The following is a 246,472-nucleotide window of genomic DNA, read 5'->3' as shown; positions in this document are numbered from 1 at the left end:
TGATTTGATTACATTATTGAATAATTTTTATTATTGTTATATTATTATTTGGTACAATTATTTATAGTTATTTATTATATTATAATTTATGATTTCATTTTTCAAACTTTATTATACCCGGGATGTCTGCTAGACTCTGGTTTGGACAGATTTAAGAGAGTTATTCCTAAGAATTACAGGACTACAATATAAAACGCCAAATTTTCATGCAAAATAATTGTACCGCTTTTAGCACCTAAAATCTGAAATAATCGTACCGCCAGGGAGGTTAATTATTTTTACATGAGCTCATCTAGATCTTTTACCTTGCCATATAAATTTAGATAGTATAGTCTGAAGTGATTTAAAGTAAGTAGATGGAAATGGGATTGGGAGGATTCTAAATAGATAGAGGATTTGGGGAAGATGAAGCATTTTAAAGACTGCAAAGCACCCCATCCAGGAGAATTCAAATGATGCCAGCCTGGTGAGGTCCTCTTGTAGTTTAGTGTGAAGTGGTAAATAGTTGTTGTGAAATAGTGATTTACAGTTGTTGAGTAGGTTAATTGTACACCTAGGTAGGTTATACTTTTATCTGCTCAGGTATAAGGGAATTGTTGTTGGCGACTGTCACTTGTGGCAGTGTTCACTCCCAGGTTTAAGATGTATGATTTATTTTTGCTTAATTTGTAATAAAAAATATTACTAAACCAGACCAGTGTCTTCTGAATCTCCGGTAAGGAGTTAACTGGGTCTGTGACCATGAGAATAACATTGTCAGCAAATAAGCTGCTTTTATGCTCTGTCTTGGTCTGCAATGGATATTCTCAGCTAGGGGTTCCATAAGGAGATTAAAGATTAGCGGAAAAAGAGTTCAGCCTTGTCCCGGTCCATTTGAGATTTGGAATGGTAAAGAGAGGGTGTCTGCTGTATATACTTGAGCCGATGGAACAGAGTACAAGGCCATGATGGCTTTGTAAATTTGTCCCTGTATCCTGAATTTGGCCAGTACTGACGAGATGTAGTCCCAGTTCACCCTATCAAATGCTTTTTCCACATCTAATGATAGGGTAGGAATATGAAAGGTGCGCCTGATTTCTTACATGGTGGATAGCATTAATCACTCTTCTGGTAGCGTCTGAGGCTTGGCGGCCTTTCGTAAATCCCGATTGGCCCTTGTAAATAACGGTTGGTAAAATGTTAACTAATCTATTGGCTATAAGTTTTGCATAGATTTCTAAATCTACGGTATGTTGAGCAAGGATATAGGTCAGAAATTTTTTGGTGAGGTGGATTCTTTTCCTGGCTTTGGGAGGGACACAATTAATGCATTAAGCATTTCAGTGGGGAGATTTGCAGAGGAGGTAGCTGAGCTGTAGGTCATACTGTACATAGCATAGGAGCTAGTGAAGCCATCTGGCCTTGGGGATTTGGATTTTGGAAGGTTTTTGATTGCTTGCAGTATTTCAGGGATAGTAAATGGGGCATTTAGAGATGTAAGTTGTTGTGGAGATATAGAGGTATAGAGATATAGAGTTAGTATGCTCCAGGAAGGCTAAAATTTCTTCCTGGGATGGTTGATAAGTGTTTTTATTGTCCTTAATATTGTAGCGGTCTTTATAGTATGCACTAAATACATTGGCAATAGAGTTGGGTTTAAGTCATTTTTCGTTAGTATGAGGGTGGTATAAGAATGGGATTTTAGCCTTGGTTCTATGGCCTTTGATACGTAAGGACACTACTTTACCCGCTTTGTTCCCTGTTGTGTATGTTGTCGCTTTAAACTTACTCTATGCCTTTTAGAATGTCACAAGGAGTAGAGATCAAAGTTCATAGTGTAGTGAGAAGATTTTGGATTGGAGGAGAGGGGAGGGATTGGATAGGTCTCAGCCTCAGAGGTCAGCTGTAAGTTCATCTAACTTCTGTGTCCTCAGTGAGGTAATGACCCTGTAATTTACAGGTGTCTGCAGAGCTTCAGTCTGCCTCCCCCACTGAGTAGCACAGCATGTCACTAATAATTAAAGAGTTGCCGCCCTAGTCAAGCCTGGAGGACTGATCGTTCTCCTTAATGTTGGGCGTCTCTCCCATGGGAGATACTTCAGATCCACTCCTCCTTGGTGGCAGTTCGTCCAGAACCCCCCCCCCCCCCTCTACAGCAGGGCAGGCAACTTCCACCCCCAGAGGAAGGGGACCATAACAGGCAAGCCTACCCACTGTATCCCAAATCATACACATGCAGCATTGCTTAGAGTACATGTGTGTTGAAGAAAGTCTGGGTAGGAGCAGGGGGGGGGGAGCATCATGTTCTGAATGTTAAGATCCATTTTGCAACTCCAGATTAGATAGATCATGAGGGGGAGATGCGGGATAGACAAAGTACGGGGGAGAACGAACGGCAGCAGCACACCTCAGGGGAAGATCGGGTAGGAGAGAATAGGGCAAGAGTATACATGGGTGGCTCTCCAACAAAAGTTTCCAGTTGCCGCTGTTCTCAGGGGGAAGAGGGTCACCAACTAGGACTCTGGAGAGTAATAGGGGGAACGGGCAAAGCAGCGACATGGAGGAGGTCAATGGGGGATGTCAAACTAGAACAAGGGTGTGCTGGGAAGGATCCATAGTACTCACGCCTTCTGGGATTCTTCTCTGGATGTTGTGCGGGACAGACGCCCAGATCGCGGTGGATGTTGCGGTTGCGGGTTGATCACTCTAAATGTGCTCTGCCAGCCCTGGGGTCATGGCAGGTATCCCAACCAGTTAGGGATAGGGATCAGATCGGCTTCAAGTAAACTGAAGAGGGCTGGAAGGGCCTCTGGTAATTGCAGCGAGAACAATTTCTGCGCTTTGATGAAAGTAACCGAGAGCAGGAACCCCCAGTGGTAAGTCGCATTACAGCTTCTTGCTAGTTCCAGGAGGGGTCTCAGCAGGGCTCAACGGTAGAGTGTGGGCTTGGAAATGTCAGGCAGTATTTTCACCGACACTCCGTCAAACTCAATTTCACCTGCCTCCCAGGCTCTGTGGGATATAGCCTCCTTGTGAGTGTAATGGTGCAGACGGCAAATTACATCCCGCGGTCTGGTCGGGTCGGCAGATCGTGGGGCTAGGGCTCTGTGAACACGGTCTATTTCGAGCCACTCTGGGAGTTGGGAGCCCCCCACTCTTTTAAAAATATCAGTAACTGTCGCCAGTAAATTCGGCGAACCTGTAGCTTCTGGCAGGCCCCGGAGCCTCAGATTGTTCCTCCTGCTCCGGTCCTCAATCTCCTCCATGCGTAGCGGTCCATTGCCGATCCCGCCTGTACTTTCTGCTGCTCCTCCAGGGTCTGCACCCTCTGTTCTAGAACTGCTAAGCCTGGAGTTCAATGCTTGTATGTCCTGTTTGACTGCAATAATTTATTTTTAATGGGCGGCCTCTACTCTTCCCACCAAGGCCTCAATGTCTGCCTTAGTTGGCAGGGACTGCAGAATTGCCTTCAGTTGTGCATCAACGCGGTAGGTAAGCAGGAGCAGTGGCGTACTCCCTGGGTCCGTATGAGGCGCTGCCGGAGAGTTAGGGTAGAGTACCCTGGTCCAGCTCTTGATTGAAGAACAAGTTATTCATTCATTGGACATTTTATATGTGGACATTGGCCATTTGACCAGCGTCCACTGCTGTTCTATATGTCATATGGTTTGTTTTGTTCACATTATACTTTATTTCTTTCATTGTGATCCTATCACACACTGTATCTTTTGTCTTTGGGGTCTCATTGTAGTGCTATACAATTTTTGTTTTACAATACTATAGACACCCCCCAGGTACGAAATTTAAAGGAATATTTCACTTTTATTGTTTCACTTTAAGCATGATTAAAATCACTGCTCCTGAAAAAACAGCAGTGTTTAAAACTTTTTTTTGCATTGATACATGCCCCAAAAATAGTAGTAATAGGGCTCAGTGTGGCATACTGATCTGTCTTTACCAATATGTCATGTATTACATGGCTATCTGCATTATATTTTTTATAAACATAATTATTGTCATTTACAATAATAGTTTTATTAGATTTTTGTAATTTTTCCTTTAGTCATTTATTTAACAGGACCTTTAAAGGGATACTAAACCCTTGCAATTTTTTTCATAATCTTTCTCCTTTACTTTAGTGTAGTAGGTATTCACCTCATCCTTCATTTGCGCTTGAAAATGCCTTTTTTTGGGGTCAGTTTTTCACACTTCCTGTACTTCTCCCCTATGGGTGCCCCGCCTGCATTGCCATTCTCAAGGGGGAACCGTGCATGCGCGCTCCCACCACTGGGACTACATCCCTGCGGGGAGACGCTGTCAGGCATAGGAGCCACGGCCGTGTATGATGCTATAGCTCTGCCTCCCATGCCCTTTGATTGGCATAAGAATATCAAGCTCTGGACCGCTGCCCTGTCTTTCCTCTGTGTTTTTTTTTTTTTTTTAATTAACATTTTTTTATTGGTTCAAGAAGAAAAAGTGGTTTTACAAAACAGCGCCAATTGGGCATACCCTGGCAGAGTGTACATAAACAGTAAAGAGTACAGATAAACAATTTTGCATAAGCTTGACCACTTACTACTAAAAGAGAACAGTCAACAGTCGACAGAGTCTGTGTAATGGTTGGGTAAAAGAGGTGCCTACCCCATAGGCTAGGTTCTTGGGTCAGCAATCCACTGTTTCCATAGCTCAATGAAGGAGGTTGTGAACTGGTTAGCTCTTGCAAAGGAGTATACCATTTGGAAGTGTTGGTTGAGTAGCTGGATTGCATCTTTTAAGAGAGGGGCCTGGGTTGACTTCCAGTTTCTTGCAATTGCCAGGCGGGCAGCAATTAAGATGTGAGTCACCAGTGTTTGCTCCTGTTTGGGCCAGGAGGGGATGGACAGGCCTAGGAGGAGATAACGGAAAAGTCAATGCGCATAAAGATTGAATTAGTCGTTCGACTTTCCCCCAGAATTTTTTGATGGCAGAGCAATCCCACCAGATATAGACTAGAGATCCAGTATCGTTGCATCCCCTCCAACATTTAGGGGAGGAGGACGAGTAAACCCTTGCAAGCCTTTCTGGGGTGAGGTACCACTTATGAAACAGTTTCTGGAGCGATTCCCAATGTGTGATACAATGAGATAGTCATAGGGGAAGTGAGAGAGCTTTCAGCCATAGGGATTCTGGGGATAGTTGATCCTCGTATAGTGACCAATAATGAATGGCTGAGGTTAGGAGATCTGGAGACGGTATAGTAATCAATTTGTAGACAAGGGAAATTCCTTTTACTTTAGAGTCCTTGTTGTTGTAAAACTTTAGTAGAGCTGTAGAGAGGGAGCTTATAGTCGACCACTGTAGTTTGGAAAGGAGGGACCTTATCGGAAGATAGAGAAAAAAGGTTTTGGGGGATATACCGAATTGTTGTTGAAGATGGGAGAAGGGGTAGACAAGCATTGCCAGGTTAGAGATTCTGGCCTCGGACCACTGCTGAAGGGGTAGGTAAGGTGCTAGGAGGGCTAGCTATGCTATAGGAAGTGCAGGTAAGATGTCAGCTGAGATGCATGCCTCCATTTGTGATAGTGCAGACCATACCCTGAGTGAACAGGTGATAGTGTCTAGAAAATGGTGCTTAGGTTTCGGGCTAAGCCATGTTGTGGCGAGGGCTAATTTAAGGTCTGCCTTGAGTGCTGTTTCTATTTGTTTCCATGTTGTTTGAGTCTGGTCCGACCACCATATTTTTAGCTGATCTAGGATTGTTGCGCGATAGTATGCTTAAATGTCTGTGGCCCCCAGTCCTCCGTGCTGGACAGGGGTGATGAGCATGGCCTTTTTAATCCTAGGATGATGCTGTTGCCATATAAAGTTATTGATCATTTCTTGAAGTTTCTTTATTTAGTTTTGTAGCAATGGTAGGGGAATTGTACGAAACAGGTATAAAATATGCGGTAGCAAATACATTTTGGACTAGGCGATCCTTCCAGCCCAAGAGGCAGGAACATGGCCCAATTCTCTTGTTAATCATGCCAGTCTGCCCACAAGGTCTTCTAAATTGGTTCTGAGCAAAATTTTTCTGGGGAACGTTAACTGGATTCCCAGATAAGGTAAGAAGGCATTCGGGGCCCAAGCAAAGGGAAAATTGGTGGAAATAAATTGTTTTGTTGGTCGATCCAAACCTAAGCTGAGCATGAGAGATTTACTATGATTTATTTTGTACAGGGATATCTTGCTGAATGAGTCTAAAATTACTTGGACTGCAGGGAGGGAGACCTTAGGGTTTGTTAGGGCAACAATAACGTCGTCGGCATAGAGACTGATTTTGTGATTGGTTTTTCCAACTGTTATGCCTGAAATTGATGGTTCAGCTCTGATGGCTTGTGCTAGTGGTTCCATCACCATGGCAAATATAAGGGGCGATAGAGGCCAGCCTTGTCTGGTGCCATTGGTGATTTTAAATGATGTGGATACAACCCCGGAGGTCCATACTCGTGCGGTTGGTTGAGCTTATAGACCGAGTATGGCCGAAAGGAAAGTACCTGATATTCCGAATTTACGAAGAACTGCCTCCATATAGGGCCAATAGACTATCGAACTCCTTCTCTGTGTCCAAGGAGAGGAAGAGAGAAGGCGTTCGATTGTGCTTCACCCATTGGATTAAGTCAATGAATCGCCTAGTGCCATCCGCGGCTTTTCTGCCTGGCACGAAGCCAACTTGGTCTTGGTGTATAATTAGTGGAATAATCGTGGCGAGGCATTGTGCAAGGAGTTTAGCATACAGCTTAGTATCTGTGATTAGGAGCGAGATTGGTCTGTAGTTGGCGGGGATGTCAGTGGATTTTCCAGGTTTAGGGATGGTGACTACTAATGCATCTAGGGACTCTTTAGGGACATTACCGGTACTCACGAATTGGTTATATGTATTGCAATGGTGAAGTACTAGGAGGTCGGGGAATCTTTTATAATATTCATTGGGTAGTCCATCCGGGCCCGGGGCTTTGTGAAGGGGGAGCTTTTTAATAAGCGAATGGAACTCCGTGGTTGAGAAGGGTGAGTTGTTCTTGAGAAATGGAGGGTAAAGATATGGAAAATAGAAACTGCTTGACATATGGTTGGGGGGAGGGGCAGGTCCTGTCTCGGTAAGATTATAAAGTTTGGCATAAAAACTACTGAATTCATTAGCTATATCTAGCAGGTTGGTTATACAGTACGTTTGCCTTGGGAGTTGGTAAGAAAGAAGATTTTTTTTGTTGGAGAACTGTTTCCTAAGTTGTTTAGCCATGAAGGCACCAGGTTTGTTGGCAGAAGTATAGGTTCGAAGTTTAAGCCGGTTAATATAATAGTCAAAATTATTTCTAAGATGCTCGCTAAGTTGGAGTCTAAGCATTTTTAATTCTGAGTATGGGGCTTTAGAGGGAGATGCTTTGTTGCTCGTTTCTAGAGTTTGTATTTGAGTTAGGAGGGTCTCTGTGGTGAGGGATTGAGCCTTTTTGGCTTGGGCACCCAATTTAATGAATAGACCTCGTAGGCAGGCTCTGTGGGCGTTCCAGATGGTGGCATGGTCAGTCACAGAACCTACATTATATCGAAAATAATTCTCAATCTCTGATTTTATTTGGGTCTTAAATTTGGGATTATTGAGAAGGGAGGTGTTCAGTCTCCAAATCGTGTGTCTGGGCATCTGGGAGAGAGAGGCCAGTTTGATCGTGACCAGTGCATGGTCAGACCAGGAAATTGTTCCAATCATGGCATCAGTAATAGATTGTATAAGGTATTTATCTGTGACAAAAAGATCTATCCGAGAATAAGAAAGGTGAGGGGGTGAGAAGGTGTAGTCTCTTTCCATACTATGAAGGCATCTCCATGAATCATATAGATCTTGCTTCTGAGTAGGGCAGATAGTGCAGAGGACCTACGATGTGTCGTGTTCGAGGTGTCTAGATCTGGGTCAACAACTTCATTAAAGTCTCCACAGATTATCAAGGGCGAGGATTTGTAAGGTTCTAGTTTGGCAAAAAGGGCTGTGTAAAATTTCTTACGGGCTATATTGGGGGGCATAGATATTGACTATAGTAAGAAGGCGGTTATCAATTGTGGTGGAAAGGATTAAGTATCTGCTGTCTTGATCAGTTTCAGTGTGATGTAATAAAAAATTTACTCTGTGGCTTACGGCAATCATCACTCCTCTTTTCTTGAGGGGGGCACTGGCAAAGAAAGTATGAGGATAATTTCTGTGACTACATAAGGGCTGTTTGAGACTCGAGAAGTGGGTCTCTTGTACGCAGAGAACATCCGCCTGTTGGGCTAGGGCCTCCTTCCAAAGAAAATTTCAAATTTCGCTTGAAAGGTGAGTTTAGTTCTTTTACATTTATGGAGGTTAGAGTAAGGGCCATCTTGTGAAAAGAGGGTGAGATAAGGTACAGAGATAGAAGGAGACTACTGCCTCTGTCTGAGATCAATAGGTGTCAAAAATAAATAAAAAATAGAAAAAAGAAAAAAATTTGTAGTAGTTGCACAGGCTAACAAATAGTGGTACAAGGCGTGCTATTCAAAATAAACAGGTATAACAGAAAAAACAACACAACTATGCAGATACAACAAGTGATGATTAATGCTTAAATAAGCTGTAGTAGCAGCAACAGTAATACAAAACCAGTGTGCTTAGCACACTTTAACCTGGGGGTAATAAAGGGTGGTAAATATAGGCCTTATCCAGGCTAGATTCAGGTAGCCGAAGGGACTGAGATGGGCATTGATCAAAGCTTTCCAGGAGTATTGGAGGTCGGCTTTGCTGAGCTAGGAGGAGCATGGGGGGAGTTATGGTGTCCTGCATCGCCAGGAGGTATAGGGAGAAGACCCCAGTTTTTCAGTTTTTTGTATCCGTCTTTTGGTGTAAGGATTGGTACCATTTGTTGCGGGTGCAAAACCAGCAACTTAGTTGGGAAGCCCCACTTGTAGATAATCCTCTTCTGTTGGAGGATAGAGGAGATGGGACTAAAAGCTCTGCACATTTCCATCATTGCTGGAGATAAATCAGTGAAGAGCTTTATGTTGGTATATGGAGCTGGGAGAGGTTTGATTGTTCTGGCAGCGGTCAGGATTTGTTTCTTAACAAGGAAGAACATCCCTAGGGACATCGTTTCGGAGGTGTGACGGCTTTGCAATTCTATGAGCTCTGTCTATGAGCGCTTCGCGGACCTCAATATGGGGGAGCAAAGAAGTGATAAGTTGTTGTAGGTAGGGGGTTAAGTCATTTGGCTTGATTGACTCGAATACCCCTAAATTTGATGTTGTTTCACCTGGAGCGATCTTCTAAATCCGCGAGCTTCATTTTAATGCTGTGGATTTCTGCTGAGTGCTGATCATGAGCGTCTAGGAGCTCATTGTGTGCCTTAGAATAGTCCTGCAAATTCTCCTCTAGCATGTCTGATCTTTCTTCCAGACAATCAATCCTGCCATGAATATGGGACATGGAATGCTGCAGCTTTCTGTGCAAGTCTTGTTGCAGTTTAAGAAGCATTGACTTTAACATTGCTTCAGTGACTGCATTGTCAGTGGCAGGGATAGCTGCTAGAGAAGGGCCCTGCTGAGTGTTCTGTGTGCCTGCCACTACTGAAGACCAGAGCTGCTTTTGAGCTTGGGGTTGCTTGTTAGGGGAATTAACAGGGGAGGTAGCCAACATCTTACCTCTGTCTGTTTGCTGTCCTGTAATGGCATCTTCTGGGGGAGGAAGAGTATCCATGCTGTTTCTCCTGGTCATCAATGGCGCATCAGCGGTGTGCTGTGGCGGCAGAGAAGAGGCTTCTGACGTGGAGGCTGGGCCAGGATGCCTCGTGCTGCTGAGGGCAGCGCCATCTAGAGGAGACTGCATGGCCACGGCTGGTGGATAAAGGTCAGTCAGACGGCGTGAGGCTGGGGGGTTGTATTGCCACCTTGTCATGCCCTGAAGTGTCCCTGAGTCTTCCCTGCTCTGTGGATGCAAAGAGCAGGTAAGAAGGTTGCGGCAAGTTGCTGGAATCCGGCTGTGGATCTGGAGCTCGGGATTCAGGCGTCCATCCCGGTCCGCTGCAGGCCATGCCCCCCTTTCCTCTGTGCTTTTTTGCATGACAATGGCTCTCAGTCTCCAGTTCGTTGGCTCCAGGCAGCTTACTTTAGGACAGTGAGTGACAGCGGCAACAGCACAACAAAGGAACCATGCGAAGATATGGTAAATGCAATATAAAATCTGGCATCTTTCATTATATTTTTTTTTTTATGTTTTTTTACATTTATTTGTGTTCAATTATATGTTTTTTAAACCATCCCCATCTAGAATTGTGTGTCCTCTTCTCCACCCCCACAGCATTGCCTCATTCATCCCATTTGTGGCTCATCCATCACATTTCTGCCTCGTCCATCCCATTTGTCGCTCGTCCATCCCATTTTTGGCTAATCTGGTTGGTGTAGAAGGGGATATGATTACATCTATGCACTACAGTTGTACTTATTTTTCTGGGGAACATGTGTATAATCTCAGTTTTTATAGTTGTGAATGGACTCACGGCATATGTGGACTTTGTGTAGAAGCAGAACAAAACTCTGGATAGCCGAACTCCGGGTTGAGTAAAAATTAGGTGCCTTTATTTCTTCAAATGCAAGTGCAAAACTCCATTGAACAACACATCACAGCAAAGAGGAACAAAAAGGATTTTTGAACAAGGTTCTGACGCGTTTCACGCTACAAACAGTGCTTACTCATGAGCTATGAGTAAGCGCTGGTTGTAGCGTGAAACGCGTCAGCAACCTTGTTCAAAAATCCTTTTTGTTCCCCTTTGCTGTGATGTGTTGTTCAATGGAGTTTTGCACTTGCATTTGCAGAAATAAAGGCACCTAATTTTTACTCAACCCGGAGTGCGGCTATCCAGAGTTTTGTTCTGCTTCTACACATTTGGCTTATGCAATCAGCCTGCACCTGGAACCCCTATCTACTTGGAGAGTTAGCAGCCTGTCAGTGGTTTGACCTGGAGCGGTGAAATTTCTGTTCGTTTTGTCGACTTTCTGGATCCTTCATATGTGGACTTTATTTGGTTTATAGTTGTTGGTTTATTTATGCCTGGGAATTAGCAGATGTATCACTTTTTCATATAACACATTTGGTTTATGGGCATAAGGTAAACAGATCATTTTATATATATATATAATTTCTGTTAATAGTGTTATACACTTCACTTTTAAAGGGGCAGCTACATCACTTAATTGGATTTATTGGATAAGTAAAGGTTTTTTTTTTTTTTTTTTATAAAATTTTATTGAAAAAGGCATAGAACAAATTGTACATAATACAAAGGCGAAAGTTTTCTCATTGAAATATAAAGATCGAGTGAAAACAATCATACAGCTTAGGGTTTGGTAGTAACTAAACAGTGTGTACATGGCTTAAGGGAAGACTAACCATTCTCCCCGGAGAAGGGAGAAGGGGAAGCTTCAACTGGATGGATCTGGAGGTCAGAAGGTAACCTGGTGTGTTGTATAAAAGCGAGCTACAGGATAAAATAAAGTATATACTGAATATGAAATAAAATAAATATGAAATAAAATAACCGTGGGGGGGGGGGGGGGGGAGCGGGAGGGGGGGGGGACTGGTCAGTAGCAGGTGCAGTTCATTGCATAATGGGGGGGGGAGAGGTGCTGCACAGATCCCGGCTGTCCATGGAGGTGAAGAGTCCCCGTGTGGGGGGAGAGAGAGAGAGTCAGGAGCACAGAGACCCGCTTGGTACAGTTTCAGGTTGCAGCGATTATCGCCGTTGGCGCGTGTCCCTTATGGATGAAGGAGTGGTCCTCAAGGTGGGCTCGTTCCTGTGGGGTGAGTTTAGATGCCATATAGAAGCCCCATCTGTTGTGAAAACGTAGTTTGGCTTTGGCGTTGAGAAAGCTAGTATTCAATTTGTCCCGGAAGAGGAGATGCATAAGTTCTCTGTCTACTTGTGGAACAGAGGGTTTGGTCGTGGTTGTCCAGTTGGCTAGGATGGTTTTCCTAGCGAGTAACAAGCAGAGCAAGGCCCACTCCTTGCCCAGAGGTGTGGGGGTAGCCGACCAGGGGAGTAGTTTGGGGTCCCAATACCCAAAGATAAGGAGTAGCGGGTCCTTGGGGAGTTTCAGGAGTGTTATCTTGAAAATAAAAGCCAAAATTCCATCCCAGAATGAGGAGATGACCAGGCATGACCAATAGCGGTGGGTAAGGGAGGGTCTTGGATGCTGGCAAAGAGGGCACAAAGAAGCAGCAGATTGACACGAAGGTGAGGAATGTAGAAAAGGTATGTGTGCTCGATGTACAATTTTTAGTTGGGTTTCCCTCCAAGTTTCATTTGGTACCAAATTATAGACTGTTTGGAGTCCGTGTAGGATCTTATCCACAATATCGGTACTTGGGAAATCTTTGGCCCAGTTAGAGACCGAGGAAGATTCCAGAGAGGGTGTAGTATTCAGTAGTAGAGGTTTGTAAATATCAGAGATGCCATAAGAGTCTTTGTGGAGAAGTACTTCGATGAAAGAGGATTGGAATCTGGCATGTTCCGCTCTGCAAGTTTTCTGCAAGAAGCTGAGGCATTGGCCATGGTGAAAGGCGGAGGAATCCGGTAAGGAGAACTTGACAGCTAGTCGGGGGAAGGGAAGTGCTCGACCAGAGTCCGGGTCACATAAGGAGAAGAAGGTGACGAGGCCCTGTTGACGCCATGTTTCATAGGGTTGGCGGTCCAACCCCGGGGTAAAGTGCGGGTTGCCTTGTATCGGGAGATGTCTAGAAATGAAGGGGGACAGCTTAAGGCTCTTCCGTGTTTCTCTCCAGGCAATAGCCGTGTCTCTCAGTAAAAGGTTGTGTTGCAATGACGGATCTAATTGTTTCCATTTGCAATGGAGAAGAGCAGCTAGGGAGTAAGGATGGGTCATTGCAGCTTCCAGTGGGTAGTTAGAGCAGCGGGATTTTTGGGATATCCAGTCTAGACCTACCCTCAAAAGACATGCTAGGTTATACATTCTAAGATTGGGAAGGCTAATACCCCCTTCGCTCCTGGGAAGGTGAAGTTTAGAGAAGGCTATGCGGGGTCTTTTGCCTCGCCACAGGAATTTAGAGATTGCTGAGTTTAAAAGTTTTGTATCCTTATGTCTAAGGAGTAAGGGTATCGTCTGAAGGGGATACAGGAGGCGTGCAAAGCTGACCATTTTTACCAGGTGACACCTTCCCAAGAGCGAAAGAGGCAGATCCATCCAGTTGTCTAATTCCTGTATAAGTTTAGCAAAAAGGGGGGGGTAGTTCAGGTGGTAGAGAGATGAGGGGAGCCTCCCTATCTTAATGCCCAAGTACGTGATATGGGTTCTGGCTACTTTGAAAATGGAGTGGTTTGCCCATGTCGGGGGTGGAAGGGATCCCAGGGGGAGTATTTCGCTCTTGGAGTAATTAATGCGCAGTCCCGAGCACTGTCTGAAACGGTCAAATAGGAGTTTAATCGTGGGCATGTCTGTTGAAGGGTTGGCGGAGAATATCAAGACATCGTCAGCAAAGAGGGAGGTTCTTAATTCGTGTGACCCGATTTCGATCCCGTGTAGCGGAGCTTTATATGTCAGGTATCTGGATAGTGGCTCCAAGGCCAGATTAAAGAGGAGTGGGGACAAGGGGCAACCTTGTCTGGTTCCCTTATGTAGTCGGAACTCATCCGAAAGGAGGCCAGCGGCCACCAGTCTAGCTGCAGTGGATGTGTACATGGAGCTGATCAGGTGTAGAAATGGCCCGGTGAAGCCCATATCTCCCAGTACCATGGACAGCCATTCAAAGTTGACATTGTCAAAAGCCTTTTCGGCATCTAGGGTGATAATGGCTAGATCGCTGGTAGGGTGACATCTGGCATGTTCTAGTGCCATCATCACCTTCCTGATATTAATAGTTGCCGTTCTGCCCTTGACAAAACCTGACTGGGCGGAGTGGATCAGGGAGGGGATGATGTCAGCCAGTCTATTAGCTATGATTTTGGAAAGAATTTTGACGTCAAGGTTTAGAAGCGAGATGGGTCTATATGACCCGGGCTCCTGTGGGTCCTTACCCTTTTTTTCTAACAACTTAATAATTGCTTGGTTACCGGACGGGAGATAGGGGCCACCAGACCATATATGTTGGTAGACATCGGCCAGGGTCGGGGTTAGAAGTGCATTTAAAGATTTATAAAACTCGCCTGATAGGCCATCCGGGCCTGGGGCTTTGGAGGAAGCTAGTTTACGAATCGTATCGGATATCTCCGAGGGGGAAATGGGGGCGTTTAACGAATCGAGTTGTGCGGGAGATACTCGGGTCAATTGTACTTCGTCGAGGAAGTCGCGAGCAGTGGGTCGGTCAATAGGGTCCGCCGCATAGAGGGAGGAATAAAAGCGGAGCATCGCCGCATTGATGCCCTTTGGAGTAGTCGCGACTGTGCCATCGGGGTCGCGTAGCGACGATATGACCGTGGGGCGGTAGGTTCCCTTGCATAGTCTGGCAAGAAGCTTGCCAGCCTTGTTGCCAAATTTGTGTAGAGTGGCGTCGAAGTGGGCATGTTTAGTGTTTTCCAAGGTTTCGGCCCAAGTGTCAAATGACTGCTTGGCTGTATGCCAGGCCTCGCGATTTTCGGGGGAGTTTACGGCATAGAGTGCTCGTTGGGCCTGATGTAGTCTGGAACTGGAGGCTTTGTATTGAGACTGGGCGTGTTTCTTGAATGAGGAGGCGTAAGAGATAATGCGTCCCCTAAGGAACGCCTTACCTGCGTCCCAAAACAAGTGTGGGTTGTCAGCATGTATTGCGTTCGTCTGTGAATATGATGCCCATTCTTTCGTCATGAAAGCTTGAAAATCTGCGTTGTGCTGCAAATAGGAGGGGAAACGCCAAATTTTGGGATTGGGGTGTATGTCGGGGGTCTCTAGAGTCACTGATATCGGAGCATGATCTGATATGGCTATATCATGGATTTCCGCTGTCGGAAGGAAGGGGATTAAATCATTAGAACTAAAAAAATAGTCAATCCTTGAAAAGACATTGTGGGGATAAGAGTAAAAGGAAAATTCTCGGTCGGTCGGGTGGTGTAGTCGCCAAATGTCATGCAGGTGAAGGGATTCCATAGTCATTGCCAGGCTCGTGGGAATAGTAGCAGTCGAACAGAGTATGGGGCGCAATGATGAGGATTTGTCATCTACCGGGTGGGCAACGGAATTGAAGTCGCCCCCCACCAGATGCGGGAGGTGGGGGAAGCGCAGGAGCCAACTAGTCAATGCGCTGAAAAAAGGTTTTGTGGGGCTATTGGGGGCATAGACGTTCGTAATAGCAAGTTCCTTGGTCCCTATGAGGGCCCTGATCGTGAGGAGTCTACCCTGTTGGTCTGTGTCCGTAGATAGGATCTTACAAGGAAGATTCTTATTAATAAGAATAAGAACCCCTGCTTTCCGGCCTACGGCCTCAGAACCTACCACCTCACCCACCCAGAGCTTCCTCATCCGAACAAAGTCGGATGAGGAGAGATGGGTTTCTTGTAGCAACGCTACGTCTGTTTTGAGTCTCTTGAGGTGTCGCAGTATCTTCATACGTTTGTTGGGGGAACGAAGCCCTTTAACGTTCCACGAGACTACTTGTAGCATGGTGGAGCGTTAAAAGCGGTAACCGTGCGGATTAGTAGTACCATGTAGTAGGGAGGACCCGGGGCATGTAGTAGCAGGAGCTTTGCTCCAGATAGGGCTAGGGCAGCCCCTGATAAGGTAGCAGCAAGGAAGAGTAATTTAAGGAAAAGTGCAGCTGTGGGAATAAGTAGAAGGAAGGGGCGGGGAAGGGAGCGGCAAATGTGCCAAGCATAATAACAAAAAAGTAAGAACAACTCACTGTGAACTTCACTTTTTTCCGCATGGGGGTCACTGTGTAGACCAGCTCCCAGAACCAGGCCTCCGAACTGACATAAAGATGGCTGCCCCAAAAAGAAGTAGCACGGCATGCCGTCAACCCAGGCAAGGATCAGAACGAAGTGAGATGGTCTGCACAGAAGAATCCACAGGGGGAACAAGTGAGAATAACCTGAGAGAAAATAAAAACACAAACATTGAGGAAAGCAGTTATAATAGGACAATAAAAGAACAACCAGATGCCGAAGGCATATGGGGCACGGTAAAAGACATAAGTTCAGTCAATGCAGCGTACGGGGCCAGTCACGGCCCTGGTCAAATATTACCTGAGGAGCGCATGTATAGCGCAGGTGGCCCAGGAGGGGATTGATTCATGTAGAAGCCACTTCTACCATGAGAAAACGGGTGGTAGGTGAAGCTTCGTCCCTAAAAGGGAGGGAAGACAAAAAGGTAACAAGGTCCTGGGGTTCATCAACGTGGGTTGAGAGCGTGAGGAGCTGGACCTGAGGCCCTGAAGCGCTTGGGGGAATCCTTCCGTGGGCTCCTCTGGTCAAGGGCTCTATTGACTGGGGCCGCTTTGGGAGCCGGGCTGAGTGGAGGGCCCGAGCGTAGCGATTTCAGAAAACGTGATGCATCGTCCGGGTCTTGAAAAGAGAGCTGTTCTCCGTTGGGTGCTTTGATCCGTAAGATTGCCGGAAATGCCAGAGTGAATTTCATCTGGCGTTGAAATAGTTCCGTACAGATATGTTGAAAGGCCTTCCGTTTTTTGGAAACATCCACTGAATAGTCAGCAAAGATCAGGATTTTGACCCCGTCGATCTGAAGTGATCTGGACTGACGATACTGCTGCAGAATGGAGGCTTTGTCTGAATAATTCAGGTATTTGGCAATGATCGGACGCGGGGACTTGCGATCAGAGTTGGGCGCCCCCACACGATGTGCTCGTTCCACGACGAAGGGTCCCCCCAGGCCCAGAGCCTTCCGGGATGCGGCTTGCACACAGGTCTGATAGGGCGGATTGGTGAAGTGACTCGGGGATACCTACAAAACGCAGGTTGCTCCTCCTGGACCTATTCTCGAGGTCATCGAGCTTTTCCAAGATATATTTGTTAGTTCTGTCCTGAGCCTCATTGAGTCTGGATGCATGTTCCCCGAGTTGGGCTTGAAATTTATGCATGCCTTGGGTGACAGCTTTCTCAACAGAGGCAGCTATCATGGGGGAGAGGAGAGCAGCAACAGCTTGTGCCAGAAGCTCTGTCTGTGGATCCTGCAGCGGTGGGGATGGCAAATGATGCAGCATGGTCGCAGGCGCCACAGGCCCAGGTACATGTGTGGAGGTTGGAGATTGTAGGGAAGAGGGTGCCTTGGAGGTTGTTTGGCCTTGTGCTGGGTCTCCTACCTCCATGGCTGGCGCTGGCTCCTCCGGGTAGGCCGCGCAGGCCGGAGCGGTGACCGGAGCGGTGTAGGCCGAAGCCGGGGCCTCGATTTGCGGCGTGGCCTGCCGCGCGGTGGCGGCCGCGTACGAACGCGGCCCGGTTTTTTCCACGAACCGGTCCATCCTGGAGCTGGTAGCGCGGGGAAGTTAGCTGGCCGGTGGATCGGGCGAAATCGCCGGATTTGGAGCAGATTTATAGGCCGGTCTGCGGGAACTGTGAGAGGGGACAGCTACTCCATGCGGCGCCGGAACCGGAAGTATGTAAGTAAAGGTTTTGTTAGCACCATTATTGTACCTACCAAATAAATGTAACTTGTCTTTAGAGAAATATGGAGGCTACCACTGCTAACCTCTCCTTCTGAAAATACTGGTAAACTTGACTATCATGCTGACCCAATTACTTTATATCACTGACTAGGAACAAATATCCAGCCAAGAATCTTTGAATTTTTCTAACTCAAAGTACTGAAGAAAGAGGGTGAGAATAACAGCCAGACAATTAACATTTTAAGTAACATATCTGTTCCAATAAAAGGAAATCCCATGTCATAATATGTAAAGTTCTCAAAACCTTTTTTTAATTACTTACTTACAAGGATATATGCACGCAGCATTTACTGCATCGACTTTCACCTTCTACTATCTACCCTTTTTTAAATGATTACCTAATTCTTCACTCTGCTTTCAAAATACCTTATGCCGCATACACGCGATCGAATTGTCCGGCGGAATTGGTCCGGCAAACAATCCGCCGGACTTTATAACAAACGTACTTGGCCACATGCGGACGCTCCGAAAGTCCGGCGATTTCTAACGCGATGACGTACGGCGCGTACGACGGGACTAGAAAAAGGAAGTTCAATAGCCATTAGCTTCCTTCTCGTACTTGCTTCAGAGCATGCATCATTCTTAGTCCGGCGGACTAGCACACTGACGAACGGATTGTCAGCTGAAAGCCAAGTCCGGCGGACAAATTTTGAGTCAAAACTACTTTCTAAGTCCGCCGGACTTTACGGTGAAAAAGTCCGCTGGAGCCCACACACGATTGAATTGTCCGGCGTACTGTGGTCTGGCGGACAGGACAATTTGATTGTGTGTACGCGGCATTACTGAACCTGCTCTAAATGTTTAGTAATTTACACCTTATTCTGCTGTTTCAACTCAACCTGTATTTCAGATACTTTCCACAAGATGTCGCCATTTCAACATACAGCTGAATAATGAAAACAAATCTTTCTTTTATAACAATGCACTCAATGTTGCGTGACTATATTTTATGCATGTTTAGGAATGAACACCTAATCTTTCAAATTGCAATGAGAAGATGTGCATATCAGTCTAGCCAAGTTAAATATCTGGCCTAGAATAAAGTAGATTCAAACAAGATAATTCAACAAAATGTAATCCTGATGTTTTTCTTTTTCTTCTTCTTCATATGATGTAATATATACAGTATGTTTATTTTTTACAAAGTCATTCAAATGGAGATCATAACATATTGATTCATCATTTTCCCTAAAACACAAGGTTTAAAGCCTTCCAAGCACGCCACCAGTGACACCAATATTCTCCCCATTGATGTAAGAAGCATCTTCAGAGCATAAAAATGAGGCAATCCCTGCACACTCTTCTGGTTCTCCAAACCTGAAAAACAAATTATGAAAACACATAAGACAGATAACTAGTTAAAAGTAATCTGTCATATAGCGGATGACATTTGGGATCAAATGTCACACGCTTGTAAATTTAGTTTTTGGCCTCAGAACAGTAAAGGTTCTGAGGGTTAATTGTGTAGGTAGGCCTTAACACCAGTCTGGCCGGGCTGTGTTTGAAAGTTCTGCCTGGTCATGTGGACAGTGAGGTGCACGTGACAGGCTAGAACCAAGTCTGGTTGGATGTTCAGGTATCGGCCTTCTGGGAGCCAATCAGTGGGAGTGCCGGGGCCCGCTGAGGAGTCTGGGAAGGGGTAGTTAAAGGAGTGTGGGTCACGTGTTCGGGGTTCCGTAGTGGTTCGAGAGACCCGTGTGGTCTAACCTGGTTCCAGGAGTGGGGTAGCCCTGTGAGGGGTCCTGGTCATGGGGTGTTCGACACCCCGCAACATGTTCCTGTCAGTGGCCCCTGATAGACCTGCTTGGTCTGGGGTAGGGATCCGTCCATTCCCGAGTCTCGGAACCTGCTGGTCCGGGATGCGGTAACTGAGGGAGGATTCAAAGTGTCCGGTGTGCTCTCGGCTTGGAGGGACACCGCAGCTCATGGAAGTGACCAGGGGAGGACTCTTTGGAGGAGGGCCGGCAAGTGGCATCCTGAGAAGTGCCTGGTTGAGTTGAGAAGGACATTGACGAAATTCAAATTTTTCCAGTACCATAAAGGAGACGGGAAACATTCCAGGTACGGAGGAAAAAGGTTCCTGTTTACCCTTGGTTGTTTGTTCAAGTGTGAGTCAATGTGCTGACTGCCATGATCTCTGGCTCGAGATCTGTTCAGCCTTGAAGTACCCAGCTGCGAGTGGCTGCTCTCTGCGTGGAAGTGGAGACTTTGCTGGATCTGCAGTTCAAGGTGCCTGAGTTCTTCACCCGTGCCCTCTGTTCCCTAAGAGACTGCGTTAATTGAAAGTTCTACTGCAAAATAAAACCTTTTTGAAAGGACTTCATCTGTGTTAGTGTACAAGTCGTTGGGTATCAACCCTGGGAACCCCTAGAAGTGGAAGAGCAGGCTGAGAGAAGGTAACCGGTAAGCTCAGTAAGTCAAGGCCGCCCTGAAATGGGTTATGGCCGCTACAGTCACAAAAATATACCAGTTTATAAAATTGAAATTTAGTATAATTTTTGGACTGTGAACAATTTGTAAGGTGTTGATCCCTCTCACGTTGCTGTCCTGGAGCTTTGGGGTTCATTTATTGTAATTACAATAAAAAGTGACACTATGGCTGCACTAATTTACAAAAAAAATTACCCTTAGTTTGAAGATGACAAAAGTGGAGGTACCTAAAGCCAACTTGCAGTGTAGAGGCAACTCCTAGTGGCCAGTGATGCTGACAGCGGGTGGAACCTAATGAGGAAGCTCAGGTCCTAGTTCTCTGTCAACTCCCCTCTCTCTTTGTGAATGGCAGCTGTCAGTGGTCTAAAGCAAATAGCAGACTATCTCTTGATATGGATGCAACTACTGTCTGCTGTCAACCACAAGGGGAGCAGAACTGATGGAAATCTACGGTCTCCAAATCCTAATCAGACTCTGTCCAGGGCCGGACTGGGAATAAAAACCAGCCCTGGAAAAAAAATTCATACCAGCCCCACAGCATTATTATACCAGCCCAACAGCATAACGTCATTATTTTCTTGTTCATGAAAGGGAAAACCATACATTTTAAATCACATTTGATGAAGAATGTGTGTATATATAAATATAAATATAAATAAATATATATATATATATATATATATATATATATATATATATATATATATATATATATATATATATATATATATATATATATATATATATATATATATATATATATATATATATATATATATATATATATATATATATATATATATATATCCACCTCAATACAGGACACTTAAACCCCCTTACTTCCCAGACAAATTTTCAGCTTTCAGTGTTCTCTCACTTTGAATTGCAATTACTCAGTCATGCTACACTGTAACCAAATGAATTTTTTATCATTTTGTTCACATAAATAGAGCTTTCTTTTGGTGGTATTTATTCACCACTTCATTTATTATTTTTTGTAATATAAGCGAAAAAAGAGTGAATATTTTGAAAAAAAAAACAAAATTTTCTATTTTCTCTTTTAAAAGAAACCAAAAAAATCTAATTTTGGTGAAAATTTAGGGCAAAATGTATTCTACTACATGTCTTTGGTAAAAAAAATCCTGATAAATGTATGATCATTGGTTTGTGTGAAAGTTATAGAGACTACAAGCCATGCTATGGATTATTGAAAATGTATCAATCCTAATGCACAGATGGCCTATCTCATTTCTTGAGGCCCTAAAATGTCTGGACAGTACAATAACCCCCCAAATGACCCCTTTTTGGAAAGAAGACAGTCTGCGGTATTTAGTAAGAGGCATAGTGAATTTTTTGAAGTTGCAATTTTTCCCCCACAATGCTTTGGAAAATTTTAAAATATATATATATTTTTTTCTTCACTAAATTATCATATTTACAAGTTATTTCTAACACATGGTGCAGGCATAATTGCAATTACACCCCAAAATACATTCTCCTATTCGTCCTGAGTATGGAGATACCCCTTGTGTGAGACTTTTCCACAGCCTGGCCACATACAGAGGCCCAACATCCATATAGCACCATCAGGCGTTCTAAAGGCATAAATTACACATTTCATTTCCTGAGTACCTATCACATTTTTGAAGGCCCTGGAGCACCAGGACAATGGAATTACCCACAAAGTGACCCCATTTTGGAAAGAAAACAACCCAATGTATATTCTATGAGGCATAATGAGTCTTTTGAACATATAATTTCTTTCCACAAGTTTTTGGAAAATGTGGAAAGAAAATGAAAATCTATTTTTTTCTCACAAAGTTGTCAATTTAGAAGATCTTTCTAACACATAACATGTACATAGCCAAAATGACACCCCAAAATACATTCTGCTACTCGTCCTGAGTATGGCGATACCCCATGTGTCAGACTTTTCCACAGCCTAGCAACATACAGAGGCCCAACATCCATGTAGCACCATCAGGTGTTCTAAAGGCATAAATTACACATTTCATTTCCTGAGTACCTATCACATTTTTGAAGGCCCTGGAGCACCAGGACAATGGAATTACCCACAAAGTGACCCCCGAGTCTCCAGACCCTAATCCGAGAAAATGAAAAACCTGGAGAAAAATGTTTTCTCCACTCGGAAAACTTTTTCTGGAGCCCCTCACATGTGAGACCCTTGTGCTGTACAGTGGCAGGACAAATGATCAGTTCAGGAGGCAGGCAAAAAGCATGGTCATTTAACAGGCTGAGGTCAATTCACATTGAAGGCAGAAACATGTTTGGCAGAGGCATAGTCATTTAACAGTCCGAGTCATACACAGAAATGGCAGAAAGTGGAAACTGGAAAGAAATCATCTTCACTTTACTAATAGTGTAGTGAAGTATGATAGCTTCGATAGCAAGTTCCAATGCAGAGGCCTGGCTGGGAGGGACAGTCTGGACAGTAGTATCGGGTGTCGCGGCAAATTTCTCTACTTGAACACACACAACATTTTTTTGGGGGTTTGCGACCTGTTTGGGTAGGAGGGAGGATTTCGGGAAAGTGCCTTTCATGGAGTCTGCATACTGCATCAGAGCGAATTAGTTGAGTGGGTTGGCCATGGGGATAGACAAGGGCTGTGATAACATCTTCTTGGAATCTTAGATAGGTCAGGGAACTTTGGGTGCTCTTAGAAAAAATAATATATGAATTGAACATGGCTAGTTGCATCAAATAAACGGCAACTTTCTTGTACCAAAACAGTGATCTCCTGATGGCCAAGTAGGGCTGCATCATCTGGTCATTCATATCCACCCCCCCCCCATGTATAAGTTATACTCATGGATACATTTTGGCTTCTGGATGGGGCGTTTTCTTCTCTGCAGTTCCACCAAGGTGTCATTGTGTATTGTGGAAAGGATGTAGACATCTCTTTTTTTATCTCTCCACTTCAGCGCTAGTACCTCGTCAGTCCGCATACTGGCCATTTCACCCTGTTTTAATTTCTTGGTGACCAATATCTGTGGGAAGCCTTTGCAGTTGGTCCGTGCTGTCCCACAGGATACAGTCTGCTTTAGGTACAGATGGCGGAAAAGTGGGAGACTTGTGTAGAAATTGTCTACATATAAGTGGTAACCTTTCCCAAGCAATGGTTGGATCAGCTGCCAGACAATTTTGCCACTTGTTCCCATGTTGGTAGGGCATCCAGGGGGGTTTAGCTGTCGGTCTTTTCCCTCATAAATTATAAAGTCATATGTGTAAACCGTGGCCCTGTCACACGCCTTATAAAATTTTACCCCACGTCTGGCTCTTTTACTGGGCATGTATTGTTGTATTCCAAGTCGTCCAGTGAAGTGTAATAGGGATTCATCCACACAAATATTTTTATCAGGGGTAAACATCTGCTTGAAACTGGCGGAAAAAAAATTGATTAGGGGCCGAATTTTTAATAATTTATCGTAACTGGGATGATTTCGAGGGAGGCATTGGGCATTGTTATTGAAATGTAAAAATCTCATGATCATCTCATAACGGTTTCTGGGCATAATTGATGAATAGACCGGCATGTGGTGGATAGGTTGGGTAGACCAGTAGGAATGGACTTCATTTTTTTTGTTAGCCCCATGTTGAGGGTTAGGCCAAGGAAAATTTTAAATTCTTCCGCGGTGAGGGGTTTCCAAAAAAAAGGACGGGCATAGGAAGAACTTGGATTGTTGGCCATATGTTGGCTAGCATATAGATTACATTGCTCCACAATGTCGGTTAGGAGATCATTGGTAAAAAATAAATGAAAATAATAAAGTGGGGTTACATTTTCCGTCTGTATCTGAGGGCCTGACTGGGATGTAAAAAGGGGAATTACAGGTTCTACTGACGTATCGGGCAGCCATGTTGGATACAGTAGAACATCTGGAAGGCTAGTATGGGCACTGCCTCGTTGATGGGATGCTCCATTGCTAGCCTTTGGCCTATCTTCTAGGAAGGTTGCAGAACTGCTGGTGGATACCTGCCTATCCCGGAGTGCTGCGCTGCTGGTGGATGCCTGCATATCATCCTGGAGTGCTGCGCTGCTGGTGGATGTCTGCGTCTGCTCATTTATCCCTTTTCTCCTTGTTAGGATTCGATCTTCCACAGTTTCCATCTCGGAGCCACTGCTTTCCACTGGCTCATAATCGCTATCCGAGTCTGACAGAGAGAGTTCCCCTCTACTCTCGTCCGACATACTCTGGAGTATCTGGAAAGCCTCCTCTGCGCTGTACGACCTTTTAGTCACGTTGACGGCCAGATGTCAGATGGCGGACAGCAGATATCAGATGGCGGACGTCAGATGGCGGGCGGGAGATGTCAGATGGCGGGCGTCAGATGTGCCTGATGGCGGGCGTCAGATGTGCCTGATGGCGGGCGTCAGATGTGCCTGATGGCGGGCGTCAAATGTGTCTGATGGCAGGTGTCAGATGTGCCTTATGATGGTGGGCAGATGTGCCATATGATGGCGGGCAGACACGCCTGATGGTGGAGGGCAGATGCGCCTGGTGATGGCGGTCAGATGCGCCTGGAGATGGCGGTCAGACGAGCCTGATGGTGGCGGGCAGATGCGCCTGGTTATGGCGGTCACATGCACCTGGTGATGGCGGTCAGATGCGCCTGGTGATGGCGGGCAGATGCGCCTGGTGATGGCGGTCAGATGATCCTGGTGATGGCGGTCAGATGCGCTTGGTGATGGCGGTCAGATGCGCCTGGTGATGTCGGCAGATGCGTCTGGTGATGGCAGTCAGAGGCGCCTGGTGATGGCGGCAGATGCGCCTGGTGATGGCGGTCAGATGCGCCTGGTGATGGCGGGCAAACGTGCCTTGTGATGGCGGGAAGACGTGCCTGGTGATGGCGGTCAGATGCGCCTGGTGATGGTGGGCAGATGCGCCTGGTGATGGTGGGCAGATGCACCTGGTGATGGCGGGCAGATGCGCCTGATGATGGCGGGTGGCTGATGTGTCTGCTGTTGGTGGAGAGATGTGCCCGCTGTTCTGTATGACAGGTGTTTTGGGGACACTGTGTTTTGGGGACACTGTGTGTTTTGGGGGACACTAACTGGGTGATCAGTGGGTAAACAGCGGACAAACAGCTATGAACTCACTGATCTTCCTGGCTGAAGCACAGATCTCTCTTCCTCTCCTCACTGACAGGCTCTGTGTGAGGAGAGGAAGAGATGAGAGCAGTTACAACAACTCTCTATTTACATTACATGACGACTGTGATTGGACACAGTCGTCATGTGATCAGGAGGGCCAATCACATGGCCCTCCTGTTGTATACTGCTCTGCAGTCTCCGGGGGTCACAGGCAGATCGAGAATGCGCCGCTGCGCGGGCACGCGGTGACGTGATCACCTGCTATCTGCCACCCATCCCCCTTTGTTTACCTTACGATGGCTGTGATTAGACACAGCCATCGTGCGGATCAGGAGGGCAAAATTACATTGCCCTCCTGCCGATCCGAGATGCGGCATGTGCGGGAGACACAGGAACGTCCGCTCAGAAGTAGAGAGCTCCCACCCGGCCGTTTATATGCAGTGGCCGGGTGGGAAGTGGTTAAAAAAAAAAAAAAAATATATATATATATATATATATATATATATTTTTTTTTTTTTTTATTATATGCAAATTCCAGTTAAAAGTGGGCAATCATTAAGGGGGACCCCAGGAACTCAGAACGTGGGGGGAGGTCCACCTTCTGCAGAAAGAAAACACTAAGGTAAGGCGGGAGGGTTACTAATATAAGGGGGAAACCCTTTATATCAGTGCCCCTTACATTATTGTATTCACTCCCCCTTACATCAGTGACACCCCCCCCAACTGGCCTGGCGGTGCTGTCACTGACCTCCTCTCAGGTGCACTGTGCAGGGCTCAGTCAGTGGGCTCCAACTCGGTGGCTCTGGTTTTATCCTATAGTCTCCTCTCCACAGTCCGCACAAGTCTGACTTCTCCCATGACCCCCATCCCGGCCGCGCTCCCACTCTTGACTCCTCTCCAGACTCCCTCAGAGACTGCAGACATGATAGAGGAGATGGTCAGAGACTGCAGACTTGATGCAAGAGCTCAATGCAGCCTCACCAGGGCCCATCAAATGCAGCCTGTCTCCATCAATGCAGCCTCTCTGTCCCCATCAATGCAGCCTTACTGTGCCCACCAAATGCAGCTTTACTCTGCCCATGAAATCAATCTCACCGTGCCCATCAAATGCAGCCTCACTGTGCCCATCAAATGCAGCTTTTCTGTGCGGTGAATGCAGTCTCACTGTGCCCATGAATGCAGCCTTGCTGTGCCCATCATTGCAGCCCCTCCTGTGCCTCATGTCCCTGTCTGTGGGAAGGTGTGCTGTTGATGCTCGGTAAGGTACCTTGCATGCCAGCAGGATATCCATGACGGTCAGCAGCAGGCAGGGTCTGTTCTCGTTTTGGATGGGGACGGTGCTCCTTCCAGAGGATCTGTTTGCTGTGAGATGGAGTGGTCCCTGGCCACCTGCACCGCCAGCCGTCCTCATTTTCCGGCCCCAGTCAGCCTGTCCTCTAGTCCTGGGGAAGTGGAGAGCACTGGGTAGGAGCTGGAGAGAAGGGGGAGCAGAGAGTACTGGCGGGGTTGGAGAACACATGGGTGGGGGCAAAGAGCAGGGGGAAGTAGAACTCACAGGGATGGGGAGTGGAGAGTGCTGGGGGGAACTTGAGAGCACAGGGGGGGCAAAAAGAACAGGGGTGGAGAGCACGGTAGGCTGAGAGCACTGGGAGGGCTAAGAGTGTGTGTGGCAAAGAGCACTGGGGGGGGCAGAAAAACAGGGGTGGAGAGCATGGGGGCTGGAGAGTACTGTGGGGGTACAAAGAGCAGGGAGGAGAGCTTGAGAGCACCAGTGGGGGCCAGAAAGAACAGGGGTGGAAAGCACAGGGGACTGGAGAGCACTATGGGGGTGGAGAGCACTGGCAGGGTTGGAGAGCACATGGGTGGGGGCAAAATGCAGGGGGGAGTGAAGAGTACAGGGATGGGGAGTGGAGAGTGCTGGAAGGGAGCCAAAAAGAATAGGCGTGGAGAGCACGGGGGGTAGAGAGCACTGGGGGGGCTGAAGAGGGATGGGTGGAGCTTGAGAGCACCAGGGAGCCAGAAAGAACAGGGGTGGGGAGAATGGGGGGGCTAGAGAGCACTGGGGTGGGGGCTGGAGAGTGATGGGGAGAGCTGGAGAGCACTGGGGGTGAGAAAGAACATGGGGGGAGAGCACTGGGGGGGGCAAAGAACAGGGGGGGAGAGCACTGGGGGGAGTGGAGAGCACCGGGGGGAAAGAACAGGGGGGAGCAGTGGGACGAGTGGAGGGCACTGGGGGGGGGGCGTGGGGACGGGGGGAGAGCACTGGGGGGAGTGGAGAGCAGGGGGGAAAGAATGGGGGGAGCACTGGGGGGAGAGCATGAACGGGGGGAGCACAGGTGGAGTGGAGAGCACTGGGGGGAAGAACAGGGGAGAGAGCACTGGGGGGAGTGGAGAGCAGGGGGGAAAGAATGGGGGGAGCACTGGGGGGAATAATGGGGGGAACACAAACAGGGGGGGCAGCACTGGAGAGAGTGGAGTGCACTGGGAGGGAGGAAAGAACGGGGGAAGCACAGACAGGGGGGAGCACTGGGGGAGTGGATGGTGGCTAGAGAAGGATGGGGAGAGTGGGGGGCAGAAAGAACAGGGGTGGAGAGAATTGTGGGGGGCAGGAGAGTGTGGTGGGAGAGGAGAGCACTGGGGGGGGGCAGGGAGCACAAGGTGAACTGGGGGGGGCAGTAAAATAAGTTTTATAGGAGGATCGGCAGGGGGGTTGCATATAGAGGAAATTAGCTTTCTATATTCCATCCGCTGAATGCTTTATTCTCTTCCTCTCACTTCTGCAAGCAATCAGGGTTGCATGGAGGAATAGAGAAGGCTCACTTCCTCTATATGTCGATCCTCCTATCCAGGCACTGTGGCACACAGGGCGGGCTGTACAGGCGGCATCTCATCCTATGGATCACAGCACTGGCTTGCTCTTTGTTCGGTGGCGATGCTGTAACACAGTCCTGCCCCCCCAGACCAACTCGTGTGATAGGTGGAATGTTGATTCTATTTACTATAACACAAGCGGGACTGTGTTACAGAGCGGCTGCCGAACACAGAGCCAGCCAGCGCTGTGATCCACAGGAGAGAGCGGAGGATGTAGTTTCACTCATTGCCCCTCATTGGAGCGATTTCTTGTCTATCTCCAGGAAGACGTTGGATTCTATCAGGGATTGGCGAACTCGCCTGTCGGCTTATCCTTGCACCGCCCCTCGCTGTTGTGTCTCCACGTCCATTCCTGGAAGCCGCCGGTGGAGCTCGGGACACCAGTGATCCATCGGTCCCTGCAGAGGGCTGTATCTGCATGCGCTGTTGACTCCACTCGTAAGGGAGTCCATCTGCTCTGGTAAGGACCCTCACTCACTGACTTTTTCTCCTGCAAGATCTGATTACAGTGAAAGACGATCGATATTGACATCTGCTTTTGAACTTGATTGGACATTTACCTGTTTTACTTTCACTGTATTATAACATGGACAATTCCTTGATTCATCTTTGATTGGGATATTTTAATATAATCCATTCACATATCATTTTGTCACATTTAATTATTCACTTTATAGCGCAGCAATATTTTTTTTATTACCCTTACACCACAGGCCCAACTTTAAAACACTTTATTCAAATCAATATGTAATGGTTTAACTTTCTAGATAAACTCTCCCACACACCCACTGCATATACAGAGCCCTAAATATGTGTGTGTGGGTCCGTATGGCACTAGTAGCTTCAGAACAGATACAACTTTGTGTCTTCAGCTAGCCACTTTCGTTGGTGCCCTTAAACTCCTGAATAGCAGGGCCAAACAACATAACTTGTCCAGATTATCAAGTGAAGGCAGGATCTTTCTCAGCAAGGTGAAAGGACAATGGTGTCTGTATACAATGTCCTTGGAAATGAATGCCCTTATCCTTTAGCCCTGTGGCACTACAAGTGTCTGCAAAAAGACTAACAGCAATGGTGTCTGCATACACTGTCCTTTTAACTTCTTCTGTGGTGCAGTGTCCCTGTTTCCTCCAAATGGTCAAAAGTCCTCCTACCCAACAAACAAACAAACTTCCTGGAGTAGCAAACTCTCCTGGCAACCTGACTGGTCACCTCACACTAAAATGCTTCACCATCAGTGCATATGCCTCTGTACTAATACATGCAGGATATAAGTCACATCCGGGTATGGGTCACAGCAGGGTACGAGGCACTGGGAACATCAGAGCACAGGGTATGGGGCACAGCAGGACAAGGGTATGGGGCACAGCAGGACAAGGGTACAGGGCACAGCAGGGCATGGACACAGGGTACGGGGCACAGCAGGGCACATCAGTTTACGGGCACAGCAGGGTGCAGGGTATTGGTCACATCAGGGTAGGGGTCACAGCAGGGCACATCGGGGTACAGGCAAAGGGTATGTGGAACAGCAGAGCACATCAGGATACTGGGTACATGGCACATCATGGCTCTGGGCACAGGGTATTGGGCACATCAGGGTACAGGGAACATCAGAGTACTGGGCACAGCATGGTAAAAACTTTCCTTCTCATTTTCTTTAAATGCAGAGTAGCGCAGGAAGCAGCTGCAATAAGTCCTTACTGTCCTCTCTCATGTCGATTTGCTCCCTGGTGGCCCCCCCCTCCTCTCCTCTCGTTCATCCCAGATGTACTGTCCTCTCCCATGTCACACTGCTCCCCGGAGGCCCCTCCCCTCCTCTCAATGCATGCTTGTGACATCACCTGGGATAGATGAGAGGAGGGGAGGGGCCTCCGTGAAGCAGCGTGACATGAGAGAGACACAGTACACATGAGATGGATGAGAGGAGGGGAGGGGGGGGCACCATGGAGCAAAGTGACATGAGAGAGGACAGTATGCTACTCTGCATGTCGGCTGATACTTGATCTACCCGTCAGCTGTCTGTGATTGACGGGTAGATCGCCGCAGAGCTGGTGAATTTGCGGCATAACAGACTGGGAAACCACCACTGTTAAACACTGCAAAAGGTAAATTAGGCGGCTGAGAGGCCCCTGTGAGGGCAAGGCCTTAGGCGACCGCCTAATTTGCCTAATTATAGAGCCGCCTCTAGCTCTCTGTAAAGAGTACCGTATATACTCGAGTATAAGCCGAGATTTTCAGCCTCTTTTTTGAGGCTGAAAGTGCCCCCCTCGGCTTATACTCGAGTCATCGCCGTCTGCCTGCCCAATCAGCGTGTCGAGCAGACAGACGGCGGCCATTCTACAATTCAAAAGCCACACCTCCCTGTCTGTGATAGGCGGAACACTCAATTTCCCAGCAGTCAGTGCTCCGCCTATCACGGACATCCGCTCATCCTCGTACTACGGACGAGGATGAGAGGATGTCTGTGATAGGCGGAACACAGACTGCTGGGAAATTGAGTGTTCCGCCTATCACAGATGGAGGCGCGGCTTTTGAACAGTGGAATGGCCGCCGAGGCGCCGACGCCGTCTGTCAGACGAGAAGAGCGGCGATCCTGGCATGGCAGAAGAACACAGGCTCGGGACGCAGGCTCGGGACGGAGGCGGGATGCAGGCTCGGGACACAGGTAGGCTGGACACACAAGGCTACACACACACAGGGATGGATAGACACACACACACAGGGATGGATGGACACACACACACAGGGATGGATGGACACACACACACAGGGATGGATGGACACACACACAGAGGGATGGATGGACACACACACACAGGGATGGATGGACACACACACACAGGGATGGATGGACACACACACACACACAGGGATGGATGGACACACACACACACAGGGATGGATGGACACACACACACAGGGATGGATGGACACACACACACAGGGATGGATGGACACACACACACAGGGATGGATGGACACACACACACAGGGATGGATGGACACACACAGGGATGGATGGACACACACACAGGGATGGATGGACACACACACAGGGATGGATGGACGGACACACAGGGATGGACGGACACACAGGGATGGACAGGCATGTCTCACCCTCGGCTTATACACGAGTCAATAAGTTTCCCAGTTTTTTGGGGGTAAATTGGGGGCCTCGGCTTATATTCGGGTCGGCCTATACTCGAGTATATACGGTACCTGTCCCTTTCCATGCTATCACATAGTATGTTGTTTATCCCTTGTGATGGCAATAAAGTTGATCAAAAATATATAAAGAGCAAGTGTAAAAAAAAAAACCCAATCCCCCTGTGCTGGTACTCCAAGGTGAACGCATACGTAGGTCTCGCACGCAAGTTAGATATTGCCGCAAATGTTATAGCGAGAGCAATCATTATAGCACCAGACCTACTGTGTAACTCTAAACTGGTAAAGTTTAAAGGCTTATAAAGCGTTAACCACTTCAGCCCCAGATTAGGCTGTTCAATGACCAGACCATTTTTTGTGATAGGGCACTGCAACGCTTTAACTGACAATTGCACATGCGGCGCTGTACCCAAACAAAATTGATATTCTTTTTTTCTCACAAATAGAGTTTTGTGGCATTTGATCATCTCTGCGGTTTTTATTTTTTGTGCTATAAACAAAAAAAGCCACAATTTTGAAAAAAAAAACCCACAATATTTTACTTTTTGCTATAATAAATATCCCCATTTAAAAAAAAAAAGCTATTTTTTTTTTCTCAGTTTAGGCCGATATGTATTCTTCTACAAATTTTTGGTAATAAAAATCGCAATAAGCATATACTGAGTGGTTTTCGCAAAAGTTATAGCGTCTACGAAATAGGGGATAGATTTATGGGATTTTTATTGTTGTTGTTTTTTTTAATAGCGGCGATCTGCAATTGTCGGGACTGCGACATTATTGCAGGCACATCGGACACTTTTGACGCGTTTTTGGAACTGACAATTATACAGTGATCAGTGCTATAAAAATGCACTGATTACTGTATAATATAGTGTCTTCAGTGCTCATATGCAGCCTTGTTTGCACATAATGTTAGGAGCGGAGCATTTGGTCCCTCCCCCCTTGGCGGTATAATTGGAGCCTGACATGACAGCCTTTCTCACTCACATCATGAGTTTACACATACCAGCTGCACTTCCACTAGGGGATGGTCTCACATTACACCCAGGTAATTTGTGTTGCTTTTTAGCTTAGTTGATATTTCAGCACATTTGTTTGCCTTTTCCATCAACCCCCACTCTATTCCACTCAATGTGCACTTGCACACCACTGGCCCAACATTTTTTTATACTCTACAATGTTTTATTTCATGCCCTTCTAGTCTCCCTGCATATACCAGCACTTACTTTGTGCTGGTCTAATACATTTATATATAAGCTCACCTGCATTTGCATATATGGATATTAAAGAGGAAGTAAACCCTGTTGGTTTACTTCCTCTTTGATTCCCTACAAAGGTAAAGCATAATGGACTAGTATGCATCGCATAGTAGTCCATTATGTGTCACTTACCTGACACAGGAGCCAGCGAAGTCACCGCTGTCCCCTGTAGTTCCGAGCGTCCATCTTTTTGATGGGTCTCGCTGCTCCGGCACTGTGATTAGCCGGAGCAATGATGACGTCACTCCCGCGCTTGCGCACGGGAGCCGACACTCGCGGCATATCGCCGCGATCTGCAGCTTACCCATTGCGCCTGCGCCATAGACAGCGGTGGCTGTCTTCAGGTAAATATCTCCTAAACCGTATAGGTTTAGGAGATATTTCTTGGACCTACAGCTAAGCCTTAATCTAGGTTTACCTGTAGGTCAAAGTGGTTTGTAAGGGTTTACAACCACTTTAAGGGGAATCCTGTGCCAAAAAATGTAGCGGCCCCTCTCAAAATCCATACCAGACACTTTAGGGTGACCCCGATCCCCTCTGACGCATGGGGACATCCCTATGGCTTTCCCGTAGTGTCAGAGGGGGCAGGGTCACTCAGCCGTTTTTGAAACGTTTTTTTTTTTGCATTGATACATGTCTCCTGGGGCAGGACCCCACCCCAAACACTTTTTAAGACAATACCATGCATATAAGCCTTTAAAATTAACACTTTTGATTTTTCATGTTCGTGTCCCATAGCCTTTAAACGCACATTTTTTGCCTGTTCGCATGTTCTGGTACAAACCGAGCGCGGGGGGGGGGTGTTCGGCCCATCCCTAGTATCTACCAAAGCCATATCGGTGCTTCGGTTGTTCTCCCACTGGGGGTTACCTTTTGTGCTACGCCTCTTCAGCTCCTGTGCTGGATGTTTGTCGCTGCAGCCGTCGGTGGAATCAGCAACTGATGACCTGGCAAGCCCATTGGTGAGTATGGGGTCCCACAGTGTGACCCCCGATGATTACTCACCTTCCTGCCTATTTGATGCAACATACTCCTTTGATTTACTACTTGTATTACAGCTATAGCAAGCATTTACCCCTGAAGAGCGAGCACGGTCTCGCAAAACGTCATCAGGTACTACTGATGCTTGCACATTGCTATGATATTGGTATACACTGTCTACCATGTATGTGGATTGTCCCATGTTCACATTGTATGCATATTTTATCAGCCTGCATTCATTGCTGTTGCGTTTCAGATGTGCAACAATTGTAATTGGTCATCGCAACCGCCGGTCACGAGCATCGTCACCCCTGCAGTGCAGTGCTATCCTGCTTAAAGGAGCCAACGTACAGCTACTACGGTTCGCGGGATTGTGCCGACCTGCCGCAGTATAATGACGGCGGTTAGTGGTTAAGCACCATTTTAAAGTGGAGGTCCACCCTAAAGTGGACCTTCCGCTCATCGGAACCCTCCCCCCCTCCGGCGCCACAATTGGCACCTTTCAGGGGGGAGGGGGGTGCAGGTACCTGTACAGTACAGGTATCTGCACCCACTTCCGGGATATCTCTCTGCGGAAAGGGGCGTACATTACGCCCCTTTCCGAAAGTCCCCCGCTGCCTGCTGGGAAACACACAGATCCCAGAGGCAGCGGGTCCATCCTTATTGCGCAGCGCGACTCGCGCATGCGCAGTAGGGAACCGGGAAATGAAGCCGAAAGGCTCCACTTCCTGATTCCCATACCCAAGATGGCGGCGGCAGCACCCGAGAGACGATCGAGAGATCGGCTTTGGGTGCCGACATCGCGGGCGCGCTGGACAGGTAAGTGTCACTATTTTAAAAGTCAGCAGCTGCAGTATTTGTAGCTGCTGGCTTTTAAAAAAAAAAAAAAAAAACGCGGAGTCCCGGCGGACTCCCGCTTTAAAGTGTGACATGCTAGGTATCTATTTACTCGGTGTAATGTGATCTTTTATATTTTACCAAACAATTGGGTATTTGTGTTTTTGTGCATTCAAATTCAAAAAAGTGTATTTTTTCCTAAAGAAAAATGTGTTTGAAAAGCTGCTACGCAAATGCAGTCTGCCACACAAATTGCTGCCATTACTAGTAAAAAAATAATAAAAATGGCATAAATCTATCCCCTATTTTGAAAAAGCTATAACTTTTGCGCAAACCAATCAATATACGCTTATTGCAATTTTCTTTTTTAACAAAAATATATAGAAGAATATATTGGCCTAAACTGATGGAGACTTTTTTTTTGGATATTTATTATAGCAAAAAGTAAAAAATAGTTTTTTTTTTCAAAATGTTCTTTTTTTTTTTTGTTTATAGCGCAAAAAATAAAAACCACAGACATGATCAAATATCACCAAAAGAAAGCTCTATTTGGGGAGAAAAAAAAGACGTCAATTTTGTTTGAGTACATCATTGCATGACCACGCAATTGTCAGTTAAAGCGACTCAGTGCTGTATCACAAAAAATGGCCTGGTCATTAATTAAGGGGGAAAATCTTCCAGTCTAAGTGGTTAACATAGTTATTTATATTGCCATGTAATTTTTAAATTAAACATAAGATGGCACTAAATTAGACAAGTGATTATAATAGTTCCTAAGGAATTTGCTTTATGGTGGCTGGAGGGTATTTGGTTGCCTGGAAGGTACCCCCTTGCTCCTCCAGTATCCAGAACACATATTTTCATTTTAACCACTTCAGCCTCGGAAGATTTTCCCCCTTAACCACTTCCCGACCAGCGCACGCCGATGTACGTCGGCAGAATGGCACGGGCAGGCATATTGGCGTTCAGGTAAGTCCAATCTTTAATGCCGCCCTGCCATTGCGGTGTACTCGCGTGCTGGTCGGGACCCCCGTGAGTCCAGTAGCGAGTCCCGTGGACTCGATCGCCGCGGGCATACCCGCGATCGTCTCACGGGGCGGCTGAACGGAGAGATGCCGTTGTAAACAGCATCTCCCTGTTCTGCCTAGCAACAAGTGACGCTGATCTCTGCTCCATGTGATTGGAGCAGAGATCAGTGTTCACTAAATGAAAGCCCAGCCCCCAACAGTTAGTAACACACCCCTAGGAACACATCACCCCTACACTGCCACCCACTGGTTAACCCCTTCACTGCCAGTGTCATTTACACAGGAATCACTGCATTTGTATAGCAGTGATTGCTGTATAAATGACAGTGATCCCAAAAATGTGTCAAAAATGTCCGATGTGTCCGCCATAATGTCGCAGTCACAATAAAAATCACTGATCGCCGCCATTACTAGTAAAAAAAAAAAAATATTAATAAAACTATCCCCTATTTTGTAAACGCTATAACTTTTGCGCAAACCAATCAATAATCGCTTGAGATTTTTTTTTTTTACCAAAAATATGAAGAAGAATATGTATCGGCCTAAACCGAGGGAAAAAAAAGTTTTTTTTTATATATTTTTGGGCGAAATTTATTATATTTATTATAACAAAAAAGTAAAAAATAATGCGTTTTTTCCAAAATTGTCGCTCTATTTTTGTTTATAGCGCAAAAAATAAAAAACGCAGGGGTTATCAAATACCACCAAAAGAAATCTCTATTTGTGGGAAAAAAGATTGTCAATTTTGTTTGGGAGCCAGGTCGCATTACTGAGCAATTGTCAGTTAAAGCGACGCAGTGCCGAATCGCAAAAAGTGGTCTGGTCTTTGGCCAGAAAATTGGTCCGGGCTGAAGTGGTTAATGACCAGGCCATTTTTTGCGATAAAACACTGCGTCGCTTTAACTGACAATTGCACAGTCCTGCGACGCTGTACCCAAACAAAATTGACGCATCGGGTCCCCTGTCATGCAGCGCACGTGCGCGCCTTCTATGGCTCTTAAAGGAACTGACATACCAGTATGGCGATTCGCGGGAACGAGCCGACCTGCCACCGTATAATGACAGCGGCTGTTCGGCAAGTGGTCAATATATGTTCTGTTTTCCTTGGTCCTGAATTTTTCAGCTTCTGGGTGTTGTTGTGCTTAGTTTGTTATTACTTATGTCTCTTCCATTTCCGGTTTGTGGAAAGCAGTCCAACATCTGTTTTATCTGGTATTTATATTTACATGCTGCCTTCCTTTCATGCCCGATGATGTTAGCTTGTGACAAAAAGAGATGGCGGGACTTGTTATGTATGGCGTCAGCATGCTGGATGCCGTGGCCATCTTGCTGGTTTGATACAAATGCTTTTTTCATCTGTTATACATGTCAGTTTTTTACTTAACAAAGTATGCATTTTTAAACAATTTATTACACTGTGGGTGGTTTTCTGCTTATGCGTTTATGAGAAATAGTCTGCTGCACCTGCATTAGTATTCCCCATTGATCTGTGAGGATGGTATGTGGAGCCCATGGTAATTTTGGTTTAAAGGCACAGCTTTCCTGCCCCCTGGCCATAATCCCTGGAAATTGAGATGTCAGTAAGTTTAATTGTCACGATCAGGGGTCAGGCTCAAAGGCCAGTTGCTATAGCAGTAGGGGGACTATGACGACCAGTGGGATAGCTACATAGGCAGTCATCCTAGTGGATGACGTGGGTTCATCTGAGGTTCGGAGTCTAAATACTAACTGGTGTACAGCAGAACTCCCGATGGTGGAAATGGATTTTGCTGCATGTTAGTATCAGGTCACAGTCCTCAGGATCGCCCCCAACAGGAGGTGAGCAAGCCGGGGTCCAGTAACAGATTAGCAGGAAAGGATCAAACAGAAGAGTAGTCAGTAAACAAGCCAGGGGTCAGTAATGAGTAGGTGCAGGTTGGGATCAGGCAGAAGCATAGTCAAGGAACAAGCCAAGGGTCGATTGCGAGTGGGAGTAAATATGGATGGCAACAGGGAAGACAAAAGCGAGATACTGGCTGAAGAGAGCTCAATAATCTGGCAAACAGAAAGTGGCTTAAATCGGGATGTTCTTAAGAGGAGCAAAAAGTTCAAGGTTCAAGGCTGGATCATCAAAATAATTTTTCAGGGAACTGTCCAGCATTTCAGGTGACTCAACAAGAAAAGACATTGCCTGACACAGCAGAGGTCTTTGGTTCAAATCCAGTCCCAAATTAATGGTGGAGTAAATGGAAGTCCTTGGGTTTAACCACTTGACCACTGGGCACTTAAACACCCTTAATAACCAGACCAATTTTCAGCTTTCGGTGCTCTCACATTTTGAATGACAATTACTCAGTCATGCAACACTGGACCTATATGAAATTTTTGTTCTTTTTTTCACACAAATGGAGCTTTCTTTTGGTGGTATTTAATCACCGCTGGGTTTTTTATTTTTTGTGCTATATAAGAAAAAAGACCAAAAATTCTGTAAAAAAATGAATTTTTCTTAGTTTCTGTTTTAGCAGATTACTAATTTTTCTTCATAAATTTTGGCCAAAATTTATACTACTACATATCTTTGGTAAAAATTAGTACAAATTGGTGGATATTATTTGGTCTTTGTGAAAGTTATAGAGTCCACAAGCTATGGTGCCAATATCTGAAAATTGATCACACCTGAAGTACTGACGGCCTATTTCAATTCTTGAGACCCTAACATGCCAGAAAAGTACAAATACCCCCCAAATGACCCCTTTTTGGAAAGAAGACATTCCAAGGTATTTAGTAAGAGGCATGATGAGTTTTTTGAAGTTGTAATTTTTTCCCACAATTCTTTGCAAAATCAAGATTTTTTTTACATTTTTTTTTTCACAAAATTGTCATATTATCAGTTTATTTCTCACACAGTATATGCATACCACAAATTACACCCCAAAACACATTCTGCTATTACTCCCGAGTACGGCGATACCACATGTGTGAGACTTTTACACAGTGTGGCCACATACAGAGGCCCAACATGCATGGAGCGCCATCAGGCATGCTGGAGCACCCAGGACAATTCTGACATTTCTCTCCTACATGTAAAAATCATCATTTATTTGCTAGAAAATTACAGCGAATCCCAAAACATTATATATATTTTTTTAGCAAACACCCTGGAGAATACAATGGTGGTCGTTGCAACTTTTTATCTCGCACGGTATTTGCGCAACTTTTTGAATGCTTTTTTTTGGAAAAAAAAAACGTTTTGTGCTTAAAAAAAAAAAAAAACACAGTAAAGTTAGCCCAATTTTTGCATAATGTAAAAGATGAAGTTACACCGAGTAAATCGATACCCAACATGTCACTCTTCAAAATTGCACAGGCTCGTGGAATGGCGCCAAACGTCGCTACTTAAAAATCCCCATAGGCGACGATTACATTTTTTTTTTACTGGTTATATGTTTTGCGTTACAGAGGAGGTCTAGGGCTAGAATTATTGCTCTCGCTCTAACGTTCGCAGCGATACCTCACATGTGTGGTTTGAACACTGTTTTCATATGTGGGCGGGACTTACGTATGCGTTCGCTTCTGCATGCGAGCACATGGGGACAGGGGCGCTTTAAAAAAAAAAAATGTTATTGTTCATTTTACTTTATTTATTTTAGTTTGACATTTTTTTCCCCAAAAATACATTTTTTGATCACTTTTATTGCTATTACAAGGAATGTAAACATCCCTTGTAATAGGAATATGGCATGACAGGTCCTCTTTACAGTGAGATATGGGGTCAATAAGACCCCGCATCTCACCTCTAAGTTGGGAAGCCTGAAAAAAAAAAAAAAAAGATTCTGGATTTGATCGTATTGGCGAGTCGGTAGAAGCACCGGAGGGCGGTGGGAGGGGGGGGGGGGTGTCTATGGCTGGGTATTGCAGGGTATCACCGACTATGGCTGAGTATGGCTGGGTATCTCAGAGTATGGCGTTGCAGAGTATTGCGTTGCAGAGCATTGCAGGATATTGGAGGGTGTTGCAGGGTGTTGCAGGGTGTTGCAGGGTGTTGCAGGGTAATGGCAGGGTATTGGCAGGGAATTGAGGGGTTAGTTTTCGGTGAGCAGCGATGTGGGCACTGCAGATGCAGCCCACATCGCTGCTGACACCGATCTCTTCCCCCTCCGCTGTTCCGATCTGTACAGAGAGGGGGAGGGAAGAACCGGTGTCATAACATGATGCCAGTTTGTTTACAAGTGATCACTCCGTCATTTGACGGAGCGATCACGTGGTAAACGGCCGCTATGAGCGGCCGTTTACCGTGATGCGCCAGGTCCTGTGGACCCGGCGGTCACGGATGCTCTCGAGTGCGTGCTCCAGGGGGCGCGCGAGAGCGGAATTCTGGGAGGACGTCATATGACGGCCTCCCAGAGTTAAGAAACCGCCCTGTAGCCGTCATTCGGCTATAGGGCGGTTATTAAGTGGTTAACAACTATAAGCCCTTGTACACGCGGTCGGAGATTCCGACTGAATGTTTCCGATCGGAGCGTTTTGACGGATATTCCGACTGTGTGTGGTCTGCATCGGACTGTTTCCGTCGGACCAACTTTTCCAACTTGCTGGTAAAATTTTCCGACAAAATGCTCCGATCAGACATACTCCGATCATGTGTAGCCTACTCCGACGGACAAGGTGCCACACATGCTCATAATCAAATTCCGACACGGAAGCGCTCGCTCAGGTAAAACTACTGCTCGTAATCGATATAGCACATTCGTCACGCTGCAATGTTAAAAATACTTTCATGAAGCGTATTCTCTTGTTCTTTACAATGCTGCAAGAATTAACTTCTTTTGATGCTCATAGTCACACGCACTTCTCCCGAACGTATCTCCTGCCTCTTTTTTACTAATTTCAGCAATACAATTTTTGAAATCGTCACATCTACACATTATTTTTTATTATTGTTTTTTGGGTGAATTTGTGTTTGGTTTTTTTCATAAACATCTCCTTTTTTGACAGTTTGCTCATCTTTCCATTTTTTGGGGTGTGTTTTATGTGTCAACTTACCACCAAAACAACATTATTATCTTTTTTATATTTTCTTTTTTAATCTACAGGAGGTTGTTTAGTGTTGGTGCCCCTTGTTATTCATGTCACTTTGTATTTTTGAAATGTACCTGCCTGCTCACAATTAAATTGTCCTTTTTGAAGTCAAACACATACGCAAGTATTTCTTCAAACAAAAAAAAACTTTATTTAGGTGTCAGTAACAGATAAAGAGGAAGGCAGTGATGGAGAAACTGGGGAGATTAGCGAAGCCTTTGGCCCCCAGGGCACACATCAACTATTTAAACGCAAAACTTGGTGGCTTGAGGAGTACATATCTGAGGGAGAGAAGTATGGTTCTGAAGTCCAAGAAACCCGGAACAGCAGCAGATGACATCTATGTTCCCAGGCTGTGGTACTACAAGAGGCTGCATCTTCTGTCAGACCAGACTGAACCCAGGTCATCACACTCTGGTCTTCCTTCCATGCTTCCTTCCAAGCTGTGGTGCTGGAGGTGTGGCAGAAGGAGGAGGAGGAGGAGGGGCATGGGCCAAATCACACAAGTGTGTTGTTTGTGTCATTTGGCCCAACAGACCCTTGTTGAGGGTGTGTATAATTATCTCCTCACACAAGAGCTGTTGCCCCTCCTCCATTTTCTCCAGTTTGCACGCAGCCAAGGCGGCAAAGGCTTCTTGATAGGTGGATTTGGATTGGAGGGCCGCTGAAGCCTCCCCGATTAGCCTCAGAGCCGACTCCTCCACATTCCCCCCCCCCTTTCTCGCCCTTTTGCGTGGAAGGCGGAGGGGAGGGACCTGGGATTTTGTCAGGCTCCTTTGCCCGCCCACCGCCTGGCTGCCGCTTACCCCCGCCTCCTCCTGGCTGCCACTTTCCATAGCCACCTCCTGGCTGCTGCATTCCACACCCTCCTCCTGGCTGATGTCTTCCTGTGTATAAAAAAGGGACATCGTTTTAGTTTTTGGTTCATCAAACACACACAATTTTCACATCAAGACTGTTGTAAATTGTTAAGCAATACAAAAGACTATCATTCTGAGCCCAGCATTTTTATTTCTTGTCCCAAAGGTTTTGGCCACTACTGTCTATTGATATGTGAAACACTTTCTAAAATCAGCAATTAGTGAGCAAAAATCAAGTTAACATCATTCATTTATACTCCCAAAATACAACAATACTATACCTGGCTCAAGCTGGGCTCCCCCAGTTCTTCCTTAGTGGAAGGCCCAGGCTGGGCGTCGGAAGACTCAGCGGGTGTGGAATGTAGCATAGGACGCGTGGAAGGAAGAGTAGAGAGTGATTCCCTGGCCTCAGCCTGGTCTGACAGAAACTGCATCCTGTTATAATACCACAGCCTGGGGACATAAACGTCATCTGCTGAAGCACCAGATTGCATGGACTGCAGCACCTTCTTCCTCTCCTTCAGATAAGTACTCCTCAGGCCACCGATTTTCACTTTTAAATAGTTGACGTCTGCCCTGGGGACCACCGGCTTCACAAACTTAACCAGTTTCTCCATTGCTGCCTGCCTCTTTTGTCTGTTACTATAATGAGGATGCGTCGCTTGCCACAGGCAGGGCAGCTCCCTGTATTTATCGATGAACAGAGGGAGGAAACTATGCTCATTGAAACCGTCCATAATCTCTGCAAGACACAACACAAGACAAACCCTAATGTCAGGCTAAACTCCACTAATGCAGGCCTCAATCTAGAAGCAGTATAGCCTAGTGATGTACCAAGTTCAAAATGTTACCTTCGTTTGCACGATCGTCGCGTCAGCTTCTCCCTCTGTTCACAGATCGTGTGACAACACACGCGTGTTGCGTTTTATATACAGTGCACATGCGTGAAACTCTGCTCGCCCCTGACATTCTTTCTAGACTATTCCCCGCCCCTACGCTTTCGGTGAAGTGGGGAGAGCACATGGCGGAGAGAACGCAGGTGCGCAATCAGAGTTCCACTAACGAGGAGGAGGGCGAGGAAAGCCCAGAGCCTGAAACGTCCCGATTCAGGAAGAGAAGATTTAAGGCCTCAAATATGTCTTTTGTAAAGATGTTGGAGTTGGTGGACATATTGAACAGGACCGACTATGATGGTAAGTATGGACCTTACCCAAACCCAAATATCAGAAAGGCCAAGATCATGACTAAAGTTGTGAAGAGTCTTCAAAAGAATTTTGGGGTACGCCGATCCATGGATCAACTGAGAAAACGCTGGTCAGACCTGAAACTGAGGGAGCACGATCAGTACAGAAGGATCAAGCGTGTTCTTGAAAAAAGTAAGTAGTTGTCGTGTGTTCATATGATTATTCTTGCTTGCATACTGCTTCATGTGCTTTGATTTCATGTTGTGCATTTTAAAATGGCCACTTTCAAGTTCATGGTTTCATTCGTTCGTAAGAAACATCGTTCTGCAGGTATTCCAGCTTAACAAAGTGTCCACAATAATGTTCTCACCTTTGACCTTGGCCAAAAAACACAATTGTACAATGTTTCATATTCATATTTCTGCCCTCTGTGTGCTAATTATTCCTTTTTTTACATTCTCATAGGGGAGAGAAGACTCGGCAAGTATGAGGACACCAGGGACCCCGCCCCTCCCAAAGAAGGCAAAATTCCAGAAGCAGAGGAGCAGGAGGAGGAGGAAGGAGAGATCGTTGAAGTTGGACAAATTGTCACCACAACAGGTGAGTGTCGGAGAACACAGCTTCCGGTAAGCTCATCAATGTATGTCGGTATATTTATAATACATGGTGTGTTTTTTTTGCTTTGTTTTGTAGGTGATGTGGAAGAAGAATCAAATTTTACCAGTGAAAGTGCCCAGATCCTGATTGGGGAGATAATGGGGTGCAATCAGGATTTAGAAAATATACAGCAAAACATCAATGATGTTAAAAATGAAATGAAGAACATTATTGATATTTTGGGGAGAGTGTGAAACAACACAAACTAGCTCGTGTTTTTTTTTTTTTGCTTTTAAACAACAACTTTTGTCTTTTCTAAAAATCTAAATTTGGAAGATGAACACAGTGTGTCAACATGTGCTATCTCCCATCATGGGGGATCAATGTACGTGTTTTGTGGAAAGTGGCTAAGATGAATGGGTTGCAGCCCCAAAACATGTACATTGATCCCCCATGATGGGAGATAGCACATGTTGACACACTGTGTGCATCTTCCAAATTTGGCTTTTCCAGGGGTGACACCCCATGTGATGAAGGCAATATCAGCCCAGTTTGTACATACTCATGTCTGATATTGTCTTCACTTTTCAAAGTTGAACTTTGTAAGTTCCTGTGTTCTGTATGTTACGCTTTGATACATACCTGTTTACACAAAAATACCAAGTTACCAAAAAATTACCTGAAATAATGTTTTTGATACCCCAATATGTTGGTTTGTTGTAAAACCCTTTTCTAAACGCACATGTGAATGTGCTTTGATTTAAAAAGTTAAATTATCAACAATGTGTGGCTTCCTTTTTCATTGCGCAAAAGCAGTATTTGGAGTAAAATTTTTGTTTTCGGTGACAATGGGTGTTATTTACTAAAGGCAACTCCACTTTGCACTCCAAGTGCAGTTTCAGGTGTACTTTTGCAGTGCACTTGTAGTGCATAGTGGATGTGCCTTTAGTAAATAACACCCACAGTGATGTGTTAATTTTCACAATCATGCCATTTTCCTGCCATGGTGCTGAAAATGAGCAAGATTTTGGTAAGTTATGCACTACATACATTAGTTAACAAAAACAAGGTGTGTGTGTGTGTGTAGCAGACCCACAACATAATAAGATTATCTAAAGAAGAGACTGTCCCCTCATCTCGCTCAGAACTTGGGTTTGCACTGTTGTTGAAAAAGGCACAACAAGAAAAAACATAAATTTACCTAGGAGACCCCTAAAACCAAGCCAAGCAGTAAATGAAGGAGTTTCAAAGAAAAATGTATTCCAAAAATGCCTCTCAGACATTGTCTGGCATATCAATGGCCCCCTACCCACAAAGTAGTCCATGTATTGGGTTCTGACCTCACGGGCGCTTTGAGGGGGGGGGGGCAAGCTAGGACGAGCAGCTTCAAGGCCCGTGAGGTTCTCATTTTCAAGCAAGTCTGCTTCTTGGACAACTGAGACCGCATAGTTTGCAGAATGTCTTTTTAGGAAATTGTGAAGAACACAGCAGGCCAGCGCAGTGATTTATTTTGTATTACGCCATGTGGATAGGCCTTGAAAAAAGACGGAACATGCTGGCCAGTATTCAAAAAGTGTTCTCCACCACTCTTCGGGCTCTGGACAGCCAGAAATTAAAAATCCTCTGGTCCGGGGTGAGGGTCCTCATCGGGAAAGCCTGCATCAGATGGTTTGCCAGGGCAAACGCCTCATCCGCGACGAAGACAAACGGGAGTCCTTCCTGATTCTCCTCTGGGGGTGGCAAGCCCAGACTGCCACTCTGGAGACGCCAGTAGAACTCAGTCCGGGAGAACACTACACCATCCGACATCCGGACATTTTGCCCCACGTTCACATACAAGAAGTCATAGGTCGCAGACACCACCGCCAACATCACAATACTTTTAAACCCCTTGTAGTTAAAATAGTACGACCCCGAGTTGGGTGGTAGGATGATGCGGACGCGTTTCCCATCAATTGCACCTCCACAATTGGGAAAGTCCCAATGACTGGCAAAGTGGGAGGCCACAGTCTGCCATTCCTGTGGCGTTGAAGGACACTGTGGAGAGAAACAAGACAAAAAATTTGTAATTTTGCTAATGAACATTGCAAGCAGATTAGACACCAACATTTTTCGCCAAGATCAGTATAACATTTTGGGAACTGAGTATTTAAAGCCTAAAGTATAAGGTCCCATTATGAGAGCCATCCCCCCCCATCTGATGGGCCCTTGCTAAAAATGAGGGGGGGGGGGATGTTTTGGACAGGTAACCCTCTCCACTTGATTGAGAGCTGAATGGCTAAATAATGTGTGATACTTTGGGCAGTCCCTCCTTACTTACACTATTGGCAGCCCACCGGACAGGTAAGAAGTGTCATAATACCAAAAAGAAAACAAAATGGAAGCACATTTTCACATTCTGCTATTACATATCAAGATAATAATAGGGGAAAAACAAAAAAAATTATAGCATTTGAAAGTATTGAGGCAGGCCCTTGCAATACCTGCTTTGGTGAATTCATCCATAAATGTGACCATCAAAAAGGTAGATATAGTGTGTATTGGGTTTGGTAAAGTCAGCAGATAGAGGATTGCTATCAGATGGCCTAGCAGTTGGGGGGTTCCTAATGAGTTTGTCACAACCAAAAAAAAAAGTCACTCTGCATGAATTGAAGCACACACATAACATTTGTAGACATTTTAGGGGGTGTTTAGGGGAAAGCAATACTATGGAGCTGACAAAAGACATTGGTAAGTGACTAGACTATAGTTTTATGGGCCAAGAAGAGCATGGCGGGGAAGTTAGTGAGGCAAATATGCATGAGGACAAAGGGGCAGAGCATATGAATTAGAGCACATTGCAATGATGGTAATTAGGGAATCAGGAAAGAAATGCAAAACATTAGCAATCATGAAATACATAGAATGTGATGTTAAAGGAGAAAACTTACCTTCATATAGTTCTTCAGCAGGACCTGAATCATGGCAGAACAGGTCTCTAGAATAATGATCCCCAGAGCCTGGGGGGAGATGCCTGTAGAGAACTTGAGGTCCTGAAGGCTTCTCCCTGTCGCCAAGTAGCGCAATGTGGCGATGAGCCTCTGCTCCGGAGTGATGGCTTGCCGCATGGAGGTATCCTGCCTGCTGATATAAGGGGTCAGCAAAGCCAGCAGATGGTGAAAAACGGGGTGCGTCATCTGGAGATAATTCCTGAAATCATCAGGATTATTCTCGCGGATCTCACGGAGCAAAGGCATGTGCGAGAATTGGTCAAGCTGGGGCAACCAATTCTTGGTCCACAAACGCCTCCCCTCTCTGTTCATGGACCAGGCTTGTGTCAAAGTAAGAACCCCAACACGAAGCCCCTGCACAGCACAAACTACGATGAGTACGTAGACGAAACATGGTTTGAAAACGGTCGGCTGGTCAGAACGGACAACAGCAAGCACTGATAAACAGCAATGCCTGAAAGAACGACCTGAATAGCAGAAGCAAGCAGACAATAAGCAATGCAAATCAAAGCATACTATACCAAGATATAGTCCACAATGAGAAACAAATACTTACTGACTACAATCACTGATTATCAGATACGCAAAGACAAGTAGAAACTGAAGAGTAGTAGCGAACTGAAGCACAAATCTGAAAAGCGTGAATCGTCTCTCACCAAACTTCTACTAACACGCAATGCACACGAGATCAGCAGAAGGAGCCCAAAGGGTGCCGGACGTGGTGCTGAACTTCCCTTTTCTAGGCCCGCCGTACGCGGCTTACGTCACCGTGTTCTTGGCAACCCGAAATTCCGACAACTTAGTCCGACCGTGTGTATGCAACATCACTTCCGGACCTCGTCCGGAATTAATCCGTTGGAATAACTCAGACGGATTTGGTTGTCGGAATCTCCAACCGCGTGTACAAGGGCTAAGACACTTTGTGGTCACTCTATAATTTGAGGATCTACATTGCTTGGTAAGTTGGTTGGTTTTATCACTGTGGTCTCTTTCACACTGAAGCTGATGTTGGGACTTCTTTTCTACTAGACATTGTTTTTTTTTTTTATTATATAAATATTATACATACCTGTAAACACCAAGAGGAATCAGTTTTGACTTCATTTCTGGAATCTGTTTTATCTGTAAATATTAAGCAGATGTTCATTAAAAGTAATCCTCTCACATGTTGCTTGTAACTATCATTAGACATCATTAAATAAACAACAAAAAGAAGTACAGCAACGCAAATAAATATTTACTGTATATAGTATTTCACTAAAGTGAGTACACCCCTCACATTTTTGTAAATATTTTATTATATCTTTTCATGTGACAACACCGAAGAAACTACACTCTGGTACAATGTAAAGTAGTGAGAGTACAGGTTGTATATTTACAAAAATTGTTTGGGGTGGGGAGGGGTTATGGGCAGTTGAGAGGCAATAAAATCACTTCTTAGCCACCCGTTTTTCACCCCCCCCACCACAAGTATAAACAAGACCCTTGTTGGTTTTGTTCACATGGGTGGGCCAAGGGTGCTAAAAGCAAGCAGCTAAGCCAAGTTTTTACCACCCACAACCACCGACTTGAACAAGGAGATGCATCTATTTTGTGCGCATATCTGCAGCACATTGGGTAACTGAGTTAAAACAAGCAGGGATGAGGCAACATATTGCCTCCTCACCACCTGTCAAACACCCTCTGAAAAATGATATTCCGCATATGACTTTTCTGAGCGGTAGCAATGATAGTCACACATTCGTATGGGCTCTTTCAGCTCAACTTCCTCCCTCATGGGCCCCCCCTAGATCCCTCTAGTTCTATGCATTCCTTAGAGCCCACCACCCCATCCCTACTTCATCCCACTGACCATCCTATTCAGTTTGCTGCAGTGTACCACAAAAACTGGTACTATTTCAGTGAGTAAAGCCCCATACACACTATCAGATTATCTGCTGAGTTTTTCCTTCAGATTTACCAAAACCATATAATATGAGGACAAACCTTAGGAGTTTCAATGTGTATGCAATCAGGCAGGCCCTTCTACTACATGGTTTTGGTAAATCTGAAGGAAAAACTCAGCAGATAATCTGATAGTGTGTATGGGGCTTAACACAAACATTACATACATTTTTCTATTAGCCCCGCCCCCTACTCCCAGGTATGGTGTGGGGGCAGTATGCCATCTGGGTGCTGAATGACCTTGTCCCAGCACTGTAAACACCTACCCGAGTTCTCTCACATCTTGTTCCAGCAACTCATCATTCTGCCAAAGCAAATGGATCATGCAAGGTCCCAAAATATTGGCCTGTGATACCTGTTACTTTATGTGAATAAGCTCTAACAAGGTGTGCTTGAAAAGGTCCCTTATATTAGAAAAATTGTATGGTGGCATCATCCACAAATTCACTACAGCACAGTAGGCTAGGTTTACACTTGTGCAGGTTGGGAATGTGTGCATAATTGCACACGTTTCCAAACTGCCTGCAAAGCATGCTGCTATTTAGCAGATGAATTGCACAATTTTTAATTGCACCCCCAAAATTTAGAAAATGTGTTGCATTTTCTTGTACGCAAAACCACATGGTGCCACAGCACTATGCAGTTCTGTGTGGATGCATTTTTAAAAAAAGGGCCTGGGACTTTTTCCCCACATTTCCCACAGGTACGTGCAAACACAGGCCACATAACCTGTTTGAGTGTGAACCAAGCAATAAGGAGTGTAATGGATACTATACAACTTGGTTCCAGAAACCAACTCTGCTATTGCTTGTCTGGCCATTTTGAATGAGCACTTTTCTTCCTCAAAGGTCCACATCAGCAGCCTCTCCCTAGTGCAGCATCCTCAGCTACTGCCTGTACTTAGTACAGCATACGGACTGTATATGCTGCTGCCAGGATATAAGATGCACAGGTAATCAGAAGAACTACTAAATAAGATCTTCCAGGACAGGAAAAACATCTCACTCTTCTGTTTCCCAGCAGGCTTCCTTTTGCATCTGGCCCCATGGTGACCACTTGGGCGATATGAGAGTAGTTACCCTATTAATGCTCTATGATTAAGCCCCAATAAGAGGTGAAATATGTTGGGTAGGATTCTGGGTGGAATGTCTGTGCTTGTGCTGAACAAAAATTATTTGTACCCTTTGGAAGAGGTGTGCAACTTCAGAGTTTTGCTGAATTGTGCGTGGAAGCAACAGACACCAGAGAAATGAGCACCTGTGAGCTGGGAATGGCTTAATCTTTTCTGAGTAACATCCTTTAAACAAACATTAAAGTGGTTGTATACCCGCATATCAAAAAAAAAAATGTATATAAAAAAATAAATAAAAACCCTGCAAGGCAAAGGCATAATGAGCTAGTATGCACCTCATACAAGCTCATTAAGAAACACCTACCTTAGATCGAAGACTCCATATTGCAGCCCGGTCCATGCCGAGGGAGCCGTCATCTTGCCTTTGGCGTTTCTTCTAGATTCGTGGCTCCGGCGCTGTGAGTGGCCGGAGCCGTGAGGACGTTGCTCCCGCACATGTGCGCGGGAGTCTTCTTCCTGGCAAGGTCCGGCAGCATTTGCCGGACCTTCAGCCGAGCATTCAGAGCGCATGTGCCGCTGAAGTCAGTGGCTGAATGCAAAGGGAATATCTCCTAAACCGTACAGGTTTAGGAGATATTAATTTTACCTACAGGTAAGCCTTATTACAGGCTTACCTGTAGGTAAAAATGACAAATTAGGGCACACAACCACTTTAATTGCTCTTTCCCTGTTAACCCAAATTAGTTTACCCAATGTATAAATTATAACATTATTGCTATGAAATATTTTGGACTTACCACTTTGCTGAAACTGGTATTGATTAAACCCAGTGCCAGGCTATTTACTCTGATGTTCATGAAACGCAAAGCTTGTGCCAACATATTGGTTAATCCAAGTAACGCTGTCTTAGTTATTGAATATGGACCTATATACTAGAAAATAAATATTACATATTATTTATCAATATCTATTGAGAGAGAGAGAGACTATTTTATTTTTTAAACTAATTACAGTGTTTGTCTTTCAGTCCTTAATACAAAAAAATTTTTTCCCAGGAAAGCCTAATTAACCCTGTGTGAAAGAGGGCTAAAAGTTTTATCAAATACTTACCGTAATTTTCCTTTCCTGATGGACTCCATGGCAGTCTATGTGTGGGTTAACCCCACCTCCTCTCCAATGCTATAGGATCCCATTCCCATAAAACTGTATTCCGTAACTAGCCAACTCTTGACCAATAGGTGGAAATTATGTCTGCCATGGTGTCCATCAGGAAAGGAAAATTACTGTAAATATTTGATAATACATTTTCTGTTTTCCTGACAGATTTCATGGCAGGCTATGCGTGGAAAATAACTAGCCAAACCACACAGGTGGGTATACTGATCAAAAATAAATTAAATTTGCCCCGTCAACCGACAGGATTCTTAAACCAAAGTTCACAGAAGATAGAGAAGTAGGTTCTATGCAATAATGTGACATAAAGGCCACCGAAATTTAGTTCATCATTTACTGCTGAGTTGACAAATCTTTTAACAACCTTTTGTATATCAAATGTAAATGTTATTATTTTGGGAGATTTAAATATTCATGTTGATACCCCTTCGTGCCATCCCGCAGCTGAATTTCTTCAGCTGCTGGATTGTTTTAATTTAAAACAACTCGTTGATGTCCCCACACATACTAGGGGGTAGTGATGGACGAACTTCCGACGGGACGTTTCGCGAACGCGAAACGCGAACGGGCACAAACGTTCGCGAAAACGACCGTTCGCCGCGGGCTCCATTGACTTCAATGGGAGGCGAATTTCGCAAACCTTTAGGTCGAATTTGCGGCCACGGGGTAATTATTAGGGGGTAGCACGCAGTCCCACCACCTGGACAATAGCATAATACATGTATGAGGTGAATTTGGGATCGATAACTACAAGCATTTTTTTTTTATTTGGGAAATTGTTCTGACAATTCAGGACTATGGAGCTAATGAAGGCAATGGAGGAGAGGGAAGGTCAGGGACCAGGGTAGGCAAACAAGAGGGTGCAGGAGATACAGAGCACTGACAGCAGCACCGTAATACAGAGCACTGACATCAGCACCGTGACATACAGCGCTGACAGCAGCTCCGTGACATACAGCGCTGACAGCAGCTCCGTGACATACAGCGCTGACAGCAGCTCCGTGACATACAGCGCTGACAGCAGCTCCGTGACATACAGCGCTGACAGCAGCTCCGTGACATACAGCGCTGACAGCAGCACCGTGACATACAGCGCTGACAGCAGCTCCGTGACATACAGCGCTGACAGCAGCTCCGTGACATACAGCGCTGACAGCAGCTCCGTGACATACAGCACTGACAGCAGCTCCGTGACATACAGCGCTGACAGCAGCTCCGTGACATACAGCGCTGACAGCAGCACCGTGACATACAGCGCTGACAGCAGCTCCGTGACATACAGCGCTGACAGCAGCTCCGTGACATACAGCGCTGACAGCAGCTCCGTGACATACAGCACTGACAGCAGCTCCGTGACATACAGCGCTGACAGCAGCTCCGTGACATACAGCGCTGACAGCAGCACCGTGACATACAGCGCTGACAGCAGCTCCGTGACATACAGCGCTGACAGCAGCTCCGTGACATACAGCGCTGACAGCAGCTCCGTGACATACAGCGCTGACAGCAGCTCCGTGACATACAGCGCTGACAGCAGCTCCGTGACATACAGCGCTGACAGCAGCTCCGTGACATACAGCGCTGACAGCAGCTCCGTGACATACAGCGCTGACAGCAGCTCCGTGACATACAGCGCTGACAGCAGCACCGTAAGCAGCCCCAGGAGGAAGTCAGCACAGCACAGGGATGGTGTGATCCCCTCATAATAAGAACCCCCAGGAGGAAGTCAGCACAGCACAGGGATGGTGGGAGCCCCTCATAATAAGAACCCCCAGGAGGAAGTCAGCACAGCACAGGGATGGTGGGAGCCCCTCATAATAAGAACACCCAGGAGGAAGTCAGCACAGCACAGGGATGGTGGGAACCCCTCATAATAAGCAGCCCCAGTAGAAATATGACACCGCTCAACCTCTTCAAAGAGGAGGGTAGGGGCATATAGTACGGTGTGCTTTTTTGGGTCAGGGAAGTGAGCCAAATGAATTAAGAAGGTCTGTGTGCTTGATTCCAAAAATTGTTTATAGACATATACATGGTCTACTGATCACATGTGTTGAATTCCTCCGAGATCCATGCCTCATTCATTTTTAGAAATGTGAGGTAGTTAACACTGTCGTGAGCTAGGCGAGTACGCTTATCGGTCACAATCCCCCCTGCTGCGCTGAACGTCCTTTCGGACAGGACACTGGATGAGGGGCAAGCCAACAGTTCGATTGCAAATTGGGCAAGCTCTGGCCAGAGGTCAAGCCTGCCCACCCAGTAGTCTAGGGGTTCATCACTCCTCAGAGCGTCCACATCGGCCGTTAACCCAATGTAGTCGGACACCTGACGGTCTAGGCGTTCCCTGATGCTGGATCCGGATGACACCTGTCGATGGGTCGGCTGAAAGAATGACCTCATATCCGAAGTCACCAACACATCTTCAAACCGGCCTCTTCTTGCAGGCGCTGTTGGATTGGTACCCGCAAATCCTTCTCTGGGAGTGGGAATTGCTCCTCTGCCAGCGCACGCAAAAGCAGAATGCAGCATTTCTCGAAGCAAGGCCTGGAAGTGCTGCATTCTGACAGCCCTCTGCGACGGCGGTAACATTTCCGCCATTTTGTGTTTGTACCGGGGATCTAAGTACGTTGCCACCCAGTACTGGTCCTTGACCCTCATGCTTTTTATACGGGGGTCCCTATTAAAACACTGGAGCATGAAGGCCCCCATTTGCACTCAAGCGGAAGGTATGTGGTGGTGGTGGTGTTGTTGGTGGTAGTGTCTTTGGGGGTGCACATAGCAGAGAGTGAAGAAGAGGGTGCAGATCGAGAGGATGAGGAGGGTGCAGAAGAATAAGGCTGAGTGAGCCACTCAACCAAGTCTGGTGCGTCCTTTAAAGTAATTGAACGCACCTTCTGCAACTTCCCACTTTGGCTCAAGGCTGTTGCTCCTGCCCTACCCCTACCACCCCTGCGGAAGGGCCTGCCTCTTCCTCTGCCTGTCATTTTTTAAATCACCCTGTGACAAAACTCTTAGTCCCTATACCGCTGAAGGACTGCTGCAGTATAGGGCAGCGGTCAGCAGTAGTGCACGTCAACCCTATGTATTGTGGACCGATAGCGGTCCTTACAGAACAGCAGACTGTACTGCACTCAGGCCTATGTACCGTAGCACCCTATACCAAGTTACCAGTCCTTATAAGAACTTTTGTGGACCAAGCAGGTTGTGTGTTAGTGATTAGCAGACTGTACGTCAGTCCCTATACCAATGAAGGACTGCTGCAGTATAGGGCAGCGGTCAGCAGTAGTGCACGTCAACCCTATGTATTGTGGACCGATAGCGGTCCTTACAGAACAGCAGACTGTACTGCACTCAGGCCTATGTACCGTAGCACCCTATACCAAGTTACCAGTCCTTATAAAAACTTTTGTGGACCAAGCAGGTTGTGTGTTAGTGATTAGCAGACTGTACGTCAGTCCCTATACCAATGAAGGACTGCTGCAGTATAGGGCAGCGGTCAGCAGTAGTGCACGTCAACCCTATGTATTGTGGACCGATAGCGGTCCTTACAGAACAGCAGACTGTACTGCACTCAGGCCTATGTACCGTAGCACCCTATACCAAGTTACCAGTCCTTATAAAAACTTTTGTGGACCAAGCAGGTTGTGTGTTAGTGATTAGCAGACTGTACGTCAGTCCCTATACCAATGAAGGACTGCTGCAGTATAGGGCAGCGGTCAGCAGTAGTGCACGGCAACCCTATGTATTGTGGACCGATAGCGGTCCTTACAGAACAGCAGACTGTAACGCACTCAGGCCTATGTACCGTAGCACCCTATACCAAGTTACCAGTCCTTATAAGAACTTTTGTGGACCAAGCAGGTTGTGTGTTAGTGATTAGCAGACTGTACGTCAGTCCCTATACCAATGAAGGACTGCTGCAGTATAGGGCAGCGGTCAGCAGTAGTGCACGTCAACCCTATGTATTGTGGACCGATAGCGGTCCTTACAGAACAGCAGACTGTACTGCACTCAGGCCTATGTACCGTAGCACCCTATACCAAGTTACCAGTCCTTATAAAAACTTTTGTGGACCAAGCAGGTTGTGTGTTAGTGATTAGCAGACTGTACGTCAGTCCCTATACCAATGAAGGACTGCTGCAGTATAGGGCAGCGGTCAGCAGTAGTGCACGTCAACCCTATGTATTGTGGACCGATAGCGGTCCTTACAGAACAGCAGACTGTACTGCACTCAGGCCTATGTACCGTAGCACCCTATACCAAGTTACCAGTCCTTATAAAAACTTTTGTGGACCAAGCAGGTTGTGTGTTAGTGATTAGCAGACTGTACGTCAGTCCCTATACCAATGAAGGACTGCTGCAGTATAGGGCAGCGGTCAGCAGTAGTGCACGGCAACCCTATGTATTGTGGACCGATAGCGGTCCTTACAGAACAGCAGACTGTAACGCACTCAGGCCTATGTACCGTAGCACCCTATACCAAGTTACCAGTCCTTATAAGAACTTTTGTGGACCAAGCAGGTTGTGTGTTAGTGTTTAGCAGACTGTGCGTCAGTCCCTATACCGCTGAAGGACTGCTGCAGTATAGGGCAGCGGTCAGCAGTAGTGCACGGCAACCCTATGTATTGTGGACCGATAGCGGTCCTTACAGAACAGCAGACTGTAACGCACTCAGGCCTATGTACCGTAGCACCCTATACCAAGTTACCAGTCCTTATAAGAACTTTTGTGGACCAAGCAGGTTGTGTGTTAGTGATTAGCAGACTGTACGTCAGTCCCTATACCAATGAAGGACTGCTGCAGTATAGGGCAGCGGTCAGCAGTAGTGCACGTCAACCCTATGTATTGTGGACCGATAGCGGTCCTTACAGAACAGCAGACTGTACTGCACTCAGGCCTATGTACCGTAGCACCCTATACCAAGTTACCAGTCCTTATAAAAACTTTTGTGGACCAAGCAGGTTGTGTGTTAGTGATTAGCAGACTGTACGTCAGTCCCTATACCAATGAAGGACTGCTGCAGTATAGGGCAGCGGTCAGCAGTAGTGCACGTCAACCCTATGTATTGTGGACCGATAGCGGTCCTTACAGAACAGCAGACTGTACTGCACTCAGGCCTATGTACCGTAGCACCCTATACCAAGTTACCAGTCCTTATAAAAACTTTTGTGGACCAAGCAGGTTGTGTGTTAGTGATTAGCAGACTGTACGTCAGTCCCTATACCAATGAAGGACTGCTGCAGTATAGGGCAGCGGTCAGCAGTAGTGCACGGCAACCCTATGTATTGTGGACCGATAGCGGTCCTTACAGAACAGCAGACTGTAACGCACTCAGGCCTATGTACCGTAGCACCCTATACCAAGTTACCAGTCCTTATAAGAACTTTTGTGGACCAAGCAGGTTGTGTGTTAGTGTTTAGCAGACTGTGCGTCAGTCCCTATACCGCTGAAGGACTGCTGCAGTATAGGGCAGCGGTCAGCAGTAGTGCACGGCAACCCTATGTATTGTGGACCGATAGCGGTCCTTACAGAACAGCAGACTGTAACGCACTCAGGCCTATGTACCGTAGCACCCTATACCAAGTTACCAGTCCTTATAAGAACTTTTGTGGACCAAGCAGGTTGTGTGTTAGTGATTAGCAGACTGTACGTCAGTCCCTATACCAATGAAGGACTGCTGCAGTATAGGGCAGCGGTCAGCAGTAGTGCACGGCAACCCTATGTATTGTGGACCGATAGCGGTCCTTACAGAACAGCAGACTGTAACGCACTCAGGCCTATGTACCGTAGCACCCTATACCAAGTTACCAGTCCTTATAAGAACTTTTGTGGACCAAGCAGGTTGTGTGTTAGTGTTTAGCAGACTGTGCGTCAGTCCCTATACCGCTGAAGGACTGCTGCAGTATAGGGCAGCGGTCAGCAGTAGTGCACGGCAACCCTATGTATTGTGGACCGATAGCGGTCCTTACAGAACAGCAGACTGTAACGCACTCAGGCCTATGTACCGTAGCACCCTATACCAAGTTACCAGTCCTTATAAGAACTTTTGTGGACCAAGCAGGTTGTGTGTTAGTGATTAGCAGACTGTACGTCAGTCCCTATACCAATGAAGGACTGCTGCAGTATAGGGCAGCGGTCAGCAGTAGTGCACGGCAACCCTATGTATTGTGGACCGATAGCGGTCCTTACAGAACAGCAGACTGTAACGCACTCAGGCCTATGTACCGTAGCACCCTATACCAAGTTACCAGTCCTTATAAGAACTTTTGTGGACCAAGCAGGTTGTGTGTTAGTGTTTAGCAGACTGTGCGTCAGTCCCTATACCGCTGAAGGACTGCTGCAGTATAGGGCAGCGGTCAGCAGTAGTGCACGGCAACCCTATGTATTGTGGACCGATAGCGGTCCTTACAGAACAGCAGACTGTAACGCACTCAGGCCTATGTACCGTAGCACCCTATACCAAGTTACCAGTCCTTATAAGAACTTTTGTGGACCAAGCAGGTTGTGTGTTAGTGATTAGCAGACTGTACGTCAGTCCCTATACCAATGAAGGACTGCTGCAGTATAGGGCAGCGGTCAGCAGTAGTGCACGGCAACCCTATGTATTGTGGACCGATAGCGGTCCTTACAGAACAGCAGACTGTAACGCACTCAGGCCTATGTACCGTAGCACCCTATACCAAGTTACCAGTCCTTATAAGAACTTTTGTGGACCAAGCAGGTTGTGTGTTAGTGATTAGCAGACTGTACGTCAGTCCCTATACCAATGAAGGACTGCTGCAGTATAGGGCAGCGGTCAGCAGTAGTGCACGGCAACCCTATGTATTGTGGACCGATAGCGGTCCTTACAGAACAGCAGACTGTAACGCACTCAGGCCTATGTACCGTAGCACCCTATACCAAGTTACCAGTCCTTATAAGAACTTTTGTGGACCAAGCAGGTTGTGTGTTAGTGATTAGCAGACTGTACGTCAGTCCCTATACCAATGAAGGACTGCTGCAGTATAGGGCAGCGGTCAGCAGTAGTGCACGGCAACCCTATGTATTGTGGACCGATAGCGGTCCTTACAGAACAGCAGACTGTAACGCACTCAGGCCTATGTACCGTAGCACCCTATACCAAGTTACCAGTCCTTATAAGAACTTTTGTGGACCAAGCAGGTTGTGTGTTAGTGATTAGCAGACTGTACGTCAGTCCCTATACCAATGAAGGACTGCTGCAGTATAGGGCAGCGGTCAGCAGTAGTGCACGGCAACCCTATGTATTGTGGACCGATAGCGGTCCTTACAGAACAGCAGACTGTAACGCACTCAGGCCTATGTACCGTAGCACCCTATACCAAGTTACCAGTCCTTATAAGAACTTTTGTGGACCAAGCAGGTTGTGTATTAGTGTTTAGCAGACTGTGCGTCAGTCCCTATACCGCTGAAGGACTGCTGCAGTATAGGGCAGCGGTCAGCAGTAGTGCACGGCAACCCTATGTATTGTGGACCGATAGCAGTCCTTACAGAACAGCAGACTGTACTGCACTCAGGCCTATGTACCGTAGCACCCTATACCAAGTTACCAGTCCTTATAAGAACTTTTGTGGACCAAGCAGGTTGTGTGTTAGTGTTTAGCAGACTGTGCGTCAGTCCCTATACCGCTGAAGGACTGCTGCAGTATAGGGCAGCGGTCAGCAGTAGTGCACGTCAACCCTATGTATTGTGGACCGATAGCGGTCCTTACAGAACAGCAGACTGTAACGCACTCAGGCCTATGTACCGTAGCACCCTATACCAAGTTACCAGTCCTTATAAGAACTTTTGTGGACCAAGCAGGTTGTGTATTAGTGTTTAGCAGACTGTGCGTCAGTCCCTATACCGCTGAAGGACTGCTGCAGTATAGGGCAGCGGTCAGCAGTAGTGCACGGCAACCCTATCTATTGTGGACCGATAGCGGTCCTTACAGAACAGCAGACTGTACCGCACCCAAGCCTATGTACCGTAGCACCCTAGACAGACCAAGTTACCAGTCCTTATAAGAACTTTTGTGGAACAAGTGAGTTGTGAATGATTAGCAGACTGCAGCAGAAGGGCAGCAGTCAAGTATAATATTCTTTCTATATTTGGAAGAAAGAATATTATACGTGTACAAGCCTATTACCGTACCACTGATACCAGTCCTGAAAAGAACCTTTGTGGAACTAATAGTAACAGCAAGTCTTTAAAATTATCCTCACTGCCTGACACACTGCTTCCTGCCTGTCCCTATACAAATTGGCAAAAAAGAGTAGGCTGGAACGATTAGCTGGAACAGCTCTTTTGTGGACCTGATAGTAACAGCTAATGATGATGATGATGATGATGATGAAGAAAGACTAATCTGGCTGAGCTGTCCCTAAAATAGCAGCATACAGCGCTCTGTCCCTTTATCTAAACTGACAAAAGAAACTCAGGCTGCTGACCTAACACCTATACCAGTCCTGAAAAGAACTTTTGTGTACCAAATAGCTAGCGTTTTCTCTGTCCCTACTCCACACAGGATCCTTTCCCTACAGTGACAGAAGAAAGAATGTAAAATGGCCACCGGATCGGGTGTATTTATAGGTTAGGGGGAATGTCCAAGTGTCCATGAGCTGTCATGTCTCAATTGGTTGTCCTGTAACACATGATAAACGTGTCACGAAAGGTTAAAGTTCTTGTATACATTAAACACGTAAGTCCGCCGGGGCGAACGACGGAAAAAGGCGTTCGAACCCGCGGACGGCGAAAGTCGGAAATTCGCCGCGAAACGACCGCCGGGCGAACCGTTCGGCCATCACTACTAGGGGGCATACCTTGGATTTGGTCATTACGAATTCTGCTCCTTTGACTAATTTGCAGGTGTATGACCTAGGTGTGTCAGACCATATGGCTATTTCGATGGATTTGACATCACCATCTAGCTGCTATAAGCCTAAGCGGGACATTTGTTTTAGAAACTTAAAAAATATAAATCCGGGAACTTTTTGTAACGGATTTTCAGCATCTATCTACACAATTTTGCTCTGTTGATGATGCAGTGGCTTATTATAATAGCCAGCTTAGCAGTCTGTTGGACTTTTATGCCCCACTTAAAGCTGTTACTTTTATTCACTCAGCCCCGTGGTATACAGATGAGCTTCGTAAGATGAAGGCAGTGGGACGGGTTCATGAACGGCGTTTTCGAGCCTCTGGCCTCACTGTCCATAAACAAATTTACTGGGAGCATCAACATCTATATGCACAGTCCCTTAAGTTCTACTCCTAAAGTTATACGAAATAGTTCAGGAAATTCTAAGCAGCTCTTTTCAACTATAAATCAACTGCTTAAGCCAAATTCGCCATCGACTACTGCTATTTCGGAAGAGCGTTGTAATGAATTTATGGATTTTTTTAGATCCAAGATTGATCATATCCGTTCTTCTCTGTCTGGTCCCTTGGCTCAAACTGTCCATTTAAACTGTTTTGTGCCCCGACAATTGGATCATTTACCAGAGATGTCATTGGAAGAGGTACAGGGTATTGTTAAGCGAATGAAGCCCACAACCTGTTCCTTGGATCCTTTTCCAACTCCACTGGTAAAAACTTATGTTTCAGTTTTAAGTCCATTGATTACTGCTGTTGTTAATTACTCTTTTCGAACTGGCCATGTTCCTTCTGTTTTAAAAAGTGCTGTTATTAGACCACTGCTTAAAAAATCCACTTTCTAATAATAGGCCTATTTCTAATCTTCCCTTCTTATCTAAGGTACTTGAGAAAGCAGTTGCAAGTCACCTTCAGGATCATCTCAAGCATAACAGCTTTTTTGAAAAATTTCAATCAGGCTTTCGTTTTGCTCCTAGTACGGAGACCGCTCTTGTTCGAGTTACAAATGATCTTCTTATGTCATCTGATGCTGCCTCTCCATCTTTACTTATTATGTTGGATTTGTCAGCTGCGTTCGATGCTGTCGATCATGGCATTATTTTAGATAGTCTTCGTTATAATGTTGGACTAAAAAATTTAGCCTTTAGTTGGTTCGAGTCATATCTTACAGATAGGATTGAACAAACTACATTGGGTCATTTTAAATCTAAACCGCATGTGGTTACCTGCAGAGTTCCCCAAGGGTCAGTGCTTGGCCCGATTTTATTTATTCTATATCTTACTCCCTTAGGTCATATTATAAATCGTTATATTTCCTTCCATTGTTATGCTGACGATACACAGCTTTATGTAAAAGCTGCAGCTGAAACTCCTTCAGTGCAGTCGCCCCTTTCAGTCCTTACCGCCTGTCTGGAGGAGATAAAAGGAGTGGATGGAACAACATTTCTTGCAACTAAATAGCTCCAAAACTGAGTTTATTATGATTGGAACGTCTCACCAGATTAAATCATCGCTGATAACAAGTATTGCCTTTTCAGGCTCTAAAATTCCAGTTTCGTTTGTTGTCACTAATCTTGGTGTAAAAATGCATTCCCAACTCACTTTTGAAGCTCATATAAATCAAGTATGCAAGACTTCTTTCTACCACCTTCGTAATCTCTAAACTTCGTTCTATCCTTTCTTTTTCTGATACTGAAAGGTTGATTCATGCCTTTGTCTCCTCTAGGCTGGATTATTGCAACGCACTTCTCATTGGGATTCCGAGAAAAAGCATGCAGAAGTTACAATATGTTCAAAACTCTGCAGCGAGGATCCTAATGAGAGTGCGGAAGCATGAGCATATCACTCCAATTTTAAAATCTCTTCATTGGCTCCCGGTCTCTACAAGGATTGAGTATAAGGTCTCTCTTCTTGTCCATCAATGCATACATGGACAAGCTCTACCTTATCTTAAGGAACTTCTTAGATTACAAAATTTACCTCGTTCCCTTCGCTCAACTAATTTGAATTGTTTAGAGATTCCAAAAACTAGGTTGAAAACCATGGGAGATACGGCTTTTTGTGCTGCTGCCCCACGTCTGCGGAATGGTTTGCCTGATAGTTTGAGGGTTTCTCAGTCTACTGAAAATTTTAAAAAGGGGTTGAAGATTTTTTCCTTTTAGCAAATGTTTTGTAAATTAAGCAGTTTGTTTGTTTTTATTGTAATTATGTAGCACTTTGAGGTCTTTTGATGGAAAGTGCATTATAAATAAAATGTATTATTATTATTATTATAAAAGGTATTAATGGAGGCCCATGAGGCCGCTTTGCAGATGACATCTTGAGCCACATGCCAGGCTGCTGCCCACAAAGCCACCATACCCCTGGTGGAATGTTCTGTCACCGCCCCTGGAGGAGCCAAGCACTTAGCCCTATAAGTCTGCCAGATGGATTGAATGATCCAGGCCACGATCATTCTGGTCGAAGCTTGTTTTCTTTTGTTATTCCCATAGTGCAGGATAAATAGATAGTCATAACGTCTAAAGGAGGAAGTAACTTGCAGGTATTCCTTCAGTATTTCCCCTACATCCAGAGGGTGAGCTTCAGTGGACCATGTGGCCCTGAATGTAGGTAGGACAATTTCTTGGTTCTCATGGAACACTGAAGTAACTTTCAGGTTTGAGCCGAGCATAGGGATGAGAACCACCCAGTCCGGGAATAAAGTCAGGAATGGTTCCTCGTGACCCAAGGAACCGATCTCAGAAACCCTTTTGGCTGAAGTGATGGCTACTAGGAAGGCAACTTTTGCAGAAAGGTCTTTAATAGAAATCAGAGAGGATCCTGCGGTACTGAGTCCAGTCAGTGAGTCGAAAACAAGGGGAAGATCCCATTTTGGGAATCTTGGCCCTCTTTGGGGCTAGAGTATTCCCACTGCACGGAAGAACTGCTGGATTAGAGGGTGAATGGCCCATGGTGTTTCAGAGAAGGCCGACAAGGCTGAGACTTGCTCCCTGAGAGATCTGATGGATAGAGATGGATCTAGGCCGGATTGAAGGAAGCCAAGGATATCTTGGATTCCTGGATCTCTGAATGAACTACCCGTAGAGGATGAGAATTCAACAAACTTGGCCCATATTCTGCCATAGACCTTATTTGTGCTTGCCTTTCTTGAGCTCATGAGGGAGGAATCACTCTTGATGCGCATCCGAGAGTTTACAGCCTCTCCCACTCAAGAACCAGACCATCAGTCTCAGTAATGCTGGGCAAGGGTGCAGGACTTCCCCACGAGAAAGGAAGATCCAGTCTGAGAGGAAGAGGAACTGGGTCTCGGAAGCTGAGCTGGGTCAGGAGGGAAACCATGGCCTATTCGGCCAGTAAGGTGCTATCACCTCCACCTCGACCGCTTCCACTTGGAGCCTCCAGGAAAAATCTGAGGATGATCAGGAATGGGGGAAAGGCATATGCTCTGTTGAAGCTCCACCGATCTCTCAGGGCAACTATTCCCGAAGGCCTGGCTGCAACTGCCCCAAGTGTAATACTTCCTGGTCTGGAAGTTGCAGGGGGATGCAAATAGATCTACTTCAGGATTGACTCCTAAGGACAGGATCCACTCGAACGTCTCCACATGAAGGGACCACTCGTTGTCTAACTGTGTGTGAGATAGGAAGTTCACTTGGACATTCTGGACTCCGTGGATGGAGACTGCTGAGATATTGGCCAGGTTTTTTATGAGCCAGGACATGGATGGGCTCAACTTCTTGGAGCAAGGTGGAGCTCCGGGTGCCCCCTTGCCTCTTCACATAGGAGACCGCTGTGGTGTTGTCCATTCTCAATAATACGGATTCCCCTTTCAGGAAATGAGTGAAGGTTTGAAGGGCACACCAGGCTGCCCGTAGTTCCGGGATGTTTGAGCCCGGGTTGTGAAGACGGGCATCTCACCTGCCTTGTGCAAGTTCTGACCTGAAAAGTGCTCTCCATCCAGCACTGTTGGAAACGGTCATGACCATGACCCATGAGATGGGGGCAATGGAGTGGCACGTGAGAAGATTTCTGCGCTGAAGCCACCAGAAGAGACTGTTCCTCATAACTGATGTTATGTAAATGGATTGATTGCTGTCCCCTGAGTTTCATTGCTGGAGAAACCCAGTCTGGAAAGGGTGTAACCTCCACAGAGACCATCAGGCATGAGGAGCTCAAAGCCTGTGATATCCTCTCTCGTATGACCGGGGTCTTCTCCACTGGGAGAGAGATGTTACTTTTCACAGTGTCGAACTGGGCCCCTAGGTATATCAGGTGCGGAACTGGTTCCAGATGGCTTTTCTCCAGGTTTAGGAACCAACCGAATTGAAGTGGTGGTGATAACCTGCTCCCTGTGGATCGGCAGCTGCTCCTTGTCTTGGGATAGTAGCAGGAGGTCGTCAAGATTGTTACAACTGTATCCCTTTTTGTTCTGAGGGCCACCACAGCCAGAAGAACTTTCGAAGACTCGGGGTAAGGTTGTCAGCCAGAAACGGAGGCAGGTGAACTGTACATGTTCTTGCGCGACCCTAAGCCAAAGTTATTTTTGTGGAACACTTCTGCTACAGGCACGTGGAAATAGGCATCTTAAGTCAATTGAGTTTAGCCAATTGCCTGACTGCATGGCTTGTTGGATGGTAGATAGAGTCTCCATTTTGAATTTGTATTTTATAAACTTCTTTAGGTAAGTTAGGTCTATCACGGGGCGCCATGAACCATTTTTCTTTTGCACTAAGAAGAGAGGGTACTCGGGGAGTATACACCCTGATGCTCTTCGCCTTTTTCGGGACAGGCACCACGGCTCCCTGTGCTATCAGTGAATCCATGTAGGACAGTAACACCTGCTTCATTTCTTTTGAACGTGGTAACAGGGTAGAAATAAATCTAAAACTAGACGTGCCTAAAGAGAAGCAGACGCGCCCCCGCCCGACCCACCTGGGTAGGCCCAATCTCAAAACCACTTAGCTGACTCACGTCCACTGGACGCCCAGCTTTTAGCGTCTGTTTGTACGGATATTTGGCCTCTACTCCAATTCCTTCTAAAATCCTGGCCAGGCCTATAAGAGCGTGCTTCTCTTGAATGCTCCTTACTGTGTCTTCTCTGCTGGGGCCTCTTCTGGCTGAGCAGATTCCCATCCTGGGGCAAGAAGCCCGACTTCCCACCCGTGGTCTGGGGTATGGCGCCATCTAGCCTGTTACCAAACAATGAGGGCCCTTTAAAGGGGATCCTACACCAGGCCTGTTTAGATGCTGGATCAGCAAGCCAAGGGCACAATCATAGGGCCCACTTAGCCGCGACCAAGGATAGCATAGTCTGTGCTAATAGGCGGATCAGTTGGATAAAAGCCTCCCCCAGGTATGCCGCTGTCAGCTTCAATTCATGGACTGTCCAGCCCATGGCCAGTTTTTCTGAAACACCCCTGAGCACGGAGTCCACATTTTCTGTCCAGGCTTCCATAGCCTTGGACATGGCCGTGAGGGCCAAAGTGGGTTTGCAAGCCATACTGGCTAGCCCATAAATTCTCTTGAGGTCTTTGTCTATTCTCCTCTCCAGTCCATCCTTGAAGGATACAGCATCTCTAGGGAAAGAGTGACACGTTTGGCCAGTCGCATCAGTTCTGCGTCTACGAGGGGAGCATTTCCAGATGTTTCCCTTCCTCTGCCGTGAAGGGGTATAATGTTGAGGTTTTGCTTCACAAGAAGTCTTCTTATCTACCTTGCCCCACTCCTCATTAATGATATCTTTCAATTCTGAAAGGAGCGGGAAATTGGAACATTCCTTCCCCAGGTGTTTAAAAAACTTCCTTTGCTTAGCCGGGGGAATGGAAGGATCTTCCCACTTAAGAGCCTCTTTGACCGCTTTAATTAGTGGAGAAACAAGAGTGAAGTCGAAGCTTCCGACAAATTTGTCTCCCTTCATCTTACTGTCTGAAGACCTGGGAGATGCGTCATAAGACTGGGATGGGCATGGATCCTCCTGGGCCTCATCAGCCAGGGAGCCAGATAGTGGTCGACTGGCTCGGTGTGCAGGTTGTATCCCACTCCTGCGATCAGAGTGGCTGTCATGGCAGTGGGTGCGGTGTCTGGAGGAGGAATGGGAACATCTCCTCTGCCAGTGGGTCCTGGATGGAGAGTCACATCTGGAGCTGGATGATGAGTGGTGATGTTGCGGCCTGGCAAGTCTCTGCCATCTTGGACCCCGATTTGGCGGTCTGACCTGGAAGGGCTGGAAGATGAAGGAAAAGAGGAAATGCGAAGTCTGGTGTTGATGCATTTTTTTCTAATCGTGAGCAATCTTGACCCTTCCCTGTCGTCTGCATGTACCTTGTGGGTAAGGGCTGGCTGCACTGAAGCGGTGACCTGTCCATGGCACCTTGGACAGGATGTCAATCCAAAAAAGAAGAAATCACACAGCCTTAGGGCAGCACTAGGATAAGCCAGGGAGAAAAGCAACAAAATAAACTTTTTTTTTTTTTTTTTTTACTTTATGACTTCCCCTTTAAGAAAGTGACTCTGTAATGAGGTCCTAGGCTGAGACTTACCTTATACTGTGTGATCCTGGGCTCGGAGAAGCTGCCGCTCACTGCCCACAGGGGTTCCCAAACTGACAGGGGATGACAGCTTTTTAAAATCTCCTCTCGAATGACATCACCCCCCCTCGCGCCTGCGCAGAGAGTGGCTAAACAGCACCTGTGTGGCCGCCGTGTGCCCCACCACGCTGCGTATGTGCGAACCAAACCTCGATGTCACCAAGGCCTCGTGCATGTACGCTTGGAAGTATGTGGCATCCTGGAACACAGGAGCATGCCGGGCACCATGAGAGGCCAAAAGGCTAGCCAGGGGAGAGAGACAAAACGGTGACATAAAAAAAACAAATAGCTGCCATGTAGGATAACGATGCCAGACCTTGCCAACCGGGTGCACTTGCTAGAAATCCATCCTGGGCGTATACATAGGAAGCCTCCCCTCCACCACAGGGTATCCTGTGCCTGAAAGACACTCATTCGCCATGGCTGGGCCCTGGGCTTGCACCGCATAATTGGTATGCCGGACTCAGGATTCATCTCGACTGGACACCTTACAAACAAACGTGAGTGCCCACAATGTAGGTCCATACAGGAGGACAAAAAAGGAACAGTCTCTGGCTGTGAACTAAAATTTATGGGAATGGGGTCCTATAGCATTGTAGAGGAGGTGGGGTTAATCCACACGTAGACTTCAGTCTGAATGAAACACTGTAATGCCACGTACACACGATCGGATATCCCACCAGAAAACATCCAATGTGAGATTATGATTGGAAAATGCAATTGTGAGTATGCTCCATCAGACTTTTGCTGAATTCCCACCAACAAAAGTTGAGAGCAGGTTCTCTATTTTTCGGCCGGAAAAAAGTTTCCTATCCGAAAATGCATTAGTCTGCATGAAATTCAGACGCGCAAATCAGGTATGCTCAGAATCGAGTACAAGACGGAAATGCTCGGTCTGGTAAATACACCATTCGTAATGGAGATCGCACATTCCTCATGCTGCAATTTTTTCAATAGTTTATTGCAGCGTATTTTCTTCTTTATAATGTTCGAAGAATGAAGTTGTTTTGCTGCTTATATTCACACAACGTTCTCACAAACTTCTTTCTTTATTATTTCTTGTGATCTCATGAATAATCTTTTTGTTTGTTTTTAAAGATCTCCATATAATGTTTAGAATTATTTTTTTATTGTATTTTTTTTTTTTTTTACCAAGAACTCCTTTTCTTTGATTATTTTTAAAATATTTTTTCTCCATTTATTTATTTTTTATTTTTTGCGTGTGTCAAGTTTTCACAACAACATTATTACCTTGTATTTTTTAACCCCAAGGAGGCTGGTTAGTGTCCCTTATTAATTAGACAATGTATTTTTGAAATGTACCTGCCTACTCACAAACAAACTGTCCTATTTGAAGAAAATTAAGAAAAACACATAATATTTTCATATAAAAAATCTCATAACAAAATAAAGAGGAAGGCAACGCTGGAGAAACTGCTGGAATTTGCAAAGCTTTTCTACCCCAGGGCACACATCAACTCTTTAGAAATAAAAATTGGTAGCTTGAGAAGTCCATATAATAGTGAGCACAATCTGGTCCAGGACTCCAAGAGATCAGGAACAGCAGCAGATTACATATTAAAACAAAAATATGTAGCGCTACCTGTTAAAAAATAAACTTAAAAAATCAATAAATCAGTGAATAAATCAATAAAAAATACATATGCAAATGTGCAAAATCAGCAAAATGTGCAAAAATATTGATAAAGTGACTAATAGTGCAAAATCACGTGAAACATGCGATAATAATCCACTCTCATAAAAATGTGCAAAAGTTTGCAAATAAATTTGCAATCACAGTGCAATTAACAAAGAAAGTCCATCCAATAAAGAATCAAGTGATCCAAAATAGCAAGTGCTGCTCAGTAAACAGGTATCCAATGGTGACAGTCCTTGATATTCATGCAGTGTACTAGAAGTGCAAACAGGCTCCACACTTGTGACACTCCACCTTCAGTGCTCCAATAGTGCACCCCCGTTTCCCCCAGCCTCTCACCTCAATCCAAGACCCCTAAGGGTCATAAACGCTTATAGGAAAAAAGCTGCTGGCCCTTTGAAAAAGTCACGTGTTTGTGACGCAATGCATCAGGGAGGAGCCAGTTGTCTTACTCGTCACTTCCGTCGCGGCCGAGACCGCAAGTTCCTTTGTTTACACGCGATACCGCTTATTTTAATGTAAGTGTGGATTTATTTTATTAAAGTTTATTTAAGTTACTACACATGAGAGTCCCCTTCTTTCCCCACGGTCTGTAATGCTACGTTTTGACTGTATGGACGGGCGGGATATATGAAGAAGAGCCAGCAGATTTTTTCCTATAAGCATTTATGACCCTTAGGGGTCTTGGATTGAGGTGAGAGGCTGGGGGAAACGGGGGTGCACTATTGGAGCACTGAAGGTGGAGTGTCACAAGTGTGGAGCCTGTTTGCACTTCTAGTACACTGCATAAATATCAAGGACTGTCACCATTGGATACCTGTTTACTGAGCAGCACTTGCTATTTTGGATCACTTGATTCTTTATTGGATGGACTTTCTTTATTGTTGTTTGCACTGTGATTGCAAATTTATTTGCGAACTTTTGCACATTTTTATGAGTGTGGATTATTATTGCATGTTTCATGTGATTTTGCACTATTAGTCACTTTATCAATATTTTTGCACATTTTGCTGATTCTGCACATTTATTTGCATATGTATTGTTTATTGATTTATTCACTGATTTATTGATTAGGTTAGTTTATTTAGTTTTTAACAGGTAGCGCTACATATTTTTGTTTTAATATTTGATAGATAGTGTGGAGATCATTATATATGTTGGCAGCTTCCCGTAAGTAAATTTTTATTAGTTAGACTTGTCAGGGATATTAATTTGTAGTTGTGCGCACTAGTACTCTTATTTAAAAGGCAGATTACATATATGTCCCCAGGCTGTGGTACTACAACAGCCTGTATTTTCTGTAAGACAAGACTGAACCCAGGCCATCACTTTTTTGTCTTCCCTGCAGCCTTCCCTCCACGCTTCCCTGTAGCCTTCCTTGGAGGCTGTGGCTCTGGAGGTGGACTTGTGGCAGGAGTAGGAAGAAGATGGGTGAGCACACATAAGTGCATGATATCACTCATTTGGCCACTCTGGATCTTCTAAATTTCTCAAACATGAGGCATTGTCCCTCCTCCATGTTCTTCAATTTTGCAGCTATATAGCAGCCATAAGCCTCTTCAGCATCAGGGGGATTTTCAGGGCCGTGTTAGCGATCTTAATGAGGCCCAGTGCTGCCTCTTCTACGTTACTCCCGTCTGTCCCTTTTTGTTGTAAGGCAGAGGGGAGGCACCTGGGATTGGATGAGGCTACAGGGCCCCGCCAACTCCTGGCTGACACTTACCCCCGCCTCCTCCTGTCAGCCTCGTCCTGGCTGAGGTCTTCCTGTGTATGAAAAAGGGACATAGTTTTAGTTTTTGCTTCATCAATCACACACAATTTTCAGCTCATGACTGTTGCAAATTGAATGTTAATAAATAGAAAATACTATCATTCTGACCCCAGCATTTTTCATTCTTGTCACACAAATTTTTAGCCCTACTATCTATGCATATATCAAACACTTTTTGTAAAATCCTTAATTTGTTAGCAATAATAACATGTAGTTAACAACAATAATTTTTGGACAATAAATATGTTAAAAAATATTATACCTGGCTCCAGCTGGGCTCCTCAACTTCTTCCAGGATGAAAGGCCCAGGTTGGTCCTCGGAAGCCTCAGCTGGGGTTGAGGGAAGGGTTGAGGGAAGGGTGGATGGAAGTGTAGAAAGTTATTCCCTGGCTTCAATCTGGTCTTCCAGAAACTGCATCCTGTTGTAGTACCACAGACTGGGTACATACACATCCTCTGCTGCTGCTCCTGATCTCATGGAACCCTGGACCTTATTAAGCTCCTTCCTATATGTGCTTATTAAGCTACCAATTTTCTTCTCCACACAACTCGATGTCTGTGTCAGGGACCTGCGTCTTCACAAATTGCAGCAGTTTCTCCAGCGTTGCCTTTCCTAGTTAGTTTATTGCGATATAAGGGGTTTTTAACCTCCCACAAATTTTGCATATCCCTGTATTTGTCGATTAACTGGCCCATGAATTCAGGGTCTTTGAATTGTTTAATATTTGCTGAAAGACAAAACACAAGACCAAAACACTAATATCAGGCTAAAATCTCCTAATCTTATCCCAATATAGGCCTCAATCTAGAATCAGTATAGGCCACTGATGTCCCAAGTTAAAATGTAACCTTCGTTAGAACGTTCGTCCTCCTTCCTCCGCACACAGAACGTACGCACGAGACATGCGTGTTAAATTTATATACGCTGTGCATGCGTGAAACTCCGCCCACGTCGCCACCCCTGACTTTCTTTCTAGAATATTTCCCGCCCCTTCTCTTTCGTTGCAGTGGGAGAGGAACATGGCGGAGACACAGCAGGTGCATAATAGCAGTAACAAGGAAAGCCCGGAGCCAGAAACGTCCCGATCCCGAAGGAGAAAATTTAAGGCCTCAAATATGTCCTTTGGTGAGATGGTGAAGATGGGACATTTTGAAGAGGGCCGACTATGATGGGAAGTATGGACCGTACCTAAACCCAAATGTGAGAAATGCTAAGATCATGACCAGTTGTGAAGAGTCTGCACCGGAATGTTGGGGTGTGACTATCCAAGGAGCAATTGAGGAAACGCTGATCAGACCGGACATTGAGGGAGCAGGATTAGTACAGAAGGATCCAGAGAGTTCTTCTAAAAAGTAAGTAGTTGTCGTGTGTCCCTATTATTGCTTGCATGCTGCTCCATGTGCTTTTCTTTACTGTTTGTAAGGGCTGGCTTAGCCCTTCCTCCTCTGAGCTGGCCGCTCAGCTGTCGGCTAATTGCCAGCTCTCTTCTCTCTCCCACGGTTACCAGCTGTTCCTGATGATGCTCATCTGGCCTGCCTATATATAAGTCTTCCAGCTCATTTCTCCTTTGCCTTCACGTTTGGTCACATCACTAGGAACCATCTCCTACTGTTGTTTCAAGACTCCTGGCTTCCAACCTGCTTGCAGTTGCTCTCCCTGGATCCCTGACTTCTGGACTGGCTGATTACCTGATCTGGTCTTATGAACTTTGGACTGGCTGACTACCCAATCTGGCTATTGGACTCTGGCTTGCTTGACTACGCTTTTTCCGATTTACCTTTTGATTTTTATTAATAAACCAGTGATTTTATTGTACTTCTGTCTCTGTCTGTTTCATGGTTCCTGACAGTACGTGAAGGCCATGAATTCAGAAGATGCAGTCAATCCACTTGTTGGTAATATTTTTTTCCAGATTGGATGAGCAAGATCACCGCATGGATCAGTTTGCCTTGGCGTTACAAATGCTCCTGAATCACACGGCTCACCTGGAATCCCCCACGGTGGCTGCTCCGGTACAACCTTAGTCACAGGCCATCCCTGCTGCTGCGCCAGTCTCTGTGCAGGCACCCGCCTCGAGTATTACCTCTATAAGAGGTATGTCTGGTTCTGCTCTGCTTCCCCAGTGATTTGGGGGCGATCCAGTTCAATGCAGAGGGCTTCTCAATCAGGTTGAGATATACTTCGAAATGCTGCCCCAGGCGTTTCCCACGGACAGAAGCAAAGTAGGTTTCGTGATATCTTTGCTTTCTGAGAGAGCCTTGGCCTGGGCTAACCCTCTATGGGAGATGCAAAAACCTGTTGTCTTGAGTTACCCTCAGTTTGTAGCCTCCTTTTAAAAGGGTTTTTGACGTTCCCACACGCTCCGCTTCTGCTGCCAAGTGCCTCATGTCCATCAGAGTATGAGAACTCTTGCCGACTACGCCATTGAATTCCGTACTCTGGCAGCAGAGGTTGCTTGGAACAATGAGGCCCTTGTGGCTGCTTTTTCTCATGGTCTCTCGGATTCCATCAAGGATGAGATAGCAGCCCGAGATGTACCCACTGAGCTGGAGAGCTTGATCTCGTTTGCCACCATCATTGACTCCAGACTCAGAGAAAGACTTTCTCTTAAGGAGCGCTTGCGGAAGCCTCCTGTATGTTTGCCTCCGAGCTTTGTAGTCCCACCCATGCCTCCCTCACCTCCCATGCCTCCTGGTACCAAGTTGGTCAGTGAAGATCAACCCATGCACCTGGGCTTCACACGTCTCTCTGCGGATGAGAGAGCCTTTAGGAGGAGGGAGAGATTGTGCTTTTATTGTGGCCAGGCAGGTCACTTTTTGAAGTCTTGTCCTACCCGTCCAGGGAACGCCGAACCTTGAGGTCCTGTCATGGACAGACCTTAGGTGGTGTTGTTTCATCCCCAGTTATCCAGAAGGATAAGCCCCTGGTTTTGGTCACCCTTTCTTGGGCTGAGTCGTCCATCGAGATGCAGGCTCTAATCGACTCTGGGGCTGCAGGCCTGTTCATTGATGCTGCATTTGTTTCGCAGCACTCGATTCCGCTGCAGCTGCGTGACACTCCACTTGTCATTGAGGCTCTTGGCGGGAGACCTTTACAGCCTGCCCATGTGACTCATGAGACGGTTCCGTTGTCCATGGCCGTAGGGGCTCTTCACCATGAGATAATCCAATTCCAAGTTATTTCCTCACCCAGATTTCCGCTGGTTATTGGTTATCCTTGGTTACAGAGGCACAACCCCTCTTTTGATTGGCTCCATGCGAAGGTTCTCTCCTGGTCACCACAATGCATGGAGACATGCTTCCTGAAGTTATCCAAGGTCCTGTGCACTGCTTCACTACCCTCCCTGCCGGAGAAGTACGGTGATTTTGGCGATGTCTTTGATAAAGGTCAAGCCGGTAGTTTGCCTCCACACCGCCCTTATGATTGCACAATTGACCTTCAACCTGGCGCCATACCTCCTCGTGGCCGAGTTTACCCTTTGTCGGTCTTGGAGGATAAGGCCATGGAGGAGTATTTTGCTGACACACTTTCTCGAGGTTTCATCCGCAAATCCTCGTCTCCTGCTGGTGCTGGTTTCTTCTTTGTGAAAAAGAAGAGCGGTGAACTGAGACCTTGTATAGATTATAGGGGTCTCAATCGTGTCACGATTAAGAATGCCTTCTCGATTCCATTGATTACTGAGTTATTTGAACACCTCAAGGGAGCAACTGTTTTCACGAAGCTTGACCTGAGAGGGGCATACAATCTCGTGCGCATTAAGGAGGGCGACCAGTGGAAGACTGCACTTAATACCAGAAAAAGCCATTATGAATACCTGGTAATGCCTTTTGGCCTTTGTAACGCCCCGGCAGTTTTCCAGGAATTTATTAACAATGTCCTCTGAGATTTGTTGCAGTTGTGTGTGGTGGTTTTTCTCAATGATATCCTCATATTTTCCAAGTCCCTGGAGAGCCACCACACAGATGTCTGTTGTGTACTTCAGAAACTAAGAGAGAACAATCTCTATTGTAAACTGGAGAAGTGTTAGTTCCATCGTGAACAGGTTACATTCCTGGTCTATGTCATTTCCACTGCTGGTTTTTCAGTGGACTCAGAGAAACTTTCGGCAGTCCTACAGTGACCTCGACCCGTGGGTTTACGTCCTCTGCAGCATTTCCTGGGCTTTGCCAATTACTATCGGAAGTTTATTCATAACTTCTCGTCTCTGGTCAAGCCGCTGACTGATATGACCAGAAAGGACGGTAACCCACAGAGTTGGTCTCTGGAGTCCATTAAGGCCTTTGAGACTGTCAAGGCTGCCTTTGTTTCTGCTCATGTGTTGGCACATCCTGATCCTACATTGCCTTTTATCCTAGAAGTTGATGCTTCTGAGACTGGAGTTGGCGCCCTTCTGTCTCAATGTCCTAACTCGGAGCGCTATGCATCCGTGTGGCTACTTTGCCAAGAAATTGTCACCTGCTGAGTGCAATTATGAGATTGGTAACAGAGAGCTGTTGGCGATCATTTTAGCCCTGAAAGAATGGAAACATCTCCTTGAAGGTACCACTGTGCCCGTTCTTATTGTTACATTCTTGTCTGAGGCCAAGCGACTCTCTCCCAGAAGGGCACGATGGGCTCTTTTCTTGTCGAGCTTTTAATTACATCGTCTCATTCTTACCCGGTACTAAGAATGTAAGGGCTGATGCCTTGTCACGACAATTTTCCTCCACTTCCAAGTCGGAGTCGGTTCCGGTTTCTATGATTCCTCCTGATCATATCTTGGCTATGGTTCGCACCAGTCTTACTTCTCCTTTGGGTGACAAAATTCTTGCTGCTCAGGTCCATGCTCCTCCTGATAAACCTTGTGACCGCTGCTTTGTCCCAGAGAGTCTCCTTACTGCAGTGCTCCAGACTTATCATTCTCCCAAGGCAGCTGGCCCTCCTGGAAAGAATCAACTAATTTGGGCCATCTCCCAACAATTCTGGTGACCTAGTCTATGGGCTGATGTTACTGCTTTCTAGCTGCCTGTCCCATGTGTGCTCAGCGTAATGCCGCATACACACGTAGCGCACTATCCGACGGACTTAGTCGGGCTACTTGCCCACACACGGCACTTTTTCAGCGGACTAATACGGCGTACTAAGTCCGCCGTACTATCCGCCCTACTTTTGAAATGAACAGACTCGCCCACACACACGGAGGAAAGTCCGCTCATTTCGAGCGCGTCTCCAGGTAGGCGGGGACCGCGAAGGAGACTTCGCTGGCTCCGCCACCTGGTATGGACTTAAAGGGGAACCCCAACGCCAAAAAAAATCGGCGTGGGGTCCCCCCAGGTCCACATCAGACCCTTGTCCGAGCACGCTACCCGGTCGGCCAGGAAAGGGGGGGACGAGCAAGCGCCCCCCCCCCCACCCCTGAGCTGTACCAGGCCACGTGCCCTCAACATGGGGGGTGCCTTGGGGAAGGGGGGGGCTGCGTGAACCCCCCCACCCCAAAGCACCTTGTCCCCATGTTGATGAGGACAAGGGCCTCTTCCCGAAAACCCTTGCCGTTGGTTGTCGGGGTCTGCGGGCGGGGGGCTTATTGGAATCCGGGAGCCCCCTTTAATAAGGGGGGCCCCCGGATACCGTCCCCCCACCCTATGTGAATGAGTATGAGGTACAATGTACCCCTACCCATTCACCTGTAAAATAAAGTACAAAAAAAAACACAACACACAAGATAAAATAGTTTATTGCACAGCTCCGGGGGTCTTCCGTCTTCGGGGGGTCTTCTCGCCAGACTCCTCCGCTAACTTCTTCTAGCTCTTTTGCTAGCTGAGGAGCCCGACTTTCTTCCTCGCCGCCGCCCTTCTCCCGACTTCGGGGGTCTTGTCCCCCTCTTCGGTTCTTCTGCCGGGCCACCGCGCCTTCTTATAGCTCTTTTACAGGCGGTGGCCCGGTCTTCTGTCGCCACTGTCATCGTCGCCGCCGCCTTCTGTTCTTCTCTTCTTCTCTTCAGATGTTGCCTCGTCGGATCCTCCGCTCACAATGGCTCTGACCGGGCGCGCGGCGACTTATATAGGGACATCACCGGATGATGTCCCCGCCTATTATGATGTCACAGTCCCAGCATCCTCTGGGACTGTGACACCATAATGGGCGGGGACATCATCCGGTGATGTCCCTATATAAGTCGCCGCGTCGCGTTAGAGCCATTGTGAGCGGAGGATCCGACGAGGCAACATCTGAAGAGAAGAACAGAAGGTGACAACGACAGCGGCGACACAAGACCCCCGAAGAGGGGGACAAGACCCCCGAAGTCGGAAGAAGAGGCCGCTGCGAGGAAGAAAGTCGGGCTCCTCCGCTATCTTCTTCTAGCTCTTTTGCTAGCGGAGGAGCCCGGCGATAAGACCCCCCCGAAGACGGAAGACCCCCAGAGCTGTGCAATAAACTATTTTATCTTGTGTGTTGTCTTTTTTTTGTACTTTATTTTACAGGTGAATGGGTAGGGGTACATTGCACCCCATACTCATTCACATAGGGTGGGGGGCCGGTATCCATGGGGCCCCCTTATTAAAGGGGGCTCCCGGATTCCGATAAGCCCCCCGCCCGCAGACCCCGACAACCAACGGCCAGGGTTGTCGGGAAGAGGCCCTTGTCCTCATCAACATGGGGACAAGGTGCTTTGGGGTGGGGGGGGCGCGCGGCCCCCCCCCTCCCCAAGGCACCCTCCATGTTGAGGGCACACAGCCTGGCACGGCTCGGGAAGGGGGCGCACGCTCGTCCCCCCCTTTCCCGGCCGGGTAGCGTGCTCGGACAAGGGTCTGATGTGGACCTGGGGGGACCCCCACGCCGATTTTTTTGGGCGTTGGGGTTCCCCTTTAAGTCCATACAAGGTGGCGGGGCCAGCGATGTCTCCTTCGCGGGCCCCGCCTACCTGGAGACCCGCTCAAAATTAGCAGACTTTTCTCCGGGAAAAGTCCGCTCATTTCAAAAGTACAGCGGACTGGCACACACACGGCTAGATTGTCCGCCGAAATGCGAGTCTGGCGGGAAGATTGGAGTGCAAAACTACTTTCTAAGTACGCCGTACTTTCGGGTCAAAAAAGTATGCCGGAGGCTGCACACGGGGGGGATTATCCGGCGGACTTCAGTTTGCCAGACTTTTCCACCCGATTGTTTTTCCACACCTTCCACACTTTTCCACACCTTCCAGTGGTCCTCCTACAACCCATACCCAATGGAGAGAGGCCCTGGACTCACCTGTCTATGTATTTCATTGTGGAATTGCCCAACTCCCAAGGCAACACTGTTATTCTTATGGTGGTTGACCGGTTCTCTAAGATGTGTCATTGTATTCCACTTAAGTTGCCCACCTCTAAAGGAACTGGCTTCCATTTTTGCTCGGGAGATCTTTCGCTTACATGGGCTACCCAAGGTGATTGTCTCGGATAGGGGCAGTCAGTTTATCTCCCGGTTCTGGCGAGCCTTTTGTGTACAGTTGGGAATCCAGCTTGCGTTCTCTTCTGCGTATCACCCGCAGTCTAATGGGGCTGCAGAATGAGCCAATCAGTCCTTGGAGCAATTCAACACATAACAACTGGTCTGACCTATTACCTTGGGCAGAGTTTGCTCACAACAGTGCCTTGAATTCTGCCTCCCGATCATCTCCATTTATGGCGAATTATGGTTTCCAACCTTCCATGTTGCCTGACTTGTTTGGTCCGCAGGGTATTCCTGCATTAGAGGAGCATCTCCGTGGTCTTCGTTCCACTTGGGTACAAGTCCAGGAGGCTTTGCGTCATGCTAATGATAGGTACAGACTCCATGCTGACCGCAGACGCCTGCCAGCGCCTTCCTACCAGGTTGGGGACAGGGTCTGGCTGTCATCTCGCAACCCCCGGCTTCGTGTTCCCTCACTGAAGTTTGCACCTCGGTTTATTGGGCCTTTCCGTATCCTTCACAGGATTAACCCAGTAGCTTACGCGTTGGAACTTCCTCCTAGTATGCACATCTCAAATGTGTTTCATGTCTCCTTATTGAAACCGTTGGTCTGTAACCGATTTACCACCTCGGTGTCACGTCCTCACCCTATTCAGGTTGAGAACCATGAGGAGTATGAGGTACAATCCATTGTTGACTCCCATAGGTTTCCGTGGGTGCATAGGAAGGGGTACTGTCCTGAGGAACGCTCCTGGGTTTCATCCTCTGACGTACATGCCCCTGTCCTCCTCCGAGTTCCATAGATGGTTTCCCCTCAAGCCCGGTGGCCCTCCGAGGGAGAGGGGTCATTGAGGGGGGGGTACTGTCAGGGCTGGCTTAGCCCTTCCTCCTCTGGGCTGGCCGCTCAGCTGTCGGCTAATTGCCAGCTCTCTTCTCTCTCCCACAGTTACCAGCTGTTCCCAGTGATGCTCATCTGACCTGCCTATATATGTCTTCCAGCTCATTTCTCCTTTGCCTTCACGTTTGGTCACATCACTAGGAACCATCTCCTGCTGTTTCAAGACTCCTGGCTTTCAACCTGCTTGCAGTTGCTCTCCCTGGATCCCTGACTTCTGGACTGGCTGATTACCCTATCTGGTCTTATGAACTTTGGACTGGCTGACTACCCGATCTGGCTATTGAACTCTGGCTTGCTTGACTACACTTTTTCCTATTTACCTTTTTATTTTTATTAATAAACAAGTGTGATTTGATTGTACTTCTGTCTCTGTCGGTTTCATGGTTCCTGACACTGTTGTACAGTTTTAACCACTTCAGTTCCGGACCAATAAACACCTTAAGGACCAGAGGTCTTTTTGCAATTTCGCACTGCGCTGCTTTAACTGGTAATTGCGCGGTCATGCAATATTGCACCCAAACGAAATTTGCGTCCTTTTCTTCCCACAAATAGAGCTTTCTTTTGATGGTATTTGATTGCCTCTGCGATTTTTTTTTTTTGCGATATAAATGAAAAAAGAGCGAAAATTTTGAAAAAAAAAGATATTTTCTTCTTTTTGTTATAAGAAAAATCGAATAAACTAAATTTTAGTCATACATTGAGGGCAAAATTTATTCAGCCACATGTCTTTAGTAAAAAAAATGTCAATAAGCGTATATTTTTTGGTTTGCGCAAAAGTTATAGCGTCTACAAACTAGAGTACATTTTCTGAAATTTACACAGCTTTTAATTTATGACTGCCGATCTCATTTCTTGAGGTGCTAAAATGGCAGGGCAGTACAAATCCCCCCCAAATGACCCCATTTTGGAAAGTAGACACCCCAAGGAAATTGCTGATGGGTATGTTGAGCCCATTGAATATTTATTTTTTTTGTCCTAAGGGATTGAATAATGACAAAAAAATAAATAAAAATTTTTTTTTACAAAAAGTTGTCACTAAATGATATATTGCTCACACATGCCATGGTTATATGTGAAATGACACCCCAAAATACATTCTGCTGCTTCTCCCGAGTACGGGGATACCACATGTGTGGGACTTTTTGGGAGTCTAGTCGCGCACGGCACCCCGAAAACCAATCACCACCTTCAGGATTTCTAAGGGTGCAAATTTTTGATTTAACTCCTCACTACCTATCACAGTTTCGAAGGCCATAAAATGCCAAAATAGCACAAAACCCCCCCAAATGACCCCATTTTGGAAAGTAGACACCCCAAGCTATTTACTGAGAGGCATGTTGAGTCCATGGAATATTTTATATTTTGCCAAAAGTTGCGGGAATATTACAAACTTTTTTTTTTTGCACAAAGTTGTCACTAAATGATATATTGCTCACACATGCTATGGGCAGAAGTCAAATTACACCCCAAAATAAATTCTGCTGCTTCTCCCGAGTACGGGGATACCACATGTGGGGGACTTTTTGGGAGCCTAGTTAACTAGCTACCTAGCGACACTAGCGACACTGATGCAGCGTTCAGAAAAATTATCGCTTAGTGACACTGGCAAAAGGGGGTGAAAGGGTTAACTAGCGGAAATCAGGGGGTTAAAACCATTATTGGGTAGTATATCGGGGTACCTAGCGCTATAAAAACCTGGCGGTGAACCTAAAAAAATAACTAGCTACCTAGCGACTGTAGCGACACTAATGCAGCGATCAGAAAAACGATCGCTTAGTGACACTGGCAAAAGGGGGTGAAAGGGTTAACTAGCGGCAATCAGGGGGTTAAAAACATTATTGGGTAGTATATCGGGGTACCTAGCGATATAAAAACCTGGCGGTGAACCTAAAAAAATAACTAGCTACCTAGCGACACATGCAGCGATCAGAAAAATGATCGCTTAGTGACACTGGCAAAAGGGGGTGAAAGGGTTAACTAGCGGCAATCAGGGGGTTAAAAACATTATTGGGTAGTATATCGGGGTACCTAGCGCTATAAAAACCTGGCGGTGAACCTAAAAAAATAACTAGCTACCTAGCGACTGTAGCGACACTAATGCAGCGATCAGAAAAACGATCGCTTAGTGACACTGGCAAAAGGGGGTGAAAGGGTTAACTAGCGGCAATCAGGGGGTTAAAAACATTATTGGGTAGTATATCGGGGTACCTAGCGATATAAAAACCTGGCGGTGAACCTAAAAAAATAACTAGCTACCTAGCGACACTAGCGACACATGCAGCGATCAGAAAAATGATCGCTTAGTGACACTGGCAAAAGGGGGTGAAAGGGTTAACTCTAGGGGCAATCAGGGGGTTAAATCTTTATTGGGGGGTGATAGGGGGCTACCCTGGACCTAACACTAACTGTCCTGACAGTTTTTACTGTCACAACTGACACTGAATGCATTGATCAGTAAAGAAATGATCAATGCAATCAGTGACACTGTGACTGGGGGGGGAGGGGGGGCGGGGGGGGGGATCGGGGGGCGATCGGGGGGGGGATCGGGGGGGGTTTGTGTGCCTGTGTGTACCTACATGTCAGTGTAGTGTTCGTGCAGACTTACTTTTACTCTTCTCCTCGTAGTCCGGTCAAAAAGACCGCCCCGAGGAGAATGACATCACTTCCTCCTTCCTGTGTAAACAATACACAGGGGAGGAAGCTTCTCATTGGCCAGGAGCGATCCAGAGGGGGTGGCCGAAAACGAACGGCCATCCCCTCATCACGGAGCGCTCCTGGACCGAATCGGACCGCCGTATCCAGCGGGAGGGGGTCCGATGGGACCCCCCACCCGCTGGAAGGCAATCACGTAGATGTACGTGATTCTGCCTGCCTGTGCCATTGTGCTGACGTACAATGGCAATACGGCGGTCCTGAAGTGGTTAAATGGCTACTTTCATGTACGTGGGCACAGTAATAGGTCGTAGGAAACATTGTTCATTTGACTAAATACAATGTTTTTGGCAGATACAGGGTTAACTACATTTGATCATGCTAATTTGTATTAAAATAAGTTTAGGACATTGTTGTCTAGATGTGTTTGAAACTAGAATGAATTGCAAACTTGATTCAGTGTAATGTAAGGAGAGGACACTCAGCAGCTGTTTACACATCTGGACGCAGGAGCACTAGTGTGGTTCACCAGAACACCCTTTTTAGGGTGTCCCACACAGGTGCTCCAGTGGATTCTTGGGGGTGTCTCCATGTGTGAAACTTTTCCAAAAAAGGTAAGTATTCCAGCTTTGGTAAAGGAAAAAATCATGGCTTCATCTTGGAACTCTGCCAAAACAGACAATTGTACCCAACTTCCAAGCAATGTTTCATATTCATATTTCTGGCCTCAAATATCTGTGTGATAAGTATACCTTTTGTTTCATTCCCATAGGGCAGAAAGGAGTCAGGACTTTGGAGGACACCAGGGATCCCTCACCTCTGAAGAAGGGCAGCAGAGGTCACAACTTGAGGATGTGGAGGAAGGAGAGGTGGAAGAAGTGGTTGAATTTGTCAGCACAACAGGCCAGTGTCTGACACCACAGATTCAGGTAATAGATGGATGCCTGCATTTTTAGAATACATGGTGTGTTTTTTTTATTTTAGGTGATGTGCATATTGTGGATTAACAATCTCCTCATTTCACCACTGAAAGCGCACAACTATTAATCCAGGACATAATGGTGTGTTGTTGGGATTTAGACATCATATAAGAAAAAAAACAAGGAGATTGAACAAAGAATGAAGAACATAATTGATGTATTAGGGAGAATCTAAATCCAAAAAATATTTTTCTTTTTCTTTTTTAAGAAAATTTTAACTTTTTATACAGTTTAAAAGCCAGATTTAGAAGATGCACACAATGTGTAAACATGTGCTATCTGCCATCAGGGGATATCATTGTATGTGTTTTGTGGGTGCAACCCCTTCCTCCCAACTCTAGTAGGTGAGAGGAAATGGTTGCACTTCCAAAACACGTCCATTGATCCCCCATGATGGGAGATAGCATGAAATGGATATTTTGATGATAGGCAACTCCTATCCTCATATTGATTAGTGGTTCCAAATTAATAACTACTGCAGTAGGGAACAGACACAAAAGATACGCTCAGCATCTTTCCAAATAACCGTTCTCCTTTATTATGACGCATGTGAAGGTTTTTATACACATGATTACGTAGGTATCACATTAATATTACAATTGTACGTTTATGGTAACAAGGGGCGTTACATAGGCAGGCTAATTCTAATCAAGACTTGAAAGAATGCAAAACATGTACTGAAAACATTGTTAGTGCCGTGTGCACAGTGAGGGCATCGTGCAATACATATAAAATAGAATACAATTATATACAGAACCTACAAATTTCCATTACAGTCTCCTCTCTTTTGATCAATATTTTGATCACTAACCATACCTGCTATCACCTTTAACCTGAAGCCTCCACAGGCTTAGGTGGAGGTAGTCCTGGCCAAAGAGGCAAAAACTCCATTGTGGAGAAAATAATAGCTGAGCAGCTTTTTTCATTACAAAATGACTTTTCACTGTGAAAAACAAATGATTGATAAGACATATTTACAGAGTACTGGCTGTACACTCCTGTGGCCAGAATGGCCTTCTAGCGTAATTGCTGGTATGCTGACTTATCAGCACATGTAAACACAGACAATTCTACATAAAATGGAAGAGGTACAAAAGACAAATATGACTTCAACATGGCTAAACTACTTTTCAAATATATGTATCCCTTACAATTAAAATAATTGAATCAAAAAGTACCCTAGACTGTGATCGCAAGAGGGAAACAAATCAAACACAGAGATTTCTTTAATTTATTCATTTTTGCAGTGTCTGGTGTGGATCCAGGTGACTTTTCCTTCAAACTTTGCAAAACTGTACATGAAATAGATGCTGTATTGAGTCTCCAAACATTTCCTTATATATAAATGTCTCTTAACAATCCACAAGTCAACTGGCTTTAGTTTTAGATCCTTCCAAACTTTTAGGATCTGGAATTGGGGAGAAAACACATAAATGAGTTTGTCAAAAACCTTAAAATATCAGCAACATTCTCTGTGAGATCCGAATGGAGGACTTCAGCTGCTGAGACAAAATATAAGCAAGTGAGCAACACACTCCCAAACCAATTCCCATAGGGAGAGAGTCCAACATCCCCCTACGGGCTTGATAAAATATAATAAAACATTCAGGCAAAAGTTTTCTAGTTTCTTACTCTACTTTGTCCGCTACATTGTAGACAGTAGGGGGTGTAAAAATAAAACCTCAAAACTTCTAGTAAGGACTCTCCTATAAAAATGATTTCCTCTGTTACTCTCTGTAGATTCTGCACTCTGTACTTAAAAACTACTTCTGATAACACTTTTTTACTATGGCCTTTGCAGTAGCATTTGCCACTGGACATCAATAAAACATGTCCATACAAACAAAATACATACTCGTAAGATTCCTGACTTGGGCATCTGGATATATCTTTTTGTTATCTATGGAAGGGATGTTCAGCTTTTGGTAACACCTTTGGTAACAGGTAAAACAAGAAGTGGTATGTTATAAAAACAACTGTGGAGAACCCTGGCTCTATCCCACGCTCATTTACTAAGGCAGCCATAACTACTTGTGACTGATGACACGGTCCATGTGTCAAGCTGGAGGGAAAAGAGTGTCTGCAAACATAAATGATCACCTTTTCCAAAGTCTTGTTTCATAAGAAGTTGCCCTCTGTGGACCACTTGTGCTTCTCGTTCTGGGGTCCTTAAAGTTGAATTATTAATCCCAGCTATACTGGGCCAGAACTAGGGTGGAATCTGTGAGTTGCACAGACCCAGCAAGTGTCCAGGGCTGTAAATGCAGCATCCTTAGAGTCGCCTGGTCTGCTTCCATGTGTGAGTTTTACTGTTAGTATGGCTACCTCAGCAAGAACCTGGAAGGCTGAAAACAGCCGATCAAATTAACTTAGCATGCTTGATTGGTTTACCTGCCGAAGTAAAAACAAACTTCTGGCCCTTCAAATGGAACCAAAAGCTCTCTATATCTCGACTATCTATATAAATATATACTCTTTTTATAGCTCACGGGCTTTTCTAAAACATGGAGCTCTGCTTCTTGAGCTGGGGAAAAAGGATCCAATGACTCTGAATACAGAGAATCCTTCTGGGTGATAAACTTCATCCTCGGTATAAAACCAGGAATAACACTACAAAAAAGTAAATACTCAGGTCTTCTGGGAGTGTGTCCTGCACTGGGCTCACAGCAGCTGATTCCCACGTCATCAATTTAACACATGTGCTTTTTCTTTGTCTCCAGCCTCCTCCAATAGAGGCAATAAGGTGGCTGGATTCAAATGTACGCATTTTTCATTGTTAGATTTGTACATAAACACACAAAACAAATTCATATTTTGAACCTTTCATTAGACAAACATTTAGTTAGCTATATATTTGCTGTACAGAATATCGGACCATTAAAAATGAAATATTCAACCAAAATAATATCTGTAACTTTGTCTAATAGCAACTTTGCATAAAGCTACAGCTCTGATACATCGGAATGAGCCCTTGATTACTGGTTCCAGCTTGCATAAATATAACAATGGCTTGTTTTCTATCATGCTGTTTGTGTAAGAAATCCAGTTTCATGTTTCAAAAAGACAACTTTTTCCTGGCAATATTATAATAAATGATAAGAATACCCTGCAGTGCTGCAGAGATGTCCATAAATCCAAAATATTCTTCTACTTATACCCACTGCACTTACAAGGAAAAGGGGCACATCATTTCACAATCCACACATTCTGCTTTGGATTTCAAAAATAAAAATACATAAAAACAAAAGGACCAACAATATGTATGACGGACCAGAAAGCACTTGGCCATCAAAAACTATAAACCAACTGGCTGCAGGCAGCAGCTATCCTAACAGGGTGTGTGGACTTGATGTGATGGGTCTGTTATATTTAAATTTTATTATTACTCTCACATCATGGACCGCACATTAAGTTATTATCAGACTTTAAGATTTCATTTCTGTAGAAAAACTTCCTTATGTATCCCATCCATCTTGGCTTTGTTAAACATTATTGCAGCTGTATTCAAATTAACATCCTCATCTTAATCTTTTTTTTCTTTCCACTCAATAAATGTAAAATTACAAAATTGTTATCTTAATCTAAACTAATTCCATTTTTACCAATTTCCCCATTAACCTGGATTTCATTTCCAACCAAAGGTTGTCTAAACCAGTTTCAATATATCTATATTTATTAATAAAATTGTTAAACTCATATTAGAAATTAATACTTATATGATAATTTCAATATCACACACTAATATATATGCACAGATAAATGTCCTTAAAGGGGGACATATTACTTCATTTAACTCAATTTCTCTCTTTTTTTTATGCACTGTTTCCACTATCACAGGATATTAAATTAGTGTAAGACATGGTTAAATGTAACCTTGATTTTACCATGTTTGGAAAACAGATTCAAAAATAATTGTGATCACATTGTTTATCATTAGATTCGTTAACCCGGCACATTTTGTTATAAATGTTTTGTCTAAAAAACTGAAATTGGCATGGTGTCCTCCCAGCTTATCACCAACTCTCATCCCAGCTACATTCTTTGAGGAGAGCACAAAGGAGGGGGTCACATCTGCGTACATGACACAAGCGAGCGAACTAAAGGTTCCAGCATTCACAAACATACTCAAATATATCTCTAAAATCGCTTACATTATTCCCATTTGTACACAACACATGCCTATCATTCTCTCACTTTATTTTAACGCTTTTTTAATACTTCCTTGCTTAAACTTCTGCTTTCTTTATTTTGTTCTGATATCCTTTGCAGCCAATGTATTGTAATACCATACTTCACATACTGTACCTTCTATGATCAGATGGGCAGCTATAGTGTTCATCCCATCTTCCTTCTCTGACAACATATAAAGGATTCTGTTTTAACTCTCATTACTGTTTCTTGACTTTACTAGTTTTAGTGCCTGACCCCAAATTCATCCCACAACTTAACATCAAAAAGTCCCTTTCTGTCTCGTGTTAATGTCACTCTTGATCCATCCTGCTCACATAAATAGCTATTTCTCTAGCTGTATACTCTGCATGATTCTTTGTCCCTGTAGACTTTGGTGGTAACCCAGTTACCCTTTGTGGATCCCTGTCCACTTTAACCATTAATCTAGGGGCTCAGTATAGGCGGAACCACATCTTCGGTTCATATAAAGCGCTCCTCTTGCGCTGGGCATTTTTTTTTTTTAAACATTCAGTTTTTATTGAAGTTTTGATGATACAGAAAAAAAAAGAGGACATGAGATAATACAAATTATAGGGGGAAGAAAAGAAAAAAACAAAACAAAAACATTAGCACACACTACTGTATCGATTAAGAGTCATCATGCAGTAGAATACAATACAATCTCAAAATGAACATAGAGATGTATAGAAATAGACAGAGAACGGAATGTCAACAAAACTTAAGACTTCTGATATCGAGCACTCCATATACTCCACATATTATCAAATTGCTTGCATTTTAAAGTGTTGATAGCTAACGCTCGTTCTAGGGTGTAGTGATGATGAACTGTGTTGGTCAGATCCGTAATGTTTATGGTTGTGGCTGATTTCCAATGTAATAAAACCAAGGATCTTGCTGCCAGGAGAATATTAGAAACAACTACCCTCATGTTGTAGGGGAATTGGTCAATACCAATATGTAGGATCGCTAAAGCAGGGTTGGGGAGAGTAATTATACCCGTAATGGAAGTTATGAGTTGGAATATTTGATTCCAAAAACTTATCAGGTTGGGGCATTCCCAGAACATGTGTAGTAAGTGGCCTGATTGCCCGCAGTTCCTCCAGCAAAGTGAGGAAGTGTGCGGAAAAATTTTCGACAATCTACAAGGCGTGTATTGCCATCTATTGACGATTCTGATAGACATTGCCCAATAACTAATGGAATGAGAGGCTTTTTGGATCTCACGAAATGCTGTGGTCCATTGATCCTCTGGAAAAGTGAGTCCCAAATCAGCTTCCCAAGCATTGATCTGTTTTGTCTTCGTGAAGGATTTTTTATCCTGTAGAAGAGCATAAAAGATCGAAATGCCTTTGTTTCTTGAAGATTCGCATGAAAGATAGTGCCAAACAGAAGGTGGTAGTTTAATTGTAGGAAGAGGATTTTTCTTCAGGAATTGGGAGATTTGTATACACGTGAAGAAATGATGGCGAGGGAGATCAAACTTTGCCATTATTTGATCACTATCAAGGGCCCTGTGGTCAATAAAGAAATTTTGGACATTGTGTATACCGTAACTCGGAAACTGTTTCAAAGACAGCATCGGGATACGAGCTGCTAGAAGACTCAGGGGAAATTGATAATCGATAGTTTGGAGGGTGCGGTGATCTTGATTAAGGAGGAATCTCCATGCTTGTATGGAGGTTTGTATTATGGGGGAGAGTTGGCGTAAGTCCCAAGGCTTCCAAATGTCGCCCATAAGGAAAGCTACGAGATCGGGAACTGGAGCCATGGCTCGCTCTAATTCAAATTGCGCTGGGCATTTTTGAGGGTCTCTTACCCGTCATTCCCTTACTTAATTTAATGCCCATAATGACTGGCCAGTCTTCTCTACATGTGCCTATACCCTCTTGCCTCTAAACTACTTTATCTAGCAGATGTACTACATTCTACTCTGTGAACAGCACTATTCTTCTCTTTCTCTATAACACTCTGATGGACAGTAGACAGTGACAACATAACATATAACCACTAATCAATACAGTTCGATTAAGGGGAGTAAAATAGGTACCCTTTGTCCCGAAAATGCCTTACCGATCAAGGAAGTCTGATAACTCAAATGTAAGCAAAAGGCTTACCTCAGCCGGCTGATTATCAGAAATTCCCGGATCGTCTCAAGCTCCTCGTTTCAGATACTCAGGGTCACCTGATAACCCCTCCTGGCTGGCTGGCCACCTGAAATGGATATTTTGATGATAGGCAACTCCTATCCTCATATTGATTAGTGGTTCCAAATTAATAACTACTGCAGTAGGGAACAGACACAAAAGATACGCTCAGCATCTTTCCAAATAACCGTTCTCCTTTATTATGACGCATGTGAAGGTTTTTATACACATGATTACGTAGGTATCACATTAATATTACAATTGTACGTTTATGGTACCAAGGGGCGTTACAGAGGCAGGCTAATTCTAATCAAGACTTGAAAGAATGCAAAACATGTACTGAAAACATTGTTAGTGCCGTGTGCACAGTGAGGGCATCGTGCAATACATATAAAATAGAATACAATTATATACAGAACCTACAAATTTCCATTACAAGCACATGTTGACATTTGGCATGGGATTAGGAGGGAAATCCCCAGTTTGACTCCCAATTTGTTTGCATCTTCTAAATGTGGCTTTTACAGGTGTAACATCACCCCATCTGATGAAGGAAAGATCAAGAAATTTTTGACACTATAATGTCTGATTATTGCCTTCATTTTTGACAAGGTTGAACTTTGTAAGTTTCAGAGTTGTGTATGTTATGTTTGAAAACATCAAAACAATATTCTCCTGCGCTAGGGTCCTTTTGCTATGTGCAAACAGTATAGTCCACTCTTTGGTGATAAAGTCTCAGATCTTGCAGCCCTCCTCCTCCTTAGACTGACCGTCTAGGCCAGCCTTTCTCAACCTTTTCAACACAGAGGAACCCTTGAAATGGTTCTCCAGTCTCCAGGAACCCCTGTTAAAAATTAGAAGTCTACAACTCGTGATACATTAGTGTGATGGTCAGTGAGAGGAATGGTCCTTACACTTGTGGTCAGTGGGAAGAATTACCTCCTTACAGATGGCTAAAAAGATCAATGGTGTCAGTGGGAACTTATCTGAGAGGCAGAAATTGCCCAATTCTGAAGGAACCCCTAGCAACCTCTGGAGGAACCCTGGTTGAGAATCACTGGTCTAGGCTCTGATGAAAGGGTTGCGCCCCAGAAACGAGCCAGCCGTTCAAGTCGTTTAGGGTACCATCCAATCTCTTCGACATGTCCTGTCTGTAGTTGCCATGAGATGCTGTTTGACTCACGAGATAAGCCTGCTGTTTGTGAGTAGTACCATTGTTTTTATACGACTTTAATAAAACTTTTAAGTGGTAATGCACTAGGTTGGTGCGCCCCCCCTTTTTTTTTTCATGTTTGCAAACATGCCTGTTAATGTACTTTTTAAAAAAAATTTCAAGGTAAAACTTTTAAAACCCAAGATGTGTTTTTTTATTTTATTTTTTTACCCCAAAATGTTTTAGAACATACATGTACACGGAGTAAAAGGCTTTCTATTCAACAATGTGTGGCTTCTTTCATTGCTCAATACCGCTTTTTGTATTAAGTTGGTATTTACAGTTAGGGATGGCCGAACTGTTCGCCCGGCGGTCGTTTTGCAGCGAATTTTGCGTGTTCGCGATTCGCCTGATCGGCGGACTATTGCCGCTGTTCGCCCAGCGGACATATGTGTTTACAGTGTGAAAGAACTTTGACCCATGATGACACATCCATCATAGGGTACAGGACAGCCAATTGAGACATTTCAGCACATGGACAATTGGACATTCCCCCTACCTTATAAATAGACCTGATCTGATGGCCATGTTACGTTCTGTCCTATGTCATTATAGGGAGAGGTTGCTGTGTGGAGCAGGGAGAGACTGTAGTGACACAAATCGGTAGCTATTAGGTCCACAAAAGTCCTTTTAAGGACTGGTATGGTATAGGTGTAGTACAGTATATAGGGTTCAGTGCACTGTTGTGCTGGTGATTGCAGCAGCCTGTCTTTTGTCAGTGCAGGGAGGGACAGGACGCTGTGTGCAGCAGGGACAGTCAGTTTAATCACTAGCTATTACTATTAGGTCCACAAAGGTCCTTGTAAGGACTGGTATAGGTGTACAGTATATAGGGTTGTACACATATAATATACTTTTTTCCAAATATAGAAAGAATATTATACTTGACTGCTGCCCTATTCTGCAGCAGTCCTTTATCAGTGTAGGGACTGAGGTACAGGTCTGCAAATCACTAGCTACTAGGTCCACAAAAGGTCCTTGTAAGGACTGGTATAGGTGTACAGTATATAGGGTTGTGGTGCACTGCTGCTGTCTGCTGCCCTATTCTGAAGCAGTCCTTTATCAGTGTAGGGACTGAGGTACAGTCTGCAAATCACTAGCTACTAGGTCCACAAAGGTCCTTGTAAGAACTGGTATAGATGTACAGTATATAGGGTTGTGGTGCACTGCTGCCCTATTCTGCAGCAGTCCCTTATCAGTGTAGGGACTGAGGTACAGTCTGCAAATCACTAGCTACTAGGTCCACAAAAGGTCCTTGTAAGGACTGGTATAGGTGTACAATATATACACCCTCTTCATAGCCTACCCTGACCTTTCCTCTCCTCCATTGCCTCCATGCGCTCCCGAGTCCTGAATTGTCAAAATTTCACATATAAAAATAGAATGCTTGTAGTTGTCGATTCCAAATTCACTTCATACATGTGTTATGTCACTGGCCATGTGGTGGGACTATGTGTGCACAGCTAGTAATTATTTTATGGCTGAAAATATGACCTGTAGGTTTTTAAAGTTCGCCTGCCATTGAAGTCAATGGGGCTCGCCGCAAACTTTCGGCCGTGTTTGCGGTTCGCGTTTGCGAACCATCCCGTCGGAAGTTCGTCCATCTCTATTTACAGTTACAATGGGTGTTATTTAAATAATGGAAAAAACACTTGGCACTACAAGTGCACTAGGAGACAGCTAAAGGAAACAAGCTGTAAATCAAAATCAAGATTTTATCATATAATTTTTTTATTTTTATTTTTTGAAAATATTCAAAAATGTGCTGGCATAGCCATGCCCCCCCCACCCATAAAATAATCCACATATTTTTGACGCACTTCATGGGCGCTTTGTTGGGGCAAGCCAGGACGGCCAGCTTCCAGGGCCGTCAGAGTAGTTTCAGTAATAAGTCTGGCTTTAGTCCCAACTGAGGCTACATAACTTGGAGCATTTTGCTTTAAAAAGTTGTGCAGTATGCAGCATGATAAAATGATGTGGTTAAGTTTGTACTCCGCCATATTTATTGGCGTTAGAAATAGGCGGAACCTGCAGGCCATTATCCCAAAGGTATTCTCCACGACTCCTCGGGGTGAGGGTCCTCTGGGGGGAATGGCCTCATCATGTGATCAGCCAGACCAAATGTTTCATCAGCTATAAAAACAAATGACATTCCTTCTATGTTCTCTTCTGCAGGTGGCAATCCCAAGCCACCACTCTGGAGACGTTGGTAGAACTCAGTCTGGGCAAAGAGTCCATCATCCGACAACCGACCATTCTTACCCACGTCCACATAGGAAAACTCATAAGTCACTGACACCACCACCATTAACACGATACTATGAAACCCCTTATAGTTAAAATAGTATGACCCCGAATGGGGTCGTGGGACGATGTTCTCCATCGATTGCCCCTCCACAGTTAAGAAAGTCCCACCGCTCAGCAAAATGGGAGGCCACAGTCTTCCATTTCTGTGGCCTTGAAGGAAACTGTGGCGTCAAAAAAGAAACAAAAAAAAGTTGTACTTTTGCACATAACATTGCAAGTAGATTAGACACAAACATTATTGGCCAACATCAGTATAACATCTATTTTAACCCCTTCCCGCCGAGCATACGCAGATGTGCGTACTCGGCTTCCGGGGGGTATACCAGGATGATGCCTGCACCTGCAGGCATCATCCCAGTACCGTTTTTTTCAGCAGGCGATTGGCTATCCAGCCATAACAACCGATGCGGCTAAAAGCCGCTCTGCTGTTATGGCGGAGGAGCGGGAGGGGACGTCCCCCCTCCCGCCGCCTCCCGCCGCTGTTACCGGTGCTCCCGCTCGATCGGGAGCACCGATTCAATGTCCGCTGCCTCCGGCTGCTGGGGAAGAACTGGAACGAAGCCGTAATCGGCTTCGTTCCAGTCTCTTCATAGTAAACACGGAAGCGAAGTCATGACGTCACTTCCCGTTTACTCGGCTGCCAAAGGTGCCGGTTTTAAAAATATATACGGTATTCAGAATCGCCGTTTTTGGCAATCTGAATACATTGAAGTGTAAAGGAGGGGTGGGGGGTCTTTTAGACCCCCGATCCCTCCATAAAGAGTACCTGTCACCACCTATTACTGTCACAAGGGATGTTTACATTCCTTGTGACAGCAATAAAAGTGATCACATTTTTTTTTTTTTTTAACAATTTAGTCATTTTAAAATTAATAAAATAAAAAATATTTTTTTTTTAAAGCGCCCGCCATCCCCGCGAGCTCGCGAAGCAAAGAAAACGCATACGGAAGTCGCACCCGCATATGTAAACGGTGTTCAAATCACACATGTGAGGTATCGCCGCGATCGTCAGAGCGAGAGCAATAATTCTAGCACTAGACCTCCTCTGTATCGCTAATCTGGTAACCGTTAAAAAGATTTAAAGTGTCACCTATTGAGATTTTTAGGTACCGTACTTTGTCGTCAATCCACGAGTGCGTGCAATTATAAAGTGCGACATGTTTGGTATCTATTTACTTGGCATAACATTATCTTTCACATTATGCAAAACAATTGGGCTAATTTTACTGTTTTGTTTTTTTTAATTCATGAAAGTGTCCCTTTTCCCAAAAAGTTGCGTTTAAAACACCGCTGCGCAAATACCGTGAGACATAAAATGTTGCAACAATCTCCGTTTTATTCTCTAGAGTCTCTGCTAAAAAAATATATATAATGTGTGGGGGTTCCAAGTAATTTTCTAGCAAAAAATATGGATTTTAACTTGTAAACACCAAATGCCAAAAATAGGCTTAGTCATGAAAGGGTTAAGGAGTATTTAAAGACAAAAGTATAAGGACTACCTATCAGATTCCTCATCCCCTCTGACTGCCCATTGTAAAAAAATTTAGGGAGGGGGTTTCTAAATCATTTTGGGAGCCAAGAAAAAAAAAAACCTCTGGCACCCTTCATGAATTTAAGGACAATAACATTTGGGCACATTTTAGGGGGTGTTTAGGGTAAAGCACTACAATGGAGCTGACAAAATACATTAAGTGACTAGGCTCTAGGTGTGTATGTGTGAATGGGCCAATGATAGCATGCTGGGGAGGTCAGTGAAGGCAAATATGCATGTAGGCCAAAAAAGGAGCATTAAAAGATTACAGCATGCATGAGGACAGACGGTACATTCACAGCATAATACAATCGTGATAATTAGGGAATGATGAAAGAAATACAGTACATTAGCAAATATTAAATACAGTACATAGAATGTGATGTTAAGAAAACTTACCCTAATATAGTCCTTCTGCAGTACCTGAATGATGGCAGAACAGGTCTCTGGAATAATGATCCCCAGAGCCTGGGGGGAGGTGCCTGTAGAGAACTTGAGGTCCTGTAGACTTATCCCTGTCGCCAAGTACCGCAACGTGGTGACTAGCATCTGCTTAGGAGTGATGGCTTGCTGCATGCAGGTGTCCTGCTTCGTAATATAAGGGGTGAGCAAAGCCAACAGACGGGGAAAAAAGTGGTCCGTCACCTGGACAAAATTCCTGAAATCATCGGGGTTATTCTCCTGGATCTCACGCAGCAAAGGCATGTGAGAGAATTGGTCATGCTGGAGCAACCAATTCTTGGTCCATGAACTCCTCCTCACCCTGTTCATGGACTGGGCTTGGGTCAAAGCAAGAAGCCCAACGCCAAGCCCCCGCACAGCACGAACTCTACTACGAGTATGTAACCACAACATGGCTTCAAAACGGTCAACTGGTCAGAATGAACTAACAGAACGCACTGAAGAACAGCAAGGCCTGTGAAAAGCGAACTGAACGGAAACGAGCACACAACGCACTGAAAAACAGATACAAACCCACAAGCACAAACTGAATAGCATTAAAACGTTCTGAAAAGCACGAGTCTGAAAAGCGTCAATCGTCTCTCACCAAACTTCTACTAACATGAGATAAACACAAGATTAGCAGAAGTAGCCTAAAGGGTGGCGCACTGGGTATTGAACTTCCTCTTTATAGTCACGTCGTATGTGTTGTACGTCACCTCGCTCTTGGCGGTTGGAATTTGGTGTGACCGTGTGTATGCAAGACAAGCTTGAGCGGAATCCTGTCGGAAGAACCATCATAGCTTTTTCCGACCAAAATTCCGATCGTGTGGACGCGGCATAGCTCTTTTATTTTGTTATTGCTTGTCAGTAGTGATGAGTGAACCAAAGTTTGATTTGCTGCAAGTTTGAGGAACAATTGATGATCCACATACCCTGAACATAGCCCCACTGCAATCTATGAAAGCTGAATCTTGTTGATTTTTTGACCTTTTTAAAGTACATTTTGCACCTTAAAAAAAATAAAAATACAAGGAGTGTGGCACTGCAATGGGGAACACGTACCAATGGAAATCTACATCGAGGAGACAGCAAATAATTTTCCACTAGAGGTCTAAGCAGATGACAGGGTAGAGAGTTGTTCAATGTCCATGTTCAAGCTGATGTCAAGGCAGGGGGCAGGCAAGATTGCAAGACAAATGATCAAAGCACGTGGCAAGCAAGAAAGTAGTCTGTGTCCAAGCAAAAGGTCAAAGCAGGGGTCAAGTTGGGCAGCAGTCAATGGAGAAGTAAGGGTAATGTAGGTCAACAACAGTTAGGCAAACCCACAGGTAAGTATAAGCCTATTATCACATTGGTCCGATTTGGCATGCACTCTGACATGTCAAATCGCATGCCAAATCAGCGGCTATTGCCGGCAATATCACCATCTGAATCGGTATGACGCTGACTTTGTGGCGCCCCACCAATTCCCAAAAGTAGTTCCTGTACTACTTTTAGTGACTTCTGGTGCAATTTCAATAGACATCTGTGCAGGAGCCCGCACAAATGTCTGTCAAATCACCCCTGAAGTTGGACTGCATTGCCAGGTTGAAATTGTGTGAGTTCAGCTGAATTTGCACGATTTCTAACCTGCAGCAATGGGCTTATAGCTCCCTGTGACAAGAAGCCTGAGAGAAGAAACGGCACCAGCCAGTTCAGAAGCTGCTGCTTAAATACCCTTTCTAGTTATAGGATGTACCCAGTGTTATTTCAGGGAAATCTGAAAGTTCTGCAGGGATTCTGCGATTATTAATCAAAGTCCTGGCAGTGATTATCCAGGTCCTGTTGGAAGCCCTGGCAGGGGCTCTGGGAATCCTGGAAGGAGTTCTGAAAGTCTTACCAAGAATTCTGCAATTCCTGGGAAGGATTCTGAGAGTAGTAGTTTTAGAAGTCATGGGATCCTGAGAATATAGTAACATATAGCCAATTTGGTAGGGGTCCACAGGTTTGATAAAATTCCCCTGTGGAGTTGATTTAAAAATAAAAATAAAAAACCTAAAAGTATGCATTCTTAGAGAACTGCAAGTCTCGGGCAATTACCTGTTTAACTAAAGGTTGGACTTTACTTTGAACTTTGGTCATTGGACTAATGACAGTAAGTTGCATGCAAGTACAATGACTAGTTTCGTTTTTTAAGTTAAAAAATACCTTCTATTTCTCCTTAACCACTTAAGCACCCGACCATTTGGCTAGTAAAAGACCAGAACGTTTTTTGCGATGTGGTACTGCGTCGCTTTAACTGACTATTGCGCAGTTGTGCAATGTGGCTCCCAAACAAAATTGACATCTTTTTTTCCCCACAAATTGATTTCTTTTGGTGGTATTTGATCACCTCTGCGTTTTTTTGTATTTTTTTTTTGCGCTATAAACAAAAATATAGTGACAATTTAAAAAAAAAAAGGCATTATTTTTTTACTATAATAAATATCCCCAAAAAATCTATTTTTTTCCTCAGTTTAGGCCGATACGTATTCTTCTACATATTTTTGGTAAAAAAAATAGCAATTAGCATTTATTGATTGATTTGTACAAAAGTTATAGCATCTACAAAATAGGGGATAGTTTTATGGCATTTTTATTATTATTTTTTTACTACTAATGGCAGCGATCAGTAATTTTTATCATGACTGCAACATTATGGTGGACACATCGGACAATTTTGACACATTTTTGGGACAACTGGCATTAATACAGCGATCAATGCTATACAATTGCATTGGTTACTGTAAAACTGTCACTGGCAGTGAAGTTGTTAACCGTTAGGGTGCTGGGAAAGGGTTAAGTGTGTTCTAGGGAGTATTTCTAACTGTCTGGGGGATGGGCTAGCAGTAACACGACACTGATCGCTGCTCCCGATGAGAGGGAGCAGATGATCAGTGTCCTGTCACTAGGCAGAATGGGGAGATGCTGTGTTTACACTGGCATTTCCCCATTCTTCAGCTCTGTGACACGATTGCGGGCACCCAGCGGACATCGAGTCTGTGGGTCCCGCAGGCATGGTCACGGAGCTCGCGGCAGGTGCACGTGCACGTCAGGAAATTCGAAGTGCCGTACAGGTACCTTACTTTGCCCAGCCATGCCATTCTGCCGACATATATAAATAGGAGGTGGTTGGCAAGCGGTTAATGAGACATCAAGGCTTTTTTAGACCCCAGATGTCCCACCTTCCTTTCCTCCAATTAAGCTAATGAAGCACAGAGTGAGGTTAATGTACAAAATGTTGATACAGTCGGCTTGTCATATTTACACACATGCACACTATAGCAGCCAACCGTGTTTGTGTACACCCCCCTTTCTGCCAATTTTATACCATACACTGGTGGCAGAAAAAGGGTAAATGTGTGTCAAGTGTATGTTAAAGTGTGTGTCTAGCAAAAAATGTTAACCCAAGTATTGATTTTAGAGTGGATGAATTTGTTTTTACTGCTATTTGGGGCTCCATTAGAGATGTTTACCTTAAGAAAGGAAGTAAAAGAAAAATTTGCAACAGGAAAATTTGTGTCCATGAGACACACAGATGCTGCTTTGCACCACCCCCCTGCTCCTTCCTCACTGGCTGTGATTGGCAGCAGCAGGAGCCATTGGCTCTAGCTGCTGTGTCTCAGCCAATCAGGAGGGAGAGGCCTAGGAGAGCTTCTCCTTTTGTGCACATCGCTGGATTGGGATCGAGCTCAGGTGAGTGTAAAGGAGGGTCGAGGGGGGAAGCTGCACACTGAAGGTTTTTTTACCTTTATGCATAGTCAACCACTTTAAAGGAAAACAAATGCAACTCTTAAGCAAATTTGTCAACTTCATCTAAAAAAAAATTGTTTTAGAAAAGGAATGCAACATTTTTGTTATATAATTTAAATAGTGGAACTTTATTTAGAAAATGAAGTTGTCCTGCTAGATCACTTCAGGCTGGCTGTTTTTGCAGGTATAGCTATGTAAAACATAAAAATACATTCTTATACTGTTTAAAATTCGGAACTACATGGTCTAATGCTCAGTTCACAAATATGGAAATCGGATACATTTTGAACTGCATCTAATTCACATAACATGTGAACCAGACCGGCTTTCAATGGAGTCAGTTCACATATATGCGGGCTGGTTGCAGTGTGAATTAAAAAAGGGTCCTGTGGGTTTTTTCAGTTTGGTTCAGGTGCGATTTAAGTGTCAAATTCAAACCTGAATCACACCTGAACTGCTGGAAAGGGCTAAAATTTATAAACCTATTACAGGACATTTTTTTTTCAAAGTTTTGATTGATTTTGAACAGTAAAATAAACAGTAAGTACAATCATTGCAAAGTTATGGAAACATTTCTTTATGGCCACAGTGTTATGGAACGAATCAATCAACCTAGCGTTGGCACTGTCATTTCAAAGTTCCCAGCCCTTGCTTGTGCATTTGAACTGGATCATTGGGAGAAGGCCTCCGGCACCCCAAATGGGAGCAATCTGTGCCTGGAGGCTTCCCCCTTAATCCTACAAAATACTATTGACCTCGTGGGTGGCAAAAAAACTATTAACTAAGTGCCATGTTGCTCTTCAGGGGAAACTAAGTAACAAAATATCATGTCTGGTGCAGACCAGGCTAAAAGGCCATAATCAGTCATAAAAGTACTTACGAAGGGAAGAGAAAGGGAGAAGAGAGTGAAAAGGCAGAGAGAGAGTCCGGGAAGAAGAGTGAGATCTGGTCTTACTGGGGGCGATCCAGGAGGATATCTAACTTCGGGACTGTGTCCATTAATATGCTGACAAGTTTCTCCTGCGACATAATCCAGGAGATCTTACATTTGACTGCCAAGAAGGGTACTGAGGGTTGTTTCCATGCTTTAGCGATGGACATCTTGGCTCCTAGTAACATGAAGTGTATTAATTTACAGCTTGCTTTAGGAATGCCAGGTAGACTGGCGTTCAGGAGAGCTACAGAAGGGGACCTCGAGAGTTGGTGAGAAGTTACTTTTTCGGATCAGGGTGAACACTCTGCTTCAGAATGTCCCGATTCTTGGGCACTCCCACCAAATATGGACCATGGATCCCATAAGCTGGCATCCACGGAAACATAGTGGACTCGCAGTGGGGAAAAAAGAGGCTAACTTTGAGGGGGTGAGGTACCATCTAGTAAGGACCTTGATGTTGGATTCCATTAGGGAGATGTTTCTCACCCCCTTGAAAGCTCTGGAAAACGAGGACTGCCACTTCTCAAGGTCCCAGTCAATCTGAAGATCATTTTCCCATGCGAGCATGTATGAAGATTTGGGAGGACGGGAGAGCGAGTGATTGGTAAATAATGGAGATTCCGCCCCTCTGATCCCTAGCCTGACCACACCACAGCTCATATGGTGTAAATTTTGGTGGCATAGGTTTCCCCCTCCAGAGTCCGTGGAGGAAATGCTGTATCTGTTGAAACCTAAAGTGTTAAGAGGTCGGCATCTCTAGGTGTTGTACACAAAATTTCTGGGAGACTGGGCCTGAGGGGGTGAAAAAATGCCTGATGCGATACAGCCCCTTATCCAGCCACCATTGGAATTACTTGATGTCTTGGCCTGGGGGAAAATTTGGGTTGCGAAATATGTGAGCCAGGGGTCTGCATTCTGAAGAGAGGGATGTGAGAGATCTAATCTTGTCCCACAGAGACAGGGACAGTTAAAGGATAGGTGATAATATCGGGGGGCGGTCCTTGGAGGAGAACCACAGGAGGTAGTCCAAGGTGTGCGTTGGGACAGCCTGTCTCTCTATGTTGACCCAATCTGTTTTTTAAAACTTGGTGTATATCGTGGAAAGTTGTGCTATTCTTGCTGCTTGGAAGTACCAATGGAGGCAGGGGAGTCCCAGCCCACCCCGAGACCTAGAGTTTCAATAGTGTTTTTTTGTTAAAGTCTGTAACCCGATCCCCCACAGATGAATTTGGTTACCTTGCTTTGAAGAGATTTTAGGTGATCCTTTCTAATTTTATGAGGAGGGATCGAAATAAATATAGAAGTCTAGGAAGAAGGTTCATTTTAATTAAATGAATCCTCCCCAACCAGGACAAACCCTCTCTGTCCCAGTTTATCAGGTCAGACGCAAGTTTCCGGTACATGGGAGGAAAATTGGAGGGGTACAAGTGCTCAATTTTGGCTGTAAGAGTAATTCCCAGGTACTTAATAGAGGAAGCGCTCCATTCAAACTTAATAGAGCCTTGTAGCGCAGCGACTACTTCTGGTTTGAGGGAGATATTAAGTGCCTGCGATTTTGTATAATTCACTTTAAGAGCCGATATGATGGAAAACTCGTTCAGGAGTTTGCAGAGGTTAGGGTCATGGTCGGTGAGGTCAAAAACAAGTGAATGTCATTTGAAAACAAACCGCATTTGTGAGTTTGTGGGCCACAGGTTACTCCTAGGATATTCGGGTTTGAGCGTATTGCTATTGCCAGGGACTCGATAGCGATGGCAAAAATAAGCGGGGATAAGGGACACCCCTGTCTGGTACCCCGTGCTATCGTGGGTGGCTGTGAGTGGAGCCCCTGTAGACGTATTACCGCCTTGGGGGAGGAATAGAGGGCGTGGATCACCCCCATGAAGTGCTGGCCAAATCCCCATCGCTCCATGAGGGCAAAGATGTAGGGCCAGGTCCCAGAGTCAAACGCTTTGTGTAAATCCAAAGAGAGCAACATGCCTTACTGTTTGGGGCCGTGGTCCCAGCCAGACTGTAGGAGGGAGATAATGTCAATAGCCCTTCTAACCTGATCAGGGCCCTGTCTCCCTGGAATGAACCTAACCTGGTCCTTGTGGATGTACTGACTGATGAATGAAGCCAAACGGTTGGCCAGGGTCTTTGTTAGGATCTTGAGATTATTGTTTATGAGGGAGATGGGTCTATAATTCCCCATCTCCTCTAAAAAAAATTCTGGTTTGGGAATAACAGTTATAAAGGCTGTATTAAGTTGGGGGTCTAAGGGGAGGCCCTGGGTTTTGGTGTTGAAAAATCTTGCCATATAAGGAGCCAGAGTATCCGCAAATGTCTTATAGTAGGGTACTGAAAGACCATCAGGGCCTAGTGCCGTTCCCTTCTTAAGATCCTTAATAACCTCCAGAACCTCCTCCGACAAGATGGGGCTCTCTAGGACATTTTTGTTATCTCCTGATAGGGAAGGAAGGGGAAGGTCCTTTAGGAATTCCTGAATAGCTTGGTTCCCGTCTGCTGGTGGCGAACTAGAGCTGGGAGTAGAAGTCCCGGAAAGCCTCCAGGATTTTGTTTGAGTTGGCTGTCGGGGGCTGTTCCGCTATCCTAATCCGGGGGGCGGCTTGAGTGTGGTACCTAGGGGATAGTTTAGAGGCCAACATGACTCCCATGTTATCTCTCTGAGTGTAAAATTTTGCTCAACTCCAGTGGATTTGTTTTTCCGCTCTTGCTGTGAGAGCGAGATTGAGTTCTAAAAATGCACAGCGTCTAGCTGTTCCATGGAGGTTTTAGTGGGGGAGAGCTTGTGTAAGTTTTTAGGGTCTGAAAGGCCCTCTCTATTCTTTCTATGTATTTGTCTCTCCCTTTTGGCCCGGGACGCCAAGCTAATTATTTTGCCCCTAACAATTGTTTTGTAGGCTGCCCACAAGAGTTCTGGGGAGATGTAATTTACCCAATAAAAAATGTTTTATTTACGTGAAGTCATATAACAAGCAGAAGAAATCACATTATGCTGTGTCAGTAACAAATATTGCATAACAATTATAATTATAATTATAAATGTCTTCCGGTAACTTTGATGTAATCACGGACTCAGGATCCGAAGCCAACTGTAACATCCCTCGTAAAAAAAGAGTACCAGAAAGACCTATGTAACAGCACCTACTTAAGCATTACAATATCCTGAGAACAAATAGCGCAACTTATCTGTAGGATACATGTTTAATAAGGGGGGGGGGGGGGTATAGGGGAACACAAAGGAGGGTAGAAAGAAAGGTAGGAAAAAGGAGAGAAAAAATAGAGAAGAAATGGAAATAAATAAGAAGCAAGACTGTGGTTCAAGGCAACCTTCACAGAGGAGTTCACACCAGCGCCTTCCGAAATGGGCAGACAAAAGCCCAACTAGGCGATCCACTAAAATCGAGGAACCCTTCAACCTGTGGACAAGCTTCAAATGAGTCTGAATATTTGAACTGAACCCATGGGGACCAAGTATTGTGAAATTTTTCAGAAGATTCATTAGCTATAGCCAGCGTCTCCTCCATTGCAAATACTCGGTTAACTTCCCTCAGCCATTCTCCAACTGATGGGGTTGAGGTCGACTTCCAATACCTAGGAATCAGGGACTTAGCGGCAATAAGGAGGTGCTTTGTTAAGGATCTTTTGTATCTACCAAGGGGCCAATCAGAGATATGTAGCAGGCAACAAGCCGGTGTCAGAGGTAGGGTCGTGTTCGTAATGCGTAAAATCAGATCACACATTTTTCCCCAAAATACAGAAATCCGGGGGCAATTCCACCATATGTGCAACATGTCTCCTTTGGCCTCACCACACCTTCAACAGAGGTCCGTGGAAGCAGGGTACCATCTCTTTACTTTCTCTGAAGTGGCATACCATTGTGACAATAGCTTATAAGAGTTTTCCTGTAGCCTAGTGCTAATAGAGCACTTATGTGCCAAAATACACGCGTTTTGCCACTGCAGGTCCGTAAAGCGAGTCTGGAGCGACGCTTCCCATTGTTCCCTGAAACGTACCGAGTCCGTATGCCCGTGCCGCTGGAGACATGTGCACATAAGCGACGTCGTACTCTCCACCGGCTTGCCCTCCAAGCAAATAGCTTCAAAAGGGGTAGGGTCTCTCAACATCTCCTTCCGTCTCAAGGGTGCAAGTATGTAGTGACGAGCCTGTCTATAATTCCAAAAGGGGAGTCCCCGGGGTTCGAGGTCACTCAGCAAGTCAGCCTGAGAAAGAATCTGTCCGGACCGTGTCATATGTAGAGCCAGAAGGGGTAACATACCCCTCCAGGCGAATGTGCTTGTGTCCATTCCCGGAGGGAAATCCGGGTTGTTCAACAAGGGGGTCAAGGGTCCCGGTGAAGTAGCAATCTGATAATCTGTAGTGGTTTTGTGAAAGACTTGTAAAGTTGCCTTGATAAGAGGGTGCTGCAGCAATTCTGGGGGGCATTTAGCCCAGGGTATCCACGGGGAGAATTTTAAAGGGGTGTGGGAAACTGTCTCTTCTAAAGCTACCCAGTCTTTATTTTCAGAGTGACAATGCCAATCTATAACTCTGGCCAAATGTGCGGCGTAATAGTAAAGCTTGAAATTCGGGAAGCCTATGCCTCCCACTGCTTTCGGCCTCATCAACAGGCGAAGACCAATGCGTGGCTTCTTGCCGGCCCATACAAATTTCCAGAGTACAGATTGTAATTGTTTAAAGAAACTGACCGGTATCGTGACTGGTAAAGTGCGAAAAAGATAAAGCAGTCTAGGGAGCACCACCATCTTTATTATGGCCGCCCTCCCAAACCAAGAGAAGGACTTAAGGGACCACTTAGCTAAATCGGATTGAATCCGCTGCAGCATGGGTGTAAAATTTTTGGAAAAGACATTGCCAAGCTGAGGGGGCAGCAAGATTCCCAAATATTTGAGCGTACTTACTACCCATTTAAAGGAGTTGTTTGTCTGTACCTGGGCTAAAATCTCGGGCGGGAGCGAAATATTCATGGCTTCTGACTTGGTATAATTAATTTTTAAATTAGAAATATAGCCATAGATAGAGAATGCCTTTAATAGGTTGGGGATGGACGCGTGGGGCCGTGTCAGAAAAAACAATAGATCATCAGCGTATGCTGCCGTTTTATAGATTTTAGAGCCGACTTGGAAGCCAGTGATATCGGGAGTTTGATTAACAACGCGTATGAAGGGTTCCAATGAAAGTATGAATAGAAGGGGCGACAGGGGACATCCCTGCCTAGTCCCATTTTTAATAGGCACCGGTTCTGATAGGGTTCCATTGATTTTTAACTGTGCCGTGGGGTTCCTGTACAAGGAGGAGATCCAGGACATCATGCGAGATTTCAAACCTATGTGGGCGCAGGTTGCCAACAAATAGTCCCACGCGACCCTGTCGAAGGCCTTCTCCGCATCGGTAGACAGGAGAAGGCCCTCGAGTCCCAATCTGTGGCAGTGGTATGTCAAGTTCAGGGCCTTGGTCACATTATCTCTGGGATTCCCTCCCCGGCACGAACCCAACCTGTTCCGGACCAATTATGTGGGGTAGAAAGGGGCGTAAGCGGTTCGCTATTATCTTGGCTAAAATTTTCAAATCTAAGTTGAGAAGGGAAATGGGCCTGTAACTAGCACAATCCGACGGGTCCTTGCCTGGTTTAGGGAGCACTGTAATATGTGCCCCCAAGAACGTGGTGGGAATTTGGTGAGGGTCCATAAGAAAGTTAAGTGTTTTTAAAAGTGGGGCTTCCAAAATGTTCACAAATGTCTTATAGTAAAGAGCCAGCAGCCCATCAGGTCCTGGGCTCTTTCCGGGCTTAAGATTCTTGATGGTATTCAGTAGCTCCTCTGAGGAAATCGGTCTCTCTAGAGACTCTGCATCCTCAGGGGAGAGTGTGGGGAGACCACTCTGCCGCAAATAGTTCTGAATAATTTGATTCCTGTCTCCCCCCAACTCCCCAGGTTTGTGTTGGTGGGGAATGTCATAGAGTTTTGAATAAAAATGGTGGAAACTCTCCGCTATCCTATCCGTTCTATTTGTTAATTGGCCGTCTACGGTTTTAATTGCCATGATATTGTTAGCTAAGGAGGCCTCCTTTAACGCCCTAGCCAGGAATTTCCCTCCCTTGTCTCCGTGTTCGTAATAAATTTTGTGCTTAAGGAAGAGTGCGCGTTTACTGCTAGCTTCCAAATTATCTCGGAGCTCGCCGCGTGTCGCCATAAGAGAATCCAGGGATTGTTTATGTTGGGCTTCCAAACCCGCAATTTTGGCTGATAGGGTCTTAATCCGTTTTTCTGCTTCCCTCTTGCGGATAGCCCCTGCTCTGATGAACTCCCCCCTCATCACGCACTTGTGTGCCTCCCAAATTGTTAGGGGGGAGAGACCATCAGAGCTATTCTCAGAAAAATAATAGCGTAAAACATCAGTTAGTTTTGGCAATAATTCAATATCTAATAACAAGGAAGAATTCAAGCGCCACATGCATGGCCTCGGCCGGCGATCCGCACGCTCGATAAAGAGGGAAGTTGGTGCATGGTCAGAGAGTGTTTGGATACCTATGTGCGTCGCACGTAACACCGGCAGATCTTTTTGCGTGATAAATATATAGTCGATGCGCGCATATTTATTATGGGGGGCTGAATAGCAAGTAAAGTCTTTACCGGACGGATTTAAGGTGCGCCACGAATCCACCAGTGTCATAGAGTGCAGAAGATTCTTGATACGTTTCAAAGTGCTATAAGTCACACTGGATTTGCCTGTAGACGTATCTTGAGAGGGGCTAAGTGGTATGTTAAAGTCCCCTCCAAGCAAGACCCATCCCTCTGCAAAACTTTTGAGTTCTTCAATAAGGTGTCTGCAAAAAGTTATGTGGGCCCTATTTGGGAAATAGACATTAGCTAAAGTTAACGGGATCGTTCCCCAGGTCCCCTTTAAGAACAGGTACCTACCGTCAGGATCTACTAGCTGCTGAGTGACCTCGAAACCTGCCCCTTTATGCAGCAAAATCGTGACTCCCTTCGTCTTAGCTATAGGGTTTGTGGCATGATATGCCTTGGGAAAATTTTTATGTCTTAGAATAGGAATTTTAGTGGATTGGAAATGTGTTTCCTGTAAAAATACGAACATAGGTTTTACCTTATTAAGTTCTCTAAGCAAGGAAGAGCGCTTCTCCGGAGTATTCAGTCCGCGGACGTTGTGAGATATCAAAGTGGGACCGTGGCCCAGCCCTGAATACGCCATTGCGCGGACAAACCTCCCTCTCCTCACAATCTTGCAACCTGTAAGAAAAAGAGACAGAAAAGGGGGGAAAGGCAGAAAAAGAAAAGATCAGGGAAGGGATGAGGGGGAAGGGAAAAAATGCGGGGGGAGGGGAATCTAGCCCGTGGGTTCGGGCCGTATAACGGGGGATAGAAATCAAGAATCTGCCTGCAGTAAGCAAAACTGCAAGCTTTTTAGTAGGATGTGAGCAGTATCCATGTCGCAATAGCGGCACGGCACTACTCACCTGTGGGGTAGGTGGGAGGAACTCCGAGCAGAGGATGCTAGGATACTTCTGAACTATGAGCAATCTGCTATGTGCACAAAAATATCAAAACTAAGTTCCATATAGGAGAGCTATAATCAGAAGGCCCCGCAGTCCAACAAATCTAAAAAGAAAGCACGTGTAATAGTTCCTTGGCAGTATAAGGACAGAACCATACAAAATACAAATGTTGCATAAAACAATTAACAGTTCGACACAGGATAAGGGCTAAAATATAGTCCAGGGGTGTAAAAAAGCTTCAGTCCAAGTCTCAACAGGCAATCAGCCTCTCGGCCCATAAATGTAAGGCCACCTCCATCCTGAGAAAAAAAACAGAATGAAATAAACAAAAACAAAAACCTACACAAAACCCCCAGGTAACAGTCCAGCCATCCTGAGATCTGCGAGCGAGGAGAGAGGGAGGAAATCAACTAGGCGGTAACATAGCATTGGAGAGAGTCTTGATCTCAATGAGGGAATAAAGCAACGAAGACACAAACTGAAACGTGATGCCTACAGTATGGGGAAGCATGATCTGACCTTCCGAGTCGAGCAGGTTTCTCAGGTGCAATCACGGTGTCTAGGAGGGTGAACTGAAAGGGACGAGCGGCTCGAGCCTAGGTTTCCAGATTTTCCCATTTTGCTCCTCTTAGGTGGAGGTTTAGCAGGGGTACGGTCTATCGGAGGAATCTTGAACTCCGCATACCAGTCTGGTAGCTCTGTGTATGGAATGTTTATGGAATGTTTAGGGCATTGCAAAAGTCTGACAGCTCATCCGGCATCCGCAGAACAAATTGTCTCCCATCCAGAATAGCTTGCAAGGCAAAGGGGAAGCGCCACTTGTAAACAATCCCCTTGCTCCTGAGTGCATCCAGGAGCGGGCGCAACGCCCGCCTGTTGCGTAAGGTGATAGGGGACAAGTCCTGGAATAGGGAGATCTCACTATCATTAAAGAACACATGGTCATTTTTCCATGCTTGGTTCAGAAGGGGAGATGTCATTTACATCATTTAGGGCAAAAATAGGATTTTTATAGCAGCTTACCTGTAAAATCCTTTTCTTTTGAGGTACATCACGGGACACAGAGACTCAGTAATTACTGGTGGGTTATAGGGTATCACTAGGTGATTGGACACTGGCACACCCTAGACAGGAAGTTCAATCCCCCATATAACCCCTCCTCTTAGTGGAGGTACCTCAGTTTTGTAGAAAAGCAATATAAGTGTATTATAAGAGGGGAGGGACCTCTGTGTCCCGTGATCTACTTCAAAAGAAAAGTATTTTACAGGTAAGCTGTTATAAAAATCCTATTTTCTTTCTCGTACATCACGGGACACAGAGACTCAATAATTACTGGTGGGATGTCCCAGAGCAATGCTGAGGGGAGGGGAACCACACAACATAGGGTGTACTCAGACCTGAGGACCCTGTACCACTGCCTGCAGCACACTACGCCCAAAGGCGGAGTACTCATGCCTTCTCACATCCACCTGATAAAATTTGGTGAATGTATGGATTGATGACCAGGTTGTGGCCTTGCAGATTTGAGCCATGGAGGCCTGGTGATGCACCACCCACAAAGCACTAATAGCCCCAGTGTAGTGTGTGCCTTGATCTGAAAAGGCGGCATCTTTTGCTTCAAACCATAAGCTTGAACAATTACTTGTTGAATCTATTTAGCAATGGTAGATTTTGATGCTGCCCGTCCTCTCTTAGGACCCTCTGGCAACACAAACAAAACATCAGTTTTGTGAACCTGAGCCTTCGCTTCCAGATAGGCTTTGACTGCTCTCACTACATCCAAAGAATGTAGTGACTTCTCTTCCGTAGAACAGGGATTTAGAAAAAAAGAAGGCAGAACAATATCTTGGTTTAGATGAAAACCTGAGACCACCTTCGGTAGAAAACTAGGATGAGGGCGTAACACCACTCTATCCTTGTGCATTATCAGATACGGTTCTTTACAAGAGAGAGCCGCTAATTCTGATACTCTTCTGGCAGAAGAAATGGCCACCAGAAAAATTAATTTCCTTGTCAACAGAACTAAGGGAATCTGATGTATCGGTTCAAAAGGCTGCTTCTGCAAAGCTGACAGAACCAAATTCAAATCCCAGGGGTTCAGAGGCACCCTAACTGGAGGATTAAGGCGTGTTACCCCTTGTATAAAGCTTCGGACCAAAGAATGTGAAGCAAGTGGACTAATTATGCCTCATAGATTATACATTGGGTTGTTTTATTTCCAAAAATGTTGGGGAGTTTCCATTGTTCTACTTCTCCAGGGCCTTCAAAAGTGCAAGAGGTAGTCAAGAAATGATATGTATAATTTATTCTCCAAGAATGCCTAATGGCGCTCCCTGCATATTAGGCCTCTGTATGTGGCCACGCTATGTAAAAGTCTCATACGTGATATCACCATACTCAGGAGGAGTAGTAGAACGTGTTTTGGGGTGTAATTGTCAGAAACCATGATTCAGACAGAGATATATACGGGCGGCACAGTGGTGTAGTAGTTAGCACTCTCACCTAGCAGTAAGAAAGGTCGCTGGTTCAAATCCCAACCACGACACTACCTGCCTAGAGTTTGCATGTTCTCCCTGTGCCTATGTGGATTTCCTCCAGGTACTCTGGTTTTCTCCCACAAACCAAAGACATGCGGGTAGGTTAATTGGCTTCTGTCCAAAATTGGCCCTAGTATATGAATGGGGACCTTGGATTGTGGGCTGCTTGAAGGTAGGGACCAATGTGAGTGTGCAATGTACAGGGACAATTGTAGACACTCACTCAGGTTGAACTGGATGGACTGGTGTCTTTATTCAACCTTACAAGCTATGAAACTAAGGCCGCGTACACACGGGCGGACTGTCCGCCCAACTAGGTTCGTCAAACAGTTTGACAAACAGTCCGTTCAAAATTAGCATGAACGGACTTGACCACACACGACGAACGAACAGTCCGCTGAAAACTTGCGCGATGACGTGAACGGCACGTACGACGGGACGAGAGATTCGAAGTCCTATACACTGCAATGCAACCTTCGGCGTGTAAATCCTTTCTGAGCATGCGCGGAACTTAGTTTGACGAACAAGCCTACACATGAGCGGACTGTCCGCTCAAACCAAGTTTCAGCGGACAGTCTTACAGAAATTCCGAAAAACTTTGTTCGTCAGACTGTCCGCTGAAACTGTCCGCTGAAGCCCACACACGAGCGGACTGTCCGCTGAAACACTGTTCAGCGGACAAAGTTGGACGAACAGTCCGCCCGTGTGTACGCGGCCTTAGAAGTACAATAAAATCACACTTGTTTATTAAATAAAAAAATAAAAAGGTAAATAGAAAAAGCATAGTCAAAGCATAGCCAGAGTCCAGTAACCGGATAAAGTAGTCAGCCAGGCCAGAGATCAATAACCAGATCAGGTAATCAGCCAGGCTAGAAGTCTGGGATCCAAGTAGAGCAACAGCAAGCAGGATAAGGAGCCAGAAGGGATGTCAGCAAGACAGTCTTTAAACAGAACCACAGGAGATGGTTTCTTTTGATGTGACCAAGGTGAAGGCAGAGGTGAAGTGAGCTGGACAGCTTTAAGTAGGCAGGTCAGAAGAGCATGATCAGGAACAGCTGGTAACTGTGGAGAGAGATGAGAGCTGGCAATTAGCCGACAGCTGAGCAGCCAGCCCTGACAGTTCCCCATCCTCAATGACCCCTCTCCCTCAGAGGGCCACCGGGCTTGAGGGGAAACTGTCTATGGAACTTGTGGAGGAGGACAGGGGCATGTACGCCAGGAGTGTTCCTCCGGACCGTACCCCTTCCAATGCACCAGGTACTGTATGCGGCCACGGAACCTACTGGAGTCAACAATGGATTGTACCTCATGCTCCTCATGGTTCTCAACCTAAATAGAGTGAGGGCATGGCACCGAGGTGGTAAATCTGTTACAGACCAATGGTTTCAATAAGGAGACATGAAACACATTTGAGATGCGCATACTAGGAGGAAGGTCCAACGTGTAAGCCACTGGGTTAATCCTGCAAAGGATACGGAAAGGCCCAATAAAACAAGGTGCAAACTTCAGTGAGGTAACACGAAGCCGGAGGTTGCGAGATGACAGCCAGACCCTGTCCCCAACCTGGTAGGAAGGCACAGGCAGGCGTCAGCGGTCAGCATGGAGTCTGACGCAAAGCCTCCTGGACTTGTACCCAAGTGGAATGAAGACCACCGAGATGCTCCTCTAACGCAGGAATACTCTGCGGAATAAATGAGTCAGGCAACATGGAAGGTTGGAAACCATAATTCGCCATAAATGGAGACAATCGGGAGGCAGAATTCAAGGCACTGTTGTGAGCAAACTCTGCCCATGGTAATAGGTCTGACCAGTTGTTATGATGGTCAGAAATATAGCAATGTAGGAATTGCTCCAAGGACTGATTGGCTCGCTCTGCGGCCCCATTAGACTGTGGGTAATACACACAAGAGGATGCAAGCTGGATTCCCAACTGTACACAAAAGGCTCATCAGAACCAGGAGACAAACTGACTGCCCCTGTCTGAGACAATCACCTTAGGTAGCCCATGTAAGTGAAAGATCTCCCGAGCAAAAATGTAAGCCAGTTCCTTAGAGGTAGGCAACTTCTTAAGTGGAATACAATGACACATCTTTGAGAACCGGTCAACCACCATAAGGATAACAGTGTTGTCTTGGGAGTTGGGCAATTCCACAATGAAATCCATAGACAGGTGAGTCCAGGGCCTCTCTCCATTGGGTATGGGTTGTAGGAGGCCCACTGGAAGGTGTCGTGGAGTCTTACTCTGAGCACAAATGGGACAGGCAGCTATTGAAAGCAGTAACATCAGCCCGTAGACTAGGCCACCAGAATTGTTGGGAGATGGCCCAAATGTGTTGATTCTTCCCAGGATGGCCAGCTGCCTTGGGAGAATGATAAGTCTGGAGCACTGCAGTATGGAGACTCTCTGGGACAAAGCAGCAGTCATAAGGTTTATCAGGATGAGCATGGACCTGAGCAGCAAGAATTTTGTCCCCCAAAGGAGAAGTAAGACTGGTGCGAACCGTAGCTAAAGATACGATCAGGAGGATTCATAGGAACCGGAACCGACTCAGACTTGGAAGTGGAGGAAAATTGTCGTGACAAGGCATCAACCCTTACATTCTTAGTACTGGACAAGAATGAGACAATTTAATTAAAGCTCTACAAGAAAAGAGCCCATCGCGCCCTTCTGGGAGAGAGTCGCTTAGCCTTAGACAAGAATGTAAAATTCTTATGGTCAGTAAGAATAAGAACGGGCACAGTAGTACCTTCAAGGAGATGTCTCCATTCTTTCAGGGCCAACAGCTCTCTGTCACCAATCTCATAATTGCACTCAGCAGGTGACAATTTCTTGGAAAAGTAGCCACACGGATGCATAGTGCTCACAGAGTTAGGACGTTGAGACAGAAGGGTGCCAACTCCAGTCTCAGAAGCATCAACTTCTAGGATAAAAGGCAACGTAGGATCAGGATGTGCCAACACAGGAGCAGAAACAAAGGCAGCCTTGAGAGTCTCAAAGGCCTTAATGGACTTCGGAGACCAACTCTGTGGGTTACCATCCTTTCTGGTAATATCAGTCAGAGGCTTGACCAGAGACAAGAAGTTACGAATAAACTTCCGATACTAATTGGCAAAGCCCAGGAAACGCTGCAAAGGACGTAAACCCACGGGTCGAGGGCACTGTAGGACTGCCGAAAGTTTCTCTGGGTCCATTGAAATAGCAGCAGTGGAAATGACATAGCCCATGAATGTAACCTGTTCACAATGGAACTCGCACTTCTCCAGTTTACAATAGAGATTGTTCTATCTTAGTTTCTGAAGCACACGACAGACATCTGTGTGGTGACTCTCCGGGGACTTCGAAAATATGAGGATATCATCGAGATAAACCACCACACATAACTGCAACAAATCTTGGAGGACATTGTTAATAAATTCCTGGAAAACTGCCAGGGCGTTACAAAGGCCAAAAGGCATTACCAGGTATTCATAATGGCCTGTTCTGGTACTAAACACAGTTTTCCATTTGTCGCCCTCCTTAATGCACACGAGATTGTATGCCCCTCTCAAGTCAAGCTTTGTGAAAACCGTTGCTTCCTTGAGGCGGTCAAATAACTCTGTAATCAATGGAATCGGGTAGGCATTCTTACTTTCAAATAGTTTATTGATAACAAGCTTAAAGAACAAACAGTCACTGTTACAAGCATATGTTCCAGAGAAAAAATAACACATTACATCAAAGTATCAAGCATAGATACAGAGTCAGGCTACATTCAGGTATACGAAATGTACTCCATGCTAAAGCGCGGATTAGAACTTGGGCCTACAACTCACATCACCAATAGTATCACAAGGACAGAGTCCAATTAACGTTAGAAAAAGTAGGAGGGCGGAGCTCTGCCCAGATTACTGTGACAACAGTGAGCATACACATATTATGTAAGTTGAGCATCATTATCAAAAGAGGATATCGGGAAATGGAGAAAGGTAAGACAGAGCAAGAGATGAGAGAGAAAAGAAGGGGAAGAACCAGAACTAGGGATACAACACAGAAGAAGAAAAGGAACTAAGGAAAGAGGGGGGTTGGGAGGGAAGGTGGCACTGACCAGGTGGCTCAAGGATGTCACAAAGGGGTGTGGGCCTCCCCGGCTCCTTATGAGCCAAGCTTAGGGTTTCAAAAGTTGACTATCAAATCCAGGGGGAAGAAAATGGTCTAGCCAAGGGCGCCAGACCCTAAGATGTTGCGGGATCCTGTCCACTATTGTGGCCTCTATTTTGCTGTGTATCATAGCCTGGGTGACCCTATTCCTAACTTCCGCAATATGCAGAAATGGGGACTTCCATGCCTTTGCAATTGTCTGTTTGCCAGCTGTAGTGAGTTGCAGAAAGAGACGCAGTTGTGATTTAGTAAAGTCTCGGGGTGGAAGATTAAGTAGGGCCAAAGACGGGTCGGGAGGGAGGGTCACATCAAATAAAGTTGAAACCATATGGAATATTGTCGCCCAGAAGCGTTGCACCACAGGACATGTCCACCAAATATGCAAGTGGGTGCCACCTGTGTCGCAACCACGAAAGCAATTGGGGGAGTACGATGGTAGATATTTAGCTATCCTGGTAGGAACCAGGTACCATCTCATGAGGACTTTATAACTGGCCTCTAGCGCAACAACATTCTGTGAGGAAATCTTAGTAGTTGCCCATATCATTGACCAATCGCTATCATCCAGGTCCAAGGATAGGTCCTTGGACCAAGCAGAAACATACGAGGGAGGCAGGGGTGAGGGGGACGTGAGATACGCGTAGAGACTGGAGATTATGCCCGGGGCATGGGGATCTGAGTCACATATACTCTCAAAGAGAGACAATTTGTTCATCACCCTTTGGGAGCCCAAGAGGGTTTGGATAAAGTGGGAAATTTGGAGGTACCTAAAGCACTCCCGGGAGGGGAGGTGTGAATGGGCTTGTATAGATGGAAAGGGTTTCAGGACACCATTCGAGAGGAAGTCCTTCACGCGTTCCAGTCCGGCACGAGACCAGGCCAGGAAAGAGGCAGGCTGAGAAAATGCGGGAGGGAATAGCGGGTGGCCAAGAAGAGATAGTAGGGGTAGGTGTGGGGAAGTCAGTTTAAAAGGTCTGCGTAATTTGTCCCAGATTTTCATAGAATGTAGGGTTATAGGATTAGAAATAGGACCCCGGGCTGTGGGGGGGAGCCATAAAAGATTAGTGATATGTATGGGGTGTAGATCTATTGCCTCCAGAGCTACCCAGAGAGGGATCTCCGTTTTCGCGTGGTAAAGGGTCAACTGAGCAAGTTGAGCTGCGTGAAAGTAACGGAGAAAATTGGGAACACCAAGACCCCCATTGAGCTTACTGCGGAGCAAGGTTGAACGTGAGACTCGGGGGGCCCGGGTGCCCCAAATATATTTGTATACCCGACTCTGGATCGCCCTGTGGAAATATGGCGGAATCGCGACCGGGAGGACTCTATACAGGTACAACAGCTTCGGCAACAATGACATCTTCACAGCCGCGATCCGCCCCAGCCATGAAACGTGTAAAGGTAGCCACGTGTCAAGCATGGAGGACAGGTGTTTAAACATTGGGAGATAATTAGAACGAAATAAATGGGCGGGGTCACTAGTTAGTTTGATACCCAAGTAGGAAATGGAGGAGGAGGACCATTGAAAGGGGAAATTACTTTTTATAAGGTCGAGGACCGCTGGAGGGAGTGACACGTTGAGGGCTTTGGATTTCTCTTGATTTACCTCTAATCCAGATATTCTTGCAAATTTAGACAGGAGTTGTAGAAGGTTGGGCAGGGAGACATGGGGAGATGTAACAAATAACAGGGCGTCATCTGCGAAAAGGCATATTTTGTGAGATGTAGAAGCGACCTCTATACCATGAATATTGGGATCAGATCTAATCAAGGCAGCAAGGGGTTCAATTACTAAGGCAAATATTAACGGGGATAAGGGACAACCCTGCCTTGTCCCTCTACTAATTGGGAAACACTCCGAACTGAAGCCCGAGTACTTAACATATGCCTGTGGATGAGTATACAGGGCACTTACCCATTGCAAGAAGTTGGGGCCAAAACCCCAACGTCCCAAAATGTAGTGAAGATAGGGCCATGAGACCGTATCAAAAGCTTTCCTAATATCAAGGGATAAAAGATGCATGGGAATCTTACGAGACATAGCTATGTGTTGTAGAAGGACCACCCGACGGATGTTGTCGGCAGCCTGGCGGCGAGGAATGAATCCTACTTGATCCTTATGTATCAGGCCTCCAATGATCGGGTTGAGTCTTAGGGCAAGGATTTTGGCTAGTAGTTTCACGTCTACGTTTAAAAGGGATATGGGCCTATAGTTGGACCAGAGGGTGTGGTCAGTATTGGGCTTAGGGATCATGGCAATAATGGCAGTCAGCGAGTCTCGGCCAAGGGATTGTTGCTTGAGCAGGGCGTTGAAGGATTTAGAAAGAAGTGGGGCAAGAGTGGATGCGAATTTCTTGTAATATACAGCAGGAAGACCATCCGGGCCAGGGCGTTTATGAGGTTTAAGTGATTTAATAGTGCCAAGGACCTCCTCAACCGAGATAGGTTTATCTATAGACTCCCGACTAGCATCAGGCAACGAAGGTATAGGTAAATCTTGGAAGAGCATCTCCGCCTCAGAAGAGGGAAGAGACCCCCTCGATTCATACAGGTTAGCAAGACGCTTACGGAACTCAGAGAGTACCTTAACAGGGTTGCTAGTATGAGTGCCATTAGCCAGCCGGAGTCTAACAGGTTTATGTATACGGTCTGGTCGCCGAAGACTCAGCGCTAGTAAAGTGTCCGGCTTGTTGGCCTTAGTATAGATCTTGTGGCCGGACCGGCGGAGAGCTTTCTCCGCAGATTCAGCCAAGAGCAGATCCAGTTCCAACCTGGTCACCTCAAGCTGTTTCTTATTATCTTTAGAAGGGGTCGCTTGAAATTGTAGAAACTGGCGTTGGAAGTCAGCCTCCAACCGTTGTAATTTGAGTCTTTTGTCTCGCTTCAGATGAGTGGCAACCGAGATACATGTACCTCTGATCACCGGTTTGTGCGCTTCCCAGAGGAGGGTCGGCGAAATGTCTGGACTAGCATTAAATTGAAGATAGTCATTAAGGGCAGTTTGAATATCGAGACAATAAGACCGGTTAGTAAGGAGGGCCTCATTCATACACCAGGATTTGTTGTCAGGGCGGGGTATTAATGACGAGATCGTAGTTACAACAGCGCAGTGATCTGACCACGAGATGGGTTGTATGGAGGATTTCAGCAAAATTGGGGAGGATGCGATTGGTACAAGGATATGGTCTATTCTAGAAAACGAATTATGCGGGGGGGAATAGTAAGTATAATTTTTCTTCAATGGGTTACACTCTCTCCAGGAATCTAAAAGGGAGTGTTGTTGCAACAATCTGCGAAGTTGTGAGGCAGGGGAATAATGATCTGGGGAGTAGGGAGACTTATCCAGATGTGGATGAAGTACCAAGTTTGAATCGCCGCACATAAATAACGTGCCTTTGGTGTGTGTCTTAACTACCCGCAAGAGGTGGGTGAAAAAGGGGATCGGGTTGACGTTTGGGGCATAATAGGAGACAAACGTAGTTTCCACTTCCTGTAAAAGGCCCACCAATATAATATAGCGGCCTGAGGGGTCCTTGATCTCCGTTTGTAATGTGAAGGGCAGGGAGTGGCGGAAAGCAAGTAAAACACCTCTGTGTTTAGTATCTGCAGAGGCGGTATACACTAACGGATAACGGGAGCTAAAATATTTGGGGGTGTTGCGGACAGTGAAATGAGTTTCCTGGAGGGCAACAATGTCGGCCCCCAAGGAAACAAAGGTGCGGAAGGCCTTTGTTCTCTTATGAGGGGAGTTAAGTCCCTTAACATTAAGGGAAATTATATTTAAAGGGGGCATCTATGCGAGCGGGGAAGGGTAAATATATATAAAAAAAGTGGGTGAAGAGAGGAGGGTGAGCCACCTGGCCAGAAAGGGAGAGAAAAAGGAAAGAAAGAAGCAAGAAGGAAGCACAAAGGAGAAAAAGGACAGCAGGGGGAGAAGAAAAGAGGGGAAGTAGTGTACAAAACGTAGGGCATCACAATGATTTAAAAAAAACCGAACAAAGTATCTGTAGTGCCCAACCAAATAGTGCGCTAGCTCTTCAGCCAGAGAAGACCGACCGAAGAGGGAGAGCACTGGAGGTGGGGGAGCAGTGACAACTCCCCACTGCAAGCGGATCTAACAATGAAAACCATATAATTAAAGTTAGGACAACATCTTGAGCAAAAGTAACATAAATTAAACAGGAGATAAACGGCAGTGACCATAGCCTTCTAAATATAAGGGATTTGCAACTATCGCAGGTCGGAGGGGGGGATAAAGAAAGGATCAGAGGGAAGGGAGGCAAGGGGAATGGGCGGGTGTGGGGAAAGCAAGGGAAGGGTGAGGGGAGGAGAGGAAAGGGAGGGGGGGGGGGATGAGGGAAATAGGAGGAGAGAAAAAAAAAAAAAATGGGGAAACGGGGGAGGGTAAAAGGAGGGGAATAAGGGAGAGAAATAGCCAGCCCACGAGTAGCCTAAATGGAAGCAGGCTGAAAAACATACATCACTCTTGATTAAGTGGAGTGCTGGAGGAGGTGCGAAAGGAGATATCAAATGAAAAAGGGAGGGGCAGGGCGCCGGGACGAGAGGAGGGGAGACGAGCAAGTCACATCCCCAACTCCCGCCCAGCCCCCCCCCTCGCCTCCCCCAGCAGACCAACCAAAAAAGAAACAAACATAAATAAAAACAGGAGAGAGAAAAAAAAGCACAAAAAAAAAATATTCGTGGAAATGGTATGCATACAGATGAAGTCAATAAAGTATATAGCAATATATATATGTAAAATAGGAATAACTGAACCAGAGCTCTATCCCCATTGGGGGACGTAGAGACCTCGTGTGACACCTAAGTAAGGGCGTCGCAAGCACACCCAGCTATTGTCACCCAGATAGCAGCACATTGACAATTAAGAACAAAAGGAAAAAAACAAAAATGGAAAATAAAAATGAAAATGTGGAGAACGAAAAAATGAGAAAAAAGGGCAAAAATGGAGAAACAAAACAAGAAAGTATACAAAACACGAGGTGACAAACAGAAAAAAATTAACAATAAAGGAAGTGCTGCAACAGCAGGGCTACAATGGAGGTCCAGAGGTCGGGACCACAAGGAGGTACTCTGAGAGTACTGAGGGAAAAAAAGGGAGCACCCTCAGGTATATCAGCGAGGCGTGCGGGACTTTGGGCTGAGAAAGGCATCTTCCGAACGACGTGAAGGTGTCCCCTTACGGATAGATGTTGGGTCCAGCGGGTTGCGCTTCGGTGTAGCCGAATATGGATGAGCCGTGGATCGAGCCGGGGTGCGGGGTAGCGCAGTCTCCGAGACTTGAACCGGCAAGGTCAGACGAAGGGATTCCAGCAAATGTTGTAAGGATTCCGGAGTTGAGCACGAATGCTGCTGGCCCTGGTGTGTAAATTGCAAGGCGAAGGGGAACCTCCAAGTGTACTTGAGCTGGTGCTGCATTAAAACTTGAAGTTGAGGCTTCATGGCACGGCGTTTAGCTATAGTCAGCGGAGCCAGGTCGGAGAAAAGCTGATATTTATGTGTTTGGAAGAGCAGTTCTTCTTTCTTACGGGCATCATTCAGTAACTGCTCTTTCGTGCGAAAGAAATGTAGTTTTACAATAATGTCCCGAGGGGGACCGTCCGTTTGGCGGCGTGTGAGGGCACGATGAATCCTGTCGAACTCCAGCCGTTCGATTGGAATGGAAGGTGAGAGTTCCTGGAACAGTGCGGTCGTAAAAGATTGCACATCTTCCACAGATTCTGGGATGCCGCGTAAGCGCAGTTTGGACCTGCGGGAGCGATTTTCGGCATCCTCCAAACGGGAGAGTAAGGTGGCATTCTCCTCTTTCAACACAGAAAAGTTTTGAGAGTGTTCTTGAAGAGTGAGCTCCATGTCATCAACTCTTGTCTCCAGGTCAGCCGTACGCTGACCTATTTCACGGATTTCCCGTGATAGCCTGTCCGTTATTTGTTCCGATGTAGCCTTGAGAGCCTTTTGGAGCATAGTCTCCATGTGTTTCAAAAAGGCAGTTTGAGACATACCTGAGGAGGGTAGAGGTGGGGAACCACCAAGGTTAGAGTCCGATTCATCCTCATCGCCGCTGTCCGCTTGGTCGGAGGCCGCAGGAGAGGCAGCGTGGTGTTTAGCTAAGGCCTTAGCCGCCATTTTGGAGGAAGCCCGGGCCAGGGCTTCTTTAATGGGTTTCGGCTTATTCTTGCCCTTCGGTCCCGTGAGTACCATCCCGAGAGACGCCAGTGTTGTCTCAAAGGTGATCCGGGTGATATCGTGGCGAAATGCGGGTTCAGACGGTTGATATTGATCCGATCTTGCAGCGAGGAGCGCGGAGCTCTAAGGGAGAGCGTCTGCCATGTCGAGCTTCGCGCATGCGCCCCTCGGGTAGGCATTCTTAATCGTGACACGACTGAGTCCCCTATAATCTATACAAGGTCTCAGTTCACCGCTCTTTTTCTTCACAAAGAAAAAACCAGCACCAGCAGGAGACTAGGATTTGCGGATGAAACCTCGAGAAAGTGCGTCAGAAACAAACATACTCCTCCATGGCCTTATCCTCCAAGACCGACAAAGGGTAAACCCGGCCACGAAGAGGTATGGCACCAGGTTGGTCAATTGCGCAATCAAGACCGGTGTGGAGGCAAAATACTGGCTTGACCTTTATCAAAGACCTCTCTAAAATCGTGGTACTCCTCCAGCAGGGAGGGGAGTGAAGAGGTGCACAGGACCTTGGATACCTTCAGGAAGCATGTCACACTGCATTGTGGTGACCAGAAGAGAACCTCAGCATGGAGCCAATCAAAAGAGGGGTTTTGCCTCTGTAACCAAGGATAACCAATAACCAGCAGAAACCTGGGTGAGGAAATAACTTGGAATTGGATTATGTCATGGTGAAGAGCCCCTACGGCCATGGACAACAGAACAGTCTCATGAGTCACATGGGCAGGCTGTAAAGGTCTCCCGTCAAGAGCCTCAATGGCAAGTGGAGTATCATGCAGCTGCAACAGAATCGAGTGCTGCGAAACAAATGCAGCATCAATGAACAGACCTGTAGCCCCAGAGTCGATTAGAGCCTGTATCTCGATGGACGACTCAGCCCAAGAAAGGGTGACCGAAACCAGGGGCTTATCCTTCTGGATAACTGGGGATGAAACAACGCCACCTAAGGTCTGTCCATGACAGGACCTCAAGGTTCGGGCATTCCCTGGACGGGTAGGACAAGACTTCAAAAAGTGACCTGCCTGGCCACAATAAAGGCACAATCTCTCCTTCCTCCTAAAGGCTCTCTCATCCGCAGACAGACACGTGAAGCCCAGGTGCATGGATTCATCTTCACTGACCGACCCGGTACCAGGAGGCATGGGAGGTGAGGGAGGCATGGGTGGGACTACAAAGCTCGGAGGCAAAAGTACAGGAGGCTTCCGCAAGCGCTCCTTAAGAGAAAGTCTTTCTTTGAGTCTGGAGTCAATGAGGATGGCAAACGAGATCAAGCTCTCCAGCTCAGTGGTTATATCTCGGGCTGCTATTTCATCCTTGATGGAATCAGAGAAACCATGAGAAAAAGCAGCCACGAGGGCCTCATTGTTCCAAGCAACCTCTGCTGCCAGAGTATGGAATTCAATGGTGTAGTCGGCAACAGTTCTTGTACTCTGTTTGATGGACATGAGGCACTTGGCAGCAGAAGCGGAGCGTGCGGGAATATCAAAGGAGGCCACAAACTGAGGGTAACTCAGAACAACAGGTTTTTGTGTCCCCCATAGAGTGTTTGCCCAGGCCAAAGCTCACTTAGAAAGCAAAGATATCATGAAACCTACTTTGCTTCTGTCCGTGGGAAACGCCTGGGGCAGCATCTCGAAGTACATCTCAACCTGATTGAGAAAACCTCTGCATTGAACTGGATCACCCCAAATCGCTGGGGAAGCGGAGCGGAACCAGACATACCTCTTATAGAGTTAATACTCGAGGCAGGTGCCTGCACAGACTGGCACAGATGCAGGGACGGCCTGCGACTCAGGTTGTACCGGAGCAGCCACCGTAAGGGATTCCAGGTGAACCGTGCAACTCAGAAGTGTTTGTAACGCCATGGCAAACTGATCCATGCGGTGATCTTGCTCATCCAATCTGGAAAAAATATTACCAACAAGTGGATTGACTGTATCTTCTGAATTCATGGTCTTCGCCTACTGTCAGAAACCATGAATCAGACCGAGACAGAAGTACAATAAAATCAAACTTGTTTATTAAATAAAAAGGTAAATAGAAAAAGCGTAGTCAAAGCATAGCCAGAGTCCAGTAACCGGATAGAGTAGTCAGCCAGGCCAGAGTTCAATAACCAGATTGGTTAATCTGCCAGGCCAGAAGTCAGGGATCCAAGTAGAGCATTAGCAAGCAGGATAAGGAGCCAGAAGGGATGTCAGCAAGCCAGTCTTTAAACGGAACCGCAGGAGATGGTTTCTTGTGATGTGACCAAGTCGAAGGCAGAGGTGAAGTGAGCTGGACAGCTTTAAGTAGGCAGGTCAGACGCGCATGATTAGGAACAGCTGGTAACTGTGGAGAGAGATGAGAGCTGGCAATTAGCTGACAGCTGAGCAGCCAGCCCAGAGAAGGAAGGGCTAAGCCAGCCCTGACAGTAATCTAATATAACAATTTTGTGAAAAAAAAAAAAAAAAATCTTGATTTTTTCAAAGAATTGTGGGAAAAAATGACAACTTCAAAAAACTTACCATACCTCTAACTAAATACCTTGGAATGTCTACTTTCCAAAAAGGGGCAATTTGGGCGGTATTTGTACATTCCTGGATTGTTATGCCATGTACACACAGTCGGTCTTTCCGACAGAGTTCCACTGAAACGGACTTGACTACACACGATCACACCAAAGTCCGTACGTTTAGAATATGGTGACGTAAAACACGTATGACGGGACTAGAAAAAGTAAGTTCAATAGCCAGTAGCCAAGAGCTGCCCTTGCATCGTTTTTGGTCTGTCGGGAATAGCATACAGACGAACGGTTTTCCCGATAGGAATTGATTGTTGGAAAGATTTAAAACATGTTATAGGTCCATCAGAATTTATTTTATTTTTTTAAAGTCACATAAAGCCCACACACGATCGGAATAACCGATTAAATGATTCTGTCTGACCTTTTCTGCTGAAAAGTCTGGTCGTGTGTACACGGCATTAGGGTCTCAAGAAATGAGATAGGCTGTCAGTACTTCAGGTGTGATCAATTTTCAGAGATTGGCGCCATAGATTGTGGATTCTACAAAGACCAAATAATATACACTGATTTGAGTTATTTTTACCAAAGCTATGTAGCAGTATAAATTTTTGGCCAAAATATATGAAGAAAAATTACTAGTTTTCAAAATTTTATAACAGAAACAAAGAAAAATGATTTTTTTTTACAGAATTTTCTGACTTTTTTTCTTTTATAGCGCAAAAAAAAAAAAACATAATTAAATGCCACCAAACGAAAGCTCTATTTGTGTGAAAAAAAGGACATAAATTTCATATAGGTACAGTGTTGCATGACTGTGTAATTGTCATTCAAAATGTGAGAGCACCGAAAGCTGAAAATTGGAGGTTTAAGTGCCCAGTGGGTAAGTGGTTAATAGGGTCCGCCGTTCAGGTCAGAACTTTTTCTCTGTTTGGGAGTTCTGGTGCAAACCAAACTAGGGGGTGTTTGGCATATTTCTAATTATTAATGTGGATTGTACATTCCTTGCTAAAGAACATTATTCTTTATCAAGTTAATATGGTTAAAGTTCTGCGTTAAAGTTGATCATTCAGTCCTATACAAGAAATAAATCCTTTTTTTGTTTAGGTTTTCCTTGAACGTGCATTTTCTTGCATATGTTTTGGTATACAAAGTTATAAATCATACCCTTCTAAGTACCCTTCTAAGTGAAATGCACTACATTTTTAGCATATTGGTTAATTAACTTACTGGATGAGGCATGTAGCCAGAGAATGAAGAGCAGATTATTATTGATCCACGCCTAATTTAAATAAAACAGAGTATTATATGCAACGCCATATATATACGAATGTATGATACCTAAGAAATTTATACTATAAATGTAACTATATTTTTGTTACTGGTTAAAAATATTTACAATTGGTTAAAAAAATGACTCATATCACAAAAGAATTAAAAATGGACCAAGCAATCATGCACGGAAAAAAATATAACAAGCTAATTTCTTTTAAAACAGATTATTTGGAAAAATATAGTTAATGTTATAAAGGGAGAGGATATTACTGGAAACTTATAATGATCATATGATAATCAGTTGTATTTAATAGTTACTATGTATACATTTTAGTAATAAACTAAATATATGAACCACTGGTTTTCATGTGGAATTATTAAATAAAATAATGAAGTTGTTTTACCCTTGTTTCTGGATGTGAGGTACCACAAGTTTTATCAAAAGGAAAGTTGATATTACATTGACATGGAAAACCTAGCAAATGATACAGAGAAATTATCAGTACATTTTGGTTTAACAAATTATGTTTAAATTCAGAAATCTTTACCAATACTAATTATTTCTATAGCCCCAATATTAAAGTAGAAATCCAGGATTGGATGGTCTAGAACCAAGCTTAAAGGGTACGTAAATCCAACATTTCATATTCCTGACATTTGTCTTTTGTACCATGAAAAGGTATTATGGACGCTTGAAGAGAATGGCTGCCTGAACTCTCAGCTCCCGCTAATGGAGGACACAGCACCCTCGATAAACGGAGATGGGTAAGGGAGACAGGAACAACTCAGCAACCAGGTCCCACTCACCACGGGACAACGAGACCCAGCTAAGCCACAACATACCCGCGATCTTTAGATCACAACAGCGGGACACACAGCCCCCTCACAGGCCTCCTCCCACACCATGTGCTCGGCTAGCTACAGGCCCGATCGTGACTGTGACAAATATAATACAGGCTACAGGCTCCAACAGCCAGCCAGGCAAAACCTCTGTGCTTAGGGGACATGCAATCCATAGCACAGGACATTAAAAGCACACTGTCAGACGCTATAGCTGACCTCCGCTTTGACATCCAGTTAATAGCTACATGGCTGGAGGGAGTATAAGCTGCCACAAACAGGCAAGAAGCCACCATTACACAAATTCAACAGGTTTCTGACACGCACTCTCTCCAATTGAGAGAAATGCACAGACACCTGGAAGACCTGGACAATAGGGGACGCAGGCATACCATTAGCCCTTGTACACACGGTCGGACATTCTGACAACAAAATCCATCGGATTTTGTCTGATGGATTTTGTCCAAAACTTGTGTTGAATACACACAGTCGGGACAAAGTTGTCGGAAAATCCGATCGTTCGTAACGTGAATTTGATCTGAGCATGCGTGGCACTTTGTCCGATCGAAATTCTCTACAAACGATTGGACAAAGTCCGATCGGATCATGTTGTCGGAAAAATTTATAGCCCAGCTCTAAGACTGTCGGTCGGATATCCGACAACGCGGTCCGATCGGACATTTTCCGTCAAAATGTCCGACCGTGTGTACAAGGGCTAAGAAGGCCAAATTGGATGTGATAAGTGGTGTAAAAATTAAAATATGTAATAACTAATCTGAATTTTACCATTTTAGCCCCAGTCCTTTTTCTTGTCAGTCACCTTTTTCCACACTTCCTCAGTAGTTTCAAAAAGTGGACCAACGAAAGGATTCACAGCAGCATTACAGATAAGGATGTCAATTTTCCCATAAGTCACAAGTGCCTTAAATAAAGAGGGATATTATGTTGTAAAACATTTATGTTCACTAAAAATGAGAAAAAAAACTTAAAATTTGTAGAAGGTTCATACAAAAAAACAAAAAAAGCAAAACACGCACCTCTACTAAACCCCAACATAGGACTTATTTTTATTTATTTTTTGTTTTAGTTTTTTTAAAATACAAGTTTTCAAGATTTTGTTAAAAGAATGCTTGGGTAGCTGGGAACTTCCACGGGGGTCTTGTACCAATGCAATAATAAAAAAAAAAAAAAAAAAAAAAAAAAAAAACACTTTTATTTTTCATTAATGTTCAATGGAGAGAACATTAAAAAAGGAGAAGCTTTCGGTTTGGATTGAAGATCAGTTTGACCAGAATGCAGCCTATTTGCACTTTAGCAAACAGGCAAATTTACCAAATTTGGCCAATTCACCTGCCTGTTTGAAGCTCCTGTTGATGCAGCTGGAAGTCTGTCATTTAGCAGCAGTATTTTCCGTCAGAATGTCCGACTGTGTGTACAAGGGCTAAGATTGAGAGGGCTCACTGAAGCTGTGGAACCCGGCAACCTTCACCAATGTGTCTAGTCTGTTTTCAATAACCTGCTTGACAGACCCTATGACTTCCCTATAGACATGGAATGTATACACAGAGCTTTACACCCCAGGGGAAGAGATTCTGATCCACCACGCGACGTCATCTGCTGCTTAGTAAACTTTCCGTTGAAAGAAGATATTCTCAAATGTACCAGAGAAAGACGTCAGGTTCTCCACGAGGGAACAGAAATCAAACTCTTCCAAAATTTGTCCCCATCACATTACAACACAGAAGGGATCTTCGTCCCCTCCTGGATCTACTTCGCGCACGCAATATCTCCTACAGGTGGAAATTTCCATGCTGTCTCTCAGCATCAGCAATGGGATGCTCTGCTATGCTATGAGTCCCAGAAAACCTACCATAGTTCTGTGTGGTCATGGATATTCCACAACCACCGTTGCCTGACTGGTACAGTGATCAACGCATCCTGACACCACGGTACTCAGACCACCGAGAAGATCCTATGGAATGGAATGCACAAAGACCCAGACAACAAAGATCTCCTCCAGCAATCTTTCTGCATCAGGCACATCACCAACCACCAGGTGGGAACCCCTTGGCCCCACCAGCTCACAGGAGACCTCGTCAGCATTCTTAAGCTGCCTTCCACACTCCAGACCAGCATCCTATAGAAGTCCTTTTCCTACTGTTCCTACCAAGGTTATGCGAGTTCTTTACGCATTATACACAGTTCTCAAACTCTCTGTTTTTATAAGATACTGTTAACCTACCATGTCTGACTAACCTGTTCTGCCAGGTGGACGCCCACCTCCCTCAATCTTTGGCGGAGATTCCAAGTGGAGCCCATAAATTTCCCCCCTCCCCATTTCATGCCTTAGCATTACCTACAGCGACCCATCTGGAAACATACAAACCTCTCACCACCTATTTCTCCGGAATGGATACCAGAAAGACACACGCCATATATTTATTCTACCCTATGTCTGCTAGCCCTTCCACAGCTCCCCCACAGCTCCCTCTACACTCCCAACTTACAACTGGGATGTACCCACAGAGCACAAGGAGCTACTCAAAGGTAGCAAGGAGGCAAAAGCAGCTCTATGAACAGCTTAACTGAATTTAATATCACACCATCCTGTCGGAAACTATCCTAACCCTCACCCATGTCACGAACCATCTGGTTCAGATGCCACATGGATACTCTTTCTCCCCTCATATTAAATACCAGGGCAATAGCTCAAACCCATCCAGGGCCTTATGAACTAGGGTCTAAAACCCACCCATACCTAAACACACCGTTGGCATGATCCAGATGGGTCCCCACTCATTTGCCATACTTCTTTTTTGTTTAAAAAAAAAAAAAAAACATCTTGAATATGATGAAAACATGTTACCATTAACTGTTTGCCCAAACGAGATGCAAGGGAGAATTTTCAGTCCAGCACCTGAATGAGCAAAAGAACCCAACAAATAGTGCTCAATACCCTTGACCCATAAATTACACTCACATACAACCATATAAGAATCTGATAGGGGGGGGGGGGGCGCATGCGCGGCGCGGAACGAGGCAGCAGCTAAGTCTCGGAGCTCCCGGGGCAGAGGAGAATAAACAACACTCCCCAGGACGATTCAGACCGTCTACCGGCCTATAAATAACATCAATCTCCTGCGGGACCACTTGTGCATGCCGACATCTAAGAAAGGCAAGCGGAAAACCGCTCAACGCTCTCTTACGGCCTACCTTCTGCGGACCACGGACAGACAAGACATGTCCCAAGATGGCGCCCAATCCCCCAAGGCCGATGCAGCCTCGCGGCCGGCGGGCTCGCTCAAAGGTATGGGCGACACTCACCTCACTAAAGCTGACCTGGAGGACAGCCTGTCTTCCATGTATGACAAGCTGGCGAAGAAATTCCAAGCGGAGCTGCACAAATCCACGAGCATGCTATCGCAAGAAATGGCGGCCCTTGGTAATAGGACTGACCTCCTGGAAGTTAAGCACGACGAACTACAGCTTGCCTATTCGGACTTACGAAGGGATCATGAGCTGCTCGGAGACACGGTCGTTCAACTTCAAAACCACTTGGAGGACCTCGACAACCGCAACAGGAGGAATAATGTTCGTGTGCGCGGTATCCCCGAGTCGGTGACGGACCTCCCAGCCACGATCGTCCGCCTGTTTCAATTACTGCTTCCGAACCAACCTAACGAAGCCTTTACATGCGATCGTTTACATCGCGCTCTGAGACCTAAACCTCCTCCCGAGAAGCCGCCCAGAGATATCGTATTGTGTCTCAAGGACTACCTTATAAAGGAGGAAATCCTTCGTGCCTCACGAAACACGCCTCGTATCCAACTAGACGGGGCTTCTGTCCAGATCTACCCGGATATTTCACCGGCAACGCTAGAGAAACGAAGGAAAATGAAGGAGATTACCTCCTCCTTGCAGACGGCCCACATACGGTACCGTTGGGGTTTCCCATTTAAACTGATCGTGCCTCATAACGGTTCCACTTACATCGCCTCTACGGTATCCGAGGGCAAAGACATTTTGGTGAAGCTGGGTCTCCTGGAACGACAACGTTCACCCCGTCACCCACCGACCCCACGACCATACCCCCATCTGGGCTACGCCGTCGCCTCAAAGAGACAGAAGGTCTCGCAGACTTCAGCCATTACCAGACGTTTGATGTCTTGTTCTCCTGACCGTAACCTCTTAAGAAGTCCTCCCTTCGTCTGTTCTTGAACCTTCCCCATTTCCTAACGCCCAGCACGTACTCGGCTACTCTATCTGCTGTTTTCTCCATGTCTCGGGAGGCCGAGGGAGGTTACTCTGTTTTTGCGTTATTTCTCCTGAGTCTCTTCCTCTCTGACATTCGGAGCTGCGCTCCCCCCCTTCCATACCTGCACACCATTCCCCACGTATCCTCAGTCCCAGAGACCTGGGTACCAGGTTGTTTGAATAAGCTCATCACCGATTAGTCTCTCAGATGGCTAACGATCTTCACCCACTGTGGGACATGTGTGGAGCAGGTGGCAGTTGGGCCGCAAGGCCTGGTATTTACACAATTTTCTTGATCTGGCTGGATTTTCCACCCAGACCCCATAGAGTGTTAAGTTTCCTTTTCACGTTTTTGTTTATTTGTTTTGCTGACTTCGTGACGGAATGTGTTTTCTGTGAATGTAACCCTGGGGCTAATGGATCTCCGATTCATATCGGACCTCCTGAAGGCCTTATATGTACTGGATTTGGCCTGATGTTGGCCGCCGCGAGCTCCTTTGGTTCTGGTCCCAGTTATAGTGATCTCAGCCCTTCCTGCGGATCATACGTACATCTGCGGTTAAACACTGGCTGGTATGGGTCTCCATGTTATCTCACATAATGTGAGGGGCTTTAACTCCCCCCACAAACGGAGGAAGGCCTTTCGATACTATAAGCGGATTGGGGCGGATATCATTTTGCTACAGGAGACGCACTTCTCCTCGGGGGCCTGCCCCACATTTTTTGATAAGTCATATAAATTACATTACACTACTACGTTTGGGTCCAGGACCAGAGGAGTGGCAATCTATATTCGTAATACTGTTCCATTTGAACCCTCACATGTGTTTAAAGACCTGGATAGCAGATTCTTAATTGTTCAGGGTAAATTACAGGGCAAGGAGGTTACGATTGCTAATCTGTATGCCCCGAATACTGCACAGAGTGCCTTCTATCACCTTTTCTTGTGTACTCTTGACAGATACATCTCCCCTCACCTGATAGTGGGAGGAGATTTTAATTTAGTGGCTAATCCCGTAGAGGATAGGAGCAGAACATCACATAGCGCTAGGGTATTCCCTAAATTCCTCTCTAAATCATTTGATAGTTTGCAGCTCATCGACACCTGGAGGGCCCTTAACATTGGAGTTCGGGAATATACACACTACTCTCATCCTCATGATAGTTACGCTAGATTAGATTATATCTTTGCTTCTCCGGTTCTATTGGCCAATTCCACACACACCACTATACACCCGTGCCCATGGTCTGACCATCAGGTTGTGGCCTTCCATACCTCTCACGTAGGCCTTCCCCCCTCTCTCGCCTCCTGGCGATTGAATGATTCCCTACTCTCTGACCCCACTACCTATACTCAGATTGAGGGCCACCTGACAGACTACTTCACTATTAATGACACCCCTGACATCTCACCCCAGGTTCTTTGGACCGCTCATAAAGCGGTTCTTCGTGGCCGCTTAATTGAAATAGCAGTCACTAGGAAGAAACAAAGTAATGCTAGGATCCAGGTCCTCACACGGGATCTACGTGTCCTCTACCAGTCCCATGCACAGACACATTCCCCAGATACCCTCCTCTTGATTAATGAAAAACGGACCGAACTAGACACTATCCTCTCGGAACGCACAGAGAAATCACTTCGGTGGTCAAAAGCTAGATTTTTGCTACACAGTAACACAGCTTCTAGGATGTTCTCCCGCAAATTACACCAATCCCTACAACCTACTCATGTTTACAAATTGAAAAATGACAAGGGTAATCTGGTTTCACACCCTAACGAAGTACTGAAAATTTTCTCCTCCTTTTACCGAGACCTATTATCCCCTCCCTCACAACCCCTGCCGAACACTGTAGGTCAGTGGTTGGACTCTATCCCTCTTCCATCCCTTTCCGATTCACAGCGGACCGCACTTAACGCCCCCTGCACTGACCAAGAGGTGTTGGACACTATTAAGACACTCAAATCCTCTACAGCCCCCGGCCCGGATGGCTACACCTCTTCATATTACAAGAAATTTTCACAGATCCTGGCCCCTAAATTGTCCAGACTTATTAACCAGACGCTACAAGGACAGACTTTCCCCGACGAGATGTTGCGTGCTAATATGACCCTGATCCCCAAACCCCATAAGGACCACTCCCTGCCCCAGAACTTTAGGCCCATCTCGGTGTTAAATAACGATATTAAAATCCTAGGAAAGATATTGGCAAACAGATTGGCCCCTATTGTTGGTACCCCGGTGGGCCCGGAGCAGACTGGTTTTATCCCCAATAGGCAGATTACTGATAACATCCGGTTGGCAACGAATATCATTCAAGATGCGAACCTTTTCTCACGTAGAGTCCTGATTTTGGGGTTGGATATCCAAAAAGCATTCGACAGTGTCCTCTGGCCCTATTTGGATCGGGTTTTGGCTAGGTTCGGGTTCGGGGGCGAATTTCTAAATGGTTTTAAGGCACTGTATCATAGACCCCAAACTAGGATCAAACTCCCCGGTAGTTCCTCAGAATTTTTTCCTATAGGTCGGGGCACCCGCCAGGGCTGCCCCCTATCCCCGCTAATATTTGCCTTGGCCCTGGAGCCCCTTGCCAGGGCCATTATTACTAATCCAAACATAGGGGGGTACTTGAAAGAGGAAGGGGAGTACAAGCTTAGCCTTTACGCGGACGATGTCCTTTTGTTTTTACCCAATCCTTTGATAGCTCTTCCTAATCTTCTCGAGCTCTTGGGCACTTTCCACAAGCTTTCGGGCCTGGGGGTAAATCTAGCTAAGTGTACTGCCCTTCCTATCAACTTTACCCCCGCAGACATGTCTAATATTCGCTCCTTTTTTGGACTCTCTCTTTCTAAAAGCACTATATTATACCTGGGGGTCCATCTAGCTCCTTCCTTACCAGAAATCTATAGTGCCAACTATCCGCCGGCCTTTACAATGGTTCGGAGGTGGCTGCGTTTGTGGTCGACCTACCGCATCCCCTTGATAGGGAGGGTTGTAGCTATTAAAATGTCAATTTTGCCGAAACTACTGTATTATTTCAGGGCTCTCCCTATTTATGTGTCGCGCCAAGCCCTCACCGCTTTACAACGAGATATTAACACTTTTCTCTGGCAGGGTAAGAGGCCCAGGCTAGGGAGACATCTAATACATCGACCACTTCTACAGGGCGGCTTAGGACTCCCAGATGTATGGCTATATTACTTAGCGGCCAGGTTGGCCCAGACGGCTCAATGGCATGCCCCTACGGTTGGTATACCGTGGTTGCAATTTGAAACTCAGTCATTGCGGCCTTATTTCCTCCCGGGCGTCCTGTGGCAGGAGAGTCTACGTCCAAGGGACTTAGCCCCTCTTAATAATATAGTGAGTAGCTCCTTCTACCTCTGGTCACTGTATAGTACTAAATTTAAACTGCGGCCTAATAGACCCACTATGGCATCATTTTTGGGCGATAGGAGATTCCCTCTGGCGTTTGGGTCTCCTGCTGCCTTTAGATGGTGGATCCGAAAGTCCTTGGTCACTCTGCGGGCCCTATCTGTTAGACGAGGTGTCTTCACCTCCTTCTCACAACTCCAATCACAGAATGAGGTACCTAGGGCGGAATTTTACAAATATCTTCAGATTCGCCACTTTTTTCAAACACATTATAGCTCCTTACACACCACCTCTAACACTCAATTTGAATCTTTATGCTATGGACACTCCAGAGACAGGGGTATTATCTCTACAGTGTACAAACATCTTCTGGAATCCCAGATGCCAGAGAAGACTAGGGCGATGGGCCTCTGGGAAACTGATCTAGACACAGAGTTCTCGCCTGATGAGTGGCGTAAGATGCTCGTGAATATGCATAGGTGTGCCAGATCAATGGCGATGAAGGACACGGTGGTGAAGCTTCACACTCGTTGGTACCTCACCCCGGATAGGATCCACAGGTTTTACCCCACGTTTCCTGATCACTGTTTTAGGGGTTGCCCGGAAACGGGCTCTCTGGTCCATATTTTCTGGAGCTGTCCCCGGCTCCAGGAGGTGTGGGATCGAGTACGCACCATGGTATCCTCGATTGTTGGATCCGTGATCAACTTATCACCTGAACACTGTTTATTGTTCGCTCCTATAACAGGGGTTTCCCGTCCCACCCAAAGGTTGATCAACACACTGTTCTGCGCTGTTCACTGGACGATTGCGCTACATTGGCGCTCGCAGTTCACCCCCTGGTCACAGGTCCTTAGTAGGATGGACGCTATCCGTCTAATGGAACGGGTACACCACACCATTATGGACACCATGCATGTTCATACCGCTAAATGGTCCGATTGGCCGGTGGGGTCCGGTCCCACGGGGGGGCCTTCCCCCCAACACCCCCAGTAGGTGATGCAGCAGAGTCCAGACGGTTTTGCTGAATCCTTCTATTTTTGCGATTGATGGTTTATTCTCCCATCTCTTTGACCCAGGCCTAGGGCTAGCACCAGCTTGGAGTCAGAACTATGTTATATTCGCTGTTTGTTCGTGAAGTCAGCTGTAATAATTATTACACGGTTAAATTTTTATTTGTGTTTAGTTTATTTTCTCTTGTTTTACTAGCCTTCTATTATATACATACTTGAACTTGATAAGCATCATCTGGTGCATACGGTCTAGGCTTTGTACGTTAATCACTTCTGTAAATGTTCTCTTTTGTGCCTGGTCCGCTGCTGTGCCAGCAATATTTGTATGTTGTGTATTTCTTTTATGCTTTCCCTTGATGCAGTCATGTACTTGTGTCTGTTGATCTACTTATTTTTCTTTTACCCCCAATAAAAACGTTTGTATACAAAAAAAAGAATCTGATAGGGGGGGGGTTACTCTAATTTCTATCAATACATTTGATTCACCAATCAATGCCCAGGGTTATAGAATACTATCTCTCTAGAACTGCAGGCCCGGACATAACTCCTTTGCATCCTGTTTATCCATTTAACCTTCCCATATTATCTCAAGTCATATTGTTTGGTGCTATCTTACCTTGTCTTATCATATTTATCTCAACCCTTCTAACACATGCAGCCACATCAAACTTCCTTTCAATATATATCCTACAACACCCCACCAGCAACTAGACTCAAGATTCCTTTGATAGATAACCATACACTCTCCCAAGCAAATTACACATCCATATGCTCAAATACATAACCACCTCACTCACTCGCATTATGGAACCACTCAACACTTATCTTGCCTATAGATCACACCTCACTGTTCTTTACAAAGGGTCTCCACCTCTTAACACTACCCACCCTCACAGGCTCAGAACAGTACTTTGAAGACATGATGACCATACATCTGTTGAAAGTTTTCTCTCGAGTTTTCCTTATTGAAGTTGCATATTGGTTGCTCTAAAACTGCCCTAAACTGCATGCCTGTATCGTGTGTACTGAATAAGAACAATTCTATCTCCCCCGCCTTTCCCATGGTGACTTGCCCTCTCCCTCTTGATACAAAATATCAGTCCTCCACAGCGGGGCCACTATAGTCTCAACCGGTCCTCCTCTCTCCCCAACCAGCAGAGTCCCAGAATCTCTGCTGACAACAACCGGACTCCATTTGTCCCTACAAGTAAGGTAGCTGATCTACCCTCACCTCTGGCTTCACCCCCACAATACTACCTGACATACTCTTACCTCCATCACTACACAATCCGCTTCCCCCTCACCCTCCCCCCTCTGCCCATGCTCCTCTCTTCCTTTTTTTTTTCTCTCAGCCTTCATCTTCACACAAGGCTAGTGACCTACCAACTACCCCTCCCCTATCTGCTAGATAGAAACACCCCAATGTACAAGCCTCATAACTAGGGATGAGCCGGGGCGTGGCCTGGACATGGCCATGTGAGGTTGATCTTTTTCTGAGCTCCCGGCCTCGCCGCCCTATACCGACATATACACGCTTGGAGAACGGAATGCTTACCACTAAAAAGCATAGGACGAGAGCCGCAACACGGAGGACCCCCGCCGCAAGAAACTCCGGCGAAAATACAGCGCTTTTTCAGGCAGACCCAGGGCCCTTCAATGGGAGCCGAGGCAACGATGACCGCAACCCACCTTCCAGAACAGAATGAGGTGGATAAGGACATCAGGACTCTCCTGCAGGCTCTCCCCACCAGGACTGACATCGAGGCTCTGATTCTCCGCCTTGAAGAGACTCACCGGCGGGACATTCAAGAAGTGAGAGGTGAGGTCTCTAGTTTGGCAGAGCGGGTGATGACAGGGGAGGCTTCGGTCTCTTCCCTGGAGGGCAGGGTGATGGCTCTGGAGCAGGCAAGGGACCATCATAGGGACACTGCCATCGCTCTCCAGCTTCCCCTGGAGGAAATTGAAGACCGGAGCCGCCGTAATACCGTGCTGCTCCGTGGGATGCCAGAAAGCATATAAACGGGGGACTTGGGGATGGTAGTGGCAGACCCAGACCTGGCCGTGGAGTTGGATAGAGTCCACAGGACACTGGGCCAGAGGTCGGTGGACCCCAGTAGACCCCGCTGTCAGGAAGGGCATGCCAGCACCCAAGATGGCTGCCAAAGAAGACGACCTGTTACCTCTTCATGTCAGGAAGGGCATGCCAGCACCCAAGATGGCTGCAGAAGAAGATGACCTGCTACCTCTGCCCCTGTCAGCATGCCATTGGAGCGCACGCACCATGTGACAGCTTTTGCCACCCAAACAGGCTATTTAAACTCGGCCAGTTTCCAGGCTCAGTGCTGTCTGCTCTACAGCATTCGCTGTGTAACCTGCAATTACTTACCTGCCTTCTGTTCCTGTTGTGTCCCGGCTTGCTTTCCGACGTTCCTGTTTCCTGCCTGCATCCGACCCCGGCTTGTCCCTCACTCCGCACCTGCCTGCTCCTTCTGCCACTCTGCTGCCAGCCTGTTGATGACCCAGCCTGTAATCTGATTCCGCTTCTGCTTCAGCCCCTGTTCCTGACGTGCCCGTTGTGTATGACCCAGCCTGCCTGTACTTGCCTTCTCTTCAGCCTTGAGGGTGCCACCATCCCTTCTGCTGCATCTGCACTCCTGCCTGTGGGGACCGGTTGTCTACTTGTTCCAGCTACCTGCCTACCACTGCTCTGGGATTCCTACAGACACCTCTACAGCCCAGCCGAGTGCTCTGAGCCAGCTCCGGGTTCAGCGATCCCGCCAGGCACTCATGCGACTCGGTGCTTCCTGTCAGCTCTATCAGGGGCCCCAAGTCAGAGTTGTAAGAGAGGCCGTCCTCTGCATATCAGGCTCCATCACCAGGTACGTGACACCCGCGATGTGCTGTGCAGGTTCCACCACTACACCCAGAAAGAAAATATCCTCCGCCAGGCGTGGGAACACGGAGATGTGGATGTGAGGGGTGCGCAGGTTAAACTCCTGCCAGATCTGTCCAGGGCGACCCTTAAACACAGGGCTTTGCTTCTCCCCCTTCTGGATCTTGCAAAGCAGAGAGGCTTCACCTATTGTTGGGGTTTCGCCCTCTCAGCGACATTCAGGAAGGAGGCCAATGCTTTTACCCTGCAGACACATATGGATCTTCCAGCCCTGTTCCGGTTTTTGGAAGCTGACCCAATCCCAGTTCCGGACTGGCTGAAGATTCTCCAGCATCCATCTGGCAGACCGGGCTCTTTTCTGGTCTGTGGCCCGCTACCTCCCCGCCAGCTGAGAGCAGGACGGAGACGTTGATCGGCCTCAAGAGACGCATAGAGTGAAGGCCCTTTATATCCGCCATCCTCGTCTCCCATTGTCAAGTGGCAGGTTGTCACCTTCCCTAGGGTATGTTCTGGAGGGCTGTAAGCACCCTTCCCTTTTTGGCATCTGGGAGACCTGGTGGGGATTTGCCTTGTTTCTCCCTTTTATTTTATTATATTTTTGATATATTTTGATTTTTTGTGCCCAGGGATAACACGGTGCCCCGCCCTCGCCCCCCTCCAGTTTTCTGGGCCTGCACTTGCTGACCCGCAGAGCCCTGGTCCTGATGTTTTCATGGACCGATGGAGATGCTAGGTTTTGACCGCTCGGATTCGAAGCCCAGTTTACACCCAGTGGTGTACCGACCTATTGTATCTGATCTGGAGGGCACCGGAGGTCCTCTGGCACGACATCCACTGGCCCTGTTGAGGGGGGGAGGGGGGGCTTGTAGTATTTCCATCTCCCTTACAGAAGTCTTGGGGCAAAGCCTCTGCATTTGCTGGGCCTGGGGTGGGGGAGGGGGATGGCTACCCACACTTTGTCTCCCTAGCGGTGAGCAGATCCGTTTGCGAATCTACGTAGCCGATGGGCTTGGGAAGACTCATTGCTGGTGAAGAAACTTTGGCCCTGGGGACCAACATTCTGTGGATATTTTGGGGTGACGGGGGGGGGGGGGAGGGAGGGCTTATTACTGCACAACATGTATGTGAATGCTGGTTGCCCTCTTTCTCAATCAGGTTGGGTGTGTTATCTGTGTTTAGTAGCGGGGCCCCATAGCGGGGAAATGAATGCCTGCATTAGCCTTTTTTTTATATACAGAAAAGAGGCCCCAGTTACAGGTTGTCATGTATTTCTTTCTTTTTTTTTTTTCCTTTTGTTGTTTTGCTCAATTTTAAGTTTACCGTTGCACAGTATGTTATATTGGCATGTCAGGGGCGGGCGGGGAGGTCCGGGGTTCGCCTCTCGGTCCTGTCTGTCCACTGTCCCACATAGGATCGCTCTCTATATCCAGTAACTTACTGGTGAGTGCATAAGCAGATTTCTGCTGTTATAGTACTGTTTCTAGCCACACGACCTCGTGTTGGCACTTTATTCTCTGTTTTTCCTACGCGGGCCTTGGGCCGCGTTCTTTACCTCTACTCTCCCCTTCCTTTTTCTGATCTATCTTTCCTTCTCCTATCCCTCTCCCGCTTCCACTACCCGGATCCCTTCTTCCTTTTTTGCGGAGGTACTCCCTCTTTCCGTCCCTTGGTCCCCACTCCCTCCTCCCTGAGACGCGATGGCAGCTTTGATTATAGTAACCTCTCTAAACGCTAGAGGGCTAAACATCCCTGAAAAGTGACGTATGTTGCTACAGGATCTGAGGAAATCACATACCGACGTGGCCTTCATTCAGGAAACACATTTTAAAAATGACAAGCTTCCCCTCCTCCGGACCAGACTTTTCCCTCAGACATATCATTCCACTAACACGTCATCTAAGTCCAAAGGGGTTTCTATCCTGATCTCTAATAAACTGCCTTGGCATTGCCAAGATGTTTTAGCTGACCCTGACGGTCGTTACATTTTTCTTAAAGGCCAAATTGGAGAAGCTCATTTCCCATTTGCAACAATATACGCCCCCAACGACCACCAAGACAGATTTATCAGGGCCACACTAGACAAACTGATGGAATATAAGACGGGCCAATTAATCCTGGGAGGAGATTTTAACGTCCCCCTGATGCCCGCCTCTGACACCTCCACGGGTTCCTCTTCGATCCCTGTGGCACACAGAAAATGTATAGTGAAATGCCTTTTAAGGGCCCAGTTAGTGGACATTTGGCGCTTACAACACGGGGGAGAAAGGGACTACACCTTTTATTCCCCATCACACAAATTGTACTCGAGGATAGATCTCTTCTTGATGCCACATGACAAACTACATTTAGTGAGCTCCTCCTCCATTGGGTTAAATACGTGGTCCGACCATGCACCCATCTCCCTTACTTACACCCTGGCTGCCAGCCCCTCACCTAGATCTGTGTTCTGGCGCCTTAACGAAAGCCTCCTCCAACTAACTGAGGTGCTGACAGGGGTCTCTAGAGATCTTAACCTCTTCTTTCGGGAAAATGACTTACAGGAGAGCGACCCAGGGATTCTTTGGGAGGCCCATAAATGTGTCATACGAGGAACGCTTATTAAATTGGGGGCACGCCTTAAAAAGACACGCAACGAACAACTCTCTACTTTACTCTAAAAATTGGACTCCTTAGAAGCAAAGCACAAACACACCCCTTCGCAACCATTAGATCTGGAGTTACAGATGATTCGTACTCAGATTACAGACATGTTACATTATAGAGCGAAGGCGGCGTTACAATTCTGCCGCAAAATGACTTATGAATCTGGGGAGAAGTGCGGGAGGGGTTTGGCCAATTCAGTCAAAGACCTAAAATCTAAATCATACATTCCCCAGATTATAGACCCGAAAGGGCAGAAAGCTTATACCCCTGCACAAATAGCAAGAAGCTTTGGTGATTTTTACACTAACCTTTACAACTTACCATCCTCTGGTACTAAACCGGAAAAGACATAGATAACTACATCGCTAATTCTCGTCTTCCCGCACTTCACCAGGATTCTCTGGAAGTCTTGGACTTGCTGGTTTCTCTAGAAGAGGCACAGAGAGCTATAGGATCCCTGAAACTAGGTAAAGCCCCAGGCCCGGATGGCTTTACAGCCCGGTATTATAAGACCTTCACCCATATCCTTGGACCGCGACTGGTGACTTTCTTTAATGCCCAGGGTACGGATGGGAGTTTCCCTGGAGATACCCTTAGAGCACACATCTTCTTGATCCACAAGGAAGAGAAAGACCCGGGCCTCTGTGGGAGCTACAGGCCCATTTCCCTCCTTAATTTGGACTTGAAGTTGTTTTCTAAAATCTTAGCGACCAGGCTGGCACAACACCTTCAGTCCCTTGTGCATCTAGATCAAGTCGGTTTCATTCCCGCCAGGGAGGTTAGGGACAACACGGCGAAAGTACTTAATCTCCTACATGTGGCGAAATCCACACATACCCCCTGTGTCTTAGTGAGCACAGATGCCGAAAAAGGCTTTTGACCGTGTGAGCTGGGACTTCATGTTCTCAGTTCTCCGGCATATTGGCCTGGGTGTTTGAATGATGAAGTGGATAGGTAATATCTATTCGAGCCCTTCGGCCCAAGTAAAAGCAAATGGTGTTCTATCAGCCCCTTTTACAATTGGGAATGGAACCAGACAGGGATGTCCCCTGTCCCCCTTACTGTTTGCCCTATCGTTAGAACCCTCTCTCTCTACCATTAGGCTAAACCCGGATATATCTGGTCTTCAGGTGGGTGCCCTACACTGCAAAATTTTGGCTTACGCAGATGACATGTTGTTCTCCCGGACTAACCCTAGAATCTCCCTTCCAAATCTTCTCTGGGAATTTTCATCCTTTGGGACTTTATCCAATTTAAAAATAAATCTCTCCAAATCGGAGGCTATGGCGATCGTGATCCCCCCCAAAATGTTATGGGAGTTGCAGGCTAATCATGGCCTCAAATGGACCAATACTGCGTTAAAATATTTGGGAACGCTCATCCCTACAGAGACTTCACATATATTTAAACTGAAATTTCCCCCCTTGCTGACTAGGACATGAAGTTTACTAGATAAATGGCACACAGGCCTGCATTCCTGGTTTGGGAGGTGCAATCTGATTAAAACGAGCATTTACCTTATCCAGGCCTTGCCGATACATATCCCGGTCTCATATTTTAAGCAAGCACAGGCCCTTATTACCAGTTTTGTTTGGGCCCGCAAAAACCCCAGACTTAAACGCTCACAAATTACGCTTCCCAAACAGCACGGCGGGCTAGCGCTTCCCGATCTTCTGAGGTACTATCTCGGCTCCCATCTTGGCTGAATCCTGGACTGGAATCGCAACAAACTTTCCAAACTTTGGGTGCAAATCGAGCAATCCCAAACGTGCATACCCTTGAAAAGTGCCTTGTGGTGCTTTGGAAACTTGCCAGCAACACTGAAATCTCATCCGTTCATAGGGACCACTCTGAAACACAGCTACCTAGCGGCGGGCCGGGCTTCCCTAATGACCCCTACTTCCCCTCTGTTTCCCATACTCGGTCACCCGAAGTTTGAACCAGGGTTGATTCCGTCAGAATACATCCCTCTCAGAGACTCAAATAGAGAGCATGCGGCGGGGTCTGTGACCGGGAGAGGTGACCCTCCATAATACATCTGACGGACGCAACAGGGACCTTTTGGTTACACTTCTGGAGAGCGATGCAGTTGCACCACTTTCTGCATTCTATTCCCAACCCCCAGGACTATTCGCAACCACAGACGATGTTTGAAGATCTTTGTACGGGCACGGACCAATTGACACATACCCTCTCCCAAACATACTCCCTCCTGACTACTCCTCTAGTTCAGCAACAATTGCCCTGCCTTTCCAAGTAGGAGGGGGATTTGGGGTGCAAGTTCTCCCCCACACAGTGTCAGCGTATTATCACTTTAGCACTTAAAACCTCCATATGTACTAAAATACAGGAATTGAATTTCAAACTCCTCACCTGCTGGTACCTGGCACCTTCCAGACTTCACAGGTGCTTCCCCTCCTCCTCCGACCGATGCTGGCATTGTGGAGAGGAAGAAGGAACATTGATTCACATTTTTTGGTCATGCCCTGGGCTATCGGACTTCTGGAGTGAAGTACGTCGTATCACACAGATGTTCACAGAAATGCCTATTCCAGAGGAGGCTGCATTCTTTCTCCTACACCATTCCCAAATCCCTATTAAGACTTATAAAAAGTATTTTCTGAGACACCTATTAAATGCAGCAAAATCCTGCATCCCTGGGCACGGGAAGCAGGGTTCTCCCCCTTCCATCGCACACTGGATTAGAAAAGTTGAGGAGATAAAGCGGATGGAGGATCTGGTCCTCACGTCTCAAAATAAGCAAGAAGTCTTTAAAAAAACTTGGGATAGATGGAACGCCTTTGTCTACTCCAGTGAAGGCTGCAGTCTTCTATTACCTTAGACTCCTTGCTAATGGGTCCATCGGCTGCTGTTGTGTCTCACCCCCCCCCTCCCCCCGTCCCCCCGTCCCTCACCCCCCCTCTTTCTCTCCCTCCCCCTTTTCTCTACTCTTTCTCTACCTTACATTTCTGTTTCTTCTCTTCTTTTTTTTTTTTTTTTGGGGTTAACAAACGCTTTAATGAAGTGACTATAAGGACACAAAAAAAATGTAAGCCAGGACAATTACCTTGATAGTACTATGCTTTGACAGCTGAAGTTGAATGGCTGAAATCACACATTTGCTTTGTGAGTGCGCATCAGCAAGGGAAAGTGGAAGGGATTATTAAACCTAGTTTAACTACAAAAGGAAATGTAATGGGCTTCACAATGACTTATTAAAGCATTATTTCAAAACCAATGACAGTCTAACTACATCCCTTTCTGGACATTCTCTGGAAGAAGCAATATGGTCTCGGACACACAGATAGACACTTACATAGATACCTGTATCAGTGCCAGGGTTCATTCTAGCAAAGCACTGCCAGTCAAGTGTGCGCAAAGCACCAGTCCAATAATCAAAGAGCAGCTAGGTAGGAAAAAATTATCAGCACAAATACACATATAGAAAATGTAACGTCAACCATAAAATACAGAGGAGAGATGGTAGACTATGTTAAGGTAATGCATATTGATAAAAGCACGTTAATGTTAAATCTTCCTTATATCTTAAAATTGCACTTGCCAAAAAGGTATGTGTGTCTTTTCAGACGGAGTGGATGTAAATGTAAAAAATAAAAGATGGCCAGTTCTCAGTCACAATGCAAGTAAACAGACACTTGATCAACAGTTACAACTTGAGGCTCAATGGAAAAACAAAAACACCCTGAACAGCACATGCCTTAGGCCTCCATGAAACCATGCATCTTTCCTGGTGCCCAATGTAACCAAATTTTGTATGAATTCCACTTGTAAAATGCCCGCTGCATTCTAGTCCAACAAAACAAACATCTAGCATCCACAGGGAAAAGAGGTCTTTGACACGGAATTCAGCTCCACTGTGCTCTCTGGAGGCTGACTCAAAACTAATGGCTTGTGACTTTTGAGCTTGTGTGCCTGAGTCATAGAAATGGCTTCCACATGGTCATCGGTATTCTTGGCAGAGGTCTCAAACATTGGCATGCTGTGAGCATCGGCAAACTTCTGAGCCAGATCAGTGGGCACTTGAATGGAGTCCTTTAGGTCACATTTATTTCCAACCAGAATGCGCGGCACGTCGTTTGTGAGCAAATGTTGCTTACACTCCTCTATCCAGGCTGGTAGGCTCTGGAAACTGGCCATGTTTGTGATATCATATACAAAAACCACAGCATGCACATTTCTGTAATAGTGTTGCACCATACTCTTACGAAAACGCTCCTGTCCTGCTGTGTCCCATAGCTGAATCTTAATCTTCTCTCCATCAATCTCTACGCTCCTCTCTCGAAAGTCTACACCTATTGTGGCCTCAGTCTGTTCAGGGAAGTAGCTGGTACAGAAACGATAAGTCAGGCATGTCTTTCCCACATTGGAATCACCAATCACAATGATCTTTTTTTTTTTTTTTTTATATTTTTTATTGAAAGGCTTGCATGGTGTACAGAGAAGGTAGACGGATGGTAACAATGGCAAACATACATGTGTCAATTTACAGTTCACATCATACAAATAGAAATGTACACTGTGACCCCCTGGGCACCAGAAGGTGACAAGCCCCTTTTTGTGAAATAACAACAGTAGCATTTTCAAAATATACAGAGAAAAAAACAGGTAAATAACGGTGAATTTTAACACCGTATTTGAAAACGACAGAAAAAGAAATATCCAATTACGCAATATTCCTAAGGTTAGTCCATGGGGACCATTGGAAACAAAAACTTGAAAATTTTCCTTCCATACTGGCCAATAGCTGCTCATGCTTATACGTTTCATCAATTTTTCTGAGTAGTTCCCCCTTGCCAGGGGGGCAGGGGTTTTTCCAATATTTTGCTATCAGTAGTCTGGCTGTAGCTAGGATCTGGGTCCCTATCATTCGCAAGGAAGGTGGGAACTGATCAATATTTAAGTTTAGCAACGCCAACTCTGGAGAACCCACACTCAGTATTCCAGTTACTTTAGAGACCAAGGAAAACACCCCTCTCCAGAAGCCTCTGAGGAGGGGGCATTCCCAAAGCATGTGGCACAAAGTACCGACTCTCCCACACCCTCTCCAGCAAGCATTTGAACCTCCCTGGGTACATTTTGCCGTGATGTAAGGGGTATAGTACCACCGAAGTAGGATTTTTTGTGAGACTTCCCAATGCGTAACTGATCTAATGCATCCACTGTTACTTTTAATTGCAATCCTCCACTGTTCGTCCGAGAACTTCGTAGAGAGCTCACTTTCCCATTTATGAAATGGGGGGGATTTCACAAAGCAGCTCTTGTTTTGAAGTAAGTTGTAAAATAGAGAAATACCCCCTTTAACTTTGGATACATCAGACCAGAACGCCCACGCTTGTCGCGGGATTGAAACAACCGAACCCTTGTGTTGAGACAAGAACGAGACTAATCGTCTATATGTGAAATATTCCGACCTAGGTAGTTTAAATTTATGCATAAGTGACTCGAAAGAAAGGGGTCTATCCCCGACCAACAAATCTGAAATCAATTTAATACCCAACTTCCCCCAAGCCCCTAGATCCAGATCCGGGACGTGTGTGCATACGGACGAGAGGGGGCTAGGGATGTCAATCGAGGGGTGGAGTGATGCCCCTTCCCTGACAAAGCCCTTCCACGTGTCCACAACCAGTTGTACTATAGGGAAAGCTGAATTAAAGGTCTTGGTGGTTATGATAGATGCCAACAGTGTGGAGTATGGTGTGCCGGGTAGAAGCCAAGAGCTCTCAATCGAGGCCCACTGCTTCTCCACCTGGGGGCATATCCAAAATTTCGTTTGGTCTAGTAGACTCGCTACATAGTAGTCTTTTAAAACAGGTAGACCCATGCCGCCCACATCTTTCTTCCTAAGAAGATAAGAATATGGGCATCTGGATTTTTTTGTCCCCCCCAAACGAATTTGTGTAGCTGTGATTGGGCTGAAGTAAAAAATGACCTGGGGATGGCGATTGGCAAGGCTCTAAAGTAGTACAACAACTTTGGAAGAATCAGCATTTTATATGCCGCCAATCTACCCATCCACGATAAATAGAACCTCTTCAGCCTTGTAAGTTCCTGTTGTATAGAAGATATGAGGGGCGGAAAATTCACCTTGAAAGTGTTGGCACTAGGCGAAGTTAGATATATTCCCAAGTATTGAATGGGTTCAGCAGACCAGGGGTAAGGGAATCGCTTCGCCAGAAGCGATTAAGTTTTCTCAGGGACATTGACAGCTAAAATACTGGATTTTGAGGAGTTCACCTTGTAGTATGATATCTTATTAACTTGTGCAAGGGTGTCATGTACTGCTTGTAGGGAGGAAGAAGGGTGTTTTAGGGTCAAAATAACGTCGTCAGCGAATAGCGTGATAGAGTGTGTGAGTTTGGATGTCTGAATACCGGCTATTTGAGGATGTGTGCGTATCGTTTCAGCCAGAGGTTCCATCAAAAGGGCAAAGATCAGGGGCGACAGTGGGCACCCCTGACGAGTGCCATTTGTAATGTGGAAGGAGTCAGAGAACATACCTTCAGAATAAACCATGGCTGAGGGCTTAGAATATAAAGCAGAGATGGCTGAATTAATAGTACCGAGAATACCAAATTTATTGAGAACCTGACCCAGATACCCCCAGTAGACCCTATCAAAGGCCTTCTCTGCATCTAGAGTCAGAAGCAGAGAAGGGACACCTGATATTTCGGCTGCATGAATTAAATTTAGGATCCTCCTGGTTGCATCCGGCGCCTGGCGCCCCGGGATAAAGCGGGATAAAGCCCACCTGATCGTTTTTAACCAACGTGGAAAGAATACTTGATACCCGATTTGCCAAGATTTTTGCAAAGACCTTCAGGTCCACATTTAGTAAGGATATAGGCCTGAAGTGTCACTATTGTGGCGGATAACATTTCCGACGGGAACGAGGAGTCTACCGTGGCTTTCCTAAAGGTGTCAAGAAGGTATCCACCCAAAATTGGGTAGAATGCCTTATAATATTCCGCCGAGAAGCCGTCAGGGCCTGGGGATTTATTTAAAGGCAAGGCCAAAATCGTTTTTGATAGCTCGCTCAAAGAAATCGGTTCGTTTAAGAACTCCAGTTGTGACTGGCTTATCCTAGGGAGAGAAATTTTCTCCAAAAAACCCTGCATCACGGTAGGGGAGGGCTGAGGGATGGACGCGTCGTCCTTCAGGTTGTAGAGAGCGTTATAGTAATCACAAAATGCGTTCGCAATATCTTTAGGGTTGGATAGTTTAGAACCAGTTGTGGGGTGATAAATAAAAGGGATTTTCTGCCGAACCGACCTCTCTTTTATCTGCTTGGCTAGAAGTTTCCCCGCCCGGTTACCCTGTTGATAAGATCTAGCTTTCCAATTTGCTAGTAACCTAGTTTGACGTGAAATTAACAAGAGGCGTAGCTCGTGTCTCAAAGTGTCTAACTGATTGCCTATAGAGGGGTCAGGGGAGCGTTTGTTGGCTGAGTCCAAGTGCTCTATTTGGGAGATGAGGGATTGCACCTTCAGGTTGGACTGATTTCTGGCTGAGCTGCTCATTTTAATGAGGATGCCTCTCACAAAAGCCTTGTGAGAGTTCCAAAGAATAAAAGGATCTGTCACCGATGGGGCATTGATCTAAAAAAAAACACGCAGTTCAGTTGCGATCTCTGCCTTAAATTTCGGGTGAGAAAATAAAAATGTGTAATTTTTCCACCTATTTGCCCTTGTTTCTGTACGCCACCCCTCCACCTCAATAGATATCGGAGCGTGGTCTGACCACGTGATATTATGGATAGAGGAAGAGCTGATTTTTTGGAGTAAAAATTTATCAAGCAGAAAAACATCAATTCTAGAATAAGATTTATGTACAGAAGAGTAATAGGAGTAATCACGTTCTGTGGAGTGCTGGCACCTCCATACATCAAACAAACTCTCTGAGGCCATGAAGCGCGCAAGGGAGACCCTGCCTCCCGTCCTGGAAGGGTTGGTAGAAACATCAAGAGAGTGGTTGGGGACAGCATTAAAGTCCCCGCACAGAATCAGATATCCCTTGTGCACTGCATTCACCTTTTTCCACATTCTACGTAAAAAAGAAAGCTGCCCGGTATTAGGCAGGTATACGTTAATAAAGGTGTATGTAACGTTGTTAACTTCCCCTACCAAAATGATAAATCTACCAGCTTGGTCAGTTTCAACATGAATGCATTTAAATGAGATTGAATTACTTATCAAAATAGCTACTCCTCTATGTTTCTTTTGAGCATTAGAATAGTAAGCTGTAGGATAGTGGGAGCTTTGTAGTTGCGGATGCTTGGAACTGCGTAAATGCGTTTCCTGTAAACACAGGACATCATTCCGCAGATTCCTTGCCTCTTTCCATGGTAGCCCCCGCTTCTGCGGGCTATTCAGCCCCCTGACATTGAATGAAGTAATCTTGAAACCCATTCTGCTGACCTCCGGTGTCAGAGTCAGCACAACAGGTCAGATAGGCAATAACCAATAGCAAAATCAACAAACTGCACAATATTAGTATTGGCCTGAGTCGGTGAGCTAACACCCGTCAAGGAAAAAAAACAGTCAAACAAACAGATAAAAGACCAAAAAAAAAAAGGGAAGGACAATCCGTCAAGGTAAGAGGTCCCCAGGATTAGTACTGCATACAGGTATATGAGTGGTTCTTCGGCCTACTATAGAGGCGTTGCTGTGGAGTGTTCCGCGCTTCGTGCACCCGAAAGTGCGCAATCGAGAACAGTCAAAAATGAAAGAAAAATAACAATAACAAGGAAAAAACAAAAATAAAAACAGGCGATTCAAAGAATCTGTAGGGATAATACCCTTAATCAACAGAGGGCATATAGAGAGCTAGAAAGGCCACCGAGTTCCGGAGCTCTAAACTGAATTGCTTTAATGAGTACCTGGGTCATCACTTTGTGCCGGGTCTGGACCAGGTGGGAGAACCTGGACGTGGGGATGAGCCCGCAGAATGGGTATCTTCTTCCCTTGGAAAAATACGCCAGTCACTCAGTAGACGGATGCCCTCTGTCACTGACTTGATTGTGAAAGTTTTCCCTTCATAGGAAACCACCAGTTTAGCCGGGTATGCCCACTTGTAGGGAATACGATGATTCCTTAAGGGTTTTGTAATAGTCGCCATATTTCTGCGCCTTTGCATTGTAAAGAAAGATAGGTCAGGGAAGAAGGAGAGACCCTGGGCTGATTCTGGTAAATTTTCTGGGTTCCTGACTTGCAAAAGAAATTTGTCTTTGGTTTGAAAAAAGTGAATTCTGGCAATGGTATCTCTGGGCAAGTGATCCGGAATATGCTTGGGCTTGGGTAGCCTGTGGATCCTATCAATAGCTAGATCAGACATAGAGGCATCAGGTAAAGCGTCTTGCAAAATTTTTTGGAAGTGAGCTTGCAACTCCGCTGGTTTAACTGCTTCTGGGATCCCGCGGATCTTTATATTATTTCTCCTTGATCGGTCTTCAAGGTCAGCCAGTTTTTCCTTCATCAAAGCAAGCTCATCATCTCTCTCATTATGGGCATCGATGACTTCATTAATAGTCCCTGCAAATTCGCCCATTTTATGCTCTATATGTGAGACCCTGTCTCCCACCGCTTTGACCTCTGCTTTAAAGCTGCTTGCAAGAGACAAAATGTCAGCATGTATGGTACTGCGAAGAGATACCAGCATATCCTTCAATGTGGTGTCAATCACAGGTTGGTTGCTAGTGGGGAATTCCAAGATGGAGTCTTGTAATTCCCTAGTATCGTTTAGGGACACATCACCAAAGTCCTCCTCCCTCCTCTCCTGCAAGTGGGGTTGCTTTGCCTTCACTGGGCTGGAGGTAGAGGACGCCGCTGGCGAGGTGAGCCTATCCCCCGGGGAAGATCCCGACCGGGGCTGCCTGTGCTCAGTGTCAGGGGAGTGCTCCTCTGCCTGTGTGCCACGTTCCCTGACATGCTGCTTACCGGCGCCATCTTGGGCCTGTGCATTGCGGGGCTGGCGGTAGAAGTCCGTCATCTTGCTCAGTCTCTTGGCTTCCTTTCTGCGGCGGGACATGATCACCTCATTTGCCCGGACCTGGAGAGGTAAGTTGCGCTGAAAAACGAGGCCCAGGTATGCGGTAATAAGCTCCGGAATGTTGCGGTGGACGGAGCTCTCTAACTATGCGGCCATACTCCTCGGCTGCCGGCCACGCCCCCCAATCACAATGATCTTAAAGATCCTGGCCCACGTGGATCCATAAGAGCAGGTACTGCTCATACTTGCTTCCAAAGAGGACTCCAATCCTCTATCTCCACCAGTGGCCGAAGACATGTTAGCCAACACACCAACCCAAGCAGCGACCGGCCGCGTCCAGGAGCCACGAACTAGCAGGCCAGCACACCCTGGAGCCGGTTGTGAATACGGGTCGTGATGGGAGAAGCCGCCATGTAAACACTACTCAGGCTTCTTCCTATCTCGGCCCACAGCTATTACTGCCCCTGCTGGTAAGCTGCCACTTTCCGTTTCTTCTCTTCTTTAATGCTCTTTAGGAAAGTTGGAAATTAGGATCTCTACCCTCTCCATCTCTGAAGTGTCCCAGAAGATGTGGGGACGGGTCTGGACGCTATGCAAATTAGTGATGTTGCCCTTTGTTTATGTCTGGATACACTGTGATCGGCGAGATATACCCCTTTTTGTTGTAACTGTATTTCACCTAAGCTGTGGCATTATGTATACTCGATCTGTATTGTGGGGACCCTTTTTTCCCTTTGTTTGGAGTTGAATAAAGTTTTTATCTGAAAAAAAAAAAAAAAACACAGGGATGAGCCGAAAACCCCTGGTTCGGTTCGCACCAGACCCTTCGAACTTTAACCCCATTAAAGTCTATGGGACTTGAACGTTAAAAATCAAAAGTGCTAAATTTTAAAGGCTAATATGCAAGTTATTGTCCTAAAAAGGGTTTGGGGACCCGACCCCTGCCCCAGGGGACATGGATCAATGCAAAATATTTTTTTTTAAATTGCAGTTTTTTTCTGGAGCACTGATTTTAACCACTTCAGCCTCGGACCAATAAACACCTTAAGGACCAGAGGTCTTTTTACAATTTTGCACTGCGCTGCTTTAACTGGTAATTGCGCAGTCATGCAATATTGCACCCAAACGAAATTTGCGTCCTTTTCTTCCCACAAATAGAGCTTTCTTTTGATGGTATTTGATTGCCTCTGCGATTTTAATTTTTTGCAATATAAATGGAAAAAGAGCGAAAATTTTGAAAAAAAAAGATATTTTCTTCTTTTTGTTATAAGAAAAATCAAATAAACTAAATTTAAGTCATACATTGAGGGCAAAATTTATTCAGGCACATGTCTTTAGTAAAAAAAATGTCAATAAGCGTATATTTTTTGGTTTGCGCAAAAGTTATAGCGTCTACAAACTAGAGTACATTTTCTGGAATTTACACAGCTTTTAATTTATGACTGCCTATCTCATTTCTTGAGGTGCTAAAATGGCAGGGCAGTACAAACCCCCCCCAAATGACCCCATTTTGGAAAGTAGACACCCCAAGGAAACTGCTGATGGGTATGTTGAGCCCATTGAATATTTTTTTTTTTGTCCTAAGGGATTGAATAATGACAAAAAAAAATAAAAAAATTTACAAAAAGTTGTCACTAAATGATATATTGCTCACACATGCCATAGTTATATGTGGAATTGAACCCCAAAATATATTCCGCTACTTCTCCCGAGTACGGGGATACCACATGTGTGGGACTTTTTGGGAGTCTAGTCGCGTACGGCACCCCGAAAACCAATCACCACCTTCAGGATTTCTAAGGGTGCAAATTTTTGATTTCACCCCCTCACTACCTATCACAGTTTTGAAGGCCATAAAATGCCAAAATAGCACAAAACCCCCCAAAATGACCCCATTTTGGAAAGTAGACACCCCAAGCTAGTTACTGAGAGGCATGTTGAGTCCATGGAATATTTTATATTTTGCCACAAGTTGCGGGAATATTACAAACTTTTTTTTTTTTTGCACAAAGTTGTCACTAAATGATATATTGCTCACACATGCTATGGGCATATGTGAAATGACACCCCAAAATACATTTTGCTGCTTCTCCTGAGTACAGGGATACCACATGTGTGGGACTTTTTGGGAGCCTAGCCGCGTACAGGACCCCGAAATCCAAGCACCGCCTTCAGGATTTCTAAGGGCATAATTTTTTTATTTTACTCCTCACTACCTATCACTACCTATCACAGTTTTGACGGCCATAAAATGCCAAGATGGCACAAAACCCCCCCAAATGACCCCATTTTGGAAAGTAGACACCCCAAGCTATTTGCCGAGGGCCATCTTGAGACTATTGAATATTTTTTTTTTTTGTCCTAAGGGATTGAATAATGACAAAAAAAAATAAAATTTACAAAAAGTTGTCACTAAATGATATATTGCTCACACATGCCATGTTTATATGTGGAATTGCACCCCAAAATATATTCAGCTACTTCTCCCGAGTATAGGGATACCACATGTGTGGGACTTTTTGGGAGTCTAGTCGCGTACGGCACCCCGAAAACCAATCACTACCTTCAGGATTTCTAAGGGTGCAAATTTTTGATTTCACCCCTCACTACCTATCACAGTTTCGAAGGCCATAAAATGCCAAAATAGCACAAAACCCCCCCAAATTACCCCATTTTGGAAAGTAAACACCCCAAGCTATTTACTGAGAGTCATGTTGTCTGAACGAAAAAAAAAGAGATTGATCGGTGGGTATGCCCACCATTAGATACCTCCCTTCATCCACCCACTTCTAATGATGGACATACATGCACCATTTATATATGCCGAAGCATGGGGGCATCCTCCCGCAAAAAAGTTATGCCGCGTACATACGTTAAAACTTTTCCACGGGCAAGCCCTCCGTCGGAATTTTGACCGTATGTACGCGGCATTAGGAGCAAAATCGCTCCTCCACCCCTTATGCCCCCATGCTTCGGCATATATGCTCTTTTTTAACTGTGGTGGTGAAATCACCGCCTACAGCACTGGAGTCACGGCTTTATGTATCGTGGGAGCAAACGCTGTTGCTGTCAAGATAAATAAATCCGCGCTGCAGCTGAATGGCGTACCTGCTAAGCAAATTATGGTTAACGTTAAAACAAAGCAACATCCCAGTATAACAGTAAAACCTTACCATACCATACCTGCAAAGCAATTGCCAAAAAAAAACAGTAAAAAATAAAACATTTTTTAACACAACCTGTGCCTAAAATATATATATGCCGAAGCATGGGGGCATCCTCCCGCAAAAAAGTTATGCCGCGTACATACGTTCAAACTTTTCCACGGGCAAGCCCTCCGTCGGAATTTTGACCGTATGTACGCGGCATTAGGAGCAAAATCGCTCCTCCACCCCTTATGCCCCCATGCTTCGGCATATATGCTCTTTTTTAACTGTGGTGGTGAAATCACCTCCTACAGCACTGGAGTCACAGCTTTATGTATCGTGGGAGCAAACGCTGTTGCTGTCAAGATAAATAAATCCACGCTGCAGCTGAATGGCATACCTGAAAACATGAAAAATGGTTAACAATAACACAGTAAACAGTAAAGTATAAAAAAATTAGAGAGAAGAGAGAGAGATAGAGAGAGAACAATAAAACGACAACTATTTTTGGTTTTTATATTTTATATTTTTTTTGGTTTTTTTATTTTACTTTTTTTTTTTTTATACACTTTTTTTTTATCTGTAAACTGTAAGGCCGCGTACACACGCGGGGACTGTTCGCTCAACTTTGTCCGCTGAACAGTGTTTCAGCGGACAGTCTGACGAACAAAGTTTTTCGGAAATTCCGAAAAACTGTCCGCTGAAACTTGGTTTGAGCGGACAGTCCGCCCGTGTGTAGGCTTGTTCGTCAAACTAAGTCTCGCGCATGCTCAGAAAGAATTTACACGCCGAAGGTTGCATTGCAGTGTATAGGACGTCGTTTTCTAGTCCCGTCGTACGTGCCGTTCACGTCATCGCGCACGGTTTCAGCGGACTGTTCGTTCGTCGTGTGTGGGCAAGTCCGTCCATGCTAATTTTGAGCGGACTGTTCGCTGAAACTGTTTGACGAACAAAGTTGAGCGAACAGTCCCCGCGTGTGTACGCGGCCTAACGGTTCGGGTCTCTCAAAATGCGATGGCATCTTGGGAGACTCTGTGTTAGTGTGCCTAGCCTGTGAAATGCTGTACCCTACGCTAATACTTCACTAGTGTGTGGTAGCGTTCAAAACACTCACCCTGACAAAGACCAGGATTGCCAGGACAGCATGGACAATAAGAACGGGTGTCACGCCTAAATCCGCGCTTGCTACAGACATGACATCTTTTTTGGGGGGTTCGTTGGGTAGGGGTACTCGGGAGGACATAAGAATAATGCCTCTCATGCAGCCGGCTTACTGCATTTGGTTGGGAATGGTGAGGTGCAGAACCCTCTGGATACAGAAGCTCTGTGACAACCTCTCTTTGGAAGAAAAGAAAGGTTAATGTCCCGCCTGAAGTTTTGTATAGCACAAAAGCATTCAGCAAAGCCAATTGAAATAAGTAAGCAGACACTTTTTTGTACCAGCGTCTGGCCTTACGGGAAGCTAGATACGGCGCCAACATCTGGTCATTGAGGTCCACCCCTCCCATATTTTTGTTATATTCGTGGACACAGAGGGGTTTCTCCACAATACCAGTCGCCGTAGAAATTTGGACCGTCGTGTCTGCATGAAGGGAGGTAAGAACGAAAACATTCTTATTATCCCTCCACTTCATAGCGAGCAAATTATTACACCGATAGCAGGCTCTCTCCCCCAGCCTAAGACGGGAATCTACAAGCTGCTGGGGAAAGCCCCGGCGATTAGGTCGCACGGTGCCACATGCTCCAATCTGATGATCAAATAAATGACTAAACAGTGGCACACTGATGTAATAGTTGTCCACGTACAAGTGGTACCCCTTTCCGAATAAGGGTGACACCAATTTCCACACTATCTTGCCAGCGCTTCCTATGTAATCAGGGCAGTTCTCCGGCTCTACGTAACTATCTTTACCCTCATAAACCATAAAGCTCCATGCATAGCCTGTGGCCCTGTCACAGCACTTATAGAGCTTGACCCCGTATCTGGTACGCTTGTTGGGAATGTACTGTTTGAATGACAAGCGACCAGTAAACTTAACCAGGGACTCATCAACGCAGACAACTTTTTGGGGAGTAAACAAGTCTGCAAAACATTGGTTGAAGTGGTTTATGAGGGGCCGAATTTTGTAGAGCCGATCGTATTCAGGGTCTCCACGTGGACGACAAAGTTCATTGTCACTGAAGTGCAAGAACCGCAAGATCTGCTCGTATCGTTTCCTGGACATGGAGTTAGAGAACACGGGCATGTGGTCAGCCGGATGCGTGGACCAATAAGCCCGCATCCGCATGAATTTATGTGTGCCCATGTTGAGGGAAAGGCCCAGAAACGTCTTAAATTCGGAAACCGGAACTGGTTTCCAATCTCTGGCAAGAGACGGCAACTGGGGATTAGCGGCGATGTGTTGACCAGCATATAAATTGGTTTGGTCCACAATAGATCTATAGAGATCTTCCGTGAAATACAGAGAATAAAAATCGAGTGGCGTAAAATCATCTGTATCCACCTGAATACCGGGTTGGGCAGTGAATGGGGGAAGTACTGGTGCTGCAGAAGTGGTGGGCACCCAATCAGGATTGGCGAATTCTGCAGGAAGGGCACTATGGGAACGACGGGCCTGTCTTCGTCTTCTTGGTGGCAGCGGGACACTACTTGTGCTTGCCACCTCGCCAGCTTGAACTGCACTTATGGGACTCGCCACGTCACCACGTGATACTGCAGTGCTGGGTGTACGTCCAGGGTGTACTAGGCCGCTGGTGCTTGCCAGTTCACCAAAAGGATGAGCGGCGCTAGTACTGGCTCTATACTCCATACGAGGGACTTGCGGTTCCTGCACCTCAACAACATCAGAAAATCGGGGTCGGGTATGCCTGACGTTAGCAGGGACTTCTTCTTCGTCGTCTGGGGTGAAATGTGTGCCTATGTGTACCTATGTGTCAGTGGACTGTTGGTGCACTTACTTGAATGTCTTCACTCCTCGCTGTCCAGTTCAAAAAGACCGCCACGAGGAGTGTGACATCACTTCCTCCTCCTGTGTTTACATTTTCACAGGGGAGGAAGTTCCTCACTGGCCAGGAGCGATCGAGAGGGGATGGCCAGAAACCAACGGCCATCCCCTCATCGCGGATCGCTCCGGCACCGAAAGGGACCGCCGTATCTAGCGGGAGGGGGTCCAATCGGACCCCCCACCCGCTGGAAGGCAGGCACGTACACCTACGTGATTGTGCCTGCCTGTGCCATTCTGATGACGTATAATGGCAATACGGTGGTCCTTAAGTGGTTAATGACGCTTAAAGTGAAAAAATAATAAAAAAGAGTGAAATATTCCTTTAAATATCGTGCCTGGGGGGTGTCTATAGTATGCTTGTGAAGTGGCACGTGTTTCCCCTGTTTAGAACAGTCCCTGCACAAAATTACATTTAACGTAAAAAAAAAAGTCATTTAAAACTGCTTATGGTGGGGGCGTGGCCAGCGCATGAGCTGAATGGAAGCTCTGTGAGAGAGCTCTGTGACACGAACGGGCATATTAGCGACAATTCACAGCGAATATCGGTAAAAAAGATACGAACAGACAACGGAAGAGTTCCTGAATCCGAAGGTGATGTCAAAAAAGCGGAAAGACGAACGGAAAATGAAAAAACTAACGACATTCTCCTCTCAGTCAGCGGGAGGGAGAAAAAAAGATGGCACAGATCCTCTCACAGCTGCTGTACCAGCAACAGCCTCCTCAGGGAGAGCGCAATACACTGACAGGCCTGATGCTGCTCTAGAGGAATCACCTCAGAAAACCTATCTGGAATCTCCTCATGAGGAAGATTACCTCAGTCCTACATGTCGCAGCCCGGCTAAAACTCGTATCAAACTGGATTTCACAGGCCAGGAGGTAAGCTATAAAATACCTCATATTAGTCAAGATAACACAGTCATAACTCCTATAGCTTCACCTATAGCCGCATTCCCCACTAATAACCAGCCTATTCTGGACACCCAATTAAAAGAAATGCTATTAACTTTACATACTTCGCTTCATACGGATATTTTACAACTCACAAATCAATTCTCCAAAGCAGTGAACTCCTTAGGTGAAAGAGTACACACTATTGAGAACTCTATGGGAGACATGACCAATACTATTAATGATTTAATAGATGCTCATGAAGAAAATAAAGCTGAAAAAGAGTGGCTTAAATTTAAAATCGCAGATTTAGAAGACCGCTCAAGGAAGAACAATCTCAAAATCAGGGGTATCCCTGAAAATATACAGCAGTCTGATCTTAAAAAATATGCCACTGACTTATTCTCCAACTTGCTGCCAGCTATACCAGCCTTAGAGCTCACAATTGATCGTATCCATCGGATTCCGAAACCGTCATTTCTCCCTCCACAGATACCACGTGATGTACTACTTAGAGTACACTTCTACCATGTTAAAGAACAAATCCTATATAAAGTGCGACATCTAGGACAACTTCCACAACCATATAATACAATCCAGATTTATGCTGACTTGTCTAAACATACTCTAGATATGAGAAGACAACTTTCCACGATTACAAAAGCTCTGCGTAATCATAAAATTGAATACCGTTGGAAACAACCATCTAAACTACTGATACAGAAGAACGACACCTACCATACAATCACTTCTGTGGAACAAGGCATTAAGTTACTTCACGCATGGGGTATTATCCCCGAACCAACTCCACCTATCGGAGCTAAGAAGAATCTGGAGAAACTTACGCCACAATGGCATTAGCTTTCATTGACTAGATCCGGTCAAAATACAATCCTATCTATAGGAAACCGATCTATCAGCTTGCCCGCCGTGCCGTGCGATACTAAATCTTTGGAACAGCTGACCTTTGAACTAATTCCCCATTCTAATGTTGCAGTATACATTGAAATGTTTACCACTGCAAGTTAAGTTTAATGTTTGGTTATATTTGTTTGTGCTTTTACTTTTATTTTTTTCTTCACAGTATCCTATACACAACTCATAGCATTCAAAGGGACAGGTATGTTGTGAACCTACAAAATTTGAATCAAAACTTTTCAGTCACTAAATTTTTGGACATTCATAGTCATTTCAGACTACAGATTGTTCACATGGAAGTAGAATTTAAAGCTATTATCAGGGTAGTATGTACTTACTTTTTCCATCTTATTAATATCCTTTTATGAGTATAAAGTTAATATCTTTAAATACTAATGGTCTTAACCATCCAGCAAAAAGAGCGTCGATGTGGCAAATGGATAACACCCAGCGATGTCAAATATTGTGTATACAAGAAACCCATTTCAAAACAGGCGCTACTCCCACTTGCACCCATAAGAACTTTCCTCACATATTTACAGCATCAGGCCAACAGAAAAAAAGAGGAGTACTTATTGCCATACATCATTCAGTTAATTTTCAATTGCATGAATCTATTGTAGATACCAATGGACGATACCTCATATTAATATGTACCATTGATAATACACTTACTACATTGGTAAATGTGTATGCGCCTAATAAAAGGCAATCCCATTTTCTGAATGGCCTGATGAGAAAAATAGGTAAATGCCGAAAAGGTGCCTTAATAATTTGTGGAGACTTCAACACAATACATGAACAAGAACTAGACACTTCTAATCCCAAAACCAGAACCAACTGTGCACTTAAAACTTTTTTGAATAAAAGCGATCTCTATGATGTATGGAGATGCCATCATCCTGGAGATCGTGAATACACATATCATTCCCTGGTACATAATACCTATACTCGTATCGATTATATTTTTACGGATAAGTGGTTATTGCAGCGGGTGGGGGAGTCTGACATTGCACCCATCACTTGGACTGATCATGCCCCAATTAGTATGACTATTCTACCTAAACACTCTCAAACGACCCATTTTCTATGGAGAACAAATGCATATCTTATCAAAATGCCTACCTATGCTACAGCTATACAAAACCAGATAACTGAATTCTTTAAATATAATGTGGGATCGGTGTCAGACTCCACCACCCTATGGGGTGCTCATAAAGCATTTAGTAGGGGAATCCTAATGCAACTGAATGCTCAATTCAGGAAAAATAAAACGAAACTCATTGAGAAACTTACTGCTGACATTAAAACATTAGATTCCCAAAACCAATCTCACCCATCACAACAACTGAAAACTAAACTACAAATATTACGACAGGAACTCAGAACGACTTTATTGGATACATTTGAAAAACATACTAGAAAACTTAAAGCTAAATATTACCATACTAGCAACAAAGCAGGAAAAAACATGGCACTTCGGATCAAAGGCAGATATTCCAAATCAAAGATTCCATATCTATACCACCCTATTACTAGAGAAAAATTGCAAGACCCCCAAGACATAGCGAATGCATTTAGCTGTTATTATAGCTCCCTTTACAATCTTAAAGATGATTCTCAAACTCCCACACCTACCCCAAAGATAATAAGTGATTTCTTAGATACTATTAGTCTCCCATCATTAACTACTGATCAAATCTCTGATCTTAACGTCCCATTTTCAGTGGAAGAAATTGCTAGAACTATAGACTCCCTGCCCAACAATAAATCTCCGGGCCCAGATGGAAAGATAGGAGAATACTATAAATTACTTTGAGATATACTGGCTCCCCACTTATGCTCACTTTTTAACGAAGCGGCATCCAAATCAGAATTTCCGGCTGAGATGCTTCAGGCCTTGATCATAACACTGCCGAAACCAGGCAAAGATCCCAATGCTCCCCAAAATTTCAGACCGATTTCATTATTGAACATTGACATCAAAATATACGCCAAAGCAATAGCGAATCGACTGATGAACTACATACCAGACCTCATTCACAAAGATCAATCTGGCTTTACTAAAGGTCGACAATCTTCAGATGCAACAAGACGTCTGATTGATATTATACACTTCACTGAGAGACATCAAACGCCTTCTCTGCTCCTTTCTTTGGATGCAGAGAAGGCGTTTGATAGGGTCCATTGGGGCTATTTACAGTCAGTGCTTTTAAAATTTGGCTTTCGTGGAAATATTTTATCGGCAATTTTTGCACTGTATAAGGGCCCCTCAGCGAGAGTATACACAAATGATATGATGTCTAGGCCCTTTGGCATCTCGAATGGAACACGACAAGGTTGCCCCTTATCTCCTTTAATATTTAATTTAGCCATCGAACCTCTAGCAGAACGTATACGATCTGACACAAAACTATCTGGTATAAAAATTGGGCAAATGGATAATAAAATAAGTCTGTTCGCAGATGACATAGTGCTTATAGTGTCTGATCCTATTTCATCTCTCCCGAATCTCCAAAATATACTAACGACATTTGGAGCAGCATCATATTATAAAATCAATGAAACTAAGTCCAATATTTTAGACCTAGGATTAGATAACACAACCAGGCAGTTATTGTCTAATAAATACCCCTACCACTGGAAAGACGGGGGGATTTCTTACTTAGGAATCACTCTCACTAACAAAACAAAACAGTTATTTAAAACAAACTTTTTACCATTTAAGAAACATTTTGAAACAGATCTGACAACACTTAGTAAATTCGAATTTACATGGCCTGGTCGCCTGGCAGCTTTCAAAATGATGACCTTACCAAAATTATTATATCAACTCAGGTCCCTTCCAATATGTATCCCTAAATACTACTTTAAATCCTTACAAAGCAGTTTGGGAAAATATCTATGGAATGGCAAAAAATCCCGTTGCGCATACCATATACTAATTAAACATAGAAATATAGGTGGTGCGACCGTACCTGATCTACAGGATTATTATGACGCAACTCTTTTGACCCAATTGCAAGAATGGTTCTTGCCTACTCCTAAAACTTTATGGGGACAAATTGGGAAAGACATCACACGACAGCCTAATATGCAATTCTGGTTACTTAGTAGGAAAATTAAGTCCACAATTACAGCTCAATACCCACCAACGGTGAAAGCGACGCTACACTCTTGGCAGAGAATCATCACATACAAATGGGATAAAACTCCAATCACGGAGTTAAACCCTCCTCTAACAATTATACCAACATTAATTCCTGGCGTACAAATACATGACTGGAATTTGGGTGGGGATATCAAACTTGGTTCCTTCTTCCAACAGGGCTCATTAAAGTCTTTTTCTCAGTTAAGTAATGAATTACAGCTTCCGAATTCTGAGCGATCTACATATATTCAAATAGAAAAATGTCTGCTACACAATCCACAACTCAGAGCTTTAAATACCGGTTAAAATATGGTCTTTCCTCAATAACCATGCCACCTCACAGAAAGGAGTAGCTACAATATACCCAATTCTAGGGGGAAAAAACATACCCAGCAAACTACCTTCCTTCCTTAAATGGGAACAAGATTTGGGGCAAGACTTTTCAATTAAACAATGGATGGCTTCTCTACGAAGCATATATAGGGCCACTGCATGTGTTACACTATGGGAACTGGCACAAAAAATTGTTCAAAGACAATACCTGACTCCACATATCCTAGCAAAATTCAAGGGGAACTCGTCACCTAATTGCTGGAGAAATTGTACCCAATTGGGGACCCTATTTCATATTATGTGGGACTGCCCAAGCTTACATAACTACTGGCAGGCAATCTCCCATTTACTCACTTCCGTAACAGGTATTGTCCTTCAACTTTCACCAGAACTAGCCATTCTGAATATGAATTTACATACGATTCCCAAACAATATCGTAAAGTAGTAACACATATACTTTTAGCTGTGAGACTATCCATAACTAGAAAATGGAAAACTGACTCTCTTCCTACTATGACAGAAGTTATAGAATTAACCCAACTCCACCACTCCTATGAATTGTTATTTCCTAATGACAAATCCCTATATATTAAGGAACAACAACTATGGGAACCTTGGAGTACATGGTACAAAAATTATACTTCCACAATTTAGATAATGCTGATTCTTTAATCATATAGAAGAAAGAACTCCTGTGCGTTTTAATATTTTTTTTTTTGGATGGCTTTAAAAATAATTTCATAGCAAAGTGACAAATATATCACATATTTGTTTATCTGAATTGAGCTGCGGAGTAAGAATAGATCTTTATTTTCCTTCATAAAAGATAACTACTGTGTTTGAATTTCCTTTAGGATGTTGGCCTAGGTACTCCAAGACACAGATAGATCCCTGTGAGGGGTGTCTTGGGGTCCAGAAGTGGCCATTATCCATATCGCTATTTATAAATCTTACAATAATTATATTACAGACTTTATTATACAAATTTTAAGAGACTTACTCTTGTTCGAGTCCCTTTATGACTATGAATATTTGATACTTAGGAATACTACTTTATTCTTTATTGTGGATTATTTGTTTCTATGCTATATTATGCTGAGAAAACCCTGTCACTACATTATACTGTGTTATGTTACTTTTATTACTATATATTATTTTTTTTTTGTTTTGTAACCCTTGTTGTAACTAACTCTGCTAAAAATCTCAATAAAAACATTTGAAAAGAAAACTGCTTATGGTTTTTTTTAACAAAAAGGGTTGGTCTTTATTAGTAAAAAAGCAAGCAAGTACAAGCAGTATATGACACAATATACAATACAGATGCAAGGTACACCACATAACAGAGCGAAAAATCACAGAACCAGTCAGTATATCAACACCAAAGTCATACCCCCAGATAAGGGACAATAGAAAGAAGATAGAACAAGATCGGCTATTCTGTAGAACCCACCCACGGTTGCCACACCCTTGTAAATTTTTGCGGGCAGCCCCTGCTAGAATAAGTCAATTTATACATAGGTAGTACAGCATCTACAGCCTTTTCCCAGGCCCTCTTAGTAAGCGGAAGAGGCGAGGTCCACTTGAGAAGAATTTGCTTCTTGGCATAGAACAGTAATAACGAAATCAAGGTTTTGGTGGGTCTGGGCCGCTGTATATCATCGTGTATGGCCAGGAGTGCCAGCTCAGCCGTCAGTGGGACACTCAGCTGGAGCCGTTCGTTAATACAGTCCATCACCGCAGACCAATACTGCGATATACGTGGACACGTCCAAAACATATGCAAGAAGGAGCCCTCACAGGAGCGGCATCTAGGGCAGAGCGGAGACCTGTCCGGGAACACTCTGTGTAGCCTCTGAGGCGTAAAGTGTATTCTATGTAATATCTTCGTTTGTATCAACCGATCCTTAGAAGATATTAACAGCCTAATACTCTCCTCCAGGCAGTCCTCCCAGTCCTCCCTATCCAGAGTTGGAATGTCCCCTTGCCACTTGTCCCATAGAGTTTCCAACCTAGATGACGAGCTATTGATCAGAACTGCGTATAATTCCGAGAGGGGCTTCGTAAGTGAGTCTTGAGCCAGGAGGTCCTCCAGTGCATCAAGTTCAAGGATAGGCGGTTCCGGAAACTGCGCCCGAAAGGCATGCCGCAACTGCCAATACCGAAAAAGCATACTGCCAGGTACAGCATGCCTCTCCACCAGCTCCCGGAAATGGACCAGAGCCCCATTGGAAATTACATCCCCCAAAGTCCTAATACCGTAACGAATCCACAGCTGCGGGTCCGAGATGGTTCTGAAGTGGGGAAGCAGCGGGTTACCCCACAAGGGACAGCGGGGGGACCACCTACCCGAGCCAGGGAATCGCTTCACCACGGCCCTCCAGATCCGCACCACTGACCCAGTGGGACCCGCACGTGCAGGGCGATGTGTCGCTCCTGAATGTAGCACCCCCCCCAGCTCCACCAGGGGACTCACCAGGACCGCCTCTAAACGAGCCGCAGCGTTCCCCCTGTTCCCCCCCAGCCACCATCGCACCGTGACTAGCGCGGCCGCCGAATAGTACAACAGCAGATTGGGCATCGCCAGCCCCCCTCTACTGACCGGCATCTGCAACGTAGCCTTGGCCAATCTAGGGGGGGAACCCTGCCACAGAAACCCTCCCAAGTAACCATCCAATTCCCTAAAGAGAGAGCGGGGCAGGCCCATCGGACAATTACGAAAGAAATAGAGAAATTTGGGTAGATAAACCATTTTAAAAATGCTAATTCGTCCCAATAAGTTCAGAGGGAGAGAGGTCCACCTGGCACAATGATCCCTCAGCTGCTGCACCAGGGGGCGGACATTCAGACGGTGGTACGATTGGAGGTCCCTCGACACCCTGATGCCCAGGTAAGTAAATTCCTCAACCCAGCGCAGCGACAGCCGAGGCTCGAGACCCGTCGCCCTGACATCTAATGGGAATAGTACCGATTTGGACCAATTGATCCGTATACCCGAAAACCGACCAAATTCGTCAAACGTCTCAAGGGCAGCCTGCAAAGAAGCCTCAGCGTCTTGCAGGTACAATAGCGCATCGTCTGCGTACAGAGAAATCTTCTCCTCCAGAGAGCCCACCTTAAATCCAACTATGCGGTCAGACTGCCTGACCAGAGCCGCCAGCGGCTCCAGAGCCAAGGCAAAAAGGCTGGGAGACAACGGGCAACCCTGCCGGGTGCCCCTCCGGAGGAGAAAGGAATCCGTGAGAGAGTCATTCACCCGAATTCTCGCCCTCGGGGCTCTGTACAGCAATTGCAGCCACTGGAGAAACCTAGGACCCAGCCCAAACTTACGCAGTATCTGCCAGAGGAACTTCCACTCCACAGAGTCAAAAGCCTTCTCTGCGTCCAGAGAGGCTATGACCCTGTTCCCCCGGTTCGTGTGCTGGGCAGACAAGTTTAAGAAAAGCCGTCGGATGTTGACATCGGTGCCCTTACCCGGCATAAACCCGGTTTGATCCATATGTATCAACTGTTCAATGACCCCACTTAAGCGGAGGGCCAACACTTTGGCCAGCAGTTTAGCATCCGCGTTAATCAAAGAGATAGGGCGATACGACGCACACTCTTCCGGGTCCTTACCAGGCTTAGGCACCAACACCACCACCGCTTCAGCTAGGGAATCCGGGAGCGCATCCGCCTCCAGACACTTATGGACTAGAGAAGTGAATCTAGGGGCTAGGAACTCCTGGTATACAGAATATAGTTCTACGGGTATGCCATCAGGCCCGGGGGCCTTCCCCGAGCGCATGGCCCCCAGAGCTACCTGCACCTCATCTAGGGTGATATCTCTGTCAAGTGCAGCAAGCTGTTCCGGTTCCAAGACCGGGAGAGAGATCCGCTCCAGATATTGATCAAGCTGCAAATCGTCATAGTTCACCCTAGAGGAGTAGAGAGTCTGGTAGAACTCAAGAAATCTCTCCGCAATAGCCGAAGGCGAAGTCAGGAGTCCACCAGACCGATCCTTTATCCGAGCAATATGGGTAACACCCCGTTGGCCCTTGGCCAACCATGCAAGTAGTCTCCCGTTCTTGTCCCCGAACTCAAACACCCTCTGGGCGCTCTCAACCATAGATTTTTTCGTGAGATCCACTCTGAGCAGTGAAAGGTGTCGTAAGGCGTCCTGCCAGGCCACGTATTGAGCCTCAGCCGGACGGCGCACAAATTCCACCTCCCGCAGTCTAGCCTGCTCCTCCATCTCCCCCAAAGCTCTCCCAGCCAGCCTCCTTCTTGCAGATATACGGGACATATACTCCCCCCGTAGCCAAGCTTTAAAAGTGTCCCAGACCACCAAACAGTTACCCAAGTCACCATTAGCTAGCCAAAAAGCACACATAGCCTCGGGCATATCCTGTTGGATCTCCGGGTCCATGACCCAGAACCTGGATAATCGCCATGTCCGCACACCCCCACCCCCAGAGAGCCGCAGTACCACCGACACCGGAGCATGGTCTGAAATACCCCGCGAGAGGATCTCAGCCGAGGTCACTCTGCGGAGCAAGCCAGAGGAAGCAAACGCCAAATCTATGCGGGATAAAGTCCGATGCGTGGTAGATAGGCACGTAAATTCCCTGTCAGGAGGATGAAAATGTCGCCAAAGGTCCGAGAGGCCAAAGACCGCAGCCCAACGGGCGAGATCATCCCGCCCCGAGGCTGAGGCCTGCAGCCTGTCCAGATCCTCATTCATCACCAAATTGAAATCCCCAGCAATTAATACATTGTCAACATTGTATAGAACAATTGTTTGCATTAGGTCATGAAGCAGTTGTACATCCGCCGGTGGAGGCAAATAGATACCAACTATTACCACAGGAATCTCCGATAGGAGAGCATGGAGGAGGACATACCTGCCACCCGGATCAGTTTTAACATCCAACAATTGAAACGGCAAGGACCGATGAATTAGTATACTGACTCCTCGCGCGTAATTGGAATATGTGGCATGGTAGTGCTGCCCAATCCACGCCCTCCGAACGCCCAACACACGAGAACCCACCAAGTGGGTCTCCTGCAAAAGGCATATCTGCGGGCGCAACCTACGGAGGTAGTTAAGGACCAGCGATCTCTTAACCGCCGAGTTGAGCCCCCGCACATTCCACGACACGACTACACACTGAGCCATAACACCAGTAGCATAACAATGTGCAGAGGGTCCCCCCGGCCATCATCCCACGAGCGCCGGCTCATTGCGCCAACACCCGTGGGGATCGCAGATCGGTCCCCCCCGCCCATCCCCCAAGTATCAAATAACCAATCATGGCATACCCCAGTCACCCACAAAGACCAACCCTTAGAAAAACAGAAACAGAACCAAAACAAAAAAAGAAAAAAACCCTCCTTCACCGAACACCCACCCCAAAACAAACATAGCCACAATGGGCCTCCCCACCCCCCTCCCCGTGCACCTTCCCAAACACTAAGGAGCACATAAGTCCCATAAAACCCCAACTTGAGCAAGCAGTAACCTAGGTTAGGGGCACAGACCAAGGACGGGACACCTTGACCTAGTGACTCGTCCACCGTATGTAGACAAGACATGAAGTCATAGAAAAACAAAAAGAGAAAAAAGGAAAAAAGGAACAAAAAAGGGTTTTTAACAACTGAGCAACAACTAAGGAAAAAACCCTTAGAACCAAGTTCTGTCCGGAGTTCCTGAAGTAGAACAGCCGCCATGCGGCTATGGCAGCTTCTGACACAAAAGCAGTTAGTGTGTAATGCATAGCCCGAAGGCCCCGTGTGCAACATCCTCCACCCGTCCGAGTATGCATCATCTCGGCAGCTAGCACCAGCTACTGTTACAGGGGACAGGTGGCCTCCACGCAGGCAGTCTCACAATGCCCGAAAGAGCAGCCAGACAGGGTATCCGGATCCCCAACTCAGGCAAAGTCAAATGCAGCTGGTATAGTCAGAAAAGTCACAGGGGCATAGAAGCACTGCAGGCAAACTAAAAGGAAAACAGCGTCGTTTTTGGCACAGTCTATAGAACGGGTCGGGTAGCCAACACATCATCTGGGAAGCTCCAGCCACCCATTACGGGAGAGTTTCCAGCCAGGCTGCGGTATCCCTAGGGTTGGTAAAAAAACGGACCGTCTCCCCATCCACCACACGGAGCTTAGCCGGGAACAGAACGCTGTACTTCAGCCCCTTCCTACGTAAGGCCGCCTTAACTCCATCAAATGAACGACGCTGCCGTTGGGTCTCCATTGTATAATCCGGGAACATCATAAGGCGGTTGTTTTCATAGGGAAGGTCCTTCGCCACTCTAGCAGCCCTGAGCAGTTCATCTCTATCTCGAAAGTTCAGCAGACGGAGTATGAAGGTTCTGGGGGGGGCTCCCTCCGGGCCAGGTCTGAGCGGCACACGGTGGGCCCTCTCCACTGCAAAATACGGGGAGAGGGAAGCCTCCGGCAGCAGAGAGCGGAGCAGACCCTCAGCGAACCGAGCCGAAGAGCGGCCCTCCACCCCCTCCGGTAAGCCCACGATGCAAAGGTTATTTCTTCTGCTGCGGTTCTCAGCATCCTCGGCCCGATACTCCAGGGCCTTCACCTTTAGTTGCAGCGTGTGGATGGAGGCCGAGTGCTCAGCCACTACGTCCTCAGTTTCGCCGACCCGCCGTTCTGCCTCCGACACCCTCGAGCGGATCTTGTCCAGATCTTGACGGATCAGCCCAATGTCTAGCTGTACCCCCTCAATCTTCGAGGCCAGGGTGGACTGGCAGTCCGAGACCGCTGTTCGACAGGAGGTAATCGCCGACAGTATCTCCGACAATCCCGGGGCTTCTGATGGCTGTACCTCCTCGTGCTCCGTCTGCGACGCCATATTGCAGAAGAGCGATGATAGGCCCTGGGCAGAGGAGGCCGCAGCAGTTTCAGGCCAGACGGACGGGAAGAATTTATTCTTCTTGCCCCTCTTCTGGGATCCTGGGGTCCTGGAAGGCATCCAAAGAGCTTCGGGCCCGCTAACAAGGAATGTGTGTCAGATGCGGATTAAATATCGGATTACACCTCAGGAGAGCTCCGATAGCACGTCCGTTCACTCCGCCATCTTGGCCACACTGCTTATGGTTTTAATGTAATATCTGGTTCCAGCAATATGGATGAAAATCAGTGAGAAAAATGGCATGGATAGCCCCCCTGCCCATTACTAGGCCATTTGGGTCTTGTACGTGTATTAAGGGGAACTCCGTACTCAAATTAAAAAAAGGAAATGCGTGTGGCCCCCAGGCCCTATATACTCAGAACAGCAGTATACAGGCGGTGCAAACAAGACAGGGACTGTGTAGGTTTGTTGTGTTAAGTTGAATCTGTTTGTAATTTTCAACTGGTACATTTTTAAAGTGTAGCTCCAGTCATAAAAAACTATTTTTAAGCTTTTTGGAAAACATAGGGAAGGGTTATCACCCCTGTATAATTTGTTTTGTCGTCCATCTTTTTTCATCTCACTTGCTGTTGTCTCCTTGCGTTTGCAAGTAGGAGACGTTTGTAAGTTGGATGTTTGAAAGTAGGGTCCTGCCCTATATGCTCTGCAGAAATTTGGCCCTAAGGTGTTGGTGTTGCCACAAGTTAACACTGTAAACCCTCAAAGTGACTCTTGGTGGGCGCTGGAGTGCCCTGCTGTGAACTATTATATCAAGAATTGTAATTACATTCCATTGTTGAACAGTGGTAGAAAAATTGGGCCTTTGGTGGTGGTGCTGGTGCCACAACACTAAGTCCTGACAGTTACTCTTGCTGGCCATGCTGGGAAATGTTATATCAAGAATTGTAATTACATGCACCTGTTAAGCAGGAGCTGAAAAATTGGACATTAGGCACTGGTGCCACAACACTGCAACACCTCACAGAAACTCTAGTTGGAGAGCAAGAATGAGCCCTGCTGCAAAGTATTGCATCAAAAATTGTAATTACACGCCCCTATTAAATAGGGGCACAAAAATTGGGCCTTAGGCACTGGTGCTGCCACGACACTGCAACCTCTCCCAGATGCTCTAGTAGGAGTACAGGAAGGAGCCCTGCTGCAAAACATTGCATCAAAAACTGTTTATTACATGCCCCTGTTAAACAGGGGCTAAAAAATTGGGCCTTAGGCACTGGTGGCGGCGTCCAGAACCAAAAATGTTCTTCCAAGCCATCAGCAGGATCATTGAGGAGGAAGAGGATAGTCAGTTAACATAACAGGATAGTCACTCAGCATCAGCATAGGCAGTCTTGAAGGGATGTGACATAAAAAATAATAATAATGATTCGGGTTCATCAGCTTCAGGTGCTTGGTAGCTGATGGTGATCCAAGATTGATTCATCTTTATGAAGGACAGTTGATCAACCGAGTCGGTGGACAGGCACACCCTGTGATCGGGTATAAAGCATCCAGCAGCACTGAATGTGCGTTCAGAAAGAACGCTGGATGCAGGACAGGCCAGTAGCTCAATTGCATACTGTGCAAGCTCTGGCCAGTGATCCATCCTCAAGACCCAGTAAGCCAGAGGATTTTCGGTGGGAAAGGTGTCCAAGTCTGACCTTGCCCCTAGGTATTCCTGAACCATGTAAATCAGACACTGGCGATGGTTGCTGGAACCGATCATACCTTGGGGCTGCGGACTAAAAAATTGTCTGAATGAATCGGTCAGATGGCCACCTTCTCCACCGCTCCTTCTGTGACTGACCGAAGCCTCAGCAACACGTTGTCCAGGACCAGGAGTTTGTAACCTCCCAGTCTCTGGGAACGCGTTGCACAGACCTTTCTGCAAGGCCTCCCGGAGATGTCTCATCCTCTGCTCCCTCTGCAACAGCAAGGTAAGGTCCGCAACCTTACCCTTGTACCGTGGATCAAGGAGAGTTGCCAGCCAGTAATGATCCCTTTCCTTGATCAGAAGAATACGAGCATACTTCCGAAGTCCTCCTCTTCCTGCCTCTGTTCTGCCTCAAGTGTCCTGTCCATTATCCCACGCAGCGTATGCTCCAAAAGGTGGACAAGAGGTACAGTGTCACTGATGCATGCACTGTCACCATCCTCGTGGCCTCCTAAAATGGTGACAGGACAGTGCATGCATCCCTGATCATGCCCCACTGGCGTGAAAAAAAAACTAGCTCCCCTGACCCCGTCCTGGTTCCATAATCGCACAGGTACTCATTGATGGCCCTCTGCTGTGTGTGCAGCCTCTGCTGCATGGCCAATGTTGAGTTCCACCTGATGGGCATGTCACATATAAGGCGGTTCTTGGGCAGGTTCAGCTCCTTTTGGAGCTCAGCCAGCCGAACACTGGCATTATATGATCGGCGGGAATGCACACAGACTTTCATGACCTGCCTCAGGACATCTTGTAAGCCTGGGTACCTGCCCAAGAACCGATGCACAACCAGGTTAAGGACGTGAGTCACACAGGGCACATGGGTCAGTTGTCCATGTTGCAGGGCGGAGAGGAGTTTGATGCCATTGTCGCAAACCACCATTCCTGGCTTAAGCTGGCGTGGAGTCAACCACCTCTCAGCCTGCTCCTGCAGAGCTGACAAAATATCTGCCCCAGTGTGGCTCCTGTCCTCCAAACACACCATCGCAAGCACGGCATGGCATCTTTTTGCATGCGTACTTGCGTAGCCCCTTGAATGCCTACGGAGCACCGCTGGTTCCGAGGACAGAGCACTGGAAGAGGCCAAGGTGGAAGAAGAAGAGGAGGGGGTGGAGGAGAGAGGTGTGTCACAACCAGTAGTAGCATTTTGGAGGCGTGGTGGTGGAACAACCTCCAACACTACTGCACCTTGTCCTGCATCCTTCCCAGCAGCCAGAAGAGTGACCCAATGCGCTGTGAAAGATAGGCAACGTCCCTGTCCATGCATGCTGGACCATGAGTCAGCGCCGCGGTAATATGCACCTTATCGCTGACTGCCCTGTCCAGCGAGGCATGGACATTGCCTTCCACATGCCGGTAGAGAGCCGGAATCGCCTTCCGTGAGAAAAAGTGGCATTTGTGAACCTGCCACTGAGGGACCGCACATTGCACAAACTCACAGAAGGGGGCCAAGTCTACCAACTGAAAAGGCAGCAGTTGAAGTGCTAGCAATTTAGCCAAGCTAGCGTTCAACCACTGGGCATGTGGATGTGTCAGGAACCATAAAACAGACAGAGACAGAAGTACAATTAAATCGCACTTGTTTATTAATAAAAATAAAAAAACTGTAAATAGGAAAAAGCATAGTCAAGCAAGCCAGAGTCCAGTAGCCAGATCGGGTTATCAGCCAGTCCAGATGTCAGGGATTCAAGGTAAGCAACTGCAAGCAGGATGGAAGCCAGGTGGGATGTCAGCAAGCCAGTCTTGAAACAACAGCAGGAGATGGTTCCTAGTGATGTGACCAAACGTGAAGGCAATGGAGAAATGATCTGGAGACTTTAAATAGGCTGGCCAGACGAGCATCATCGGAAACAGCTGGTAACAGTGGAGAGAGAAGAGAGCTGGCAATTAACCGACAGCTGAGCGGCCAGCCCAGAGGAGGAAGGGCTAAGCCAGCCCTGACTGTACCCCCCTCAATGACCCCTCTCCCTCGGAGGGTCCTCGGGCTTGAGGGGAAACCATCTATGGAACTCACGAAGGAGGACAGGGGCATGTACAGCCGAGGATGAAACCCAGGAGCGTTCCTCCGAACCGTACCCCTTCCAATGCACCAGGTACTGTATGCGCCCACGGAACCTATGGGAGTCAACAATGGATCGTACATCATGCTCCTCATGGTTCTCAACCTGAATAGGGTGAGGACGTGGCACCGAGGTGGTAAATCAGTTACAAATCAACGGTTTCAATAAGAATACATGAAACACATTTGAGATGCGCATACTAGGAGGAAGTTCCAACGCGTAAGCTACTGGGTTAATCCTGCGAAGGATACGGAACGGCCCAATAAACCGAGGTGCAAACTTCAGTGAGGGAACACGAAGCCGTAGGTTGCGAGATGACAGCCAAACCCTGTCCCCAACCTGGTAGGCGTCTGCGGTCAGCATGGAGTCTGTACCTATCATTAGCATGACGCAAAGCCTCCTGAACCTGTACCCAAGTGGAACGAAGACCCCGGAGATGCTCCTGTAACGCAGGAATACTCTGTGGAACAAACGAGTCAGGCAACATGGAAGGTTGGAAACCATAATTCGACATAAATGGAAACAATCGGGAGGCAGAATTGAAGGCACTGTTGTGAGCAAACTCTGCCCAAGGTAATAGGTCAGACCAGTTGTTATGATGGTCAGAAATATAGCAACATAGGAATTGCTCCAAGGACTGATTGGCTCGTTCTGCTGCCCCATTAGACTGCGGGTGATACGCAGAAGAGAACGCAAGCTGGATTCCCAACTGTGCACAAAAGGCTCGCCAGAACCGGGAGACAAACTGACTGCCCCTATCCGAGACAATCACCTTAGGTAGCCCATGTAAGCGAAAGATCTCTCGAGCAAAAATGGAAACCAGTTCCTTAGATGTGGGCAACTTCTTAAGTGGAATACAATGACACATCTTTGAGAACCGGTCAACCACCATAAGGATAACAGTGTTGCCTTGGGAGTTGGGCGATTCCACAATGAAATCCATAGACAGGTGAGTCCAGGGCCTCTCTCCATTGGGTATGGGTTGCAGGAGGCCCACTGGAAGGTGTCGTGGAGTCTTACTCTGAGCAGAAATGGGACAGGCAGCTACGAAAGCAGTAACATCAGCCCGTAGACTAGGCCACCAGAATTGTTGGGAGATGGCCCAAATGTGTTGATTCTTCCCAGGATGGCCAGCTGCCTTGGGAGAATGATAAGTCTGGAGCACTGCAGTATGGAGACTCTCTGGGACAAAGCAGTGGTCATAAGGTTTATCAGGAGGAGCAAGAATTTTGTCACCCAAAGGAGAAGTAAGACTGGTGCGAACTGTAACTAAAGATACGATCAGGAATCATAGGAACCGGAACCGACTCAGACTTGGAAGTGGAGGAAAATTGTCGTGACAAGGCATCAACCCTTACATTCTTAGTACTGGACAAGAATGAGACAATGTAATTAAAGCTCGACAAGTAAAAGAGCCCATCGCGCCCTTCTGGGAGAGAGTTGCTTAGCCTTAGACAAGAATGTAAAATTCTTATGGTCAGTAAGAATAATAACGGGCACAGTGGTACCTTCAAGGAGATGTCTCCATTCTTTCAGGGCTAAAATGATCGCCAACAGCTCTCTGTCACCAATCTCATAATTGCACTCAGCAGGTGACAATTTCTTGGAAAAGTAGCCACATGGATGCATAGCGCTCTCAGAGTTAGGACGTTGAGACAGAAGGGTGCCAACTCCAGTCTCAGAAGCATCAACTTCTAGGAGAAAAGGCAACGTAGGATCGGGATGTGCCAACACAGGAGCAGAAACAAAGGCAGCCTTGAGAGTCTCAAAGGCCTTAATGGACTTCAGAGACCAACTCTGTGGGATACCGTCCTTTCTGGTCATATCAGTCAGAGGCTTGACCAGAGACGAGAAGTTACGAATAAACTTCCGATAGTAATTGGCAAAGCCCAGGAAACGCTGCAAAGGACGTAAACCCACGGGTCGAGGCCACTGTAGGACTGCCGAAAGTTTCTCTGGGTCCATTGAAATAGCAGCAGTGGAAATGACATAACCCAGGAATGTAACCTGTTCATGATGGAACTCGCACTTCTCCAGTTTACAATAGAGATTGTTCTCTCTTAGTTTCTGAAGTACACGACAGACATCTGTGTGGTGGCTCTCCAGGGACTTGGAAAATATGAGGATATCATCGAGATACACCACCACATACAACTGCAACAAATCTCATGGGACATCGTTAAAAAATTCCTGGAAAACTGCCAGGGCGTTACAAAGGCCAAAAGGCATTACCAGGTATTCATAATTGCCTGTTCTGGTATTAAACGCAGTCTTCCACTCGTCACCTTCCTTAATGCGCATGAGATTGTATGCCCCTCTCAGGTCAAGCTTAGTGAAAACCGTTGCTCCCTTGAGGCGGTCAAATAACTCTAATCAATGGAATTGGGTAGGCATTCTTAATCGTGACACGATTTAGACCCCTATAATCTATACAAGGTCTCAGTTCACCGCTCTTCTTTTTCACAAAGAAGAAACCAGCACCAGCAGGAGACAAGGATTTATGGATGAAACCTCAAGAAAGTGTGTCAGCAACATACTCCCCCCTGGCCTTATCCTCCAAGACCGACAAAGGGTAAACCCGGCCATGAGGAGTTATGGCACCAGGTTGAAGGTCAATTGCGCAATCATAAGGGTGGTGTGGAGGCAAACTACTGGCTTGACCTTTATCAAAGACATCGCCAAAATCGCGGTACTCCTCCGGCAGGAGAGAACCTCAGCACGAAGCCAATCAAAAGAGGGGTTGTGCCTCTGTAACCAAGGATAACCAATAACCAGCAGAAATCTGGGTGAGGAAATAACTTGGAATTGGATTATCTCATGGTGAGGAGCCCCTACGACCATGGACAATGGAACCGTCTCATGAGTCACGTGGGCAGGCTGTAAAGATCTCCCGTCAAGAGCCTCAATGGCAAGTGGAGTGTCACGCAGCTGCGGCGGAATCGAGTGCTGCAAAACAAAAGCAGCATCAATGAACAGGCCTGCAGCCCCAGAGTCGATTAGAGCCTGTATCTCGCTGGACCACTCAGCCCAAGAAAGGGTGACTGAAACCAGGGGCTTATCCTTCTGGATAACCGGGGATGAAACAACGCCACCTAAGGTCTGTCCATGACAGGACCTCAAGGTTCGGGTGTTCGCTGGACGGGTAGGACAATACTTTATTGTGGCCAGGCAGGTCACTTTTTAAAAGGCACAATCTCTCCCTCCTCCTCTCATCCGCTCTCTCATCCGCAGAGAGACGCATGAAACCCAGGTGCATGGGTTCATCTTCACTGACCAACTCGGTTCCAGGAGGCATGGGAGGTGAGGGAGGCATGGGTGGGACTACAAAGCTCGGAGACAAATGTACAGGAGGCTTCCACAAGCGCTCCCTAAGAGAAAGTCTTTCTCTGAGTCTAGAGTCAATGAGGATGGCAAACGAGATCAAGCTCTCCAGCTCAGTGGGTATATCTCGGGCTGCTATCTCATCCTTAATGGAATCCAAGAGACCATGAGAAAAAGCAGCCATGAGGGCCTCATTGTTCCAAGCAACCTCTGCTGCCAGAGTACGGAATTCAATGGCGTAGTCAGCAACAGTTCTCGTACTCTGATGGACATGAGGCACTTGGCAGCAGAAGCGGAGCGTGCGGGGATGTCAAAAACCCTTTTAAAGGAGGCCACAAACTGAGGGTAACTCAAGACAACAGGTTTTTGCGTCTCCCATAGAGGGTTAGCCCAGGCCAAGGCTCTCTCAGAAAGCAAAGATATCACGAAACCTACTTTGCTTCTGTCCGTAGGAAACGCCTGGGGCAGCATCTCGAAGTATATCTCAACCTGATTGGGAAACCTTCTGCATTGAACTGGATCGCCCCCAAATCGCTGTGGAAGAGGAGCAGCACCAGACATACCTCTTATAGAGGCAATACTCGAGGCGGGTGCCTGCACGGAGACTGGCGCAGCAGCAGGGGCGGCCTGCGACTCAGGTTGTACCAGAGCAGCCACCGTGGGGGATTCCAAGTGAGCCGTGCGATTAAGGAGCGTTTGTAATGCCATGGCAAACTGATCCATGCGTGATCTTGCTCATCCAATCTGGAAAAAATATTACCAACAAGTGGATTGACTGTATCTTTTGAATTCATGGCCTTCACGTACTGTCAGGAACCATGAAACAGACAGAGACAGAAGAACAATCAAATCACACTTGTTTATTAATAAAAATTAGTAAATAGGAAAAAGCGTAGTCAAGCAAGCCAGAGTCCAGTAGCCAGATTGGGTAGTCAGCCAGTCCAAAGTTCATAAACCAGATCGGGTAATCAGCCAGTCCAGACGTCAGGGATCCAAGGTGAGCAACTGCAAGCAGGATGGAAGCCAGGTGGGATGTCAGCAAGCCAGTCTTGAAACAACAGCAGGAGATGGTTCCTAGTGATGTGACCAAACGTGAAGGCAATAGTGAAATGAGCTGGAGACTTTAAATAGGCTGGCCAGACGAGCATCATCGGAAACAGCTGGTAACAGTGGAGAGAGAAGAGAGCTGGCAATTAGCCGACAGCTGAGCGGCCAGCCCAGAGGAGGAAGGTCTAGGCCAGCCCTGACAGGATGGCTGGGAGTGAACTTCTTTTGACGGTCCAGCAGCTGGGGCAGGGAAACTTGCCTGGTACAATCGGACATCGGTGTACAGCTAGCAGAGTGCCCACAAGTACTTGGATGTGACACACCTAATTCTACACCTTCCTTCCTCTCAGTGCAGGTTTCAGAGAGGACTGAAGATCTAGTGGGGTTGGAGATCCCAGCTGATGAGGAGCAAGGAGAGGTCCGCTTTGTTCTTTGGTGTGGGTATTTAAGGTACGCTTGCCAACAAGCTGCATGGTAGGTCAACATATGTCTGGTCAAGCATGTGGTGCCCAAGCGGCTGATGTTTTGGCCATGCAAGATACGCTTGAGACATATGTTGCAAATAGCAGCAGTGCGATGTGATGCACTCATCTCAAAAAAAGCCCACACCAATGAACTTTTGGAAAAACGCGAAGAGGCAGCGCACTGCACAGGCAGAGCTCTACGGTGTGATTCAGTGGGTATGCTGCCCTTAAGCTGGCCCCTGGAGGGCATCCTGCCTCGTTGGAGATGTGCCTCCTCCTCCTCTCTCCTAACAGGCACCCACGTGGAGTCAGTGACCTCATCACCCCCTCCCAGTTCATCACTGGACAAAACCTGGCAGTATGCTACAGCTGGTAGAACATGACTGCCAGATTGCCTTCCTTCTTGGGCATCCCCTCTCTCTGGGCTCATGCTACTGCCTTCCTCTAGCTGGGTATCATCATCAAAGCCTTCAAAACACTGGGCATCCTCCTGGAGCATGTACCCAACCCTGTGGTCAAACAGTTCGGTGGACTCCTCAGGAGGACATGGTGGGTCTAGGGAAGGAGTGACTGATGCCATTGAGACGAGGGAAGAGGCCGCGTTGGCAGCTGCTTTGCCAGTACCCTGAGCCTGGGTGAGAGGATGAGGAGGGCTTGGTCATCCACTCTACCAAGTCTTGGCACAGTGCATTGTGGGCCCCGAGCGGCCCACGAATATGGTGCGAACTGCCCACAAAGTTCTGGCTTCACCGAATGGGCAAACAGTCATTGTTCGAGTCGAACATGCTTCGACTCGAACACCGATCTCATCCCTACTCATAAGACCTCGAAAAAAAAAAAACCTTATGCCGCGTACACACGACCGAACTTTGACAGACTAGGTCCGACAGTCTTCCGGACAGACTTTCGGCGAAGTTTCGGCGCACTTTCCGAATGAACGGACTTGGACACACACAATCACACCAAAATCCAATGGATTCGAACGTGATGGCGTATGACCGGACTAGAATAAGGAAGTTCATAGCCAGTAGCCAATAGCTGCCCTAGCGTCAGTTTTTGTCTGTTGGACTAGCATGCACATAAATGAATTTCTCGGTCCATATTCTATTTCTAAAGTCCACTGGATTTTTGGCAAGCAAAGGTCTGATGGAGCCCATGCACGAGCGAATTGTCAGACAGACTTGTTCCGCCTGACCTTTGCCGTCAAAAAGTCTGGTCGTGTGTACGTGGCATAACGCTAAAACTTCTCTCCTTAAACACCAAGGGCCTAAACGTTCCTGAAAAACACTTGCAGGTACTTGCTTCAATGAAAAGCCATAAAGCAGACATTGTCTATCTACAGGAAATGCATTTTAAAACAAATTGCCAGCCTAAATTAGACAATGCACATGACTGCTTTCCCCACTTCAAACCCCACCTCAAAGTCAAAAGGAGTATCAATCCTAATAGCAAAACATTGCCCCATAGAAATAACCGACTCGATAGCGGACACTGATGGTCATTATTTAATTCTAAAAGGCCTTCTATGGAACAGACCAATCACCCTTCAGACCAATCACGTGCTTCCCCCTTCTCTGAATTCGGGAAGTATCTCCTCTCAACAAATCCCCTCAAATGATTAACCAATGTGGTGATTTTTAGATGGATTGAGTAACTATCTCCTTTTGAAGTATACCACTAGAATTCATTGTGTACAGCCTAGAACATTTCTGTTATACAATTAATGAGTAATTATTTTGGTTTTCATTGATATTGTTATACCATACATTGTGCAATCCTGTGAGCTCGTTGTTTTTTTATGCCTCTTGTTCAACACTTCCCCGCATGCATTTCAGATCATTGGATCCCTTTGAGCCCTCTACTGCCGCATGTTGCCCTGGGTCGGGGATCCTGTTTCCCTACGAGTCTTCCTGGCAGGGTGGAGAGCTTTGTCATCTGCACTCCCATTTCGTCCCACTAGGTGGCTGAGTCTAGGTCTTGGCCACAGGTGGGAGTGATCACCCTGCCGGCGGCATCCCTGTTCCCCTCCAGGCGTCACATAGTTTACGGCGGAGGTGATGACAGCAATCAGGGCTTTGGCGGTCACTGTCTCCCTCTGTTCGCCGGCGGTGGGGGGCAGAACCTGCGGCACCTGTTATCCATTTTCTCAATATCCTTGTAATTAAGGATATTACTTCATTTTTGTGATGAGGGTTGATCAAAATATGATCCCCTCACTAGGGATGGCCGAACTGTTCGCCCGGCGGTCGTTTCGTGGGGAATTTTCCGTGTTTGCGATTCGCCCGATTGGCAGACTATTGCCGCTGTTCGCCCGGTGGACATATGTGTTTACAGTGTGAAAGAACTTTGACCCATGATGACACATCCATCATGCGGTACAGGACAGCCAATTGATACATTTCAGCACATGGACAATTGGACATTCCCCCTACCTTATAAATAGACCTGATCTGGCGGCCATTTTACATTCTGTCTTATGTCATTATAGGAAGAGGTTTCTGTGTAGAGCAGTGGAGAGACTGTAGTGACACAAATCGCTAGCTATTAGGTCCACAAAAGTCCCTTTAAGGACTGGTATGGTATAGGTGTACTACAGTATATAGGGTTCAGTGCACTGCTGTGCTGGTGATTGCAGCAGCCTGTCTTTTGTCAGTGCAGGGAGGGACAGGAGGCTATGTGCAGCAGGGACAGTAAGTTTAATCACTAGCAAGTACTATTAGGTCCACAAAGGTCCTTTTAAGGACTGGTATAGATGTACAGTATATAGGGCTGTACAGGTATAATATACTTTCTTCCAAATATAGAAATAATATTATACTTGACTGCTGCCCTATTCTGCAGCAGTCCTTTATAAGTGTAGGGACTGAGGTACAGTCTGCAAATCACTAGCTACTAGGTCCACAAAGGTCCTTGTAAGGACTGGTATAGGTGTACAATATATAGGGTGCTGGTGCACTGCTGCCCTATTCTGCAGCAGTCCTTTATCAGTGTAGGAACTGAGGTACAGTCTGCAAATCACTAGCTACTAGGTCCACAAAGGTCCTTGTAAGGACTGGTATAGGTGTACAATATATAAGGTTGTGGTGCACTGCTGCTGACTGCTGCCCTATTCTGCAGCAGTCTTTATCAGTGTAGGGACTGAGGGATAGTCCGCAAATCACTAGCTACGAGGTCCACAAAGGTCCTTGTAAGGACTGGTATAGGTGTACTATTTGGTGTGCAGTATATAGGTGTGTAATTCATGTATAAAATACTTGTACATATAGAAAGCATAGTATAGTGCATTTCAACTTTGCAGTATTGTGACTGCTGAGTGGTTCTGCAGCGATACTACAAAGAGTGACAAACGCAATTAAAAAAAATTATTATAACTGGTGTGATATACCAGTGGCCCCCCAAAAGCAACAGATTGAAGCGAGGTGTTATATACCTTCTTCCACATACATACTGCACTTCTCTAGAGACTTTTGTCACAGGGTCATTTAAAAAATGACAGGCAGAGAAAGAGGCAGGCCCTTCTGCAGGGGTGGTAGGGGTAGGGCAGGAGCAACAGACTTGAGCCAAAGTGGCAAATTGCAGAAGGTGCATGCGATTACGTCAAAGGACGCACCAGACTTGGTTGAGTGGCTCACTCAGCCTTTCTCTTCTGCACCCTCCTCATCCTCTCGATCTGCACCCTCTGCTATGTGCACCCCCAAAGACACTACCACCAATACCACCATATACCTTCCGCTTGAGTCACAGGAATTATTTTCTGATCCATATCAAGACATTTCCGATGCGCAGCCACTCTTGGCATTGGATCAGGAAGAGGAGGTAGCAACAACTGCCACTCAGCAGTCTGACGACAGTACCCAGATCAGCCCAAGGAGGAGGTTTGTCACCGCTGTTGCTGCCTACTCCGAGATCTCTACTTATAGCAGTGGGGAAGGTGACGTCGATGATGACATGTCTAGTGATGCCACGTGGGTGCCCACAAGAGAGGAAGAGGAGGGGAGTTCAGAGGGAGATATGGACCAGCAGATAGGGAGGAGAAGCAGGAATAACTTAAATTGCACAGGAAGGACAAAGCAGAATGCGAATGTATCAGGAGCGAGGCATCAACCATGTACGGTCACATCTGGCGCTCCCAGGACGCCGGCACATGGCTCCGCAGTGTGGGATTTTTTTAACGTGTCCGCTGCTGACAATAGTGTTGCCATCTGCAATCTTTGCAGTCAACGCATAAGTCGAGGTAAGCCCAACACTCACCTAGGGACGACCGCCTTAAGAAGGCACATGAGCTGCCATCACCGAGCCCAGTGGGAGCAACGGAACACACAAAGCCACACTCCAAGCTCTCACCGTCCAGCCTCGTCTTCTACTTCTCCTTCTCCTCTCTCCTCACAATTGTCCTCCACTCCACCTTCCATCATGCCAAGCTCACGTTTTTTTCTGCAAAAAGGCCGGCTTCCGTGGGCCAAATGTTCGAGCGTAAAAAAATGATGACGCCGGATAACCCTCTTGCCCAATGGTTGACGGCTGGCTTGTCAGAACTGATAGCCCGCCAGCTACTGCCATATAAACTGATGGACTCGGAGGCCTTTCAAAAATTTGTGGCCATTGGAACACCACAATGGAAGGTCCCAGGAAGGAAGTATTTTTCACAGAAGGGCATCCCAGAGCTATATGGCCATGTTCAGCGGCAAGTGAATGTATCTCTGGCACACAGTGTCGGTGCCAAGATACATCTGACCACAGACACGTGGTCTAGCAAACGCGGGCAGGGAAGGTATATCACTTTTAATGCCCACTGGGTTAACCTTCTGATGGCCGTCAAGCATGTAACCCATGGCACCTGTGTAGATTTGGTTTTACCGCCACGGATTGCATGCAGGCCTGGCTCTTCTTCTCCTCCTACTTCATCCTCCTCCCTCCCCTCCTCGGCTGACTCTTTTTCCGTTGCTAGTGTCTCTTCCGCTGCACCGCCCAAGCTCCCCAGAACCTATTTGACATACCAGGTGTGACGTTGCCATGCAGTGCTGTGTCTGTTGTGCCTGGAAGCCAAGAGCCACACTGGCCCGGCACTCCTTTCAGCTTTGCGTTCACAGGCAGATCAGTGGCTAACACCGCTCAATTTGACAGTTGGTAAAGTGGTGTGTGACAATGGTGCCAATCTGCTTAGCGCATTGAAACAGTGCAAAATGCCGCACATGCCGTGCATGGCACACGTCTTAAACTTGGTCGTGCAGCGATTCGTTGTCAAATACCCTGGGGTCCAGGACATCCTGCGGCAGGCAAGGAAAATCTCGGCCCATTTCAGAAGATCTTACATGGCTCGCCTTGCTGACATTCAGCGGCGACACAATCTGTTGGTCAGACGTCTTATTTGCGATTGCCCGATGTGATGGAACTCAACCAACTATATGCTTGATAGGCTGCTCCAGCAGAAACGTGCAGTTAACGTCTACCTGTATGAACTCTGTGGCAGAACAGGTTCTGGGGAGCTGGGGTTTTTTTCACCACGCCAGTGGCTGCTCATGCGCGACGCATGCAGACTTCTGCGGCCATTTGAGGAGATCACCAAACTGGCCAGTCGCAGCCATGGCGCCATCAGTGACATGGTACCTTATGCCTTCTTTATGGAGCATGCATTGCGTCGTGTCATTGATTAAGCCGTGGAGGAGCAGGAGCGGGAAGATGAGGAAGTCGCAATGCTGGATGAATTCCCAGGGGGGGCTACTCTATTTGAGACAAGTCAACAACAGGAGTCTGAAGAGGAGTCAGAGGAGGATGGTGCAGGGGCGGATGAGGAGGAGCAAGAAGAGCATGCTTTAAACCTCTCTGGGATCCCTGTTGTTGTGCGTGGATGGGGAGAGGAGAACGAGGAGGACAACATTATCCTGGATGATGAGCAGGAGCCTGGCCACCACACCGCTTCCAGTTTAGTGCAAATGGGGGCCTTCATGCTCCAGTGTTTTAACAGGGACCCCTGTATAAAAAGCATAAGGGTCAAGGACCAGTACTGGGTGGCAACGTACTTAGACCCCTGGTACTAGGGATGAGCTTCGTGTTCGAGCCGAACATACGTTCGACTCGAACATCGGCTGTTTGCCCGTTTGGCGAATACCGAACGTTATGGGCCGTTCGCGCCAAATTCGTGTGGCGCTCATGGCCCACAATGCACTGCGCCATCGCAGTGCATTGCTGGCTCATGATTGGCCAAGCATGCACTGTGACCCCCGCATGCTTGGCCAATCACAGCGCCGGCAGCGAGGAGAGCCATGATTGGCCACAGGCAGGATGCCTGTGGCCAATCATAGCTCAAGCTGTGTAGTACACACCCCACACTATATAAGGCCGCCAGCGTGGAGTAGGAGTTAGTGGGTGTTCTCTGTGTACCTTCAACACAGTATACACCGTTCGTTATCAGCCGATTTAGCGTTCTTGCTCTTCTGTAATTGAGCTTTTAGCAATCTGAAGGAGTTTGTGGGTGTTGTCTGTGTGCCCTGACCGCACTATACACCATTATATCCACCTATATAGCTAGCTATATTGCTCTTCTGTAATAGAGCTTGCAGTCAGCTGTAAGAGATTGTGGGTGTTGTCTGTGTGCCCTGGCCGCAGTATACACCATTATCTACCTATATAGCTCTTCTCTAATTGAGCCATCTGCCATCTGCAGGAGTTAGTTGGTGTTGTGTGCCTCCAGCACAGCACAGAATACACCAGTATCTACCCTTTAATTCCTGTTCTATAATAAAGGCATCTGCAGGAGTTAGTGGGTGTTGTGTGCCTCCAGCAAAATATACACTACCCAATTGCTGGTTTTCCCATCTCCCTTCAGGCCATTACCATGTCTGGAAGGCCAACAAGGAGAGGCAGACAGGCGCGAGCCGATAAAATAGGGCAAGCAGGCTCTGTGTCTAGAGACAACAGTGCTGGTCGTGCACGCGGTGCATCGTCATCATCAGCACGTGGCCATGGGACACGCTTGTCCTTTTCGGCAGCTGGACATGTTGAGCTGCATCATCCCGAAGACTTGGTAGAGTGGATGACCAAGCCCTCTTCATCCTCCTCATCCTCTCTCACCCAGGCTCAGGGTACTAGCAAAGAAGCTGCCAACGCATCGTCTTCCCTCGCCTCAATGTCATCATCAGTGAGTCCTTCCCTAGACCCACCACGGCCTCCTGAGAAGTCCCCTGAACTCTTTGAGCACAGTGTTCAGTACATGCTCCAGGAGGATGCCCAGTGTTTTGTAGGCTCTGATGATGATACTCAGCTAGAGGAAGGCAGTAGTGTGAGTGCAGAGAGAGGGGATGCTGAAGAAGGACAGCAATCTGGCAGTCATGTTCCACAAGCTGCAGCATACTGCCAGGTTTGCTCCAGCGATGAAGAGGGAGGGGATGATGAGGGCACTGACTCCACGTGGGTGCCTGGTAGGAGAGAAGAGGAGGAGGAGGAGGAGGAGGAGGCGGCACATGTCCAATGAGGCAGGATGCCCTCCGGGGGCCAGCTTAGGGGCAGCACACCGACTGAATCACACCGCAGAGCTCCGCCTGTGCAGGGCGCTGCCTCTGCACGTTATTCTAAAAGTTCTTTGGTGTGGGCCTTTTTTGAGACGAGTGCATCAGATCACACTGCTGCTATTTGCAACATATGTCTCAAGTGTATCTCGCGTGGCCAAAACATCAGCCGCTTGGGCACCACATGCTTGACCAGACATATGTTGACCTGCCATGCAGCTCATTGGCAAGCGTACCTCAAAGACCCACACCAAAGAATAAAGCGGACCTCTCCTTGCTCCTCATCAGCTGGTATCTCCAACCCCACTAGACCTTCAGTCCTCTCTGAAACCTGCTCTGAGAGGAATGAAGGTGTAGAATTAGGTGTGTCACAGCCAAGTACTGCTGGACACTCTACTAGCAGTACATCCACGTCCGATTATAGCAGGCAAATTTCCCTGCCCCAGCTGCTGGACCGTCGAAAGAAGTTCACTCCCAGCCATCCACATGCCCAGCGGTTGAATGCTAGCTTGGCTAAATTGCTAGCACTACAACTGCTGCCTTTTCAGTTGGTAGACTCGGCCCCCTTCCGTAAGTTTGTACAATGTGCGGTTCCTCAGTGGCAGGTCCCCAAACGCCACTTATTCTCATGGAAGGCGATTCCGGCTCTCTACCAGCATGTGAAAGGCAATGTCCTTGCCTCGCTGGACAGGGCGGTCAGCGGTGAGGTGCATATTACCACTGACTCATGGTCCAGCAGGCATGGACAGGGACGTTACCTGTCTTTCACGGCCCATTGGGTCACTCTTCTAGCAGCTGGAAAGGATGCAGGACAAGGTGCAGTAGTGTTGGAGGTTGTTCTGCCACCATGCCTCCAAAATGCTACTACTGGTTGTGACACACCTCTCTCCTCCACCCCCTCCTCTTCTTCTTCCTCCGTGGCCTCTTCCAGTGCTCTGTCCTCAGAACCAGCAGTGCTCCGTAGGCGTTCAAGAGGCTACAAAATTATGCAGGCAAAACAATGCCATGTCGTGCTTGCGCTGGTTTGTTTGGAGGACAGGAGCCACACTGGGGCAGATATTATGTCAGCTCTGCAGGGGCAGGCTGAGAGGTGGTTGACGCCACGCCAGCTTAAGCCAGGAATGGTGGTTTGCGACAATGGCACCAACCCCCTCTCCGCCCTCCGACAGGGACACCAGGTGGAACTCAACGTTGGCCATGCTGCAGCGGCTGCACACGCAGCAGAGGGCCATCAATAAGTACCTGTGCGACTACGGCACCAGGACAGGTTCAGGGGAGCTTGGTGTTTTCTCACCATGCCAGTGGGGCACGATCAGGGATGCATGCACTGTCCTGTCACCATTTGAGGAGGCCACAAGGATGGTGAGCAGTGACAGTGAATGCATTAGTGACAGTGCATGCATCAGTGACAGTGCACCTCTTGTCCACCTGATGGAGCATACGCTGCATGGAATAATGGACAGGGCACTTGAGGCAGAACAGAGGCAGGAAGAGGAAGACTTCCTTGCCTCTCAAGGCCCCCTTTATCCAGACAGTGTTCCTGCTGTCCCACCCATCACACAGGAAGAGGACGAGAAGGAGGAGGATGATTGTGTCAGCATGGAAGTGGAGGCTGGCACTTAGCATCAGCAGCAGTCTTATAGAGATGATTTAGAGTCCCAAAAAACCCGTGGACTTGTACGTGGCTGGGAGGAGGTAGCTGCGGATCATGTTGTCCTTCGTGACCCAGAGGACTCCGGACCGATTGCCTCAGCTAACCTATGCTGCATGGCCTCCCTGATCCTGCAAAGCCTGCGGAAGGATCCCCGTTTTCTTCGGATCAAGGAGAGGGACCATTACTGGCTGGCCACTCTCCTTGATCCACGGTACAAGGGTAAGGTTGCCGACCTTATCTTGCCATCGCAGAGGGAGCAGAGGATGAGACATCTCCGGGAGGCCTTGCAAAAAGGTCTGTGCAATGCGTTCCCAGAGACTGGGAGGTTACAAACTCCTGGTCCTGGTCAACGTGTTGCTGAGGCATCCGTCAGAAGGAGCGGTGGAAAAGGTGGCCGTCTGACCGATGCTTTCAGACAATTTTTTAGTCCGCAACCCCAAGGTATGATCGGTTCCAGCAACCATCGCCAGCGTCTGATTTACATGGTGCAGAAATACCTAGGGGCAAGGTCAGACTTGGACGCCTTTCCCACCGAAAATGCTCTGGCTTACTGGGTCTTGAGGATGGATCACTGGCCAGAGCTTGCACAGTATGCAAATGAGCTACTGGCCTGTCCTGCATCCAGCTTTCTTTCGGAACGCACCTTCAGTGCTGCTGGTGGCTTTGTTACCGATCACAGGGTGCGCCTGTCCACCGACTCGGTTGATCGACTGATCTTCATAAAGATGAATCAGTCTTGGATCACCCACAGCTACTAAGCACCTGAAGCTGATGTAACCGAATAATTTTTTTTTTTAAATATCACATCCCTTCAAGACTGCCTATGCTGATGCTGAGTGACTGTCCTGTTATGTTGACTGTCTATCCTCTTCCTCCTCCGCTGATATGTTGGAAGAACATTTTTGGTTCTGGGTGATGCCACCAGACCAATTTTTCAGCCCCTGTTTAACAGGGGCATTTAATTACAATTTTTGATGCAATGCTTTGCAGCAGGGCTCATTCCTGCACTACAACTAGAGTATATGGGAGAGGTTGCAGTGTCGTGGCACCAGCACCAGTGCCTAAGGCCCAATTTTTCAGCCCCTGTTTAACAGGGGCATGTAATTCTTGATATATAATTTCACAGCAGGGCCCGTTCCTGTGCCCAACGAGAGTAACTGTGAGGACTTAGTGTTATGGCACCAGCACCAGCACCAGCACCACAACCACCAAAGGCCCAATTTTTCTACCACTGCTCATCAATGGCATGTAATTACAATTCTTGATATAATCGTTCACAGCAGGGCGCTCCAGCCATTTCTGCAGAGCATATAGGGCAGGCCCCTACTTTCAAACATCCAACTTACAAACGTCGGCTACTTGCAAACGGAAGAAGACAACAGGAAGTGAGATGAAAAAAGACGGACGGCAAAACAAATTATACAGGGGTGATAACCCTTCCCTATGTTTTCCAAAAAGCTTAAAAATAGATTTTTTGACTGGAGCTACACTTTAAAAATATACCAGTTCAAAATTACAAACAGATTCTACTTAACACAGCAAACCTACACAGTCCCTGTCTTGTTTGCACCGCCTGTATACTGCTGTTCTGAGTATATAGGGCCTGGGGGCCCCACGTCTTTCCTTTTTTAATATAGATACGGGGTTCCCCTTAATATCCGTACAAGACCCAAAGGGGCTGGTAATGGGCAGGGGGGGCTACCCATGCCATTTTTCTCAATGATTTTCATCCATATTGCCGGAACCAGATATTACATTAAAACCGCAAGCAGTTTTAAATTACTTTTTTTCCGTTAAATGTCATTTTGTGCAGGGACTGTTCTAAACACGGGAAACACGTGACACTTCACAGGCATACTATAGACACCCCCAGGCACAATATTTAAAGGAATATTTAACTTTTTTTTTCACTTTAATTGTCATTAAAATCAGTGCTCCCGCAAAAACGGCTGTTTTTAAAAACATTTTAGGCATTGATCCATGTCCCCTGGGGCAGGAGCCAGGTCCCCAAACCCTTTTTAGGACAATATCTTGCATATTAGCCATTACAATTAGCACTTTTTATTTCGAACGTTCGAGTCCCATAGACTTCAATGGGGTTCAGTTCGTACGAATTTGCGGTCCGTTTCGAAAGTTCTGAATGCGAACCGAACCCGGGGGGGTGTTCGGCTCATCCCTAGTGTAGAGTAATACCACCACCACCGCAATAGAGAAGGGGAGAGGAGGCTTACCAAATGACGTGGACTCAGGAAGGCTTACGCCTCTCGAGTCGTTTAGGCCAGTAGGTTCGTACATCTAGTATGTAGTCTCCCGCAAATCTTCAGATCATGAGGTCATCCATGACAATCCTCCTGTAGTACTCATCCCACGAATATAGGGGGCTCAGGTATCATAGACCATGAAAGTAAAAGACTAACATAGCGTGATACCGTTTTAACATCCAATTTATTAAAAAAATCTTAATAAAATTAAACTCACATTTAGTTCAATCGTAATGGCATAATCAGAAAGTAGCGATGTCTGCAAGATAGTAACCTACTGAAAAGGCGAAAACAAGGGATAGCAGAAAAATGTAATGTGTATGAATGAACTGTAATGCCACGTACACACGATCAGACTGTCCACCGGACTTAGCCCGGCGGACAAACCGTTGGAAAGTCCGCTGGACTTTCCAAACAAGCGGACCTGCCCACACACAACTGGACTTTTCCGGCGGACTAGGTCCGCCGGACTATGGGAGTCCGCCGGACTTTTGAAATGAACGGACTTGCCCACACACGGAGGCGAAATTGATACGTCGCTGGCCCCATCACCTGGTATGGACTTAAAGGGGAAGCCTTACGCCGAAAAAAACGGTGTGGGGGTCCCCCTGAAGTCCATATATGACCCTTATCCGAACATGCAGCCCATCCGGTCAGGAAAGGGGGTGGGGACGAGCGAACGCCCCCCCTCCTGAGCCATACCAGGCCGCGTGCCCTCAACATGGGGGGAGCTTTGGGGAAGGGGGGCCGCGCGGACGTTTGTTGTCGGGGTCTGCGGGTGGGGGGCTTATCGGAATCCAGGAGCCCCCTTTAATAAGGGGGCCCCCAGATACCGCCCCCCCCACCCTATGTGAATGAGTATGGGGTACAATGTACCCCTACCCATTCACCTGGTAAAAAAAATAAAAAATAAAAAAAACACACTACACAAGGGTTTAAAATAATTTATTGCACAGCTCCGGGGGGTCTTCTTACTGGACTCCTCCGCTATCTTCTGCTAGCTCTTTTACTAGCAGAGGAGCCCGGATTTCTTCTTTGTCACCCGGGGGTCTTCTCCCCCTCTTCGATTCTTCTTGCTGGGCCTCCGCTTTCTTCCTTTAGCTCTTTTACTAGCGATGGCCCGGTCTTCTATCGCCACCTCCTTCTCTTCTTCCTTGAGATGTTGACTCAACGCCCTCTCTGGCCGCAGAGGAAAGAGGCCATCGCTAGTAAAAAAGAGCTAAAAAGGAAGAAAGTGGAGGCCCGGCAAGAAGAACCGAAGAGGGGGACAAGACCCCCGGAGTCGGAAGAAGAAGAAAGCTGGGCTCCTCCGCTAGTGAAAGAGCTAGCAGAAGATAGCGGAGGAGTCCGGCGAGAAGATCCCCCAAGACAGAAGAAGACCCCCGGAGCTGTGCAATACATTTTAAACCCTTGTGTGGTGTTTTTTTTTTTACATTTTTTTACCAGGTAAATAGGTAGGGGTACAATGTACCCCATACTCATTCACATAGGTTAGGGGGCCGGTATCTGGGGGCCCCCTTATTAAAGGGGGCTCCTGGATTTTGATAAGCCCCCCGCCTGCAGACCCCAACAACCAACGGCCAGGGTTGTCGGGAAGAGGCCCTTGTCCTCATCAACATGGGGACAAGGTGCTTTGGGGTGGGGGGGCTGCGCGGCCCCCCTTCCCCAAAGCACCCCCCCCATTTTGAGGGCACACAGCCTGTACGGCTCAGGAGGGGGGTGCTTGCTTGTCCCCACCCCCTTTCCTGACCGGCCGGACTGCGTGCTCGGATAAGAGTCTTATATGGGGACCCCCAACGGCATTTTTTTGGGCATAGGGCTTCCCCTTTAAGTCCATACCAGGTGACGGAGCCAGCGATGTGTCAATCTCGCCATCGTAGGCGGCGATATCGACTTCCTTCTCTATTCCCGGTTACCTGGAGCCACGTTCAAAATGAACGAACAGACTTTCCTCCATGTGCGGGAAAGTCCGTTCATTTCAAAAGTACGACGGACTAGCACACACGGCCAGATTGTCTGCCGGACTTGCAGTCCGCCAGACAATTTGAGTCAAAACTACTTTCTAAGTCCACCAGACTTTTGGGGGGAAAAAAAGTCCGCCAGAGCCCACACACGGGTGGATAGTCTGATCGTGTGTACGCTGCATAACTCTTACTGGTTGTACCTGTGCTCAAGAGTGTGAGAAAATAAATCGGATACGAATCGTTGAGCCGCTGACGTGACTAGATTCAAATCAAACTGTGATGGGTATGAAATGGATCTGAAATAAATTGTTGTAGAGTATGAAATTAATCCGATACGAAATGGTTGTAAATTATATGAAATTAATCCAATACGAATCAGTTGTATGAAATTAATCTGATACAAACCGGTTGTAGAGTTTATGAAATTAATCAGATATAAAGAAGACTGTGGAGAGTATGAAATGGATCCAATACGAATCGTTATGCCATGGACGCGACTAGATTCAGCTGTAACGTGTATGAAATGAAACCCAAATGTGAAACAAACCATTTGTAAATTGTATGCAATGAATCCTGATACGAATTGGTTGTAAAGTGTATGAAATGAAACCAACATGAATCGGATTGTGCGACTATAAGGGGAAGTAGCAGTGAGGTGAAGGTTTTAATGAATGAATTGAGACCATGACTGAACTTCGAAGGAAGACGGGGTGTGTTTTCTTTTTCGTGTCATAGAGTCGTCAGAGGTCGAACATTCGTGCAGCCGTGTTTAAAGAAAATAGAGAATGCACAAAGGACTCGATATGAAGTGACTGCTGGAGCTGGGGGGAATGAAAGGCAACATGCGAACGATACCTGTAAGGCTGAAATGATGGGTGCGAATCGATACGTTGTTGGTTTGAGTGGATTCGACTCAAAGTGACAGGTGCGTAAAATGAAATGAGTGAAATGTTTGCCATGATATAGGCATGAATCAACAAACAATGAGTCGTACTGTGAAGCACAGAATGAAATGAGGCCAAGACAACTGGAGTGCACCGGGAGGAATTGGTGCATCTCGGATGCTACTGGATTCAAATCGGAGAGCGGTACATAACAGTAAGATGGGGCGGGAGGAAGAGGGGAAGGAAGGGAGATAAGATAATAGGTAAGGGTCATAAATATGGAAGAAGATATAAGATGCACATATCATATACAAATCACATATATAGTTTATGGTTTGGAAGAAGTGTGATTGGGGAATTTAAACAGGAATCATAGGGACACAAGGGAGGTGATTAGAATAAGTGGGTGGGGCAAGCATATATTTTGATATAAATAAGACAAATTAATTTAAAAATAGATGTAAAACATCACCCCCTATGCTATGGTAGCATTTTGAGATGGAGGAAGGATGGGGAGGGCAATGGATTGAAGGGGGAGGAGTGGGAACAGAGGCCAATGGGGGCTGTACCCATTCTCGGGACTCCCCATTGTTTAGGTTAAGTGGGAAGGAGGTAGTGATGAGGAGTGGAGGGAGAAGTATATAGAGGGGAGGGGGTGGGGGATAGGGGAAGCATATGGTGTGATAGGGTACCACTATATTATATTAAATATCCTGTGCTGTGGGATGGGGGGTGAGGAAGAAGAGGATAAGAGAGGGAAAGATCTATTTGGTGGGCTTGTTTATGCTATGTGATGCCTCTTAACAGGGGTGAGGAGTAATACCACCCCCACCCCCCCACGGAATGGCAGGAGAACAAAAATGATAAAATGACAGTGGAGCCAATATGTGTTTTAATGATGTGATGTAAAATTTATTTTTGAGGCTGCACTCTAGAGTAGACATAGATAAATGTGATAGTAGAAGTCTGTAGGGGGGATGGAAAACATTCAGTTGGAGAGTGGACAGATTGTTTATAGAAGGGATATTTAAACTGGATGGGGGGGGGGGGGGGGAGTGGAGAGGGATATAGGAAAATTAAGCTGCATCAGAGGATACAAATATGTAAGGAAATAGCTGGGGTGCTATGCCACTCTGGCCATAGCTAGTCACTCCCTACACTCGACACCTACGGGGAACTAAGTACCCTTAGGGTAGGTGCTAGTTTTAGTTGTTCCCCCCTTTTTTTTTCTTTTCTTTCTTGCTGTGCCCTGGTCCGGAGAGGATGGAGGGATTACAGGTAACATCATTAAATGTTAGAGGACTTAATATTCCCGAAAAATGTAAAAATGTTACTGAATGACCTAAAACACCTTAATACAGATGTGGGAATGATCCAGGAAACACACCTGAAGGTGGGAGTATTACCCTATCTTCAGAATAGACATTTACCAAATGTATACCATGCCTCTAATTGGGAGGCTAAAACTAAAAAAGTGTTGCTATTCGAATTTCCAACTGAATTGCTTGGTCTCTGATGGATAAATGTCTGGACTGAGGGGGAAGATCTCTCTTCCTCAAAGGTTTTATAGGTAGTGTAAAGGTCACCTTAGCTACTGTTTATGCCCCAAATGTGCATCAAGATAGCTTTCTGGATAAAGTTATATCAAAACGAATGGAATTAAGTGAATTGATCTTAGGGGGGGGACTTTAATGTTCCCCTAGATCCTAAACTAGACACTTCCACTGGAACCTCTTCAGTGCCTAGTGGAACTAGGAAGCGTGTTCTTCAGAAGTTTCACAAATTTCAATTGATAGACGTTTGGCAGGCCCTGCACGCAGAGGAAAGGGATTATACATATTTCTCCAACCCCCATCAATTATATTCCCAAATTTAATTTTTTTTTTTAACACCACAACAGATACTTCCTATGGTACAGGATATATCAATAGGAAATATAACCTGGTCAGAAGATGCGCCAGTTACGATTAGGATTTCTTTGCTGGGTGCAAGCCAAAACGACAGAATGGAGATGGCGCTTAAAAGAAGATGTTTATTACAGTATACCGAAATCTGAGGGGATCTGACTAAAGAAATGAACTGGTATTTCCAGACTAATGAGAATGAGGGGAGTGACCCGGGAATAGCATGGAGAGCCCATAAAGCTTTAATTCGAGGAATCTTAATAAAACATGGCTCCCGATTAAAGAAGGCCCGAGAAGAACAAACAAAAAAGCTATTGGAAAAGATACAGGTCAGGGGGCGTGGCTTGGAGCCTGAGGAAGGTGGATGCGTAAACCAGAGCTCCCATTCCACGAGGTCCAGCTATCAGCCACAAGACTGTCCCTTTAGCTATCAATATGGGGAGCACACCGCAAGGCATACCAGGGGTCCATTCCCAATCACCCAGGAGCCAAGACGCCTACCCCGGCCCGCATATCCCGGAGATATTCCGGGCTAGGCCCAGAGGTACCACGCAGGACCCGCAGGCCGCGGCGCACAAGGCTCCCTCACCAAGCAGGCCAGCGCATAGATCCAGGAGCCACAGCCCGCAAGCACAATCCCCTGATCCACACAAATCTCAGGCTCTGAGCATAGCGGACCTTCGGGCGGTCGCAGCAGACATCAAAAGCGCTCCGTCAGTGGCCATCTCTGAGCTCCGTGCGGACTTCCACACTATGGTCATGCAAGTAGAGGAGGTGGGGGAGACTCAGGCCCGCCATGACGCTTTACTCTGTCAAGTCCAGCAGATATCGGAAAAAAATTCTCTAGAGAATTCCATACCCTCGGAGATAGAGTTAGCAACAGTGAACAGTCTATGGGGGACATGACCACTACCATTAATGAGCTGGTAGATGCTCATGACGACAACTTAGAAGACAGGACGTGGATAAAGGCCAAAATGGCCGACTTAGAAGACCGCTCATGGAGGAACAACTTCAAAATCTGAGGTATCCCCGAAAATATCCAAACGCCAGACCTTAAAAAATACACCACCAACCTCTTCTCTACTCTACTACCGGATCTACCGGCCATTGAGCTTACAATCGACTGTATACATCGTATCCCAAAACCGTCCTTCTTGCCTCCACAGACCCCCCCCGCAGAGACGTACTAATGAGAGTCCACTTTTATCACACTAAGGAGCAAGTTTTATACGAAGCCAGGTCTACGGGGCAACTGCCGCACCCGTATAATGCCCTCCAAATATTTGCAGATCTGTCTAAACATACATTAGACATGAGAAGGCAGCTATCAACAATAACGAACCATAAAATTAAATATAAATGGAAACAGCCATCCAAGCTTTCTATACAGAAAGATGGTACCTCCTACATAGTGTCATCAGCCGAAAAGGGCCTGCGCTACTCCACACCTGGGATATTATCACGGAACCTACACCTCCCGTGGGAGCGAAAAAAAACCTGGAGAGACTCACACCTCAATGGCATTGACAGGTTCGCTAAACCTTGCCTGGTCCAACGAAGCTAACCGCCGCAATGCTTCCCTATGTCGGATCCATACTAATTGGCCCTCTGACTTTTCCCCTCCGCAGCAATGTGCACATTCCACACTGCTGCACTTTTTGGTTTATTTTTGGTTATGTTCACTTTGTTTGTTAGTTTGTTTTTTGTTTTTGTACACAGCACCTCACCGTGCATCAATACCAGTGCACCACCTTCGCTGGCCTCAAAATGCAGTAGGCCACTGTAACAGCGCCCACCTTGATCTACCACAACTGCTCTACAGCCGAATCCCCTTGCACCTACCATCGGATCTAGTGAGTACTATGATACATCGCATCACCACCACTACCACATGACCATGAAAGTTTTATCTCTGAATGCCAACGGGCTTAACCACCTGGCTAAAAGAAACTCCCTATGGTGCAGAGCCAAAATGCACTCTTGTCAAATTTTATGTGTGCAGGAAACACACTTTAAAAGAGGCAAAGAACCCAAATACACACATCCTGACTTTCCACATATCTTCTGTGCATCGGGTACTTACAAAACCAGGGGGGGTTCTTATAGCTATACACTGCTCCGTAAACTTCAAACTTCAGGAATCTATCTTAGACATCAATGGCCGCTACCTCATCCTGACACATCCTGACAACATTGACACTGTTCCCCTAACCCTAGTGACAATTTATGCGCCTAATTGCAAACAACTATCATTTTTGAACAATACAATGTGGAAAATCCGTAAGGTACAGAAGGGCTCTCTAGTCCTCTCCGGGGACTTCAACATCATTCATGATCCAGAGCTGGACACATCTAACCCCAAAACGAGGCATCATCTCACAATGGGACCGTTTTTACTCAAAAATGATCTCTACGATGCCTGGAGATGTCACCATCCAGGAGATCGTGAATATTCTTACCATTCACCAGTTCATAATACTTACTCGTATCGATTATATATTTACTGACAAATGGTTATTACAGAGGGTTGTGGAGTCTGACATTGCGCCCATAACATGGGAAGATCATGCCCCTATTAGTATCACACTCCAACTAGTGAACTCACAACCAACGCACAAAGTATGGAGGGCCAACGCTCAGCTTCTAAAAACACCTAACTCAGCAAAAGTCTTAAGCCAACAGATTGCAGAATTTTTCACAAATAATGTGGGCTCGGTGTCAGACTCGGCTACCCTCTGGGGTGCCCATAAGGCATTCTGTAGAGGGATTCTCATACAATGAAATGCCCAGGCTAGGAAGAGGAGGACGCAGCAAATAGATTCCCTCACCACTGATATAAAAGCTCTTGATGCCCTAAATCAATTACAACCAACCCCACAATTAAAACAAAAGCTTCTGACACTGCGACAGGGCGGTGTTATTAGACGTATATGAAAAACAATACCACAAACTGAAAGCTAGATACTATCATAATAATAACAAAGCAAGTAAAGCCCTGGCGAGACGGATTCAGGGTCGCCATATCAAATCCAAAATTCCATACCTTCACCACCCTGTCACTAAGACCAAACTACAAGACCCCCAGTCTATAGTGGATGCCTTTAGTTGCTACTACAACACACTATACAATTTGGAAACAGACCCAAGCCATCCCCACCCTACACATGACTTGATACAGAAATTTTTAGCTACAGTCCATTTGCCATCTCTCACCGCTACCCAACTTGAGGTCCTTAACGCCCCGTTCACTGTACAGGAAATCATAACAATTGAATCCCTCCCAAATGGCGAATCCCCTGGCCTAGACGAGCTGGTAGCAGAATACTACAGACTCCTTAAAGATACTGTATCTTATCTCCACACTTATGCCAACTGTTTAATGATGCTGCCTCCTCCTCGACATTCCCTGCCTAAATGCTTAAAGCTCTAGTGGTCACCCTGCCAAAACGGCCGATGTCCCCCAAAATTTTTGACCAATATTAGTGATGCACCGAAATTTCGGCCGCCGAAACATATCGGCCGAAAATGACCTTTTCGGCAATTTGCCGAAAGAGAAAAACGGCCGATAATGGAGCCGAAAATGGGGCGTGGCCTGGGTGGGGGTGGGGCTCCACCCCCCGCCCTGGTGACGCCCATCATGGGGGGTGTATAGCGCAGGAGAGCCGCCTCCGCTGCTTGTTTGATCACAGCGCCGGGAACATCACAGCTTTCATTTCAATAGCTGTATGTTCCCGGCCGCGCGCCGTCACACGCAGCCCCTCCCCCTTGTCCGGGCACTTAGATAGACAGATCATCCGCAGGATTGGACGGATGATCTGTCTATCAAAGTGCCCGGACAAGGGGGAGGGGCTGCGTGTGACGGCGCGCGGCCGGGAACACACAGCTATTGAAATGAAAGCTGTGATGTTCCCGGCGCTGTGATCAAACAGGCGGCGGAGGCGGCTCTCTTCCCTACACAGGCTGCAACAAAAGGGGACACACAGGCTGCAAAGGGGGACACAAGGGGACACACAGGCTGCAAAGGGGGACACAAGGGGACACACTGGATGCAAAGGGGGACACAAGGGGACACACTGGATGCAAAAGGGGACACAAGGGGACACACTGGATGCAAAAGGGGACACACTGGCTGCAAAGGGGGACACACTGGACACAAGGGGACACACTGGCCGCAAGGGGACACACTGGCCGCAAGGGGACACACTGGCCGCAAGGGGACACACTGGCCGCAAAAGCGGACACAAGGGGGGACACTGGATGCAAAAGGGGACACAGGGGGACACACTGGATGCAAAAGGGGACACAAGGGGACACACTGGATGCAAAAGGGGACACAAGGGGACACACTGGATGCAAAAGGGGACACAAGGGGACACACTGGATGCAAAAGGGGACACAAGGGGACACACTGGATGCAAAAGGGGACACAAAGGGACACACTGGCCTGCAATGGGGGACACTGGCCTGCAATGGGGGACACTGGCCTGCAATGGGGGACACTGGCCTGCAATGGGGGATGCCTCCTGTACCACGTCCTCTGTCTCTGACCATCTCCTGTACCATGTCCCCAGTCTCTGACCATCTTCTGTACCATGTCCCCAGTCTCTGACCATCTTCTGTACCATGTCCCCAGTCTCTGACCATCTTCTGTACCATGTCCCCAGTCTCTGACCATCTTCTGTACCATGTCCCCAGTCTCTGACCATCTTCTGTACCATGTCCCCAGTCTCTGACCATCTCCTGTACCGTGTCCCCAGTCTCTAACCACCTCCTGTACCGTGTCCCCAGTCTCTGACCATCTTCTGTACCATGTCCCCAGTCTCTGACCATCTCCTGTACCGTGTCCCCAGTCTCTGACCACCTCCTGTACCGTGTCCCCAGTCTCTGACCACCTCCTGTACCGTGTCCCCAGTCTCTGACCATCTTCTGTACCGTGTCCCCAGTCTCTGACCATCTCCTGTACCGTGTCCCCAGTCTCTGACCACCTCCTGTACCGTGTCCCCAGTCTCTGACCACCTCCTGTACCGTGTCCCCAGTCTCTGACCATCTCCTGTACCGTGTCCCCAGTCTCTGACCACCTCCTGTACCGTGTCCCCAGTCTCTGACCACCTCCTGTACCATGTCCCCAGTCTCTGACCACCTCCTGTACCATGTCCCCAGTCTCTGACCACCTCCTGTACCATGTCCCCAGTCTCTGACCACCTCCTGTACCATGTCCCCAGTCTCTGACCACCTCCTGTACCATGTCCCCAGTCTCTGACCACCTCATGTACCATGTCCCCAGTCTCTGACCACCTCATGTACCATGTCCCCAGTCTCTGACCATCTCCTGTACCATGTCCCCAGTCTCTGACCACCTCCTGTATAAAAATATTTTTTAAAAACAGTCATTTTCGGTATCTGTGCTGTTTCGGTATCGGTTTTGGTTTTCGGCCTAGTGTATTTTTCATTTTCGGTATCGGTTTCGGCACCAAAAAACCCATTCGGTGCATCCCTAACAATATCTCTCTTAAACACCGACATAAAACTTTATGCGAAGACGATAGCGACGAGACTGATGACTTACATGCCCCTGCTCATCCACAGAGACCAAGCGGGCTTTACCAAAGGATAACAAACTTCCGACGCAACCAGACGCCTGATTAATATTATCCACCATGTGGACCACTCTCGAACACCTTCTCTGCTTCTTTCTTTGGATGCAGAGAAGGCGTTCGACAGGGTCCATTGGGGATATCTCCAACAAGTATTGACTAAGTTTGGATTTGCAGGACACATCCTTTCCACTATACTAGCCCTATATAAGCAGCCCTCAGTGCAAGTTTATATCAATGAAATGTTATCCCACCCATTTGATATTTCGAACGGCACGAGGCAAGGATGCCACCTCTCCCCCTTAATTTTTAACTTAGTCCTGTGATAGAGGAGTCAGAGCGAATTCGCTCTGCCAGGGGTTCAATAATTAAGTATCGGAACGACAGACCATAGTATAAGCCTATTCGCAGACGACATAATCCTTATACTCACGAACCCTATTACTTCCCTTCCAAGGCTACAAACTATATTAAAAGAATTCGGATCTATCTCATATTATAAAGTGAATGAGACCAAGTCACACATCCTAGATCCTAGATCCACTACATATCCCTACAAATGGACTGACGACGGAATCCCGTACCTAGGTGTAACTTTAACCAAAACTTCAAATAGATTATTCGATGCTAATTTCCATCCCTTTAAAAGACAATTCAAATCGGAACTACAATCCCTAAGCAAATTTGAATTCTCATGGGTAGGTCGCCTTGCAGCATTCAAGATGTTGGTGCTACCCAAACTGCTATACCTGTTTAGAACTCTCCCTATCCACCTTCCTAGAAGCTACGTAAATTCACTTCAAGGCATTCTGGGCCGATACTTATGGCAGAAAAAGAAACCCCCGAAGTCCAAGACAAACACTTATCAAACACAAATCGATAGGTGGCTCCTCCATCCCAGAACTCAACAACTACTACGACACCACTGTTCTAAGTCAGCTGAAAGAATGGTTCAGCCCCTCACCCACCACACTTTCGGGAAACATAGAGAAAACACTTATATCTCATTCCAATCTACAACACTGGCTACTGAGTCAAAGACCCAAACAACCCGTCCCTACCTACCTTCTGCCCACAGTTAAAGCCATCATCGTGACATGGCACCGTACCATTGCATACCAATGGAAAGACACCCCGACCACTAAATTAAACCCACTTCTGACGATCCTCCACACATTGATCCCTAACTTCCATATTAAATCATGGAATATACCAGCAAACACTAAAATCAATATATTAGATGACCAAGTGTCCTTGAAACCGTACAATCAACTTCAAAAGGACTTCAATCTCCAAGCGCCCGCTCAGTTTACTTACCTTCAAATGGCACATTGCCTTAGCACCAACCCCCAGATCCTTGCCCGCATTCCCGTCAAAATCTGGACTTACTTATCTAACCCTACTGCAGGTATGAAAGGTATATCAACTATCTATCCCATATTAAGTGAAAAGAATATATTTACTCTAATATCCCCACTCTCTAGATGGGAACAAGACCTAGGATGCCATTTTACACCATCCTAATGGATAACCTCCCTCCAATCGATTCATAAGGCAACAGCCTGTTCCACGCTACTGGAACTAACCCAAAAAAGAACCCAACGGAGATACCTAACACCGTCGCTCTTATCAAAATTTGGGGGTACTACCCCAGCTACTTGTTAGAGGAAGTGCGACCAAATAGGGTCGTTACTTCATATTTTCTGGAACTGTCCTACCTTACAAGAATATTGGAAGGATGTTTTTCGGTTGATTTCCAAAGTAATTGATACCCCTCTCCGAGCCTCCCCAGAATTGGCTATACTCAATATAAACATTAACCTTACCCCCCCTGTATATCGCAAAGTAGCAACACATATACTCTTGGCAGCTAGACTATCACTTACTAGGAATCCCCGCCCTTGGGGGTTGCTTTAAACCTGAGCGTGAAGTTTTGCATTAGTACATCGCACTCCTTTAAAAGTACCATACAAAAAAAAAAAAAAACTACTGCCATTAAATGACAGATCGACAGCCTGCTTTTGTTTGTAAATAAAGTGGCTTAGGATCACAAGTAGCTTCATTAAATATGGTAATGACTATGGAGGAGCTTTGGTTTCGGATTGAAGTTCATTTTGATCCGAATGCAGCCCATTTATAGTTCAGCAAAAAGGTGAACAAATTGACCAAAATTTGGCCAATTCACTTGCCTGCTCTAAACTCCTGTTGATGCAGCCAAAACTCTGTCATTTAGCAGCACTATCACTACTGCCTCTAAATGATAGATACCCACCAGCTTCAGTTTCAAATTGTAATGTCACTAAGGATTCAGGTTTCCAAATGCTATTGTATCATAGTTCTGGTGGGTTTTTGGTCAACACTCGTCATTATTGATGTTGTATTTACGTCGCTTGACATTGGGGAGGGAGGGTTGCAGGCTTGCTGCATGCCTGGAGAAATGTATTTTTTGCATTTTTAAGAGGAACCTTTCATAAATATTTTTAACCTTATCATTGGAAGGGTACATTGTAAAGGGGAGTGGTAAAGCTTCTGCTCGTTATGGTCCCTTTCCCCTATATTGATGGGGACAAAAGCTTCATACATACATCCTATCCTCCAAAATATGTGAATTATCAGAATCTGAAAGTCCCCCTTAAAAGAAGGGATCCCTAGATATTGTCCCACACATGTAAAAGTATACATAATACCCCTTTTTATTCAATTACAAAAAAAATTAAATAGCAAATTAAACATAGGCACCAGTAAAAACCTCCTTTACTAAAAAGAAAACCAATGCCCTCCAATAAAAGACATGCCCCACAAGGGAAAACCAATGTCAATCATTTCATCCAGCAAAGTGGATCCCGAGTCAATCATAATGGCAATGCCTGAAGACCTGCCACCACACTGCTATGACAAATCTGCCCAGCCTCTACTTCTGTTGCAGATGACAAGACCCTGTTACTGCTGGAATGTAAACAGCTCCATGAAATCTTGGTCAGTCAAAAATGGTTCTGACCATATTTGGTCAATTACTTCACCTGAGATTCATCCCAGCTTGTTTACAATGTGAAATAATCTAGTGGGAAGAAGTCCCTTACTAATACCACAAATAAATTACAGACTTCCAGCTACATCAGACAACATCATTTGTAGACGAAACTTACGTTGGGAGGATGACGTCCTGGCGTCATCGCGACCCGTTTGTGAACGGGTATATGCAAGCTGGCCGACGAACTGCTTTTAATGGATGCCTTTTTTCACTTATTTCTTGTAAGTGCAATTTTTTATATCTAATAAATTTGTCTATATGGATTCACACTATGGTTGGCTTTCTTCCATCCCTATGAGCCCTTGATTGGTGTGTGCTCTGTGTACCTGCTGAATCCCTGGCTTACCCTTGGTGCTGACTACAGAGAGGTGATGCTGCTGGTTTGGTGTATGGATGCTAATCCATCATACAGGCTTATCCAAGCTTGCCCTCCGGTAAGCGCGTTATTCATGTGGTGGTGGATCACATCAGGTGGTGTCTGTTTATCAAGGATTTCTACTCACTCTTCACTTGGATTTATTGGATTTTTTATTTTTTTGGACTATCAAATTTTTACTGAGTTTTGGTCACATATTATATACACTTTTCTGTCTTGGCACCAGGTTGATTCATCACTAATATCCTTTGGTTAATTTTTGTTTAATTTGCACAGCTTTTTCTCTCTTTTGTTCCAGCTGCATCAGCCAGAGGTTCAGGCAGGTAGGGGAACTGACCAAATCTGGACAGATTGTTCACCTTTTCACAACTTGCGAACAGGCTGGGTTTGGGTCGAACTCATGTTTAAGCCAAACCCAAAACATAATTCCTATATTTCACACTAAAAACAGAGAATAATTGGTGGGTGTGGGAATATATTTATAGAATTTGCAGTTATTTGTTATTGCATGTGGTTTACACAATGCAAAAAATAGAATATTGCCATAATAAATAAGCTTCTTATATAAATTGCAAATAAATGTACATTTTGGCAAACTAGTAAATTACGGTATTAAAGAAAATATTTTATGCAGTGTTAAAAATGCAGATATTCTGAGATGACTCCCTAATCCATGCATATAATTGTTCTGAATACTAGACATGTGCATTCGTTTTCGTCCGAATGCATTTTCGTCAGAATTTCAGCTATTTTCGTTTTCGTTTTGACAAACGATAACGAAAGCACAAAATCCGAAAAACGAAAGATCCGACATAAATAAATGCTTTATTTTCGTTTTCATTGTTACAACAGTTCGATATAGAATAGGAGATTCGACATGACTCTGACAACAATCTGTGTCTATAGAACCTGTGGTCGAATGTGCCTAACCTTACCTCTATTAGTCCAAGATTATATAGAGAAAATATTCGACAGAGAGAAAAGATTCTGCAAGTTACTGTCCTAAAAAGTGTTTGGGGACCCGGGTCCTGCCCCAGGGGACATGCATCAATGCAAAAAAAAGTTTTAAAAACGGCCGTTTTTTCGGGAGCAGTGATTTTAATAATGATTAAAGTGAAACAATAAAAGTGTAATATTCCTTTAAATTTCGTAGGGGGGGGGGGTTGTCTATAGTATGCCTGTGAAGGGGCGCATGTTTCCCGTGCTTAGAACTGTCCCTGCACAAAGTGTCATTTATGCAGGAAAAAAAGTCCTTTAAAATCACTCGCAGCTATTATGAATTGTCGGCTCCGTAATACAGAGAACACTCATTGAAAGTCATTGATAAAAAAATAAATAAATAAATAAAAAGCGTGGGGGTCCCCCAAATTCAATTACCAGGCCCTTCAGGTCTGGTATGGATATTAAGGGGAACCCTGCCTCAAATTTAAGAAAAAATTTGACGTGGGGTTCCCCCTAAATAGCCATAACCAGACCCTTCAGGTCTGGTATGGATATTAAGGGGAACCCCGCATCAAATTTTAAAAAAAATTGACGTGGGGTTCCCCCTAAAAATCCATACCATACCATGTGGCATCCTCCCAATGTTGAGGGCATGTGGCCTGGTACGGTTCAGGAGGGAGGGGGGGGCGCTCTCTCGTCCCCCCCTCTTTTCCTGCGGCCTGCCAGGTTGCGTGCTCGGATAAAGGGTCTGGTATGGATTTTTAGGGGGAACCCCACGTCAATTTTTTTTAAATTTGACGTGGGGTTCCCCTTAATATCCATACCAGACCTGAAGGGTCTGGTTATGGATATTTAGGGGGAACCCCACGTCAAATTTTTTCTTAAATTTGAGGCAGGGTTCCCCTTAATATCCATACCAGACCTGAAGGGCCTGGTAATTGAATTTGGGGGACCCCCACGCTTTTTTATTTATTTATTTTTTTATCAATGACTTTCAATGAGTGTATTACGGAGCCGACAATTCATAATAGCTGCAAGTGATTTTAAAGGACTTTTTTTCCTGCATAAATGACACTTTGTGCTGGGACAGTTCTAAGCACCAGAAACATGCGCCCCCCACAGGCATACTATAGACAACCCCCCCCCTACGAAATTTAAAGGAATATTACACTTTTATTGTTTCACTTTATTCATTATTAAAATAACTGCTCCCGAAAAAACGGCCGTTTTTAAAACTTTTTTTTGCATTGATACATGTCCCCTGGGGCAGGACCCAGGTCCCCAAACACTTTTTAGGACAGTAACTTGAAAATTAGCCTTTAAAATTAGCACTTTAGATTTTGAACGTTGGAGTCCCATAGACTTTAATAGGGTTCTAAAGTATGCTATATAGTTAGCTCTGTCGAATCTTCTTTATACATTCGACAGACACCATAAGCCTTCCAAGACAGATTCGACCGTAATTCATGTGGATTTTCGGACGCATGCAATTTTTGAACGAAAAACGAAATAAATAAAAACGAATTTCGGGAGTAACTAAATAAATTAAGTTTTCGGACGAAAACGAAATTCCGAAACGAAATATTTTCTCTGCACATGTCTACTGAATACCACTTTTGTATTCCTGTGTTGCTTTCTTACAGTTAACTGTAGTAAACCACATTGCATATTTTTGCCTATTAATGCTTTACATGTAAAGCTATGGACAGTCTTGTAACTTAGTATTTGGCACTATCTAGAGGCCAAAACCAGGAAATGGACTTGGAATATTTTCCTTCTCTATAAAACTTAATAAGGGACAGGAAGTGACTGTTTACTTTTTATTTTGACCTATCTACCCAGAATCCCGGATGACCTACCCAGGATCACCCTGTACGGAACTGCATGCTGGGCAGGCTATAAAAGAGCCCGCGTGGCCATTTTCTTGCTCTTTCTGGACGCATGGCCTGCCTGTAAGGACCTGTGAGGAGGTCTCCAGGGAGCACAGCCTACAGCCACTGCAGAGAGGAACAAATACAGACTCTGCCATTCATCTGATTGCTGGAGAGACGGAGTGGCTGGATCAGGAAGGATCCAGAGACACCTGTTGGAGCATCAGAGGCACCCGGTTCATCGTGCAGAGCGGAGCGGTGTGACGTAGCCGCCCGGTAAGGCAGAAAGCGTGCACTGGAGTAGACTTGTTACATTCTTCAGATCCAGTTTGGTGAGAGGGCTAATTCCCACAGTCTATTACGCATTTTCATATTTCTAGATCCTAACACAGTGTTGCTGGGACCTGTAGTCCCAAAGGAGGAGAATCTAATAAAGACTGAGTTTAAGCAGGCCTCAAGCCTATCCTTCACCTCACGTTAACACTGTTATTCATAAGCAATTATATCAGAGATAATTACAAGTGGATCACACTACAGGAACAGTTTCAGTATTCATCTCAAATTAACCCTTGTTATGCCACTGCCGGATTACAAATTTGTTACTAACACAAATAGCTAGCAGAAGAAAGAAGATCAAAGGCTATCTTATATTGCAAGGCCTTGCACCTTTATTAAATTAAGGGGAGCTCCCTTGTAGTTGTGTTGCATCATAAATTATTTGCATTTCTGTATTCAGTTTGAGTGTGCTGGAAGTGGGAAGGTGCCCAGCCAGGCATTTGCATCCTGAGCACCAGTCCCAGTTGGAGACACATTCTTAAGGTATTCACTGTACTGTTGCACTACGTTAGTGGAGCAGTCCAGTTGGTTTAACCCTTTGTATACACTTATTCTTCAGTAAACTTAATTTGTTATTTTAATCATAAACAGTGAGTTGGTGTTATTACACAAATGGAACCTGAAGTATCAGAGGTGAGGGTAGCTCCAGGTGTCCGGGATGGCCAGTGGGAAAGCAAACAACTTTGCAGCTCCCAAGGGAGTAGTGCGCTTCACATATATTTTTTTTATCTCTGATAATAACATTCTATACTCAAACACAGATTTATGCAACACGGAACACGTGACTCCTTTAGTAAATCACTCCTTAGTCATTTTTTCCACCTGACATTTCTCTTTCCATTGCCACTAGTTTCTCCCGATCTTTTTCATTGCCCACATGACATTGAATTCCAGAAATGCTTAGACCTTCTTCTTTCAGCTGTTGGACAGCTTTATCCACATTTTCTGTCTTACGACTACATATAAGCACGTGAGCCCCATCTTGTGCCAAACGTCTTGCTATAGCAAAGCCAATCCTAAATGCGAATAAATAAGGACAGTTAAGGTGACCTTGCAGGTGAATTCACCACTTTAACACATGCACGAGGAATGTTCACCTGCAGTGAAGGATTAGTGAATATCACATTATTTGTTTTATGAATAGGCCTCTATAATTTATATTAAAGCTCAAACAAAAGTAAACTAATACCTTCATGCAGGTAATTATTAAATGTTAAAGTGATTGTAAACCCACATTTTTTTTAACAAACATGTCATACTTACCTGCTCTGTGCATAGGCTTTTCACAGAGCAGCCCTGATCCTCCTCTTCTCTGGTTCAATGCTGGCAACCCTGTGTCCTCCCCCTGTAAACTGCTTGCTATGGGGGCATTTGTGTGGGCTTGTGTTGTAATATATGTGTATTATATGTTGATATAGATATATATATATATATGTGTGTATATGTGTGTATATATGGGTATATATATATATATATATATATATATATATATATATATATATGTGATAAGTATCATATGTCTGTGTGTATGTCCATGTATTTTATATATATATGGTGTTAGATGGACACATGCAAGATTGACCAGGCCAGATTGTCCGAGCCAACTCAATTACACATATCAAAGGGGACTTGTTGACCAAAAGATTGTTAAGGTGGTTTCTGTTAATCTAATTACGCACATTGAAGGAAACCTGTTGGTATTAACATGCAAGAATTTAGATTGGGGTATAGGCCTTATTCTATACACCAAAAGGTTGTTAAGGTGGGATCTGTTAATCTAATTACGCATATTGAAGGGAACTTGTTTATGTTTATATGCAAGAATGCAAATTAGGGTAGTTTATGACTACAGCTGTTCACGGCTAGGAGTAATCTTTTGTCACTATGAAAAAAACACAAGGAGATCAAAGCATTTAATTGAAAAGGCCAATCAAGTTGCTCAGCCATTCAATGCTTAGGATATATAACATGGCAGTCAGTCTTGTTTGTGTGTGTGAAGGCACCAAGGTCTGAGGAAACATGGGGCTCTGAATATTTACTATATTGATAATATTTACTCTGTTGGATTGGTTCATCTGTTGTAAGACTTTGTTCTGTATTGGAAGTCAATAAAGTGCATCTCTCTGGAAGAATTGGGTTGCTGCGGAAGAGTACTTATAATAACAAATTAATCATCTACCCAATGCTATACATATATTATATCACTACAGCTTGCTCAAGAGCCACTTTCTGTGTCCATTGACAAACAGAGCAGTGCTTGGCCCTGCCCCCCGACTTCCTCTTCACTGGCTGTGATTGACAGCAGCAGGAGCCAATGGCTTCCACTGCTGTCTCTGAGTCAACGAGGAGGGAGAGAGCGGAGCAAGCTACTGCTCTTGTACACAGCACTGGATCAAGATCAGGCTCAGGTAAGTATAGTAGGGGTGTAGGGGGGAGCGGATACAGAGAATGCATTAGGGTAAAAAAATATCCAGCCTTTATAACGACTTTAAAGCCCAAATCCAGGCTGCTTTTGAATGTAACAATGCAGTGGGATTCTTCATGTGTGCAGCTTCTGGGGGACTGCACACATGAAGAATAACTAACTGAATGGATATTTTTAGAATTTCTTTAACATACCCATATGTTGACCCAGTCACAATGGCCACTTTATCTTGCAAGGGTTTTTGATATTTTGCATTTGCATTTGATTTTATCAGGTAGTTTTCTGGAGACATCTTCTAACAGCTGTTACAAAATAAATAAATAAAAAAAGCAAACAGTAACTGCACATCAAACTAGCAAAATAATAAATAAAAAAATGCTTTAGTTGTATCTATAATTTAGAAGAAAATGTCTTTGATCTTGGTTTGGTATTGCTATTTTCTTTTGTAAAACAGTTACACTTAAAAAAACACGTAGTCTTAACAAATTTTAACATCACCACACTGTCCTTTATGGTCTTATTAGCAAAAAATAGTACATCACTCTCCTACTCTTGCAGGTAATAAAATGTTCAGAAATAATCATAAAGAAATATAAAAACAAATAATAAAACAAGCAATGCATTCTAAAACAACATTATCATGAATAACAGTACATACTAATCATTTAAAAGCTTAATGCAGGTGCAATACCTTTATGTGTGCATGAATTTAGTTCCAGATGCAAGTCTTCATTCTTCACAAATGAAATTAGAAAATCCCAAGCTGTCTACTTTAATATCTTAAGGCTGGGTTCACATTATCTTTGCATGCGGCTCCCCGTTCACTGTTTCAGCCCAAATTTTTGGCTGAATTCAGACCTTAAATGGACCAAAAGACGCACAGGCCTCCTGTGCAAATTCCCACCGGAGATATGTGAACCAGCTCAATAGAAAGCCGGTAAAAATCTCCTGCTATTGCAAATTGGATGCAGGGAACCTGCATCTAATTCACAATAGTGTGAACGCAGCCTAATAGGGGGCTGAATAAAAATAAAAAATAAAAATGTCTCTTCACCTGCCAATATGAAATAGCCCACACCCTTAGGGCACTTTCACACTGAGGCATGGGGGCTTTACCGTTGGTTTTTTGGGGCTTTTTTTGAGTTAAAAGCACCCTGCTAGCGGCCACATAAAGGGTTAATAGCGCCCGCAAAGCACTGTTGCCATGGCCCTTTGCAGGTGCTTCGGCAGTGCTGCCCATTGATTTCAATGGACAGGGGCACTTTAGGACAGGGGAGCTAAAGCAAATTTAAGATGCTTCTTGCAGGACTTTTTTTAATGCCCCACAAACGCACCACTCCAGTGTGAAAGTCCTCGGGCTTTCAAACAGGAGTCACAGGAGAGGAGCTTTACAGGCCCTTTGCGGGAGCTATTTTTAGCGATATAGTGCCTGTCGTGCACATCCATGTGAAAGTAGCCTTATTGTTATAATATGCATTATTCATAATATAAATTATGTCCAATTAGATGATAAGATGATAAAAGGTTTGTTGTTTAGACATTCTGCATGACATAGGCTTTGTTCAGGAGACCCACCTTAATTAGACAGGATTGCCTACAAGCTTTTCTCTAAAATACACTTAGCCTCCAACAAGAAAAAAAAAAAAAACAAGGAGTAGCCATCTTCTTTAAGACAGGTTTCCTTTTCCAGTTGAAGAGCTCCTGCATTGATCCCATGGGCCTCTATATTAAAATTAGGAGCAATTGGAAAGACACCTGTAGGCAGGTGCAATCTATTTTCTCCACTGAAGGTGGTGCTCTTCTGCAGCAGCAATGGAGGTGGAGGTGGAAGTTGAGAGCAACGTAGCTCTTCTATGATCTCCTCCATCACAGAGAGGCAGCATCCAATTCAATCAATCCATTGGATGTGACTTTGGTGGCCATCTTGGGTCAGGCAGAGTTTATTTAATTTTAAGTTTTTTTCATTTAATTTTATTTATTGTGTGGCTAGTAGGGACAGGTCACCTGTCTGTCAGGGAAAGTGCTTAGCATCAGGGAGAGATTCCAGATTAATAGGGAAAGCGAAGGAACACGCCATCCTTCCTGGAAGACTTCCCACTTGGGTACAGACCAGCCAGGCTGCATGTGACTAGAGTAGGGACAGATTATCTGTCAGGGACAGGGCTTAGCATCAGGGAGAGGTTTCAGACAAGTAGGGAAAGTGCATGGACATGCCTCCCTACCTGGAAGTCTCCCAAATTTTGTTACAAACTGGACAGGTCACATTTGGCCCCTCAAGACAGATGCTGTCAGCACACTTGGTAACCTACTGCTACTACTCATCGCTGTACATACTGTGTACATTCTGTGAGTGCGGCCAATCAGGTTGTCTTCCCATCGGGCTTATTGTGCACCACTGAACTTCAATTTCAGTACAGTTACGTTTTCTGCAACTGGACTCAGTGCTTACTACAGTGCATCTACCCACACTTGACGACAGTCGACAGGATATGTCCCTTATAAGAGCAGGTGTGGAAGAAGGATTGTGAACCATCATGGCACCAGGTGCCTAAGTTTAATGGCTATAATTAATTAAAAATCAAACGACACCCCCTGAAAGAAAGCCGACTTGCTTGAAGATAGGACAACAATAAAACCCAAACCATAAAGAAGGGAGTGTTAGTCCTCATGCACACAGACGTTTTAAAAAACTGGCTGCAAAGCTAGCTCCTACACCTTGAAAAATCAGCATTAAAAACTCGATTTTTACCGCGTTTTGCATTGGCGTTTTTGCGCGTTTTTGCGCGTCAGCGTTAAGTAGCGTTTTTTAAAAATAAACACATCCAGATGGCTATAGCACTTCCAAATTTCTCACAATGCCACAGAAAACAAAGAAAATGTGTTGCAGAGCATGTGTCGGTGCCATTTTGGTAGGAGAGAGAGAGAGAGGAGAGAGCATTTCGGAGTCTTTTGGAGTTAGTTAATTTTCCTGAGTAGTATGGATCCTATTGTCCAGAAAATTGATGAGGCAATCCTCCTGATTATCTTGCGGAGGCAGCGGAGAAGGAGACAGGAGGAGGAGAGAAGAAGCAGACGTCAGTTTTGGGTGCATCCTATGGTATCCAATCGATTGTCTACGGGATACTTTGCCAATATTTATTACCAACTGCGCTCATATCCGGCAAAATTCTTTAACTTTACGAGGATGTCAGTGCCGCTCTTTGAGGAACTGTTGGAGAGGCTTAGGCCAAGGCTAACAAGGATGGACACTGTGATGCGTAGGTCTGTGTCACCGGAGGAACGGCTGCTAGTGACACTCAGGTTAGGGTTAGTGAATAGGGTCGGGGATAGGGTTAGGAGATGGGGTTAGCTGGTCCAGTTTTCGCCTGCTCCTCCTGGGGCTGCATATTATGAGGGGCTCCCACCATCCCTGTGCTGTGCTGACTTCCTCCTGTGGCTGTACCTCTGCTGTGCTCATTATGAGGGGTTTCCACCATTCCTGTGCTGTACTGACATACTGAGCACAGCAGGGGTACAGCCCCAGGAGGAAGTCAGCACAGCACAGGGATGGTGGGAACCCCTCATAATAAGCAGCCCCAGGAGGAAGTCAGCACAGCACAGGGATGGGGGGAGCCCCTCATAATAAGCAGCCCCAGGAGGAAGTCAGCACAGGGATGGTGGGAGCCCCTCATAATGAGCGCAGCAGAGGTACAGCCCCAGGAGGAAGTCAGCACAGCACAGGGATGGTGGGAGCCCCTCATAATAAGCAGCCCCAGGAGGAAGTCAGCACAGGGATGGTGGGAGCCCCTCATAATAAGCACAGCAGAGGTACAGCCCCAGGAGGAAGTCAGCACAGCACAGGGATGGTGGGAGCCCCTCATAATAAGCAGCCCCAGGAGGAAGTCAGCACAGGGATGGTGGGAGCCCCTCATAATAAGCAGCCCCAGGAGGAAGTCAGCACAGCACAGGGATGGTGGGAGCCCCTCATAATAAGCAGCCCCAGGAGGAAGTCAGCACAGGGATGGTGGGAGCCCCTCATAATAAGCAGCCCCAGGAGGAAGTCAGCACAGCACAGGGATGGTGGGAGCCCCTCATAATAAGCAGCCCCAGGAGGAAGTCAGCACAGGGATGGTGGGAGCCCCTCATAATAAGTAGCCCCAGGAGGAAGTCAGCACAGGGATGGTGGGAGCCCCTCATAATGAGTACAGCAGAGGTACAGCCCCAGGAGGAAGTCAGCACAGCACAGGGATGGTGGGAGCCCCTCATAATAAGCAGCCCCAGGAGGAAGTCAGCACAGGGATGGTGGGAGCCCCTCATAATGAGCACAGCAGAGGTACAGCCCCAGGAGGAAGTCAGCACAGCACAGGGATCGTCGATGCAACGACAAGTGATCCGAAATTCGTAAACAAAAGTTTCATATTGCGTACAAAATTCGGACGCATGGCAATTCATATTTTGGATCCTCCCGAACTTACGAATTTCGGGAAATTCGTATGATTTTGAGATTCGGATGAAACGAATCGCACATGTCTAATAGGGTTAGGAGATATGGTTAGGAGATAGGGCTAGGGGATAGGGTTAAGGGTAGGGTTAGTACTTATTTGTATGCTTTTCTCTTTAATAACTCAAATTTTTATGTTATCTTAGGTTCCTTGCCACAGGACAGAGTTATGCCACGTTACACCATTACTTCCTTCTTGGCCTCACAACGGTGTCAAAAATAATAAAAGAAACATGTGTGGCAATATGGGAGGAATTGCTTGACATTGTAATGCCAGAGCCAACAGAAGACATCTGGGAATCAGTTGCCGATACTTTTTGGGAGAAAACTCAGTTCCCAAATTGTATCGGTGCCCTTGATGGGAAACATATCAGGGTGAAGAAACCTCCCCACTCTGGATCATCGTATTTCAATTACAAAAAATATTTTTCGGTGGTCCTCCTGGCATTGTCCGATGCACACCTTAAATTTATTTGTGTTGATGTGGGAGCATATGGAAGCCATGGAGACGCCAGGATATTCCGTGAGTCAGCCTTCGGGCGTCGTCTTCATGAGGGACGACTCAATATTCCTGAAAGCAGGCCTCTACCCTGCACTGATGAACCCAGTTTGCCATTAGTCATGGTGGCAGATGAGGCTTTTGGACTGGCAGAAAATGTTATGAGGCCATACAGTGGCTATGGTCTCAGCCACCGCCAAAAGATCTTCAATTATAGGCTCAGCCGTGCACGCCGTGTTGTAGAATGTGCATTCGGGGTGTGCACGGCCAAATGGCGAGTTTTGCTTACAAGTATGCAACTCGATGTGGAAAACGCCATTAAAGTCGTCCTAGCATGTTGCATTCTGCATAATTTTCTGCGGGACAATGACAGGAGCAATGTTGATCTGAAGCCCACAAACCAACTTCACAGGGTTCAATTTATGGACTTGCGTTCAACTGCACGTGTCATGAGCATCCGAAACCAATTTGCAGAATTTTTTGAATCCCCTGATGGAGAGGTATCATGGCAGAATGATTATGTGTAAAGAGAAAAATTGAATACATCTAGTTTTGCTTCCTTTTGATTTGTAAATAAAGAATTTTGAAATTGAAGTTCGTTTATGTCCATTTTTCAACGATGGTTCAACAAGTCCATAAGAGTCTGCCTTCGTGTCAAGCGTAGGCTAAGCCCAAAAAGGGCTAGCTTACACTTGTCAGAAGGCAGAATGCAGTGGCGGCTGGTGCTCCATTTTTGGGGGGGGCTGGTTTGGGCATTCTTTGCGCCCCCCGTGGTCACTCGCCCGCAATAGGGCCTACAGATAGTTTGATAAATAGACAGAGAAATTAGATAAATGGACACATGGATGGATAGATAGACACTGGGTGGGAGGGATGGATGGATAGACAAATAGATACTGGAGGGAGGGATGGATGGATAGATACTGGGTGGGAGGGGGTGGATGGATGGACACTGAGTGAGTGGGATGGATGGACAGTGAGTGAGATAGATGGATAGACCGTGAGTGGGTGGGATGGACGGACAGTGAGTGAGTGGGATGGATGGACAGTGAGTGGGATGGATGGATGGACAGTGAGTGGGTGGGATGGATGGACAGTGAGTGGGATGGATGGATGGATGGATGGACAGGGAGGGGGATGGATGGATAGTGAGTGAGTGGGATGGATGGACAGTGAGTGAGTGGGATGGATGGATGGATGGACAGGGAGTGGGATGGATGGACAGTGAGTGGGATGGATAGATGGATGGACAGTGAGTGAGTGGGATGGATGGACAGTGAGTGGGTGGGATGGATGGACAGTGAGTGGGATGGATGGATGGATGGACAGGGAGTGGGATGGATGGACAGTGAGTGGGATGGATAGATGGATGGACAGTGAGTGAGTGGGATGGATGGACAGTGAGTGGGATGCATGGACAGGGAGTGGGATGGATGGATAGTGAGTGAGTGGGATGGATGGACAGTGAGTGAGTGAGTGGGATGGATGGACAGTGAGTGGGATGGATGGATAGATGGATGGACAGGGAGTGGGATGGATGGACAGTGAGTGAGTGGGATGGATGGATGGACAGTGAGTGAGTGGGATGGATGGACAGTGAGTGGGATGGATGGATGGATGGACAGGGAGTGGGATGGATGGACAGTGAGTGAGTGGGATGGATGGATGGATGGACAGTGAGTGAGCGGGATGGATGGATGGATGGTCAGTGAGTGAGTGGGATGGATGGATGGACACACACAGATCAGTGATGAGGACTTACATGTCTGTTAATGAGGCTCTGTCCTGAGCAGTAATCCATGGCTAGTGATAGGCAGCTGTGACTCCTCCTCTGCCCCATACGCTGGCTGTGGTCCTCTGCCCCATACGCTGGCTGTGGTCTTATCTTCAGTCACACAAGGCTGGTCTCCTTATATTATATATATTATCTCCTTATATATTTGGGTACAGTGTTGCATGACTGAGTAATTGTCATTCAAAGTGTGAGAGCACCGAAAGCTGAAAATTGGTCTGGTCAGGAAGGGTGTTTAAGTGCCCAGTAAGCAAGTGGTTAAAGGGCCATTTGAAGAAAAAGACATTTTTATTTTTTTATTTATTTTTTTTCATTTTTTTTTTTTGTGACTGATTACCTGGAGGGGGGCGGCGCCCGGGCACCCCCTATGGACGAGCCGCCACTGGCAGAATGCCAAAGAGTCTTTTGCACTCTGCCTTCGTTTCAAGGAGAGTGCAAAGGTGTGCTGTTGTGCATCAAAGAAAACACAAATTTAACTAATGTATTTTCAACCAAAAAAAAGATTTAATTAGAACAAAGATCATTAGCAAAATGGTTTTAGATCACAACTGTTGAAAGGTGGGGGTGGATGCTTGCTCACGGGCATGTGGGGATTGGGGACGGGGTAATTCTTGGGGCTGGCGTGGCTGCACAAAATCCTGCTGGTAGCGGGGTACAGGGTATGAGGGAGGACAATGGGAGGTGGAAGGTGGAAAATCACTGTAGGGGTGTGGGGTGTAGAATTGGATCTGGGATGGCATAGGTGGTGGTTGGCGTTGAGGAGGAGGATGATATTGAGAGGGGGGTGCTAGCACTGCTGAGGTCCCAGGGGCCATTGGGGGATCATGAGAAGCATATGGATCGCTTGGCATTGCCCCACCAGTTATTTTGGCATGCCTGAACTGTGTAGCAATGGCATATAAGCGATCCATACACATCCTCTCTTGGTCTCCCCCAATGTCCTCCAGGATGAAGTATAGTGAGCGGCAGAAGCAGGCGCGTGAGTTGCCGCTGTCTAAAAAAACATCCATGCTGCGCCTCTCCTGCCGCACCTCCTGCAGCAGTGCTAGCACCCTGTCATCTCCCTCCGAGTTGAAGGCGCCCCTCGCTTGACGTCCACGGCCACGGCCACGAACACCAACACCACGACCGCGCTGCTCTCCTGCTTCTTCTATGGAAACCGCTAATTCCAAGGCCCCTGATTCCTGCAAAAGAACAAAAATGTTTACATTGACATGTACATGGACAGACAGACAGTGAGATAGACAGGCAGACATAAGCAGTTTCCTCATCTGGGCACTGAACACCACCCTCACTCAATGCATGAGCCGATCCAATGCTGACTAAGGGACTGTTGGAACCTTCACGTTCTTCCTCCTCTGCAGCCACCTCCCTTGTTCTGATGTTTGAAGTCGTCCTGCAGACAATACAAAATGTAAACTTAACCACTTTAGCCCTGCATCATTTAGCTGGTCAAAGACCAGAGCATTTTTTGCGATTTTGCACTGCGTTGCTTTACTGACAATTTTGCGGTCATGCGACGTGGCTTCCAAACAATATTGATGTCCTTTTTTGCCATCAAATAGAGCTTTCATTTTGTGATATTTGATAAGCTCTGCGGTTACTAAAAAAACAGCACTAATTTTGAAAAAAACGCATTATTTTAAAATTTTTGCTAGAATATCCACCAAAAATATATAAAACAAAAAATAAATTGCTCAGTACAGGTCGATACGTATACTTCTACATGTTTTTGGTTCAAAAAAACCACAATATTGATTGGTTTGCGCAAAAGTAATAGCGTCTTCAAAATATATTTTTTTGGGGGCATTTTTTAAACAATTTTTTTTTTTAATAGTAATGGCAGCGATCTGCGATTTTTTGCGTGACTGCAACATTATGGCGGACACATCTGACAATTTTGACACATTTTTGGGACCGTTGTCATTTAAAGCGATCAATGCGATTAAAATTGCAATTAAAAAATAGACTTACGGTCTGGTGTTGTTTAGCATGTTTTGCCTTAAAAATTCCAAATTAGCATGGTACACATGGGGCCTTTTTGGAGGTGCTGGTGCTCCACTGCGTGCTGCCTTTTCCTCATCTGTTAGGTCCCTCCTGACACGGTCACGTAGTGACTTCCACCTGTGCTGTAGAATTTTGCCTAAAAGAACATGGGAAAAAAGGGTTTAATATGCAATCTTCATTAAACTACACACAAACAGATTGTACATTCAAGGAAAATACTAATCTCCTTTCTTTCTCCTTGTCTTTTTTCTTCCCAGCCGGGGGTTATAGCCGCACTAATTTCTTCCCATGACTTAACTTTGCGTATGTGGTCTCCATGGAATGGATGGGACACATCCCACAGTTCAGGATGGGCCTGCATTGCATTAATAAGATCCACCTGGGATACCAAACTTGCCATGTCTTCTTCTTCTTCTTCTCCTATCAACTACCCACAGTCACATGCCTGTGCAAAGCACTCTTGGGTAATCTATGCATAGACAGTTCCTGTTTTTGCATAAATTACATTGTCCAATCAACTTTGTGCAGCAGGAAAAATCTGGAGCTTACAAAAGTTTAAAAACGCCGCGGCCGCGTTTTTGCGCGTTTTTGCGCGTTTTTCCGACATTCGCGTTTTTTACTGCTCGAGCCCCACGCCACGGAACGCACTGGTCCTGGGTTTTTTTTACAGCTTAAAAACGCCTATGCCATTTGCAGCTCAAAAACGCCTAGGTGGGCATGAAGCCATAGACTAACATGGACAGCCGTTTTTAAGCTGCAAAAAAAGCTCAAAAAAGCGGCTGTAAAAACGTCCGTGTGCATGAGGCCTTATTGTGTATATCTCGACGAAACAGTCCAACTTTGATATCTGTGCCTTAACTTTGTGATATGCATCGCTGGACATTTATGAGTGATGGCGTATTAATGCTGAATGACAGGGACCATTGCTAGCTAGGGGCATAGAGGCTTTAACCATAGGTGTGCATCCAAAAACGTTGTTCATTAGTCCCCTGGATCATCCATAGGTTGGACTTGTGTCTTTTTTTCAACCTCACCTACTATGTAACTATGGTGTTCAATATTTCATCATCCCCTTCATTATCTACATCCCACCTTTCAGAAGTTTGTACCTTGCATTCTTTCCATTATTTTTTAGGAGTACATATCTCCGGCATATATAAATATCTCCCTTCCATTTGGTCTCCAGTGTTCATGTATGTATGTATACACACACACACACACACACACACACACACACATACACCTGGCTACCTCCATTATATTTTTTTATAAACCTAGTTATTGTCTTTTACAATAATAGTTTTTATTACTTTTTTATTTTTTTTATTTTGCCTTTATTCATTTATTTAACAGGATCCTTAGCCCTTGTACACACGGTCGGACATTCCAGCGGAAAATGTCCGATCGGACCGTGTTGTCGGATAATCCGACCGTGTGTGGGCTCCATTGGACTGTTTCCGTTGGAATATCTGACAGACCAAGTTTTCCAGCTTGGCTATAAAATTTTCCGACAACATGATCCGATCGGACCTTGTCCGATCATGTGTAGAGAATTCCGATCGGACAACGTGCCACACATGCTCAGATCAAATTCCTACACCAAAGCTATTGGCTACTAGCCTGATGGTAGTCCCGTCGTAACGAAATCGACAATTTTGTCCGACCGTGTGTATGCAACAGTTTCAGACAAAATCCGACAGATTTGGTTGTCAGAATGTCCGACCGTACAAGGGCTTAGACAGCTTTCACACCAAGCCGCCCATAGCGTCGACGGTAAAAGGCCGCTATTTTTTAGCAGTGTTTTACTGTCGGATTTGCAGAGCATTTCAGCCGCAAGCAGGGAGCTTTTACCCCCACTAGCAGCCGACAAAGGGTTAAAACCACCTGCAATAGGGGCGTTTTGCCAGCGGTATTGCAGCCCTGCCCCATTGATTTTAATGGGGAGCAGCGGTAAAACACACCGCTCCAAAGAAGCTGCTGGCAGGACTTTTCCTGACGTCCTGCCAGCACACCGCTCCAGTGTGAAAGCCCTCTGGCTTTCACACTGGAGACAACGGAGCAGCAGTTTAAAGGGCGGATTGCAGGCGCTATTTCTAATGCTATAGCGCCTGCAAAATGCCCTCGGTGTGAAAGGGGTCTTAAGGTCTTGCATACATTGATACAGGGATATGCAAGTACACGCTACTAATTATAAGTTGTTGTTTATTAATATGTTGAGCTCATTGTTAGTAGTGAGCTGTTGTCAGGTTGATTTTCTGTTTTGTTTGCAGCCGCACAGGAGTTGTCTGCTGGCTGGGCTGTCCACATAAGCGCATCGTGACATGGCTGCCCTACAGGCTTATGGGAGGAGCATGCATGTTCTGAACAAGTGCCACGCCTCCTGCCAAGACTTCTGGTGTTTGATGTCATAGTTGTCATTCCAGTGTATCCATGGCAGCTGGGGAGCTCTGCAAGTCACCAGCATGGCCAAGGCTGAGACAGATCACCTAAGTCATCTTACACAGCGGGACCAGATCTGTGTAGTGCAGCGAGGCTGCTTGCTTGACATACTTTAGTCAAGTTTTACTTATGTGAGTTACCAATTATGTGATTAAAGGTGTTTGATTTTACCTACTACACTCAGATGGAGCTGCTTGTTTCTCTTATTTGGTCTCTGCCCATCAGAGCTCACAATAAACTTCAAGCGTTCATAGTAATGGTAGAACCCCTCAAAGACTCAGTGATGCCGGGAAGAGGCTGGTTGCTCGCACCTTATCCCAGGTAAACAAAAGTTAAAGTGCAGCTCAACCTGGGGCCATCCTTGATTTCACTCCCCAACCATGCCACTATAGCAGACCCTTGCCTGGTATTCTGTCACTGTATCTTGGAGGCCCAGCCAGGGGTGGAAACTATTCATGCCCCACTACAGGCAGCCATGGCCTCATTGGAGGAGTCACTATATAAACTACCGCTGGAACAGCTTCCCGGTCTCTTTCATGACTATCCTCTACCCCAGCAGTGGCTGCTTCACCAACTGCTACCTATTGGTCTTTGCCACCAGCTAATCATTTCAAAACGGAGCATGCTGAACCCACCTGGAAATGGTAGTACCACATTCCCCCAGCCTTGGGCCAGAAGGTCAAGGACTTGCTCAACATGCTACAGAGTGGGACGATTATAAAAATAAAATAAAAAAAATCATAGCCCATGGGCCGCCCCCATAATCCTGGTGTAAAAGAAGGATAGAAGCCTGTGATTTTGTGTGGACTACGTCAAACTAAATGTCTGTACCCACTGGCATACCTACCCGTTACCCTGGGTGGAAGGGTCACTCATGGCACTGTTCCATTCCAAGTATTTCTCCACTCTTGACTTGGCAAGAAGCTATTGATCTATTAAGACCATGAAAATACTTTCTTTATCACACCCATGGGATTGTTCAAGTTTAACTGCATGACCTTTGGGCTGTGTAATGCCCTCAGTACATTCCAGCACTTAGTAAAGAGATGCCCAGGAGACTGCAACTTGGAGACTATGTTAGTCTACTTGAACAACACCATCATTTTCCCCAAAACCTTTGAAGACCATAACAAACACCTGGATCAGGTGTTAACCTGTCTATGGGTTGAAGCTCAAGCCCAGTAAGTGCCATTTAATGAGATACAGGATCCAGTACTTGGGCCACATTATGGAAGCTGGGAGGTCTCTCCAGACCCAGCCAAAATCTAGGCTGTACAGGATTGCCCCCCCCCCCCCGCCCCCCAAAGACTGTCACTGGGTCATGCTCCTTCCTGTGGCTGGTGGGATACCCCAATTTTGCATAAATCTCTGCCAACCCAAAAGAAAGGCGGGCTATCATCCTCCATTAACTCTCAATGGCAAGGTCCTCAAAAACATGCCTTTGAAACTCTCAAACAAAAGCTGACTTTGGCACCTTTGCTAACCAAGTGGATTACTCAAGCTCTTCCATATGTATATGGGTGGGAGCTTACAGGGCCTGGGAGCGGTCTTGGCCTAGGTGCAGCGCGGATATGATCGAGTGATTTCCTACACAATACTTGGTCTGTGGCCCACAGAGAAAAATCTTCATATTGGAGTTGCTGGTCCCAGTTTGGGCCATCACTGAGAAGTTTTCGGAGTACCTCACTGTGGCAGATATAGAGGTCTTCATAGACAATAACGCCACTTGCTTACCTGGAAACAGCTAAACTGGAGGTGTTGGAGCAAAGGTGGATTGCCCGACTGGCAAGGCTTAAGTATAAGATCCACTATAAGCAAGGAAGGCTTAACAGGCATGCAGATATTCTGTCTTGCCATCTGGTGGAACACCCATGGAAGGATTTAGGACTCTAGCCTGGAGGAGGTTGAAGTGAAATTTAGCAATTTCAATTTGACCCTTATAGACACACAAATGATCTTTACAATCCTGGTAATGAACAGTTTGGCCAGAATGGAGTCACCTACGCTCAAGTCTCTGTGAAACTACCTTCATTGAATGTAGGTTATAATTATACTTATACCACCGAGCCAGACATGAGAATGAGATGGTTCGAATTTTTAATGGGTAAAAGTTTCAAGTGAAGATGAAAACCCCTGATTAAGCGCATCTATTTTGTCAACAAGAATGTCAGAGGAGGTGATGCAGGATAGGGAAGAAGTAACAGAATTTGCAAATTTGGGCTGATCAATAGAAGCTCAGTTGCAATAATTTACAGATAAAGATTTAGAGGTGTTAGAAACCCCTGTACTATGTGATTGCTGTGGCCACACAAAAGCACAGTAGTAAGCAAGGTTTTATGAATGAAACATTTAAACAGTGTTAGAGAGTTTATTACAGTGATCATTGCTGTCCTGACTATTTAGGGCCTCAAATGACTGATCAATTTTCAAAGTTTGTAGACTATGTAAAGCTTTCACACAGACTAAATGATATACACAGATTAGGGATATTTTTCAAAAATGTTCATATTTTTCTCAAACAAGGAAAAACAAATGTAGTAATTAAATGCCATCAAAAGAAATTTCTATCTGTCTAAAAAATATAAAAATTGAATTTGAGTACAGTGTTCCATGAATGAGTAATTTTCAGTGTGGCAGCGCTGAAAACTAAAAATTGGCCTGTGCAGAAAGGGGGGTGAAAGTGCCCAGTATCGAGGTGATTAATGCTGGTCCGACATTTATATTCTACTGTGTAATGCTACGCTTTCCCTCCTAGATTCTGGAATAGCTCAGATTGACCATTTGTTATTGTCTATTTTAATGGCACTGCAATGGAGGAAAGAAAAAAAAAAAGGAAGTCTTATGTTTGGAAATTGCTATTTTGATGCAAACAGCAACAACTATTGTAGCACCCTCTAGTGTGCTAGAGTAGGATTCTTTGTTAGAGTAGGCAAAATGTTTAGGCTTGGCTGGCAGCTAAGCCTGTGTTTTATCAGGGGATGACCGGTGGCTGGTATGACTCATAGGCAGCATCTCTAATACCTCCCCCAATTCTAGAAACATGGGGGTGGGAGGAGTTGCCTGAAATATTCTAAGGGCTCTGACCTATCCCCAACAGATGTGTAGGCAGGAGGCAAACCCCCTCAAATACTCAGGGTTAGCACAGCTGGGGCAGTGGCGTTCGGGTGGAAGCTGGAGATGGAGTGTTAAGTTGTTGGTGGCCCTTGCGGGCAACCCCGTTGGGGGGGGGGGCCTCAGCCTAGGCTCAGATGCAGAAGGGACCTTCTTCACAACACACAGGGGTCTCCTGACCAGAGGCATGGGAGCAAGAGAAGGACAGCAGGAGAGAACACTGAAAGGCAAATCTCCAGCGAGAAAGACAGCCAGGTGGGTTGGTGAGTGTTACAGTTGGGAGAGGACTGAGAGACAGCCTGAGATGGATGCAGAGTCAGTTCAGGAGGACTGTGGAGGTTTAGTCAAGAGGGCTTTAGAAAGGGGCTGCTGCAGCCAGATGGGCTAGCAATGCCTGAGGAGATCACGCTGGGATCAGTAGCCACAGAAGGTCAGCTGGGCACTAGGACTTTGCTATACCAACAAGGGGCCCACTGTCCATGCCTGTAAAGGGCATTTTCTACCTACCAAACAGTGCCAGCTGGTCCTGGGAGTTGTAGTTCTGCATTTAAGATTTGTGCAGGAGGCAGAGGAGAAGTGTACAGTACTGTATATAGTTGTGTCCCTGAAGGGTTCTAGTACTGAAGTCAAGTGGGCATTCCATACTATGCCTATCCCTATCCAAATTTATTATGCTTAATAAAACATAAAAACAAAGCACTTGACTGTTGTTCTGACTCAAGTGTGCTGTGATGATGCGGCGTACCTGGCTGTGCATCTATTTTACCTTGTGGCTCCATAGAGGGTGTGCTGCACTATACATAAGCATAATGGTGTAAAAATAATAACTTTTTTTCTCACAGTCTTTTGTAATAAAATGTGACTAAAATAAACCACACCTCTTTCCCAATACAAACCATTCTTGATATTCGTTTTCTGTAGGGCACTGTAGCAAAAATAAAACCCAATCCATTTCCAAATTCCTGATTTACTAGTAAACCATATCTTGTATAAGCTTCAATAAAATGCCCAATCCCTGTCGACAGTGTGGAAGCAGTGGCAATACACAATTAAAATACATTTAATTCAGAAGCCTTCAATATTTTATCTGCTCTGTACCCATGGTTTCACATTTTATTTGTAATCGGAGTCTTCAAGTGGGAAATGCAATATTACTTTAGAAACAAGGCCTGAGGTGTGCCATGGCCTGGATGGTCAGTATGCCTGAAAAGAGGGCATACCCTGAATGTAAGAATAAGAAAAAATACTATGAGTATGAGTGAATAACCTGGGGGAAACTGGTGGGTGGGCACCTAGAAAACCCCAACCCTGGCCCTGACAGAGGAGGAGGGTTATATAGTCTCAGACTCCTCCCACAAATACAGGCTGGCCTACGGCCAGCCTTCCCACTTGTAATCGGAGTCTTCAAGTGGGAAATGCAATATTACTTAAGAAACAAGGCCTGAGGTGTGCCATGGCCTGGATGGTCAGTATTCCTGAAAAGAGGGCAAAAAGACACAAGTTTAGGTGGGAGAGGGAAGGTAGAGATCCCATCCATAAAATGACGTATGCCCAAACGCCAACCGTAAGTATCCGCTGTGAGAGTAGAACCCACCGACTCCAGACCTGGAGATGAGAAGGAACCTCCTAAGAGCCTGCAAGCTACGCAAACCCAATTGAACGTCCCGGAAGGATAGAATGAGCCTGATGCCCAAGGTGACCCGGACATGAGAATGAACTGCTATGAATGAGAGGATACGTGGGGAAAAGAGAGCAAGGGCTGACCCGAAGAACCCCTACAACAGACACCAGAAGAAGCACCGTGAAACACCCCTTCCCATACCTGGTAAGAGGAAGTGAGAGGGTGAGTGGCAAAAATACCAGTGATAGTAGAGGAAACCTGGCTGGCCGATGGATGTGATGGAGTAGGTGCCATGGCAATGAGCATCCTCAACATGGCGACACCAAGACAGACTGGTCCCACCGGATGCGAACAGGTCATGCTACTGCCCGAGACCTACCAACCGAGACCGAATCCTGAACCGAAGAAGGAGAAACAGACTCCAACCCAGGGGAATAAGTCCCATAGCATGAACCAGCCATGCCCAAAGTGACTAAAGCACCCCCCTCCCCACCTGAAACAAACCGGGGAGGAGCAAAGATGACTGGACCGACGTCCCTGAGCAGTACTCCAGGCAACCTCCTAGACAAGAGATCGGAGCTGAGAGTGGAATCCAGAATGGTGATGACGTCGCCCAACCTACCACCTAAGGACCGTGGCTTGGACACACCCTGAGAGTATGAATCCCAGGGCGGTAACCAGGGCCTCTATGCAACAGGATGTCCACTAAAGAAAATTGACGTCTGCTTCCAACCTGAGGGTGCGCCCAGTGGCGAAAAGACATCTGTACGTGAGTGCAGGCATGGTTGATATTGGTATGGATGCCAAGACGGCCCAACCTGAAAACGCAACTAGAAGGAAAGACAGACAACCAGACATGAGAACAACAACGCCCCTCTGCCTACCTAAGAATGAGAACATGGCAGAAAAGTCAAGACCACAGCGCATGAATGAACCTAATGATGCCCCCCCCCCCCCCCCCCCCGTGTGTGAGTTGAGAAATAGTGAGTTAACCCGAGTAACCTGCAGCGCAGAGACAGGTAATTAACAGAAACTCAGGCCTAGAGTACCCACAGACCGTGGTGGGTAGACGTACAGGTGTGGTGAATGAACATGCATCGTATGACGTATGGTATACAGGCGAGAAGATTGTGGTCAACAATCATTAATAACGAAACCTCAGCCCGTATGGACCTGTAGACGTGACAGATCCCGATGTGCGAGCCCTAGCTAACTGACCCCGGTACAAACATGAACACAGATACGATGAGACATGACAATCAATGCAGACAAACCTAACCAGAATATGTCATAAGTAGGGATGAGCCGAACACCCCCCCCGGTTCGGTTCGCACCAGAACTTTCGAACGGAACCCACGTTCGTTACGAACGTTAGAACCCCATTGAAGTCTATGGGACTCGAACGTTCGAAATGGAAAGTGCTAATATGCAAGATACTGTCCTAAAAAGGGTTTGGGGACCTGGCTCCTGCCCCAGGGGACATGGGTCAATGCCTAAAATGTTTTTAAAAATGGCCGTTTTGGCGGGAGCACTGATTTTAATGACGATTAAAGTGAAAAAAAAAGTGAAATATTCCTTTAAATATGGTGCCTGGGGGGTGTCTGTAGTATGCCTGTGAAGTGCCACGTGTTTCCCGTGTTTAGAACAGTCCCTGCACAAAATGACATTAAACGGAAATAACACCATTTAAAACTGCTTGCGGTTTTAATGTTATATCTGGTTCCTGCAATATGGTTGAAAATCATTGAGAAAAATGGCATGGGTAGCCCTCCCTGCCCATTACCAGCCTATTTGGGTCTTGTACGCATATTAAGGGGAACCCCGTACCCATATTAAAAAAAGGAAATGCGTGTGGCCCCCAGGCCCTATATACTCAGAACAGCAGTATACAGGCGGTGCAAACAAGACAGGGACTGTGTAGGTTTGTTGTGTTAAGTTGAATCTGTTTGTAATTTTCAACTGGTACATTTTTAAAGTGTAGCTCCAGTCAAAAAAACTATTTTTAAGCTTTTTGGAAAACATAGGGAAGGGTTATAACCCCTGTATAATTTGTTTTGTCGTCCATCTTTTTTCATCTCACTTGCTGTTGTCTCCTTCCGTTTGCAAGTAGGAGATGTTTGTAAATTGGATGTTTGAAAGTAGGGGCCTGCCCTATATGCTCTGCAGAAATGGCGGAACAAGGTGTTGGTTTTGCCACAACATTGTAAGCCCTCAAAGTGACTCTTGGTGGGCGCTGGAGCGCCCTGCTGTGAACGATTATATCAAGAATTGTAATTACATGCCATTGTTGAACAGTGGTAGAAAAATTGACCTTTGGTGGTTGTGGTGCTGGTGCCACAACACTATAAGTCCTCACCGTTACTCTGGGTGGGCACAGGAAGGGGCCCTACTGTGAAATATTATATCAAGAATTGTAATTACATGTCCCTGTTAAACAGAGGCAGAAAAATTGGGCCTTAGGCACTGGTGCCACCACACTCCAACCTCTGCCATATACTCTAGTTTTATTGCAGGAATTAGCCCTGCTGCAAAGCATTGCATCAAAAATTGTAATTAAACGCCCCTGTTAAACAGGGGCAGAAAAATTGGGCTGCTGGCATCACCCAGAACCAAAAATGTTCTTCCAACATATCAGCGGAGGAGGAAGAGGATAGACAATCAACATAACAGGACAGTCACTCAGCATCAGCATAGGCAGTCTTGAAGGGATGTGGTATTTCAAAAAAAATTATTCGGTTACATCAGCTTCAGGTGCTTGGTAGCTGTGGGTGATCCAAGACTGATTCATCTTGATGAAGGTCAGTCGATCAACTGATTCGGTGGACAGGCGCACCCTGTGATCGGTAACAAAGCCACCAGCAGCACTGAAGGTGCGTTCCGAAAGAACGCTGGATGCAGGACAGGCCAGTAGCTCAATTGCATACTGTGCAAGCTCTGGCCAGTGATCCATCCTCAAGACCCAGTAAGCCAGAGGATTTTCAGTGGGAAAGGTGTCCAAGTCTGACCTTGCCCCTAGGTATTCCTGCACCATGTAAATTAGACGCTGGCGATGGGTGCTGGAACCAATCATACCTTGGGGCTGCGGACTAAAAAATTGTCTGAAAGCATCAGTCAGACGGCCACCTTCTCCACCGCTCCTTCTGACTGATGCCTCAGCAACACGTTGTCCAGGACCAGGAGTTTGTGACCTCCCAGTCTCTGGGAACGCGTTGCACAGAGCTTTCTGCAAGGCCTCCCGGAGATGTCTCATCCTCTGCTCCCTCTGCGATGGCAAGATAAGGTCGGCAACCTTACCCTTGTACCGTGGATCAAGGAGAGTGGCCAGCCAGTAATGGTCCCTCTCCTTGATCCGAAGAATACGAGGATCCTTCCGCAGGCTTTGCAGGATCAGGGAGGCCATGCAGCGTAGGTTAGCTGAGGCATTCGGTCCGGAGTCCTCTGGGTCACTAAGGACAACATGATCCGCAGCTACCTCCTCCCAGCCACGTACAAGTCCACGTGTTTCTTGGGACTGTAAATCATCCCTATAAGACTGCTGCTGCTGATGCTGAGTGCCAGCCTCCACCTCCATGCTGACACAATCATCCTCCTCCTCCTCTTCCTCCTCCTCACCCTCTTCCTGTGTGATGGGTGGCACAGCAGGAACACTGTCTGGATAAAGGGGTCCTTGAGAGGCAAGGAAGTCCTCCTCTTCCTGCCTCTGTTCTGCCTCAAGTGCCCTGTCCATTATTCCACGCAGCGTATGCTCCAAGAGGTGGACAAGAGGTACAGTGTCACTGATGCATGCACTGTCACTGCTCACCATCCTTGTGGCCTCCTCAAACGGTGACAGGACAGTGCATGCATCCCTGATCATGCCCCACTGGCGTGGTGAGAAAAAACCAAGCTCCCCTGACCCTGTCCTGGTGCCGTAGTCGCACAGGTACTCATTGATGGCCCTCTGCTGCGTGTGCAGCCGCTGCAGCATGGCCAATGTTGAGTTCCATCTGGTGGGCATGTCACATATAAGGCGGTTCTTGGGCAGGTTCAACTCCTTTTGGAGCTCAGCCAGCCGAGCACAGGCATTAAATGATCGGCGGAAATGCACACAGACTTTCCTGGCCTGCTTCAGGACATCATGTAAGCCGGGGTACCTGCCCAAGAACCGCTGCACCACCAGGTTAAGGACATGAGCTACACAGGGCACATGGGTCAGTTGTCCCTGTCGGAGGGCGGAGAGGAGGTTGGTGCCATTGTCGCAAACCACCATTCCTGGCTTAAGCTGGCGTGGCGTCAACCACCTCTCGGCCTGCCCCTGCAGAGCTGACAAAACATCCGCCCCAGTGTGGCTCCTGTCCCCCAAACAAACCAGCGCAAGCACGGCATGACATCGTTTTGCCTGCGTACTTGCGTAGCCCCTGGAACGCCTACGGAGCACCGCTGGTTCTGAGGACAGAGCACTGGAAGAGGCCATGGAGGAAGAAGAAGAGGAGGGGGTGGAGGAGAGAGGTGTGTCACAACCAATAGTAGCATTTTGGAGGCGTGGTGGCGGAACAACCTCCAACACTACTGCACCTTGTCCTGCATCCTTCCCAGCTGCCAGAAGAGTGACCCAATGGGCCGTGAAAGACAGGTAACGTCCCTGTCCATGCCTGCTGGACCATGAGTCAGCGGTAATATGCACCTTACCGCTGACCGCCCTGTCCAGCGAGGCAAGGACATTGCCTTCCACATGCCGGTAGAGAGCCAGAATCGCCTTCCGTGAGAAAAAGTGGCGTTTGGGGAACTGCCACTGAGGAACCGCACATTGTACAAACTCACGGAAGGGGGCCGAGTCTACCAACTGAAAAGGCAGCAGTTGAAGTGCTAGCAATTTAGCCAAGCTAGCATTCAACCGCTGGGCATGTGGATGGCTGGGAGTAAACTTCTTCCGCCGGTCCAGCAGCTGGGGCAGGGACATTTGCCTGCTATAATCGGATGTGGATGTACCACTAGCAGAGTTCCCGGAAGCACTTGGCTGTGACACACCTAATTCTACACCTTCATTCCTCTCAGAGCAGGTTTCAGAGAGGACTGAAGGTCTAGTGGGGTTGGAGATGCCAGCTGATGAGGAGCAAGGAGAGGTCCGCTTTGTTCTTTGGTGTGGGTCTTTGAGGTACGCTTGCCAACGAGCTGCATGGCAGGTCAACATATGTCTGGTCAAGCATGTGGTGCCCAAGCGGCTGATGTTTTGGCCACGTGAGATACGCTTGAGACATATGTTGCAAATAGCAGCGGTGCGATCTGATGCACTCGTCTCAAAAAAGGCCCACACCAAAGAACTTTTAGAATAACGCGCAGAGGAAGCGCTCTGCGCAGGCGGAGCTCTGCGGTGTGATTCAGTCGGTGTGCTGCCCCTAAGCTGGCCCCCGGAGGGCATCCTGCCTCGTTGGACATGTGCCTCCTCCTCCTCCCTCCTTCCAGGCACCCACGTGGAGTCAGTGCCCTCATCATCCCCTCCCTCTTCATCGCTGTAGCAAACCTGGCAGTATGCTGCAGCTTGTGGAACATGACTGCCAGATTGCTGTCCTTCTTGAGCATCCCCTCTCTCTGCGCTCACGCTACTGCCTTCCTCTAGCTGAGTGTCATCATCAGAGCCCACCAAACACTGGGCATCCTCCTGGAGCATGTACCCAACACTGTGCTCAAAGAGTTCAGGAGACTCCTCAGGAGGACGTGGTGGGTCTAGGGAAGGAGTCACTGATGATGACATTGAGAGGAGGGAAGACGATGCGTTGGCAGCTGCTTTGCTACTACCCTGAGACTGGGTGAGAGAGGATGAGGAGGATGAAGAGGGCTTGGTCATCCACTCTACCAAGTCGTTGGCATGTTGCGGTTCAACATGTCCAGCTGCAGAAAAGAAGGACAAGCATGTCCCATGGCCACGTGCTGATGACAATGCACCGCGTCCACGACCAGCACTGTTGTCTCTAGACACAGAGCCTGCTTGCCCTCTTTTATCGGCTCGCGCCTGTCTGCCTCTCCTTGCTGGCCTTCCAGACATGGTAATGGCCTGAAGGGAGTTGGGTAAAACAGTAGTTGGGTAGTTTATATTGTGCTGGAGGCACACAACACCCACTAACTCCTGCAGATGCCTTTTTTATAGAACAGCAGAGATAAACGGGTATATACAGATGTATACTGTGCTGTGCTGGAAGCACACACAACTTCCAATAACTCCTGCAGATGGCAATTGGGCTCAAATAGAGAACAGCTATGTAGGTGGATTATAGCGGTATGTACTGGGTACAGAGCACGCAGACAGCACGCACTATCTCCTGACACTACTGACTGCAAGCTCTATTATTAAAGATGGACCACTAGCTATATAGGTGAGGTGAATATCACGGTGTATACTGCGGTCAGGGCACCCAGACAATAACCAGAAAACAGCAGAGTTAAAGGGGTATATACAGATGTATACTGTGCTGTGCTGGAAGCACACACAACTTCCAATAACTCCTGCAGATGACAATTGGGCCCAAATAGAGAACAGCTATGTAGGTGGATTATAGCGGTATGTACTGGGTACAGAGCACGCAGACAGCACGCACTATCTCCTAACACTACTGACTGCAAGCTCTATTATTAAAGCTAGATCACTAGCTATATAGGTGAGGTGAATATAGTGGTGTATACTGCGGTCAGGGCACAGACAATAACCACTACACAAGAGCAAGATAGGAAATCAGCCAAAAACGATTGGTGTGTAACTGTGTTGAAGGTACACAGAACACCCACTGCTTCAGACGCCAACACACTACATGAGGCCGCCTCAAAGGCGGCCTTATATAGTGTGGGGCGTGCACTACACAGCCTGAGCTATGATTGGCCACAGGCAGGATGCCTGTGGCCAATCATGGCTCTCCTCGCTGCTGGCGATGCGATTGGCCAAGCATGCGGGGTCACAGTGCATGCTTGGCCAATCACGAGCCAGCAATGCACTGCGCCATCGCAGTGCATTGTGGGCCGTGCACGCCACACAAATTTTGACGCGAACGGACCTCGCCAAACGGACTTCGCCAAACGGACGAACAGCCAATATTCGAGTCGAACATACGTTCGACTCGAACACGAAGCTCATCCCTAGTCATAAGTGAACAACGCCCTTCTGAGAACTCTGAAGCCAACACAGAGGTTGAAACACCATGACAAACGCTGAGCAGAAACGCTATGACAGAAATACTGACAGAAAAAATGTCACGACAATGCCATGACAGAAATGCTAAAAGTTAACCTGGGTAGAACGATGACTGAAATCCCGGGGCAGAACGCTATGACAGACATGCTGGCAGAACGCTATGACAGAACTCCAGGGGCAGAACACCGACAGATAACCTGGGCCGGAAAGCTATGACAGACATGCCGGGCAGGATGCTATGACAGGAACCCAGGGGCAAACCACTATGACCGCCATGCTGGACAGAGCGCTATGACGGAAATACTGGACAGAGCGCTATGACGGAAATACTGGACAGAGTGCTATAACGGAAATACTGGACTGAACGCTATGACGGAAATACTGGACCGAACGCTATGACGGAAATACTGGACCGAACGCTATGACGGAAATACTGGACCGAACGTTATGACGGAAAAAGCTAGACTAAATGCTGTGACCGAACCTGGACAGAACGCTATGACAGGAAAGCTAGAAAGAATGCTATAACCTAGAATGCTGGACCAATCGCTATGACAGAATTGCTGGGCCGAACGTTATGACAGAAAATGCTGGGCCGAACGTTATGACAGAAAATGCTGGGCCGAACGTTATGACAGAAAATGCTGGGCCGAACGTTATGACAGAAAATGCTGGGCCGAACATTGTGACAGAAATGCTGGGCCGAACGTTGTGACAGAAATGCTGGACCGAACGCTGTGACAGAAATGCTGGGCTGAACGCTGTGACAGAAATGCTGGGCCGAACGCTGTGACAGAAATGCTGGGCCGAACGCTATGACAGAAAATGCTGAACAGAACGCTGTGACAGAAAACTGGACTGAATGCTATGACCGAAACCTGGACAGAACGCTGTGACAGAAATGCTGGACAGAACGCTATGACAGGAAAGCTAGATAGAACGCTATGACAGAAATGCTGGGCCGAACGTTGTGACAGAAAATGCTGAACAGAACGCTGTGACAGAAAACTGGACTGAATGCTATGACCGAAACCTGGACAGAACGCTGTGACAGAAATGCTGGGCAGAACGCTGAGACAGAAAATGCTGGGCAGAACGCTGAGACAGAAAATGCTGGGCAGAACGCTGAGACAGAAAATGCTGGGCAGAACGCTGAGACAGAAAATGCTGGGCAGAACGCTGAGACAGAAAATGCTGGGCCGAGCGCTGTGACAGAAAATGCTGGGCCGAGCGCTGTGACAGAAAATGCTGGGCCGAGCGCTGTGACAGAAAATGCTGGGCCGAGCGCTGTGACAGAAAATGCTGGGCCGAGCGCTGTGACAGAAAATGCTGGGCCGAGCGCAGTGACAGAAAATGCTGGGCCGAGCGCAGTGACAGAAAATGCTGGGCCGAGCGCAGTGACAGAAAATTCTGGGCCGAGCGCAGTGACAGAAAATGCTGGGCCGAGCGCAGTGACAGAAAATGCTGGGCCGAGCGCAGTGACAGAAAATGCTGGGCCGAGCGCAGTGACAGAAAATGCTGGGCCGAGCGCAGTGACAGAAAATGCTGGGCCGAGCGCAGTGACAGAAAATGCTGGGCCGAGCGCAGTGACAGAAAATGCTGGGCCGAGCGCAGTGACAGAAAATGCTGGGCCGAGCGCAGTGACAGAAAATGCTGGGCCGAACGCTGTGACAGAAAATGCTGTGCCGAACGCTGTGACAGAAAAATGCTGGGCCGAACGCTGTGACAGAAAATGCTGAGCCGAACGCTGTGACAGAAAATGCTGAGCCGAATGCTGTGACAGAAAATGCTGGGCAGAACGCTATGACAGAAAAATGCAGGCAGAACGCTATGACAGAAAAAACGCTGGCAGAACGCTATGACGGAAAAAACGCTGGCAGAACGCTATGACAGAAAAAAACGCTGGCAGAACGCTATGACAGAAAAACACTGGAAAAACGCTATAACAGAACGCAACAGGTGGGTGACATCCCATCCCCCTTCCGAGCACCAGGACACAGAGAGATGCACAACTTAGGCAGCGGACCGATAAACCCCCCCCCCCCCCTCACATGAGCAAGGGGAGAGAGGATCCAGCAGCTGACCGATCACCAGGCGGGCTCACGGCAGCTCTAGCCAAAGACATGCACGGGGAGCGGAGCCAGCGGTGACCGACCATCCCCTCCCCCCCCCTGCCGCCATGCGAGCAAGGGGAGAGAGAATCCGGCGGGCGGCCGATTACCAGGCGGGCTCCCAGCAGCCCCGCCGATCACACCCTCCCCCCAGGGAGAAGCAGCCGACGGCCGCCACGTGGAGCCCCCCCCGGAACCGTCAGGCGGACGGAGCACCACACACGTGGGGAGAGAGAGGAGCTGGGGCGACCGATCACCCCCCCTCCCCACACTGGAAGAAACGGCAGGCGGGTGGACGGAGCGAACATGTGGGGAGAGAGGAGCGGGGGCGGCCGATCGCCGATCACCCCCCCCCTCTCCCCACACTGGAAGAAACGGCGGGCGGGTGGACGGAGAGAACATGTGGGGAGAGAGGAGCGGGGGCGGCCGATCACCGATCACCCCCCCCCTCTCCCCGCACTGGAAGAAACGGCGGGCGGGTGGACGGAGCAAACATGTGGGGAGAGAGGAGCTGGGGCGGCCGATCGTCGATCACCCCCCCTCTCCCCACACTGGAAGAAACAGGCGGCTGGACATGGCAAACGTGGGGAGAGAGAGGAGCCGGGCCGACCGATCACACCCCCCCTCTCCCCACACTGGAAGAAACAGGCGGCTGGACATGGCAAACGTGGGGAGAGAGAGGATCTGGGGCGACCGATCCCCCCCCTCCCCACACCGGAAGAAACGGCGGGTGGACAGAGCAAACATGTGGGGAGAGAGAGGAGCTGGGGTGGCCGAACGCCGCTCACACCCCCCTCTCCCCACACTGGAACAGGACAGGGGAACGCACCCCCTCTCCACCAGCATGAATGTAGAGAAGTGAGTGGTGGGGGATAGATGGACAGCCCTTCCCCCATGAGCTGCCTCCACCTAGAAAACCCCAACCCTGGCCCTGACAGAGGAGGAGGGTTATATAGTCTCAGACTCCTCCCACAAATACAGGCTGGCCTACGGCCAGCCTTCCCACATATTTTGCATACCAGGTATGACATGCAACCTCTTAATATCTATGCCCATCAAAGTGGTGACGTCGGTTTTTTCCATACTATGTACTATTTTAAAGCGTGCTTTACTGGCTCTCACTAGGTACAGTGATGGCGAACCTTGGTACCCCAGATGTTTTGGAACTACATTTCCCATGATGCTCAACTACACTGCAGAGTGCATGAGCATCATGGAAAATGTAGTTCCAAAACATCTGGGGTGCCAAGGTTTGCCATCACTGCACTAGGATTTCAAATCTATATGCTCTCTATAAATGTTGTGCCATTTAAATCAGGCTAGAGAAATATTTATTTATATAGTTAAACTATCAATACTATATGAAAATTACTAGGATCTACAAGTACTGTCTCTTCAAACTGCTAATTCCTATCAAACCTCTACAGTGTATAAATCTAAGATACATCACTGTTGTCCTCTTTCAAATTCTCCACTATTTCCATCCGATTTCTTACTAAACCCTTTCTATATAAGAGGCATTAGCTGCAGATTCAGATCCCTAGAAAGCATCTTTTAAACTAAACCCCAAAGCTCTAAATAAATATTACATGCACAAATGTGAATTTTATATGCACAAAAGTTTTATGTGAATTTTGTTGTGCACAAGATATCCTGCAGCTACCCCATGATCACAAGTCCAAGACAATACATCTGATAATAGACATAAAACAAAAAGAAGGGGGAGTGTAAAACTTGGAGCAATGAAACACTTTTATACAAAAGAACAAATACATGCTCTTCTATGTGAGGAAGGGAAGATAAGACTTACATGCAGCTGAAACAGAACTCCCACTGTGCTCGGTGTCCTAAAGACAATGTGGCTGTGCTGGACTGAAGCTGTGTGCTCATCAAGCTATGAAGGGCGACTGACAGTTAACAGCTAGTTCAATCACCTGATAACAAATTTATGGGAATATAGAAGTAGAAGGATCAGTAAATAATCAGGAGCCACATCCTAACATTTGATCTAGGCACATGAGACATTGATTGGCATGTTCTGTTTTAAATAAACACACTCATGAGATGAAAAAATGCCTCCATATAATGTAGGTCATACATCAATGAGCTAAAAATTGTGATCACAGAATAAAAGAGAAAAGGGGCAATGTGGGAAGCAGAAAGCCAGGGATTGGCTCTCTAATTCCCACTTTGCCCCTTTTCTCTTTTACTCTGTGATCACAATTTTTTTTTTTTTTTTTTAAACTCCGTTTTTTATTAACAACAATTGGTACAGACATGTACAATACGATAGATTGTATACAGCTTTGTGTAATGTAAACAAGACCTCATAAACAGTAGCATGTTTAACAACAGTAATCTCTTTGTACCTCATTTATACAAAAATCGTATACTGATTCTATTTTTATTTTTATTTCCCCCTTCCCCCCCACCCCCCAACAACAATAAACAACCCCGCAAGTAACCAATGCACGCATAAGGATGACAGCTAGGTGGTCATAAGGTCTAAAACATCAAATCTTTCCTTCAAGGTCACAGTACACCGATGGCAACGTTTTCACCTTACCATTGGTTATAGATCAGCAGAACCACACGTTTCTATTTTATCTACCCAATCTCCCCATATTTTACGAAATTTTCCTGGCCTACCCCTTGTTTCATACGTTATTTTATATATTGGTATGTCCTGGTTAATCAAGGCTTTCCATCTGTTCAAGGAGACCAATGAGGTGTGCGTCCAATGTAATAGGACAGTCTTCCTAGCATAATATAGTAGAAAATGCAAAAATTGTTTCCGAAAGTTACTAATGTCTACCTCCTCAAAAACCGAGAGGAGACACCATTTAGGGCTACATATATTGGGGAGGTCAAAGGTAATCGCCACAAAGTGGGACACTTGAGACCAAAACGGTCTTATCCGCTCACATTCCCACAACATATGTAACAGGTTACCCTCTTCTCTGCCACACTTATGACACAGTGGAGTAGGTATTTTCCGCATACGGAAAAGGCGCAGAGGGGTATAGTATATCCTATGAAATATGCGTAACTGAATCATTTTATCTCTGGCGGAAATAGCAGTACTAAAATAAGTATCCATAAGCTCCTCCCAATTATCGTCTGACAGCCCAGGTATATCCCTCGTCCATTGTTGTTTCAGAATTTGCAATCTAGTAATTTTAGGTTCATTCAATAACTTGTAATAATCGGAAACCAGTTTAACATGTTCCGGTTGGGCAAGCGCCCCTTCCAAAGTAGAGTTCTGAAAGACAACATCCCGGAGCCCTAATTGGGACTCGGATGCATGCTTTAACTGTAAATACCTAAACCTCCAGGACTCAGGTATACCCAGCTCCTGTCGTAACGTTGGAAATGTTTTGAATCTACCCTCCTCGTATAATTGGTGGACATATTTCAAACCCTTTTCAGCCCAATTGCCAGCGGAAGGGAGATCTCTAAAGTGTGGGAAGAACGGATTATTCCATATGGGTTGATTAGGTGAAATCGTGGGGTGGGCTTCAGGTATCAGCGTCTTACATATCTTAAAGATTTTGAGAGAGACTTTAATCATATCTGTACCCCTCCTCTCAGAAACCGTTCCCCTAAAGATCACATTGGACAGCGCCTCATAGGAGGAGAGCAATGCTGCCTCTGCCGCAGTAGCAGCATTATTCAGTTGCGGAAACAGCCACCAATGTACATATACCAACTGTGAGGCGTAATAGTACAGTCTCAGATTTGGTATTGCCAATCCCCCTTTATGTACAGGTAATTGTAAAGTAGTCAATGCAATCCGTGGGTTTTTAGGAGACCATAAAAATGTAGATACCAGAGAGTCAATCTCATGAAAGATCTGCTTGGGCACATATACCGGGCAGTTCGCCAGGACGTATAACAATTTGGGGAAAAACACCATTTTAAATAAATTAGCCCTCCCCATCAATGTAAGAGGCAAGCCAACCCAGTTATTAAGTTTCACCTTAAGGGAAGCTATACAGGGTAGGAGATTATCCTGGATGTATGCCGAAATTGGTAGGCGAACCACCACCCCCAAGTATTTAAACGACGAGGCAGATTGTAGAGGACAGTGCTGTGGTAAGTGAGCAGGGGAATCAGAGTCCAAGGGGAATACAGTGGACTTAGTCCAATTAATCTTCAGCCCTGAATATGCGCCAAAAGCCGTGATCAGCTGCAGCATTTTGGGGATCGTATATTTGGGGTTTGACAAATAAAGCAGCATATCATCAGCATATAGTGATATACGCTCCTCCAATGACCCAAGCCACATGCCCTGTAGTTCCGAGGAACTCCTCAACATCCTCGCCAGAGGTTCCACTGCCAGAGCATATAGCAGGGGTGACAAAGGGCAACCTTGTCTGGTTCCTCTATGGATTTGAAAGGGTTTAGAAATAATACCATTAAGCCTAAGGCGGGCAATGGGTTGGTCATACAATATCTTAATCCAGGTGATAACATTATGTCCGAAACCGAATTTCTCCATAATCTATATGAGGTACGGCCATTCCACGGAATCAAATGCCTTGTGGGCATCCAAAGATACAATAGCCCTGGGAACAGTCAATGAGTTGGGGGTCTGTAGATTAGTGTATAATCTGCGAATATTACTATAGGTGGACCTACCAGGGATAAAGCCGGTTTGGTCTGGGCTAATGAGGGTGCCAATGATGGCATTTATTCGGGTTGCTAGAATTTTAGATAAAATTTTTAAGTCCGTATTAATTAAGGAGATGGGCCTGTATGATTCACAGTATTGTGGGTCTTTATTGGGTTTGGGGATTAATACAATTAGGGCTTCTTTCATGGATGGAGGTAAGCAGCCTTGTGTAAAAATGGTCGAGAAAAGTTTTCTTAATCTAGGGACTAGGATATCCTGATATTCTAAATACCATTCTATAGGGAAGCCATCTGGGCCAGGGGTTTTGTGTTTAGCAAAACTTTTAATGGTGAGCGTTATCTCCTCTGTGGAAATGGGTGACTCCAGAGACATCTTTTGTTCTAAGGATAACCCCGGGAAGTCAATCCTATCCACATATTCATATAATTCGGGAATGGTGTAATGGGCTTGGGAGCGATACAAGTTTGTGTAAAAACTGTAAAAAGTCTCCATAATCTCATCTTGAGTATCCTTAAGTGTGTTTGAGGTATCATAGACACAGGGGATGAAAATAGGGTCAGGGAGCGGGGCAGCTAAAAACGCCAGCAATTTTCCGCTCCTGTCCCCCATCTCAAAAATCCGCTGACGTTGGTATAGAGTCTTTTTTTGGGTCTTTGAGAGCAGTGCAAGTTCATATTCCCTACTAATACTCTGCAAATTCTGATAATGAAGAGGAGAGGGATCCCTGACATAAAAATCCTCTGCCTCCTGTAACTGGGAGGCCAACTTTTGTAAACAGTCCCCATTCGCTCTTTTAAGATCAAATACTCCCCGCATGTATGCCCCTCTAGAGACTGCTTTAAAAGCATCCCAAGTTATCAGTTCGGGGACCTCCTCCCTGTTTTCCTGCCAAAATCGTGTCACTGCATCCCTACAAGTAGATGTCACCATGGTCTCCTGCAACCAATACGAGCTCATCCTCCATACACGGTCACCCAGGACACTACCCGCTCTCATAGTCAATTGCAGAGGTGAATGATCCGATATTGCCCTGGGTAAATAGGAGATGTCCTCCACTCCGGGCAGCGCAGCCCCAGAGAGAAAAAACATGTCCAGTTTAGAAAGCGATCTATAGGATGCCGATGCACAAGAGAATTCTCTCGCTGCCGGGTGCTTCCAACGCCATACCTCCTTGAGGTCATAGGACGCGGCCCAGTCACTTAACACTGCAGTCGATGGTCTAGTGCAACGTAGCCTATCCTGATCAGCATTCATGACCTGATTGAAGTCTCCTCCTATAAGAAGATGACCACGTAACATAGGGAGTACCACCGCCATACAGGCTCCCAATCTTTGTAAATCAAACGGTGGCGGCATATAAAGATTTACCAAAGTATATAACACACCCAGGTATTGCAATATAACCACAACATAGCATCCCTGTGGATCAGTTCTGACCTCCAATATCTGGACAGGCAAGGATCGTAGTATAAGTATAGATACCCCTCTAGAGTAGGTCGAATAAGTAGCATGGAAAGCATGAGCAATATATCTCTTTTTTAGGGCCATGACCCTCGATCCCACTAGGTGAGTTTCTTGGAGCATAAGTATTTGCGCCTTAGTACGTTTCAAATAATCAAAGACCAGTGACCTCTTAATCTTTGAGTTCAGCCCCCTGACATTCCAAGTAATACAGTTAAAACTCATTAATATAATACAGGAGCCATACCACGGGGAAGAGGAGAGAGGATAGGCCAATAAAAGGGACCCATTTCCCGTCTCCCCCCCCCTACCGACATATTACTTACAGTATACATAGAATATAAAAATCGAGCCTCCCACCAATACTTTCGGTGCAAGTGCGTGCGTGCATCACTTATACTAGAAAAAAAGAACAAAAACAAACATCCCCCCCTCAACCCTCCCCGATCCCCCCTACCCCCTCCCTGCTCATTACCCCCAACCATAACGAGCTTCATCCTGAAAAGGACCAAAAAAGGAAAACAGTTCAGTCCAGGGAGTGACCAAACGTAGCTCCCAGATTCAGATGGGTAAGAAAAAAAAAAAACTTTTTCAAATCAGTAAAGGGGAATCTTAGGCATCCCCCGGCAAAACATGTCACATATTAGGCACTTGAGGTAGTAACCAAAGAAAAAGATGCGCATCTCAGACTGAGCATAGGCGCCAAGTCCAGGTCCACCAGCAGGACATAATGGCAGTACAGCAAAAATCACGGTGCTCGGGTGGGACAACTCCAAAAAAGAAACAAAAACAAAAAGTACAACAGGAAAATTCCTTATAGAGTGTTTGTCCTCCCCCCTATGTAGGGATTCCAGCTATAAGAGTTAGGAAAAGTAAGCACCGTGACAGTCACATGAAACTAAAGAGGAATGGAATTGTTACAGTCCATCCAACCATTCCGAAGCCTCGGTGGGTGAAAGGAAAAATTGGACTCTGCCGTCATTAACAACTCGTAGTTTGGCCGGATACATCATACTATAGGGAAGATGTTTCTCCCGGAGGCGTTTCTTAACATGGAGGAAGGCTGCTCTTTGCCTTTGGGTAGTAGCAGAAAAATCAGGGAAAATGGAGATCTTCTTTCCGTTATATTGTATATCTTGCAAGTTCCGTGCGGTGCGCATAATGCATTCCTTATCTCGAAAGTGAAGTAGCTTGGCCAAAATGGGGCGCGGAGGGGCTCCAGGGAGCATAGGGCGCATGGGCACCCTATGAGCCCGTTAAATCGCAAACAAGGGTGATAGGGCTTCCCGTCCCAACAAGGTACCCAGCCACTGCTCCAGGAACTGCTCCGCTTCCTTGCCCTCTGCGCCCTCAGGGAATCCCACAAAACGGAGATTGTTCCTGCGCATCCGGTCTTCAAGGTCCCCCAACTTAGCAGCGTGTTCAGTAATCTCCTGTTGATGTGTGCGGATAGTAGCAGACATAGGCTGCATATTGTCCTCCACCTCACTGATTCTTTGCTCTGCAGTAGAGATCCTAGAGCGAATCTTCTGCATGTCATGTTTGACAATGGAGAGATCCAGCCTAACTGTTTCAATCTGTGTGGTCAGTGTGGTCTGGCATTGATGGATAGCTTCCATAACATGCTTCAGAGTGAGTTCTTCTTCACCCTCCGTCACCCTCTCCTCTTCCCTCTCCCGGTCTACCCGTGGAGTGGGATCTCCAGGTTCACTGTCCCTCTCCCATGCCTCGTCTCCCTCTCCCTCCCAGGGGTCCACGGCCTGCTCCGCATGCGGGGACACCGGCGGGGGGGTATGCTGCCCGAGCAGAGAATCCGCAAAGTGTTCTCTAATGGTCGTTGGAGGCTTAGGCTTACTAGAATTACCGGAGGAGACCTGTGTACTGGCCGAGGGTCCGGACTCAGTTTTCGCCTGCGACTTGCCTTTAGAGGACTTCCCCATGGAGTAGGACGCGCCGGCGCCATCTTTGGCCTTGTTCCCCGCCAGCGTGGCCGCCCGGTCTGCGGCGGATTTCTGGCTCGCTGGGCCGTTCTGACCCATTCCAGCGGTTCCTCGTGTAGGCAGCGGGAGTTCCGGTGGCGTCTGCGGGGTCGGGATCGTGTTAATGAGAACGGATGCTGTGAAGGATGATTCGGTGCCGGAGGAGCTCACACAGCGTGCTGCTTACATGTCCCTGTGATCACAATTTTTAGCTCATTGATGTATGCCGGTTTTTAGAAAGAAAAAAACTACCTTTTTGACCTACATTATATGGAGGCATTTTTTCTTTTCAGAACCTTTTGGACGTGAGTTCCTTTGCGGTCCAGGCCGGCCTTCCACGCCTGAATTACAGCCCTGGTTTTCCTACTTCTGAGGTCCAGTTTTGGCGGTTACCTGTACACCTCTTGGAGTCGTGTTTGGAAGTCCTGGGTTCCTTGGAGTTTTGCCGACTTGCCGATCTCAGCAGCCTTGCCTTAATGACTCATTGTCGCTGACATTCAAGTCCACCTGTTTCGGTAAGAGTAGATATACTTCCCCTTTTTTTGCTGAAGACGAACCATCCCTGATGCTGGACTATAGACATGGGCGCCATCAACATTTTTTTTTGTTTTGTTCCATTTTGTTCTGTATGAAATCTGAATTTTCATTAGATTCCTAAACTTTTCGTTAAAATAACGAAAGTTCGTTATGATGAATTTATCATTATGAGGGGCTCCCACCATCCCTGTGCTGTGCTGACTTCTTCCTGGGTTTTTAACTTTTAGGTTTGTTAACTTTTTGTAACAATTACGAATGTTCGTTATGATGAATTTATCATTATGAGGGGTTCCCACCATCCCTGTGCTGAGTTCTCAGGTCTGTACACCTGCTGTGTCCATTATGAGGGGTTCCCACCATCCCTGTGCTGAGTTCCCAGGTCTGTACATCTGCTGTGTTCATTATGAGGGGTTCCCACCATCCCTGTGCTGAGTTCCCAGGTCTGTACATCTGCTGTGTTCATTATGAGGGGTTCCCACCATCCCTGTGCTGAGTTTCCGGGTCTGAGTGTACATCCGCTGTGCCCATTATGAGGGGTTCCCACCATCCCTGTGCTGAGTTTCCGGGTCTGAATGTACATCCGCTGTGCCCATTATGAGGGGTTCCCACCATCCCTGTGCTGAGTTCCCGGGTCTGAGTGTACACCTGCTGTGCCCATTATGAGGGGTTCCCTCCATCCCTGTGCTGTGCTGACTTCCTCTGATTGGTGAACAAAACAGTCACAATTCTGTTACTTTGGATCCGAAATTCGTATTTCATATGAAATTTGTAAGCATAGAAATTTCCATAGGGTTCCCACCATCCCTGTGCTGACTTCCTGGGGTTTTAGCTTTTAGGTTTATTAACTTTTTGTAACATTATGAATTTTCATTATGATGACTTTATCATTATGAGAGGTTCCCACCATCCCTGTGCTGTGCTGACTTCCTGGGTTTTTAACTTTTAGGTTCGTAACAATTACGAATTTTCGTTATGAATTTGGATCCAAAATTCCATATTTCATACGTAATTCGTATGCATAAAAAATGTTGTTCGAATGTACGCATTTACGGAAATTCGAACAAATTTTTGTTTTGTACGAAACTAATCGCACATGTCTACCGGACTATGCCAGTGTACTCCATCCCTGATTAGCCGCTAATTTGGTGGTGGACTTAACCTCCCTGGTGGTATTCCCGAGTCTGGCTCGGGGTAAGATTTCATTACCATAAGCGGTATTCCCGAGCCAGACTCAGGATTGCATCGCTGGATCCATAGAGAGGTTTACTTACCTAGTCCCCTGGATCCAGCGATGTCTCCCCGATGTGATCAGCGAGCCGCCGTGTCTCGCTCGATCTGTCACAGTGCTGAGCTCCGTTTCCTGCGAGCGTTGCGATGCACGGGACAGAGTTCAGCGACAAATTCAAAAAGTAAAAAACACAGTATAGATACAGTATACTGTAATCTTAAAGATTACAGTACTGTATCAAATAATTACACATCCCCTGTTCTCTAATACAGGCATCTGCAGGAGTTAAAGTGGGTGTTCTGTGCCTCCAGCAAGGTATACACCTGTATCTACGCTTTATTGCTGGTGTTCTGCAGGAGTTAGTGGTTTTGTGCCTACAGTACAGTATACACCTGTATCTACCCTTTATTTCTGGTGTTCTATCATACAGCCATTTGCAGGAGTTAGGCTGGATTCAAACCTATGCATTTTTAGTGCTTTTTGCATTTTGCAGATTTGTACTACAGTCCATTTAACTTGGTTTCCTATGGAACATGTTCTGTAGTGCAAACCTGCAAAATGTAAAAAGCACAAAAAATGCATAGGTGTGAATCCAGCCTTAGTGGGTGTTGTGTGCCTCCAGCACAATATACAATACCCAATTGCTGGATTTCCCATCTCCCTGCAGGTCATTACTATGTCTGGAAGGCCAACAAGGAGAGGCAGACAGTCACGAGCCAATAAAAGAGGGCAAGCAGGCTCTGTGTCTAGAGACAATAGTGCTGGTTGTGGACGCGGTGCATCGTCATAAGCACGTGGCCATGGGACACGCTTGTCCTTATTTTCGGCAGTTGGACGTGTTGAGCCGCATCATGCCAAAGACTTGGTAGAGTGGATGACCAAGCCCTCTTCATCCTCCTCATCCTCTTTCACCCAGGCTCAGGGTACTAGCAAAGCAGCTGCCAACGCATCCTCTTCCCTCGTCTCAATGTCATCATCAGTCACTCCTTCCCTAGACCCACCATGTCCTCCTGAGGAGTCCCCCGAACTGTTTGAGCACAGTGTTGGGTACATGCTCCAGGAGGATGCCCAGTGTTTTCAAGGCTCTGATGATGATACTCAGCTAAAGGAAGGCAGTAGCGTGAGCGCAGAGAGAGGGGATGCTCAAGAAGGACAGCAATCTGGCAGTCATGTTCCACCAGCTGCAGCATACTGCCAGGTTTGCTCCAGTGATGCAGAAGGAGGGGATGATGAGGTCACTGACTCCACGTGGGTGCCTGATAGGAGAGAGGAGTAGGAGGAGGCACATCTCCAATGAGGCAGGATGCCCTCCAGGGGCCAGATTAGGGGCAGCACACCGACTGAATCACACCGCAGATCTCTGCCTGTGCAGGGCACTGTCTCTGCGCGTTATTCCAAAAGTTCTTTGGTGTGGGCCTTCTTTGAGACAAGTGCATCAGATTGCACCACTGCTATTTGCAACAAATGTCTCAAGCGTATCTCGCGTGGCCAAAATATTAGCCGCTTGGGCACAACATGCTTGACCAGACATATGTTGACCTGCCATGCAGCTCATTGGCAAGCGTACCTTAAAGACCAACACCAAAGAAAAAAGTGGACCTCTCCTTGCTCCTCATCAGCTGGGATCTCCAATCCCACTAGACCTTCAGTCCTCTCTGAAACCTGCACTGAGAGGAATGAAGGTGCAGAATTAGGTGTGTCGCAGCCAAGTACTGGCGGGCACTCTGCTAGCAGTACACCCACGTCCGATTGTAGCAGGCAAATTTCCCTGCCCAGCTGCTGGACCATCAAAAGAAGTTCACTCCCAGCCATCCTCATGCCCAGCGGTTGAATGCTAGCTTGGCTAAATTGCTAGCACTTCAACTGCTGCCTTTTGAGTTGGTAGACTCTGCCCCCTTCCGTGAGTTTGTGCAATGTGTGGTTCCTCAGTGGCAGGTCCCCAAACGCCACTTTTTCTCATGGAACGCGATTCCGGCTCTCTACCGGCATGTGGAAGGCAATGTCCTTGCCTCGCTGGACAGGGCGGTCAGTGGTAAGGTGCATATTACCGCTGACTTATGGTCCAGCAGGCATGGACAGGGACATTACCTATCTTTCACGGCCCATTGGGTCACTCTTCTGGCAGCTGGGAAGGATGCAGGACAAGGTGCAGTAGTGTTGGAGGTTGTTCTGCCACCACGCCTCCAAAATTCTACTACTGGTTGTGACACCCATCTCTCCTCCACTCCCTCCTCTTCTTCTTCCTCCATGGCCTCTTCCAGTGCTCTGTTCTCGGAACCAGCAGTGCTCCGTAGGCATTCAAGGGGCTACGCAAGTACGAAGGCAGAAAGATGCCATGCTGGGCTTGCGCTGGTTTGTTTGGGGGACAGGAGCCACACTGGGGCAGATATTTTGTCAGCTCTGTAAGGGCAGGCCGAGAGGTGGTTGACGCCACGCCAGCTTAAGCCAGGAATGGTGGTTTGCGACAATGGCATCAACCTCCTCTCCGCCCAACGACAGGGACAACTGAGCCATGTGCCCTGTGTGACTCACATCCTTAACCTGGTGGTGCAGTGGTTCTTGGGAAGGTACCCGGGCTTACAGGATGTCCTGAAGCAGGCCAGGAAAGTCTGTGTGCATTTCCGCCAATAATTTAATGCCAGTGCTTGGCTGGCTAAGCTCCAAAAGGAGTTGAACCTGCCCAAGAACTGCCTTATATGTGACATGCTCACCAGGTGGAACTCAACGCTGGCCACGCCGCAGCAGCTGCACACGCAGCAGAGGGCCATAAATGAGTACCTGTGCGACTACGGCACCAGGACAGGGTCAGGGGAGCTCGTTTTTTTCTCACCATGCCAGTGGGATGCATGCACTGTCATGTCACTGTTTGAGGAGGCCACAAGGATGGTGAGCAGTGACAGTGCATGTATCAGTGACACTGTACCTCTTGTCCACCTGTTGGAGCATACGCTGCATGGAATAATGGACAGGGCACTTGAGGCAGAACAGAGGCAGGAAGAGGAGGACTTCCTTGCCTCTCAAGGCCCCCTTTATCCAGACAGTGTTCCTGCTGTCCCACCCATCACACAGGAACAGGAGGAGGAGGAGGCTTGTGTCAGCATGTATGTGGAGCCTGGCACTCAGCATCAGCAGCAGCAGCAGCAGTCTTTTAAGGATGATTTACAGTCCCAAGAAACCCATGGACTTGTACATGGCTGGAAGGAGGTGGCTGAGGACCATGTCACCCTTATTGACCCCGAGGAATCCGGACCGAATGTTTCAGCTATCCTATGCTGCATGGCCTCCCTGATCCTGCAAAGCCTGCGGAAGTCTCCTCGTATTCTTCAGATCAAGGAGGGGGATTATTACTGGCTGCCCACTCTCCTTGATCCACAGTACAAGGGTAAGGTTGCGGACCTTATCTTGCCATCGCAGAGGGAGCAGAGGATGAGACATCTCCGGGAGACCTTGCAGAATGATCTGTGAAACGCGTTCCCAGAGACTGGGAGGTTACAAACTCCTGGTCCTGGACAACGTGTTGGTGAAACTTCGGTCAGTCTCAGAAGGAGCGGTGGAGAAGATGGCCGTCTGACCGATGTGTTCAGACAATTTTTTAGTCCGCAGCCCCAAGGTATGATCGGTTCCAGCAACCATCGCCAACGTCTGAATTACATGGTACAGGAATACCTAGGGGCAAGGTCAGACTTGGACACCTTTCCCACCGAAAATCCTCTGGCTTACTGGGTCTTGAGGATGGATCACTGGCCATAGTTTGCACAGTATGCAATTGAGCTACTGGCCTGTCCTGCATCCAGCATTCTTTCGTAACACACCTTCAGTGCTGCTGGTGGCTTTGTAACCGATCACAGGGTGTGCCTGTCCACTGACTCTGTTGATCGACTGACCTTCATAAAGATAAAGATGAATCAGTCTTGGATCACCACCAGCTACCAAGCACCTGAAGCTGATGTATCTGAATATTTTTTTTTTTTAAATGTTACATCCCTTCAAGACTGCCTATGCTGATGCTGAGTGACTGACCTGTTATGTTGACTGACTATCCTCTTCCTCCTCAATGATCCTTCTGATATCTTAGAAGAACATTTTTGTTTTAACAGGGACGTGTAATTAGAGTACAATGTTTTGCAGCAGGGCTCATTCCTGCACTCCAAATAGAGTATATGGGGGAGGTTGCAGTGTCGTGGCACCAGCACCAGTGCCTAAGGCCCAATTTTTCAGCCTCTGTTTAACAGGGGCATGTAATACAATTTTTGATGCAATGCTTTGCAGCAGGGCTCATTCCTGCAATCCAACTAGAGAATATGGTAGAGGATGCAGTGTTGTGGCACCAGCAAGCAGTGCCTAAGGCCCAATTTTTCAGCCCCTGTTTAACAGGGGCATGTAATTACAATTCTTCATATAATATTTGACAGCAGGGCCCGTTCCTGCGCCCACCTAGAGTAACTGTGAGGACTTATAGTGTTGTGGCACCAGCACCACCACTACAACCACCAAAGGCCCATTTTTTCTACCACTGTTTAACAATGGCATGTAATTACAATTCTTGATATAATTGTTCACAGCAGGGCGCTCCAGTGCCCACCAAGGGTCACTTTGAGGGCTTACAGTATTGTGGCAACACCTTAGGCCCCCATTTCTGCAGAGCATATAGGGCAGGCCCCTACTTTCAAACATCCAACTTACAAACGTCTCCTACTTGCAAACGGAAGGCGACAACAGGAAGTGAGATGAAAAAAGATGGACGGGCAAAAAAATTATACAGGGGTGATAACCCTTCCCTATGTTTTCCAAAAAACTTAAAAATAGATTTTTTGACTGGAGCTACACTTTAAAAATGTACCAGTTCAAAATTACAAACAGATTCTACTTAACACAACAAACCTACAGAGTCCCTGTCTTGTTTGCACCGCCTGTATACTGCTGTTCTGAGTATATAGGGCCTGGGGGTCCCACGCCTTTCCTTTTTTTTTTTTTTTTTGTGTACGGGGTTCCCCTTAATATCCGTACAAGACCCAAAGGGGCTGGTAATGGGCAGGGGGGGCTACCCATGGCATTTTTCTCAATGTTTTCATCCGTATTGCCGGAACCAGATATTACATTAAAACCGCAAGCAGTTTTAAATTGCTTTTTTTTACTCTTTTACTTTTTTACGGTTAAATGTCATTTTGTGCAGGGACTGTTCTAAACACGGGAAACATGTGGCACTTCACAGGCATACTGTAGACACCCCCAGGCACGATATTTAAAGGAATATTTAATTTTTTTCACTTTAATCGTCATTTAAAATCAGTGCTCCCGAAAAAAGTCAGTTTTTAAAAACATTTTAGTCATTGACCCATGTCCCTTGGCGAAGAAGCCTGGTCCCCAAACCCTTTTTAGGACAATATCTTGCATATTAGTAATTCAAATTAGCACTTTATATTTTGAACGTTCGAGTCCCATAGACTTCAATGGGGTTCTAAAGTTCGCACAAATTTTGGGTCCATTTGAAAGTTCTGGTGCGAACCGAACCGGGGGGTGTTCGGCTCATCCCTACGCCTGTGTAACGAGGTGATCCTGGTAAGAGAATTCCCAGAGGGGGAGCGCTCTCACATACCCCCTGGCTAATTCTGCTGCACTCGTGGAGGTGGTATATCTTGGAGGCTGTCTTACTGTATCCCTGGTTCTTCCAGAAAGAAAAGTATCTTTCTTCTTATATGTGGACTCCATGATAATATCGTTTGTTGTTGAGTGATAAGGACTACACATATTTTCTTATTTTTATGGACTTATCTTTATGGGCTAGTTGGATCAATCAGAGTGATTCACATATGTTTATATAGTATATAGATTAAGCTGCTTGAATCCTTGTTGTTTACACAGAAAATTAGATATATAAACGATTGACCAGCACTGCTAAATCAGTATTTTTAGAGATTTATGTAGAATAGTAATAAAGGGTAGCTTCAGTTGTATATTGTGCTGGAGGCACAGAACACCCAATTTAACTACTGTAGGTGCCTGTATTACAGAACACCAGTAATAAAGGGTAGCTTCAGGTGTATATTGTGCTGGAGGCACACAACAGCCAATTTAATTGCTGCAGATACCTATATTACAGAACACCAGTAATAAAGGGTAGCTTCAGGTGTATATTGTGCTGGAGGCACACAACACCCAATTTAACTGCTACAGATACCTGTATTACAGAACACCAATAATAAAGGGTATCTTCAGGTGTATACTGTGCTGGAGGCACACAACACCCACTTTAACGCCTGCAGATGCCTGTATTACAGAACACCAGCAATAAGGGGTATCCTTCATGTGTATACTGTGCTGGAGGCACACAACACCCACTTTAACTCCTGCAGATGCCTGTATTAGAGAACACCAGCAATAAAGGGTAGCTACAGGTGTATACTGTGCTGGAGGCACACAACACCCACTTTAACTGCTGCAGATGCACAGGAAAAGAATACACTGTCCCTGCCTATCCTGCTTTCTCCCTGCACGCCGGAACACACTACACAAGGCCACCGCGCTGGCGGTCTTATATAGTGTGGGGCGTGTACTAAACCCCCTGAGCTATAACTGGCCACAGGCATCCTGGCTGTGGCCAATTATGGCTCTCCTCGCTGCCGGAGCTGTGATTGGCCAAGCATGCGTGGTCACAGTGCATGCTTGGCCAATCATGAGCCAGCAATGCACTGCAATGGCGCAGTGCATTGTGGGCCGTGAGCGCCACACAAATATGGCATGAACGGCCCACAGAGATCTGGCTTCGGGGTGAACAGCCGGTGTTCAAGTCGAACATGCTTTCGACTCGAACACCAAGCTCATCCCTAGTTAAATACCTATTACATGTTAACTAGGTTCAGTTTATATGTGAATACACTCAACTCACTAAAGAAATATTAAAATATACACAGCTAGATCTGCAGATTATTTAACAAAAGAGATTTTTCAAACTGGAATATACATTGATTTATATTTATTGATAGAGTTATGCCCCG

General features: G+C 46.2%; 2 protein-coding genes across 2 annotated transcripts; both read right to left on the bottom strand.

Moving 5' to 3' along the window:
- Nucleotides 1-18,804: 18,804 nt before the first annotated feature.
- LOC143940230 (dehydrogenase/reductase SDR family member 4-like) lies at nt 18,805-204,709 on the bottom strand. The gene is made up of 9 exons (XM_077461402.1): nt 204,612-204,709; nt 202,840-203,008; nt 151,654-151,662; nt 123,376-123,477; nt 122,120-122,190; nt 121,671-121,722; nt 49,790-49,924; nt 47,046-47,098; nt 18,805-18,919 (listed from the first exon to the last, which is right to left on the bottom strand). The coding sequence occupies exons 1-9, from the start codon at nt 204,707-204,709 to the stop codon at nt 18,805-18,807; spliced, it is 804 nt and encodes a 267-aa protein (XP_077317528.1).
- Nucleotides 140,334-147,147, bottom strand: LOC143940231 (ras-related protein Rab-33B-like). Its single transcript, XM_077461403.1, has 2 exons — nt 146,924-147,147; nt 140,334-141,136 (listed from the first exon to the last, which is right to left on the bottom strand). Exons 1-2 carry the CDS (start codon nt 147,029-147,031, stop codon nt 140,558-140,560), a joined length of 687 nt encoding a protein of 228 aa, XP_077317529.1. The 5' UTR covers nt 147,032-147,147; the 3' UTR covers nt 140,334-140,557.
- Nucleotides 204,710-246,472: the final 41,763 nt, after the last annotated feature.

Source organism: Lithobates pipiens, unplaced genomic scaffold, assembly GCF_037356315.1.
Source record: "Lithobates pipiens isolate NorthernLeopardFrog02 unplaced genomic scaffold, aLitPip1_a1.2 Scaffold_3, whole genome shotgun sequence".
NCBI lineage: Eukaryota > Metazoa > Chordata > Amphibia > Anura > Ranidae > Lithobates > Lithobates pipiens.
Note: the sequence above shows the minus strand (reverse complement) of the source record. Positions and strands in the feature narration are given on the sequence as shown.

What these genes read in the sequence shown, in the direction of transcription:
- LOC143940231 (XM_077461403.1), bottom strand. Translation starts at nt 147,031, where the DNA reads ATGTCTTCGGCCACTGGTGGAGATAGAGGATTGGAGTCCTCTTTGGAA. An exon ending in CCAGGATCTTTAAGATCATT is followed by an intron (nt 141,137 to 146,923) that starts GTGATTGGGGGG and finishes AAAAAAAAAAAG; the next exon opens with ATCATTGTGATTGGTGATTC.
- LOC143940230 (XM_077461402.1), bottom strand. Translation starts at nt 204,709, where the DNA reads ATGTCTCCAGAAAACTACCTGATAAAATCAAATGCAAATGCAAAATAT. An exon ending in CTGAGGAAGTGTGGAAAAAG is followed by an intron (nt 122,191 to 123,375) that starts GTGACTGACAAG and finishes ATCATTTGCTAG; the next exon opens with GTTTTCCATGTCAATGTAAT. An exon ending in ATTCCTCTTGGTGTTTACAG is followed by an intron (nt 18,920 to 47,045) that starts GTATGTATAATA and finishes TTTGTTTTTCAG; the next exon opens with GTTTGGAGAACCAGAAGAGT.